Source organism: Mirounga leonina, unplaced genomic scaffold (genome assembly GCF_011800145.1).
Source record: "Mirounga leonina isolate KUSES-001 unplaced genomic scaffold, KU_Mleo_1.0 Mir_173, whole genome shotgun sequence".
Lineage (NCBI taxonomy): Eukaryota > Metazoa > Chordata > Mammalia > Carnivora > Phocidae > Mirounga > Mirounga leonina.
In genome coordinates, this window is record NW_023270447.1 from 29,330,296 (window position 1) to 29,618,653 (window position 288,358).

Genomic DNA, 288,358 nt, shown 5'->3' on the forward strand with positions numbered 1-288,358 from the left:
AGTCGGTTAAGCATCTGCCTTCAGCTCAGGTCATGATCCCGGGGTCCGGGGATCGAGCCCCGCATCGGGCTCCCTGCTTAGCAGGGAGTCTGCTTCTCCCTCTGCTTCTGTGCTCTCTCTCTCTCTCTCTCAAATAAATATTAAATAAAATCTTTTAAAAAAAGATTAAAAGAGAATATACTGTGTTAACAAAGAAATCCTTTTTTGAATTTCCCTGCCAACTATTTTTCAATATGCTGAGCAAAGTTTTCTTTTGAAAAAAAATTATACCATCCATTTCTCAACATTCACTTATTAAAAATGTACATGAATGTGTATTATTTCTCAGCACCTTGCAAGGTACTGCAGGTTCCCTTTTCAAAAGTTGGTATCTGTTTCCTTCCTTTATATACTCTCAGTCTTAAATTAATTGAATTAACAGGGTACCACCCAAATTCCCTCTGACCATTTTTCCTACCACAAATGCACTTTTCCTAAGTCCATAGAAAATAAGTCATGCTTATCAACCACCAAGAATTACTGAACTGTATATAAATGGGCACTAAGAATCAGTCCCCACCCTTGCAATCTGGGTCTAAAATAAATCCTGGAAATGGTGCTCATTTTATCAGGGAATATGAAAGTTGACATTTCTATAGTTAACAAGCTCATTCTTTGGTGGTAATAGAAAAGAGAAGAAAGAAAGACTAATCTAATCATTCCAGTATTCCAAATTACATCATAGATAGTGACTCTGAAAATGAAAACATACTTCACAGACCTACTCTGCACGGTTTATATTCTGTCCTGTGACAAAGTATTTAAGGAGTGAAAATGACAAAAGTGCGGTACATTAGCAAAATGAACAGTCACTTCTTCCCACCAGACCAAGGAGTTTTATCACAGTGTATCAGGAACTAGATAGTAATTTCAGAGGAAACATTTGAACTACAGTATATAATGCAAAGGAAGTTAGCAAGTTTAAAAATATGACTACAAAACTGGTAAGCATTTCATTAATGATTTTAATATTTTGAAATATTAAACTATCACTTAAAAGATGAAGAAGTGAAAAAAATACACAGCAGAATATGTCAGGTAAAAGTTAGGGAGGAAGGAAATTTAACTGTGATTTAGTCAGTAATTGCTTGCATTTTTTCACTCTGCATTTGTACACCTACATTTTTTCAGAACACTTGGCTGATTTTGTGGAAAGTACTGATTCTCCCCACTGCCTGTTCACTGTTTCTGCTCAGGAATTTTAGAAATAAATACAAGTCTAAATTCAAGATCCAAATGCTTAAACAGCAGGGAATTTTCTACTCATTCTATTTTGTTTCATTTCATTGTTCTTATTAATAGCAGTTGACCTTCAGAAAGAGTTATTGTAAGACAACATGTGTTCAAGAAGAGCTCTAAAGACAAATATGTATAAAAAATTCTGATACATGACAAAATTCCAGAATAGAAACATGCTTTGGTCAAGGAAAAACATTCCATCCCTCTGTCTTTCATTCACTTCATTAGACATGAAGAACCTCCTCTGGGGGTGCAGAACTGAGAAAGACACAGCCCAGGCTCTCAGGAGCTCACACTTTATTGATAAGACTGTTAATATCAATTTGCATACAGCGTAGACATGGTATAATAAAAATATGTTTAACATGCCATGACAGAAATGTGAACTAAGGGCCTCAATCTGTGAGAAATCCTGAGAGAATCCTGCCCAGGCCAAGTGATGCAGAGATAAGAAGGTGGCAGGACAGAAAATATTCCCCATAGTGGTGGGCAGCCACCACTGAATGAAAGGGATACTTCCATTCCTCTGACCAGCATCACTTTAGGAATGACTGCATGAAGCAATTCTAGACACCATTAAGGGAGAATCTATAGGCAGCAGGGCTCTAGAAAAGTTTAGGAGAAACACAAAAATGGGCACACAAAGACAGACATTTCCTTTCGGTCTTTGAATGTTACTTTGAGAAGATCTGATGTTAAGAGTTGGTATGGTTTTATTACAACTCTAAGAAGAAATAGGAAAGAAAAATTGGGGGCCAGTGGAACTGAACACAATCCAAAGCTTATTCAGTTACATTTGTATTTGCAAAAAATAAATAAATAAATAAATAACTTTGACAGCTTTATTTGCTGGTCTGGAGTATTTGCTGGTCTATTATGAAATAATGATTGCAAATTACTCCCATTTATTGAAAATTGCTACATGCAAGAAGTGTGCTTGATATGTATTATCTCTTTTAATCATCATAGCAAAACTATGAGGCTAATGCAGAACTATGAAGCTGATCTTTATATTCCCCAATAAAACCAAGACCCAGTTAGTTACCAAGATCACAGAATTTGTAAGTAGCAAAAGTGAGACTGAAACTCAGACTTTCTGAATACAAAGCCCATGCTTTTAAACACTAGGTATGGATGTATGAGTCTTAGGAAGAAAATTTTGGCAATTAGCCTAGGAGTGTAGCACCTCTTTGCTATAGAGGTAATTATTTCAACATTTTATTTTTGAGTTTGAAGTAATCTGTGATGGTGTTTTCTAAATTTTCTTATCATAAAATCATATCAGATTTCCTTACCAAGAAATGTTAACACTGCTTTGCTTAACTGAGTACAAACGAAGTATTTGCGAGGATTCATAATGCATTAAAAAAAAATACTCAAAAACACTCCTGTGAGAACTGATCGCTAATTTCCTCCATTTTACACATTTATAAAAATGAGTATCTTTAAAGTTATGGTAGGATAGTAATTTTAACAACCTCTCTTGAAATTTTATGGGAACCAATGAGTTAATATTCATAAAGCACATTGTAATTCCTAGTTTAAAGGTGCTTAATTTAAAAATATATGGACTCTAATAAAAAGGTCAGATGTGTAATTTATTGAACTAAAAGCAAGTCCTTCTTTATGTGTAATTAATCATGGAACTTGTATTGACATGGACTGAAAAACAGTGTGGCTCACTGCAATTCAACCTCCCCAGGATAGTTAAATGAGAGAAAAAATTGTTCAAGTAACATTAGCCTAAAGAATACAATAGGACCTAACATAAGCATAAATGTCATAATTGCCATCAATTAATATTCACTGGCTCCCTGCTGAGTGGATAGAACTATGATAAATGCTTTAAGAGTTTTAAAGAGAAGGAGAACATCATGGGTCAACAGCATAGGAAAAATATGTTACGTGATATGATTTTAATAGTTCTGGAATATAGATCCTCTCTCATTTGCGGCAAGCATTATTCACACACAACTTCATTCTTTTGTTTAGTTTTTATTCATTATTTTAAAGAAGAAATATTTGATACAGATGAAAACCATGTGCAAGCATATAGAAGCTATAAAACATAAGAATAAACTAGATACCACTGCACATATATGGTCTATTCCTTCTATATATCTTATTTTTGTCTTTCACCCAGAAGTAAACACTATCCTGAATTTTTTAGTATGATTCCCCTGCTTTTTACGGTTTTAGCACTATCCCTGCACAGAAGGTTGGTTTATGTTTTGGGAGGATTCATAAAAATGGTATTATCCTTTTTTTTTTTTTTTTGTAGTTTTTAATTTTATTATGTTATGTTAGTCACCATACAATACATCATTAGTTTTTGATGTAGTGATCCACGATCCATTGTTTTCGTATAACACCCAGTGCTCCATGCAGTACGTGCCCTCCTTAATACCCATCACCGGGCTAACCAGCCTCCCCTCCCCCCTCCCCTCTAAAACCCTGTTTGTTTCTCAGGTCCATAGTCTCTCATGGTTCATCTCTCCCTCCAATTCCCCCCGCCCATTTTTCCCTTCCTTCTCCTAATGTCTTCCATGTTATTCCTTATGTTCCACAAATAAGTGAAACCATATGATAATTGACTTTCTCTGCTTGACTTATTTCACTTAGCATAATCTCCTCCAGTCCCATCCATGTTGACGTAAAAGTTGGGTATTCATCTTTTCTGATGGCTGAGTAATATTCCATTGTATATATGGACCACATCTTCTTTATCCATTCATCTGTTGAAGGGCATCTCGGCTCTTTCCACAGTTTGGCTATTGCGGACATTGCTGCTATGAACATTGGGGTGCATATGGCCCTTCTTTTCACTACATCTGTGTCTTTGGGGTAAATACTCAGTAGTGCAATTGCTGGGTCATAGGGTAGCTCTATTTTTAAATTTTTGAGGCACCTCCACACTGTTTTCCAAGTGGCTGTACCAACTTGCATTCCCACCAGCACTGTAAGAGGGTTCCCCTTTCTCTGCAACCTCTCCAACATTTGTTGTTTCTTTCCCTGTCCATTTTTGTCATTCTAACTGGTGTAAGGTGGTATCTCAGTGTGGTTTTGATTTGCATTTCCCTGATAGCTAATGATGATGAACATTTTTTCATGTGTCTGTTAGCCATTTGTATGTCTTCTTCAGAGAAGTATCTGTTCATCTCTTCTGCCCACTTTTTGACTTGATTATTTGTTGTTTGGGTGTTGAGTTTGAGAAGTTCTTTATAGATTTTGGATACCAGCCCTTTATCTGTAGTATCATTTGCAAATATCTTCTCCCATTCTGTGGGTTGCCTCTTTGTTTTGTTGACTGTTTCCTTTGCTGTGCAGAAGCTTTTTATCTTGATGAAGTCCCAAAAGTTCATTTTTGCTTTTGTTTCACTAGCTTTTGGAGATGTATCTTGAAAGAAGTTGCTGTAGCCGATGTCAAAGAGGTTACTGCCTATGTTCTCCTCTAGGATTTTGATGGATTCCTGTCTCACATTGAGGTCTTTCATCCACTTTGAGTTTATCTTTGTGAATAATGTTAGAGAATGGTCGAGTTTCATTCTTCTGCATGTGACTGTCCAATTTTCCCAGCACCATTTATTGAAGAGACTGTCTTTTTTCCATTGCATGTTTTTTCCTGCTTTGTCAAAGATTATTTGACCATAGAGTTGAGGGTCCATATCTGGGTTCTCTATTCTGTTCCATTGGTCTGTATGTCTGTTTTTGTGCCAGTACCATGCTGTCTTGGTGATCACTGATTTGTAATATAGCTTGAAATCGGGCAACGTGATGCCCCCAGCTTTGTTTTTCTTTTTCAACATTTCCTTGGCTATTTGGGGTCTTTTCTGATTCCATACAAATTTTAGGATTGTTTGTTCCAGCACTTTGAAAAATGTCATTGGAATTTTGATCGGGATGGCATTGAAGGTATAGATTGCTCTGGGTAGCATAGACATTTTAACAATGTTTATTCTTCCGATCCATGAGCATGGAATATTTTCTCATCTTTTTGTGTCTTCTTCAATTTCTTTCATGAGTGTTTTGTAGTTCCTAGAGTATAGATCCTTTACCTCTTTGGTTAGGTTTATTCCAAGGTATCTTATGGGTTTTGGTGCTCTTGTAAATGGAATCGTTTCTTTAATTTCTCTTTCTATGGTTGCATTGTTAGTGTATAAGAAAGCAACTGATTTCTGTGCATTGATTTTGTATCCTGCCACATTACTGAATTGCTGTATGAGTTCTAGTAATTTGGGGGTGGAGTCTTTTGGGTTTTCCACATAAAGTATCATATCATCTGCGAAAAGAGAGAGTTTGACTTCTTCTTTGCCAATTTGAATACATTTTATTTCTTTTTGTTGTCTGATTGCTGTTGCTAGGACTTCTAGTACTATGTTGAACAACAGTGGTGAGAGTGGGCACCTTGACATGTTCCTGATCTTAAGGGAAAGGCTCTCAGCTTTTCCCCATTGAGGATGATATTCACTGTGGGTTTTTCATAGATGGATTTTATGAACTTGAGGAATGTTCCCTCTATCCCTATACTCTGGAGAGTTTTAATCAGGAAAGGATGTTGTATTTTGTCAAATGCTTTTTCTGCATCAATTGAGAGGACCATATGGTTCTTCTCCCTCCTCTTATTAATGTGTTCTATCACATTGATTGATTTGCGAATGTTGAACCACCCTTGCATCTCAGGGATAAATCCCACTTGGTCGTGGTGGATGATCCTTTTAATGTATTGTTGGATCCTATTAGCTAGGATTTTGTTGAGGATTTTGGAATCCATATTCATCAGGGAAATCGGTCTGAAATTCTCCTTTTTGATGGGATCTTTGCCTGGTTTGGGGATTAAGGTAATGCTGGCCTCATAGAATGAGTATGGAAGTTTTCCTTCTGTTTCTATTTTTTGAAACAGCTTCAGGAGAATAGGTATTATTTCTTCTTTGAATGTTTGGTAGAATTCCCCAGGGAATCCATCAGGCCCTGGACTCTTGTTTTTTGGGAGGTTTTTGATCACTGCTTCAATCTCGTTACTGGTTATTGGCCAATTCAGGTTGTCAATTTCTTCCTGTTTCAGTCTTGGCAGCTTATAGGTTTCCAGGAGGCCTCCATTTCATCCAGATTGCTCAGTTTATTGGCATATAGTTGTTGATAATAATTTCTAATAATTGTTTCTATTTCCTTGGTGTTAGTCATGATCTCTCCCCTTTCATTCATAATTTTATTAATTTGGGTCCTTTCTCTCTTCTTTTGGATAAGTCTGGCCAGTGGTTTATCAATCTTATTAATTTTTTCAAAGAACCAACTTCTAGTTTCATTGATCTGATCTACTGTGTTTCTGGTTTCTAATTCATTGATTTCTGCTCTAATTTTAATTATTTCTCTTCTAATGTGTGGCTTAGGCGTCATTTGTTGCTTTTTCTCTAGTTCTTTAAGGTGTAGAGTTAGTTGGTGAATTCGGGATTTTTCTATTTTTTTGAGTGAGGCTTGGATGGCTATGTATTTCCCCCTTAGGACTGCCTTTGCAGTATCCCATAGGTTTTGGACCGATGTGTTTTCGTTCTCATTGATTTCCATGAATTGTTTAAGTTCTTCTTTGATTTCTTGGTTGACCCAAACATTCTTGAGCAGAGTGGTCTTTAGCTTCCAAGTGTTTGAATTTCTGCCAAATTTTTTTTTTGTGATTGAGTTCTACTTTTAGACCATTGTGGTCTGAGATTATGCAGGGAATAATCTCAATCTTTTGGTATCGGTTGAGACCTGATTTGTGACCCAGTATATGGTCTATTCTGGAGAAAGTTCCATGTGCACTCGAGAAGAATGAGTATTCTGTTGTTTTAGGGTGGAATGTTCTGTAAATATCTATGAGGTCCATCTGGTCCAATGTATCATTCAAAGCTCTTGTTTCCTTGTTGAATTTCTGTTTAGATGATCTGTCCATTGCTGAGAGTGGAGTATTGAGGTCTCCTACAATTAACGTATTGTTATCAATATGACTCTTTATTTTGGTTAACAGTTGGCTTATGTATATGGCTGCTCCCATGTTGGGGGCATAGATATTTACAATTGTTAGATCTTCTTGTTGGATAGACCCTTTAAGAATGATATAGTGTCCTTCTATGTCTCTTATTACAGACTTTAGTTTAAAATCTAATTTGTCTAATATAAGAATTGCTACCCCAGCTTTCTTTTGAGGTCCGCTGGCATGGAAGATAAATCTCCATCCCTTCACTTTCAGTCTGGATGTATCTTTAGGTTCAAAATGAGTCTCTTGTAGACAGCATATGGATGGGTCCTGTCTTTTTATCCAATCTGCAACCCTGTGCCATTTTATGGGAGCGTTTAGGCCATTCACGTTGAGAGTGATTATTGAAAGATATGAATTAATTGTCATCATGTTGCCTGTGAAGACGTTGTTTTTATAGATTGTCCCTGTAAATTTCTGTTGTAGATCACTCTTGGGGTCTTTCTCCTTTTATAGAACCCCCCTTAATATTTCTTGCAAGGCCGGCTTAGTGGTCACATATTCTCTCAGTTTCTGCCAGTTGTGGAAGCTCTACATCTCTCCATCCATTCTAAATGAAAGCCTTGGCGGATAAAGTATTCTTGGCTGCATGTTCTTCTCATTTAGTACCCTGAATATGTCTTGCCAGGCCTTTCTGGCTTGCTAGGTCTCTGTGGATAGGTCTGACGTTATTCTGATGTTCCTCCCTCTGTACGTAAGGAATCTCTTCCCCCTAATTACCCTTAAGATGGGTTTCCTTGGTTCTAAGATTTGCAAGTTTTACTATTACATGCCGGGGTGTTGGCCTGTTTTCCTTGATCTTGGGAGGGGTCCTCTCTGCCTCTAGGACTGGAATGTTTGTTTCATTCCCCAGATTAGGGAAGTTCTCAGCTACGATTTGCTCAAATACATCTTCTAGCCGTCTCTCTCTCTCCACCCACTCCGGGATTCCAATTATTCTGACATTGGAACGCCTCATGGTGTCACTTATTTCTCTGATTTTATTTTCATGGATTCTGAGTTGTTTTTCCCTGGCCTCCTCTTTTCCCTTTTTATCTATTATACTGTCTTCCAGATCGCTTATTCTCTCTTCTGTCTCAGTTACCCTAGCTGTTAGATTATCTAGATTGGATTGGATGTCATTGATAGCATTTTTAAGTTCTGCCAATTCACCTTTTATTTCTGCCCTTAGAGACTCTATGTTGCCATTAATTGATTTCTCCATTCTAGCCATCGTCTTCACAATTGCTAGCCTGAATTCCATCTCCGACATCTTGGTTATATCTGCATCCATTTGTAAATCTGCAGCATAAGTCATAATCTCAGAGTCTTTTCTGTTTTGGGGGCTCCTCCTCCTAGTCATTCTGTTGATGGGTGTTTGAGGAAATGTATAGAGTCGAAATTATTGACCAGAACCCAAGCAAGATGCACCTGTTTTCTTGGGACCTTAGGGTTGCTGGCCTCTTGTTTTCCAAGCCTGTCTTCTGGGGCCTGCCGCGCTGTTACTCAGGCAACCCTGTTTGGGCAGAGTTGCCCTGCGCCCCTGTGGCAGGGGATGGGCTCAGTGGGAATCAGTCTTCGGGGCTTTTGTTCTCTGGCACCTTTCCCTGGTGGCTTTCCATGTCTCTTCCGTGGGTCAGAGCAGAAGAGACCATTTCCAACCCTCTGCCTCAGAGCAGAGAGACCGCAGTCTGTTCTTCAGTGAGCTCTCCAGGCCACACTGTCTCCGTTTCTGTCTGTGCTGCTATAAACTGCAGCGTCCTGGGTTGTGCGCCCCTCCGCAGCACTCCCAGTCCTGCCTCCAGGTCGGGGTACGTCTCTGCCCTTTGTGCTTCTAAAACCGCCAGCCGCTCCCAATTCGCACATGCGTGACTCCGCCGTTGGGGTTTCCACCCGGGGGGCTGCCCTAAAGTTCTTTCCCGATGCTACCGGTCTGCGAGGCTGTGCCCCGTCCGCAGCGCATGAGGCTGTCACTCACCGGCGGTGTAGAATCCCCATGGCCAGGCACCCTCCTGCTGCCGTTTATCCTCCGATATCTGCCCGCAGAATCACAGCTCTCCGCTTCGTACCTCAAAACCAACTGCCTGCGATATTCTGTTTGTAGAGATCCAGATCTTCTTACATCTCAGGCTGGTTTCGTGGGTGCTCAGAGTGGTCTGGTAGATATCCAGCTCAATTCCGAGGACCAGTTGAAATAGGGTCCCCTACTCCTCCGCCATCTTTCCCCCCTCCTTCTTTAAATGTCAAAAATGGTATTATACTTTAATTCATTTTCAGTGACTTGGTTTTTTCTCTCCTCATTACGTTTCTAAGACTTAATCATTTGTTTCATTTTCATTACTGAAAAAATATTCCATTATGTGAGTATAATTCAGTTTATTTATCAGTTCTCTTCCTTATATTCAGGTATTTGTTTTTTAGTATTTTGGGTTTTGTTTGTTTTTAGTATTACAAACTGAACTGCTATGTACATTTTTGTATCTGTCTCCCAGGGCTTATGTGCAAGAGTTTTTCCAGTTATACATCTAGGAATACAGTTGCTAAAGGGTAGGGGTTTTTTTCCTAAGTGGATACACTAAAATATAAAATTTCGGGCTCCTGGGTGGCTCAGTCATTAAGCGTCTGCCCTCGGCTCAGGTCATGATCCCAAGGTCCTGGGACTGAGCCCCACATCGGGCTCCCTGCTCAGCGGGAAGCCTGCTTCTCCCTCTCCCACTCCCCCTGCTTGTGTTCCCTCTCTCACTGTGTCTCTCTCTGTCAAATAAATAAATAAAATCTTTAAAAATAAAAAAAATATATAAAATTTCACTTGATCTATATCCACACCAATACTTGATATTGTCAAGCTTCTTACTTGTTGCCAACCTATATCTGTCCCAATAAAGTTGAGATGACTTTATTGTTGTTTTTTTAAAACTCTCTTGAGATTTTGTCTCCAATTTAATTGAATCTATAGATCATTTTTACGGAGAAGTGACAGGATTACATTACTCTATTTAAATTTTCTAGGAAGACTTATGCTAAAATTTCATAATATTCTCCATATAGGTCTTCCAAATTATATTATACATTTTAGAACACGTTGGGGCTTTTGTTGATAGTGTAAATGGTATTTTTCATTGGGGCAAAATGCAATCAATTTTTATATATTGATCTTGTATCTAGTCACTTTGTCATTCTTTTTTATTATTTCTCATAATGTATATGCTATAAAATAATATGTATATAATAGAAGCTCTGTTTATTCTTTTTGATCCTAATACATTATATTTCTTTTTCTTACTCTCTTAGCCAGGCTTTCAGTGTAATATTTCAAAGAAGTGAAAATAAGTCACTTTTGTCTTTTTTTCCTGATTAAAGCAAGCATTCCTAATGTTCCCCATAACAATGATATTTGCTATAATCTAAACATATTTTTTTATTATTTATTTTTTTTAAATCAGGAATGAGTATTGAATTTTAACAAATGGTTCTTTTCTATACCTACTGAGGCCACTGTGTTATTTTTTTTTTTTCTCGTTTAACCAGCTAATGTGGTAAATTAACTTAAAGATATTCTGAAGTTTTATTCTCGGTCTAACTTCAAACTGGTCTTTTTTTATACATTGGTGTATTACTGTTATTTTTTTGGTATGATCCTTGCTTAGTTTTGGTTCCAATGTTATACAGGGCTTATAGGCTAGGCTTCCTCTTTATTCTTATTCTCTAAATTTTTGCATAAGATTAATTAAAATGATATGTTCCTTGAAAATTTGATAAAACTCATCTGCAAAATTATCCAGATTTCATGTTTTCTCAGTGGGAATACTGTCTTTATTTTCTTCGGCTAAAAACCCACCTCTCCTGGCAACAATAACAAGAGTTAACACAGAGGACTTACTCATAGTCCTAATTCCCCTGCATGTAATTCATATGATCCTTGTAGCCATCTTAGAATCAATAGATTATCATTATCCCATTTTAAAGGTGAAAAAACTGAGGTATGGGAATGATTGGTCAGCTCCTAGGTCGCAAAGTCATAAATCACATCTACATAATTTTGCTCCAGAGCCTGCGTCCACTAGAATTGTCTGTCCACTAGAAGTCCTGAGTTTCAAATTTTTGCCTTGCATTGGAGAGTTTTAGTCTTCCCCTTTTTCCAATTTTAAAAGTTCTGAGAAAGGTCTTTAATTGGATCATGTTACCCTCCACTCCATGATCAGGATGACAGGGCCTCTAGAAACATGACTGCTCCCATTCTTACATGTGAATGGAGTGAAATGAAAAGAAGCTCCCAAGGTAAAGAAAGCTGTATTTATAGAAAATGGCCAAGGTCTGGGCAGACAGAGGCATTGGACTAGGAAAAATATCTGAATAACAGGAAAAATGCTAGACTCAGAAGAAATATGTTCTTTTTACAAATTGAGCTCTGTGTGTAGTAAAGAATTTTATCTTGCTCAAAGAGAAGTCTGACCTTTGCCCTTGGTCCCAGGGAGGTAATCCCTAAGATCTTGGAAATTCTTGCCTGATAAAAGGGTATTTCTTTTTTTATGGGAAAGTCTTGGTCCACATCAAAGAGTCTATGTTAACAATGTGATGTATGGTAGGGACTTCGGGTTATGCAGTATCAGCTTGACAACCAAAGAAACTGGAGAGAAAATTCGGTCACATAGGCAGCCAACCATCTCTATGTGACCAAACACCAATAAATCCTCTGGATGCTAAGGCTTGTGTGAAACTTCCTGTCTGGCAGTACTCTGTGCATCTTTTCATACCATTGCTAGGAGCAGTTAGCACTACCCCTGACTTCTTTGGGAGAGGACAACTAGAAGCTCTACGTAGGAAACTCCTGGACTCACTCTCATGTCTCTCTTCTCTTTGTCTGATTCTCATCTGTATCCTTTATAAACTATAACTGTGAGTTTAACAGCTTTCAGTGAGTTCTGTGAATTCTTTCAGTGAATTATCAAAACTGAGAGTGATCTAGGGAACCCCTGAAATCTGCAGTGATGTCAGAAATGAGAGTGGTCTTGTGGACTGTTTCACAACTTTGTTAATGGCAAAAATTTGTCTGCCTGATGCCCTGTTCTATCAGGTGAAGTGCTCTTTCAGAAAGTGCCTTGGTCCCTAATACAAAGACTCTGTAGCAGGCAGCCCTGGCAAGGCAACTAACATACTCCATTTTCTTTCTTTCTTTTTTTTTTTTAAGATTTTTATTTATTTATTTGACAGAGAGAGACACAGCGAGAGAGGGAACACAAGCAGGGGGAGTGGGAGAGGGAGAAGCAGGCTTCCCGCTGAGCAGAGAGCCCGATGTGGGGCTCGATCCCAGGACCCTGGGATCATGACCTGAGCCGAAGGCAGATGCTTAACGACTGAACCACCCAGGCACCCCATAACATACTCCATTTTCTACAGTGTATCTGATTCATGTTTCTATATATGTAAATCTGTATACATATCTTATATGTACATGTACACATATAAATATAATTGCCTGTTTAATGATTTCTCCTCCTAGACTGTGAACTCCAGAAAGCAATAATCTTGTCTCTCTCTTAGCCATGCACAGGGTCTTTATTCATTTACTGCTCAAATTTGATGGATTTAATGATTGGTTAGTTGATTTAACCATTCAATGAATATTTATTGAGTGTTGGTTATATACCAGGTACTGTCCCACATGCAGTGGGTCCAATAGTAAAGAGTTCAATTTAAACCAATGTCTCTATTCTCTTGGCTTTTACAATCTACCAGGAAAAGAATATATAAACAATATATAGTTTCTCAAATGGGAATAAATGCTGTTGAGAAAAATAAAGAAGAGGAAGGAGTGATAAATTTAGGGCTGTGGTTCATTAGTCAGGAAGGGTCTCATTTATAAGGTAACGTTTCAGCAATGTTACCTGAAGTGCATAAGCAATATGTCAGTGCTGAGAGATAGACAAACCCATGTGAAAACTAGAAGGAAAACATTTTCAGGTGGGGGACTTGTTAGAATAAATTCCCAAATGAGGTTAGTGCTGCTAGAGTTGACTGGTGGAGAGGGAGAGAGAAATTATAGAACGTTAAGTAAAAATGAGTACAGATCGTGTAAGGTCCTATGTGTCAGTGGAAGAACTTTGGCTTTGATTCTGAATGAACATAGACTGTCATGCGATGGTTTTGAGTTGAAGAATGTCATTATACAAGTAACATTTTTGAAAAGATCACTTCGGCTCCTATACTAAGTACCGATTATGTGAAGGCCAAAGGCGAGAATAGAAAATCCAGTTAAGAAACTTACAGAGAAATCCAGGAGAGAGATGATGGTGGCTTGGGCCATGGTCAAGGTGGTTGTGGCAGTGAGAAGTAAAATGTTTCTAGATGGATTCTGAAGGCAGAGCTCACAGAATTTGCTGATGGGTTAGATGTTGGGTAAGAGAGAGAAGAGTCAAAGGTGATCCTAAGGCTTGCGTCTCAAGTAACGGTTAGGATGGAATTGTCCTTAACTCAAATGTAGAAGTAGACAAGGTTTCCAATTTTTTGTTTGTTTGAGAGGTAGAGGAGGAAAAGAGAGGAAGCTCAATTTAGACATTCCAATGGCATATCTAAGAAATAGTTCTAGGCGCTGGTGATACCGTTTCAACTTGGCAACAATAAACAACATAGACATAAGTTTCATCAGGCTTCATCTTGTTTACTGTTACATCATCATTACCTTGCAATAGTGCATTGCTATTAGGTGCTCAATAAATATTCAAGACATGAAGGAACAAGTGTTTTTCTATGAACATCTAAGATCCTGCCATGATTTTGCCTTTATGGGAGTTGTGCATAATAATATTGGAGGATAAGGCCAGGAATTTCCTTTAGAATGCAACTCAGATATACTCCTTTCTGACCTCTATCCACTAAGCAACTTGCTTCCTGTAACATGTTTGATTTTGAACAGTAATATTCTTGTGAGTCAGCTAGGATGTTAGCCAGAAAGAAGACCTCCCAGCAAGTAAATGAGTTAAGTTGAACACAGTTTAGTTTTATCTAATAGAATACCAGGTGAGTTTGAGTAAAAACAACTCTAGTTTTTCCATAATTGATATTCATGTTTTTCTGACAAAAAATTGGCCAAGATCTTTGGCTACTTCTTAAGACCACTTCTGGAAAGAGGAAGTTTGTTTTCCTGTTGCTCTGACAGGAAGAAACAGATCTACTTCACCAAAACGCAATACCCAATTATTAGGACACAAGCTAAAAATGATGACTAAGTCAGTATATGGTGCTCTTTAAAGTTACATATTTATGTATACAAAGTTATGTGGGTGTTTACATGTATGTGTCTACATGCTGAGTTTGCAATGCTAAAAACAATCTCTTAATGGTTGCTGGCAAACCAATTTTACAACATTGATAAGACAGGTGAAACCATGGGCTATCAGATGGGATTCAGACCCCGCCACTCACCAGTAGATGACACTGGACACATTCTATTCTTGCTAAGCCTCAGAGCTTTATTTCTAAAAAAGGTAATGCACATTTAGATCATGGAGTTATCTCAAAATGTACATGAATTTATATCCACTAGATGCTTTAAAGTGGCTGGTGCATAAAAACATTTACCACATAGTACTTATTATTGTTAATACTATTGTGTATGTAATTTTGTTATCTTTTTGTTCTTTACTTGGAATTATACCATTTTAATCCTCCGTGTCATTGAATAGTTTTTACAGGTAACATTTAAAATACTGTTTGCAATATCCCTGGTGTTCAGTTATTTCAGTATTCAAGGCTATTTTTAATAAAATTAATACACTGGTCTGTTTTTTAGCATTATGTCATCATGCTGGCATTTAAAATATCCGAAATCTGTATCATTCTTTTATTCAGATGAAAATCACTGACTCTATGATACAATTAATGTGAAAGACATTATAATTACTAATCTATAAGTCTAGATATTTCTGTGCCAGTGAATCTAAATAGGCAAATGCATTGTGATTTTGCAACTCTTTTTCAAGAACAATTCTTACTCTACTTCAAAGACATTGCAAATAAATGGAATACAAACATAACGGTATTGAAATTGTTATATAGTTAAGTCTGCCTCAAAACTTCCATTTATTAATGATAAAGTTTATAAAAGGACAAGTCAGGAAACTGTTCATTGTAACAAAAACAAAATATACAGCTTGCCATCAATAAAAAGTTTGTAGAGCCAGAAAAAAAAAAAGAAAAACCTCTAAAATCTTATTTTAAATGATCTTCTTAAAACTATCAACTAAGGGTTGTATTATTTGAAGATGAAAGATTTAGAATAAAGTATCCAGACTTATTTTATAGCCTGTTTCTGCATCATTCTCTTAACTTGTATAGTCAGAATGAGCTTCTTCAGCAGCAGGGAACAATCTACACAAAAAGAGATTCATGAGTTAACATTGACAATATTGACACTTTTTTAAAATAGTGCTTTTTCAAAAGAGATCAAATATCATTTTGATTTAGATATTTTATAATCAAATCTTTTTTTTACTTTATATTATTTTTGGCTCACTGAAAATACTTTATGTTATGAATATTTGAATAGAAAGTATAAATTTACAATTCTACTCCATGACTTATAATAGTTACAATTTATTGCATTGGAAATGTATCATGTATTTACTCTCAGTTTATTTTATGAATTCAAAACTGTTTTTTTTAAAAGAATGCCACTTATATCAGCATCTTGAAATTAACCAAAAAAAAAACCAAAATATCTATTTTGCTTTGCTATTACTATCACTAATTTTATACAACCGTATAATATAACACTGGCCAGTTGCGGCAGGGTTTCTTTAATTATTTCCTTTCTGTTGAGTTTTTAAATTGTTTCCAGTATTTGAATGCTACAGTCAAAGTGGCTGTAAATATCTTAGTGCACAAAACTTGTCAAAATCTAAGGGTGTTTGTTTCTGTTTTTTTGGAATATACATGAAAAATGGGAACTGCTTAGTCAAAAAGTGAAAATACTTTGAAGGCTGCTGATAAACACTAAGCAATTGCTCTCCAAATCAGTTTAAGTGCTTGTTTTAGTTTTGTTTGTTGTTTAACTGATTAACAATTGCAGGGAATTTGTAGTGCTAGGCCACCTTTGTCAAGGCATTCTAGGCATTGTTGCTGTAACAATATTCCCATAATAGACTTTCAGAGTGGGCACCAATGAGTAAGCCTAGGCTAGGACTCAAAATTGCTTATCTATAGCTGCCCCAGACAGGGTTTGCCCTTGAGGGAACTTACTGCCTAATGTGGGGCATCCGACATAAAAAAGCAACACAGAGGCAGACCATGTAAGAATCAAAGTAGGGAAATAAAGTCAAGGGAACATAGAGAATGAAGAAATTAAATTCCATTAACGATCAGAAAGCATAGGAAATGGTGGCCCGCCTTACAAATGTGTGCTCATAATGTGGAGAGACGTTTAGGTTATTCTTACTTTGGTCCTTATTAGACCTTTATATTGAGTCTCTATTTTGTTTATAACTGAAAAGTGTACCTCAAATTTTTCTTCATGTTCTCCCTCAAATTTATTTTTTGACCCATCTTATTTGATTATCTTACTTGATTTTATCTTATTATCTTATTTGATTATCTTATTTCTAAGATAATATGAACTGTAAAATAAAAGATCATGCAAAATCTATGTTGATGTATAGCAAAAGACGATGTGCTTGATAAAAACTGCAGAGACTTCTTGTAAAGATCTCAATGTTATCTTTTTTCACTTTTGTATGAAAAACGATCGATGTCAGCGAGCTAACATTATCTAATAATTGCATTTGAGAGGAAAACCAGAACTGACAATTTTACTAATAAAGCTATTAGTTCTAAGTATTTTACTTAAGGTGTTAACTACTTAGAAACCAAAAGTCTTTATCAATAAGCCCCATTTGCTTCACTCAAAGCCCAGGATTGTGTTACAAAAACACTGTGTGATAGTTATAAATTAGTAAAAATTCCCATTATCACTTACAGCATGCTGGGATGCTTTTTTCATGTTACTCTGATAAATACCATCTTATTTTTTAATGACCGTCTTCATAATCTATAAAAGCCACCATGTCAACTCTCAAGAAATGTTTCAGCAACCCTTTGACTGAACAAAATCCTTATGGATTTCTTTGAAATCTTGAAGGTTTGTCATTATTTTTAATAGACTAAGCGAAACACTCAAAGGATAGAGTCACAGTTAAATCATTTGGATTTGGACTTGCCACACTGAGGTACTTTCATGTAGCATTCATATTTTAATCAAGGAGGATCTCTTTAATTTAATTTACAACTTGAGGATCTATTACAATAAAGCCAACATGCTCAAGAATTAAGATAAAAGAGATATAACAGTGAAGTTAATATCCCATAATAAATACTGAGAAAACACTTATTTACCCTAACTTTGTTTTAATTTCTGGACTCAATAAATTAGTGAAAAAAATAATATGAAAATAAATATTCTAATTTTGAATATTTTTGTTGAACTTAGGTATGAAAAGAAGTTATTCTTTCAAAAGTTGCTTTATTTGTGTCCATAGAAATATAAATACACACACACATATATTCATACATATACGTGTACATACCTATGTATATATTCATATGTGTTTGTGTGTGTATGTTTATATGTGCATTTAATTCCCTAACCTGTGGTTCAGGGCCCCCTGTCTTATCCTACTGTTACTTCCTGCCAGAGCCTCTGACTTCTTTTGTTGACAGTCTCTGATCATTACCAACTAGGAGTCAAAAACAAATTAGGGGAAAGCCCCGCATTATGTTGGTACAAAGAATGCACTTGCAGACTGTCCTGGCAGCCATGCCTTTGTCCTGGTGTCCCAAAACTGTCCTTCTTCCCCAGCTCTCTCAAATCCAACATCGATAGTTCTGAAAACATTATCAGTTGGGATTAGGTTTATTTATGCTTAAGAGTAAATCCCAAAAAGACAACGGTTCACACAAGATAGGAAGTTATGTTTCTCACATTAAAGATTAGGAGTCGCCATTTTACCAGTTCTGGGAGGTAGCTTTGGCTCTACAGTCCTCAGGGATGACTCTGGTTTATCACTCCACCATCACCAGGCTGTGATTCTTTCTCCTAGCCCAAGATCACTGCTAGCGTCCCAATTTTGACCACCGGACCTTAAGCAACAATAGAAGTGGGGAAGAAAAATTAGTCTACTTAAAGAAGATTTCTAAAAGCAAAATCTAAAGCTGTGCTTATACCTCAATAGTCAGAACTTAGTCTCAGCAGCACCAGTTGCAAGATAGCTTAGAAAATGCTTTGTTTATCTTGGTAGGTCAAGTTCACAGCTTCAAGTACAGGGTACCATTATTAGGAAGGATGAAAAAAAAAATCTGTTAGGGAGGCAAACAGCAATCCTGCCACATCCTCACGACAGTTGACATTCTTTGTACCACTACTGACAATGATTTCTTTGGCTTAAATGTTTGGTTTATCCTTGCTTAACTGTAACATTATTGAAGTAAATAACATGTCATGTCAAGTTCTGTGGTATGAAGATCAGGACTGCCTGAAAGATAACCTGAGGATTCATTTTGGGTAGCCGAGCAAGAAATCTCAAATTAGGGATTCTCCTTCTCCCATCAGAAGACAGTTTTCTCTCCTACCCCAGCCACCTACGGGAGGAGATAACCACCTCTGAAAAGCCCTAGAGTCTCTGATGTTAGCCAATTAGTATCTAAATTCAGATTACTTGGCTCCCAAGAGTCTGCTACCCTGTGAAAAAGCTATTTTCTTAGGGTTATTTATAAGAGGGGAGAACAGAGGGCCAAGTCCCCTCCACTGGACTCCAAACCCACTGTGTCCTGACAAGCACCTTCTAGGTAAATTCACAAGCCCATGCTTGGCAATAAACAAGAATGCATACATCCTCTCCAGGACAGGGCTGCTGGTCCAGGCCGCTCTGCTGTACATGAAATACAGATGTGCCTTCCGGCGAGGAGGGGAGGGGAGGGCTATTTTTCCTTTTGGTAGGGTGAGTAGGACAACAATTCTGTCAATTGTGGAAGAAGAAATTATCAGTTAATTTGGTTGACCGGAAGTCTGAAAAATTTTTTTTTTAAAGATTTTATTTATTTATTTATTTGACAGAGAGATAGAGAGAGAGCACAAGTAGAGTGACAGGCAGAGGTAGAGGGAGAAGCAGGCTCCCCACTGAGCAGGGAGCCCGATGCGGGGCTCGATCCCAGGACCCTGGGATCATGACCTGAGCCGAAAGCAGATGCTTAACCGACTGAGCCACCCAGGCGCCCCTTGGTTGACCGGAAGTCTGAATTTTGATATCAGATATTGACAAGAGTTGCCTGGGAAAGTACATGGGAACCTTGCGGCCCCATGGGAAGCCAGGTTAGATACTGATGAAGAAAGCAGAGGGGCATCTTCAAGTCCCATCTAGCTCATTGTCCAGGAAACCCAGAATTAGCCTGTAGGATGACTTAGGCATATTTCTGCTTATCAGGCTATAATTTTGAATCTCCAGTATCACAGAGAATATGACCTATAATAGGCACTCAGTAATGTTGGCTGGAGAATTAATGAATGAACAGAGGATATCTAATGTTACACGTGAAAGCAACATTGAGAAATACATTAATATCTGAATTACTTATTATTTTCGTTAAATGCAAAAAAAAAAAAAAAGTCACCTTTATGTGGATACGTTAACCTGTCAGTATGTGTTTTCTCATGAAAGGTCTAAGCCTTCTCTGACGCTACCAAGGGAAATACAGAGTGAGCTCTACCGGAATAATGTGAAGAGTCTTTGTCTTAGGAATTGATCATCAGAATGGAAGCTTCTTCCATTCTTTTATTTTTAACTTACTATATTTCTTTCAAATCTGATTCCAATCATCTAATTAGAATAGTTTCTTTTAATCATAAAACAATTTCTCTGAGGATTAGAGAGAGAAATAGGCCATTGCAACCGGTTTGAAGGCACATAAGAGAGGAAAGCCAGGCACGGTCTCTGCCGAGTTCCCTGTCCGATGTAGAGATCAGGCCAAGTAGATGAAGCAATGCCTTTGGCTTTAGAAGTTAAAGAAGTTTGACATCCCTTGGGCATATGAAGCCACTAGAAGCCAATAAGGGTGGAACTGTGATAAATATGAACTGGAGCATAGTTCTCCAGATATAGCAGGGCACTTCCGCAATATGAGATATATGCTACTCTATTGTTCCTAGTATCTTAGTTCATTATTAGACACATTGTATAGTCTATTGCTTTTATTGGGTAATATTTGGAGATGACTCAGTGCTAGAGTGATTTGATATTCTAATAACAGATTACTGGGTAGAGAGAGAATATACATTAAAAGTTACATCTGGGCAAGTTATTTTATCATAGTTATGTATTTCTTCAGGGCTATGTAACACTCAACATGAACCAGGAAGCTAGGTTTTAAAGATTCTGATAAGAATAGATTATTTTGACCTGATATCTCTCAGTAATTTTTGGCACAGTGAAAGTATCACACTTTGAATTTAAGGATAACTCTTTGTTAGGGTAGAACATTTTATGATGACAGAGGTATAAAATTAATCCATTTTGTTGACAGCCTTATAAGTCCTCTAAGAAAAATAAAACAAAAAGAAAAAGCCATTCTACTGACAAGAATAGTAGGGAAATGGAATAAAATTAGTATATTTACAGGACAACCTCTAAGACCATAATCATATGGTTCCTCTCAAATGCTATAATAATGGACCACCAAACACTGTAAACAAGACATATCACTTAAAAGTTGTACACATCAACCTTAACAATCTTAGCACTGAAAGTCTAAACAATGCATATGAATTTCAGGCTTCACAAACCAAAAGAAGGTGGTCAACAGGGGATTCATAATTTTAAAGTGATATGCATTATATAAAGTTTTCAAGTACTTTCTTACAAGTACAAACAAAACTTTTTTTATTGTAACAAATATGAGGGCAATGAGGGACATATTTAGAAGATACATTTCTAATGATAGAATACGGAAATTTTTTTTTTATTTTATTTATTTATTCATGAGAGACAGAGAGAGAGAGAGAGAGGCAGAGGGAGAAGCAGGCTCCCAAGGAGCAGGGAGCCCAATGCGGGACTCGATTCCAGGACCCTGAGATCATGACCTGAGCCAAAGGCAGACGCTTAACCATCTGAGCCACCCAGGCGCCCAGATACGGAAATTATTAAAAGTAAAATGAAGAATACTTATAAAAAGGAAACCTGGTCAATAGTAAAAAATAATATAGAAATAAAATAAAAACTACTTAAAGTGTTCAATATGTAGCTTTATTTTTTTTTTAAGAGAGGAAGTACCTACATAAAGGAAAATGGTAACTGCTTACATTGGAACCTTATTTATATCTTCTGATCTAATTAGACAAAATGAGAAAAAACTTTAAAGTCTCAATCTCAAGATTAAAGAGTCAATTATGTTGATAATAATTTAACCACAACTTCTATCTTTCACAGCTAAGCAATTTCACACCCAAACAATGTTATTACAATTATAGTTTAGAATTCTTTTCATTATAAATATATGTATTTATGTTAGGAAAGTACTTATAAATACCTGAATATCTCTTTTTTTTTTTTAAGATTTTTTTTATTTATTTATTTGAGAGAGAGAATGAGAGACAGAGAGCATGAGAGGCAGGAGGGTCAGAGGGAGAAGCAGACTCCCTGCTGAGCAGGGATCCCGATGCGGGACTCGATCCCGGGACTCCAGGATCATGACCTGAGCCGAAGGCAGTCGCTTAACCAACTGAGCCACCCAGGCGCCCACCTGAATATCTCTTAATGAAAAAAAAAGTCTTCATTCGTCCAGTGTCCTGGGCTCATTAACTATCTTTGTCACAAAAATAAAATAATGTGAGAATTTTCTCCACATCCTTATTCTTCGTACCTTACCTAACTTTGTTTACATTTCACAAACAAGATTCACTTTCAAAAGACACTATTTTAGGGGTGCCTGGGTGGCTCAGTCTTTAAGCGTCTGCCTTTAGCTCAGGTCATGATCCTAGGGTTCTGGGATCGAGTCCCGCATCGGGCTCGCTGCTCAGCGGGAAGCCTGCTTCTCCCTCTCCCATTCCCCCTGCTTGTGTTCCCTCTCTCGCTATGTCTCTATCTGTCAAATAAATAAGTAAAATCCTTAAAAAAAAAAAAAAAGACACTATTTTAAATACATTTTCCCCTCCAGAAGTTAATTCATAGTAAGAAATGTTTTTAGAATTACCACCAAAACTGATCATTCTAGATTTTCATCACTTTCTTATAAGTCATTGAATAAAACAAATGTGTCTATGTAATTTCATATGGCAAAGAAAACTATTTTTAATTATCAATTAAAAAATGTCATTGTTATTAGAAAAAGTAGCAGTAGTACTTGGTAAAATTAAATTTAGAAAATTAACAACTGTTTAAGAATTTTGGGGAGTGCCTGGCTGTCTCAGTCAGTACAGCATGCGACTCTTGATCTCAGGGTTGTGAGTTTGAGTCCCACGTTGGATGTAGAGATTACTTAAAAAAATAAAAATCTTTAAAAAAAAATCAAAGAATTTTGGAGGAGAAAGTGTGCAACTGGTTTGTGAATAATTTTTAGATACATATGAGAACTAAACTCTATATCTTAGCCTTTGTTTAACAATTTTAATTCATGAGTTATGTATCCATGATAACTTTTTGTCATCGTGTCTTTTAGGGGGATAAATGGTTACCTTTAAGTTTGCCTAATTATTTCTGTTTAGGCAAAATTATACTAGCAATGGGTTGAAGACAGTACTATCTATATTTATTTATGGTTATAGATAGAAATATGGTGAAAACTCATGATGTGATATGCACCTTTAATAAAAAAGTTTTGAAAATGAGATAAATTCAAATGATAACCTAATGAATTTTATTTAGAGTTTGAAATAGCTCTCTCTTTTTTAAGCCCATCCTTTCTCATATAAGGCTATTAATAAAACAGATTATAATAAGAAAATTAAATCTTGTCTGAGATTAAAGATGTGTGATAAAGTAGAAAGTAAAGAGTAAGAATAAAAAGATAATTCTCAAAGTGGTGGGAAGTTAATAATGATGTTCCCCGGAGATTTGAACAAGAGACTTGTATCTTCAACATGTGTATTAATAATAATGGATGATTGTGAATAACAAGCAGCTAAAATATGCTGATAGTACATAATTACAATATTTAATTTTCCCAAAAAAACTGAGCAGTTGTGGAGAATTGTAAAAAGGTATAATAACTAGTGATTGAAGAACATGAAGTAGATGAAATGTAATGTGAAGTACAATGTATTACATACCTAAAGAAATAATTTAAATTACTTGCACATCCTGATGGATTCTGTAACTTCTTAGGATATTATTTTGGACAACCCAATGAAGAAGAGCGATCAACTATGATTAAATCAATAATGCAACATGTTAAAAGCATAGCTAAAAATGTAGCAATATTAAATAGAAGATGATTTTAGCATGGTTTCTATTTTAGAGGTGCCACCTTTTAAAAAAATAGTGTCAGCTTAATATTTTTGTAACATGGAAAAAGTACAAAGAAAAATACATTAATAAAATATTTAGAGGCCAGTTATAATGCAAATAATTAGTATAATACACATGCTTTCTTTTTTTTAATCAAAGCCTTGCTTAAAAATATCAGTTCCTAAGTGTTGGTGATAATTTATAAATTTATAAATCGTTAAGAACAGGAATCATAGGAGAAAAAGAATCATAAAAAACAGGGACATTTGCAAATGTGAAACAGAATAATGGAAGGATTTAGTGAATTTTCTGAAGCTCACAAAACAATTGAATGACTAGGCTGGGAAGGAACTCAGGTCTCCTCCCTCCCAGTCAACATCGAAAATTATCAGATGCTTTTTGCACCCTCTTCCACTAAAAAAATTAGTAGCATAAAGCCAGTCAAGTGTTGCTCTTCAGAGCTTTAGAAACTCAATTGAAATTGTTCTTTTAAATACTAACTTGAGTTTTATAATGATGGGGTTGTTATTAAAATGCCTAAGTGGAAATATATATTAAAACATTAAAATTAATATTTGATATAAAATGTTGACAGACATTAAATAGACTCAGTATAGATTAGAGAGACACAGGTTTCCAGATAGCTAAGTTTGAAAATTGTAGCATCTCTGTACCGATTATTTAAGATCATCAGTTTAACAGTGGACAAAAAGCCATAGTTCCCTACTGTTTGAGAACCATTAATTACTCTACAAATAACTAAGGGATTTCCTGGCCTTTCTTTAAATATAAATTCAAGATATTTAGATTATATTGCAATAATGTGAAATGTACCTGGAAACCTAAAAGACTTTTGAGGTAAACAATTTCTAGCTGATCCCCAAAAATAAAGATTTCCATTTGTGATAAATTTTATTGTGCATTGCTCTAGACATTTATGAATTTATTCATTCATTTAATGAGCACATACTTTTAGTACATACTTATCATTCTCAAGTCACCTTGTGAGGTGTCATGGAGGGAAAATAAAAAGAAGCAAAACTATGTTTCTTACCTTCAAGTTCTAAGATACCAGCTTAAGAACCCTTATCAGAGAAGTCCACCTTATGGAAACTCAATCCTTACCCATTTGTGGAAGCTCCCTTACAGTGGGGGGCTGATGTCCCATTTTGGTAAAGCTTTTCTTGGTTTCAACATTGCATATGTTGCCATTGGATTACTCTTCCCAACCTTATGCATAACTCAATTTTCCTTTTTTTTTTTCCTTTTTATAGTCCTTTTGCCAAGTAGATGTTGTTAATGCTGGAATTGACTAAAAAGTAACCTGTGGTGGAAAATTCTGGTAAATTGTAATCCTATTGGGAACAGAGATAACATGAAAGAATGAGGAACTACCTAAATTAACAAATTGGTGGCAAAATCTCCTTAAGGTGAGAAAAGTCCAATGACATTTAATGACAATATTTAGAGTATCGTCACAGAGCTGGTCAAACACTTAGCATCCAATCACGCTGTTAACACTTAGGGGAAGGATTAGAGAATGTCAGAGACCTCATGAGGGAGGTCTAGAAGCAACACACATTCTTCCTTCCAGTCTCTGTGGGCATCATAAATACATCTTTGGAGAAGGTTTTTATTTCAATTATGCACTAATTTCCTGTATTTTGATGTGTTAAGTATCAAAAAGTATGGAATTCCTGACAGTTCTGACATATATATGAATGATCTTAGCAACTGTGATCTAATGTGGCATGCATTGTTATTTCCATGTTATAATGGGTGAGCTGTTCCCCAAAGAGGTTAAAGAATCTATTGATGATCAAAGTTAGAGCTAAACCCAGGTCTTCATAGTGAATACTTTTCAATGCAAACTTTAACCTGACCAAGAACCTTTCGAGGAAATCCTGTTAAATTTGGCACCTTATGGACAAACCCAAGACAGAACTAATCATGAATTTGCAGAATGAGGGTTCATACTAATTAATGTATTAAAACCAATTGGGTAAGCAGCTTAAAATGACCTAACTTCCATGTGTTATACTTAGGCCAAAATCAAACTATGAGTAATTGCTATATTTTTAAAAGTTAGACATGTCTCAGTGTTATCCAAGTGAAGATGACTGATAAAATTTTAAACTTAAAGTCTATATTTCCTTAAGAATACATCTTTAAAAGATGCTTTTCTCTCACAATTAAAATATTTGTTTGGATTGAAAATCATAAATGTTTCTTTTTCAGTAATGTAAAGACAATGGGTCCAAAATTACTCAATTGTCTTCCTTAAGAAAATAGACTATTTCCAATAAATTTTTAAGTAATTTTGATTTTTACACAGAACAATCTTAAACTGTATCATTAAACATTTCATGCTCCCCCTTATGCTCTCCTATATTTTTTATAGAAATATATGAATAAAATTTTGCTTTTTATAAAAATATACAAGCAAAAGGGAATTTTGGAAAATATTTTTTAAATTGAATTTTAACTCACTTTTGTTAATTTTAAAACAATATATAGAGAAGAATGATAAATATATACATATATATATTTTTTTTTAATTGTCTGTTCCTATTATCCTAAGCATAAAGAGAAAGCATGTGTGACTGATACATGATGTAAACTATTTTAAGGTAATGATTTTAAAAGTAGATACTGTGTTTCAATTTATAATTTGTCTCAGAAAATAATGTATTTTTACTATTTTTGCAGTGATGCCTTTTGAATGCGGAGTATGTTCAATGACTCCATATGATGAATATATGCCATGACTATGGGAAAACTAGTTTCATAAATGGAATCAGGTCATTGGAACACCTCAAGTTTTATAAGACCGAGCTCATTACTTTTTTCTCTTCAAAGCCACCCCTCATCCTATGTTTCCTATTTTTGTGAATGGTTCCAACCTTCCTCTTCTCATACAAGTTGAAAACCTTCACACTCTGTCTCAAACATGTCTCTCAACCTGAGCAAGTCAATCAGACATCAGTTTGTCTTTAATCCTTTTTTGGACTCTGTCCCCTTTTTTTTTTTTTCATCCAAATACCCCTACCTTTGTTCAAACATTTGTAGTCTATTTCCTGAACTATTCTGGCTTCCCTGTCTTTGATGTCTCCTTAATATCCTTCATTCCGATGCTGCCAGTTTTTTCACTGAATCACTGTCTAGTTCAAAAAAAAAAAAAAAAAAAAGCTAATCTTTCAAAGAAAACCAATTAACAACAGAATAAAATCCCAAACTTACTTTTCATGGCACTTAGGGCATTTAAATCACCTTTACAGACTCCCTCCCTGAACAGCAATAGCTGGGTAACTGATGAGTCCTCGTTTTTGCAACACCCTTCTGAGCAGGGAGCCCCAAAGAGCAATGACTGAGGAGCAAAATAGACTGAGTTTGAATCAGTCCAGTCACTTAAACTAGCTGTGTGACTCTGGGCAAGTCACACACTACACCTCTGTTCATTTCCCTCATGGACTGAGGTACCACTCTCAGGAGCTTAGAAAGCGTGTAGGAAAATGCAGTGGAGAGCCAGGGAACTGTGTCTATACCGAAGTCTGGTATCACTGTGACTTGTATCATTGTGACCAGATTTAGTTACTGCCCCAGTGAGGGCTGTGGCTTGTTCATCTTTGTGAGCACCCTCTCTATACACAGTAGATTCTCAGTAGATGTTTGTCCAACGAAACAGAATGTAAATGAAGCATAAAAAAGGTGCGCTCCATTGTTTAAAGGGAAGATCACTCGTCTTGATGGCATAAGCATCAGTCATTCCTTTTCTTTAAATCAACTTAATTGAGGCTGAATCAACTTTATTTATACACCACAAAATGCACCCATCTGATGAGTTCTGACAAATGCATGTGCTTTTGAAACTTGGCTTTTTCGTTTGCTCGTTTTTCACTCAGTCACTTGAAGCACAATGTAGCTTGACCCTGTAGACAAGAGAGATAAGAGTGGACCCTTATTCTGCACTTGGAAACCCTAAGCCCCCCACAAGGTGAGGACTCCATACTGGCAATGAATGTCCCATTTGGGGAGCCGGGGCTCAGCCTACCTGTGGGCCCTGGGATTTTTTTGGAAACGTATTAAAAATAAAAGAACGCCGCGTCCTGGAATTCAGGCTCCAGGAAGTACCCCTAAGACTTCTGCAACTGCGGATGCTCCCTCCGGCGGGACAGTCCTTGGGCCTCTGCCTGGTTGGGGCTACGCAGCCCAGGGCTGGAGGGCAGCACCCCGGACGCTGCTGCCTGGGGGCAAGGTGATCCTTCAAAGGGTCAGCCAGAGTGCTGGGCTGGCCCCGAGGCAGGGGACGAGGTCAGAGGGGCGCGGAGGAACCGGGCGGCGGACGTGACCGGCACACTCAGGGCTCGACCCTCACGCCGACACAAAAGAGGCCGGAAAGTGTCCGGAGGAAGCGGCGCGTCACGGGGGCCGGGGCCGGGACCCTGGCGCGGCGGCCCAGCGGCGGCCCGGCCACACGGCCCGCACCGCCAGCCGCACTGCCTCCACCGCCAGCCCGCGGCCGCCGCCAATGAGACTCCTCCCGCTCCTCGGTGAGTGCGCGGCGCGCGCGGGCGCGGAGGGGCCGCTCGCCTGCAGGGCCTGGGGTTGCTCCGAGGTGGAGCTCGCCTGCCCAGGGCGGGAGGCCAGGTTTCCGAGAAGAACTGACGCAGGACTTCTCAGGATGTTTTTCTCCTTGGCCTTTCAGCTCTGGGATTCGATATTCAGGGCCCAGGGACTAAGTCCCCTTTCTGTTCCCGAACACAAAGCCTCCCAAGTCCCCAAAGGCTCAGACTGTGCCCCCCCCCCCTTTTTTTTTTTTCCCTGATCTCCCCTCAAGGAATTTGGGAAAGCCAAACCAGTAACACCTGTGGGAGGTTTCCTGGCATTTTAAGGGGACTGCCGGCCCAGACTTTGGGTTCGTTTAAAACACCATTTGGAGGATGTTGCGCAGAAAGATAAATCACATCTTTGGAGTGGAATTAATTCTGGTTTAGACAGTTTATACAGCCCTATGCGAGGCTGGGATTTGGAATCGAACGTTTAACAGTCTCTGGTTACCAGATAAGGACAGTGTATCTCAGATGAGTGTTTTTACAAACAGTTAACTTGCATGATTCCTGACAGTCCATCCTCAAGCAGGCTTGTCTTGAGAAGACCCGGGGCAACACTATAAGAAAGGATCGGCCCAGGCTTTTCCTGATCTTTTCCTAACAGCCCACAGAATACCACTTCCAACTTTGTTTTCAGTAACTCTGGAACAAAGTCTGGTTCTCTTTTATGCTTCATTTTGTTGGTTGTGTTAGTATGGTGTTGGTTTCCGAAAGATCAGTCTTTGACTAATATACTGAGTTTATCTTAAATTCCCCCAATGGGAGAAGATGTAGCATAAATTTTACGATGCGAAAGGCAGAATTTAAAAGGAACATTGGAATACAGAAAAAAAACAATAATTACATTTGTCCTCCTGGATGTTATGATACGTTGCTCTTCATCTTAGAATTATACCGATTTGAATTTGAAAAGACCCAAACAATCAATTCATCTTGACTTCTTCACAGAATCTTTCCCAGAGGAGGCAAATTGCTTTACAATCACGCAGTTCCCTTTAAAAAGGTCTCACCTCAGAGGGAAGAGGCCAGTGATCTAGGAATGGTGTTTTCTTTATAGAGCTGGGTTGTTTACTACATTATAGCTTTGTTGAGATTTACTTGATAAACACAGATTGAAGAAAGTGCTAATCTTTTTGCCTACTTGTTCTTGTGCTGTTATTTAGCTAAATACTCCCTTTGGAAATTCTCATAAACCATTTATCTAGATGGAAAGAAAGAAGGGTTTTTGTGTTTATTGCAGTCTGACTCAACAATGTGAAGGGGGAACTTTTTCTTTTCTTTTCTTTTTTTTTGAAAAAGTATATTTCTCTGTTTTCCTTAGTGGGTTTTTCCACTTTGCTGAATTCTTCCTACACTCAAAATTGCACCAAGACACCTTGCCTTCCAAATGCAAAATGTGAAATACGGAATGGAGTTGAAGCCTGTTATTGTAACATGGGATTTTCAGGAAATGGTGTCACAATTTGTGAAGGTAAACAATCTTTATTGTTTTCCTCTTTTGGATTTTTTGAAAGAGTAAATTCTGATGTGATTGCTTCTCCCTTGTCCAGAAATTAACTCTTTTACATTCAACTATTTAATTTCATGCTACTGATTTAAAAAAAAAAAAAAAAGCTTAATTAACTCAACAGTAAGTTTGAACTTCCCACTTAAAAATGTATACTTGACTATTGATTTTTGAGGAGTCCATGTATATCTTATTTTTGTGTAACTATTAAAGATTGTCCTTGAACTTAAGCTGGAAAATTAAGTTGCAGAGAGCAGAGTCAATACTTTTGGGAACAGAAAAACAGAGAGTTCATGAAGTCCAGGCTAACTGCTATGTGTTGCCTTCAGGTACCTGAAATACCGTAGTATTTGACTTCCTAAATTTGAGGACAATATTAACAGATTCAAGGGTTTTGCTTGTATACCCTGCATGACACCCTGGAGAGAGAGAGAGAAAGGGAATTTTGAAAATATATTCTTTTCCGAAAAAGTAGATCTCATTTATAGAACTTAAGGCTACAAACCAGAGCAGTAACATTGGAAAACGTCCTGGCAGGGTTCAGTTCGGCCCACTGATTTGATAAACAGAACCCTATCTGATAATCGTATTTCAGTGATTTCTTATCTGCGGTTTCCACCACCACTCTTCCTCTTCCTTCAAGCTTCACTCTGTCCTTATTCTTTCATTTTTAGTAGACTCTAGTTTTAACTGGGTCAGTGGAAAAACATTCTGTGTAGCAGAGAGAGAGGAGGAAAAGAAAAAAGAAAGAAAACAGCTCCAAGTCATATAAATTAGTTTTAAAATATAATTAAATGACAAGTTCAAATTAGAACTGTGTGGTTTTATACTCCTAAATGTATTTAAGATAACATGGACTTTTTCTAATTAAGCCAGGATATTGTACATTGTTAATATTGCATGTGTTTGCTTATAGCGTAAACAAGTTGTATCTCGTGATTCAATTTGATAGGCTCTTAAAAAAGATTAAATATGCAGTACATAGTAAGACCAAACCTCATCATAATTAGTTTAATGTTTAAAAAATGTAGAGCACAGCTACAGTTGCTAATGGTGCATTAGATCAGGCACTTCTGCTTGTACATACAGCCGGGATTTGTAATATACTATTCTACAAGCATTACAAAATTCTTTCTATAAATAATCTTAGATTTTTATTGTGTGTTTAATTGAATGGCATTATGGCAAGTTGATAATCGAGTGACCTTCAAAGTATTGCATCAAACATATTAGTGTGCTTTTCCGCTAATCATTACAAATTGTACCATAATACTTCTAAAATGGTGTTGCCTTTTTGTTATTTAGATACTTTTCAACTGTCATGATTACCGTCATTAACATCAATAATTTTTCACAATTTGGACCTTCAGCAGCTAACCAGATTATAATCATCTTTTTAATGATTTTTTTTTTTAAACGTATCTTCCATTATCCAGTGCACTTGTTTTTTTCCCCTGCTGCCTAAGTCAATAGTCAGCTGAAGGGCAGAAAATACTTTCTGTTGAAAAAAAAAAATACTTCAAGATCTTTTGGCCTGTGATTTCTTCTCACACAGAACACAATCTGTAATGGCACTTTTTTTTTTTTTCCAAGTTCTTTTTAACTTAAACCCCTTATTTAAAGAATGTTATAAATTCACTTGTTTTAATATTCACTATATGAGGTTTATAATGTCCTCTTAAAACTGTTCAAACAGTGGTTTCCACCTTTTTCATCTTTTATTAATTCACTGATAGACTTTTGACATTTTTCTCCATAAGTATATTTAATATGCTTTTTAGAGTTAAAACATTGTGTTCTCAGCTGCTGACTAGTCTAGGTTATATATTGGGTTTGAAGAGTCTTGGCTCTCTTTATCTCTAATGAGATTTCCCACTTTTCCTACCTTTTTCTAAAATTGGTATTAGGTCAGTAATAACCGGACAGCAGTTTTGTTACAGAGGATGACTACTTCTTAAGGAATAAAAGTTGGTTTATTTTTTATCTCATTACCATCATCTTCCTCATCTCCGTCAAATTTGGCTCCCTCAGAAACCTGCCAGATAAATGCTATGGTAATAACCAGACCTCACTAAATGTACTCTGTTCCAAGAGCTAGTTTTGAACAAGTCATTTAGAATTTGGATAACCTGGTCCCACAGAAACAAGTTTTAATAGTAGTGACTTTATTTCATTATTGTTATCATCATCATCATCACCCTCACATCAGGATAGCTAATACCTACCGTGCACTGAGTCTAAGATATTAATTAGCACAGCTCCTTCATCTATTATTATTCTAAGACATAGAGTCTTAGAAAGCCCAAGTAAATATCACAAGTGATGCAACAAATAAGTGATAGAGCTAAGATTTGAGCCAAAGTCTGTTTCCAGAGTCTGTACTCGACTCAATATGTTTGACCATAAGACCTCTGCCTAGCAGATACTGCTATGCCCCTGGATTAAAGTAATAAATAAGAAATTGGCCTTGCTTTCCAGGATATCTAGGGACAGCTACAGAACGATATTAACAACTTGATGCAGTGTTATAAAATGTATAAATACAGGTAAATTTGAGATGTGTAACCAACTGCAGGGAAACTTTCCAAGCGGAGGTGATATTTAGGCTGAGAATTGAAGAATATATAGGATTGATTAAGATTGACAAAGTGACAAAGTCAGGCAAAATGAATCAGCAATAACAAAGGCCCAGAAGCTGAACGTGTGTGGTGTGTTTGAAGGAGCCCCAAGTATTTCATGCTGGATATGTATCACAGGGTATATTAGCTGGGGGGGTCATTGGGAATTGAGTTAGGATGTCAAGATATGGACTGTATTCTCTTAATAAAGAAGCTCCATTGGCAAGTATTACGTAGCTGAGTTACATGACAAATTGTGTGTCTTAGAAAGATGACCCCATTAGGTAGAATACGAATAAATGAACAAGGGTCAACCTAACCTATAAAAACAATTGTACTTTGTATAATTCATTATAGTTTATGTCACTTCTATCCAAGCTATCTTAATTTTCTTAATAATCTTTTGAAATAAAAAGTATGGATGCTGTCTTTTATTTACAAACACCATTTTGACTGGTTATAACTAGCTCTGTTGAGCTCCCCCTTATAGCTTTTTGCATGTGAGAGAAGCAGGACTATGAAAGTTGAAGTGAGTTTCCCAGTCTCCCAAGGCTAAGGTGACAAAGCTAGGACTCAAACCCTCAGGATCTCAACCTTCTCTAGAATACCAAAAATGTCACTATATTACTAACTACCTGACATAATTAGTGTACTACAGGTTTTTAAACCAAATTGGTAAAACAGTATCATTTTAACAGGAATGTATTTATTATTTTCAACAACTTTATTGAGGTGTTAACAGGAATTTATTTACACACTTATCTTTATGCTGACAGTGAGGGTATTTTAAGACAGAAGACAGAGCAGTGTTTGTGTAGAAATTTGGGGGTACATTTAAAGGTTTCTGAAATTGTTGATGAGATTTTCCTAAAATTTAGGTTATTTTAGTCTTTTTTTTTTTTTTAAGATTTTATTTATTTATTTGAGAGAGAGAGACTGAGATAGAGAGAGCATGAGAGGGGGGAGGGTCAGAGGGAGAAGCAGACTCCCTGCCGAGCAGGGAGCCCGGCGCGGGACTCGATCCCGGGACTCCAGGATCATGACCTGAGCCGAAGGCAGTCGCTCAACCAACTGAGCCACCCAGGCGCCCTATTTTAGTCTTTTAAACATATATTATTGCAGCTATACCTTATGCTTCTCAGCACAGTGTTGGTTACTCTCTGGGGCACAGTTATAAATCTAGAGAGTGAGACGTCCCAAGTCCCCTGGGTAATTAGGAAAGTTTTAAAAAAGGGAAGGGAGGTTGAAAGAATTGAAAGAATCTTTATGTACATATGAAACATAATATTGCTTGAGTTGAAATAAACTGAGCTGGGAGAGGTGAGAAGCGAGAGCAAGGGGAAGGGTGCAGTACAGTGTGGCTGTGAGAGTGGGGGGAAGACACAGACTATCTCTCTCTACTCTCATACAAGCTCATTAAGTGGTGCTGTGTTTTGGGAAGTTTCATGGAGTCAGAATGGGCAGGAGAAAAACAGTTGCCCCAGGCGAGGCTAGGAAAGACCAGAAAAGCTGTAATTGACAGCTTTTATGCATGTATAAAAATCTTTCATGGTTTGGGACATTCCTAATATGAACAACATCATAGCACTTTATAAGAAATAATGAAGTTTCAGTGCCTGCACTCAGGGAGACATACTCTGCACTTAAAAAACACTTTTTCATCATTATCTAATAACCATATATATGCCTGTAAAATTCGACTGGAAGGATATCATAATAAACTAGAGAGCATTGTGACACTGGTAAATGCAGAGAGAACAATGTCACAATAGCTATCTAAGAGTTACAAAGAAGAAATAGTCTATGGGTTCAGAATATGGGAGAAATACTGATTAAAATAATCCACTAGCATGATTCTGCCCAGGCTACAAGATAAGCACTGAGGACATGCGATTTTTTTCCATAACAGTTTGTTTTTTAGTAAGAAAGAGGATGCTTATCAAAATGGGCACACCAAGAGTCATCAGAACAAATGCAAAGCATACAAAATGTGTGTGTGTGTGTGTGTGTACGTCGTGTATCATCAGTTAACACAGTTAGATATACTATCTAAACTATGTCCTACAAAAAATAACTGCAGTTTTAAATATTTAACAAAATGACAATGTGGTAATTTCCATAATAGAAATGGGATCAGCAAAACTTAAATGATACACATCATTTTTTCCTTCTCCTTTTAAAAATAGAATAATAGCTTAAGGGAAGTTTTTATAATGGTTTCTTCTTTTATTTTTCTCTTCCTATATGTTGAAGGAATTTGTCATCTTATGGAATGAATATTTTTGAGGAGATCCCACCTAATTATTATGGTAGAGTTTGTTCTCTCTGCTGTGTAGCCCCTCTTGTCAACAGACGAAAGAGGTCATACCTCTAGTACAAGGAAAAAGATTTCTGGAATTGGCAAAGGTATTTTATTTATTTGGAGGAAGTTCATGGAAATCATGCATCCTGGAATGTAAGCCTTGGGTTAATTTAGACTGTCATTTCTTAGACTGGTTACATTTTCCATTCAGTACAAGAAATCCCAAGGAAATATGTACCCCACTTTAAACAAATCTGATACATGATTATCTAGAAGCACATCAGAGTTCATAGTTTTTCAAGTTTGTATCAGTATTCATTTACCTAAGAAGATATTTGGAGTATGCAAAAATGCATTTGTTTTACAAAAAAAATTTGCTTCCTCAAGAATTTTTATTAGCATATCACATATGAAGGAAGATGAAACTGTAATGTTATTTACCTTTCTTCCATCTAGCACCTGCAGATGTTCAAATATTCTTTATTTTTTTTTGTTTTTTTTTAAGATTTTATTTATTTATTTGACAGAGAGAGACACAGAGAGAGAGGGAACACAAGCAGGGGGAGTGGGAGAGGGAGAAGCAGGCTTCCCACTGAGCAGGGGGACCCAGGGCTCGGACTCGATCCCAGGATGCTGGATCATGACCTGAGCCGAAGGCAGACGCTTAATGACTGAGTCACCCAGGCGCCCCTCAGATATTCTTTAAATATTACTTAAAAATCAGGAGCCACTTCCTTCTGAGGATTGCAATAAGAAGGAGAGAAAGAGGGAGTGGGAGGGAAATGAAAGAAGGCACAAATAAAAGAAAATGCTGGTCCCACTTGCTACTTGTGTCATTTGAGTTTTGCTGATCAGCTGCATGGGTTTTTGTTGTTGTTTTAAGATTTTATTTATTCACAGAGAAAGAGAGAAAGAAAACATGCCTGCAAGCAGGGGTTGGTGGGGTGGACAGAGGGAGAGAGAGAATCTCAAGATGACTCCCCGCCCCCCCCCACTCAGTGCAGAGCCAGACGCACAGGGCTTGATCTCACAATCCTGAGATCAGGACAGCAGTGCAACCAAGAGTCCGATGCTCAATCTACTGAGCCACCCAGGCACTTCAATCAGCTGCACAGTTTTATAACTAAACACTTACCTGATCTGACTTGACAATGTCATTTTTGCAGACTGTTTCAGAAATCATTTTTTTAAATCCTCCTGTTTCATGTTTATTGTACATGATAATTATGAGAATTAATGAGATACCAAAGTAAGAAATAATTTGAGATCTTAAAGGAAGGCTTAATATGAACATATGATTTTGGGTTTCCCCAAGTAATCTGTAACGAATATCATGAAAAGTTTTCTTCATGTAAAAGTCTCACTTATTTTTAATCATTTTTAAATCAGTATTATCTAGGTGGATTCATTGCATATTTAGAATCAGAGAAGTAGTATCAGCATAGAGGATTAAAAATAAACACATCGCTTTTGAGTTCTAATTTCAACAATCAAAAAGAGTTGTTCAAAATTCTGTGTTAAATCAATTCTAAATAAGACTTACCATAGGATTTCACATTATTAGAGTGCTGATTTTTTTCTAAATGAAGACTACCATTTTTGGTTTTGACTTCAGGCTAAAACATCAGTTCATAAAGTGTATGTGTATATATATATGTATATATGTATGGTTTTGTATATATATAATGTATATATATGCACATATATATGCCATATAATGTGTGCTGATGATAAGCCATCAATAAAAAATGGGTATTGTTTTTCTAGAATTAGTTTTCATCTTGTATGCAAAGTGAACATGGCAGGTGTACCATCTTATACTTTCTGTTCAGCCATATCTTTAGGAGTTGCTAGGAAATTAAAATTAAATGGAAATTGTGCTCTAAATGTGGAATTTTCATACATTTTAATCCTCTGTTGCTTTTCAAGAAAAATACTGGTAGAAATAAGAGCAAAGGGATAATAAAGCTCCCTCAATACCACAAAATCAGTCACTGAGTCCCAATTTTTCTGCTGTGTTTATTCTACCTCTGATCTTTTGTCAATATTTTAAGATTGCAAACTTTATGTTGCAAAATTGAGGATATTTCCTTTGTTCTGGGATAGCCCCATTTTCACAGGACTTCATACTCCTGCTTATTTCAGAAGCAAATTATCCAGTCTCCTGCTTACCACTTTTCCATTATTTCTCTTCTTCCTTATTTAGTCTTCTTTCATGCTTAAATAAATAATTTTCATGTTTACAGTTTACTCACAAAGAAAAGTAATAATATTGATGTTGATTTTAGTGCTTTTCGTGAGCTACACACTCTAAGCACTTTACATGAATTTATAAATTTAATCCTCATAACAACTCTCTGAAATAAGGGTTAGCTAGTGTTACCCTCAATTTATAGATTAAATAATTTTCCAGCGAAAACGCATTCAAACTATTGCTTTATATAATTCTCAAACTACTCTGTGAAGTAAGTCTGCAGATAAGGAAACTGAATCTCACTGAGACAAAAATGAATCATTTCGGTTGTAGCCCCCCACCTGGAATCTGCTTTTTTCCCCACTACCTTATCAAAGCAATTGATTAAAAAGAAAAAAGTATGAGGTGTGTATGCTTAAAATACCTTAGGAGTAAGTGCAGGGAAGTTAAAACAATTTATAAGTTTCAGTATCTTGATGAAACTCATAGATCATCCACAGTTGTTGAACTCCTGTTCACCCACCTCCTTAAAGCCCAGCGTGCTGACGATAAAACCAGTGACCCAGGGGCAAGGGAGTTGGGCACGAGAACTCCATAAATTAAGAGTGAACTTCTCAAAGCCGAAGCCAGTGCTACAAAAGCAGGTAGTCCAGTGTACCAGAGAAGGCTTTCCGTGAAATGGCTGCTTTTCCGTGTGGTGATATCCTAGTCCCTTCCCAGAAAAGGAGTGGCAATCTAGGTGACTGGTTTAGACATTATTTCCCGAAGGTTGTGCTGACTGGGTTCTTTATTCCCCACTGGTGTTTAATCCCAAATAAAGCCAAGAAAAATATTCTCAAAGGAAACTGGCATCTGCCTGGAAGGAATGCGTGAGAGTAAAAATTGATGTTAGCTTTCTGCCTACTCCCCATCTGTGCTACCTGGAGGAACGCTTGGACATTGTTCTCTCCCTTCCCCCGCCCATACAGGGAATTCCGAGCTCTCTTGCACTAAAGAGATAGTACTGGCTGGCAGGCGGAACCTCGGCCAAGCTACCTGTGATAATCAACATTGTTCTTTAATTAAAAACATGAGGGTCATGCAAGGATAAGCAGTCATTGGAGAAAAGCCCATAATACAAACACAAAGATGAATAAATAGAACAATTGGCCTGGAAAATGATACTTTTAGGAAGAAAAAAAAAAAAGTTGAAGGGAAAAGTCTAGCTTGTATCTTCAAAGTGATTCTGGAAAAGTTTGCATTCAAACAAACAAAACAACCAAAATAGGCTTCTGTGTACAAAAGAACTATCATACCACAAAATACTTTCTTCTTCGATATATCTTAAAACCTCTTTGCTGCTCAATTCCTCGAACCTTTTTTCTCCTCTTGTTCTTCTCATTTTGTAGCAAGAGGCATCAAGACAATAAGCTGGTAAGGTTGTCGGTAATGCAAACCAATGCTTACAAATCACCAGAAGATTGAGACTGAAGTCTCCATGCCTGGGTTTCCTCTCCCACCAGGATGATCACACGTGGAACAGGGAAGTTAAAAATATGAAATTTATTAACACATCAGGGCTCCTTCACCAAGATATTCTGAGCTGATCGGCTGAGCACTGTCACCCTTTTTATAATGCAATTTCACCCTTTTGTCATCTTTTCCTTTATCTGTGCCAAGACCTCTCCCAAATTCTTTCCATGCTTTATCTCAAAAGTGAAACAAGGTAGCTAATGTGTTTTCCAATCCTAATTGCGTGATTTATCTATGGTTTTCACATTATAATGTCATTAATATGGAGCCCATAACAGTCTCCCCATGTTGTCTGTTTTCACAAGTGATTTTCTGAATTCACTGGCTAAAACAAAAGTTCCTGCCAGGCACACCTAATGTATTTTTCTCCTCCAATAAAATATAGTTACCATTTGATCAATATTATTCCCAAATTGAGTTGATAATATACAGTAGAAGGGCTGAAAAATAATATCCAATGACTTGCAGAACTAAAAAGCTCAGATGAAAAATATGAGAACAAACTAAGAAACAGGACTAGACACGGAGAACCTGATAGCCGTTTAATAGAAGTCTTACTGAAGAAAGGATCAGACAAGATTTAGCAGAGGAAATAATAAAAGATCTGACAATTTCCCAGAGCTTAAGAAAGACATGAATCTTCAATTAAAAGAGCTCTCTAATTCCCTCCTATCTTCTACTAAAGATGTTTGTGCCTTCACTTCTCAGCTTATGCTCGAGGAATACCTACTGATTGATCCCCTGCTATAAAAGGGGAATATAGTTTACTTCATAACCTGTCACTTTTATTTATATATTCAGTTGTTTATTACCTTTACGCCCTTAAATAATAATGGGATATACTGACTGCCTTACTATCAGGCTGCTCTGTTCCTGGAGCCTAGGGTGAAAACCTATTCAAATCATAGGGACAGAGTGAGAGAAAGGACATTGGGTGGCTGTTGTTATCAGGAGAGTGAATGATGCCTAAAAACATTGATGCCCACCGCTGGAAACATTTTTGTCAATCCTTTGAGCCTCATTTCTACATTCATCTACTTTCATTTAACTTCTGCTTCATTTAATTCCTTTTCTGAGACTAAGGAAGGGAGGGGGAGTGTATTTTAGAAATCCTGTGATATTAATTATCATCTTAAAAATAATTTCCAAACCAAAGTCTTATTTTTCAAGTTCTCATTATTAGATCCATCCCTTATATCCTTATATTCCAGTAGCTAAGACCCAGCCCTATAAATTGGGGCCTTCCTACTATGCCATGCCCTGGTAACTAGATTCTCAGTGGCTATTCTGACAGGTTGGTACACTATTTTTGTTGTTCCTTGCCTGTGCTGAATATATTAAGATATCACAGATGATATTTCTACCGGCACAAATCAGCACTCAGATTTGGCTGAATTTTATACATTGTAAAAGGCCAATATAGCAAGATTACCCTGGGTATGATCCCATCACCAATTTCGCTATAAATACTTTCCTATAAATAATGAGACTCCATTATAGCCAGATGGAAAATTTGCACGGATGATCAGTGAGCATCATAAACTTCATACACTTTTTTCCATACTATCTTTGTTGAGTGATCATCTATCACTCAAAGACTGAATACTCATTAACTTATTTATTGCTCTTTTAAGCATTTTCATGAATTAGGAAGTAGCATGTGTTAAGGCAGAGTCAGTTGCAATATTGGCACTAATCCTTTGTGATGGTCCCCTAGTTTTAGGCCCCCTGGTCTTCATCTTTAGAGTCCCAGGAGTTATGTTGACTATGGTATTTCCTTTTGCGTCTTATGTATCAAAAATGCCTTTTTCAAAAAAATCTTAGGAAGTGGCACTTTAAAAATGTTATTTTTACTTTTAATCATATTAGTACTTTGATAATTCTTTCTTTAATTGCAAAGAGACATTTTAGTCTATGTGTTATTAAAAACACCTGTCTCAAATTTATTGCTCCTTCTAATGAAGTAACCTTTTTAAATACAACTTTACATGATATTGTATTATTTTTAGCTAAATATTTAAGATGAGGTTTTACCTTTTCTGCATTAAGGTGTACAAAGTGAAGGACTATTGTTTCATTTTGTTTTTTATCAAGCTCTAAATTTGATTAAAATAGAATAAATGATCACATAAAATGGGAAGAAATAAAATGCTCTTACTTTCTATAACTTTAAATCATTTCATTCGAATTTTGATACTTCTAAAATATAAATATTATGAAGAAAATATTGTCTCCATCTACAAAAATGTTTTAATAAAAAAAAATTTACTTTAACCCTTCCCAGTAGTTACTCACTTTCTTGCTCTAGGAAAGATTCTTTTTTTTTTTTTTTCCCCTAGGAAAGATTCTTTTCATTCCATTTAGCAGTGCTGAAATCAACTAAAAAGATTACATGTTTAGGAGGCTATGGGGAAAATGATTTGAACTCTAAATGTATTATCTCAGATAATTTTCTATTTCCTGTCTGCTTGAGATACAATTTCATATCCTGTGTTTTTCAACCATCAAACATCATCTTGGTCCCAAGGATCTGAATTTACAATAGATTTGTATAATATGTTAGTCAGCTGTAGGAGAGAACACCACTGTGGAATGTATACAGCATTTATATAAATGTCTCAGACATTTGCAATGTTAAAAAACATAGAACACAGCATATTTATCTGGCATGAAAATTGTAATTTTCTGAATATTAAGATATTAAGGCAAGGCTATTGAAGTATTTCAGTTCCTTTAACTAGTTTGGTCCATTGCCACTGAATATAGATAAAAGGTACTAACACTTAAATTACTATAGTTTCATGTGTAGTAGTGAGGAAGGTGAGAATGAGGATATTAGGAGAAAAAAAAGATTCAGTTTAAGAAATTGGAATATAGAGAAAGAACTTCAACACCCAAATGTAACAGATGATGGTATTTTATATTCAAGTCAAAGAGTTTTCATTAAAAATGTGATTATCTTGAGTGTCATTGGTCAGACAAGCTCAATTCCTAGCTCAGGTCCCTTTATGTGGATTAACTGCGGAGTGCTGCTGTTTTCTATATTAACATGATTTTCCCCACAATTGTATGTTTAGATCATTTGTTTCTATTACCAAGAAGTCTGGTTAGTATACGGTTTTGGAGATTCTCTTTATAATTGTTTAAAAGTTCCCAAATAAATTGCTGGAAGATAGAATGTCAGAACTGTTCAAACCTAGTACTTACTTTAAGAAGGAAATTAACACTTTGGTCCTTTATTTGCCATGGAAAGAGATAATGACTTCTCTAGGAAGATTAGAATCTAAGCAAACATTGTAGGCTATATATAGCATACAAAGCCTTGTGCCATTTGTGAAAATGCTATCAGGGAGAAAACCCAATGACTGAGTTTCTGTACTGTATTTTTTAGGTACACAGATTTAATTTAGAGATTATGGTTTGAAAATAAAATTTACTGTATGAGTGTTTTTGGCTGATAAGAAATTGATTTTGTGACCTTGCTACACATTAATTGAAGTATCTGGCCATGTGTCTTGACTAGATTTAAGAAACCACACATACGTGGAACCAAATTATTCCTTCACATTGAACTGGCAAATTAATCACTTTGTTACCCATATAAGGAAGAAACTACTTTTTTTTCTAGTGTGGCGTCTGAATAATCTCCCCGTATTGCATAACAAGTGGGTTTTATGTAACTGACATGATATTTAGTTGGTTTACTATATTGAAGGTGGAGCGCTATAAGTTATTTAAGAGTGATATTTATAAATTAAATACAGTAATTTATATTTCCTAATATTTTAAAGGCTATATTTACAAAATCAAAAATAAGAAAGCATGTGCACAGGAGCCCATTAAAACATAAATATAGGTTGTTATTGATATTATTCACAAATTTTAGAATGTAGTTTTTAAGAAGTTAAAATAGAATGGAGGTAGTTACATTGTCAGTGTCTTTTATGTGTCTTAAATAACAGCTTACTTAACAAGTATTGACTCAGGGTGTGCTCACACAGGAAAAAATGGATTGCAGGCAAGAGTTAAAACAGATTGTGCAATATGGTAAATCTTCCCAAAAGAATACCCAAATACATTATCTCCATGAGATTCTTTAAACTGAACTAAGCAGATCACTTATCTACACAGAATTATCCAGCCAAGGGGACATCTCTACTTTATTTCTCTTTGGTGGATTTAACATAAGAACCAAAATTTGGGTCATGTTTATTCAGTACCTCCATGCTGTTGGCCCTCTGCTAAACAAGAATACATCCTAAGTCTTAAATAATTTACTATTCAAAATATAATTAAGTTGTGTTTAACATTTAGAACTTGAGGGAAGAAATGTGCTGATCTTTGTGCATTTTTGAGAATTAAAGTTAACGTATACAGACAATGAAATCAGTTTTGATGAGATTAAACAGAGGCAGAGGTGGTTCTAATGCTTGTTTGATAGTTTTGTATTTATGGCAATTTTTTGATATTTTGAAATAAAAGAATTGTACATCCTTTGTGTCAGAAAGGTTCTTATGCCTCATTTCCTGGTGCCATATGGAGGATAAGTTCTGAAGATAATACCTGGACCTGTATAAACACAGAAACCTATTGAGAACAACAACAACAACAAAAAACTACAACAAAACTACAAGCAGATGCTTGATTATAGTGTTATGTTTGTTCAACTAATGTTATGTTCATTGCTGCAGTTTCATAATGGAATACCATGTGGAGAAGAATGGTTTTTTAAATGTGCTTTGGACTTTGAATTTCAGTTTATTAGTAGACAAATATGTCAGAAAATTTTCAGTAGGGGCATTAATTGTTGTTTTAGAGTCAATGATCTCTTTATACTTATCCTTTGAAAAAAATCAGATGTTGCTTTAAGAATAAGTATAGAGTTAATCTGACTTTAAGCAAGGCTTTAGATTATAACCCATAGTACAATTTCATTATTATGATAAGAAAACTTAAGTCTTGCTAATTATTGGTGATACAGTTTTAACAAAAGATTACAGTGATTCATAAATTGTGATCCAAGGACTTATTACTACTAATGCCTTAATATTTGTAGATCGATTCCTCTATTAATGGAAAAGAAATTATCCTTATAACAACACTTGAAATTGAATGGAAGTATGACACATTTAGAGAGTAGAATTTAAAATAAAATTTTGACATATGGTAAGTATTCAAAACTAGGATATCAAGTACAGATAATAAATATATAAAAGGAATGGCTATAATTTATTTTGAAGTTGGTTTCAGAAGATGAAACATTATAATGGAGACCTACTTACAAAACATGGGCCTCAATTATTTAGATTCAGACACTACTGACGATTTCAACCAAGACTGCTCAAAAGTAGAATTATGGCTTATTATGGGCAGCAGGGCTATGAAAGAAGGGGAGCCCTCTGAGGAAGCCATCGTTGGCTTAAATCCTGGTTCTGTCATTTGCACGCTATCAGATTTGGACCAGTTTCTACATTTTTGCCATATAAGTAGTTTTATCAACGTCAAAATACTTTTGAGGATTATAGAAGGTGATACAAATACAGCACTTAGTTATGACTTACTTATAGAAAGACCTCCAAAAGTGATACCTGTGATTAATACAAAGATATCAGTCACTTTCTGCCAAATTGTTTTTGGTAGGTTCATTCTCTTTCTACTTCCCCAAACTATTCAGGAAACCCAGATTAAGATCACCTAGGTGGCTAGGTTCTGTGCTGACATTATACATATAATAACAAAAGGCTCTTCTGCTTTTCTCAGACTCCGTGAACAGCGACACAGACGTGCACTTCAGCACATACCTACAATAAGGGCATATTAGTCCCTACTTGTTAACAGTTTATTAATCCTTAACTTATATCTTAGGCTTGCTTTGTCTTTGTCTGGAGAAAAACATTAAAAAAAAAAACAACACACACACACCCCAATAAAGGAAATTATTTTTAAATGTTTAGCTTTGGAGGCATAGTAACTAATAACTGATATAAAGTATAGAAAGAAACATTTTAAAAGTATGAATTCTCAGTAAAGTTTATTTTGTTTACCATGACTATTTATCATTATTGATTAATAAATATATTAATATCCATCACATTTTTTACTGCTTGAAAACAGTAGGGTTTACAAAAAATGTGAACGAAGCTATTATCAAATTCTATATCTCAAAATTTCTAACTAAAATTAGGTATTTCAAAGTATATGAAGATAGACACAGAAAAATAGATGAAAGATATTTCTATATATGTAGTTGCTTTTAAATATTATTATGCATTTTTAAAAAGACTTGCAGGATACTTTGTTATAACCTTATTAGACTAGAGAGGTGTATATATATATATATATATTATATATATGTGTGTACATATATAATAACATATATAATAAGATCACCAAATATGTAATAAGATCATTAAATATAATAATAAGATTTATTTTTCATTGAATAAGATCATTCTGAGAAAAATACCAGGGAAAGTAATATTGCAGAGTAGAAGGATTGAATATTTGGCACAACTTTGTTTCAAAGGTAGGAATTTGCTGTCTTACCTTTCAATATAATCTCCAAGTAGATTCTTAAATTCTGAGGGAAATCACAGATCCACAGAGGAACCTCACAGGACAGTACTTACCAGGATTTTCAGTGCCTGGGAGAAGTGATGTGTGTTCACTGACAGGAACTTGTTGAAAGGAATGATTGGAATTACTCTATCATGATTCTTCTCTTCCATGGTTGTCCAAGCATTCATCAGTATAATATATCTCATCCTGAATAAGGATAGATTTGAATGGAAATATGTCAAGACATCTTTATTCAGTTCTATATTTCTGAATTACAGCTTAACTTATGTCAACCCAAGATGACCAAATATTTATTCATTGCATTTGAACCCTCTGTAAGGAGAAATACAAATTCAACTGATTAAGAATGAAAAGGCATCCTTTTGAAACTTAATCTCAACTAAATTTTTTTTTTTAAATGTCAAAACAGACTTCTTAGCACTTGACCAGTGGTGAAAATTCCCAATAGGCTCTCCTAAGTCTAAATTTACTCCTCTCACTTTTTTTAAACCTGTCATTTAAAAATTATTATCAAGGAGCTGATGATCAATATAACTTTTAAAAAATGTCCTGAAATCGAATATTTAAAACCTTGATATAATAACATTTGTTTGTTTTCCATTTTATAATTTGTCAAGAAAGTACTAGGTCATATCTTAAATTTCTTCACTTTTAAATTTGTTATTTTTAATTCTAATCATTTTGCAACTTTCATTCTAATTTGTCAACATTCCTGAATTACAGACATCAAAAAAAAATACAGTTGCCATTTATAAAGCTATTTTAAATATGATAAATAGTACCTAACAATAAATCTAAATCTAAAATTCCATTTGATAAGTATACTTTTAATAGGGCAGTAAGACTGAATCAATTGGATGTTCTTTTGTATAATTTACTATTCATTAATTCATGCATTCGTTCACTCAAAATATACAGTTGAGCACCTCTGATTTATTAGACACCTTTTAGGGTTAACTATAAAGCAGTGAGCAAGCATATGTGACCCTCATGAATTCTAGAAGGATAAAGAAACATTAAAAACAAAATTATACAAACGATTACTTAATCATTTGACCTGAGTGATCATGGAAACTCCATAAGGAGACAATGTCTAACTAAGTTGAGGGTTGAGCTGGGAATTAGCTTGATGCAGTATGTGCTTGAGGATGGGAATGAGAGTAGGAATGATCATTACATGCACTTATGAAAGCTGTAATAAATGATAAAAAGACGCAAATGCCAAGAGTAAAAATAAATTACAAGTTAGTAAAGTGCTGGATTATAGAAGATGTATCTAAAAAGTTGGTCAGTGTCCATATGGAGTAGGGTCCTGATGTTATCCATAGAAAAAGTTGGATTCTATTTTTAGATACTTGCATTTCTGAAGATCACATTAATTTTGACAAAGGAAATGGATTGGAAGCCAGCAAAGTGTGGAATGCAGGCTCATAAGGTAGGGCTATTGTATTGGTTGGGAGACAGAATATTGGCTTTGTCAAGATTAATAACAAAAAAATTGAAAGAAAGCAGGAGTCATATATACAATGTAGAGATATACAGGTCTTGATGAATTGGATGCTCTCAGTGAAAGAGAGGTGTGAAGGAAATCTCTTAGATTTGTAGTATGAACAGTTGGGTAGATGTTGATGAATTTGATGATAAGAGGAAAAATATATGGAGAAAAGTGATTAGTTCTGCTTTGGACATGGTATGACTGACATGCTGTTCATCTACCTAAGTGCAGACAATAGTACATATTGGTCTGAAACTTAGAAAAGTCTTAAATAGAAAATTTCTGGAGTCCTTAGCAGAATGTTGGTTTTAATGGAAGCCATGGAAACAAATATGATTACCTATAGAGACCACATAAGAGAGATCATAGAATGAAATTAAAGAAGAAATAAGCATAAGTCCTAAGAGATTCAAATCTTTAATCAGTCAGGAAATAAAAATTGGCATAGTATTTAGAAATATGGCCTTAAAGGTAGAGAGAGCTTGTGTGTTACCCCTTAATGCTAAGGGAATGGGTATTTCAGGAGAGAGGGAGTTCACAATTTCAAATGCTACTGAGAGGCCCAGTGAAAGTTGAAAAACACCCAGTAACTCTTTTAATATAGAGATCAGTGATGACATTAGCAAGAACCACTTTGGTGAAATTTTGGTGATTGAATCCAATCTAGAATGGGCTGAGCAGTGCCTGAGAAGTAAAGACATTCTTTTAGGTAGTTTGGCTATGAAGGTAAACAGAGAGGCCAATATGGAAATTGACCAAATGTAAAGGTTATTGGAAAGAATTGAGTAGAGAAAAAGTAGAAGATGAAAGAAAAGACTAGAAGAAAGAGTAGCTTCAATTAAGACAAAAATGGATGGAATCTCAAGCTCAGGAAAGGGAGCCCCCCCCCCCCCCCCCCCCGGCCCCCCCCCCCCCCCCCCCCCCGCCCAGGCTAAGTGCAGGGAATTGAGCAGGAGAAGATTCTGCCTTACTTGTAGGCACAGGCAAAGGTTTGGCATGTAGAGCATCCTAACGTTATTTTGAATTCTTCAGTGGTAAGGAGAAAAGAGTGAAAAAATTGGTGGTTGTCTAGGAAAATAACAGGAGTCTTGCAATATTGAAAAGGATAGCAACAGAGAAATTATCCATATAAAATAACCAAGCGTTATTTGCCAGTGCCTAGGGCAGCATGCCAGATGATAGTTCCAGGGATGCCATGTTTCCTATGTTCTCCCGTAGATAATTATCATCATTTCTGTCTTTTTTTTTTTTTAAGATTTTATTTATTTATTTGACAGAGAGAGACACAGTGAGAGAGGGAATACAAGCAGGGGGAATGGGAGAGGGAGAAGAAGGCTTCCTGCGGAGCAGGGAGCCCGATGTGGGGCTCGATCCCAGGACCCTGGGATCATGACCTGAGCTGAAGGCAGACGCTTAATGACTGAGCCACCCAGGTGCCCCCATCATTTCTGTCTTAATCAGTCTAAGGTACTATAACAAATATCACAGAGTGGATGGATTATAAACAACAAACATTTCTGTCACACAGTTCTAAAGGATGGGAGGTCCAAGGTCAAGGTGCCTGCAAACTAAGTGTCTAATGGGAACACTTCTCTTTGTACCCTCCCAGGGCAGAGAGGGAATACTCTAGCCCCTTCATCCTCTTAAAAGGGCACTAATCCCATTCATTAGGGTTCCACCCTCACAACCTAATTACCTCTCAAAAGCCCCACCTTCACACTGGGGACTAGAGCTTTAACATATGCGTTTTGTGGGGACACAAATATTCAATCCAGAGTAGTATCCCTAATCAACACTGCTTGAACATTGCCTTAGAATTGTCTCAGAACAGTGTATTATGCAGTAATTACCAAATAACTGGAACTGGCAGGGAATGAATCCCATTTAGATCGATGAGAGTGAATTTTATTTTTTTTTTTTTTGGATCCTGCATTTATGCTGTAAATTAGAATTTTGCAGACTGAACATCCAATATATGTACATTCTTTAATTATATTTACACTACTATACATTATGAAAGACCCCAAAATGGAATTGTAAAAAGGAAAAGATATAAATAAATGAAGAAATGTTAATATTTTTCCTGTGTATCAATGGATCATTTTGTATACATTTTGGGGTGCATTTCCCCCATGGTAATTTGGAAACAGCTGGTACTGATGAGGTCCTCTTTGACAAGTATACCATGGCAGCCTGTCATATGTATACTGTGTGGCTGTCTCAAATCATGCATGCAAAATATAATTATTGTGCTTTCTATTTAGATATTGAGATGTGCAGCTACTTTTAACTAATGTTCTTGGTGGTGAAAAAAAAATTCATCTGAAATTGAAAATTTACTATTAAAAATAGCACTGACAACTCCTTCCAAATATAATTTTAAATGATACCATCGTGCCATAATTTATCTAATTTTGTTTCATGACACATGTATTGAGATTAAAGTTCCTTCAAAGCATCTTATTGCTACAGAACACCTCCCTTATGGTCAAATTCATTTTTAGACTCTTTATCCAATCTCTTTGCCAAGATACATTTTTTCCACTCTCGATAATCTTTTGAGGTGTTAACTTAGATTGTTTGCAGTCATGTTGAATAGGACACCAGCTGCTTTTAGTTATGATGAGTCAACAACTTGGAAAATATTTGAATTTGAGTAGAAACATAGTTTGCATTTGGATCTCAATTTTATTTTATTAGTTACAAAATATTATCTCTCTTTTGAAAGTTTGAATGAGAGGAAAAAATAACGCATACTGCTTTTTAAAAAATTAACATTTTTGTTGTAGATTTCATTGCCAAAAAACAAAGTCAATTAGTCATTATTCTGCTGTATAAAAACTTAAATGTCAATCATATTTTTCATATATTGCTTAAGTTTTGCCACTCATATATTCCACAATCTAAGAGGATGTTCTTATGTGTAATTTTTATCTTTTGTCTTCATTTAGATACGAAATGAGAAATTATGTAATAGCTATCAACAAATCTGAAATTACTATTGGAGGAAGTATATTGTGTTCATTGTGCAAAAGAACTAAAAAGTCAAAATTAAGATACTATTGTTAAATTTATCAAATAAGGAATAAACTGTACTATTTTATTAATATTTGTTTATAAATATTATTTTAGAGTAATATTTTTATTTTTATGTGTGATATATATTCATAATAAAAATTCCAAACCATTTGAAAAGCACAAAGGACAAAGCAAAGCATCACTCAAATCTCCATACCCCAGCTTTTGTATATTTAATGAACATTATCCTGTGGATATTTTATAGGCACCTGTAAAAGGATATTATAGATAAGAGAAAGAGTTGATAAATTAGATAGATGGATACATAGATATGTAGAGATGATAGATTATTATAACAGTAAGATTATTATTTTACTGAAAGCTGCCCACTCTCATTTTACTGGAAGTTAACAGAAGAAAAAGAAATTGAAATGAAACTGAAAGAATTGCTGATTGCAGATTTCTATTTTTAGGCACAAGAGAAAAACTTTAAAGGAACTGTAAAGAAAAAATGTATAAATAGAATCAGAGTGCTGAGATAATTTTTTAACCATTCATTTTAATTTCAGGCAGTACTGATTTGCTCGTTGCTATAAAAGATGAACCGCCATCATAGTAACACTTCTCCCTTCCCTTCCCTTTTTACCTATTTTTTTTTTTTTGCTTATACTATTTTTACTTTGCCAAAGCTCATACTATTGATATTCTGTTCTACCACAATTCCGATGGAAGTTTAGTCTTGATTTTATGTTTAAAAGTTTTTAGTGCTTCCCTTGAGTAATTTTCACTATTGATTCTCTATTTCTGGGGATTTAAAAATATCTTTAATTAGCTGAGTTTTATCATTGAAGATGCTTTTTCAAGAAGGATTTCTGGCCACAGCGTTTCCAGTGTTCCTCTACATTTGAAAGTGTCTAACAGCTCCTTTTAGACTTGAAAATTTTGCATGAACATGCTATTTTTAAGTTAAACTGTCTTTTCACTAGAACTCTGTACACCACTTTCTGTGTCTTCTGATCCTGACGGCTGGCATGCCAAAGAGTCAGGCTCGCCTGTTACCTCGCATAGATGACATGCCTTTCCTGCCTCAATGGCTACATTCAAAATTTATTCAGATGGTCCTAGCAGACATTTTCCTTTTCTGTTTCTTTTCTTTTAGTAGTATCCTTAATTTTTAGCTTGCATAATTAACAAGCCAAAACATAAGAACTTATATATTTCAATACCAGTCACCCATCTCTTGTCTGAATTGTTTTTATAGTCCAGTATTTTAGTTGGGTATTATTTTTGTTCCTCGTATTAGTCACTCTTATTTTGTAGTGAAAGTAGTAATACCAGAAACAATAGGAGCTATAACATGCGTACTTTGTGCCAGGAACTGTTTTAGGGTCTTGGCTTATACTAACTCATGTAATCCTCATAACACCCGTCTTTCAGATGTGGAAACTGATACATTGCCAGGCATCGGCCAGCTAATGACTGGGATTTAAAACAGGGGCAGCCCAGCTCCAAAAAACATGGTCTAAACCACTAGTGTACTGTCTCTTTGAGGGCACTGTTTATGTAGTAATGTCGTCTTAGATTTACCTGGTTATTTATCCATCTCTTTTTCACCATTCTTTCCTGTCTACCATTCCTGACTTCTGGGGTCAATATTCTTTGCCCTGAGGTTCACTGTTGGTGGTAAATTTTACAGTGTATATTTATCTGTAGATTTTTTTTTCTTGTTCTTTAATTTATGTAATATTCTGAGTTAGCAGATAATTTTCCCTAAGATCTTTGAAGGTATATGATATATTACTTTGTAGTTGTCACTGTTTAAAAAGTCTGTTGTCATCCATCTTTGTAGGTTATCTATCTTTTCTGTATAGCTGTATGTACTAGTTAGCTTGGGCTTCCAGAACAAAATACCATAGACTGGGTGGCTAAACACAGGAATTTATTTTCTCATAGTTTTGGAGGCTAGAAGTCTGAGGTCAGGGTGTCAGCATGGTTGAGTTCTGATGACAACTGTCTTCCTGACTTGAAGACAGTCACCTTCTTGCTTTGTCCTTACATGGCAGAAAGAGAGAGAGACAACAAGCTCCATGATGTCTCTTTTTAGAGGGCACTGATCCCATCAGACCAGAAGCCCACCCTCATGACCTCATCTAACCCTAATAACTCCCAAGAGCCCCATCTTCAGATATCATCCCATTAGAGTTAGGACTTCAATATATGAATTTTGTGGGATGCAAACATTTAGTCCATAATACTGTATATAATCTGTTTATAAGATCGTCTCTATAATTTCACTGTGATGTGTCCAGGCTTAAATATTCTTTGCTTCATTTTTCTTCCTTAGAATTGTATTTCCCAAATTGAAATATTCTTGTCTTCAATTCTGTAAAATTTTTATCTACTAGCTCTTAAAATGATGACTCTCCCTCATTAATGCTCTTTAGAATTCCAGTGAAATGTTCTCTTTTTGGCCTTCATGACTCAAACTTTGCTTTCATTTTCCATCTTTTTGTTTATGTATGATACATGTTAGGTAATTTCTCCAGACATATCTCATATATCAACACTTTCTTTACAAATGTTATCTACCTTGTTGTGTAACAGTCCACTAAGTTATTAACTTCAACTATTTTTTTTAATTCTAGAACTTCTATTTGGTTCTTTAAACTCCCTTGAGTACTTCTTAATAGAACCCTGTTTGTTGCTGTCACATATGTTAAATTCCATCTCATCTCTTTAATGTTTTAAACATAGCTATTTTAGGGGTGCCTGGGTGACTCAGTCATTAAGCATCTGCCTTCAGCTCAGGTCATGATCCCCAGGGTCCTGGGATCGAGCCCCCCACATCAGGCTCCCTGCTCAGCAGGAAGCCTGCTTCTCCCTCTCCACCTCTCTTGCTGTCTCTCTGTCAAGTAAATAAAAATAAAATCTTAGAAAAAAAAACATAGCTATTTTATATATTGCATCCAATAATTCCATTTGTAAAAGATCCTAAATTTGCTATTTACTGTTTCTGCTGGTCCTCACTAATGGTGGGGTTTTGTTTGTGTTTGTGTGTGTTTACTATTATTAGTTGTATAATTTATTTTAGACAGTCTTTATGTGGGGGAATCCTGCAATGCCTATGTCAAGGATCTTTCTGTGAAGGAAGAGTATTCATTTACTTCTCCCAGCTGCCATACCCTCTTCAATACCGCCTCAGAATCACTTTCTACTAATTTTTCAGCCGGGGGTTTCTGTAGCCACAGACAGGTAGTCATGAATTCTGAAATGACTTCTTCCCCCCACATATCGCATAAGCCAGAGCATACAGTTTTTTGTGTTAACCTCCTTTTCCTGGTGAAGACCTTTTTAAAGTCCATCCTATCATAGCTGAGTTTGTGACCCTGATGGTAAGCAATTATTTCAGTCCTGGCCCCATCTTGCACAGGCTTACTCCTGTCTCCTCTCCCAGAGAAGCCATTAAAGATCATCAGTCCCAAAAAGTTGTGTGAGACTTGGCTTTACACCCCAGTTTTTGTCTTTCTCTTTATTTTTGCCCCCAGGGGATTTCTCTTACCCTGTGGTATGCTCAGTGGTAGCTTTAACAGTATGTTTGTTTTCATTGTTATATTGTATCTGACATTTCTAGGTATCTTCTTGGAGAACGATGTTGAAATTACCTAGTCTTACATAATTAGAATTAAAAATCAAAATTTAGTGTAAGTCATCTTATGACTGTGAAGAAAGCTAGCATAGCACAAGGGAAAAGCATCAATTCTGTGGATGACAGAGCAGAAGGATGAAAGAACCTTGATGACATGGTTGTGCTACTAGATTAATCAACCCTGTAGTTAACTCAACTACAGCACTTTTTCTTTTAAACCTTATGGTTTAAGTCACTTTGAAATAGGTTTTCTGTTACTCAGCGCTAAAGCACCTTCCATGATCTATAATCAGTTTGTTTGCTTTGATTTCTCAAATGTTCCCGCCTATGCTTTGATTGTAAGACCAGGTTGGTGTGAGTCGTTGGCCAGCCTTTCACAGGAGAATGTTAAAGCAAGGGGTTGTCTGACGTTAACATATTTTGGACTGGTGTTGGCAAGTATGGGAAATATACGTGAGATTTCCAAATTAGAAAATCTCTTAAGATTACGCAATGATTCAGGAAAAAATTTCAAAAAAATAATATTTAATTAAAACATATGAACACAAAAATTTTGTAAAACTCAAAGAAGAAAATTATAGCGTGATATTTCTTAGACGATCCTCAAGTTTGAACTCAAGGGGAAGTGAAATAGAGAGGTTAAGACAGATTGCAAAGAAGACTGAAAAAAAGGAGGTAAAAAGTGAAAGTTGGGGCACCTGGGTGGCTCAGTTGGTTAAGCATCTGCCTTCGGCTCGGGTCGTGATCTCAGGATCCTGGGATCGAGCCCCACATTAGGCTCCCTGCTCAGCGGGAAGCCTGCTTTCTCTCTCTTCCACTCCCCCCGCTTGTGTTCCCTCTCTCGCTGTGTCTCTCTCTGTGTCAAATAAATTTTTTTAAAAAAAAGTGAAAGTTGAAAATTAATTAGAATATCTATGGAACATAAAGAAAAAATAGTAAAATGTTCTATAATCATATTAAGACATTTAGGAACATAAGAGAATGATTATTTACAAATTTAAATAATTTCAGTTTGTTCTATGTTAGTTATTATTTAAACTTAATTCATACCACAAGAAATAGATATTTCCATGATTCTTAGAAGCCACTTTTATAAAACCAAGGAAAACCAGGATATCATATAGACTTATTTGTTTCTTTAAAACCATATTCCTAGTCATTTCAGAGCTTTTTGGGAATTACAATTATATAATATGATTCATGTGTTTAAAAAGAATGAAAGATCATCAGTGCTACTAGAAATACTACTACTTACAACAGCTATCATTAACTGAGCACCTATTCATGCAATAACTTTTAATTCACTCATATTTTCCTATCAATCCTATGAAGTAGGTGTTTTAATGTAACCACTTTTTGGTTAAAAAAGTAGTTACAATTTAACTTTCATATCTGAATCAGCAGTGGCATAAATTGACACAAAACAATTGGAAACCTCATGAAGAATGGGAATAATATAATCATGGCTCCATTACAACCAATTTGTCTATATTAGTCACTTCATATTAATTAATCTATTTTACTTTCGACAGATTTTTTTTATTCCATCCTCTTTGAAGTTTGCACGATAACGCAACCGCTTTCGGAGGAAGGGCTTGTTGAGGGACAGGAGTGAAAATTAGAAGGCTGTTGTAGAGAGAGTCTGGTGCCTTCGGCAAGAATTGCGAGAGTTGTCGCAAAGATTAACACGGTTTTGGAAAATGACTATTCAACCTGAGACAAAAGAAGTACTCAGGGCTCCAGTAATAGACGGTACTGTTCAAGCTGCTGCTCACATGATGGAGATTAACCTGCTATTCTCAGGCTTGAATAGTGATGGTACAAGAAGAAATGGGTTTAAACTCTAGCAATAGAAATTTAGGTTACATTTAGGGAGAGATTTTTAGGGTGAAAGGTGTTAAGTACTGGAATGAGTACACAGAGAAGTTGTGATATCTACTTTTACAAATAGTATAGCTTTTTATTTCTCCGGGATGATTTAAACATGAGAGATGAACTCAGTGACCTTTCTGGTTCATTCCTAGCCTTGTAAATTGTGTGAAGAAATAAAATATTTCTTCAGAACTGCTCATAAATTTCATTAGGCTGCAGTTAGTATTCTCAATGGTAAACTAGTTACCAAAGATTCCTTCTAAGTTTTCTGGCCTTACTATATAAATAAAGCTTTAACTCCTCAGTGGCTGTAAAATTTTCTGTTTTAAGAATATTAAGTAAAATTCTTTTAATTGTAGAAGTCAGCACTGTTTTTCAATGAAACACTCAAATGGACTTGATTTATGGGTCTCTACTGAAAACAATGTTATATTGTAAGAAGCAGTGTTTGGTTTTGTTTTTTTTTTTTTAGCTAAATATTTACCGTGTCTGTTCTTAGCAGGAAAAGTATTAAGTACTGGAAAGAAACAAAGATGTCCTTACTCTTCAGAAGAAATGCCAAATGAAAAAGTCCGTACCGTAAATAAAAAAGGTTGGAACTCAGGGTGAATAAGCGCAAAGAGAAGAAGTAGAACATCAGGGCAGGGAATGCCTTCCAGCTGGTGCACTTGTGCTCCCCGGTGCATGCGCAGATGAGATAGTAGGAAGACTGCCGGAAAAGGATGAAATCTGAGCTGTGTCCTAATATTAGTCTTCTTTATTAAAGTGAGGTTAAGAAAGAATAATATGTCAGCAATATGTTTAATGGCTCTGAAAATGAGAACATGAGTTGTTTGAAAATCTTCAAGCACTTCATGGATCTGAAATATTGGCCACAAGGGTGGGGTAGGAAGGGAGATAACAGCTTGTGAAGGAACTTCAGTACCAAGTGTTGGGAGGTGGACTTAAATAGCAAACTATAGGATTTGAAGTGAATTTGGAAAACAAGGCTTTTTAAGTTGTAAAAGGAAATGACATGTTTTTGGGTCTGTATCTGTCATGACTGCGAACAATGTTTATTATTTTTGAGGGTCAGGTTAACCATTTACAAATTATCAGGAAAATTTGTTTTTACTTTCTTAGAAAGGCTAGCCCCATTGGAGAGATAATTATGCAAGGTCTAGAGAAGGCTGTGATGTTTTCTTGATTTAAGTGAGGCATATTTGGAGATGTGTTTTCATTAAATTTAACTCATAACTAATTCTAAATGCCACTGAGGCTTGTGGTAGATGGTAAGTATTAACAGTCCAAAAATACTCAAACGCAGAACATCACATTAGTTATCAATCTAATCTATATGCTATGCTATACTAAACTATACTATACTAATACTGTACTATTATATAGATGTTAGAAGGAAAAAAAGGGTAAGATCTTTGGCATTAGATGAACTTGTATTTTAGTCCTGACTACGAGTTTTACAGCTTGGTAAACATAGAAAAATCAACCTCTTTAACTCTAATTTTCTAACTGGTGAAATAGAACTAGTAAAATCCAACCCACAGGAATTTTTGTAAGGATCAATTGAAACAACACATGTAAAGCACTTACAAATTTCAGCACTTGGAAAGTACTTGATAAATGTTAGTCTGGTCTTGTGCGTATTTATAAAATACAGTAAGGTTTCTCAGGGAATCCTTCTCAAAGGCAAATATATATCATACATGCTGAAGAGTAAGGTTATGAGAAAAAAATGATAATAAAAATAGAAATATCAGGCAACAATGGCCTAAGGAATTACATGAGAGGGGAATTGAAACATTGATTATTCAGGCAATTTTCTACTTAGAAATTGTAGCTTTTCATCTTCCATGTTCTTATGAGCAAAGATACTGCCTCTCACTTTTAGAATATTAGTGTAGGCAGTACACTTTTAATGCAAAAATAGTTGTATGGATAAAAGGCTCAGTTATGCCAACAGATGGTCTGTCTAGATCCTTTGTCGGGAGCAAGAAAATCCACCAAGAGTCCCCAGGTTCCAGAAATCTGGGAGCTGACAGTAGACACAGAGATTAGAGTCAGGAATGTAGATCATAATGGGTACTCTTAAAATGGAAGAAAATTGGAATGCTGATGATTTGACAGATGAGGGAGGGTCCAAGAGCCAAGTAGAAGTCCTGTTATTTTGGATGCCAAAGAAGCTGAACCCCAGACCTTTTTCTACATAGCCAAGGTAAATGAAGAGATAGAGCAGAAAGTGGAAGGGTTATGGAAATATACATGATTGCAAAATTTGATGGGGAGAATACTATTAATTTGAGTATTAATTTTAAATTTTTAAATTATTTGTTGAATTCTTGTTTATTTAATGGATTTATTTTCTGGCCTAGTGCCCTATATTTCTTTGCTAGCATTTTCTACCACAAAGAAATAATGGGTTAGTCTTTGTTAATTAATTCCAGGTAAAGTTCACACCTGTGTATACACTGTATTCATAGTCTATAGCTAGGTTCTAGGAGTGTCAGATGAAAAATAGCACTTATTCTCCAAACTACTCACCAATATACACACATACTAGTCCTACTATTATTACTACTGCTTCTACACACACATATTTGCACATGGATCTGTCTGAGTTCTGTGTTCTATTTCATTGATCCCTATATATCCTTGCATTAGCACAACATTGGTCTTAAATACTGTAACCTTATATTGTCTTTACTGGTAGACTCATCCCACCTTATTTTCTTCTCTTGAAGAGTATCTTAGCAGTATTTAGCTATTTGTGTTTTTAATCAACTTTATTGTGGTGTAATTTACATACAACAATATTCATCCATTTTAAATGTATCTGATGAGTTTTGATAAATTTATAAAGCCATGTAACCAATGCCACAATCAATATATTGAACATTCCCATCACTCCAAGTAATCCACATAGTCAATCTTGTCCCTAGCCCCAAGCCAGATCTGAGGCAACCCCAGATCAAATTTCTGTCTTCATAGACTAGATTTGTCTTAAATACATGCAAACATTAAATATATACTTTTTTGAATATGGCTTCTTTTTCTCAGCATAATAATTTTGAGATTCATCCATGTTGTGAAATGTATCAGTAGTTTATTCCTTTTATTCTGAGCAATATTCACAATTTACTAATTTTTTACTGTTGGTGGATATTTGGCTTGTTCATTGTTTGGGGCTATTATTAACAAAACTGCTATGAACATTCATATATAAGTCTTAGTGTGGATAATTTCTCTTGAATAAATGCCTAGAAATAGAATTGCTAGTTCATTTGGTAAGTGTATGTTTAACTATATAAGAAACTGACAAAATGTTTTGCAAAATGGTTGAACCACTTTACTTTCCCAGAGATAATGTATGAGAGATCTAGTTCCTCTACATCCTCCTCATCATTTGGAATGGGCCATCATTTTTTTTTTTTTTAAGATTTTTTTATTTATTTGACAGAGAGAGACACAGCGAGAGAGGGAACACAGGCAGGGAGAGTGGGAGCAGGAGAAGCAGGCTTCCCGCAGAGCAGGGAGCCTGATGCGGGGCTCGATCCCAGGACCCTGGGATCATGACCTGAGCCGAAGGCAAACGCTTAACAACTGAGCCACCCAGGCGCCCCTGGGCCATCATTTTAATTTTAGTTTTTCTATTAGATGTTTAATGGTATCTCATTGTGGCTTTAATTTGCATTTCCCAAGTTACTGATGATGTTGAACATCTTTTCATGTGCTTCTTTGCATTCCCTATTTTGGTGTAGTGTCTGTTCAAATCTTTTTCCCAATATTATTGAGTTGTTTTCTTATTAGTGAATTTTTTGTGTTTTTTAAAATATATTATGGGTATGTCTTTCATGAGATATATGCTTTGCAAAAATTTTCTCCTAGTCTATGACTTTATATTTTTAAATTTTGATAAAGTTTAGTTTATCAATTTGATCTCTTATGGATTCTGCTTTTTGTGCTATATCTAAAAACTGTTTTTATAACACAAGTCAACAGATTCATCCTATGTTTGTTTTTACATTGTGGTCTATGATCCATTTGGTTAATATTAGATGATTGTATCACTTGCCAATAAAGACAGTTTCTTCCTTTCCAACCTAAATGCCTTTTATTTATTTGTCCTGCCTTATTTCACTAGCTAAAATCTCTAGCACAATGACAGCAGATAACTTCATTTTGTTATTCATTCTAAAGAAAAGCTTTCAGTCTTTGCCATCAATATGATTTTAGACAATTTTTTTTTTTTTGGTAGACATTCTTAATGAGGCCGAGAAAGTTTCCTTCTATTTCCAGTTTGCAGAAAGTTGTTTTATCAGAAATAGATGTTGCATTTCTGTCAAATTCTTTTTTTGCATTGTTAGAGATAATCAGATATGTTTTCTTTTTTAGTTGACAGTTATTATATTGATTGATTTATATTGGTTGATTTTCAGAAGTTAAAACATTCTCCCACTCCTGGGATAAACCCAAGTTGGCCATGATATACTATCTTTTGTATGTATAGTTGCAATTAAATTTGCCATAGTTGTGTTTAGAATTTTTGCATCTATTCACAAGGGATATTGGTCTTAGTTTTCTTCTAATGTTTTTTTCTGATTTTGCTATCAGGGTAATGGTGGCCTAATAGAATGAAATGGAAAGGATTTTCTTCTCTTGGATTTTCTGGGAAAGTTTATGTAGAATTGGTTTGGAAGAATTCACCATTGAAGCCATGTGGACCTGGAGGTTTTGTTTGTTTTTTCGTTTGTTTTTCTGGAAAGGGTTTTAATTAAAAATTTGACTTCTTCAGTAGATATAGGGCTCTTCAGATGATCTATTTCTTCTTCAGGGAACATTGATAGTTCGTGTTTTACAAGGAATTTTTCCATTTCATCTAAGTCAAGGATTGGCAAACTTTTCCATAAAGACCCAGAAGGTAAATATTTTAAGCTGTGCAGGGCAAAATCATGTTCTTATATACATATTTATATAATCATTTAGCATGTAACCATTTTAGATTATACAAACCATCTTTAGCTCTTGGGCCATGAAAACAAAACTAAATTAAATTAAGATAAAAACAGACATGCAGGATATTTTTCACATCAGACATTAAAGATTTTATCTCTGGATTTTTTTTAATATTCCATGTCTATGTAATTTTTGAACATGTGGGAGAAACTGCTGAAACTTAACCCTATTAAAAAATTTTACCTAATGTCTTGCTTTCCATCTAGCACGTGGGAACAGAAACTGCTGCTGTGTGAGCAAGGGGTATTGTGCTCTTATCCTTTCAGATGCTTCTTTCTTCACATGCAGCACTAGTCAGTACTTAGCTGAATCCTCAAGGTGAACCTCTGCAGTCATCTAGGACTTGGTCTCTCTGAAGCTTTTCTTCCTTCCTTCGTTCCTTCCTTCATTCCATCCTTTCCTTCCTTCCTTCCTTCCCTCTCTCATTCTCTTGCTCTTTCTTTCTTTTTTCCTGTCCTGTGAACCCTAGATACCCTGGTCTTCTGGGGCTATTAGCTCCATCTGCTCAACTCAGAGAATTCATTAGGCTCCATCTGGGTCATAGGCAAGACATTTTCTCAAAGCAGTAAGCTTACCTCATTTTTTTTTTATTCATCTCACAGGGAATACTGTCTTTAGCTATCTGTTGTCCAATGTCTTGAAAACCATTGCTTCAAGACATTTTGTTAAGCCTGCTTTACAATAATTCAACATTTCTCAATAGTGGTTAATCATCTTTGTAGAAAGTTTGCACAGTTTTTTAGGTTATTTGTAGACATCTGTGACTTTTTGGTATTTTAACTGATATTTTAATTTTATTGCTTATTTCTTATTATTAAAAAGCTTACTGATTTTATTGCTGTTTAAAGGTATGCAATTGATTTTTTTATTTTGACTTTGTATCTCATGAGCTTACTACATTTATTTGTATTTCTGATAATTTATCAAATCATCTACAACTTCATTTTTCTTTTCCTTTTAATACTTATCCCTTTTATTTCTTTTTATTGCCTCACTGTACCTCTGATACAATGACAAATAGAGATAGTAAAAGCAGACATTCTTATCTCATTTCTAACCTCAAAGAAAAAAGTTTATTTTATCATTAAATATTGTGTTTATTGTATTATCTCTTCTATTTCTAACTTACAAAAATTTTCATCAAGGATAGATGTTAAGTTTTATAAAGTCTTTGTTCTTTATTAAGATGATGCCATTTTTTTCTTTATACTACAGGTGTGGTAAATTTGATTTTCAGTTGTTAATCTTTATATTGCTGAAATAAATAAAAGTTAGCAATCATGTATTACCCATTTTTGTATTTTATTAGATTAGACTTGCTGCAATTTGTTTAGATATTTTGCATGATTGTTTATGAATGAAGTTGAACTGTAATTTTTCTTTTTCATAATGTCCTTCTAAGGCTTTTAGATTTTTAGATTTTTCTGGCTTCCTATAATTAGACAGAATTCCATCTTTTCTGTTCTTTGAACGAATTTTTGAAATGGCGTTATTTCTCTGTATCATCCAGATGGTACACCATACAAGGCCTGGTGTTTTGTTTACGTGGAAATATTTAATTATAGATTCCATTTCTTTAATAGTTAATTTTATATTTATTTTCCACGCTTATTTTTATTTACAATAAGAGAGGTACTGCAGACACTGGAGAAAGAATGGTCTTTTCAGCAAATGGTGATAAAATAATCATATATCCATGTAGAAAAATGAAAAGCATGCCCTCTACAGCATATATAACAGTTTCAGTTGAATCGTACATCTTTATAGGAAATTAAAATCAGAACAGCTTGTAGAAGATTAGGAGGAGGTTAAGAAATGGTTTCTTATACAGGAAAGAATAGTAGTAACTATAAAAGTAAATATAAATGAAACTAGATTAAGATTTTTTTATCAAATGATGTCATTAATAAAAAGGCAAGCCGTATAGTGGGAGAACATAAAGGCAACACATGTAATCTGTCAATGACTTTTATATAGAATAGATCAAAAAAATTTCCGCAAAATAATAATAAGGCAAAAAGTCCAATAGAAAATGGGCAACAGACTTAGTAAGCAGCTCATGAAAGAAGATATCCAATGCCCTGAAAACATAAGAAAAAGTGCTCACACTTATTAATAATCACAGAGATTAAAAGTAAACAACAGTGAATCAATACTGCATACCTACCGGATAGGTAAAATTTTAAAAGATTGTCAATATCAAATGTTAATGAAATTTGGGGACAGTGGAATACAGCTACTATGAATATAGGTTGATATAACCACCTTGGAAACCAGTTTAGCATTATCTAGTATATTTGAAGATTAAGCATGCCCTATAACCCATCAATTCTACTACATAGACATCAAAAGACATAAAAAGAGTTGTAGCAGCAATATTTCTAATATTCAAAAATGCAAACAATTCAATTGACCATCATCAGTAGAATGTATAAATCAACTGTCATATAATGGAATAATTATTAAGTGGAATCATATAATGGGATAATTATTAAATAGAATCAGAAAAATAAATAGGACAAAGCTGCAGTTAAAACCATATAAGGGAATTTCACAAATATAATTTGGAGTAAAAATAGATAAACAAAAATTCAGACCTTATAGAATATATATTGCATTATAAACTCCAGGCCCTGGCAAATGTGTATAGTGTTTAGGTAACCACACTTGTGCAATGAAATTATAAAGACAAGCAGCGATGTGATTTCATAAACGTCAAGATAGTTGTTACCTCTAGCAGGGAATTTGAACAGCGATTAGGAATAGGTACAGGGGGTGTCTTATGAAATGCTGCTAATGTTCTATTTTTCAACCTGAGTATTTATTACGAAGATATTTCCTATATGAAAAACCACTGACCTATGCATCTTTATTTTGTTCACTTTTCTATATGTGTGTATAATAAAAGACTTTTGTACCAAAAAAAGTTTTAAAAGTTTATATTTCTATAAACATATTCTTTTTGCACTCAAACATCACGTCGCTCTGATTCATTATCTACATCTAGGCTTTTCTCACTATCCATCTGGGTGACATAAGGCATATCAGATTTTTTATTTGTAAAACAAGAATGTGATATTAGTGTAAGATTATCTTCTTTCTGCTCTGAAACTTGACAACTTTATTTGTTCATTATTTTCTTATTTTAACTATAGATTTTCACCATCATTGTTTCTGTGTTATAATTGTCACATCATTAATTTATCATGAGATATTTATTCTAAGCAATAATTAACATTTCCTCCAACAGAGTTACAACTCAGAAACCATTTCAGTTCTACTTCTCAGAGTTATAGCCAGAAACAAATGGTGGTCAAGACTGAAGATTCCTTAAAAATTACATAAATTCCCAATTTGAATTTTGAGCTAGAAAAAAAAGTTAATTAATTTATTTTTTCTCTCTGTGATTGTAATAGGATCTGAAAAACAAATGTTATCACCTGCCCACTGCAGTCTGTTTGCTAGTTTTGTTAGTGTTTCTTCGCCATATGAAATAGGTGCTAGGCAGAATAATGGCCCCCAAGGATACCAATGACCTAATTATCAGAACCTGTGAATATGTCGTGTTACATGGCAAGAAGAAACTAAGTTTGCAGATGGAATTAAGGCTGCTCATCATGAGACCTTAAAATAGGGCAGTTATCCTAGATTGTCTGGGTGGGCCCATAGTAATCTCTCAAGTGTTCTAAGATGTGGAAGAAGGAGGCAGAAGTATTAGCTTCAGAGTGAAGAGATACGGCATTCAACTAGCCATTTCTGGCTTTGATAATGGAAGTGTTGCATGAGCCCAGGAATACTGGATGCCTTTAGAAGGCAGAACAGCAAAAAAATGGATTCTCCCCTAGAGCTTTGTGGAGAAAACTCAGTCCCACTGACACATTTTAGCCCACAGTTAGCCACATTTTAGCCCACTGAACCCATTTCAGCCTCCAACCTCTAAAACTGTAAAATAATAAATTTGTGTTGTTTATAGCCACCAAGTTTGTGGTAATTTGTTGTAGCGGCAAAAGGAAACTAATACAATAATACTGTTTCCCTGGGTATAATATTGTATAAAAGTGAAAGCATCATGGATGTATTTCCATTCTTCTCATAATTATTATTATTATTATTATTTTTACGTCCTAAAATTTTGGAGTCATATTTTTAAAAGAGACACCATAAAAGAGACACCAAATGGCATAATTGAGTAACCAATAAATACCTGAAAAAGTAGAAAATAAATCATAATACTAAAATTCACCCATTTCCATAAGAAAACATAATACAAGGTTGTGATTTCCTCCCCAATTTTATAGGTAATTGTTAAATAATAACTTAAAATCAGAGTAGTTACTCCAAAAGTAGAAGACTTTTTTAGGAACAATGAACTGGCATATAATAAAGATACTTGTGTGTGTGTATGTATATTTGAGAGAATAATAGGACAGGTAGAATCTCAGGGAGGGGAGGTCTGTGGTTTTGCATGCTAGTAAGGGGTGTTTGAAAGAGAGGTGTGTGTGTGTGTGTGTGTTCAGTACACTGATTAAGCAAAGATAAAAGAGTATATTTTTCTTCAAAGATTATTGTCAATACAGTCTCAACAGTTCAATAATGAAATCAACATTAAAACTCATGAATAACCAAAGATTTTGTCAGTTGCCCTGATCTTAATTTGTTTGTTAAATTAGTCAAAACTCTTCTTAGAGTTATTGAAAAGGAAAATTATAGAATATGAACATATGTGAAAAAATAGCATAAAACAAAAACCCTTTAGCAGTAATAGATATTTTGGCACAATTTACGAGTGGAGAAGGGTAACAAAGAGGTCAATTCATCATAAAGATTTTAGGTGGCATGAGAGACGATGGACTCTGAAAAACAAACAGGGTTCTAGAGGGGAGGGGGGTGGGAGGATGGGTTAGCCTGGTGTTGAGTATTAAAGAGGGCACGTACTGCATGGAGCACTGGGTGTTATACGCAAACAATGAATCATGGAGCACTACATCAAAAACTAATGATGTAATGTATGGGGATTAACATAAGAATAAAAAAATAAAAAATAATAAAAAAAATTTTAAAAAAATTTTTTAAAAAGATTTTAGGTGGCAAAATTCATTGAAAAATGTGTTTTATGTATTTAAGTTAACATTTTATAAATAGGCTTCCTTCTTACTTCTCTTGACACTGAACTGTTTTCATGTATGCTACACCCCACATCACTTAGGAGAAACATATGTGTTACATTTTATTCAAATTGTATCTTTCAATATATTGTACTTGCTCAAAAAATACCGCTTATTTGAAACTTGAAGTATAACCATATGAATATCTTTTAAAATCATTTATGTTTATGAGAAGGGTTTTTAAATAATATTTTTCATTATAAGCAGAACAGTCGCTCCTAATCCTTCATTTCCTTGTTAATGAAGGTAATCTCTCTATCTACAACTTATGTATAATGCTTATGTGAATATGAAAAAGAGTCACTGGATATTTACTCCATTACATGGAGCAAAACTAAACTCACTTTAAAACGATATAAATCGGATGATAAAAGGAGTTCTTGGTTTAACTCTTAAAGTCTGAACCAAAACTAAGAACCTGTTTTTCAAAATGCTCGGAAACTAGCTCAAAGGAAAAAAAAGAAAAAAAGAAGAAGACTAAATCTGGAGTAAAGTGGGGAAAACTTGATATTTGAGAGAAAACGCAAATGCTAACAACCTAAGGGTGCCACCTGTCTGGCTTCCTTTAAAACCACAGAAATATGTGCTTTGCGACTGAATTCAGTGATGTTCAGAGCTGCGAGGCCCACACCTGGTGGGAGCGGGGTCCACTGGCAAGCTTATTTCTCAGCCAGACTTCCCACACTTTTGGTGCCGAACGGGCAAGACGACAACAACAGATGGAGTATCACTGCGGTACAAAAAACATTTGAGGGGAAACATGTGCAGATGTATTCTGGCCATGAAACTATGTGAAAGGTCTTACAATTTGAGAAATTAATTAGAAAACAGAACTGTTGTGTAGAATTTGAGAAAGTTTTGGCAGTAGCAAGTACATTTGTAAAACCAAATAGCCAATGCCTTTCTCCTCCTCTGTCAAATAATACATTTTATTTCCAACATGTTCCCTTTCTAATTTAACAAATTCCTATCAGTGTACTGGTGATGAATGGATACAGTCCCTAGTGATAAAGCTTTGCTATAGGAATGAAACTTTTTTTATTGTAAATTCCTCATGTTTTGGATTTTATTCTTTTTAACATATTTGTAATTTCCATTTGTTCTAAATACGCTAGGCTAGAAAATTTATAGGTCAACAAGATTTATAGTGAAATCGATTAATTCTATTTGTAGAATTAGGTGGTAATTAATAAGTTTTTATTTACTGTCTTAATGAAGACTTGACCATAAATATTAGATCTAAAAATTCATACTGATAGAGAATTCAGACTTTTTCATCATGACGAGGCAGTATGGTGATAAAAACGGGCTTTACATAGCAGAGGTAGGATCCTACAACGTAAGCAGTGGGTTAAAAATAATTGTTTATTGGGCGCCTGGGTGGCTCAGTCATTGGGCGTCTGCCTTCGGCTCAGGTCATGATCCCAGGATCCTGGGATCGAGTCCCACATCGGGCTCCCTGCTCGGCGGGAAGCCTGCTTCTCCCTCCCCCACTCCCCCTGCTTATGTTCCCTCTTTCGCTGTGTCTCTCTCTGTCAAATAAATAAATAAAATCTTTAAAAAAATAATAATAATAATAATTGTTTACTTTCCTACATATTTATTCAAAAGTCAGCATGCTTTATCATTCATATTTATATAACACCTCCAGTGTGCCGAGTACGACCTGGATATATTTAACATGTTTCTTTTTCCTTTGTGTCTTTATTTTTTAAAACAATATTAGGTTCACAGCGAATTGAGAGGAAGGTACAGAAATGTTCCTACACCCCCTAAGCCCACACTTGCACAGCCACCCCACTATCAACAACACTCCCACCAGAGTGGTACATTGGTTACAATTGCTGAACCTAAGTGGACACATTATCGCCCAGAGTCCACAGTTTACATTAGGGTTCACTCTTGGCGTACATTCTACAGGTTAGGAAAAAATGTGTAATGAAAAACATCCACCATTACAGTATCATACAGACCATTTATACTGCCCTAGAAATCCTCTTTGTTCTGCCTATTCATCCCTCCCTCTCCTCTTTAGTGGATTTTTAATCTCCACAATAACCATACAGTGGACATCCTTAATTCCATTTTGCTGATGGGGAAATTAAAATTTGGATGTGTCATGTAAGATTCAGACTTTGTTCTATATGACTATTCAGTCTGTGTTTTTCCCAGTTTCATGATGGCTCTCTTCAACCAAGATTCCAAATAACAGCTCTTTTTTTTTTTTTCTGTGCTGTCATCACTGTCAGACTGAAATAAACTTTCCTTTCTCATTGGACAATAGTTGTTTTGGCGGCTCCATGTTCATTGGAGATAATGTAAGACTTTCCTAATATTTTACAGTGTCAGCTCAGCTGTCAGATTTAAAACCGAGCTCTGACACTTGGATGCTGTGTCCTGCTGTATGCTGCCTTGTGTCTCTCTGCCTTCAGGGTTTTCATCTCTCAAATGGGGGCAATATTATTTCAAAGATTTGTTTTAATATTTAAGTGACACAGTAATGCAGCTGCCTAGCACATAATAAATGCTCAATCAGTGTTAGCAATTACTTTCTTATTTTAAGAGGAAGATGTAAATGGATCCAGTAGTTTTAATACTTATAATCTCCTGTTCTTTCCATCTATTGGTCTTTGGAGTGAGTTATTTAAAAGAAGATTCTAGTTACACTTCTCTTGGTAGATTATTTTATTGTTTGCTACAAAACTGTTGGGATGTGAGACCAGGAAATGCTCCATTTTTTCCCTTAAATTAACACACTATTGTTTGGCTATCTCTAGGAGTACCATAAAAACTGAAATGTTGGTGTGTTGCTTTATATTATTTCTATTTGTATGTTCGCCTTCAGGGTTTGCCTGCTATAAACAAGCAAGTACAAGGAGTGAAGGCTTCAAAGGAGTATTCCTTTTCTAGTGCAGCTAAAAGTGAATCATCAGTTAATTTTTCACTTAAATTTTATTCTCAGATCTGAGATCTGTACCTCTGAAACAAGTGGTGCAATATATGTTAAGAAAAAAAAAAGAAGAAGAAGAGGGTAGCGGGAGAGGAAGAATGAAGTGGGGGAAATCGGAGGGGTAGACGAACCATGAGAGACGATGGACTCTGAAAAACAAACTAAGGGTTCTAGAGGGGAGGGGGGTGGGAGGATGGGTTAGCCTGGTGATGGGTATTGAGAGGGCACATTCTGCATGGAGCACTGGGTGTTATGCACAAACAATGAATCATGGAACACTTCATCTAAAACTAATGGTGTAATGTATGGGGATTAACATAAGAATAAAAAAAAATGAAAAAAAAATTTTATTCTCAGAACAAAGTATTATACAGATTATGGTTTTTTTGAGTCATATTTAAGAGTGATGATTATAAAGATTTTAAAAAATACAACAATTTTAGCTTTTACATTAAAAAAAGGAATCTCCCAAAATAGATACTTAGATTTTATCAGAACTCTGGACTAAGTAATCATAAGCCTCAATTATATTTTTATATTATGACTTAGGCAAATTCCTATTTTTAAAGATTAAAATAGGAATAAAATAGCTTCACAGTTTCACTTATTTAAGTCCATTTGCATTCACTATCTCATTTATTGCTGAAAACGCTTCTACAGAAATTTAGAAAATACAGTATTAATATCACCACGTCGTAGGTGAGAAAACAGAGACACAAAATAGAACTGTGTGACTTGTCTGAAATAATACAACTGGCTGTAAATAAATCCAGGACTGGGGCTTATCTTCCCGATTTAAAGTCTTTGTAAAATTTCTTAACACACCATTAAGCAGAATTCTACTCTGATTACATGTCCTTCTGCTCCCAAAATATCTAGTATGAGTCGTTTAGCCAGAACCAAGATGTTCCCACTTTCAGTAAGTCTGCACAACAAAGTCATTAGGCACAACTAACTGCTGTCACAGCCATCTGTAAATGGGCTTTGAAAGAAACAACTTTGATACTGTAACAGAAAACATCACATAGGCAGAAAACAGTATTTTATTTGATGAGTTTAACAATATCTCAACTAATAAATTGGCTGTCATCCCTGCCCAGTGTAGAGATAAGGGGGATGAGGACATGTAGATGTCCTTTTTGGCTTGCCAATTTGCAATTACCCCATGACAGAACACAGTTTTACTATGATTGATGAAACATTTTAGGAAAAAAAAGGGACTTAAATGGAAGAATTTTATTAGGTTTTAAAATGACAGTGCTAACAATAGTACTGGGGAAACATAAACATGAAAACATTTTAAGTAGATAGCAAGAACGCAACCTAATCCAAACTGCCTAGAATGTCCTTGCTGTTTTCACTTACTTTTGCATCATATATGGGGATATAAACAACTTAATTCTAAGGTTATTGTTGCAACCTTTTCTGCTTTGTACTTTGATCAGAAATAGTGTCTGAAATAAAAATGAGATACCTCTAAGACTTCAGTGGCTTGTCATAAAGGGATGTTATTAAACATAAAAAAAAAATCCAGTAACTGCATACTCTGAGCTAGAAAAAGCACTAGAGTGATAAGGGAATGTACATTATACAGTAATATCAGGATCACTCTGATCTTGAGCATTCATTTTCAAGTTGGACAAAGTTTTTGAATCAGCCTCCCTTGCTCTTAAGTATTCGTATCTCAAGTTATATAATCAGTTTTACCATCCCATATTGGGTCAGATCACTGGTCCAAAAAATAAGGCATCAGGTCTTTTCCCAGAGTCTGTACTATTAGCTAAATCATCTTCACACTGCTCAGTGTACCTAACCAGTGGTATAAGGCTACAAAACTGATGGAGGAGAGCAATTTCTAACTGACCCTTAAGGCAATTATTTTAGGGTTGGAAGCGTGATATTTGATTACACCTCGTATCATTTTCAATTTAAAGAGCTATAAATTACTCACACCTTTTTTTGAATGGCAACAAGTTTTAAATCAATGAACTCTTCTGAGAATTGAAGAAATGTCCATATGTTTATTATATGCCCCATAAAACAGTGTTTCTTTACATGTTTTAATTATTTCTTGGGGCCATGATTTTATTATGTATAAACTTTATTTTTATTTTTTTACTAAGAAATCATATAAAACAGTCAAGTGACTGATAATTTGAGACCAGCCAGACATAAATGATAAAATAATAGTTTTGTGACATGCTTTATGATAAAAGCAGACTTATCTTAAAATATAAACAAATGTCATATTTAATCCTGCTAGTATGAAAACTAGGAACACACGATTTATTTTTCACAGTCCCAAAGTAGATCTCAAATATCTAAATCCAACTAGAGGTTTCTGTCTCACTAAAGACACTTCAAAAGGCAGAGAAAGAGAATCTTGGCAGCCCTCTGGAAGTGAACATACCCCTAAATAGGCAGGGTCAGAGGAGTTTGGGAACAGGTAGGAAGAGCACACAGGTGCACAAAGGAGCAAAGTGGGGTCGGGGCAAAGGAAATATGAAGTATGAATTGTCTACGGAACAGCACAGTCTGTTGCACTCTGACTGCTAGTATGATTTATACCTCTTACAAACCACATACCGAGTGATAAACATACCAAGCATACCAAACAAATCGCATACCAAGTTGATAAAAGTGGTATGACATACTCAGATCTGGGTGCAAATGAGAAGACTCAGTATTATGATCTCCTCATTGGACAAGCATTTATTGTGCTTCTACTATGTAGCAGATACATACAAATGTCTGAAAATACAAATATCAATAATTTATGGTGTTTTTCCTTGATAACCTCGGTTTAAAATCAAGGACGTATCTGTAGGGAGTTCATCAACTTATAATAATAAAATATGGGAAACTTGTTTTAATAATAATAAAATATGAAAACAAGTTTTTATGTATACCATACTTTTGCATATCAAGTTTACTTAAGAAAAGGTAAGCTTCCATGGCCATTTTTTCTCAAGCAAATTGGTGCTATATTTTGTATTAATCAAAATTTATTTGATTAGCTTTATATAGCCACAGATTTTTGAATATGTCCTCACCATTATTGTACTTTATCTTGTACATTTTGAGATATCTGACAGATTTGAAAGGATATGTCACCAAAATGATGGAAAAATCATTGAAATTAAATTTCTGTATTTTTTCTTTTAATGAATAAAAACTATGTATGTTATATTTACACAGACATATATATACATATATATATTAGTTATAAAACAAAATACATAAATGACAGTTCACTATAATTTTTGAAGAATGTATGATATGATTTATGGCAAATATCTAAAGAAAAATGTCATCCTGACATTGTCAAGATAAAGTTTATGCTTGGATGGAGAAGACAGGGAGAGAAAGGAATCAAAGATGTCTTCAACACGGGTCTACACAAGGACTCACGAAATAATGGTGTGGATAAAAAGAACTTGAGGGAGGCAAAATGGCTGTCATCTTTGAAGAGGAAGATAATAAATTAAAAGTTTCCATAGTTAATTTAGGGAATTGTTGAAAGAGATAAGTAGGAATATCTAGTAGCTATTGAATTAAAATGCAGAGAGAGATCAAGATGTAGGAAAAAAAAAAAAAAAAACCTAGGAGTGTCCCCAGGGGTAATAGTTGAATACAGAGAGTGAATGTAATCTCTAAAGACAAAGGGCTGCTAACTGAGGCGTATTAAGGATGCATTAAATGTTGATTGCAGATAGCCTGAAATCCTGCCCATGCTTTGCTCGCTGGGCCCAGTACTACAATTAAAGGATTTGAAAAATGAGTGTTAGGCTCTTGCCCTACCAAAAATTAAAATATAACATAGATTTGAACATTTAAATTCTATTTTTTAATATTAATCAGTCTGATATCAAGATGCACCTATTAACTGATAGAGAAATAAGTTGTGTTTTTTGCCATTTCTTTCTCAGAAATTAACACAGTCATCGGTAAGAATATCACTCAGACATGGGACAAGCAAAATCCTAGTTTAATTAAAAAAAATACAGACAAAATTAATAGTTTTTGCATTTCAACACCATCTCTCACACCCAAATGTAGTAAATATGGAGGTAAAAGTTATAGTCACAAGTTATGGAAGGCAGCATATCATCATTATACTATGTACAGTTGGGTGACAGAGGTAATCCCAAATAATATTAGAATGGAATGTGAAAGATGATTAGAGTCAATTTTATGATACAGTAAAGAGAGTACTATGTAGTCGTATGGATAAATGTTTAAACTTTTAGTAAGTGTAGATTGGATATAGGGTTTTTTTTTTTAAACATTTTATCACATTGCTCAAGTGTCATAAAATTAATGGCATTTTAAAATCAAGGAAACAAGGTCTCATTAATTGTTAAATCAGGCTGCCAGTGATATAAGTATATACTTTGATAGTAAATGTGTCAACCCTATTTTCTTGGTTCATTGATTTATTTTCAAGTTTGCTTTAAACTTTAGGTACATTTATTATTAACAAAATATAGCTGAATTTCATCTGTAATCTAATCTAATAAAATGTGTCTTATAATGGGAAATATAGGTTTTTTGCATTTAGTGTAACAGTTGGTAAATTTGATAGATATTTTTATCCCAGCAAAATTATTTCATGTTAGGTATTTTATTTTACTTAGTTATAGTTTCATTTATTTCCTCTTAATTTTAACTTTGCAATTTACTAGTCACCCCTCTTTGTTTTTTTGAAAATTCAGTTGTGAATTTTCAGTTCATTTCCTATGAAGGGGCCAAGGGCAGAACGCCCCAAGATGGGGCCACTTTAGTGTGAAGATTCTTTTGAGTTAAAAAGCAATCAAAACCAAGTAAATTCAGGAAAAACTCTTTACCTCCCCCTTAAATTCCTAAAAAGAATTTAGATAAAGGACATGCTCTAGGAAGAGAGCTGTCACCAAAGATAACTATGTTATACTACAAAATAGGTATAGTAGACAGGAAAGAATCTAGCAAGGCCTGTTCAATCAAAGTCCTCTATGACCCACTGATTCTGAGTGGCCCAACAAACATTTATCAAGCATTTACCCTTGTTGTGATGAGCACTGTGTAGTATAGGAAAGTGATGAATCACTAAATTCTACATCTGAAACCAATTTTACCATATATGTTAACTAACTATAATTTAAATAAAAACTTGAAATCTAAAAGCAAACAAACAAAAAATTTACTCTTTTTCATCATCCTGTGAATTGCGTTCTTTCCCTGTGAAGTCCCAGACCCTAACTTCTTTCTCCTTAGTTCAGAATGACATAAATACCTCATTTTGCCTGTCTTTGGCATTTCCATGTCTGGGTGGATTCCCCCATACATACACTATTAAATTTGATTTTCTCCTGTTCATCTGCCTCATGTCAATCTGATTCTTAATCCAGCTAGAAAGCCCTTGAGTGGGATAGGAAATTCTTGCTCCCCAACACCTATTCCTGGTACTCAGAATCAAATCCATATTCTTATACTTTACTAAAATTAGGTAACAACACTTCCTTTCTGCAATGTGCTTTGCTTGCCCACTGTACCCTATTTTCACCTTGACAAAAGTGATATCAACTCTATGAACTCAACTATGTCCCTACTATTAGTTTTTCCTCTCAGTAAATATAAGAATCCCAATTATCTCTTATTTTGCACATTCCCAATCCTACAATCATCATTCATTTGAATTTATATATTGTAGGGTTGCTCATATCTACCATTATTGCACCTCAATCTAATCTTCCTCTGTGTTGAGGCCTGTCTACTAAATTACATTATTATTTGTTTAAAACACTATCTTGAATGTTTACCACACACAGAGTACATGGGTGGGTGACCTACTCTCTGAATCCATGCATTTCTACAAATGTGAAAGATTTCTTTAGCTGGTTAGAGAACTATAGGATCAGTTATTTTATCCCAGTGACTCACACATGCTATCCCATTGCCCCTCAATTATGTTAGTGAGAATCTGATACTATTCTAATCATTTTTCCTTTGTTAACTGGCAACTTTTTTTGGTAACTGAGAGCTGGTAAGATTTTTCTCTCTATCATTGATTTGATTTTCCCCTTGAATATGTATTGCTTTAATGATTAGAAACAAAAATCAATAAAACTAGTTTCTCAAAACCTATTTTATAACCATCATTGAAGTACCAGAAAGACTATAAGAGTGTTATTCATCTTTACTATTATAGTTAATAGATACAACAGAATGAAAAAAAAATTAGAGTCATTGATTCATAATTTGAAATACATGTATGAGGATTTTTATCCTACCTTCTGCAGCCAGTGAGCAAGAGAAGTGGCTTCCAGTGTCTAGAGAAATAAGATGGCTTGTTTTCTTTTTTTGCCTACTCTACTTATACTTAGTTTTGTTGTTTGCTCTAAAATGTGTTTTAATAGTTCTGACAAAGAGAGGACCAAAAAATGATCATAACATAAAATGGGAACATCTTCTTAAGTGTTACATTTCCTTCAGAAAATAAATAAATGCAAAAACAGCCAGAGACCATTCTATACATTGGGTGGGGGTAAGGGGGGGGCATATATATATATCCTTAGAAAAATCTGATCCATAATCAAAGGCACACTTTTCCTTTCAAAAAACTTAAAATGATATTTATTGTTTCAAACAGTTTAAAAAACACATTTTCACTGAAGAAATTCTTTAAAATAATGAATACCCAATGGAAAAATATGATTCTTGTGTAATCCAACTTTTCTTACCACGATAATTCTGACATTTTGCATTTAATATATCTGACTTTTCTGTGCTAAATTGGACTTATTAAATCAGTGGTCATGGGAAACATGAGTTTATACTGTGTGTGATATAATCAACAATGGAAAAATATCTTCAATACTGGATTTACTTATTTTTTATCTGTCTTCCTAATAATTCTGCAAATGTGAGTCTGTGTATGTGGAAGGGTGGGTTATGTGTGTATCATATTCTGGCCTGCACTTAAAGATTCAGGTGCTGAAGAAATTCCTAGAGCAGAAGAAAAATGTAACTCTGTCTTTCTTTTCCTTGTCTTAGATAGAGGATGTAATGACATCATTTCAGTGTGGAAACAATAACTCCAGTTCTTTTCTTGGCTGGCTGAACCCATTCTAATTCCATTGTAGTTCTTTTATCTTTCCCTTCTCCTGACCTCATTTCCCCCTTATCTATATGTTTACCTTAACATTCCCAAGAAAAGTACAAACCTCAGAAAGTCCAGGAGGAGGCTAATAATGATGCTTTTTCTAAGTTCATTAGAGCGTTGGGCATGAGAAGGGAATTGCCCATGCTACTGGAAACAAATGAGCCCAGCAGGCTGCCTTGGGGAGAAAAATAGAAGAAAAAAAAATAAAAATAAAGCTTTGGCATTGCTCCACCTTTGACATAGAGGGCCTGTTTCACAAGGAGTCACATAATAGTTATAGTCATTTTAGTGTTCAAATTTACGGAGCAATACTGGCAATCATGTCCAGAGGGAGAATGTGTGTAGAAGCGATGCGGCTGTTAAGGTTCTGTGGCTTTCAAGTTGTTATAATCCATTTGAGCCCCTCCAATAATATCTCAAGGGCTTGGAAAAGAGAGGATAATATTTTCTCTTTTTTAATTATTTTTCCCTGACTGAGGTCAATGGATTAACAAAAATGGAACACAGCTTCTGGAATGCCAGTGTCTTATAAAACCACAAAAAACTTATAAAATTCTACTTTATTATACTGAAAGTCATATAATTATATGGTTTGTTGCAAAAAACGTGTCATTACTTGGGTAGTTGATATTACTCTTGAATTTAGAGAATTAGATGCCCATTAATTGAGCCTTGTTTAGAAGACCATTTTATGACCAAGTACACCTCACTCTACAATGCAGAGATATAAGGTAGAGCCAGCTAGTGTTAAGTACAGAAACTGTGTACAATAGATTTTCTCTCTAAAATGCATGGTTTAGCCCATCTGAGGTTTCGTTTTGTCATAAGTAAACTAGAGATAATACCAATCATTGTGTTATTGTTATTGTAACAATTAAATAAAATGAGCCATCTAGCAGAATGTCTGAGAAATGTTTTCTCTCTTCTTTCAGATTATTAGGTATAAATCACACTGATACAGTTTTTTATATAAGCCCACAATAACAAAATGAGTAGCTAACCACCAACCACAGGAACAAGTTGCCCAAAAGTATGTTGAGAGAGGATGCTTCTAGCATTTACATCTGTTTATTACTTACACTCCTGTGTGGCCTTCTGGTAAGCTGGACTGAACCATGTGGAACCCCAAAGATTTTTCTGGCCAACATTGGGAACGAAAATAAGCTAAGGGGCTTTCTTGGTACCTGTTCTCGACTCTCACATCCTAACCTCTGGACTGTATTACTCAGTTGGTCGGAAGAGCCAAACCTAAGTAAAAACATAGGAAGAACAACAACAACAGCAACAACAACGCAAGGAATGTGCAATAATCCACAACCACATTCATTAAAACTACTGAGATCAAAGTAGATGGAGTCAGGAGACAGGGTCCACCTAGAGATAAGTGTAAAGAAAGACAGCAAGCTTGCTCCTTGCACTAGAGCTGAGTAAATGCCAGGCTCTTGATTCTGATGAATCCTCTGGAAGAGGAGGGAGCCTTGAGTGTTACCTCGTGATTAAATAATTTACGGGTATATGATTGACTGTCCAATTGTTAATACTATCTTAATGTCCTAAAGGCACCTCAATCTTTCCTTGTCCAAAAGCAAACTCCCTCCTTAGCCCAAAAGGAAGCTCCTCTTCTGCTTCTCCCTGTCCTGGTAAGTGAATCAATTTATCAGCCAAATTCCTCCCCGTGGGAACCTGGGAGTCATCCCTGCCTTCTCCCTCTCCAACTAACTCATATCCAATTAGTCTGTAATCCCCACTGATATTTTAAAAATTATTTTATTATAAAAAATCCAAACACACAAGAGTAAAAAAAATAATAATAATATAAAGATCCACATGTAGCCATTATCCAGTTGATACAATTTTCAATTCATGCCTAATCTCGTTTAATCTTAACCACTTCCCTTTCTCTCCCCACATCCCTGATTTTTAACCCCTAAATATTTCTGAAATATAACCTACCCCACTTTCTCCTTGATTCTGCTTTGGTTGGTTCTTCGTGTCTTGTAGTGTTCTGCCTGGTCTACCGGGATCTTAGCTAATTTTCCTTATCTTTCCAAACCTGTTTTGAAATTCAAATCTAATCAGATTTCTCCACTACATAAATCTGATGATGGTCATTTTTTTACCCACTGAATATAGTCCCAAATTCTTAGCAAGTGTTTTTCTGAGTTTAGGCCATGCCTACCTGCACAGAGTCTTGCCCTTCACCCTCTACCCTCATACCCAGTGTTCTACAACATAGCTCTGTTGTAAAGTATGCTGCTGGTGCAGGCCTCCAGGCCTTGGGGTAAGCCCTTTCCTTTGAAAGGATTACTGGGGACCCCTTTAGTTTGTCTAAATTCTTATACTTCAGTGACTGGCTCCAGCATCCCCTCCTCTTCTAAACCTTTCCTGTAAATAACCTCCACCCTTCTATCCTGAAAACTTGCCCAGGGAAACGTTCTCCTCTCTGAGTTACCACTGTACTGCTAAATACCCCCTTGTGTTTGTTACACACACCGCAATAATTTGGGCCTTTGTCCATCTTCTCCAATAGCCATGGATCCTGTTGGGTTACAGGATGAGGATGCTTTTGTTCTTGAAGTGCTCAACTCCGTGTGTTCTACATGAACCATGAAAAATTTTTGCTGAAGGAATGTTAATATTTCTCTTAACAGTTTTTGATAAATTTTTTAAAAATTATCTCCAACTTAATGGTGTAATGATGAATTTTTCAAGTGATATTCTAATCTAAATGTTTATTTTATAATCCTAGAAGAAGGATTAAATATAGAGTTACAGAGAGTGGGTAACATAACTGGTCAATTGATTTGAACAATGGAAATTAGAGCACAAAAGAAGCAGGCTTCTATTTTCCTATATTATATCCATCCAAAGAAACTTTCTCCTTGAAAATTAATTATTATGAATTTGGACACTGGAAAGTTTAAGGCTATTTAAATACTTGAAATTTATATATTACTTCACGAAGATAATTTCTTGCCTATCTCCACTATCTTGGGGGAAGAGAGGAGGTTACTTTCAGATAAGTGCTATTTTATGAAACAAGATTTGACTCAGACCATTAGGGAATTAGTCCTTATTGTATATCCAGTCCAGAAGATTGGGAGAGAGATAACAAAATACTTTTATTTCCCAATTCTTGATAAGAAAGCTAAGAGGTCAAGTGCTCAAAACCATACAGTAGAGAAAGACACAAAAATCATTGTTAATCTCCTTTTTCTGCCTATTAATAATCTTACCCAAGACTTTAAAAAATGTGTTGGAGTCCAGTAACTTACTGCCACGTTAATTTATTTTTAGAAACATAATCAGTTGATATAAAGTGTCTCATTTTCTTGGACTCTGACCAATACCTCAGACCTAGTGAGTCCTTTTTCTCTGTATTTTTGCATATCATTTTTCAGCTATAGACCACAAGGGATACAATCTTCCTCGTTCTCTATATTACCAATAACTGATCTGAGGGCACAATTTCTTTTAAAGTTAATATAAACTTCTCCCAGTATGCTGTAAAAGGAGTCAAATTTTGAGATAAAAATTGAAACTTTTATTTTAATAAGAACTCAATTATATGCTCCTGTGTTAACTTGCTTTAGAATGTGAACTCTGACAGCAGGGCACATATCCTGACTTTTTGATTAATTTTTACTTATTTCCCAGTATAGACCATATTCACATTTGGGAACTAGGAGACTCCATAAATATTTGAGTAACTAAATGACTGAATCAAACCCCGTGTTATGAAATATTTTTCTTTTACTTGATTTAGATGATTGTGTTCAATTTGTGAGCTACTCTCAGTTAATTTTAATAGTTTTTTGTGTATACATACATAAACATATATGCTTGCTCTGAGTATATGTGTATATATTGTCATTAGAGTTATAGAATATATCTTGTATACAGAATAAATTAATAATTAAATACACACATGTTAATAAAGTATTACCTCTTAATGAAGTATTAACTTACAGCACAGTTTATATAAAGCCATTCAAAATTTATCTTACTTGGGGTGCCAGGGTGGCTCAGTCAGTTAAAAATCTGCCTTCAGCTCAGGTCATGATCTCAGGGTCTGGGGATCGAACCCCTGTGTCAGTCTCCCTGCTCAGGAGGGAGTCTTCCTCTCTTTCTTCCCCTTCCCCTGCTCATGCTTGCTCTCTCCTCTGTCTCAAATAAATAAAATCTTAAAAAATAATAAAATAAATTACTGAAATTGTAAAAGTTGAACTGTGGGAGGGGCGCCTGGGTGGCTCAGTCATTAAGCATCTGCCTTCGGCTCAGGTCATGATCTCCAGTTCCTGGGATCAAGCCCCGCATCAGGCTCCCTGCTCAGCGGGGAGTCTGCTTCTCCCTCTCCCTCTGCCTCTCCCTACTGCTCCTACTCTGTCTCTCTCTCTGTATCTCTCTGTCTCAAATGAATAAATAAAAAAAAAAAATTCTTTAAAAAAAAATTGAACTATGGGAAAACTAATTGTAAGATCTTACATTATAAAGTTTTTACAAATATCTTTATTATTATACCTGTGTAAAGATAAAGGTTTTAAACTGGCTCCCAGATCAGAAGCTCCCTTCCACATAGAGAAGAGATAACATTACACACTAAGGCCAGGTAGCTGTTAAGAATTTTAAGGAGCGTGTTAACAGGACCAGATTTCTAGCAATTTAAATAGCAATAGTAATATTTTTTAAATAAGGAGATTAACATCCTGTACATAGTGCTTACTACATGCTAGGCACCACTCTAAGAATTGTCTGAACATCAATTTCTTTAGTCCTCTTGACAATTTTCTGAGGTAGTCATAATGTATTTTCCATTTTACAGTAATCTCTCTATCACAGTGACTAGCACATAATAAACACTCAATAAATGGTAGCTATTACCACTATGAACTCTTTTATAATGTAGTATTTAAGAAAAATGAGATCACTTTGACATTCAGAAAGCTCCAGGCTTGAATCAGACTTTGCCACTTATTAGTTGTGTGCCTTTGGGCAAGGTAATCCAACTTTTTATATTTCAGTTTTATTTGTAAAATAGGAATCATGTCTGCATCATTAGGTTTATATGAGGATTAAAAATGAATGTCAGATAATGTATATGAAGTGCTTAGTACAATGCCTGGTTCATTGGGAGCCTTCAGTGAATGGTAGTAATCATGTCAGACAACCATGTCTTAAAACGTGCTCCCATGGATGCCACAAGTTAGGAAACTACCCTGTAGTCAGGTGGGAAGTGAAAAGACATCAACTACATTATTTCCTTCTCCTTCCATAACATTTTTAAAGAGTTCCATAATATGTAAAATTATGTCCAAATAGAATTATATAAAAATGTAATGCATGAAAACCTCATCCTTTCAGACTCCATAAATCTCTTCTGCCCTCTTTCCCCACTCGAGCAAAAGGAATAAGGCCATCCTTTACTCTTGCAGAGTCTTCTTTCACCACATATGCATTTCTGTGTTCTCTGCTTACCCCTCCCCTCTTGTCAAGATGCGCAGATTCTGAAGGGCAGAGGCAGGGCCATGGTTCTTCTTTTAGCCTCCATAAGAGGCACAATATCAAACTATCAAAACAAATTGAAAACATACAAAATAAATGATTGGCCAAGGGAAGAGTAAAAGCTATTAATGCAATGGATATGCCTAATTTAAATGATACTTACTGATTAAGGAAATTACAGTAACTTCAAAAATATAATGTTATCTTCCCTTTTGTGTTCCAGTCAATTAATTTATGTATGTTTGGTATTAATCAACTAGATTTTCTTATATTTGGTAAATTTTTTTGGTATTCATATATGTCTGCTTTCATTATTCAAATGTCATTGTACTCATGAAAGAATAAATATGGCAGAAAGCTCTGACTATTCAAAATCTTTTCTTTCTTCTTCCTGGCCTATGGCCACCAGCCTCCCTTATAGTCAGGTGTGGCCATGTGAATGAATTCTGGTGAATAGAATGTGGACCAAAGTGATGGATGACTCTTTTATGCCCTATTCTCCCCTAACTCCCTACCTGGATCAATACAGAGAGCCTGGAGGCCCTATGGGGTGGTGGAGCCATTAGATGGAACAAGCCCGTGTCCCTGAACCATTGTGAAAGAATGACCAGAACACTAACCTTGCTCTCTGACTAGAGCAGTAAATAATCTTTTTATTGTACTGAGCCATTACATGTTTGGATACATTTATAGCACTTAGCCTATATAATTAATACAATAAGTCAAAGTGATAAAGCATATAAATATTAAAATAAAATTATGGAATAGGACTATATAGGTTGAATATCTTGAAAGGATAGGATTTGCAAATCTTACCTGACCTGTCCATAGTAGTCATTTTTGAAAAAAAAAAGAGAGGAATTCACCCCTAGTTTCTACCATATGTTAACATCTATGCATATATCCTTACTGTTTGAAAATGAGTAAGTGGAAATAAAATTTAAGTTAAAAATAGAATGCAGGGGTGCCTGGGTGGTTCAGTTGGTTAAGCTCAAATCATGATCTCAGGGTCCTGGGATCAAGCCCTGCTTGCAGGGAGGCTGCTTGTCCCTCTCCCTCTGCCCCTCCCCCCAACGAATGCTCTCTCTGTCTCTCTCTCAAATTAAAAAAAAAAAAATAGCATGCAAATAAAGTCTCCATTTTCCTTCGGAAATCTACCTCAGTCTCTTTCCATCTCTCAAAATAGACCCATAATTCATTTGATAAATTCTTATTATACATTTTGGCATTTTAAAATAATTCTCACAGAAGCAGCAGGATGCAACATTTAAGAGAACAGGCTTTGGAACCGAACTACCTGGCTCTGCAACTGAATAGCTGTGTGATGTTGGCAAGTTAATGTTTCTCTCTATTCCTTCTTTTCTTCAGCAGTTAGAGGGGATAACAATGGTACCTTCTCCTAGACCTTACATAAGGATTCAATGAATTCATATTTATAAAACATTTGGAAAAATCTCCAACTTTTAGTTATCACCGTATGTCTGCAATAGCCTGTGTACAAATTAAATGTCATACAGTTCATTCTCAAAGAGAAATTAAACTTGGTTTGATAAAAATGGGGGATAAAAATTAAAGATATTTTTCAAACTTGTTTTTAGAGCGATTCCCCTATGGTTTCTCTCTGTGCTCCCCAATTTGGCTTCCCTCTACCTTCAGAAGTGTTTCAGTTACCTAATGCTTGCTTCTTTGCCCAACATTCTGTCTTCCTTTTCATGACCTGTCTTCTCTCTAACCAGTACTTACCTACCCTGGATTGTCCAGTTCGGGTCCATTTGTTTCCAAAGGCTGCCTTGAAAACTAGCACCAACTTGGAGGCTCAAAACAACACAAACGTAGCGTCCCCAGTTCTAGAAGCTAGAAGTCTGAAATCAAGGTGTTGGAAGGGTCATGTTCCCTCCAAAGGGTCTAGGGAAGAATCCTTTCTTGTCTCTTTCTAGCTCCTAGTGGTTGCCAGCTATTCTGTTCTTGGCATCCCTTGGCTTGCAGCTGCATCACTTCAAGCTCTTCCTCTGTTTCCACATAGCCTTCTCCTCTGTGTCTTCATGTCCAAATTTCTCATATATTTAATTATAAGGATACCAGCGACTGGATTAGGGCCCACCTAATTCTGTGTAACCTCGTCTTAACTTGGTTACATCTGCAAAGGTCCTGTTTCTAAAGTCATACTCACAAGACACAGGATTAGGACTTGAACATATCTTTTTGTGAGACATAATTCAACCCACAAGATTTAATGTCACCTGAAGATATTCTCTTTCTCCTCCAGCCTATTATGATCTCTTCTGAAAAGCACTTATTTTCTGTTTTATTTACTTGACAGGTAGTATAAATTTGCTTTCTGATTTTTTTTTAAAGATTTTTTTTTTATTTATTTATCTGAGAGAGAGAATGGGAGACAGAGAGCATGAGAGGGGGAGGATCAGAGGGAGAAGCAGACTCCCCGCTGAGCAGGGAGTCCGATGCGGGACTCGATCCTGGGACTCCAGGATCATGACCTGAGCCGAAGGCAGTTGCTTAACCAACTAATCCACCCAGGCGCCCCTGCTTTCTGATTTTTACAAAGGCTTATGAACCTATATGGTTTCTGATAAATTGTATTAAATTCTAGAAGGTAGGGACCATGGACTATGATATGTTTTTTTGTATGCTCTTCTATAGGACAATAAAATGCACATAGTATTTAATGAATAAATTCATTAATAAGTGAAGAGATGTCAACCTAGTAATGCAAAATTCTTCTAGGGAATAAGTAATAAAAATAAATGGTACATGATTAGAGCATGTCAATTTGTAATCTCTGATGTTTTAACTTATGGTATGCTTTTGACTAATTATAGAGAGTATTGTAAATTTACAAAGGAGTATAATGTATTGACATTATTATTATTAAATTACATATAAAATTTGGAACATGTTCCAATATATTTTCAATAACTATGTTCAGTGTTTTCAGAAGAGATTCTATTTGTTTGCAACTACAAAGGAAGTGTCACATTATAAATAAAAATAAGTGTGGAATGTGTACTGTTAACTTTTCCTAAATATTGACATCGCATTACATTAAACTATTTAACAGTCACGGTTCCCAAATACTGGTGGAAAATATTAGAAATTAATTTCAATTATATAAAAATAATGCTTTAAATTGATATTTCCACAGATGATAATGAGTGTGGAAATTTGACCCAGCCCTGTGGTGAAAATGCCAACTGCACTAACACAGAGGGAAGTTACTACTGTATGTGTGCCCCTGGTTTCAGATCCAGCAGTAACCAGGACAGGTTTATCACTAATGATGGAACCATCTGCATAGGTAAGTTTGACTACCTAACTTAAATTTGTACCTATTTCTTACTGCTTATTACCTCCAGAGGTTAGATATTATCTGGACCAAATTCTACCAGTCCCTGAGTGCACCCTAGTTGTGTAATACTTTTAGAAACTTCATCAATTCCTTTAGTTCTCTAATGCTATATAATCAGATACTATGGAATCTTTATCTAAGGATGTAAGGAAAATATTTTGGGGGAGAAAATCAAGCAGTTTACGAGAAAAAAAATCATGAAAGTATGAGATCTAGCATGGTGACAAACAACAGAGTAGATGTTTACACTTTAATATGTTGACTCAAGAAAATTATCATTTGCATGGCAAGATATTGATGCTTTTATAAATATACACTCTGAGATGGGCTCCACATTTTCTCAGAAAATATTCAGAAAGGCATTAGTTATAAAAGAATTGTTCTAGTGCTTTTAGTATTGTCTGCTGAAAGGTAGTTACACTGAAGACCTGCATGAAGTGTAACTATTAATGTTCAGAAAAACTAATGTTTTTAGTTTCTAAGTAGAGTCCTATTTAGAAAATCATTTCAGGCTTACTAAAATGTCCTCTGGAATGATAATAATTTCAACGAAATCCCTATGTGAAATTATTCTGAGTCTGAAGAGAGTATCTAGAAGTTTTTAAATGTCCTTCTATTATAATTTGGTCATGCATTTGATATACCAGATCCTACAATATTTGGATTACAGTCTGAGAAAAAAAGATTGTTTAGTAAATTCAAAAAGATGAACAATTTTCAGAGGCAAATTCTCTGGAGCCAAAGACTTAAACTTTGAAAACAAGTTATAAATCATCTTTGTCATGGTTTATACAAAACTGTCCAGTTTACCAACAATTAGCTTAATTTATTATGGCCGATAGTAATCTGCAAAATTAATACATGAACTGAGGCCCTGAGAGTGAAGTCATTGGCCAGGAGAAGAAATTAGACTAGAAACCAAGACCTATATGCAACATGGACAAGGGTAATATGCTGCTTCTACTTTACATAGTTAGATAAAAGAGAGATATTGAAGTTAATCTAGATCACATCAAAGGCTTTGATTAGTTCCCTACTGAGACTCTCGTCAGTAAGCTAAGGAGAAATCTAACAATGTTATTATTAACACATGATAAGTTAGGAGACAATGTTCAAAGAAACTTTATCAGTGAAATGTCTGTATCAAAGAAATTATCTGGTCTCATGTACCTATGGTTTCACAATATTTACTCTGCTAAATAAACAGAAAACAATGTATTCTCATTTGATACCCAAGGGATGTGGAGGTTAGTCCAGATTCACATGTTTAGGATAAAGGGAGGATTAGAATCACAGTCTTGTATCTGGAAGGGCATGGGAGGCAAAAATGGGTGGCCATCTAAATCTTATGCATTGATCTGAATCATGCAAATGCAGTGGATCATGTTTTTGCAAGGGCATAAAGGATTTAAAATATGAGAAAATAGGACAATTTTTGTTGAACGATTTTTTTTTAGTATTTTATTTATTTATTTGAGAGAGAGAGAGAGAGAGAGAGCATGAGCTGGGGGGAGGGGCAGAGGGAAGGGAGAAGCAGACTCCCCGCTGAGTAGGGAGCCCAATGTGGGGCTAGATTCCAGGACCCTGAGATCATGACCTGAGCCAAAGGCAGACCCTTAACTGACTGAGCCACCCAGACACCTTGTGTTGAAGGATAAATTTTATCTTTAGTGTTTTCAGCAAAAAGTTTTATAGTATATAACTTTACAGTATATTCAGGAAGTAATCTATGAAGCTCTGTCCAGAAAACTTGTATATCTCACTATTTGTTCTCAAGCCCCTACTCTAGTTGCTAGTCTTCTTAGAATGTTATGTATATATGTTATGCATTTTACCTTTAGTTGTTAAGTTCTAATTATAGAGCTCTGTAAGCTTTACTAGAATTTTCCAGTTAGTGAAGAAATAGAACTTACAACATCTTAATCACTGGAATTTAATACAATTTTAACTATGCTCTCCATTCCCTCTTGTCTCTTGAAGACATCTGTCTTTTCATCTGAGCGTGTTTACTTTTAATATGCCTCAATTCACAAAAGGCTATATTTCTCTGTCTGTGTTCCCTACAAGTAGAGAATTCCTGTATTAGAAAAAAATTGAATCACAGACACAGAGAAAACACACACACAAAGAGATGATTGAATGCCAACGTTTTATGGAAGTATAACAGATTTATAATTTCAGACTCTTTCTCCCAATACTCATTTATTATTGAGATACTGTGGAATGGGCCTAAGTTTTGGCTAATTCCCTTTTTAGCTATTTTAAGTAATGAGTAAGCACAAGAACTATATTAAAACCCAGTACCCAACATTGAGTCCTTCAGCTTCTACCTGTTTTGTTTGATGGATTATTCACTGAAAAATTCATTCTCTGGAAAATGGTTATTTCTCACCAATTTTGTTGTCCTTAAGGATTAAGCTTTTTTGAGCAGCAGAACAGCTATATCTTTTTTTCCCCTCTCTAGTCCTATAGTAATTTTCATTATGCACTATGATAATCTTCAGGGAATTTGAACAGAGAACTATAATTCTGTTTCCTTTTACGTTAGTATATCGCCTTGTACTGTATCACGTCTGATTTGAAAGTTTAGTTTATCCTTAAATTTAACATGTCTGGTAATTATACTCATTAAGAACCTCTATAAGTAGATAATGAAAAACCCTGATTCAGGGCAAGAAATGACCCAAGCAAAATTCTCTACCTTTAGTCTATATTCAAATACTGTTGTCCACAGAGAAGGTAATTTTGTTGCAGAAGGCTTTGAGGGAAATTTAGCATCCTGAACATTTAAAGCAAATGGAATTACAGTAAAACAGAATTTCAGATCCCTAGCTCCCGAGAGACCTGGTTCCAGACTCATATTTCACAAATGGGAAAACCGAGGCATCCAATAAGACAGTGAATTCTCCCAAGGCCAAATGAGTACAACCCAAGAACTCCTTCACATTTACCACGTGCTGAAGAGCAGTGTTTACTGCTTATAATTTTGTATGTCTTATTGCCTTGGGTACGCTGATAATTTCAGATTTTTTTTCTGGCTTTGGATAATATTAACATGCAGTTTTGTCTTTGCAAATTACTTTCAGTAATTGAATGTGTTATCTTTTTTTCACAGTCTGTGAGTTAAACATTAGACAATTCAGTTATTGATGAAAATGATAAGAATCAAAACAATCATAGGATCATGTTTTGAAAGAAGATTATGATAAACTGCTGCTGGGTTGGCTCATTGTAAACATGAGAAACAAGCATAACTTCACTAATGAAAAAGGAGCAAGTGAATTTTTTGATGTGCAAAACAAGCAAATGATTGTTATGATGTGCTTACGCTTGGCAAAATCAAGTTATTAGCATTAAGCTGAGCGTTAGGTTGGTGGTAGAAAAAGCGGATCAGTTATTAAATATGGTATGTCAATTCTAGCCTGACTGAAATAATTACGTAATAGCAATTTAACTTTTACTAAGATGAGGTGGGGGTTCTTTTCCTCTTTTACATATCTGGGGAATACTAAGACATAGCAGTCTAATGAGACACTCATTATTGATCTGTTTTCTCCAAACCTACATATTCACAGGGCTCCTGCTATTAAGAAAACACACAATATGAATAGAATCACTGGGCCTATTATATCTTGGGCACAACTTCAAAACACCTTTACATACATTTCCTCATTTGTTAGAAAAAAGAATTCTTTTAAGGTAAAAGCTATTTTTTTTATAGTATTACCCAAAGTCACAAGGCTAATGAGTATTATAACTAGGATTTGAATTAAAATCTTCTACAGGGCCTTTACCTGTAGGAAGAAGGATACATAGTGTTGTTATTAGATTCCAGCTAATGAGGCCATGCAAGAGATTGCCAGAAAAGTGGGTGTAGATCTTGCTGCAAAATAGCAGTCATGTTCATTTTGGCATGGCATACTCTTTCAATATTTTATGATTCTCTCTATATTACTAGGTAGCAAGGGGCATAGAGTGATATGCTAACAAGTAGAGGCATAACCAGTTACTAGGTTAGATTCAATAAACAGAGTGAGAGGGACATCAAATTCAGCAAACCTCACTTCCACATTTGAGTAAAAAGTTATAAAATCAAAAAGTATTTGTCCAAGAAAAGAAAAGTCCAAACAATTTGGAAAACATGACTTTGATGGGATGATTAAGATTTGAAAAGCATTACTTTGGTAGGTTAATTAATATTCTATATAACATTTGGAGTCAGAATATTAAAATTTGCATAATCCTAATTTTGAATGCTGGTCTCCCAGGAGACTACCTCCTTATTTTTTTTTTACAGATTGCCATTTTGTTGCTTGGTGAATTCAGAGGTTGAAATACCCTACTTGGTCCAAGGCTGACATTTTGGGATAATAACTAGCTAAGCGAGCGGTGGTAGGAAGGCTTGAACTAGAGCAGAAACCCAACAAGCACCACGGATGTGGAGGATGCACAGAGAAAAACTAAAACACAGTTGGTTCTGAGCAACAAGATTATATACCCCTGTTTCCAGAATACAAGAGAGAGGATGGATGTTGAGTTTGCCAAGATTTGTATGTTGCTGGAGCACCTGGGTGGCTCAGTTGTTAAGCGTCTGCCTTCGGCTCAGGTCATGATCCCAGGGTCTTGGGATGGAGCTCTGTGTCGGGCTCCCTGTTAAGCAGAGAGTCTGCTTCTCCCTCTTCCACTCTCCCTGCTTGTGTTCGCTCTCTCTCTGTCAAATAAATAAATAAAAATCTTTAAAAAAAATATTTGTATGTTGCTTAGAGATGGATTTGGGACAACATTCCCAAGACAATTTGCACCTTTAAATAATTTTAAAATTGAGAGAAATCAACACCTCATTTCCTGTTAGCCATATAAGACATCTAAAAATAGGAAATGTGGGCATTCAGAAAACATAAGTTTCTTATTCATAAAATAAATTTTTCTGTTTATGATACCACATAGGTCTGTTCACATCTTCATTGGGTGTTATCTCCATTTGGGTATAGTACATGCTACTTCTTCAGCCCTGCTCCAGAAAAGACTAGTCTTTTGTTTTCTTATATATTTTTTCTCACCTCATGGATTTCATGAAAAATAATAACCCCAGTCTGCACTTCCACATGGCTTCTTTTTTTTACCCTTACCTGGAATGCTTTCCTTGACAGTTCACTATATCTTAAGGATCAACCTGCTATTGCTTATGCCCTACTTTATTTTCTGTGTGTGTGTGTGTGTGTGTGTGTGTGTGTGTGGAGTGGCAGTCTCTAAACACACACATACAGAAATGAGAGGAAGAGGATGAGGGTGCTAGGATAGTACTCCTGTTTCTTGAAAAGTAGTATACTTGGATCTCTGGGGAGTGCAGATTATGAATATATAGGTTTGGCAGAAGAACAAGGAGTTTTCTACCCCTTTCTTGGGCCTATGACTTGTCTTCTTAAATCTAATACCATTGCCTTTCTAGCTAATGGACGTTTCTTCAAGAACTACCAAGAGGCTACTGTCAGTTTCAGTTTTTCAGTGGTTTGAGTTTTAATGTTATTCTGTGCCTTCATTGCATTTTTGAAGTGAAAAATTAGGATCAACTACTTTTAAGATAACTAGCTAGATGACCTTTTAAGTTGGACTTCGATTACTCCCCTTTTTTTATGGCAAACAGTATTGTGGCACTCTATTAGTTTTTTAAAAAAATCAAATTTTATACTTAAGATTACAGGTTTATTCATTAATCTAATATAGAGTATCTCTAAGATGTCAGAGCCAGGCTGGGAACACAAAAATCTTTGCATTAGCTTAAGGTAATGATCTGGACTCTTCTGTTCCTTGGAATCATTCCCTATTGGAACTCTGCCTACTGGCAGAGTATTTATACTCTATTTATAACTTTAAGACATATTTCACTGCAGTATGTAAAATTTTAAATTAAGAATATAAATTATATGAGCTTAAAACCTAACATTTTTACTGTGACTCTGATATATGACTACTGAAAATCTAAGACTTAATTCTGTACAATTTGTTACTTTATCTATGATGACTGTGTATTCAGAATCATAGTAAAAAATAACCTGCACAAAAGTAATAAGTTGTGGTAAAATTTTAAGGGAGTTGAATCACACATTTGCTAATTTTTAGAATAACTTACGTGCAAAAATCAAGCTTTGGAAAGAAAATGGGCTATTCTTTTTTATCCTCCAGATTAAACTGAGCTGTTACAATCGATTTAGTTTAATAGTAGAAAACAAAGAATTTTAGATGTATTTTAAAAATTGGGTCTTTATTCAATTAGGACTAAATGTTAAATTGTCAATAATGGAAATTATTTTAATGACTTTGTGGATGAATCATTCTACTTAGAAAATAATTCAAGAGTTTGATCCATGAATGACATTTTTTAATATGCTTTCAAAATGGATTGACCAAATCAGGGTTTAAAAAAAATATATGCAGCTATGTTTGCTCTGCTGTTTTCCAAATGATGAAATTTTCCTTGCTTTCTTATAAAATTTGATGAAATCATTAACCATATATAACTGTATCAGCAAGGTAGCAATTGTATATAAGTACTAAATAAAAAATTTAATTTTTCAAATATTTTCAGATATAGATGAGTGCAGTGAATCAGCTGCCTGTGGAGATCATGCAGTGTGTGAAAACGTGGATGGTGGGTATAATTGCTCCTGCAAGGAAGGTTATCAGACATCCACAGGAAAATCACAGTTCACACCTAATGATGGCACTTACTGCCAAGGTAAGTCATATGATTATATTTTATGTATTATCGAAGAACTATATAAAATATAATGCTACACAGTAGTAAAGCATACAAAGAACTACATCTTCTAAGAAATGTGCCAGTATTTTTTTAATTTTATTTATTTATTTGAGAGAGAGAGAGAGAGAGATCATGAGCAGGGGGGAAGGGTAGAGGGAGAAGCAGACTCCCAGCTGAGCAGGGAGCCCGACGTGGGACTCGATCCCAGGATTCTGGGATCATGACCTAAGCTGAAGGCAGACGCTTAACCAAGTGAGCCACCCAGGCGCCCAGAAATGTGCCAGTATTCCATTATTATCTATATAATGAAATAAGAAGAGGTATCGTTTTTATTTAATGGAAGAAGTAGACCATATGTTTTATGTATTAACATATGTAGTTAACATGCAGGGTAATTACAGTCTTCCATTTTCCATAAAATATTGTGTATCCTAATGAATAAAAACAAATAACAAATGGAAATAAATAAGGAAAATAAATGAATAAAATGAAAATAAATGTGTATTTCATTATGAATAATTTTTTTAAATAATTAAAAAGTCAAATGTTAACGAGTAAAACAAAAAATAAAACTCAGGTGTTAAGAATGTGTTTTTAAGATTTAAATAAGGGAGTAAAATTATTGGAATCAATATAATCATCTTAGGAAAAAATATTTCATTTATTTATGTTATTTATTTATTTGAGAGACAAGAGAGCATGAGCAGGGTGAGGGGCAGAAGGAGAAGCAGGGAGCCCGATGTGGGGACTAGATCCCAGGACTCCTGGATCATGACCTGAGCAGAAAGGCAGATGCTTAACCGGCTGAGTCACTCAGGCACCCCAGGAAAAAATATTTTAAAAAACTTACTACAGAATCTATTTTCTTTTTCTACAGAAAATGTGAGTGCAAACTGCCATCTAGATAATGCCTGTATTGCTGCAAATATTGATAGAATGTTAACAAAAGTAAGTAAACTAGTTAGATTAAGAATTTATTATATTTTGACATTTTTGGTTTCCATTAAAATCCTTCCTATGTCACATTTTAAATAGAATAGCAACCAGTTGATCTTCATGTAGATTTGAAACTATTTACATATAGAGATTTAAGTAGTTTGAGTCACAGAAAGGATCAATTTGAAAATCCGCAAAGTATTGAGGAAGACTTTGAGATATTTAATGTATATTACTTTTTCACTGTTTAGTATACCGGAAATTTTGTTTTCAACATATAAAGAAAGTTGATGAATAGAATAATAAAAACACACTTTGAACCCAGGCCCGTTCCCACATTCTAAGAAGACATAATGAATGCAAGGACATTTTGTACTTCAAAGGAAATATTTCAAAGAGTAAATAAAGTAGGACATTCACAGAATTGTCATGTGATTGAAAGTGTGACTCTCAACATGACCAACAGTGAGCTAAAAGCAAATTTCCAATATATCACATTGTAAAGAATTTTCTCTGGTTGATTAAAATCTAATTCAAAATACATTATCATATATTATAACTTTTAAAAGCTAGTTTTTAAAAGTTATTAATTCAAACATTCTGTTTCTTTTCTAATTTCTGTACTTTTTATTTGCTAACCTTTTATAAATAATTTCAAGTTTCAGTGCTGCATGTTATGGTTTAGGTGTAGTCTGATAACTTATTAACAATTAGCTCAAGAAAACCAAACTTAGAATAAATTTAACATACAGCCTTTATTCTTAAAAAGATCCAGTAGTACTCTAAATTGGTTTCTTTTCCCTGGACTCATTTTTGTACAGTTTAGACACATAAAGGAACCTGTGGCTTTGCTACAAGAAATCTATAGAGATTCTGTGAAAGATCTTTCACCGATGGATATAATTACATATATAGAAATATTATCTAAATCATCCCCATTACTGGGTGACACGAATATCACTAATTCAGCCAAGGACACCCTTTCTAATTCAACTCTTACTGTAAGTATGTTGAGCTTTAACTCAATATAACTGAGCTTTAAACTTTTCCTTACATCTGTGATTCATGGATTCCAACATTTTTAAAAGACACACTTTTTTTTTTCAACAGGAATTTGTAAAAACTGTGAATAATTTTGTTCAAAAGGACGTATTTATAGTTTGGGACAAGTTGTCTATGAATCGTAGAAGAACTCATCTCACAAAACTGATGCATGCTGCTGAACAGGCTACCTTAAGGATATCTCAGAACTTCCAAAAGACTACTCAGTTCAATACTAATTCAAGTGATATAGGTAAGGGGCCAAGGTCAATTTCAAAACAACAGTGTCTGCCGAACAGGCCATTCTCAAAAGGGAAAGAAAGTATTTAAGATACCGTTAATTAAATTGTCACCTGTTTCATCAATGCACAAATGAATGGCAATGTACATTACAAGAGTAATATGAATGAAGTATGAGTAAAAAGGATGAATACATAATATTGCCTCCTTCCTACAATCTTCACCTTGTCCTATTCCTGAGCTGTCTAGCATTTAAATGCTCAGAGTACATTACTGCCTTGTCATTTTGAGTTAGTCATCTTATGACTTGTTAGGATCTACCTTGGCCAAAGATAGTTCTAGACAGATTTTCTGATATGAAGCAATCAACTTAGCAAACTAGAATGTTTCCTGCTTCATGCAATCTCCTATTTAAAACATTCAGAATCTTGAATCAAATTAAAGATGCCTATAAAGTTGCTCTGAGGAAACAAAGAACTTTTTCTGATAATCATTGCATACATCTACATTATATTGTGTGGGTGACATCTTGCTCTGCAGCAATAAGTATGCAAGAATCACTATCTCATATCATGATTCACCACTTATCAAATTTAAAGTAGCAAGCATTGTGACTAGTATATAGGATCCCTGCATTTCTGTGATATTCTTGAATAAAAAAGGTAAACTATCCCAGGTAAGGAAATTATCACTCAAGAATTTAATTCAATCACTCTCCATATAGTAAATTTTATTATAGATACCACCCTCTAAGACATTGTGGTTGCTTGTCTTTGATTTAGTAATTATAACTTATGGCTCCCTTGTGTACATATGTATTTTGTCTTTTACTTAATCTAACAAAGATTAAACCATGAGTGTTATAGTGCAATCAAAAAAGTTAAAACTTGAATCAGATTTTTAAGATATAAATTATAATGTCTAAGCATGTTCAAAATATGCCCATTCTACTTGCCAAAAAATGTTGAAATACAATAATGATGGATAAAATTACCCCTCATTAAACAAATACATTGATTAAACTAACTTCAGAGAATTTATGATTTTCATGGTTTTATTTCAGCTCTCAAAACTTTCTTTTTTGATTCATATCACATCGAACATACTCATCCTTATATGAATGTGGATGGAGATTATATAAAGATATTTCCAAAGAGAAAAGCTGCATATGATTCACATGGTAAGACTTTGATAGTTTTATATTCAATATGTCAGTAATTTGCAGTAAATACTTATCATGCCTCTGATTATATCAGATGTACACATAACGTGTGGTTTCCTGTAGAAAATATTTGATGTTTATATACATAATTTCTGACTTTCTACTCAAGATTTTCGGTCTGATGTCAATACATGCTGAGAATTTTAGCTGACAATATCTATATCCTTCTTGTCTTGTGCCCAATCGCTGAAGCTGCTTGATATTGTTGAGATTCTAATGAAATATATAAAGGAGCTGTGATTTTACTCCTTCTTTTGCAGCAACTATCGGTGCTATAATTTGCATAGGATTCTTTTACTATTTCTTCTTCAGTAATCCTTCATATTCCTTATTTGGAGGCTGAATTTATAATTGTGTGAGGAAGACAAATGATGTTCCCAAAGACAGAGAGTTAGTGTTTTAGGTTTGGATTTCTTTTCCACTTGCCATTTCTTAGTCTTTGTACCATAAACTTCTCAACTAAAGGCAGGATTTCTTGGGAAATGGAATGCCGGTACTAGCAGGCAATGTGATGATTACCTACCCTAATTTCCTCACTTTATGGATAATGGAACTAAGGCACAATGAAGTTAATGGATTTTTCTCCGTGCACATCAACAAATAATACAGAGCCAGTACTAGAAGGGAGGAAGTTAACAAAGAAATCAATCCTGACCAGCTTTTCCTTGTCACCTAATTAAGGGCAGGGAAGCAGCTATTTTAACCACGTATCTGCTGTCTTAATGCAATGCACTTAGGGAAAAAAAAAATCTCTGCCAACAGAAGAATTGTTATCATTCTCAAATAGGTCAAAATATACTACCTAAGTGAAACGTGAATTATAATAGATTCTCAAAGAATATGTGGGTGGTCATAAATATAAGTGAAAAGTATATATAATAACACAGTATGGTCTCTAGTACAGACACCATTTCATAAATGGATATTGTGTCTTTATTTTTTTAATATTCCGCACATTCATTCTCAAGAACATCCTTTTAAAAAATTTTGTACAACACTAATGTGGGATTTTTTTCCCAACCCATTGATATTATCCTCTTCATTTTTTCTTGTCATTTTTATACAATGGTAAGAAACAGATGGCCATAAAACAAAGAAAAAAATAACTAAGCCATACTACCACTGAATCCAAGGCTTTTACCCTATTACATCATATTCTAATTAACCAGGCACACATATAATATTTAGAAGCAAATCCAAAGATTGTGTTAAACTGTTGAAATTTCAAAGACAATTTGAGTAGTGTTTAGAAGCTGAGAATAGAGCCCTTGAAAATACTTATTATAGTGACAGATGATGAAATTGTCATGGAATTAATTTCTCAAAGATACCCTGTCTAAATGTATGATACCTTTGTTATATTTGAAGATCACGCATGCAAACTCTGACACTTGAAAGAGACCATAATGTCAGTTCTCAAGAAAACACAGAGAGAAAATTTGATTTCCTTAAGGTTGTAACTTAAAAATAAGGGCAAGTCTAACAAACTGATAAAATCTGCTTTATGGTGTCTACATGTGATTATTTATTTACCAATAAAAATTCATTAATAAAACACAGGCTTCAAGTTAAAATCTGCATAGTGTCATTATTAGGAAAATAAGGGAGGTTCATGGAAGAACAGGTGGATTTTTAATCTTTTTTTTTTAATAGACTGAATTTTACTTCCTGTCATTAGCAAATAAACCCCTCATTTACTGAATGAAGGTACATATCTGATAAGAGAGTTAAAAGCTAAATCAAGCCGAGAATTAATGAGAAATCATGGAAATTAGAAGAGGTTCAAATGATGAGAATGGACAAATACTGAAACAATACTCAGAACGGAGCTAAGAAGGGATTTTGGAGCATTCTATGCAGCAAGAATCACATTTTACCCAAAGTCAAAAATTTGATGTTAAATATTTTCCTTGAGAAAAGATAGGAGTGATTAATAGATTTAAAAGATCCATCTTATCTTTTCGGGGCTTCATTTGATTTTGGACCAGCTCCTACTGCAACTTCTGAGAAGTCACTGTGATATGAACTGGTTCATCCACTGGACTGAGTCAAGTTGACCTAAAAGGTTTTCAGATCCTGCTTCAGGCCCTGGTCTGTCCACGGCAAAGGCTGGGCTAGTTGTCATCACATGGAGTCTTCATAATGTCACTAGCCCAGCCATGTTAGACTAACTTCATTTCTTTCTTCGATATAAATTTTCTTAAGCTGGCAGTTGAGGAAAATGCTTTTATCTAATATACATAGATTTCAGCAATCTCTTAGCGATGTTTCTTTTGATACCTTTTTAGATAAGATAAGAAAACATGAATCATGATATATTTTGGCAATTTCTAGTTCACATAACCATAGATAGCAACATCCAAAAATATTATTTATTATTGTGACGTTGTGTGTCATGTGGAAGGACTCAGATTTGTATACAGGTCTTTGTTTTAGGTTTTGTTTTTTTTTTTTTCTTTTTCATTAACCCTGTTTCAAACTTTATTCAATACCAGGCTTCTTCAGCTTAATTAGCTGCAAAGAACAAATTGTGTCTAAGCAAACCCTGAAAAGAGTTGCAGTGTCCAAGGGGCTTGGGCTTAAAAATATTAGAGATCTAGATTTTATCAGAGACATGAACAGAATTTTTTAAAAAGCTGTCCTAATATACAGTAGCAGCTCCCAGTTAACTTCTTCAAGTTTTATCTTCTTCAGAAGTTGACTCAATTCAGTTTGCTTCATTCTTGGAAGCCTCATCAAAATTCTCCACAAGATCTGGAACTTCATCCTCCTCCTCCTCTCCAGTGGCAAGTGGTGCTTCTCCAGCCACAGATCATGTGGGCAGAGCTTTAACGGGTCTTCCTTAAACTGGTCAGACTCTGCCCCAAGTTCGTTTAACATACTGGGTAGCATTTCCGTCAGCAGCTTTGTCTCAGCCTGGCCTGTGATGGTGAAAGTGTTCGCCCCCAGGGATGCCTGCACTTGAGGCTTGTTAAAGTGGATCACTGTTGCTTAGTGTGTGAACATACGTCTTCAACCCCACAGATACTGCTTACCCCTAACTTCTTTAAGGAGAACTGAAGTTTTTTATCATCTCCCGGCGCCATTCTCTGGACCACCCTCTTCTTCTGGCGAGCAGTTTCTCTTCCACCAGTGAGCACTTGAGCAGTTTGACGAGTTTCTCCCGGTTCATGGTAGTTTCACCAAGTTTTTCACCTTGTTGGAGCGGAAACGAGACCGCGCTGCGGACTGGGGTTGGCGCTCAGGGGTTCTGGGCCGACCTGCTGAGATTAGGGGCACACTCGCAGTGACGCAAGATGGCGCTAGAGGGCACAGTTCTTCGTATTTTATGATCCAGTCAACGTTTGTATTTATGGTTTTGGTGACTTTATGCCTTTCACATTATTCTGGTGTCACAGATTTGAGGAAACAAACATAAAAGAGTTCTTTGTAAGTTGTCCTAGCAAATAAAGCAAATATAGAATGTTTCTAGTTTAAAAATGTAACAAAAATCACATTAATATAGAACCTTAAGTTTTACAGAAGACTCGTGTATTATTTAATTTGGTCTCCACCTTAGCCTAGTAAGTAGCTAGAGTATTACTATTACCATTTTCTAAATGAAGAAGCTGAAGTTCAAGACAGTTTATCCATGGCCACACAAGTAGGAGCGATGACTGAAACCAGAACAAATTCTGAAAGCAAAGTCGTTTAAATTTTGTGTCCATAATTCTGTACAACAGATAGAGGAAGTGTATGACCTAAGGGGCAACAGCAATTTTAAAAAGACAATAGATCTAGATTTTAAGTTGTTCACATACTTAATATCAGTAATAATGAGCTGCTTCAAAAATCAAGACAATTTGAGATCCACTAATATAGGTGTAATGTCTAGGCTAAGGGAAAATAGTCACATGATAATCTGTACTGATCAGGTTGCATTTTTAGTACTGGTTGTATGCTGACTTACTGCATTTGGGGAGTGTCAAGGGGCAGAGATAAATAGCTGTCTGGCAAGGCAGTAAATTTCTTCTTTTTTTTTTTTTTAAGATTTTATTTATTTATTTGACAGAGAGAGACACAGCGAGAGAGGGAACACAAGCAGGGGGAGTGGGAGAGGGAGAAGCAGGCTTCCCGCCGAGCAGGGAGCCCGATGTGGGACTCGATCCCAGGACCCTGGGATCATGACCTGAGCCGAGGGCAGACGCTTAATGACTGAGCCACCCAGGCGCCCAAGGCAGTAAATTTCTTACCTGGAGACTGCGTAACTGTATGTCATCAATATTAAATAGGAACATTTCAGTGGGCATGAGGTGGGACTCAGTGGTGTCTGACAACTTGTTTAATTCTCAACTTCCTTAATACTCCAAGTCAGTGATAATTTTCTTCCAACATCTTTCTAATTGCTATCTTTGCATAGCAAAGTAGTAACTCCAAATTTTAATCTTTTAAGTGAATACATTGCATACCTTGGTTCTTAGTCGGGAGTTGGATATATATTTATCTAGGACTATTTTTCTCCTAAATATAGCCTGTGCAAAGGGAATGCTACCGTCCATGATCAGTTTCAGAGTCGTGGAGGTCAGGGAATATGTCTTAATATGATTTGATTATATAGACATGTACTTATTATGATCCACATTTTAGTGACTAGGTATTCTTATGACTGGCCTTAGAGTAAAAAACTTTGTTAAATTTTTATGTTTATTTTGAGAGCCTAAATATATTTTTGTTTTATAAGAATTTCACTAAATACACTTATTTGATTGATAGGCAATGTTGCAGTCGCATTTTTATATTATAAGAGTATCGGTCCCTTGTTTTCATCATCTGACAACTTATTGGAACCTCAAAGTTCTGATAATTCTGAAGAGGAAGAAAGAGTCATTTCTTCAGTGATTTCAGTCTCAATTAGCTCGAACCCACCCACGTTGTATGAACTTGAAAAAATAACATTTACATTAAGTCACATGAAGGTAAGCTGTTTTTCTGGTTACTATTGGTTATGAGTGTGAAACATTTAGAGAAGAGAACATTTTTTTATTGTCACTTTAATTGTATGTGAATTCTTGAGTTTAAAAATTAAGAGTAGTTTCAACTAATTTTTCTATAAATCATTTTTGTACTTTCAGTGCTCTGTAATCTTTCTAATAAATATCAAGGAATTTTACACATTTGATTCTCTGAAATTAAGTTATATTTTAATTTTATTTTTAATGACATTGTTCATTTTGGAAGCCTCCATACCTTTTAGGAATGAGTTATAAAAATGTATCAGAGCCAAAGAGATAAATGTCATTTGTGTAATGACAGAGTTGTTTGATTACTAATTGCCATTTAAAATAATATTTGCAGGGATTTAAATTTTGATTAAAATAAAATCACAGAGAAGTTTACATTATTTCATAAAGAAATTAGCGGAAACCATTTTATTCCTTTATTGTTATTTCAGATCTTTTTCAAGCTCATATGTAATTAAAACTCCATCATAATAAACACTAGAAAGAACTAAGTATTTGGGGGTTTTTATATACCTAAAAATGAATGAGGAAACTAAAGATCATAGATTATTTGCTGCTTTTTTACAGTTGATGTTTCTTGGACTTTCAATAGAGTTTCAGTCCTAGTACGTGGTTAAAGTACCCCTGATGCTCCATTTGGAGACCCTTGAAGCTGGACAATTGTATTTGTATGTTTATGGGGGTAGGGAGGGGACTAGAAGAACATATATGCTTACACACAATACAAATGTGTCACTGTAAATAAAGACATCTAATGTAGAGAGAAACTAAATGTATAGAAGATAAAGAAAATAGTAGCTCAAACCTAAACATTGGTAGGCATTATGTTCAGAAGAGGGTGTGAAATGTTTTAAGAATGGAAACGAAACTTAGATATTTTTAGATGCTAACTGACCTTTTGACACTAGAATCAAAACATTGTTCTTTCACATGCTCTGATGGGTTTTTCTGCAATTTTTACTTGTGGATTGTTTTGGCAGCTAAAGAGATGCCAAGGACAACCCACTTCACCAATCTCTGACACAATCACAAAACAAAACACAACACACATTTAAATAAAAATTCTTCACCAAAATTCATGGGAAAAGTTGGTTATTCTTAATCTTCCTCTCTGTTCAAATCTTGTTCCCATTCAAATTAATGACCCCTATGAATTTTTATCATTTTCTTTTGATGACAGACCTACATAATTCATGGTTTCCCTCTTTCTGAGAATAAAATTTGGATTCCATTGTTTTCCTAAAAAAATAGAAGCTATCTCATATATAACACCCTCAGTTTCCTGATTCCCTGATAATTTATTTGCAATTTCACCAGTTAGTACATACTTCTCCATTACCTCAAAGGAATATTAAAAGTAACTGTTATAGTATTATGTTATGATCACTTAATATAAATATGTGATAAAGAGAACTCTATTTATTAAACAACCATTCTGTAGTCTATGCAATCAGACTTTATCTCTGATCTTGTCTTCAACTGCTCTTTATCTCATTCACTGTACCCGAACTATACTGGCTTCCAGTGTTTCTGGAAGATTCCTATCCAGTCTCAACTCAGAACTTTTCCATTTTCCACTTCATCCGGAACCTTCTGTTCCCAAGTCTTAGGGTTTACTCTAACTTCATCGAGGTATTTGCTTTAATATCATCTCCTAAGAAAGTCCTCCTCCGACCAATCTCAACTACTTTCTCTCTCCTTCCCCTGGTTTATTTTTCTTGTTTAGTAATTTCTCATCTTATGAGAATCTAAAATCAGCGGTGCAAATGCTTTTTCTGTTTTGTTCAGTATTGTATTTTTAGTACTTGGGTCAATGACTAATACCCAGTATATTCTCTGTAAACATTTATCATATAAAGATCATACGATAATTATGTGTTGTGCACTATTCTAAATGATCTCATTTGAAATACATAATTCTCACAACTTTTGTGACACAGGAATTGATAAAATATAGCATTGTTGCAGTAACTTCAGTTCTTCCACAGAATGCCAGCACTCATTTATTAGCGTTGATTTTGTGCTTTACTTTTTAGGCATGGTTGTAATTATATTGATACGTGAAATGGTATTTTAAATATGAGAAGTGTGATGCTATATATATAATTCTTTCTCTTTTTTCCATCAGTAAAATGTCTCTTTTTCAGACCACAGATAATTATAGGAGTCAATGTGCATTTTGGAGCTATTCATCTGACACGATGAATGGCAGCTGGTCTTTGGAGGGCTGCGAACTGCTGTCCTCAAATGAGACCCACACCTCATGCCGCTGTAACCACCTGACACATTTTGCAATTCTGATGTCTTCTGGTTCTTCCATTGTAAGACAGTTTTCCATCATTTCGTATTTATAAACCTGCCTGTTTTCTTTTTTTTTCTTGTTTACATACATCAGGCAAGAGAATTAATTTTTTATGTTTCTTTGGGTGCAAATATATTTAGTTAAGTGATAAAACCCCAAAACTATCTTTTTTAGTCTTTGTTTTCTTACCTGCCTTGTATGACGTATTTAGACTGGATTTTTGGTTATTTTTTTTTTTGTCTAGGACCTACCTAGTCTATGATAGCTAGTAGGTTGTGCATTAAATATCTATCCATTGACTCTTAATTTTTAATGTTGCTTTATTTTTATTTTTTTTTTAAGATTTTATTTATTTGACAGAGAGAGACACAGCGAGAGAGGGAACACAAGCAGGGGGAGTGGGAGAGGGAGAAGCAGGCTTCCCGCCAAGCAGGGAGCCTGATGCGGGGCTCGATCCCAGGACCCTGGGATCATGATCAGAGCTGAAGGCAGATGCTGCTTTTAAAAACCACTTACATTTTAATGTATCATGGTCTTTAAGGGCCTTTGCCTTTGTATTGAAAGTTTATTTTTACCAGTTACAAATTAGCTAAAAATATTTGAAACCAGGTCAGTAAGTACTAGCGCATTTATAACTATTACAATGTTTTAATAATGTAGAACTGTACAAGATTTTTAAACACGAAAGTTCTCTCTACAGCGAGTAGGTTTTGTTTTTCGTATCCGTAATATCTTTCTTTTACACTATACAGTTTCTTATTTTATATCACTGTATCATAATCTTCGTTAAATTATAGGTTCATTTCCATGTCTACTGAGAATCCATCAAATATATAATGTGGCCAAATAAATCTGCCTAACCGTAATGTCAGTCATAAAGACTTTTTTCCTGAATGTTAAGTAAGCAAAGATGCCTCTACTCTCTATATAAGATATAAATATTCATCTGGTTAGAATAAAACCAACTTTTCCCATTTCAAAGTCTCACAACTTTACTGTTTTGATATTCTATATATTCAGCATTTCTGATACCGTTGTTTAATGTGTTTTAGATGAATTGCTGCATAGAAATAAGACTTGTTATTACCACTGATAAATCTGTTTTAATTAACCATTTTCACATTACAATAATGAATTGCCTTTCTAATATCATGAAACTGATGACGATAACATTGTTAAACCATACACTAATATATACTATGCCCAGGAAAAAAAAAGCACTAATTAGAGAACTTTTAAAGTGCTACATGATTTATATCAGATTTCCCTGAATATTAAGCATTTTCAAAGGTACAAAATTTTTCTCATCTAAATGCACATTTGTATTTTTACATTTTATGAACATTTTGATTAATGTTTCACCAAAAAAGGAAGTTCATTATATGTTGTAGTTCCTTTGACAAGTTACTGAGTTATTCTCTTAACAGCTTTATTATTATTTTCCCTTAGGGTATTAAAGATTATAATATTCTTACAAGGATCACTCAACTAGGAATAATTATTTCACTGATTTGCCTTTCCATATGCATTTTTACCTTCTGGTTCTTCAGTGAAATTCAAAGCACCAGAACAACAATTCACAAAAATCTCTGCTGTAACCTATTCCTTGCTGAACTAGTTTTTCTCGTTGGGATCAATACAAATACTAATAAGGTACGTAGATCTCTCTTACTCTCTATTTTGTTTTCTAAATTTGTACTTTCCTAAATATATATGTCATAGAATCACGAATTATAATTAAGAGCTTAATGGGCAAACGTACCATATACTTTGTTCCTAAGTCTTTTCTAAGTTTGCTAATGCTAACATATCTAAAACCTGCCTGTCAATTTCATTAAGCACAATGTCCCTTGTTATGACGAATCATTGGGACAAATGAAAACAGCAACATACTGAAGAAATAGCCTTTTTTTTGCTTTGTTTTTTACGTGGGCATTAAACAAAGGCAGAAGGGACAAAGAGAGAATTAGAAATAAAAATTTTATCTTAACACAGGGACTGAATAGAAAAGCAGTGGGTTCACAGGTTGAAATATGACAAATTGGCTCCACCTAGTCACTGCACTTTCCTAACTACCTATTTCCCCCCGTTACTGATGGAGGGCCTTACAGAACAATTTCTATATTGTGTTAGTCTGGGTCCTCCTAGAAGCAGACATTAAAATGGAATTCAACGTGCAATAAGTTAATTAGGCAAAATGGCTGAGAGATAATGGGAAGAGAGAGACTTGGAGAGCCATCCGACCGAGATGCAGGTCTGACCCCGAGTAAAGGAGAGAAGGAAGAAAGGACTAGTAGTAGGTGGAAGCATTTTACACAGCATTGCCGTTCTCAGGAAAGCTCAGCATGGTTGCAAGGAGTCCTTTGAGAAGACCTTGAGCCAGAGTCACGTGGCAGAGGACTCCTCTGTGTAGCAGCCTGTGGGAAAGAACACAGCAGCTAGAGCTCTAGGTCAGCTGCCCTCCATGCAGGTAGAGACTGGAGAAGTGCATGCTCGGGGCCACAAGACATTAAATTGCCTCCGTATTTCCATCCCTGTTAGAAATCTTTCAAATACTGACACTAATGCCTAGTTATCAAGTTCTTCTTCTGAAGTAGATGCCACCAAACATCTATTTTAAATAGTATACTCTAGACTATAAACTTCATATATATTTTTTTTTTTATTTTGCAGGGCTAGTCCTGACACCTGCCAGTTTTGTATAGCACCCACTATCCTCCAATGCCTATTTCCTCCTTCAGTTTCATCTCCCCGTTACCCTTACCCCAAAATATTCCTTAGAATGTTTATTTTCAATTCTGTTTCACCTCTCAAGTTCTTCCCATTTTCAAGCCATATGTCAGTCTTACTTCCTCACTAAAGTAGTTCCCAAATTTTGATCACTAGTGACCTCTCTGTTCCCAACCTTATATAGTACTCCCCAGTATATTTTAGTATATAATCTCATTATGCTTGGATTGTACTCTTTTTTATTAAGTGCAATAGGTATGGAAGTTTGTATTATGTTCTCTTTCCAGCAATAGATATTGTTAGTTCTATTAGTACAGAAGTGTGTAAATATACTTCTTCTTCTGTTCTTTCTTATAAGCCTAACTCCAATTCTATGTGTGAAGTAAGAACTAATAAATAATATTTAACTGAAATCCATCTCAAATTTACCTGATAATCTTATAACTTAAAGTGATTCCATAATGGATATTTTTGTAAAATATATCATCGTTTGTTTTGTAAACTTAATGTTTGCCACAATAATCAAGACACTTATTATATTTCATTTACCATAGTATTAGCAATAATTTTCATTCTTTGAGCATGAATAAAATTAAGGAGAGTAAAGGCGTCTCCAAAACAGAAATTAACTTAAATCATAACACATTCACTAAGATATCATGGTTTACATGTGACAAATCCACAACTTCTCACATGATATAAATGAATAAAAGCATAACTCTCTGGACAAGAACAGTAACTTAGTTCTATCACGAGATTTCTTCACAATTGAGGCTTCACATTGATGAAGCTCAGCTGGAAGTGGGACATCTTAAAAAACTGGCACTTGAGAGGATATTTTAACGTGATCAAGCATTATATCAAGTGGCATAATTTGAGGAGAAAGTCGGGATTTTGTGTTATGCTAATGTGAAAGCAAACAATACTTATGGTTTCTTTCTTTCCTTGATTTCTAGCTCTTCTGTTCAATCATTGCCGGGCTGCTGCATTATTTCTTTTTAGCTGCCTTTGCATGGATGTGCATTGAAGGCATCCACCTCTATCTCATTGTTGTGGGCGTCATCTACAACAAGGGCTTTCTGCACAAGAATTTTTATATCTTTGGCTATCTCAGCCCGGCTGTGGTAGTTGGATTTTCAGCATCATTGGGATATAGATATTATGGCACCACCAAAGTGTAAGTTAAGATGATCTCATAAGTATTTGAAATGCAATTCTGAATATGCTTCATGTATCATTGAAAATGTTGCTTTGCAAAGTACATACAAACATATTTATAGATTTATTATTTACTTTTCAGATGTTGGCTTAGCACAGAAAACAACTTTATTTGGAGTTTTATAGGACCAGCATGTCTAATCATTCTTGTACGTATATTTAAAATTGGTTGGAATTCCAAAAAGTGATGATTAAAATTCACAGCAATCAGGCATTACTCTGAGGGAAAACAATAATTCTGAGCACATTACAGTATGTCATTTATTAACATTTTATATATATTCATCACGATTGAGAAAAACATATATATATACATCTTAAATTCAGAGGTATTACAATTCATCTGCCCCTCCTTGAGGAGGAGGAGATATTTCTGCATAACGTATAGGAAAAGCATTTCTCACTTATCAGTAATGTCTGAGCATACTTCAATACTGAGAGTTTGCCAAGCAGGTGATAATCTGGCATTTCGGGTGTTTACGTTATTTAATCTTTTATCAATGATCAGTGATCTTTGAAGATTAGACTGTCATCTTTATAGTTTTGTCATGCTCATGTACCCTGTCATCATGAAAGTGATTTTAAACTAAATTGCAACATCAGAGACAAGAACCCACTATTTCTCATGAGCAGACAAGTCATATATTGATAGTCCCATTTCAGTGAGGAAGAGGGCCTTTTAATTCTTATTGGAACCTACAAATTTGGCAGGTGTTATATGTTCCTTTCTAAATAAAGACATTTTTAGATGTCTCAAGAGCATTTCTAAGTGCTGTAAGTTTTCAAAGCCATTCTGAATATAATAGTCCATCAATGAACCTGGGAGGTCTGACAAGGCTCTAGAATGGAGTGAATTGTCAGCAAAGGAGCTGTGACAATATTTTGGACAACTTTGTCCCAGACGTTTTGACCATAAGCTAGCTATCTTTTTTGAATTGTTTTTTCCCTCACTCTTTCCCCTTGTGTTTTTGTGGTTTGTAAGGAAGCTGTTAAATGGAGAAAGACTTGAAAGGTAAAGCAGAGAATTTTCACCAAGGCTTAGTTTTTAATGGTATGGGTGAAATAAAGTGAATTCAGAGGCTATATTTCCTAATCATCACAGAAAATTGCTTGTAATTCTCCCAATGAATCCAGTAATATAAAAAGAAACCATTGGCTAGATTTCAGCTAAAATAATTTCAGAGTTAGTTTATTATACTTCCAAAATTTTCAACCCACATGAGAATATAGACTGAATGTTGTCCCTTCCACATACTTTCATGGGTTGCCCTGATAGGAGTATTTTGTGTAAACACACTATCTATATATTCTGATTTTCCTGGTTCCATCTCTACAGAATGGACCATCTCTGATATTGTTTTGTACAAGTGAAAGTTCTTTGAATCAGTCATTCTTATAAGTAAGATGAAAAGTAGTGGGCCAGATATTATAGTCAAAACAAGAAAAATACTCCTATTTTTCTCTTAAGTAAGAAATGGAAAGTGTTCCCTGAAATTGCTTTTTACTTTTGCTTATGTAAGGGAAAAGATAACTTTGGATTATCTTATAGTGAAGTCTACAGACTTTAGATGGGCTTATCTAAAAATGAGTCCTGCTAACTTTCCTAGAAGCCTAAATGAATAACGTCACACTGTCCTCGTCTGGAATTAATGGACCTATTTATCTTCCATAGTTTCAGTATGATAATCATTCCGTTTAACCTGAGGGTCAGGCTACTTAAGAAATGGATGAGGCCCCTCAGTTTTACTCTAAAACTGAATAACGTTTATCTTCTTTAGTATCTTTAAAAGCAGCAGAAATTCCTTAATTACTGAATTGAAGTGAATCCATTTATTCTAGTTATTCCTGGTTTTCTGGGCTAATCGTGGCTAATTATTATTATTGTCGCTGTTATTACTGTTTTTTCTTGTTGTTATTATTCAGCTATATGTTGTTGTCAATGTTATTATTCAGCTGTATGAGACAGTGTTAGGTGAGATATATCCTGTTGTCCCAGAATAGTATACATCTTTAGTTCAGAAATGAAGTAAAAGAAATATTGGGCACCAAACATTTGAAAAAGGGCCTCTAACAGTTTGGGTCTGACACTTCCACGGGTCTGATAAAGAGACAGTAGGACCAGCTGTAGCCCCGTAAGAGGAGTGGAGATGGAAGCCCCTGGCCAGGGATAGTGGTTTAGAACTAGGAGTCCTGGGTGCACCTGAGTGGCTCAGTCAGGTAAGCGTCTGACTTCGGCTCAGGTCATGATCTTGGGGTCCTGGGATTGAGCCCCACGTCGAGCTCTCTGCTAAGCAGGGAGCCTGCTTGTCCCTCTCCCTCTGTGCTCTCTCCCTCTGTATTCTCTCTCCCTCTCTCACATAAATAAATAAATAATCTTAAAAAAAAAAAAGAGTCCTTGACCTTTGGAGGAGAACAGTGTTCTTTATGAAAAGCTTTTCTTTTAGCTGCCAGTGAAAAACAGGCAGGGGCTCCCCTATCTTTTGGAAGACAAGGTGTGGACAAGTACTCTGAAAGGTTTGTAGGTAATGGGAGCAGAAATATAGTAAGAGTAAAATTATCGTTCTGATCCCAGATCAAATGCCAGTGTGACTGGATTTTCACATCTCTTTGATATATAAGAGCAGAGCATAATGAGCCAATTTTTATGCTTGACATATGTCCCCTGACTTTGGGCCAAATCTGAATATAGAGACTAGACCTATTTTTGTTTGGAGTTTCCTGCAAACTGCATGCCTACTGGAGTATTTTTTGACAGCAGGGAAGGAAAGGATTATTAGATACCATGCCTAGGAATAAAGTGAGGAAGGAACACACAAAACTTCAGGAAAGTTAGAGAAGTGGACAAAAGTTGTAGGGTTGCCCAGAAGGTTGCCAGGTCAAAACAAAATTATACACAACTAAAATAATGGGTTGAATAAAGGTGAGGTTTTTTGTTTTTGTTTGTTTTGTTTTTTTAAAGATTTTATTTATTCATTCATGAGAGACAGAGAGAGAGAGAGGCAGAGGGAGAAGCAGGCTCCCAAGGAGCGGGAGCCTGATGCGGGACTCGATCCCAGGACCCTGGGATCATGACCTGAGCCGAAGGCAGACGCTTAACCATCTGAGCCACCCAGGCGCCCTAAAGGTGAGGTTAAATGGCGACATGACTATCCTTCTCTGAAGAATAGAAGGGGCCAAGATGGAAAGGAAATTCTATAAACACCAAGAAAATCACATATACTATCTAAGTGGAGGCCATCACATAAGCCAAGATTACCAACAATAGTAGGAACCAAACTAAACCAAAGTGATGTCATGAAGCTCCATCAGCGAGAGATAATCAGGCCAGTCTAGCCTCCAACAACAAAGGAGTTGAGCTTTATCAATGAAGGGACAGCATCTGAGAACCAACTATGCTGCCCCACGCTCATCTACATAGATCTACTGAATTGAAAGTCATTATCCCAGGGCGCCAGGGTGGTTTAGTCAGTTAAGCCTCTAACTCTTGATTTCAGCTCAGGTCTGGATCTCAGGATTGTGAGATGGAGCACCGTGTTGGGCTCTGCACTGGGCATGAAGCCTGCTTAAGAGTCTCATTCTCCCTCTTCCCCTCTGCCTCTCTCTCTCTCTCAAAAAAAAAAAAAAAAAATCATTATCCTATGTCTTGGTGTACTCTGGTAGGTAAGGATGCCAAGCCATGTAATTAAGTTTGCCAGGTTAATTGGGTGTTATGGGCATGATGGGAGAACAAAGGAAATATCAGAATTATCCCCTGCCCACTATAGTATCAATGAGGATAAAGCAAGACAAAACAAATGACAAAGAACAACATATAATAAAATATAAGTGATATTGATAAGATGTGGGAAAGATCAATATGAGCATGACAATCAATCAACAAGTCTTCATTGAGATAGATGAACTTGCTTGTAGATGGGGCAAGAAGTAAATCTGCTTTACAGCAGATTCTTAATGTGAATTTAAGTGTCTACCAAGAAGCCCCCAAAACTTACCAGATTTCCCTTGAAGGTAAACAAAGGGCACAGACAAAATGGCCACCATTGTGCATAAGACAATGCCAGAAATAACAAAATTATCATCATCTGTCTGTTATTAAGAATAGTCAAGAATCTGAGGTGCCTGGGCAGCTCAGTCAGTTGAACATCTGACTCTTGACTTTGGTTCAGTTCATGATCTCAGGTCCTGGGATCCAGCCCCGCAGGTTGGGCTTATGCTCAGTGGGGAGTCTGCTTCTCTCCTTCCCTGTCTCCCTCTGCCCCTTCCCCCAGTAATCTGTGCATGCCCTTTCTCTCAAATAAATAAATAAATAAATAAATAAATAAATAAATAAATAATCCAAAAAAAAAAAAAAAGAATAGTCAAGAATCATCGTTTCATGGATTCATCACATCCTAGGCTAGGATGCCACAAATTATTCACAAGTTTTTCTTCCATAAACTTATCCATTTCTTCTCCACTTTCAGGATCAAACTATTGCTATCCCTTCCTCATATTCTAGTATTAATAACAGGAATTTTTTTAATTTACAATTTATTAAACAGCTACTACTCACAAATCGCCCACATTGTTATTATCTATTCCATTTTATAGTTAACAAAAAATAGGATTTGATTCAAAATGTTAAGAGATTGGCTCAAGGCTTTAGGTCTACTAGAACTTGAAACTAGAGCCACCTTTTCATTTTACCTTGCCTCTTTTGCAATTTCCTTATTGACCTATCTTTCTGCTGCCATTCTCTCCAATTTTGTTTTAACCTGTCCATAATAAACAGCCCCAAACTCAGCTCAAACAATGGCAACTATTAATAAAAAATAACATTAATGTTAAACCCTATTATGTTCCTGAACTAAAATAAACATTCTCTTCTCCATGTGTTGTTAGCACATTTAATCTAATTCTTTAAACAATTCAAAAATGGCTGCATGTGTGTGTGTGCGCGTGTGCATAATTATTTTATTTTGAAGGTGGAAAAATTGAGGCATAAAGTGATTGCACAGCTTGATTAACAGCTAGTAAGTATCTGAGCTGAAACTTATATTCATGAAGTTGCCATGGCCTGCTTTCTTAATTCCAGGGCTGATATTCCCCTTTGCCTATAGGCCAAATTCTATACTCTGGAATGTCAAGTTCTCAGTGATTTAGCTGAACCCAGCCTATTTTTAGCTTTCTTTTTCACACTGCTTAACCCCACAAAACAGCTCCTCCAAAAATTTCATCCTTCTTAGAATACTTGCTGTTCTTGAATATCTTCTCGGTCCTTTGCACTCAGTAATCCTACCACCCTTGTGCACAGTTCTGCCTGAAATCTTATCATTAATTAATACAGGACTTGATGAAAACTTTTCCAGATTTGTAACTAATCTCTTTCTCCAATGTATTTCCATAGACTTTTTATTCAAATCCTCCATAGCGCTTTCAGCGCTCTGTTCTGTTGCACACGGTAATTTTCTGTGTGCATTACACTACGCATCCCCTACCTCCAGACACCCAAACAGAGTTTCTTCATTTACTGACCCATATCTTGCTCAATAATCAGTATCATTGTGGTGCACACCTTACTGGCCTCAACTCAGTAAATTGCAGTTATTCTCTATAGAGCAGCATTCACATTGCATTCTCTATGAACCCTAGACTATAAAACTGACTCCTTTGGGTCACCCCAGAATACAGAGGTATTTAGTAAGTCTTTGATAATTATCTCTGTATTTTAATTAATCTGTTAATAAACACCATAGCAATAAATGAGGCAGGAAGAAACACCGTGAGATCCTTAAGCAATGTGACTGCTCTGTGTCCTGGGTTTCTAATACATAAAATAAAGATACCAGGGCCAGCCCTACACACAACAAGGCTATGGTAAAAGCAAAGCAAAATGTTTTAGAAAAAACATCCATTCTTTAAGCTTAAAATAGGAAAACACACAATCATTTGGAGGACAATTTTTGGCTCTCTCATTTATGCTTTTTGTATTAAAAAATAAAGACGAATTTTATTTTTTTATTTTTTTTAAGATTTTATTTATTTGACAGGGAGAGACACAGCGAGAGAGGGAACACAAGCAGGGGGAGTGGGAGAGGGAGAAGCAGGCTTCCCGCGGAGCAAGGAGCCAGATGCGGGGCTTGATCCCAGGACCCCAGGATTATGACCTGAGCCGAAGGCAGCCTCTTAACAACTGAGCCACCAAGGTGCCCCAAAAAATAAAAACGAACTTTAAAGCCATGGTTTGCACAGCAAAAAAATTGTATGCAAGGGAATGTATGTTTGGCTAATATAGTGTGTATATGTGTGTGTGTATACATACATATACATATACATATACATATACATATACATATACATATATATATTTAAGCATAGATCCTAATTTTTAAAATATTGGTGAAGATATGACAGCATTTGTTTAACCATATAGCAAGATATGATTATAATATACATACTTGTTACTTCCTGGAATTTGTTAAAAAGTCTCTAGTACACTCTGCCAGAGAAAGTTTAACCGAAATTAACACAAAGTGTAAAATATCTTAAGAAAAGCAATAAAAATTTAATAGAAGAAAAAGACGGGATAAAGACAAAATGTAAGTGAACGTTCAAATATAAATAGATGATTAGTGGTGATTTCGTTATGCCTAGCCTTCAGTGAGGGATTAGATTGGTTTCGTGACTTTCTCTGAACAAATCTGGGAAGACCCGTACTCCAGGGCACACATCTCTATAGAACAATGGCCATACCTGTCATTCATCCATGGAATCCTTGCATTTCTTCCACAGAGTAGGGACTAGGTCCTGCAAATGATATTTGCTTGTTTTTATGAATGGAAACCCTGGAGCATGTCTGTGTTGGAGATTATGATGTAAAATGCCTTTAAGACAATATGTAAATGAGTAAGAACTGAATGAGATCAGCACTGGTGGCTTTTTCTACCCCTAGGTGTGTTGTTTCAAAGGAATATTCATGCTTTTAATCTACTCTGATAAGTGCTAGCAATTTAGGTATTTGAGCAGCAACATTCCCTGCATTGATCAAGTGAAAGTATTTCCTCAGGTGTTGACTCATTAATATTAAGGATCTCTTGGAATTCTAAAGTATGAACCAGTGACCCCGCGGATTCTATGAATCACTACATTTAGAATGTTAAGATTGTAACTATACATAAAAAGCCCTAGCCATGCTTTTGAAAGATTGAGCTCTACAAAAAAGAGGCTTCTAAATCTTTGTAAAGCAAGCTGCAAACTGAAGATAATTTCCATAATTCATTTCTTTCTTCAATATTTTTAATCTTTAATCCTGAATCCTTTCAACTAAAACTGCACAAGCGATTAGATTCAAGTACACAAATATAAAAAAGAGTTGGTGAAAATAATTTAACTTTTAAGTAGAAATTGAAGTTTCCTATAGACATGTTCAGTATTGAAGAATAGAATTTGCTTGATTGAGGCAAATACTAATTACACTATGTCCAAATAAGGCATTTTCTTTTAAAAAAATGTGAGCTTTCATTTGAATTTAAATCACAACCCTTATAATTGAGTGTTTCTATATTACTACTCCTACCCCCTTCTTTTTAGGTTTGCCCAGAATTCCACTGTTCTTTGTAGTGGCCTCCTCTAATGGTTCTTCCTATGCCTGCAATCTCTTAATTCCCTTTCACCAGGAAACGCCTATTAAAACCTCCTCAAAAGTGAATTCCTCACATAACCTTACACAACGGACAATGTCTATGTATATTTATTATTATGTGAGCTATTCTTATTACATTTTTTAATTTCACAAATTGCCCAAGCTTGAAAGAAATGCAAATATTACAAGACTAGGCAAGGTAACAAGAGGATATTTTATCCCACATTCATATTTTTCATGACTAACTACTCTTTTTCTTAATATTTGCTCTGCATCCTTCCAGACCTTTGGTAGGTGCACACGCGTGCGCACACACACATACATACACATTTATATAAATTTAGGCAAAGAAATTGATTACAAATTCAAAAAACCTGAATCATTTATAACCTGAAATAAATATAACACATTCATCCTTCTTTGTTATAATATACAACTCTACCATTTTTATCATTGCATATTATCCATATTATGCTCTAATTTATTTTACCACTTCCTATTGATGAACATCTAATTGGTTTCTAATACTTCCTTACTATAAATAATACTGCATACCCAGAGAATTCCTGTTCCAATATAGTTACATATATCCATTATATAAAATTGTTAAGAAATGCTTCTTAAAAGTAGAAATGCAAGTAGAGACAGATTTTTAAATTTACAAACTGCCTCCAAAACATTTACTTCAATAGATACTTATACCAATAATATTTGAGAATGTCCCTTTTCTGACATTTTTGTCAACACTAGATATTATTGTCTACTATAGTGTCTAAATAGCTGAACTGGAATACATAAACCCAAGGGAAGGATTATGATAGACCAGGGTTCCACAATCATGGCACCATTGACACTTTGGACCAAATCTCTGTTGGAGGACCCATCCTGTGCATTATAGGGAGCCTAGCAGCATCTCTGGCTTCTACTCACCAGATGCCTATAATAACACCACTACCACCACTGCCTAGACATGACAACCAAAGAAGTCTCCAGTACAACCACATATCCCATGCAAGATAATATCCCGGATTCTTTCTACTAGAAAATACTAGTCTAGACTTGGATATTAAGCAGCTTATATAGGAGTGCATTTTGCAGCTTTCTTTAAACAGCAAAAATATAAGAAAAAGAATTAAAATCATAGTTTGGGCAATGTCCTTCAGATAACCCTATTGAAGCTATATTAGAAACACTAACCATCGTAAATTTTACATGTTGTGGATAACAGCATCAACATTTTAATTACATCTTTTAATTTAATGGCACCATATTTGTTAGATGCATCTTTTAGTGACCTCTGTGATTCAAGACATTTTAAAATTCTAACCATTTCTTCATATTATATATTAATAAGCATTTCAGTGCCTGTAACACTTTGTTACATTTTTGTATTATTCCAACCTTCTTGAAACAATAGGTAGCTAGAATTTTAAAAAGAACGAGTTAAAAAAAACTTAACATAAATAATACATTTGTAGTTTCCAATGTACTCTCATATATGGGAGTCATATTCTTAACTGGAAATCCCTTCACAGAAAATCTCCTTGGGATTTGTACTAAAAAATTTTCATAAAAATTGAATAACTTCATAGAAATTAGAGACCCAAAAAAATATATTGAAAAAAATCCCTTAGGTCTCTCAAGTCCAATTAGAAAAAACTGGCCAAGGTGAAGTTCATCACTGGTATTTTTTTAATAAATATAGCTTTACAGTGAAGGATGTTACATCATGATATGGTGCAAGTGAGTTGGTAGTGCAAGATATCGTTAGAATCATTATTCACTTCACATTTGTATTGTCTTTTAATCTTTACAAAACCCTTTTAAAATCTCAGTTAATCCTCACAAAAAGCTTTGGTAGTACAACAAAATAAAAATAGTAATAGCAGTTACTAAGAGATAATGTTTTACTAGAGTTTCAGTAGATCTAGTAACTATAAACTTATCTATTTATAAATATCTATGGGGGTTCTGCTATTTATAACTTTTTAAAGAAGTACACCAATTCCTTGAGAAGAACTTGTTACGCTAAAGCAAATTATGTGCATTCTTATGTAAGCAACAGATAAAACTTTAAGCTTCTACTTACTAAGAATTCATAAAAACTTGAACTAAACTTGGCTAAAAGCTCAGTACATGTTCTGATCGTTGTGATACCTCTGATCTTCCTCCAAGCATAAAACACTTCCTGAAGCTGGTCTGCAACAAAAGTGAGCCCTTTGAATCAGTCTTTATTAGCATGTGCAGAGATCTTAGTCTACACATGAGAAAATATTTAATCTTCCCTCTAAGTATTTATTATATCCCTTGGTCTCCTTCAGAATTCTCTGCCAAATACAAATGACTTATTCTGAGAGAATAGACTATCTGTGTGGCTCTGTCTTGATTTCTGTTTCTCATAGGAAAATGTTGTCATGTCTAGTTTCAGAGTTTCCCAAGAAAGGAACATTTAAAATTCCTTCTGATAAAACAAAACAAAACATGGCTCCCAATGATATCTGATCAAAAAGAGAGCTCAAGTTGTTCACTGTTAGGGCACAGCCTTTAGTCATTAGAGCTTATTTCACACTTATCTGGGTAACAGCCACCATTTTGTCTGTATTTTAAATAAGTGAAAACTTAGGCTTAGTGCAGCCTTAGTGAAGCAGTTTACTCGGGATCACCCAGCTACTGAGTGGTGGAGGCAAGTTCATGCTTTCCAGAGTCACATTCTGCAGTTTTCACTACTACATATCCTTTCCTTTTGAACGGAGCAGATTTTGTTAGGCGCATGAAGAATGTGTCCGCATCTTCCAGATTCCACAAATGGTTTTAGGGTAAGTTGTGAAAGACCCTAGCAACTACAGACCTTCTAGAAATTATTCATAAAATTTCAATTCTTTTTTTTACTTAGTGAAGGTGTCAAAATAAATTACTTTCCATCTTGTTGAAAATGAGGGAAATCTTGTCCATTATAAATATCTCTCCCCCCATTTTATTTTGTTTTATCTCTAAATCTTGCCAAGAATATCCAACAGCTAACCAAAATGCCCTACCTAAAATAATGACTGTATCAGACTATAGATCAATATGCGGAATACAGAGAGTCTGGAGGCTTACTGTTCTATTAATTGATATTCATCAACAAGTAGTTCCTGTTTGACATCTAATTGTTCAAATTCCTTCTTTTCATTTTCTCTCATCAAGAAAAAGCTGAAAGCTGAGTATAATGTTTCACCCATTTTTAATTGTCCTTAATTTCATATTTCTAATTAGAAGATTAATTTTTTTAGAAAAAAAAGTCTTTGGGGTTCTTTTAAAAATCTTTATGATTTTATTTTACTAATATTTATCAATATAAGTAGTATTAAATCAAAATAAAAGTACAGGTAATATGAAAAGAAAAAACCTGGGAAAAAATAGGAACAACACTTTGAATATTTCAGAATAGGTCAAAACTTTATCAAGTATTAAAGACCCAGATAAGGCTGTGCTAGTAACTGAAGGGATATAAATGGAGAGGAGACACAAAAAGTGTATCAAGAAGACATGTGTAAACAAACAACTCTAAGACAACACATTAGTGTGCTTGAGGTAATATTTTGGAAAAGCAAATCTGAACATTTCTTTACCCCTTAATTACATCTTTCTTGGCTTTATTGCTCTTGGGGTCAAATCTAAAACTTTTAACAAAGACTTCCATAAGGTGACCATATTCATTTATCAATCACCAAAATCTGGACCTTTTTAGGAATGAAAGTAGGTAATAAAAATCATTCAAGTTGGTTTCATTTTATTGATGGACCTATAAAACAGCTCTATTCAAAAATCTATTTTCAAAAGTAATTTTTTTTCTACACAACACCGGTGATTTGGAATAGAGCACCATGAGCCTGGACAATGTGGCCATTTTGAATCTTTCTGCCACTATCCCCTGATGATGAAGAAGGTAGCTGTCCCTAACCACTCACGTATTTGAGTGGAAGTTGATGCTTACACCGTATCTGGATAGGGTCTAGAAAGAGAGGGGGGATATTGTTGGTTGTCTTCCATATTTGAGCCCCTGTGAAGATCAGAATGGTCACTGCGCACGTGACTCTCACACAGCACCCCAAGAGACATGTCCCGGTGGAAGTAGAGCTTACCAAACTTCCCCAGGCTTATCTTAATAAGATGTAAATAAAAAATTCAGATAAATGCTAAATTGAACAGAACACTGGGCAACCGACATTAAAAATACTGTGGCCCGCAAATGGGGATAAAGTGGACACTTTACTTAGGAGGCAGTGCATGTTCTGGCCCCTGTCTGCTGCTCAGCCTCATCTCCCACGACCCTCCCATGGGCTTTTGTGTTGTAATCACATTGCTTTACAATTTCTGAGAGGTTCTATGTACCTTCCCATCTCAGCACCTCTGCACTAAAACACTCCCTATCACTGCCCTCTGCCATCCCTTTGTCTAGGTAATTCCTGTTTGTCTTTCAGTTATCAATTCAAGCAACACCTTCTGAGGAAAGTCCTCCCTGACTCATGGATCTATAATGTATTTTGTTGTTGTTAGATGCCTTCAGAGAAATCCACTTTTCAAAAAAAAAATACTTTCCCCAATTTATAATTACACATGTATTGATGTGAATAACTGATTAACAACTGATTCATATCTGTCTCCTCCAGGAGACTATAAGCTCTTTGAGAGAAAAGCTTTATGGATTTCCTCTCACTATATTATCCTTGAGGTTTACCAGGTAGTAATTACTCAGGTAATTCTGCTGGGTAAATAAATAAATGATGCACAAAGCACAGTATTTAGTCAAAAATATTCATTCGTTTCCCCCAAAGAAATTTAAAGAAATCATCACCATCATGGAAATGGGCTCATTTTGAGAATTCTTCTCAGAAGAGATAATACGTAAAGCATTCATTATAGCACATCACTTTTCCTTCATTTCTTTTCTCCTTAGAAATGATTGCTGTATGTGTCTGTCTACATCGATCTATCTATGACATGCTTTCACTCGGAATTTTAACATTGGCATATTACATTTAACTGAATAAAATGAGGTCCTGGCCAAATAATGTGAAAGGTTTTCAAAAGCAATCTGACTGGTAAAAAGTGTACACCATGGGTTCTTTCTGTGCCCTGGATTTCTAACATGTGCACAAGGATAATGATGCCAACCCTATATACAGTGCTACTATTAAAAAAGAAATGAAATTATAAGAATAAAAGCATCCTTCAAAATTTAAAAAAAGGAAAATTTTTAATAATTGGAGGACAATCTTATGTCTCTTCTATCTTTACCTTCAAAATTGGCAATAACTTGGGGCACCTGGGTGGCTCAGTCGTTAAGCATCTGCCTTCGGCTCAGGTCATGATCCCAGGGTCCTGGGATCGAGCCCCACATCGGGCTCCCTGCTCAGCGGGGAGCCTGCTTCCCCCTCTCTCTCTGCTGCTCCCCCTGCTTGTGTCTATCCCTCTCTCTCTCTCAAATAAATAATAATAATAAATTTAAAAAAAAATAAATAAAATAAAATTGGCAATAACTTTATTTTTTTTAAGATTTTATCTATCTATTTGAGAGAGAGAGACCGTGCGTGCAACACTCATGAGCAGAGGGAGGGGCAGAGGCAGAGGCAGAGGAAGAAGCAGACTCCCCACTGAGCAGGGAGCCCAATGCAGGGCTTGATCCCAGGACCCTGAGATCATGACCTGAGCCAAAGGCAGATGCTTAACTGACTGAGCCACTCAGGTGCGTGCTGTGAATTGTGTAAGACTGATGAATCACAGACCTGTACCTCTGAAACAAATAATACATTATATGTTAAAAAAAAAAAAAAAAAAAGATAGTAGGAAGGGAGAAATGAAGGGGGGGTAAATCGGTGTGGGAGACGAACCATGAGAGACTATGGACTCTGAGGAACAAACTGAGGGTTCTAGAGGGGAAGGGGGTAGGGGGATGGGTTAGCCTGGTGATGGGTATTAAAGAGGGCACGTACTGAATGGAGCACTGGGTGTTATACGCAAACAATGAATCATGGAACACTACATCAAAAACTAATGATGTAATGTATGGTGATTAACATAGCATAATAAAAAAAAGAAATGTATAGATGAAAACAAAAATAAATAAATAAATGAAAATAAATGGGAAGTAACAGTCAAATGACCTGTGTGTGTGTGTGTGTGTGTGTGTATTTTTTACTAACCTCTATCCTCTCTTTTTACAGTAAGTATACACAAGGAACACGTTTCCTTGCTTATATCTTAACAAAGGAGATTTCATCACTGGGTTTTCATTGTCACATTAAATGGAACAACTGTTGTAAATGTTCTTCATAAGTAGTTTTTCTCATTCACCTTTGTTCCTTTTCTAATATCTCGCTATGGCTTATAACCATCTACAGTTAAAACCAGCTACAAAAATAAGCCCATGGAATTCACTTACACCCATGGAATCACTTTATCCTTCATGCTTATACATTTCTAATTCTCTCCACCTTTTGCTTCTATTTTAGAGACAGTAAATTACTCTTCCAAAAACTGAAAAAAAAATTCAGCTATTGAAATATTCCTAATGGAAACATGTTAAAAATACGAAGTGTGAATTTTTTAATGCCTAAGGTGATTATATATTGGGATGGGATTTCTAGCCATAATAAAATAGAGCAATTATTTAGCTATTACTTGAAGGGATGTGGGAAGATATTTTCCTAATGAGGCAGTATTCTGCCTACTTGTGATTAAGACATTTGTTGTGACCTACCTGTGTGCTCAAGACTGTGTTTAACAAATACACATCATAAAATCCATGGGTCTGTAGTTTCTGTTAGATGCAAAATATTACGTATGCCCAAGGTACCCACCCATAAAATAAAGGAGGTGTAACTTCATCCTTTCCCTTTATGCAAAATTATTCCTAGAGGGTCATTACATTTTGATAATATATAATATATCCCTCAGTTACTATTGCTATATCTATCTATGGATAATAGATTTCTAATAAGATATTGTTTTGTCAAAATCTGCAAGATGTGAGACAAAAAAATATATATAATTTTTTTAAATGATTGATCAAATTAGTGGATGAATGCTCTTTTATATAGGCCATAAAGAATGGTATAGGTATATTAGGTATAACATCCTTCATCCTTTTATTCATCCAACAAACGTTTATTGAGCATTTTCTATGTATCAGACGTTGTTTTAGGCCTTGGGAATATGTCAGTGAATAAAATAGAAAAAAGTCCTTACCCTTATGGATCTTGAATTCTAGACCAAGAGTCATCAATGGCCATAGTCTGTTTTTATAAATAATTTTTTACTGGGAAACAGTCACATTCACTTGTTTGTGTATTGTATTTAATGGTATGGCAAAGTTCAGTGGTTGTAATAGAGACCATATGGCCCTCAAAACCTAAGCTATTTACAACCTGTCCCTTTACAGAAAAATATTCCTGACCTCTGTTCTGCACTAGAGTGATTTAAGAAAAGATAACTACCCTCTCCCATAAAATATTCTAGAATATCATATCGGATTCATGAAGAATTTGTTTCTTATATTTAAGGTATCTGGTAACTTTATCTATGGATTGCCCTTTGAAACACTCCTACCTCTTCTATAAAATTCTTGAAGATATCCAGATTTTTGACCTGGAAATTTCAGTTCTACCCTAGAGGAGTTTCAACAAAAAATGAGAAGTTGTTTATATGAACAATAAATGTTTGACTTATTGTTGAATGATATTACATTCATACATTGATTACATTATTATTACTGACTACCTTATTTTGCTGACATTATTTTAAAGGAAAGTCCTAAAAGTAGAAAGAGATCATCTGTTTTCTATTGCCCAAAATAAAGACTGAAAGATCTAAGTTCTGATATAAGGTGCTATTTATACGTCCAATGAGACTACATCACAAAATCATTCTTATCCAACTGTGAAGTGAATATGTTATATTCACCATTGGGCATGTCAAATATTGAGACAATTCGGGAGAACATACTTCCATATAAACATAATAGCCATTAGTGATAATAATTGATGCTTGTTGAAAACTTATATACTGAGCACTAATCTAAGTGCTTTATATTATTCAATACATACAACCAACCCTGGATGATAAATATTAATATTTTATCCATATTTTACATAGAAAGAAAAATGCAAAGAGTTAAATAAATTGACCAGTCAGTATCGGAGCTAAAATTTGAATCCATGAAGTGTGGCTCTGAGTCCATTTATTCTATTTATTTTGAGGAAGCATCCGTTGTTTTTTTGAAACTGCCAAATTATATAAGGCAATGATCTCCAAATTTTTTTGACTAAAGAGCCCTCAGTAAAAAATATGTAACTTAATAAATGTTTACATCTTGAAAAATGGTATACACTTACTAGTTTACTAATATGTGAATTATATAATATATACAAAGTATATTATTAAACAATCTGAAAATATAAATTCAAAATATTAAAGATAACAATACTTCAATTTAATAATTCTCACTAAAATATTATTAGTTTTTTAAATGAAACATTGCTTATACTTTACAGCAATCCAAAGGTCTGGATCTAAGTTCATCTTAACACTCGGTTTTAATGGCTATCAGAGCTGATACCTCACAAAGAGGCATTAAATCTGTACTTTAGTGAGACTATGTAATAGATCACACTGAATGCTCTAACATTCATTTCTTCAAATCTTCAGTAATGCTTTCTAATTGCATTTTGCAATAATATTACTAAGAGGGATGTGTATTTAAATTTATAAACAGAATGCATTTAAATTTGTGCCATATTATTTTCCAGATATTATTTTGGTTAACTTATTTCATCATGAAGAACAAAGCTGTTTTCCAATGGTACATGACTTTTTAAAACTCTAAGTAGAAAACATTAAAAGAGACTGCTAAAAATGTATTACTGACTTTAGAGAAATGATGTGTTGTCTTGATTATGAATGACTTTAAATATGATTGAAACTGTGGATCTAAATGCATACTTCAAATAGTCCTCTTAATAATTTGAATTTTTAAATAACATTTTATCAAATCTGATTAGATCTTCATGTATTTTTAACTTCGTTGACTTACATGTAAGGGCTTACAGCTTGGCTAGCTGATAACTTACTCTAGGGGTAGGGAAAATGTCAGTTCTGTCATTGTCTCATTTGTATATTCTTTATCAGGATTAATTTTAGCACGCAATGTAGTTAACATTTGAGGTCTTGATTTTTTACTTAGTTAGGGTTACTTTATTAAAACTACATAATGTGACCTGAAAATCCACTTAACAGGCACATATATAGTATGTTGCAGTAGGCCATAAGGTAACAAAAGGGGGAGAACCTCTCTACCTTTAGGAACAAATACTCATCCCGCTGAATGGCTCGTATCTGACACGTGGCTTTATATGACATTGAAAAAGTGAGACCAGTATCATATTTTAAAGATTAAACCAGTATTTTAAAGAGTAAACCTTAATTTTTCCTTGGAAAAAAGATCAATGGGAGTTCTAATGTGTCCCCCCTGTGCCCCAGTATATTATTTTAAGGCATTCTACTTGACCACTAACATGAACCCAGTGACCATACCTGAACTCAAAAGGATAAAGCTTTGTTTTCACCAGCACAGGAAGACTAGCACATTCTTAGATGCTTTGACCACAGAGAACAGTGAAGACAGTTGTCTCTGTTAGGGGATCACTGGCATCACACACTAAATCCTACTGGTGTTTACAAGGCCTTCACCACCGGTGTCTTGACTAAGTTCAATGAACACATTAATGCCAAACAGCTAACCATATCACTACTCATTAAGGTTTTACTCTCCTACTTTTAACCATTTCCAAAACGAAGTTAGCAGATACTATATGTCTCAGCAGTTAAGTTCATGGAATTTTAGATGTCAGTCTAGCTTTTCTTTACTGGCCCTTCATTTATCGTTTGGTAGTTTTATAAAGTGCTTAAGAGCATATCCTCTAGAACCTGTCTACTAGGTATGAATCTTTGCTCTGATACTTCCTGTGTCACCTTGGGCACATTGTATAACCTCTCTATGCCTCTGTTGCCATAAATGTGAAAAAAAAATGATGATGATGATGATGATGATGATGATAAGAAGAAGAATTACCCCATAAAGTTGGCCTGAGGATGAAATGATTAAAAATAAAGAACACTTACAGTAATGTCTGACACATAGAAAAATGCTCAATAAATGTTTTTGTCATTGACTCACATCTCAATGTTACACTAGTTTGTAACTACCTGCAAAATGCTATTTTATTCCAGAACAACCATTCATCCAATTGTATACCCCAGCAGTCAGTGCTTGGTGGGAGAGCATTGCTATCTTCTAAAGTATAAACCTCAAGGTATTAGTAACATGAATGCTGTTAATATCTCAGATGTTCTATGAAGGATACTGTCCTCTGATAATATTTAGAAGCTGTTTAGGTTATTTTATTTTTATTTTTATTTTTATTCATTATGTTTTCAGATTGTTTCAGATGTTTCAGTATGTTTCAGATTACTCTTAATATTTTTCCCCTAGAATTGTAGACTGCACTCCCATGTCTCTCTGTTCTCCTCTCTCCCGAGCCAAGTGTGGATAACCTGAGCTGAGGAGTATCTCTTAGGTCTGTAGATATTCCCCAGGCTTCTCAATCCTGAGCCTCAGGAATGTGAAATAAGATGAGGCTCGTGATGTTCGGAGAGAGATGCTTCCTAGCAGCATCATGTGGCGGGGGGGGCGGGGGGGGGAGTTACTCCACTACATGATTCTGACAACAGGTCAACAAATATTGTGGCATCATAATTTCTGAGAGTTTTCACTAAATTTATACTAATGCAATTTCACATCTAAGCTTTGGAAATTTTATTTCTAGCCATTAGTTTATTAACAAAAGGTTTTTTTTAACAGATACTGGTCTAATCCATTGCCTCTCAGCACAGCTTCACGATGCACACCGAGGGGTTTCTAAGGGGAAGGAGTCCTGCCTAGCCCAGGTGTATTCTTCACTGAGCTCAAACCTTTTATATGAGCTTTCATCCACTACATACTTTAAGGACATTTTATCAGTCTTTGCACATACACACATGTCCAGGTTCCACAACAATTGCAGCATCTGAAAATTTACCCCCTCTTTCTTTGAAATCTCTTTTCAAACTGTCATATGCGGAAAGGGCGATGTCCTTGGGGCTTTCTACTAAGAAGCTAGTGTCCTCAGATTACAAAAAGGATCAGATGTGAAAATAATTTTAAAGCTATGAAGTTATGGCTGCCATACAAAACACAGGATGCCCAAGTAATCTGAATTTCAGATAAATAGCAAATTAGTTTTAAATGTGCCCCACATATTGTATGGGAGATACTTATACTAAAAAAATTTTTGTTGTATATCTGAACTCAAATTTAACTGATATCCTGTATTTTTACTCATTAATGAAGCAACCCTACAAAAAGGGCCTATAAAGGTGTGCATTATACAGAAGAAGATGTGACAGGTACTTGAAAGTACAAACTGTATTTACGAGTGGCTGAAGAGGAAGTCCTATACTAGTTATAATTTGTGATCTCTTTAAGAAACACAGAAACAGAATCCACAAATAAGATTTTATATAATCGATTACTCACCAAATATCTAGAACATCAATAACAAATATGAGTTATTGATAAATTAGTATTTCTTTTAAACTGGATTTTAAGTTTTTATTTAAAATATAGGAAACACTAATTATAGGGTACTTCATATATATATATATATATATATATACACAATTTATATTTTATATTTACATGTCTTTTACTTTGCGTTAGTTTTCTGTTGCTGTCATAACAAATTACCACAAATTTGGTGGCTTATAACAACAAATCTATTATTTCACAGTTCTGGAGGTCAGAAGTCTGGCACAGTGTGGCTCAGCTGTTTCTTCTGCTTCGAGTCTCACTAGGCTAAAATTAAGGCATTGGCCATTCTGGAGGCGTTGGGGGAGAATTTGTTTCCATGCTTAGAAGTTTGTTGACCAAATTTAGTGTCATGCGATTGATTTCCTTGCTGGCTGTTGGACAGGGGTCAGTCTCAATTTGTAGGGGTCTCCCGTATTTCCTGCCTGACCTGACGACCCCCTTTGTCTTCAGTTCTCTCTGACCTCCCCTTCTGCCTCCTCTGATGTAGCACCTCGCTGCTGAATCTCTTCTGCCTTCCTCTTTCATTTCTAAGGGCTCACATCTCACATGGGGCCCAACAGGATAATCCAGGATAACTTCTTTATCTTCAAGCCCATAACCTTATTCTATCTGCACCATCCCTTTTGGTGTATTCACAGGTTCCACATGTTAGTTGTGCCTGTTTTCTCGGAAGGGGGGACATTTTTTTTGCTCAGTACATACCCCACTTTTTCTGATACTCTTTGGGATTATCATTGTAAGTAAGGCATTTAAAGATGTGATTCCAACTGATAACAAAAGAAAATCAGAATGAAGACAAAACTTGATTCCAATGTCGCTAGTAGATATTTTTCTTTAAGAGATGATATCTTTTCATTTTAAAAGCTTCAACTGAAAACTACTGCAGTGATCTAGGGATTGAGAATGGGTCACTGTTTTGGGGGGCTGGGTTGTTTTTAATGCCCTCTTGGTAGGCTAGTAGAAATCCTCCCTTTGTCCATGGCAGAAGGGAATTAACTAGGCCAGTTAATCTAAAGGTAATAAAACTACTTGAAAGGACATAGTAGTTGTGATCATGACACATTCTTAAATGAACCAGACTCTGTTTGATATATGTAAAAAATTAAAGTTGGGTCTAAAAGTGCTGTAAGAGAAATTTTCTCATTCTTTTTGGTGAGATCTGACATCAGCATATAGATGGCTTCATCAATTATTGAGAAAAAGACTAAGAAAAGAAAAATGACTGATTGGGATGCTTCATTTTGAAGCCTGAATTTGCAGCCCTTGGGTCGAATGTACCTGTAGGTCTAAATCTTTCAGAATTAGCTCCTGCTCTCTCTCCAGCTTATCTGTTTAAATTTCTTGTTTAAAAAAATAAGGCACTTAAAAATTTTTAATGCACTCTGTCAAACATCAGCACCTGTGTGCCAGACTTTGAAGCAACTGCATCTATCAATGAAGGTTAAGAAACAGATCTCTGTACAGATAAATATTCCTTAAGATGAAGTCAGGGGAATGATTTTAAATTTAAAATACTAGTTTCTCTCAAGGGTTAAGTTTTCATGCCTTGAATGATTTTTTTCTTCACAGCTGTTCTCATTCTCTATATACTCAAGTGCCACAGTGAATTTCAGAGTTCTTAGGTTTGCCCCTAACATTCTTGTCTTGCTTATTCCTAGAAAAGTATTAAGGACTCCTAATCTACAAGCTAAAACTGTTTTTTAAAAATTGAACCAAAAACGATAACGAATGACTTTGTTCATTTGCAAGTCATTAATTAGCCCTTGTGCTTTTGTGGCACTAATATTTAGAGATAAATAATAAGGGAACCACAGCTGATAAAGTTGGCACACATAGGTAAATACTAATGAGCAAAAGTGTGAGTCATTGTAGGGCGCCTGGGTGGCTCAGTCGGTTAAGCGACTGCCTTCGGCTCAGGTCATGATCCCGGAGTCCCGGGATCGAGTCCCACTTAAGGCTCCCCGCTCAGCGAGGAGTCTGCTTCTCCCTCTGACCCCCCTCCCTCTCCTGCTCTCTGTCTCTCATTCTCTCTCTCTCAAATAAATAAATAAAATCTTTAAAAAAAAAAGTGTGAGTCATTGTAAAGGCACCATTTCCTTAATTAAGGTTCCTATTAATGAGTTGTCTTGTATTTGAAAGAATCGCTCAAGTATTCAAGTCAGTTATCATCGAGGTAGCCTTGTCAGTAAACATAATGCTAGTAGTACCCTTCCAATTATTTAGCCTAAAATGCACATATTTCTCTAGCCTCAACATCATGACTTCTGGGATAATTGCAAACATTTATCATCAGAAATACTTTTTAATTCTATATAATCTTGTTTTGAGCTTTTGGTTTTATCTTATCTCAGACTATTTGTACTTAGTTCATAAAATATCCCCTCCAGAAAATACTTTTCCATACCATATAAAATGCAGAGTTTCAACTTAATTCCCACCGCTAAGTAAATAAAGTCACGTGACTTTGGGTGATACTGATTATTTATAGTTTTTCACTCTATTTAAAAAAGGGTTTAAAGTAGCTCGTATATTTATAGATAAAGAGAGAATACAGGCAGTGTAAAAGCTGCAAATAAAAGTTTTTCTAGTTACCCCAAATTTGCTGAATATTATGATATTGCATTTGGCTCTGAGTTTTGTTAAAGAACTATTCTGACACTTGTTAAAATGGTAAGAAAGACTTTTTTCAGGACTACTGTGATAGGTGTCAAAACTATTGCAATAGGGGAGAGAGATTCAGCTCAGCTCTGACTACAACAAAACCAGCTGGGAATTTATAGCCAAGGATCAGTTTGTGTGGTGTGGGGAGGGGAGTGCATGGAAAATTACTAAGAGCGGATGGCAAGGGTGGGGAGAATTCTTGGTAAATTTACTTTAACAGGACTCTTGCTGAAAGGCAGGCCAGTGTGATCAGATATTAAGGGTGGCAGATGAGGAATTTAATTTGATATTGAAAGTGACCAGATAATCAAGAGTGGTAGGATTCTCTCTAAGCTGACTTAGCAGGATTCTTGCTAAAACTGAATTCTTCAAAGATGGACACTGAAGCCCAAGGTTGAGGCTGACTATAGTTTGGTCAAGGAGAATTTTTTTTTTTGCAGTGTTCCAATGACTCAGCCAAGGGGAGAACATGTTTGCATGCAGAATTTGCATTGTCCAAAACAGTAAAGAATACCATCATCGTCTGTATTTCCATAGAATTGAACTGAGGTCTGATTTTGTCATTTGGGCTTCAGTTTTTAATAAACAGTGGGAGGCAGTATGTAGGTAAGGTGGCATTTAAACAGAGGTGGTGAGGGAATTTGCCTTGGGAAGAGCTGAGAGTCCAACAAGTACAGCCCCCTAAGGCATGCTGGTGGGCTGGAAAAAGGACAGAGAATCCAACGTGAACATAGTAGACATGATCAAAGGAGAGGGAAGTAGGACTGGAGAGAAGAGGTATAGTGAGAACCAAAGCATTTCAAACCCAGAGGCCATTGTGAGATCTTTAGGTTTAACTCTGAGTGCTATGGGAAGCCATCGGAGGGTTCTGAATAGGGACATGGTCTGACTTAAATTTTATTTTTTTTTATTTTTTTTTATTCTGACTTAAATTTTAAAGGGATCCATCTGACTGCTGTAATGAGAACAGATTGTAGGAGGGCAAGGATGGAAGCAGAGAGACCAATTAGGGGCTTTGGCGATAGCCCAGGTGAGGCACAACGTGGTCTCTCCCAGGATAGGTGCTGTGAAGACAGTAAGTGGTAGTCCTCTTCTGAGTATGTTTTAAAGGTGGAGGTGAAGGGCTTGCTGATGAATAAGGCTGATCTGCTAGAAGGATGAGATAGCTTTTTTTTTTTTTTTTTTTTTTTTGAGGTGAGGAAGGTTGAAGCAAAAATAGGTTTCTTTGGGGAGAAGAACAGTAGCTTGATTTTTGACATGTTCAACTCCTGATGCCTATTAGACATAGTGAAACAATCAGGGTGTAAGGATAATATTTTGAGCCATTGGGTCTGATCACCTAAGAAGTGAGTGTGCAGAGATAGGTCTGCACTGATATACTGAGTAATCACTTACTTTCTCTGGGTTGCTCTCCTTTGGCTTTACTGGTCATTCGAGGCTGGCTTAGAAATCACATGTGAGGGTGTCATTACCTGTGTTCTTTTACCCTTCTTTTAAACAATCACTGGGCACGTACTGAATGGTGTTTGACTTGCCTATTGACTGATCATCTCTTCCATTATACTGCAAGTCCCTTAAGGAAAAGCCTAAAGTATATAAGTGTTCTTGAGTGAAAGAATACATTAAAATCCTTTGCATTTAAGATAAAATCCAAGTAATATTCCCATCCCTGTCTACTTCACTCACCTCTTCTCATACTTCCCTTCCATTTGTTGACTCCACCCCAGCTACCTTTGCTAATTCCTTCAAGATCTGCAATGTCCTCAACTCTCTCAAGCCTCATGGATTCTTTGATCTGCTAATGCATTATAATTTATTGGGTCTTGGTCTAAATACGAAATCCTAAGAGAAGTACCTCCTGAACCTTTATCCTAATCTGTCTATCTTAATGATCCAAATTTGTGACTTGATAGCATTTATCAGTTTGTAGATTTCTAAGTACTTATGTCATTATTTATTACATATTTTCTTAATAAGTTTATGAGAACAGAAGACAATGCCTGTTGTGTTCATTAATCTGTACCCACTCCTCACCACCATGCCAGAGACTTGGACCCTTTATAAAATGTTTAGAATACATATAAGAAGCTTAATATATTTGTATTAGTACCAATGAATGTGGATAATAAAATCAGTGTATTTGTGATTTTTTTATTACATAAAACCATAACACCTTTTGGTAAAAATATTTTAATCTGTTTCTCTTATAATGGGGAAAGTATGAGGTGATGGAGTAAGAATTAGTCTCCTGCTTCTCCAGCAGCACCTGGTTTTTACAAGTATGTAAACATTTCCCTATTGTACAGAAAAATGTACTTTCCAGAACTGTATCATCCATAGGGAATGTTCCGTGGCTGCTCTTCCCTATTTTAGCTGATGATGTGGAACAGCATTCCAAACATATTTGGACTTCTGAGAAGACACAGCAGTATGAGCAACTATTTTTCAAACCAGTTTTATTGAAAAGAGTTTAGGAAATTTTAATATTACAATCAGTCACGTGGAAAAATTATGCATCTAGAGAACAATTTTTTTTGGTTAAAGTTATCTCGTAATTCTTTGTTGGGATAAAAAATTCAATATAAATACCTCATTAAAATTATTTGCAAATATTCAAACCAATAATAGTTTGACATATTTATACTAACCAACTTTTAATACTTTTTATTATTTAAAAAATATATACTCATATTTATAAAATTAAGTACAATTGCTGTTTCCAAATTCATTTAAAGAAGCTATAGCTATAAAAACCTAGAAGATATTATGTATCCCTCTTTCATAAGTAAAGACTCCTTACAAAATTAACTATTATTAAATTATCATTTCAGTTATTTGAACCTAAGATGGGGGGGACTATCAATTCATTCACTTTTAATATGCTTTCTCTCCCCCATTGCAATTGCTGAAGTCTTTCCTGTGTATGGAAGAATTACTGTAGTTAGAATTAATTAATCATATAATTAGAAGTGATGGACACAGCGGGAAGAAGGGAATAGACCCTTATTCCTTTAAGATTTTCTCTCAAGGACCTCTCCATGGAGAAGTGACAAAATGAAATTATCTGACCCGTTCTTTCATACTGCTTTTTGTAATAGCAATTAATAAATTTTGAGAAGCTATATGAAACTCCTTAGACTACAGAAGGAAAAAACCAACTTTTTTTGTAACTATAAGCTTTTGAAATACTAGTGTAAGAATTAGGTAAAAATTAAATTATTACACTTTGCTATTATAACAAAATGGCTTTGGAAAAAATCTGTTTGGATTAATAAAATAAATTCAATAAAGGCTCAATCTACAAATTATTTTTAAAATACTTAATATTTTTAATTGTTAGTATTCTCATATTAAAGTAGATATACATTCAAAATATACCCTTGATTTAATCTTCTGGCACTACAAATATGACTTTAAGTTTTCCAAAAATATAGGAAAAGGGGAAGCTTTTCATAATGCAGTCACTTTAAAAGGAGTGAAAACTGTATTACTCTACTTAGCCCATAATGGCAAATATAAATAATAGAATGATAAATGTTTACTAATAAAAAGTATATACCTTCAAACAAACATTTATTTCATTAATATTTTGAAAGTTTCCAAGGTTAAATATAGGGAAAGGAAATCTGAGCATAAATATTAGGAGACAGAAAGTACATTCATAACATTTTCTAGCAATAGAAATTGAAAGTGTTTTGTTGGGTTTTCTAATTCCTCTGAATATCTTTTTTCCAGTTTAATTTTTTAAAGGTTGACAGAATTATCACTAACACTTCTCCTCAAAACAGCATATAATTTAATGAACAAAAATTTGATTTCTCAAATGTTCACAAAGTTTTTCAAACCAAAATTTAACTAAGTATGTGTATGAATCCTATAATTGGCAGCAGATGATACTCATCAATCTGTAGACGTGATCATACATCTGAAGAAGTTTCTTGAACAGGGTGTTTAATACGATCTGGCAAATTGTACTACCATTTGTACTAACAATTTTCAGTGCTATCATAAAGATCAGCCACAGATTTGCCTCCTTAAATCTACCAGAGGGTTTGTACTTGGTAATATGCATAAAAATCCCACCATTTTCTAGTTACTATCTTATTTGAAATCTTTAGTATTTATTTACTTCCTTCATATGTATCTAATTGACTATGAAAATTATCTCTGCTTTGAAATTCATTTATTTTCTCAGGTTAATCTCTTGGCTTTTGGATTTATCATATACAAAGTTTTTCGTCACACTGCAGGGTTGAAACCAGAAGTTAGTTGCTATGAGAACATAAGGTAAATGTCTCTTTAACTCTATTTCTTTAGTAGTTAAAAGCTTTAGTAACTTAAGGCACAAATAATTCTTGAAAGGACTATTTTTAAAATTATTTTTTGTACTTTCTTCTGCCATATTTAAGATACTTACTGTTAAATAGCATTTAATATGTTTAATAAGATTATAATCACCACATATTAAATGGTAAGTAAAACAATCTTTTCCAACATAATCCCCTTTGAAAGAAAAGATGATGGTTGTGATTTAGGCCAAAAATAGACCTTAGTGATTTTCTTTGGAAAACATTCCTCGGAGCTTCGTAACTGTGTTTCTTTCTTGTGACTCCTACTTTGCATGCTGCCATGATTTTTCTTTCAACCCTCTCTTTAAAACTGATTTATTGAGACCTTGAAAATGGTTTGTTCAGGAAAAACTGAAGTGTGCTATAGGGAACATTAGAAACGACTAACGTTTGTGTTGCTTGGAAACACTCCTGTAGTTTCAATACCTTGCACAAGATTTATAGTTCGGATTTAGCAAATGTTTGATCGATTACTTTCTTTTACCCCTCACCATTCATAGCTTCATGTAGTGTGCTGGTTTTAATAAAGTTGAAAATGACTCATTTTCTGAGGTATACTGCTAAAACATCTTCTGCAGTATGGAATGATTGGACAAAGAATGAATGAGAAAATAATCATTAGTTGCCTCATTTTCAAAGCAATGTCCTCAGTGAGCAGGACCGAATATTGCTTGACCAAAGTCATAGGCAATAAATTGAAAATACGTAAGAGTGGTTTTTTTTTTTAATTTTTAAGAAATCAGTATTGTGACATGAATTTATTTTGAGATAACTGTATTGCAACAGTGAAAAAAAAATCTAGTTTTATCTCTTGTCCTTTCTTGACTATACCTGAAAGGAAAGCAGAAGCTTCCTTTGATGTCATGCACACCTACTGACCCAAGTCCACGCAGTATATAGTTTACAAGGTTTCTTAGGGAAAATACCGCCTAACAGATATATATGTCTTACCTTCAGAAATTATTGCAACATTTGATTTGAAATAAAAGCACATACACTACAGTACACTAGATAAAAATATTTTAAGATTAAGGAAACTCCTTGAAAAATACCATATTTTAATAATGTTGCCTTCATTTTGGAAGCACATCGCTGCCCCAGAGCAGTAACATACCCAGAAGGCTATCCTGTGAAGCTAGAATAATTTGTCAGTTTCAAAATCCCTTGTGGTCTTTGTAGATTTCTTCATTGTACCACAAACTCTTCTCCCACATAATTGGAGGAGTTTAGGGGTGTGTTGAGGATATGTAGTTTTCTTAACTGAAACATTTCAAATATGTTCTAGGTCTTGTGCCAGGGGAGCCCTTGCTCTCCTATTCCTCCTTGGCACCACCTGGATCTTTGGGGTCCTCCATGTTGTGCATGCATCAGTGGTAACAGCTTACCTCTTCACCGTCAGCAATGCCTTCCAGGGGATGTTCATTTTCTTATTCCTGTGTGTCTTATCTAGAAAAGTAAGCAATTTTATTTCATTTTTGCCCATTTGTTTGTTTTTTAATTTTGGCCAACCCTACAGCATATTCATGTAGCCTCAGTTACCAAATTGATAAAAATTCTTATTCTCATAGATTTATGTTGAGTCTTTATAGCCTCAATACAGTATACTTTAGTATCAAAGTAATCAGAACACCTAGCTGTTCATATGGAAATAGACTTTCAAGCAAACTTGTTCTTAGGAATGTAAGCATAGCTTCTATTAATTTGAGCATATGCTGACAGATGATGAGAAAACAATACTTTTGAAAACCAAATATAACAATTTAATGCGATTTGAAAATAATTCGATGTGATTGTTGCAATTACGTTTACCATTTCTTTTTTTTTTCTTTTTCTTTTTTTAGATCCAAGAAGAATATTATAGATTGTTCAAAAATGTTCCTTGTTGTTTTGGATGTTTAAGATAAAAATAGAGAACTATGGATAACAGTTGCTACACATAAAAAAGCCAAGCTATGAATAGCCAATGTATAAAAATGACTTGAACCAATTATCCAATTATTAATTGCTAGATAATCAACTATTTTAAATCAGTTTTTCTGTTTACAGTGTAGAAACTGTAGATAAGATACCATAATTATGTACCATATAACTGTAGTTTGCTTTCCTACACGACATAGTTATGTCAAAATAGTATTGCAGATATGTGAAAAGTAATTGGTTTCTCAGGAGTGATATCACTGCGCCCAAGGAAAGGTTTTCCTTATAACACAAGAAATATATGAATGTCCTGAAGGAAACGACTGGATTGCTATTTTTGTGACATGTTGCCTTTGAAACTAGTCCCCTATCACCTTGGTAATGAGCTCTGTTACAGAAAGTGGAATATGAGAGAATGAAGGGGCAGAATGTAAAGCAGGAAAAAGGAAATGGCTATTATAACAATGAGTTATATTTTGAGTAAACTTGGTTTTTTTGTAAACTAAATGAGAAATTGTAGATAAAATATGAATGAACATATTTTGCCATTGTGTGAATTGTTCTGAACTTAAACTTCTACTAAAACAACTTAGACTTATGTTTGTTATATCCATTTTCTTCCCTAATATTCTAAAAAAGACAAAAAACTTCACAAATAAAATGACAAACAATTATATTCTGTTTTTTAGGTTAACATCATAATGAGGTATATGCTGTTTCTATACTTATTTCATAGATTATAACTTCAAATGCTTAATTAGCAATACATAAATGTGCCAAATTATAATATTGTTCATGGCTGTAAATGTAAAAATAGTGTATATATAAAGCTCAGGTATTCTATTCTATTACCTTTCAGTTAGTGAAAAATATTGTTATCTCATTAGGCTAGTATATTTGAGTTCTTTATTTCTTTTAAATTTAGAAATGCTATAGTTCACATCACAATAGTCCCTTTTACTATTTTTAAAAGGGCATTGTAAATATGAAAGTATTCAGAAAGTGAATTGCTATTTTTTTCTGTTCAGAAAAGTACACATTTAAAAATGTTATTTATAACAAAGAAGTCACTGAGAACTGTAGAAACGTTCACAGTGGATCTATTTTCTGACAGTTTTCTACTATCTATTAAAACATATCTGCTTAAATGTATGGCTTCTGTCTATCCTCAAATCTTCTCATTAAAAGGTAGAAGCAGTGATTTTATTTCAAAAATATGTAATGGTCTGCACCTACCTGTAGGAGTATGCCAATACACTAAATGCTGTGATTTTAATTTCTCCAGCTATTAAAATGAAGTCTGTCAAAATTTGCTCTAACAAATAAAATGTTATCTAAATGAATGCAGCTATTGCTTTGCCGAGTCGTTTTCTCAAGAAAGATGAGCTACCTGCCAATATGCCTATACATTTTTAGAGAATCCATGATAAATTTTTATTATATCTTCTGATCTCTTATATGCTAAGCCTATGGCCCATTATTATCATTGTCATTATAGAACAGGGTCATAAGAATGTGATATTGAAAACAAATCTGCTCAATCGATATATACAAATGATGTATGGTATGCAGAATAATAGCCCTCCCAACACTTCCACGCCCTGATCTTCAGCATCTGTGACTGCTACCGTTAGGTTAGGTTACATGGAGAGGAGAATTAAGGTTGCTAATCAGCTGACCTTGACATGGGGAGATTATCATGGATTATCTGGGCAGGTCCAATGTCACCACAAGGGGCCTTATAGATGAAGGAGGGAGGGAGGGAGAAAAGGGAACATGTCAGGGTGATACAGCCTGAGACATCTGGACCAGCCATTGCTGGCTTTGAAGACAGAAGCAGTCCACAAGCCAAGGAATGCCGGCAGCTTCTAGAAGCTGAGAAAGGCAAGGAAACGGATTCTTCCCTAGAGCCTCTAGAAGGAAGTCAGCCATGCTGATACCTTTATTTTAGCCTGGGAAGACCCATTTTGGACTTCTTAACTTCCAGAACTGTGAGATAATAAATGTATATTATCTTCAGCCACCAAGTTTGTTGATCATTTTTCATAGGTTTATTGATAATTTTTTTCTAATTATAGCTACCATAGGGAATATTATGGAATTACGTAACAGCATCTTTAGAGACAAGGAACTATTCATACATTAGGACAGACCTTAACTTTGGATCTTCTTTTTATCAACCGTCCCATAGATATCATTGGATAAAGCTTGTATTCTTTAGCATGCTGTTCGCAACCTCCTTGGGAGCTGCCTGGGTATATTCTGAAACCAGGCCCCATATGTGGAGGACAGGGAGAGACCGAAGAAAGAGGCAGGCCACTCCAGATTGGGAGGTGTCAGTTTCAATAAGCAAGAAGACTTGTCTTAGGAGATTTGTCTTAGATGGCCACAAATGAGTAGATCTCCACAGCCACCCACCAAATCTTAAAAGTTTATATAGAGGCCCTACCTGGATTCAATCACATGTACCATCCAGATAGTCTCAACACCACATTCCTATCTCAAGGCTGCAATGTTGAGGCAGCTTCTGGGAGCAGTGAAGACAAGCAGAACGCACATTCCAAGGACTGTGAAGGGGTAAGGAGCCTCCAGTTGCCCACGTCTAGCTTGCAGGTCAATCAGATGCCAAGTCTTCTTGATGACCTCCTCCAACAATGAGATTTCAGACCTTCTCATATCAGCTTACCGCCCCAGTTTTCACCTTTTCCCTATAAAAATGTCTTCCGTCACACCAAACTGTTTCTCTTTCCCAAAACTTACCATGGTTTACCAAATTTCCAATTCCTGGAATTTCCTCCTTGTTACCATCATTACCCTGACAAACATTTAGTTATCCCTAATGTGTCTTTCTCTATGAAGCCCTCCTAGACTCACACAAGGAATTAATCACTTCCATGTTTGTGTCACCACTTTATCTAGCACTTAACCTATTTTAACATTCATCACAATGAATTGCAATTATTTAGGCCATGCTCAGGACATCCATTATACCTAGTTTTGTTCTTCATTAATGGCAGGTACCTTTTCTCTTTTTTGCTTCCTAAATCAATGTTACAGCCTTCTGCTGCCTTATGATAACACGACTGATAGGAGGGTCTGGACCCTCTGAACAGTCTGGCTTTTGCTTTAGGTATTCCACACTGGAAACCCATTCAGTGAACTGGCTTTCTCAGGTAAAGCTCTCTGTGCTTGTCTCTAACTGTTAAGGAGTTCAATGGAAGAGATGACCCAGCAACCTCAATTTGGTGAAGTACAGCAGACAGAGGAATTAGGCTTCCGAGGTAGCCTATGACTACAACTCAGTTTTTCCAGGAAAGACCTTGGGATTTGTAAGAAGCTTACAAAACCACAAATAAGTAGTGATTTATTTCCCATTTGGCTGTTATTCCTCATGTACCACTCACTTCCCTGTTTGATAGTGAGACAAATATTAGGATTTTAGACTCAATCTCCTCAATCCATAAAACAAATCACAAATTCTGTTATATTAATTTACAAACTCGTCTTTTCTTGATAAATAAATGGGGCTGAAAGGAAATTATAGGATCTCAAGAGATCCAATCAAAGAATTCAATACTTTGAATTCTATTAATGATTTGAACATTGAGCAAATAACTCCACATCTACATGCTAGGCATAACCAACAACGATATTTACTAATTTGATAACATCATTTCTTCAGTCCCTTTCAATTCAATGCCACTCCCCTAAAATTAGACAATAACTCTGCATTTCTTAATTTTCTATATATTCAATTTAACTTATCATACCTATCTTTGATGCCTTACATAGTAGGAGTCCTTTCTATATATCAACATTATTCTCTAATTTCTCCAACATGAAATCTTTGAAGAAAACACAAATTATGGATCCAGAAAGAGTACTCATTGTCCAGGTGTTTCCTTTACTTGGAATGTCTTCTCCCATGCAAATTCTACCCATGATTCAAAAACCTCCCTCTATGAAGCCTCTCTGATCAATCTGGTCATTATTTCCCCAATCTACTACAGCTATAGCACAGAGAGAGTATACAAGATAACATAGCACTCAGTAGGAGTCATTGTGAAATTGTCATGAACTTAAAACTTCTAGGTTTTAGATTACAGATATGAGAGAAATAACTTAGAGAAGGCATTTAAGGGCGGGGGGTGGGGAGATTACTTCCTGAAAGTTGATACAGATTACATTGATCCATTATTACATTACATGATCTCATTTAATTCTCACAGTAACATATGCTATTCTATCCTCATTTTTCAATGTGAAAAGTACTCAATGTCACATAGCTAGAATATTGCAAAGTCAGTCTTGAAAGAGATAACAGCCATGCCCCCCATGGGAACTCAGGAACTGGCTCACACTCTCAGGAAGTTCCACCATTCTGTGGCCATAAACTCATATAGTAGGAGGGCAGTATCCTGTTTATAATTATGTTCTCTTGGGGAGGACATGTTTTTTTAACATGGGATGTTGACATGTCTTTTCTACATGCATATGCAATGTGAAATACATGCATATCACATGTTTTAAGGTACAATGTTTGTCTTCTTTTCTCTTGGCTTGGTTGCCATTTCCTTGCACATTTATTTCTGTTGTCCTGATTCACATCCTCAGCTAGGCAATTCATTTTAATTACCTGTTATATATTCTTCATATTCTTCCTGTTTATATCATCATGTTCAAATCATTAATAGAAGATTACATTATAAAAACCTCTCTCCTACCTGTTTTTTTCTCACTTTGGAAAACTAATGGGTATAGATCACTCATTCTTTTTAGTGACTGAGTAATATTCCATATTGAGGATGGACCATAAATTGCATAGCTGATATGCAATTTGGATTAATGCAGTAACAGAGTAGAAGACTTCAGTATCTTTCAGAAGGAATGTTCTGTATGCCATGTAGCTCGATTTTATTGTCAGAAATACCCAATGCTATCTTTTTTCCTATGTTCCTATGATAGACGTGGGCTCATGTTGATAAGACAAAATGCTATAACCCTTTCTTTGATGTAGAGGTTCCTTGTTATTTCTTGTAAGTATTCAGTGAAACCATACCATGGATTTGAGATCCACAAATCTCCTTGAGCATTTTAAGTGAAAAGGATTTGAATCATATACCCTAGACTGAAGGCTAGAGCAAGCATTAAGATCAGTAGGCAATCTGAAAGTACAGACATTTTACTTGGTCTTTCATTCAGACGTTACACATCACAGGTTTGGATGGTAGTTACGCTTAATATAAAATGAGAGGGTTGGTTTAGCTGCAGTGGATCTCTACCGGCGCCCACGTACCATGATTCTAATTCCGACTCCCCACTTGGGGGCACGGTAAATAATAAAATCTATAATGTATGTTACAATTTTATTCCCTTAAAAATAAGGGATAAAATAATAGCTTTCTTTCCAAATTGTCCTTAAGAAATGTGGTTTCATTTCCTTTTGGACTACGATTTGCCATATATCAGAATCTAAGGGCCGGGCTGTTCAACCTGAAAATTACTATTTTCTTTCTTTTCCTTAATGTATCCGAAGTGGATCTAAAAGAACCTCTGGTATTCAGGGGGGCTAATTATCCCGGCAGTCAGTTAAGCTTTGGAAGTTTTAGGTGATAAGAACAGAGCCCTAAAAAGGACCCCCCGCTACTGCAGCATGCTGTGAAGAAGGAAAACGTGTGCTGCCATCCCTGCAAATATTGTTCAAATTACCCCCGAATCCTTCCGGTTTTCCGTGCATCCTGGCTCCTGGAGTGCGGCACTGTTCTCATGAGGTCATTTACTCTATCACTTCGGCCCGCTCGGCAATCCTGCCAACTACATCTTCCCCTCAACCTTATGCAGGAGGCTTTTCTGCCAGACCACATGGGACCTGAGTGGGGAAAGTAATTATTCAAAACAACATGGTTGTGTGTTCCTCAAGTGCCTCCAGCTTCTCTGCAGAACCACCAAAATGCTCCCCAATCTCATCTTCCCACTCAGATCAATTTCCCAGACGCTCCTAAAGGAATGTGTCAGTAAACAGCCACCTCTCACATCTCAGGACTTAGCTCTGAGAGAGGCAGGACGGTGCTTAGTTTCTCATCGAGGAAACAGAGATAACAGCCATGCCTGCCTTACGATGTTTCTGTGAGAATCACATCACTTAATATATGGACGATCATTCCTCTGGTGCTTAGCATACAGCAAGTGACATTGAAGGACTGGCTCTTCTTATTCTAACCTGGGGGAACAATATGCACATTGTGCACCTACTGGCTGCCAGCAACAGTTCTAGGTAGGTGGTAACATTCACGGTAAAACCAAACTGATCAAAAAAGACCCAGATCTCTTGTACAGAACGAGGATGTCCATAGTATTGATTTATCAGCAAGTTATTTCTGAAACAGCAAGGAAACAATAAAAAAAAAAAATCAGTAATGATGAAGCCAAATTGAAGGTTTACCGTCTCCATTTTCTACCCCCTTCCAGTTTGCCTTCCCAGCTCCCACCCTGACCCATTCACAACCCCTAACCTCAAAGGTCACTGCCATGTACCATGAAGCTGATAGGATGGCAGAGAGAATTTCAAGTGCTTCACATTGTTGATATGTTCTTTGGGGCAGTGGTGCGGCCCAGGCCCCACACTGCTCAGTACGTGGAAAATCTCTGCCCCAGTAGGGCTAATGTCCTACAATTTGATGAAAATAGCTTTCCCGTGCAAAGGTACATCAATATATTTTTATCTAAATATAAATAGTATTAGCATTTACATGAACTTGAAAAATAGAATCTCTTCTATAAACAGTGCACAGAAGCAAAGATAATTTGGTATTCTCAGCTTTCCATATATTCTTCTAAATGAGAGAGAAATTTTTATTGGCATTATTTAGGCACTTCATGTTCCTTGTTCAGGACACTTTGCTCCTGCTGAATATAAAACCATAGAAACCATGCTCCTTAAAACACAGTCTTGATTTCTTTAGAGGTAAAAGGAAATGAGCTATTTTAATACTTGAGAAAAAAAATAATACAGGAATCTTCAGTAGGAAAGGAGAAATATTCTTTAATAAATGCCTGTTACTTGCAGGTAAAATGAATTTGGTTTTACCTATTACTTACACTATTTCAATGTTCACCATTGTTTCCTAAAAAGAATAAGATGTTTCTGTTATTATATAAAGGTGATTTCTAGTTTCCATATTTAGTAAACTAGATACTGAAAATTTTTGAGATAAATGAATTAGGAATTCTATTAGTAATTTAGGAATTCAGACATTTTGTTCTATCTGTCACCCTCATCTGCATACCTCATCATTCTGATAAAGAATGCCTTAGAGGTCAGAAACATAGTTCTTTATTCTTCCGTGTGCTAAAGTATAGGACATGTTTAGCATGATTTTTTTTTACCAAGTGTGATTTTTTTTTACCAAGTAGATTTGCATGCAGAGCTTGAATAAGCTGAATACATAGTCAAACATTTTTTCTACTTGTAGAGACAAATAGAATATGAAGCTCTCTTTTGCTCACCAAATCTCAATTTCCTTGAGACTAGGAGTATAATGTTGTTTCTTAGCATGCTTCTGCTTTCTTTATAAAATACAAAAAAAAAAAAAACAAGCAAGTGGATTAATATATATCATTTCTGACTTGGACATGATGCGAATTTTACACACAAAGAATTGTGTACAAACTTCTTACAAATGAATTTCAGGCACTTTACAAAGATGGATAAAATAGAAACTAGATAGTATAAATGTGAAGCACATACTAGAGTCATGTCAAAGGAAAAACAAAGTTACAGTCATAAAATGGAGGTAAAAACTTTAAACAGGAGTGTTTTATTCATTCAAGTTCTGTCCTATTACCCGTTGCTATGTAACACCACCACTCCAAAACGTGCCTTTAAAAAACTGATTTATTCTTGTTTCTCACATTTCTGTTGGTTGATTGGGCTCAGTAAGGTAGCTCCCACCCAGGGTTTCTCATAAAACTACAGTCAAATGCTCACTGGGGGGCTGCAGCCATCTGACAAGGCTAGCCGCTAAAATATCAAAAGGGGCCTTAGGCCAAGCACTCATTCGTGGTCTCTCCAAGTCATTTGGGTTTCACACGACATGGGTTCTGGGGTCCTTGAGGGAGTATCCCAAAAGCAAGTGTTCCAACAGACCCTGGTAGAGACTGAAAGGCTTCTTACCACCCAACCTCTGAAGTCCTACAGTTTACTTGTACCAGAGCAGTCAGTCACCAAGCCCACCCAGATTTAAGGGGTTGAAGAAATGGATCCACGTCTTAATGGAGTGACAAGGTCACATTGCATAAGAGTATATGGAAATGGAAAATGTTATTGAGGTCATTTTGGCAATCTGTCATAAGTTTTATGCTCTTGCCAATATCTATATATCATAATAATATCCTTACATTAGACAAAGCAAAGAATTTCATAGGACTGTTTCCTCAAGTGTCCTTGAGTATAAGCCAATGAAAAATCACACCAAAGAACAATTCAGTAAAAGCAATAAAAGCCATAAAAGTTCCAGGTATATAACCCAGGTAACTATTTTTTGCTATTATATCTTAATCCAGGGGTAGATTTAAAAATCCATGTCTATATCAGTACTTCCCATACTATATCCTACTATTCTGATTAATGGTAATAGGGCCTTCTTGAAAAAATAAAATAAAGGCATTCCATAAGTAAAAATTTTTGAAAAACCCCGCATATTTTTACCATACCATTACCCAATTCCACCACTGACCCTGAATCAGCCTGTCGATTCTTTTAATATATAAAATGTTTTCAGAAGTACTGCTGTTAAAAAAAAAAAAAAAATACACACAAACCAAAATGCTGATGTTAGTCTAACATAGCTTCACCGTACATTTTAAACTGTTTCAGAAAACACCAATTAAGATCTGGGAGACCTCACAGAGCATAGACTACAGAGTATGGAAGTGATACACTACAGTTTTCACATCTTTCTACTGTCACTCATCCACAATTATTGACTCTGTCCCTTGAGCTGTTCAGAAATACTGAGTAGTACTCTATCTGAGAATAAACTTTAAGTACCTATTATATATAAAATAATATCCCTTTGCATTCAGTCAATCCAGGAATACAATTAGTGCTCTTCTGTAAAAACAACAACATAAGAGGACTCAGGAGCTTCATTAAGAGGCAAACCAAGGGAATATGTTACCACAGAACATAAACAAATGATTGGGTGACTGAGAGCCCAGAGTTCTACCCCATAAATTTAGCATGGTGGGAATAGTTTAGTTAAAATCCTCACTGGTCAATATACAGCCAAATATCAAACAAAATGAACTTTTACAGATAAAGTGATCCTAATATTAAATTCCAGGTTGTAGTATAAAATGTAAAGTCAGTGTAAAAATCTAATGTCTTTCTTTCACTTACTTGATAACTTTCAAAACAGTTCCAAGTTCAGAACATATTTGCAAATATTTAGTTCTTAAAAAAACTACAATGCTAAATTTGGGTGAACATATTTACCTTTTTATAAAATGGCATATAAATTATCTTGTATTACTCTTAATATTATTTTAAATCTAATCATCATAGGGCTAGTAATAATGTAATGTTTTCTAAATTAATGTGAATGAACTAATGTTCGTTAATTCTATGCCCTGAGCAATAGATGCCATTTACAGAATAATATTTCTGACCAGATATAAGGGAAGGCAACTATTGAATACAAGAAATATTAGAAAGGAAAGTTTATAAATATAAGAAATCTATTTCAAGAGTTTGATATATTTAGTAAGACCAAACTTAAACTAGGTCCTATTTTCTCATTCCATGACAACCTGAGTCAGAAGGCTAAGACCTAAAACAGATCGTCTGCTAAGACTAGATTAGATTTCATCTAGCCTAGATCTAGTTGAGGAACTTTTTCAAGACAAAATGATTCAAAAATGAAATGTGTGCTACCCATGAGATTAAAGAACTTTCAGGTCCCTGCTTCACTGTGACAGTGTACAAAAGGGAAAAGGAAATAATGAAGTTGTGCTTAATGGAAAATGAATTTATGAATTAGTGAGGAAATGAAAGAAGCTTTAAATGAGAGCAACTTGCAGGGATGCCTCCCCTGAAGCTACACAAAATTGAAAAGGCATCTACCGAATCTTAAAACCGCATTCAGTGTTATCTTTTAGTCTACCCTTTTAATGGATGATTTGTATGCAACACTTCCAAGTGAGATGAGAGTATTACAGACTACTGAATCAGACATAATCACCCTATAGACGCAGCAGGGGCAGCCTGAGATAATAGGGGGAGAGTGAAAAATCCTATGTTCAGAAAGTGTTTTTCTCTGAAACCACCCAAGCAACACAATCTGTGAACACCGCACACATCATCATGTGGCCCTTGCTGTAGCTTACGCCTCTCATTGTTCAAGGGAAAAGAGCCACCCCCAAAAATGAGCCTGCTTTCCCGGATTATGACCCCAGTTGGAAGAATACACCCATGAAGGAAAGACGATGTGTGGGGCTCTTCTCTTTCCTACACTGTTAGAGATAGACAAGAGCCTATAAAGACGAGCATGTAATAACATAGAAAGACTTCAACAACGAAAATGCCTAAATACAAAAATTTACCCTCTTAAACATCTTATTTTTTTTATTTAATTTTATTTTATTATGTTATGTTAGTCACCATAGAATACATCATTAGTTTTTGGTGTAGTGATCCATGATTCATTGTTTTCGTATAACACCCAGTGTTAAAAAAACGTTTGTGTTACAAAATGCTTAAACAGATTATAACATAATCTACTTAGAAAAGGAAAAATTGGGCGCCTGGGTGGCTCAGTTGGTTAAGCGACTGCCTTCGGCTCAGGTCATGATCCTGGAGTCCCGGGATCGAGTCCCACATCGGGCTCCCTGCTCAGCGGGGAGTCTGCTTCTCCCTCTGACCCTCCCCCATCTCATGCTCTCTCTCTCTCTCATTCTCTCTCTCAAATAAATAAATAAATAAAATCTTTAAAAAAAAAAAGAAAAGGAAAAATTATAAGTTCTTTAAAAATCTCAAAGTGTGTGTTTTTTCAGCACTGGTAAGTACCATCACTACCAGGCATATTTAAATTCTGTTTCATGATATTTAAAATTCATATTTTTTTTTATGTGATCTGTAATGAAGAATTAACTTTGCCCAAAGAGAGGTCTGAGCTTTGCCTTCAACTTCTGAAAGGTGAGCTCCAGTTCTCTGGAATGTCCTGCCTGATAGGAGTGCCTTTATTGGCTCCGACACTGGCCACCAGATAGCCTAACAGTGCAATTCATCATGAGAGCTTTGAGCCACACCATATTGGTTCTGAACCCCTGAGGAACTAGGGACCAACAGTATTAGCTCAGTCTCTGGGATGGGCTGGGAACTAAAGGTCAGCTAATGGAAGAAGTATAAAGTCAAGCCCCAGTAAAAACTCTGGACATGAAAACTTTGGTGAGCTTCCTTTGCTGACAATACTCTATGTGTATTGTCTCACACTGTGGCCAAGAGGAGGTAATGCTGCCTATGAGTCCATGGGGAGAGGACAACCAGGAGTCCCACATTTGGACCCCTCCTGGACCCTGCCCTGTGCATCTCTTGCCTTGGCTGACTTTTTTAAAGATTTTATTTATTAATTTATTTGAGAGAGAGAGAGCACACAGGAGCAGCAGGGAGGTTCAGGGGGAGAGGGAAAAGCAGATTCCCCGCTGAGCAGGGTGCCCAGTGCAGGACTCAATCCCAGGACTCTGGGATCATGACCCAAGCTGAAAGGCAGATGCTCAGCCAACTGAGCCACCCAAGCGCCCCTCTTTGGCTGATTTTAATTTCTATTTTTTCACTGTAGTAAAAACTTGAATCATTAGTATAGTCCAGTTCTGAGTTAGTTGTTCTAGTGAATTATCAATCCTGTGAGTGGTCATGGGGACCCCATGAATTTGTAAATGTATTGTATATATTACACCTGTATTATATATATAAACCCTGTGTCTCTTGGGACCCCTCACTGATCATTAAGACAGAGAGAGAGAATTTTTTATAAGAAATTGCCTCATGAAATTTCATAGTAGCTGGCAAGTCCAAAATCTGCAGGGCAGATGCAGTTTGGAAACTCAGGCAGAAGTTGATGTCGCAGTCTTGAGGCAGATTTTTTCTTCTCTGGGCAACCTCAGTGTTTACTCTTAAGGACTTGAACTGATTGGATTAGACCCATCCACATTATAGAGAGTGGTTTCCTTTCCTTAAAGTGAATTGATTGCAGATGTCAATGATATATACAAAATATTCTCACAGCAACATCCATACTAGTGTTTGAGTAAACAACACTAGCTGACACATAAGACTAGCAATAAGAATAGCCAGCTGGTCTGAAGTAAGGGTAGTCCTAGGGACCCCTTGAACTTGTGGCTGGTATGTGAGAGTAGTCTTGTGGGGACTGTGTCCTCTGAATGTATATTTGGCTAAATTCCAAAAATAGACCCATACAAATATAGTCAACTGATTTTTGACAAAGGCACAAAGGTAACTGAATAGAGAAAAAGCAGTATTTTCAATAAACAGTGCTGGAACAATTGGTATCTGTGTTAAAAGAAAAAAAAAACTAGAAACAGACTTTACATCTTTCACAAAAAGATCACTGAAAGTGGATCATAGGCCTAAATATAAAAATTTTAAACTATGAGGTTTTTGGAAGAAAACAGGGAGAAAAATCTCTATAACCTTGAATTTGGTAATGAGCTGTTAGATATAACAAGAAAAGCACAACTATGAAAGAAAAAAATGATAAATTGGACTTTTTTTTTTAAATTAAACACTTCTGCTCTGCAAAGAACTGTTAAGAGAATGAAAAGACAAGCTATACACTGGGAGAAAATATTTGCAAATCACACATCTGATAAAGTATTTGTATCCAAAATATACAAAGAACTCTAAAACTCAACAATAAAAGCCAAACACAATTTAAAAATGGGCAAAAGATCTGGATACTTCACCAAAGAAGTTATACATATGGCAAATGGGTCTAGGAAAAGATACTCAACATCACTGGGCATTAAATAAATGCAAATTAAAGCAACAATGAGATAGCACTACATGCTGATTCGAATGGCTAACATCCAAAAAGCTGACAATATCCATCTCTGGCAAGAATGCCGAGCAACAGGAACTCTCATTCATTGCTGGTAGGAACACAACGCCACCACTCTGGAAGACAGTTTGGCAGTTTCTTATAAGCTAAACATAGTTTACCATATGATCAGTGATTGTATGCCTAGATATTTACCCAATTCATTTGAAAATTAATGTCTACATAAACCTGCACATAAGTATTATAGAAGCCTTGTTCATAGTTACCAAAAAACAAAAATGACCAAATGTTCTTCAATAGGTGAATGGATAAGCAAACTGGGGGATATCCATACAATGGAATGCTATTTGGTGATTAAAAGTAATGTACGATGAAGCCATAAAAACATGGATGACCCTTGAATACATATTACTAAGTAAAAGAGGCCAGACTGAAAACTCTATATATTATATAATTCCATGTAAATGATGTTCTGGAAAAGTCAAAATTTTAAAGAAAATAAGCAGATCAGCGGTTTCCAGGGAGAAGTAGCAGGTGGGTCTGTGGGTAGGGGAAAGGGGATTTTTTTAGTGCAGTGAAACTGTTACGTGTGATGCTGTAATGACAGTATGCAGTTGTCAAATTCCATAGAAATTTACAGCACTAAGAGTGAAACTTAATGTGTGCATATTTTTTTTAAAAATCATTTAGAAAGTTGGGGGATTCCATGATATAATGCAAAATATGACAAGAGACTGTAACTCTATTACAAATTATGATACATCCTCAAATGGGGTGGGGGGAAAGGTTGCCAAGTAAAGGAACTTTGGAAGTGAGTAGTCTGTAAGATGGAGGGGAGAGAAAAAGAAATGTGCATAACACTATATTCTATAACGTTTTCTGTAGAGTTATGGGTTAACAATTCTTTTTTTTAAGATTTTATTTATTTATTTGTCAGAGACAGAGAGAGTGAGCACAAGCAGGGGGAGCAGCAGGCTCCCTGCTGAGCAAGGAGCCCCATGCAGGGCTCAATCCCAGGACCCTGGGATCATGACCTGAGCTGAAGGCAGACGCTTAACTGACTGAGCCACCCAGGCATCCCTGGGTTAACTATTTTGAAATCATTGTGTATGTGTACCAGAATTGAACAATTAAGTAAAAATAAGATGGATGGTGTTAGCAAAGTTTCTCACTTTTGGAGTGAGAAGTCACAGTTAAGCAAGGGAAGAAGGCCAGAATGATATATGTGGTAATGTGTTAGAAGAGTTAGAGACATCAGTATGAACTGACTAGCTTCATACAGGTACAGAGTTACATACAGAAGTGTGTGTGTGTGTGTGTGTGTGTGTTCACATGTATATGTGGGTATACATGGGTTGATAGACACACATCTATTTCATTGCTCCACCATCTAAGAGGGCCTAAAACAATGATAGCCCAGTAACAATGTGCATATCTAATAATCAGATCTTGGTTTCAAATTCCATTCTCCAATAAAAGGAACCCAGACTCCTTGAAGAAATGGCTGTTCCAGGAATGGGGTAGGAAGTATACTAAATGAGCCTGGAGTACTTGTAGTGCCAGAAGGTAAGGAAGTTCTCAAAAAAAATTTTTTTTAATGATGGGAATATGTCGAATGGAAAGAGCTGCCACTAGCCAAAGATGAAATACAACTGATCTTTGATGAAGGAGTCAGGGCAACACATTGGAGAAGTCAGTCTTTCCAAAAAGGGTCCTGGAGGGGCACCTGGGTGGCTCAGTTTGTTAAGCATCTGACTTCAGCTCAGGTCATGACCTCAGGGTCCTAGGATCGAGACCTGCATTAGGCTCCTCACTCAGCAGGGACACTGCTTGTCCCTCTGCCCCTCCCCCTGTTCATTCTCTCTCTCTCTCAAATAAAATAAAATCTTTATTTAAAAAATGGTCTTGGAACAACTGTACATCCAAATATAAAAAAAAAAAAAAGACTCTAAACACAGAGCTTACACTCTTCACAAAAATTAAACCAAAATGGAACATAGACCTAAATATAAAGTGCTAAACTATAAAACTCCTAGAAGATAAAATAGGAGAAAATCAAGGAGAAAATGGCAATGACATTTTAGATTCAATACCAAAGGTATGATCCATGAAAGAAACAACTGATAAGTTGGACTTCATTAAAATTTAAATATTCTGTTCTGTGAAAGACAGTGTCAAGAGAATAAAAAGATAAGGCACAGCCTAGGAGAAATTATTTGCAAAAGACATATCTGACAAAGGACTGTTATCCAAAGTATTCAAAGAACTTGTACAACTCAACAATAAGGAAATGAACAACCTGATATAAAAATGGGCAAAAGGCCTAAACAGACACCTCACCATAAAGATTATACATATGGCAAACAAGCATATGGAAAAAGCTCAACAGCATATGTCATTAAGGAAATGCAAATTAAAATAAGATATCACTATTAGAATGGCCAAAATCCTGAACACTGACAAACACCAAATACTGGCAAGGATGTGCAGCAACAGCAACTCTCATTCACTGCTGTGAGAATGCAAAATACTAGAACCACTTCATAAGACAGTTTGGCAGTTTCTTGCAAACTAAACATACTCTTACCATACGATCCAGCAATCACACTCCCCAGCATTTGCTCAGAGGAGCTGAAAACTTCAATCCACCAAAAAGTTGCACACAGCTGTTTATAATAGCTATATTCTTAATTGCCAAACAACCAAGAAGTCCTTCAGTAGGTGAATGGATTAAATGTGATACCATACAAACAATGATTATTTAGAACTAGAGAGAAGTGAGCTCTCAATCTGTGAAAACACACAAAGAAAATTTAAATCCATATTACTGAGGGGAAAAAAGATAATCTGATGAGGCTACATACATTTGATTCCAACTATAGGACAGTCTGGAAAAAGCAAAACTATGGAGGCAGTAAAGAGATCAGTGGTTGAGACAGGGATTAGCAGGAGGGTGAGATGAATAAATAGGCAGAGCACAGAGAACTTTTAGGTCAGTTGAACTATTCTATATGATATCATAACGGTGCATACATGTTCTAATACAGTTGTCAAAACTCATAGAATTTACAACACCAAAAGTGAACACTAATGTAAAGTATGGACTTTGGGTGATAACCATATGTCAATTTAGGTTCATTGATTGTAACACATATACCACTCTGGTGTGTGATGTTGATGGGGGAGGGGCTGTGCATGTGTAAGGACCGAGGGTGATGGGAGCTTTCTGAATATACCACTCAGTTTTGTTATGAACCTGAAACTTCTCTAAAAAAACTAAGTTTATTAAATAAAATATTGAACTGTAGCCCAAAGAATAAGATAAAACCCATGAGTTATATGGATATTTAAAAAAAAGATTACATAAATGAATGGAGGAGAGTAAACAAATCTTCCATGCAACAGAATTCAAACAAGTTCATGTAATTATGACTCCTGAAGGAGTTAAATCTTAACTCCCCACATATTAATTGTGGACTGTGCATAGAGACTTCTTTCCAAAGATCACATTATGGAAAGGGGGAAAAAAAGAGTAACTTTACAGTGGAGAAACCTGATAAATACAACCTCAGTCAGGTGATCTAGGTTAACACCTACAATGAAGTCATTTTGTTAGACTGTAATCTGGATACAATAAGTGGTAATTTATCTCTGTGATCTTCTTCTCCAAAGCCCATAATCCCATCCCAGTCTAACAAAGAGAAAAATATAAACACATCCCAGTTGAAGGACAATCTACAAAAATCCTGACCAGTACTCCTCAAAACTGTCAAAGTCATCAAGAACATGGAAAATCTGAGAAATCATCACAATCAACAGAGCCTAAAAAGACTGTGACTAAATGTAGAGTGGTATCGTCAAGGAACTCTGGAATAGAGAAAGGACAGTAAAGGAGAAGTAAGGAAATCTGAATAAATTTCGGACTTCACATCATAATAATATATCAGTATTTATTCACTCAATGTAACGAATATACTGAGTTTGGGGTATTTAGGAACACTGTACTATCTGCACAATTTTTCTGTAAATCTAGAATTTTCATTCTAAAATAGAAAAGATGATTTTTTAAAATTCAAGGAATTTTTCCTTTAATTTCACCTTGAAATGTAATTCAAATCCCATGCCAGAAATTTAAAAAAAATATATTTGCAAGTGGAAAAGATATGTTTTACATTTTTTATTTATAAACTGTACCCACCATCCAATCTCTGTTTACTTTCAGATACACAGCATTACTTGGTAATGATGAAATTCTGCTCCATCACTCAAATAACATATGGAAACAGGAGATAACCTGAATGTTTGACCTGAAATATAACTGACCACATTAACACCTACCTAACAGGAGATGTAATTGCCATAGCTGACTAATCTCTTCAAGGTTTTGACCCTGCCAACAGGAACCAAATTAAAATACTTGAGTAGAGCAAGGGTGGCCTGTGGCTCTGGGAGACCTGGAATCAAAAGATGATGACATTCTCTAGGCTCAAAGGAAGGGTGAAGACCCAAGCTGGTAGAGTGAATAATCCAAAGAAGACAGCAAGGTGGTAGAAGGACTTCTGAGGCAACAGGATTGCAAAAGGATCAAGGAAACTATAGTTGCAGGCTTTGGGATTCCTGATACAAAGTAAAGACTTTATATATGATGTCTATGGTGTCACATGCCCTCATAATTAGAGGGCTCTCTCCGTGATGCTGAGCATGAGCCAACTAGGACAACAGCTTTTATATTCCTTAGCTCTCAGAGTCTAAGCTTGAGACATGAACAGGATTCTCTTATTCAAACTGTGAGGTACAACAATTTTGAGAATCGTAGGAATGAAGAAGATGCAGCTCATAATGAAGTACTGATATTAGAGAATGCCCCCTTGGGCATCTAACCCCTTGGAGAGAAAGCCCCACACCAAGAGGACCGATGGATAGAGCAAATCGGTCATATCACTGTCTCTGACTCGACTACTAACACCCAATGATATCTTTCTGACTTCCTCCAGTCTATCTAAATCTGTTTCTCTGACTGACCTTATTTGATTCCTCATCTCTTACCTTTGGATAACTATACTTTGTTACCTCTGCACCAATTTCTGACTCCTCGTCCTATAAAATGGCTCGAGTCTAACCCAACATCCAGTGACGTCCCCCAACCTTCAGTTTGGGCTAATTCACCCTTCTTGGTAACACCACATAGAATCCAGGACACCAACCTAGTATAGATACCTCTCAGAGGTTTTATCTCTATAATGTACTCCTTTGATATAACTGAAATATTCTAATTGATTCTTATGTCTTCCTAAAATAGTTTCATCTTAAGAATCTTATCTGTATACCACTTGATAGTGTGCAAAAACATTTCACGTCTATTAATTTATCAGATTCTTCCACAAAAATCAATGAAATAGTCCATTTATAGTTCCCCAATATTAAAACTAAGATCTAAGAATGTTACTTGCTCTAGATCCCATAGCTAGTGGAGGGATTTCAAAGTCCTAAACTAAAAGTACACTACATCAAGTACAACATATTCTGTTAGTTTGGTTTGGAACCATGAATGACAAGACTGGTGTGAAAACCTAAGATCAAAAATACGTCAATGAAAACATCTTTGTTTTCTCTGCTATTTTTAAAAATTATATACTAACCACTAACACTGAAAATTCCCTCAAAATAAGCTTCTTTTCCCAGCTGCCCCTCACCACCAACTGTAGCAATGCTCTGGAATTACTGTGGAGATTAGTCATCTATAGGAAGCAAGAACTTATGATTAACCTCGAATTACAACCAGCCAGACCATGATCTTATTTTCCTTCCACCATGTCTACATGTACTCAACGCTCTTTATATTTTTTGCAGACTCTCTTGTCACTGCATGTTGAGATTGTTACTGATGCTTCTTCTCCTACTTCTCACTCTGTGGCTTTTTAACATGGTTACAACAGTCTCTCTTACCGTATTTGGTGTATAACTTTCAAACAGAATACATTTTAACACCCTCCTATTAATCCTTATCTAAATCTAAACTTCTTAGCAGAGCATTCAAGACCCTAATACACTGTCTTGTTATGAAATTCATCTCTACTCCCGTCCATACGTGTCAATCAAGTCAGCATCTCATTGTTCTTCCAAGTGGGTGTTGATCATTAATCACCCTATCCTGGGTTTTATTTCACATTTCTCTCCATTAATTAGTATCCTTCACTGAATTAAGATCTCACTCTTTTAAAAGAATATATCTGATTGTCTCTACTACTATCTGTAAATTCCTCTTTGATAATATTATTTTCAGAATACATGTTTCTCATCTGGAGTAATTGTGTTTCAGATATCAGGAGGGAAATACATTCTCTGTCCTCTGCCAAAACCCATGCTGGCACTTAAAGCATGAAATATGCTCTTCTTCTTTATTCCTTCAGAATAATCCAACCAAACTTAGTGGTATAAAACAACTGCTTTTTAACTAGGCTCACTAATTTGGAGGGTCACAAATTCCACCAGGACACAGTGGTGTAGCTTATCTTCCCCAGACTCTTGTCTGGAGTCTCAGCTGAGAGGAACACAAATGACCAGGACCCAAAAATGTTGGGGCTGAAGGATACACTTGCAAGAGTTATTTCAGTCACATGGGTGGTGCTTGGGCTGGAATCACTCAAAGGTGTTGCTTAGCTAGGACTGTCGATCAGAACATGTACATGGGGCCAAACCATGTGGCTTGGGCTTCTCACAGTATGGATTCTGGGTTCTAAGAAGGAACATCCCAAGCACAAGCATGCCAAGAGACCATGGCAGAAGCCCTACAGCATCTGCATTGCCCCATTCTATTGCTTATGGTCCAGACTTAGTGGCAGCTGGAAGGAGTTAGACCTCATCTCTTTACTGGGAAGCGGTAAGATCACACTGAAGAAAAGAGGCGGGATGGAAGATTTGTGGTAGTCATCTTTGTAAAATACAATCTTACAAAGTACTGCAAGGCAAAAATAAATCTTGTTAGGGTGGCATTCTATGTCAGAGTGCATCCTGCTTCCCTCATTGTTCTCAATCTGGACAACGTAATCTCCACTATTAGGTCATAATTGTAGACATACGTTGAATGGCCAACATCACTTCTTTTTTTTTTTTTTTTTTTTTGAGAATTCTCCCTTCAACACATGTAATCTTATGGTGCCGCTACACATGGTGCCCAGCACACCCTGGCCACTGGAGGCGACGGGTCTCAGGAAAAAGGGACACAGCCAACACTGGACTAATCCTAAAACCCAGTGCCTCAGCAATTAGTTCTTAGGAACTTTATGTCTTGCAGGACCAATCAGTCTTTTCTGAAGACAAAGGTTAGAGAAAGAATATCTATTTCCTCTAGTGTTATTAAGTTGGAAACAGATAATTGTGCCCTCTGGTAGCCTCCTTAGCTAACTGCATGGGAAAAGATCATCTGGAGTATAAAAAATTCAAACTGATACACAGCAAGAAGACGAGTTAAGGGATGAAGAGAAAAGCCTGATAACATCATTAGAGTCCTCGGTTCTAACCTCGATTTCCAGCTTACGCAAGCCAGTAAGTTCCCTTTTGTGCTTGGTGATTGAAATTGAATTGAAAAAGTCCTGATCTGAGCAAGGTCCGCCTAGTTCTATCACCTATACATAAGAATGCCTGAAAGAGAATCTTTAGTAAGAAATAACATTCAATCAGAAAGGTTTATATGAGAAGGAACATATAGAATGACACTCTTAGACAGATATCCCAGGCACAATTAATAAATCAGCTTCGAGGACCACAACAGAAGTTATGATGTTACTTTGCTCACTTAGGAACTGGTAAAAAAAAAAAAAAAAATTCCTTAGCAATGAACACCAAAAGAAGTTTGAGGTTTTTGAATCAACTGAATCTGGATTACTTTTTGCTTATGCAGGTCATAGATCCACTGTCACTTTTCTGTAAGCCCAATAGTAATCTCACCCCATAGCATTTGGCACTAGAATCAGGTCCTCTACTTCATTCAAGGGACTTTCTTTCTGGTTTGGGGGTTTTAACAAGATCAAAATTTACCTTTTTGAGGTGTGCTAGTGAAGAAGGAAAAAAAATCCTCTTTCTTTAGTAAAAAGAATCACTCATTGATGGGGATTCATACTGAAAATAATTTTCATCTTGACCAATGAACATGATAGTTTCTGGGTAGTATTACTGATCATCACCCTTGTAGCAGGAATTTGGGCAATTTCCTCTTCAACAATTGCTTATCCTGTTGCACATTGTCTACACAATGGTTCTTTGGGTCCTCTGTGTCTAGAGCTGGATAGAGCACTATGCCGTACCAGCATAGTAATAAATGGTCCAAATACCCAAGAAGCCCAGTGCAAAGCCAACACTGACACACAGAAGCCAACTAGAGAACAAAGTATTATGTAAAAGACACACACCAAATAAAGAACATGAATAATGAGGTATCGATAATAAGATCGTACTTAGAATGTCCAAAACTAATGAGAAAAGGGAGGCTCAACATGGGACAAAATTCTTGGAGAAGCTCTGTGAAGGTGGTAGGACCAGATTCTTGAATAAAGGGTGAGTTGTGGCTGGATGAATAAGGTGTCAATAGCAGGAACTGATTGGTAGAATGCGCATTACGGGCTAGGGTGCAGAGGTGGGAACGTGTACAGTGTGTGGAAGCCACTTAAAGAAAACTGGTCTAAGTAGGGCGGTGAGCACTCATTGGAGAGTAGTCAGCAATAAAACTGAAGATTTAGGGAGAGTCATGTTATCAGGGAAACTGAAATCCAGGGGGAGAAAGTTTAAACATTTTTATGGCTGTAATAGAGAGTTAGGTTATCGAGCTGGAAAGTTACAGGTGCTCTCATCCAGAGGCTCCTGCTCGGAAAGCAAAGATGGACAGTGCCTCGCACTGAGCTGACAACTGACTGCATCGGGGTGGGTACCCAGGCCAGTAATAAATGAAGGATCCGCCAACATGAACATTGATGGTTGTTATAAGGTAAGCCAATCACACCAACGGCATGAAGGACTGCTCAGGGGAGAGGAAGAGTTAAAAAGAGGGAACTTGTAGATAGAAGCAGGTCATGAAACCTCGGAAGTCATAAGGAAGACTAAGAGAGTAGACAGTTTCTTCCAATAACTGGATATGTAAAGCAGTCAGAGAAAAACTCTGTTCTTTCATTGAAGAAGCCTAAGTAACACATTGACATTATGAAAGTGATACTTTAGGGCATATTTATCAGGCAGCGCTGCTGAATCTTACAGCTAAGTAAAAGAAAAGCAAAGGGAACCACTAGGAATATATCGAAGCAAGCTAAATTTGGGAGCATGAGGGCTACAGACTATCATAATGGAAATGAGCACAGGAAAAAGAGACAGGACCATGTAATCCTGAGACACAGAGCTTGAGAGGTCTGGGTTACTGAGCTGACCATCATCAGAGTTGATTCCCTAACTGAAGTCATAGATAATAGATATAAATTCTTTGTAAAGGAGATAAGTAATGTCTACGTCCAAAACTTCAACAAAAGAGAGAAAGTGAGAAAAAGGGAGAAAGTTTCCTTCTTTCTTTCTTTTAATATGAACAGTTTGGTTGAACCACCAGCCCCCCAGTCAGGCAATCAGGTTAACTTGGATGACTAGGTCTATTTGAGCCCAAAGAAAACTACAGTTGGCTTATCAGTGGTCAAAGAAGGACCTTCTCTTTTGGATTTTCTCAAAAGCCGAGCGTTTTTAAAAATAATTAAGTCACGATGGACAATAAAAAAATAATGAAGCCTATCACCGACAGTAATATTTAGTTTCTAAATACAGGCAACCACAGCATTGGCTTACAAATCTGAAGCGTAGCTTGGGGGCCTGTACTGTTCTATTTTCAGTTCCGAATTTTCAGATCTGTGTGCCTTGTGGCAGAATGACCTACCATGCAAATTCCCCTGTGACTCGGGGAAGCTATAAACCTGCTCATTGCAGCTGGTTTTGTGCTCAGCACTGTTACCAGACAGCACTGGAGGAAAGAAAGAATAGATGGCAATCATTCTCAAATTTTAGTGTGAGTAAGAGTCATTAGGAGCAGTGTTATAAAAACAGATGCCTAAGCTCTATCCCTAGAGATCGTCATTCCGTAGGTCTGGGATGGGCCCAGGAATCTGCATTTTAAGAAGAGCTCCCAAGGTGATTCTGACACAGGCAGTCCATGGACAATACTTCGTGACACTCTGATTTGTGAAAATAATAAGCTTAGGGCTCCATCCAGCATGTCCCCATAGCAGGTGGCGCATTCCCCATTATGTCAGGGAGCATGTCGGATTAATGTGATTTGTTTATATTTTGTCTCGCTACAGTGTGAGCTTCTTGAGGGCACATCTTGGTCAATTAATTTTATCTCCCCAGTGCCTGGAACAGTGAGTTTAATGAAAGATAATCTGAAGTTGATGCCATAAGTACAAACAGAATGTTTCTCAATGACTAAAAGAGATAAAAGAGCATTACAATTTAATTAGAATTTACTGTTTGCAGGATTATTCCCTAGCTAATATTTACTGTCCTGAGCCGTATCTGGGACCCAACTCTGACTTGTCGGGGAACTGTTCTTTCCCCTCCTATCTCAGTCAGTGCTACTAAACTGAATCACCACTTTCTCATATTAACTCACCTGTCTATCCAGAAAGTATTTTGGGTTTTGTTTTTCTTTTCTGAGAAGTAAGTAACTGGCCAAATGTGAACCAACCTTGCTACTTAGGTTCTTGGTCATGGTCATGGGATTTATTTGGAAACAGACACAAGCCCAAAGCAGAGTGGCTCAGTCATTCCAAGGATTTTTTTTTTTTTAAGTAGAGCCAGCATGTTATAGTTTTCTTTTTTTTCCTTTTTTTAATAATCACTCATTTATTTATTCATTCAGCAAAACCATATCATTTCTCTTCAAGTACTGACAGTCAGCCTCAAGTCTCTTGGTGAACTGGCCTCTTCCCTTCCCCCCTGCCTCTGACCTCCTTCACCTCAACTCCTCCCTCTGACTTTCTCCTCACTCCACTCAGCCACACTACTGACAACACTCCAATCAAACTCAGCCTCAGAGCCTTTGCACTGGCTATATCCACTGACAGAAATGCTCTCCCCACCCCCACCTCTGTATCCACAGGATTCACTCCCTCACCTTAGGTCTTCATGTAGAATTAGCAACAGGCTTCCTAAGCAGCATTCCCAATCTCCTTTTCCCTGCTCTACTTCTTTCCCATTTCGTAGAATCTTTCACCTTCAAACAAACTAAAAAATTTACTTTTATAATTATTGTTTTCACTCCCCCAAATCCCTATCTAATGTGAATTGCTCAAAAGCAAGGATCCTTGATGCACTCCAAACACCTAGAATAGTGTTTGGCACGTAGTAAGCATACAAGAGTTCATTCAATTCATCCAACCAATATTTGAATGTTTCTGTGTGTCAGGTGGCTAAGCAAACCAATCAATGCTCTGTTCTGGGTGTGGGGGATGGGTGAAATAGGTGATGGGGATTAAGGAGGGCACTTGTTGTGAAGAGTACCGGGTGTATGGAATTGTTGAATCACTATATTGTACATCTGAAACTAATATAACACTATATTAACTATACTGGAATTTTTTAAATAATTTTTATTTAAAAAAAGACTGTCCTTATTGAACTTACGTGATAATGGAGAATACCAACAAATATAATGGCCAAATATTGATAAAATGCTTAGAAGAAAACAGATCATGGAAAAAAAGATAGAAAGGACCAAGAGTATTATTTCAGATAGGGTGGTCAGGTCTTTGAGGTGGTAATATTTGAGCAGAGTCCTGAAGGAAGTAAAAATGAAAATGTAAAGACACAGACTCTGAAGCCAAGTTTCCCAGGCTCAAATGTGGCTCTGCTACTGATTAACGGTGTTAATCACTGAGTAAAATACCTTTCTATGAACTAGTTTCCTTCATCTGTATAGTGGAGATAAAATAGTATCTTTTTCAGAGGTTTGATGCTGGGTATTAAATGAATTTATTTATACATAAAGTGCATAGAACAGTATCTGAACATAATAAATACTCTATAATTGAGCATCACTATTTTTACCCTGGGGTGGAGAATTCCAGTAGAAGGCCAGCAATGGTAGCATGCTTGGTAGTGTCACAGGACAGAAGGAAACAGTATGGCTGGTGGGAGGAGCCAGAAGAGCAGAAGGAAATAAGATCTGAGCAATATCTATGGGCCAAATCATGGCCTGTCCTCATGAAGGTGGCTGGGGAGAGCCTGAGAAGTCCAAAATATCCTGTTCCCCACTGAATGGGGGGAAACATTCTTCTGTAGGAGAGGACAAATTTCACAAGCAGATAGACGTAGGGATGAGAGACCAGCAGAAAAAAGCTTTGATGACACTTGAATCACTGGGATCCACAGGAAGAGTTTCATTTCTCTCCTTTCCAAGAGTTCCCAATCTTCTTCCCATCTGGGAACCACCTCAGAGCCCTTGCAAGAAGTCCACCTTTCCTATTCAGTGGGATGAGAGGGTGGTTTAAGCCTTTCTGGGTTGGGTTTCTACTATATACAACCAAGAGGGTCTGGTACAGCGTACCTCCTAGAAGCCATATGAAATAGGTACTGCTATTATTGTACTTATTTTAAAAACAAGGAAAAAAAAGGACAAAAAAATTTTCCAAGGTTATGTATCTACTAAATGGACTAACAGAATTGAGCTTACCATGGTCATTCTTTTGTATTTCTCTTAAATATATATCTGCATTGGGGTTAGGACTATAGACTCTGCCAGATTGCCTGGGTTCTTAAATTTTTCACTTAAAATTCTGCTTTGTCACAAAATCATTTCCTCATTTACAAAACTCAGCTAATAATAGTGCACAATTTTTTCAATGTTTAAAAATATTAACAAATGTTAAACTGTCAATAAAATATCGTTGTTGTGTTATTAGTACTGGGCTGCCTGGCCAGAGCTCCATATGTGTATGTCCTATTTTTCTTAGGTTTTCGTTGCTGTGATTGGCCTATGAATCAATGTCACCATTTCTTCCAGAGAGAGCAGCACGAAGCTCACAGCAGAGCTGTAACCATCCCACTTCTAGCTCTCCTCCTATAGAGCTGCCCACTTCCTATTTGCCATTGACTATGTCCTCTTCTCTTGAGTTCTGCCTGAAGACAACTTACAATTTTCCTGGGGTCAGTATTTAGCCCTCTCATTTCACTTTACATTCCCCCTTGGAACAACCTCGCCCATCCCCCAACTAGCAAGTTGCTTTAGATAAATCCGAAGTCTACCATTACCGCTGTATCAGTTTCCGATCGCTGCTATAATAAATTACCCCAAACTTACCGACTTAAAACCACAGAAAGTTCTTACCTTGCAGCTCTGGAATCAGAAGTTTAAACTAGGTTGACAGAGCGGTAGTCCTTCTGTAGGGCCTGGGGGAGGATTTGCTTCCCCGCCTTTTCCCACTACTGGCTCTCCTTGGCTCACTACCCGTTCGTCCACCTTGAAAGCTGACCAAGCATCTTCCAGTCTTTCTCTAAGACCTCTGCTTTTTTTCCATCATCATATCACCTTCTGTCTTCCTCTTAGTCACTTGTGATTACTTTGAGCACATTCAGAAAATCCAGGATAATCTTCCACCTCAAGATTTTTATCTTAATCACACCTGCCAAATCCTTTGATGTATAAAATAGCATATTCACAGATTCTGAGGATTAAGATATGGACATGGGGGGGGCATGATTCTTCTACCACACTAGCTTTGACATTTCTCTCAAGCATCATATAAAACTGCCCAATGTTCTGCTTCTAAAAGTTCCAGCTCTTCCTAAAAATATTTTTAAATATAATAATCTCTCAACACATACTCAAGAAACCTATCCCCTCTTCAACTAATGTTGTATAACCATTATCCAGTTATCCTGACCAGAAAACATGATGAAAGGGTAACATGATATATAAAAATGCTGTCATGAGGGGGAAAATTGCCTAGACATGATCATATCCTGGCTTGAGTATTTGGCTAAGAAATCATCAGCCAAACTCTCTTAACAACACCGTAGGGCGCCTGGGTGGCTCAGTTGGTTGAGCGACTGCCTTCGGCTCAGGTCATGATCCTGGAGTCCCGGGATCGAGTCCCGCATCGGGCTCCCTGCTCAGCGGGGAGTCTGCTTCTCCCTCTGACCCTCCCCCATCTCCTGCTCTCTCTTTCTCATTCTCTCTCTCAAATAAATAAAATCTTTAAAAAAAAAATAAAAAAAAAAACAACACTGTATCTCAGATCCTCACTGAAATCTAGAGATAATAATGGTATCTACTTACTACATTCCTTCTGAGAACTAAATACGATAATTCATCAGCAGCACACAACACATAGTAAGTGCTCCATAAATGTTAGCTAGTTCCCTCATCCCCTATACTAGTCAACGCGAGCTTTGCGACAGTAACAAATAAACCTAAAACTTCAGTGGTTTATAACAAGAGTGGGGTTTTTTTGTTTTGTGTTTTGTCATTCATAGAACACGCCTTTCATGGGTCAACAGGCTCTCTGCTCCTTATAGCCACTCAAGGACCAGGCTGAAAGAGAACTCTCCTTCTCAGATATTGCAAGTCACAGTGATGGAGGAAAAGAGAGAGCTCTGGAAGGTCACTGGTGATTAAATATGCGGGCAAGGAATAATGCACTTCCCTCCCACGTATAACTTATTGTTTCTAATTAACCAGGTGACTCCACCCAACCACAAAAAGACAGAAAAAGCATTCAATGTGTCTAAAAGGAGAAAGAATTGGGACTCTTTTGCTGATTGCATTAATGACAACTACATCCCCAAATTCAAACTGTTTGAGGCCTTGTTAGATTACCTTTGACATACTTTCATGGCCAGGTTCTACTTTTCACTGCCCCTGTCATCTCTATAGCTCTGCCTTAAATGATATTTTCCTTGGACTATTGCAATACTCTTATTGGTTTCATTACTTCCACTGCACCCTTTAAACTGATGATGTGGTTTCAGTCATATCCCTTCCTCCTCCAAAAGCTTTTGATAATAAAGCAGTTTAGTATAATAGTTCCTAGCCCTGCTCTGGAGTCAGACAGATCTAGATTCAGGCAGATATGCGATTAGCCCAATAGGTGACTTTGGGAATATTACTTCAACTCTCTAAGCCTCAGCTTGGTTTTGAGGATTAAGTAAGATAATGTTTGTAAATTGCATATTTACTCACTATAAAACTTGGTATTACCATAGTTCAATAAACATCCGTGCTCATTTCCGCCGCTACCTAAAGAATAAAGTACAAAATTCCTAACATGACATTCCAGGCTTTGTAACCTGAAATCAACTTAATTTCCAGGCTTGTTTTCTGTTTCAGTTTCCCCCATGAACTTCATACTGCAGCTCTTGCATTCCGCATTCCATGGACGGCATTAACTCTTACCGTTACTTCTCCTCACAGACTGACCCCATCTCCAGAAATGTACATTCTCTTTATCCTGTGGAAAGTTTCCCCATCATCCAAAGCCTATCTCAAACACTGAAGTGCTCCATGAAGGCTTCAATGATAATCCAGTCAGAATGAATCCTTTTAGGGGCACCTGGGTGGCTCAGTCCATTAAGTGCCTGACTCTTGATTTCGGCTCAGGTCATAATCTCAGGGCCATGAGATGGAGCCCCGCATTGGACTCTATGCTGAGCATGGAGCCTGCTTAAGATTCTCTCTCCCTCTGCTGCTCCCTGGGCTTGCACTCGCTCTCCCTCACTCTCTCTCTCTCTCACAATAAATAAATTCTTTTCTTCCCTCTTTATCTGTGCATTTATTGTACTGCTTACCTCTTGTTCCTTGGATTGCAGACCTGCCTTTATTTTTGCCTTCCTACTCGATTCTAAGGCCCTAATTCATCACATAAGACCTGAAGTGCTACTATGTACCCAGAACCGGGCAAAGAACTGTGGACATATTAATTAATAAAACAGATGTGGGCCCAGCCCTCTTGGGCTGGGCCTTTCCCACCAGGGTACCCTGCACATGAGTGTTTGTTGAATTGAATTATTTACTCTACACAAGGCAGCCTTCTCTGCATGAGGAATCTTTACATCATTCCTGCTCTCTCCCCTGGATTCTCTCCAGGTTCCACATATCTGTTGAAATGTCTCTGGTCAGTGCTAAACATGAGGCTCTTACCAAAGCTTTACAAATGCTAAGGACTGTGAGGATTAACTCATGTTTTCTACAGTTACGCTCCTGTTTATACGTCCCAGAATCAAGTTTTGCTTCATGAACAGCAGGACTATATTGTGGCTGTGTTTTGCTATACATTAAAATGTGTGTTGGGGAAGGACCAGATTCTCAGCCTGTACAACTATAAACATTTTCTCCAAATTGCCTATAATGTGATCCACCCCACAAAGAATATATACAAAAACAAAGCTTTGAAGCAAGGTATTTTTCCAACTTGCAATGGAATAAAATATAAACTACCTAGCAACACTCCAACACTTCTTTTTTAAATTAGCTAATGAGATGTGCCAAGAAAACGTATTCCCCAGTTCCAAGAAAGGCCTTCTCCGTGAAATCTTACCTGTTCACCTCTGTTCCTGGCAGAAAGTTTGACTTGATCCTTTCAATTCCCAAGAGAAGGAACAGCAAGCAAGGCAAGTCTCAGAAGCTTGACAATCCTGGGTTCGAGTGATGTCTTTGCCACTTAATAAGGAATACCTTAGCCAGGTACTGTAATCTCTCTAAGCCTTAATTGCCTCCCTGGTAAGATGGAGATAATAATATATATTTCATAAGGCTGTTGTGAAGATTAGCAAGATGGTGTATATTAGACGCTTAGCAGGCACATGACATTCAGAATTACTCGGTTCATGGCTATGATTAGGTCCTGTCGTTTCCTCTGTATCAACCTGCCTTCCCAGACCATGAGTCCCGTGGGAACAGCGGCAATTTTTGAGAATGGGGATTTTTTTTTGGTCACTGCCCCCACTGCCTTGCACAGTACTCAAAAAACATTTGTTTAATAGATAATTCATAAGCTCTGCTTGTTTATAAGTCATGCAGGCCTGCCTTGACATCCTTTACCTACCTGCCAGCAAGCCCTTCTGATTTCACTGCCTGTAACTTCTCCTTGAATAGTGACCCGAAGCTGGGAAGCTAGTAAGGGCACTGTTATTTGAATTGGTGTTAGAGGATTAAGGATTTAAATATGGTAAATGAGATATGGATTGAGGATCCTGTGCTAAAGAAATATTGTTATATTCGACTTGGAGTAATGACTTCAAATCAAAAATTTTTAGCCGTGACCTCAGAACTCCCCTTAAACATTTATCTTTTGCTTTGAATTTTTCCCTGCATGCAAGCTTGTGCAAGTGTTCCTTAGCAACGTACCTGCGAAGGAGTAGGATTTTTTTTCCCTGTGAATATGTACACCCTTTTCGAGATCATGAATAGAGTAATAGTAAAAGTAACTGTAATATCAGACTAAATTCAAATTTAAAAGGTACAAGGTCTCCATTTTATAGTCCATAAAATTTAAAGGGACAAAACCCAGTTCGGGTACTTTTGTCTCATAATCAATAAAACGCCTCTTTCCCTTATTGGGCAGTGTCCGTGGCAGTCAACCATTGTCAACAACCAATTTGCTCTATCAGAGAAGCAAATCATTACTAACCACATGGTGCTGGTGTTGTACTTCTCCAGTCTATCTTGAGCATGAAATGGAAAAGAAAAAAATTTTTTTCTTTTGCTTTAGAAATTAAAAACCAACAAGATATAAAGGAGAGTGAATTTTCAGGCTAACATAAAAGACTCTTTTTTTTCATCTTTTCCTCAAACCAGAGGGAATTACCTATCTTTGTATACACTGTGTCCAATCATGCATTTTAAAACCCGCTCATTTAACACAGAAGACCAGATAGATATGGGATATCTGTCACCTGGGCAAATACCGCAAGCAGAGGTGGAAATGGTCCACACAGCCAGCCCAGAAGAAGGAAAGGAAAGAAAAGGCTAGTTTACTTCAAAGCCCCAGTTAGTCAGAATCAAGAGGGTTGAGAAAATTGGAAAAGAATGGGGATCTTTTCCCCAATCCCTCATATAATCGGCCACATTGGTGATACCCAATAAATACTGGCTAATCAACTTATCCAGTGACAGAAAACTGAAGTCTCCGGTGACTGGAAATACATTTTCAAGAACAGAAGGGCTTTTAAGTAGGGCCAGAAAGCCTTTGGGACCAGGGGAGGCAGAGAAGGCAGCTGGATGGAGACCACATAGACTCTTCAAGGGATCCTGCTTCTTAAGTCAGCTAGGCAGGCGGAAGCTCAGAAAAGCAGAGCTGGGAAAGACAGTCAGCTGAGAAGAAGACTGGCTGGCTCCTTGCATTCCTGCCTGGAAGGGCTTCCTTCTTGGCCCAAGAATCTTCTAGATCTGTAGGGCAGAAGATCTCCCAGCTGTCAAAAGCCCCGCTTCGCTTTCCTGGGGAGGTGCCAAACCAAAGTGTCAGTCAGGAAGCGCCAGTTGCTACAATACAGCTGATATTTACTCGCCGTTGCCTGGGCCTGGGGTATTCTGGAAAGAACCTACTTCTACAGGGTCCCTGGGGACCAGCTTCAAACTCAGGTGGTGTTCCAAAGATCCCAGGAACAACAGGTGCCCAGGAGACGGCAGGGCGCCACTGCAGGGGAGGCAGAAGGAGCTGCAGAGATAAGGGTTGGGAGGGAGAAGAAAGCTCTGCTGTTTTTAATGTGCTTGAACTGGCTTCGAAAGGAAGATATTTCTTCCTGGAAGCGAGACCCAGGAGCAACCTCTCTGCTACTATGGGAACAGCTGTGGTAGCTCTTTGGGGATGGCTACATTCCAGAACTCAGGGTTGGCAATCTGAGAAACCTCTCTAGTTTTTGGCTCTGAAGGGATCATCACACTAAAACTGAATGTTTAACTGGAATAAATAACACTTCAAGGTCTGTTGTTTCAGGTGCAACTTATCCCTACCAAGTTTCAAGACAGAACAACTACCGTACTTTTAGTTTCTTCATAACCAAAAGCAATACAAATGCAGATTTTAAAATCCTGACGGAGATTTTCATCTCAGTGCGCTGGGACTTAGGGATTTACACATATAATTCCCATTAACACTAATAGGCGTTAGAGTATGTGTACCAATTCCCTCGTGTCAAAATGGGAACATAACCATATGGATACTAATAAATACATTTTTAATTCTGATTTTATGCAGATTTGACATAATATTTTATACAACACTTAGCAAACTCTTCGGAGACAAAGATTGTCTCAATTCATTCTCCCCTACAGAGATAAACATATTCATATAAACTCCTATTTCTATAAGAATATCGATTTCTTTTGTACAAAAGAGAAGGTCTGACTAAACTATGGGTAGTAGTTTAAATGTATGCAGTGCTAAGATTTTTCAAGTGCAAAATGTTTGTTGTTTGCAAACATACCTTCTTTACATGCAACAACCTCATGACCCAGCAGAGGTTTTTTTTTTCCAGGTGACTAAAATTGTGGAGTTGTGACTCTATCTTTTTACAGTGTTTTAGTACCACCTGCTGGAGAAATCCTTAAAAGCAACAGATTTAGAAATTGAATGAACCTATATTTTCCAGCCTAACAATTAGCTGAAAATTCCACTAATAGTCACAAAGGAAAAAATAAAAGATTTTAAAAAATGAAGCATAACAAGAAAAAAAGGAGACCTGGTCAAAGAAAAAGCAAGGTTTTTGTTTTTAAGTAAGAATAAAGAGAGAAAAAATTGGAAGGGATCAACCACAGAAAGAATAAATAGATCTGAGACTGAAGCAAATGGGTTTTGTTTTGTTACACTTAGAATTTAGCTTATTTTTGATGGACACTTTTTTTTTTAAGTAGTCTCCACACCCAACATGGGGCTCTAACTAATGACCCTGAGATCAAGAGTCACATGCTCTACCTACTGAGCCAGCCAGGCACCCCACAGATAGAAACATTTTTTAGAAAATCTTGAGATTAAAAACAAAAACAAAAACACTTCAGTTTATTGTGTATATATGACAATATAATAAACATTCAGAATGAATTAACCTCAAAAATCATGGAAATATAAATAGACAAGTCATCCCTTTAGAGTTTACTAAAGAGAGCTCCAATATAAGTAATGGAGAGTTGTAAAATTTAAGTAGATTTAAATAATAGGATTGACTTTTTAGAAATGAAATGTCCTCACAGAAGCACAATCAAAACAGCACATACGGTGTTTAAGAAAGAAATTAAATTTTAAAAATTTAATTACCTTGAACTCAGTATAGACTAAAGTACAAAGACACAATCCTCAGTAAAAGCAAGTGTTGATTTATCTGAATTTAACAACACAGCTTCTAACAAAGTGCATGGAGTCTCTAAAGACAGGATTTCTGAAAGGTCGTGCCTTCTCGGTTAAGTGTTACAAACTATCCAATAAGCAGTTCAGCACTGGGACATGATAGCTTGTAAATCCTCCCAGCCCAGTCCCCACACCCATCACCTCCTTGGAGGGGAAAAGAGGAAGACTTTCCCTTTTATTTAGAGATCTCATTTAAGGAAACCTTCTATTGGAAATACAGTTCTACTCCAAACAAGGAGTGCTTATTGAATTTGAATGTGAGGATCTGGGACAGTCGATTTAAAAAATGTAAGGGAGGCCACTAAGCCTCATCATGCTAAGCGTAATGATAATTGGGGAAAGATAATTAGAATTTTTTAAATCTCCCCATTTTAATCAATCACAGGTTTATTAGGATGTTTTTAAAAATAAATTATTTTTATCTTACTAGGACCAGAAAGAGGAATTTAAGAAGAAACTCTTAAAACATGTGTTGTAATTTTTTTTAAGCCTTGAAAAGACAGTCTCTTTGAGCAAATCAACACTTAGAAAATAAAACATCCCTTATTTGAATTAGATCATTGATTGTTTTACCTACATCTCTTCATGTGCTATAGAATCACTGCATACATATATGCACAAGCATATGCACAGAGACACACCAAAGAATCTTTTACTTTGTCCTCAACTGAAAGCGAATTTTTAAGTGGTTCACCTTAACCCCTTCCAGAAGTCCAGCCAAATGGCTATTTGTACTTGAACGGTACATAGGTCAATTACAGGTTAAGGGTTTATATATTACGTTGCATTATACTGAGATCATTTATTTTTTCCAGTTAGGAAAGCTGTTGGAGAAGAATAAAGGTTGTTTCTATAAATACCACCAAAGACGACAGTTAAAGTGAATATACTTTTTTTCTTAAACCAGGATTTCAATCATTTTTATTTCTTTTTTTTTTTTTTTAGAGGATTAGGACTTTCATTTTTTTTTTTTTTAAGATTTTATTTATTTATTCATGAGAGACAGAGAGAGAGAGAGAAGCAGGCTCCCAAGGAGCAGGGAGCCCGATGCGGGACTCGATCCCAGGACCCTGGGATCACGACCTGAGCCGAAGGCAGACGCTTAACCATCTGAGCCACCCAGGCGCCCCAATCATTTTTATTTCTATTCCACAAGAAAACCCTAATATTATATAGCTCTTTCCAATTCTCAGGTACTGTATTATCTTCTTGATGCACATGCCCAGCTTCTATTAAATACTAATGGTGGCTCCACACAAACATCCTGAGGATATGGTAGCCCCGAGCAGGAATGTGGCGATATGCTTTTCCTGATGGGCTTTAGCCTGCATTGAAAGGGATTCTACTTCCATTAATGCACCTCATGGAAACAGATTGGCCTGTCTTCAGATTATATGGATAAAGAACAAAGAGATGGCTTCAAGCGATCACCAACCCAAACTGGTTTAAGAGAAGATGAGAATAGCTGGTTAACTCCCCATGGGTGTGTCTACATCACACATCCCTACGAATCACGCATCTCTGTTGCGTGGGAGAGTGCAGTTAGATATTTCTGCCTAGACTTACGATCCTATGGGTACAAATGAAGGCACGTGATCATGTCTGAATTCCATTTCTGCATCCCTCCCGTGTCTTCTAGCTATAGCATATTTCTCTAGTTCTCCCATAGTCATTTCTGGAAATGTGAGGTTCCTAAGTAGATCCTCGCATTTGTTTCCATATCAGCTTGTAAACAAAATTACAATAGGATATTATATGGCGTTAAATGAATGATTGATTTCCACTCTATCTTGCTATATCCCAAGAGCATTCTACCCCTAGTATTATCTTTACAGTTAAAAACATTTTTCTATAATGTTTAAATATAAATGAAATCAGGGGCGCCTGGGTGGCTCAGATGGTTAAGCGTCTGCCTTCGGCTCAGGTCATGATCCTGGAGTCCCGGGATCGAGCCCCATATCGGGCTCCCTGCTCCGCGGGGAGTCTGCTGCTCCCTCTCCCACTCCCCCTGCTTGTGCTCCCTCTCTCACTGTGTCTCTCTCTGTCAAATAAATAAAATCTTTAGATAAATAAATAAATAAATAAATAAATAAATAAATAAATAAATAAATAAATATGAAATCCAACATACGTTATATTTAGCACCTTTCTTAATGTACATGAAATACAATTAAATAAATACAATTAAATACAATTACAACTACAAAAAGATGGAAGATTCACGAAGAAACAACCCACTGCTTTCAAGGCTCTAAACACGAGCTGACTGTTGAAGCTTCTTTTTATGTGAAAAGAATTACACATGTACTCATACATAAAGTCTTACAGGCTTCGAAAGTAAGTAGAGAAACATATTTTAGGTATCATCGGTAATGCAAAATATGTATAGCTGTGCCCATATAGTGGCCTTAAAACACTATCTTAACTCAAGAGCATTTTGTGCCTACAATGTTACAAATGGTTCTAGTCATATTGCAAACTGACAGAATCTAAAATAGCTTTTGTTTAAGAGAAAAAATTCCTTTAATTATCCTTTCCTATAATGGTACTTCTTAGTGATACCACATGAAACTTACTACTATAGAAGTTATTATACAGAAAGACTATCTGCTAATGAACAAATCGAAATTTGAAAAGCACTTGGGCTATTTCCAAATAGATGAATGATAGATCCATACAATGGCATACTACTCAACCATAAATATGAACTATTATTATACATGATAACTCAGAGGATTCTCAAAGACTCACTGAAAGAAGCCAGTCTTAAATGGTTACATACCAAATGATTCCTTTATAGGACATTCTTAACAGGCAAAATAATAGTGATGGAGAACATATCCGTGGTTGCCAATGGAAAGGGATGAAGGGAGGGTGTGACTATAGAGTGACAATGTGATGGAGTCTTTTGAGATGATGCAACTGTTCTATATCCTGATAATGGTGGAAACCATACATGTCTTAAAATTCATATAACTGTAAACCAAAATCAAAAGTTGATTTCCCTTTACAATTAGAAAAGATACTATGTATTAATATATAAAGAAAACCGGAATTTAAAAAATAGACTTTCCCTTATTTTATCCACTTAATTCATTTCTTCAACAAATGTTTATTGAGAGCCTACTATGTCTTATTATCATGAACATTGGTGAATAGTCAGATACACCTCCTTTTGTGGAAATCCACTATTTGTCGATTTTACTTCCTCACCTCTCACTTCTCTTAAACCCATCTAATCAAGATATTACCTCCACCATTCCCCTGAGACTGCATTTATAGAGATCACCAATGACCTACATATTATAAAATCCAGTCCTCAACTTACTGGAATCAGGATTTTCAGGTACAGTTATCCACTCTTTCTTCACTTAGCTTCTGAGACACCACCACTCTTGTTTTTTCTATCTCACTGGCTATTCTTTATTTTTCTCCTCTGCTGGATCCTTCCCCTCATCCAGATTTCTAATTGTTTCCCTGCTTAAAAGCTCAGTCTTTGAGCCTCTTCTTTATTAATACTCACTTCATAGGTGATTTCATAAAATGACTCCCAAGACAGTACGTCCATTGCCATTTTCTTCCCAAATCCTCTAATAAATTTCCTACCTAACATCTCCATTTTGATGTTTATTTTTTTATTAAGGTTTTATTTATTTACTTAAGAGAGAGAGCAGGAGCTGGGGGGAGGAGGGGCAGAGGGAGAGGGAAAAGCAGACTCTCCCGCTGAGCAGGGAGCCCAATATGGAGCTCGATCCCAGGACCCTGCGATCATGACCTGAGCTGAAGGCAGACGCTTAACTGACTGAGCCACCCAGATGCCCCTCCATTCTGATGTATAATAGGTATTCCAAAAATAACAACTCTTGACATTTCCACCACTACAAACAATGACAACAACAAAGTTAATAATAATAGCCCCTGCCTCTTTTACATTCTTCTCCATCTCAGGAAATGTCAATGCCATCCTAGAATTTACTCAGGCCAAATTTTTTAGTTCATCTTGACTAGTTTCTTTCTCTTTGGGAGGACAGGTATACAATGAGGCTGAAAAGGAGATATCAGATAGACACACAATATAATTATAGGCCACTCAAGATATTTTTAATTAGAAAAGGACAAAGCCATTGTTTTAAACAACAAGTTATCTAATTGGGTTCATGTGGAAAAAGTGTTGGGTGGGATGGTTGCAAATATAGAAGAGAGGGTGGTTATGACATCAGAATAGTATTCCTGGAGAGGAATGATGGCATCCTAGGTTGTGTGGAAGTTGAAACTGATAGGGTTTATTATACACAGAACCTGGAGGATTTCTAGTTCATACAACTAGACAAATGTTGGTGTCACTGACAGAGAACCTGTGTTGTGCTTATTTTTGTTTGTTTTCTAGGGGAGATGGATAGAAATCATTTGTTCCGTTTTGGACATATTTGGTTTGAGGTGCCTCTCCCACATCCAAAAGTAGATCTCAACTAGTTGTATATCCTTGTCAGCAACTTGGGAGACAGGTAAATCTAGAGACACATATTTGAGTCATTTGCATATTGAGAAAACTTTAATCCATAGGTATTAGTGATATAGGTTATATTATATAGTATAAAATTATAGTATAGTATATAGTATAAACTTTGAATAGATAAATTAAGACTGATCCTTGGCAACTTCAGTGTTTGTTGGGTGGGTAGAGAAGAAGGAACCCCCACAAAGAAGCAGAGAATAGTGATCTGAAAAGAATGAAGTAAAAAGCATATTATGACATGGAAACCAAGAAAAGAGAGTTACTTCAAGACTGGTGAGTTAGAACCACGGTATCTTGATGAAAGTACAAATAAATACTAATAATTGTCTGAAGAATTTAGGAAGATGGGGATCATTTGTGGTCTTAACATGTATTATTTTGGTGGCAGGATGAGGTCAGAATACTGACAGGACTAAATGAGTAAATTGGATGGAGGGAAATGAAAACATTTAGGCAACTATGTTGAGAATTTGGATAATAAACTTTGGGGAGGGGATAAAGGAGAGGACATAAAGCTAGAAGCTCTAATGGTTAATGAAGTGAAAACAGGAAAAAATTGAACAGTCAAGCTGATCTGAATTTGGGACAATTTCAGGTGAAAGTGATGGGAAAAAAAAAAAAAACAGAAAAGGAGTATAAGATAACTGGCAAGGGTGTTGTTGAAATGATGAATCATGCAATTTAACCTGGATGATGAGGTATGAAAGGTAGCTGTTGACAAAGTCATGAATGGATAGGAATGGATATGGGATATAGACAGGACTGAACAGCTGAAAAAGGGATGGTTGAATAAATAAGCTGAACATATAAGAGGACATGGTAAAGAGAGTGAGGCTTGAATGACTGATTTTAGGGGAAAAGAAATTGGAGGTGATGACATGATGTTAGGAATGCCCACTAGAGTGGACTGTTAAAATGGAGAAAAAGAGAATGTCACAGAGTTGAAGAGGTCAATGCAGTGAGAAGCCAAGACACTGAGGGGTTCATCCTGTGAGCTGAAGATATATATGGGCTGATGATAGTAAACTAGGCGACACAGTCCTCAACACACTGGCTTGTGGGGAAAGAATTTGTGTTATTTACAGAGTGGAAGAGTCATGTGCTGGAGGTGATAATGGAGATAAAGGGGGTCACCAAAGCCTCATTCCTGGCCATGAGTTATGTTGGGTAAGGGAAGTAAACAGAAAAGGGCAGAAGTGGTGCACGCAGGAAGGAGGCAGTTATCAGTGAAGAGGAGAAAACATGGAGATGTCCACTGAGGATACAGAGGAGTTTGCCAATTATGGAGGAGCAACTCCAGAGGATGTCGTGAATGATCCGGTAGGTACAGGAGGACAGCCCAAGGATGAAGTAGGGCAGCGTCGTAGAGAACATGGAACATCAGAACACAGATGGGCCAGAGGAACAGGCCATCGGCCCTTTAGCTGATTAAAACATGGATCAGAAGTGCGTGAAGTTAGCTACAACAGCCTCGTTGAGGACAATGGGCATTTATTTTACCATTTGGTCTGGTTGCCAGGGATTCCTGGTGCCTGAAACACTGCATGTACCATGTGGCTCGCGGGTTAGAAAACACTGAGACTGCCAACTGCGCACAGAGTATGGGCTGGCTGGTAGCAGATCCACAAATGGTGGACTTCTTTGCTGAGCCTTCTGACTGATAGTTAATTCAAATATTTGGCATGTTCATGATTTAAAAAAAAAAAACAAAACTTCAAAGACTATTGACAGATGTAACCTGCCTAGGCTTCTAGGTTAGAAAAGAAAAATGATAGGGACTTTTAGAAGAATGATAAAGTAGAAAATCATGTTCCACCTTTAACATGATTTCTCAAATTAAGAATGGAATTGAATTCCCTTGCATACAAGCTTGGTCTTTAGGCTTAAAACTTTTGGTTTATCCCTCAAATGTAGCAAAATGCAGCACCCAGGCAGACATAGCAATGTCGAGTTAAAAAGAAAAAGGGTATCTTTTATTCTTTTATTCTGAGCTTCTTTTAATTAGAGGGAAAAGCATATCCTAGGAGGCCCAGCAGATCTCAACTCAGATCCCACTGACCATGACCAAGTCAGATGTTCTTGGTCTAGCTGCAGAGACCGTTCAAAGCATGTTTCTGGGGACAATTTAGCCTCTTTAGTGGGAACCTGACTACACAGGCAAAGGGGAAATGAAGGAGAAGAGAGGTGACTCATGAGGGGCCACCAGCACCAGCAGCCTTAGGAAGGTTAGGTGCTTTCTCACTGAATTGTGAGTGAGTGTGTGTGTGTGTGTGTGAATATATGTGTGTAAATATATATCTCTAAATACATTAATGTTATTTTGTAAGCATGTTTTTCCAGTTTGTAAATGTCTCTTAATTTTGTTTATGGGACCTACTGTTCCTTACAGAAACTTTTACTGTCTTTCTAGGCAACTCTGTCAGCCACTTCCTTTATAGCTCCTGGCTTGATGTCCTGCCCAGAAAAGTTGTCCTCTATCAAAGATTCTAAAATATTCACTTCTATTTTCTTCAACTATTGTTGAAATTTTACTTTTTAATATTACATGCATTGCTCTATCTGAAATTGATTTCAGTGAGGTATGGATTTTCATTACACTTTTCCCCCAAAGGCTAACTAGTTTTCTCGGCATCATTTGTTGAATAGCCAATCTGTTATCCATGAATTTGAAATACTACATTAACAAAATGTTAAAAATCCATATAAAACTGAGACGGCTCCCCCTTTTTTTTTTTTTTCCATTCACCTACTTAACTAATGTTGTTTTAGTTCTGCATGTTTGAATAGAAATGGAAAGCAGAGAAAAGACAGGCATAAACCTGGCAAGTTCAGTCCGAACTATACCTGGAGGATTACAGGCTTGTACTCCCCTTTTAAAATGAACCAAACAATCTCATGCATAGACAGAAAACTTCATCCTAGGAGTGAAAAGTCCTGAAAATATCCATGCCTGACTTTGTCCGCCCCATTCAGCTGTGGGGTCTGAAGATAGTTTGCCTCTAAATTCCAACCCCCTTCTGCTGAGCAGCCAGAATATTTTTCATCCACAACAGTTATTGATTCCCTACTGTATGCCATGCACTTTTCTAGAGACAGAAGAAAAATAATGGTTGAGACAAAATCCATGCTTTCACTACACAAGGAAGCAAATAAACAAGATAATTTTGCATGAGGATAAATACAGAGAAGACAAGAAAGCAAAGTGGTGAGATTGAAAATGCCTAAGGTACTCTGCTGGGGGTTTCTCAATAAGCGCTCAGGGAAACCTGGCCTGAGTGAGCAGTGCCCGGCAAGGAGAGCCTAGAGGCTGAGCATGTCAGGCAGAGGCAATTTCAAGTTCAAAAGTCTGGGACTGGAATGAGCTTTGAACTTGGGATATGTGAGGAAAAGAAAAGGCAGAGTGCAATGAAGGCTGTTGGTGGGAAGAGTAGAAACAAGGCTGCAGAGCTAGGCAGGCAAGTAGGACACTGTAGGCTGTGGTAAGAGGACTGGATTTCAGACTCACCGGGTTGTAGGTTTTTACATGAGCCTGCTGCCCTAACCTCAGAATCTCCTATATCCAGGAGATCCCTGGGGAGCTTGGCTGGCTCAGTCAGTGGAGCATGCCACTCTTGATCTTGGGGTCATGAGTTTAAGCCCCATGTTGGGCATGGAGCCTACTTTAAAAATATAGATATCCTTGATGAGCTTTCTGCTTTAGCTTTCATTACTGCTGCTACCACAATCCTTACTCCAGCCTTTTCCGGCATGTGGTCCCACTGGAGCCATTGGTAGTGATGATCAGTAGGGAAAGGACTCTGGTGGTGTCAGAGCCTTTACAGAAAGTGCAAATCTGACTTTGTCAGTCTTGTGTTGCATCTTCTGTGAAGTTTTCCCAATACTATTTTTTGTTGCACTAATACTAATAGTAGCGTTTAACATCTATTAAGGTCATTTACTATGCCCTAAGCAGTGTTTGGAGGTCTCACATGTGTTAACTCATCGAATCTTCACAACACTCCTGTGAAGCTGGAACTATTTATCATTCCCACTACAGATGAAGAGCCTGAAGCACGGACTTTGCCCAGGGTCACACAGCTCCTAAGTGGAAGAGCTGGGATGTGAATACAAGGAGTAGGTCTCCAGAGCCTGAATGCCGAGCCATTATGCTGTTCACAGTGCTGTGTATTTGACCAAGGCTGAATTTCTAAGAGAACCAGCAGAGGAGAGTTATTTAAGAAACGCGATATCCTTCTACCAGGAGCCTATAATGTGCCTATTATGAGGCTCTATACATGTGTCTCTTTAATACAACCTCCTGACATGTCTGGTGCCATAGTCAGTTTCAGGAATCACTACCCTGCCGCTTCTCCATATCTAGCAATGCCCTAAGCACCCTCAGAGGAGAGCCTGGGGAAGAACTCTTAGGGTCACTCCTTAAGGCTGGAGGACTGCCTGTTTGTAGCTGGGTAGGGAAGCATTCAGGCTGGCCATCAGTGCAGGCAGAGGTTCAGTGGCAATTCTGAATAATGGAAGACAACAGATGCCAGTACCCCTCTGATCGGTTCACCTGTTGCTGGAGCTGATTGGTTTAGAGCCGCAACCAGCCAATCCTATCTGACACACGGAAGGTGTGCAATCCATGTTCACAGAGTCCATGAATAATGTCCCTGAAATGCTAACAAATTCAGCCTCTCACCTTTTATTTTTATCCTTTTAAAAACACAATTCTCCTTTGTTCTCTTCCATTTCTTTGGTTGACTCTTATCTAAATACATATACAGCCTGTACTATGGGCCTGACTCTGTTTTAAGTACTTAATAATTTGACACCCTGAAACTCACAACAATCCAATGAAGAAAGCATTGTGCTCCCTTCTGCAAGTAAAAGGAACTGAGGCATAGAGAGATTAATTTACCTTCTAAATTCACAAACTAGTAAATAATAGAGCCAGACGTCCAATGCAAGCAGCTTATCTCCAACCCCTCAGCTACTGACCACCTTGGCCCTGCCCTAATATGGGTTGTTTTGTCACGAAGACCCTCCTAATGCCTCACTAGCTTTATGGCAAAAGTGAGACGCCATCTGTGGTTATGCTTAGATTACAGGGTCTTGAAGCTGCTATACCTTTACTTCTAGTCATTTTCATTTTCCCAGAATTCACTCTCCACTTAAGTATTTACACAAATCCCTAGAGTTGCTTATACTCTGTCCCTAAATCAATCCTTGTCAGAGCTCTCCTATTGCCAAAGGCATCATTCAAGGCTCAAATCCACAATTGACGGAGTCCCACCCTCCCCCAAGTGATTCTAATTGCCTCCATCCTTAGAGCCTGCTACCCCCAGTGGGCAGGCATTGCTAACAGTGGGCCAGATTTTGAGAGTCTTTGATAGCCCACCTAAAAGTGCCAGCAATTCTCCAAGATGAAAAACAACTTGTCTCCATGGATTCATAGGTCAGAGGAGGATATGCTCTCCTCACTTCCATTTAATCAGAGATTAACCACAACAAAGCCACCTGGACCTGCAATAGTACCCTCTTTGGTGGCACAGAACTTTCAGTTCACACACCTGTCCATTTCTCAGAAAATACACTGACTCTGAATGGGCTCCTAAACCAGCTATGTCCTGGCCTTGGCTCCATCCATTAAGATTTTCTTGGTCTACCACTGTGACTTTTGTCCATCCTCACTGTATTCCAACATTCAAGATCTGAAACAACACAGATATTTTGAGGTATTATGTTCAAATCTGTAATTCAATGTTCATAAATTATAGACCTTTTCCCTCAGCCTCTAAGCATCCTTTATTTTTTCAAAATCTTTTTAAGTTCTTAGTTGTTCTAAGTTCACTTTCTTACACTCTGTTCTTATTTATATCTGGGAGCTAACAAAATAAGTAAATGTTGTACAAACTATCTTTCCTAGCAATGTATGTGTGTTTATTCCAACCCAATAATGAAAAAATGCAGATGGCAACACTTTCAGGATGACTTCCAAAAAAATAACACCTATGGTTTTAAATATTTATCAGGAAGAGAAAAACTCCCTAACAAATCTCAATATGGCTGTTTTCTAAAGCTCGATCAGCTTTTCCAACATAATATTTGCTGAAGAGAAGGTTCTGGGATTCACATGTACCAGAATGATCCTAATTCTAAATTAATTCTGAAATTAGTTCTCTTCCAGCCACATACATAGCTCTAAATCCTACAACCCGTTCTTCAAAATACAAGAAATTTGGAAGAAGTTGATTTCTTGCTCTAGAAAAGAAGATAGAATCCAGCCTAATCCTTCTGAGCAGCAAATCCAGAGGAAGGAAGGAAGGAAGGAAGGAAGGAAGGGGGGAAGGGGGGAAGGAGGGAAGGAGGGAAGGAGGGAGGGAGGGAGGGAGGGAAGGAGGGAAGGAGGGAGGGAGGGAGGGAGGGAGGGAAGGAGAGAGGGAAGGAGGGAGGGAAGGAAGAAGGGTAGGAAGGAAGGAAGGCAGGCAGGCTCATTTAAAATGGTCCCTTTCCTAGTTTCTTAGAGGTGCAAGTAGTTCTTAATTCTTTACCTAGGCTTCCTTGAGATATGATGGTAGGTTGACTAGGGCCCCCCCCCCATTCAAGTTCAACTAGAAAATGAAATAGTATCTTTGCAGATATAACTAAGTTAAAATGAGGTCATACTAGATTAGGGTCAGCCCTACATCCAATGACTGGTGTCTTTGTAAGAAGAGGAGAGGGTACCCAGAAAGGCATTTGAGGAAGACCATGTGAAGACAGAGGCTGAGACTGGAATTATTCTGCCATAAGTCAAAGAACATCTGAAGTCACCAGAAGATGGAAGACAAGGAAGAACTCTTTCCTAGAGCCTTCAGAGGAAGCAGGGCCCTGCTGACACCTTGAGTCCAGACTTCTAGACTCCATAAATATGAGAGAATAAATTTCTGTTGTTTTAAGCCACTGAGTTGGTGCTAGGTTGTTACAGCAGCCCTAGGAAACAAGTACGCAGGAGAACGCTCGTTTGCACATTTCACTCGGCTGACTTGGGCACTCCAGAATACAAGTTTGAGGAGACTTGGACACGTCATTGCAGCACCTGGAGTTTTTACTGGTAAGAGGCACAAACTCTGGTGCCAAGTTGCCTGGTAGATTATTTTTACTCAGGCTGCCATACAAAATACCATAGCCTGGGTGGCTTAACAGAAATGTCTTTCTCTTTTTTCTGGAGGTAGGGAAGTCTAAGATAGAGGTGCAGGCCAATTAGGTTCTTGGGGAGAGCTCTCTTGCTGGCTTGCAGGTATCTACCTTCTAGCTATATCTTCACCTGGCAGAGAGAGAGAGAAAACACAAGAGATCTCTGGTATCCCCCTTCCCGTCTTCTCATAAGAACATCGTAAATCCCATCAGATTAGGGCCCCACCTTATGACCTCATTTAACCTAATTACTTCCTAAAGTCCCTATCTCCAAATACAGTCCCACTGTGGATACAATTCAATCCATAGCACCAAGGTTTAGTACATATCTTCCACATTTTAGTCATGTAATCCAATGCACGCTATTTAATTTCTCTGGCTGTCAGTTTCCTCCTCTGTAAATTGGAGATTTACAACACCTACCTCACAGGGTTATTAAGAATGACATGTATTAATATATCTAAATTATTTTCAACAGTGCCTGGTACAAACTAAACAGCACATAAGGATTAACTATTATGTAGTTATCAGGATGTACATAAATCATGATCTTTTATTTTTCACGATCAGTCCTGTGGAAGAAAATGGTTCTTTTCATAATTATGGCATTATAGAAGAGCATGATATTCAATGGCAGCCACACTTCCAGATCCTCAGGGTAAAGTTTCCTTTTGCATTATTCATAGACTTGTGCTATCTCCCAAGCTCCGACATTGACAAACACTTGTAACATTTGTACAGAGACCCTGCTCCTATTGCTGTTTGTCAACTTTGATCATCTTCCACGGAGGCCATTATGAGATCACTGACCACATGAAAACCAGAAGAAGAATCTGCTGGAGATCCTTTACTGTTTACTTTACACATTCGTGTTTTTCTTTTCTTAAGAAGACTACATTCAAGATGATGATTTAGTGCTGGTAACTGCAGAATCTTCATTTACATGTCACTCTGTTAAGTGTGGCTTTTCTTTTAAATCACAAGTTTCTTGTAAATTACTTACTGCTCTTGTGTACGTATGAAGAGCAAAATGATGGCTGCAAAAGAATTTCACCAGCAAGTAAAAGATGCCAGTTTCATTTCTGTGTTATTTGATGCTTCAGAAAATTTTAACTCCAATAATGATTTGAACTTCTCATATAATTTATGGGCAAAGATAAACTTCTTCAAAGTTAATTCTTTTAAGTGTTAAATAGCTAGAATTCTTGTAGAAGTTTTTTTGTTAATTCAGTTAGGTTTAGCACTGCAGTAGTAAAACAAATACAAATATTGAAGAACAGCCTTATTGTACCAATGTTCTTACTAAGTTGAAAATATAGAGATTCTTAAATTGGGTATAGTGCACATATAATTTTCATTTGCATTCAAACAAACAGCAATGTTCTGAAAATAAAAACAAGAGCTATAATTATCGAATTTACAAACACAGGGGCGCCTGGGTGGCTCAGTCATTAAGCGTCTGCCTTCCGCTCAGGTCATGATCCCAGGGTCCTGGAATCGAGCCCCGCATCGGGCTCCCTGCTCCGCGGGAAGCCTGCTTCTCCCTCTCCCACTTCCTCTGCTTGTGTTCCCTCTCTTACTGTCTCTCTCTCTCAAATAAATAAATAAAATCTTTAAAAAAAAAATTTACAAACACATACACATATGCATATAGATTAATTTACCACAAAACTTTCCTGATTAAGTTAATGTTAAATACTCCATATAAAAATAGATATAGATAATTCTACATGAGAGTATGTAACTTAATCCTTTGCTGCCCACAAAATAATATTTTGGAAATGTTTGACTCTGAACAACTGCTTTATCCACATAATAATATTTTGGAAATGTTTGACTGCTTTGTCAATAAAGCTAAGGATCCTGCAATGGTATTGAACATTTTTTAAAAATCCTTTAGATGTTGATATACTTTTTTCAAAACAAGAAATTAAAAATACGTGAAGTATTCAACAAACAGAGTCCCTTCCAAAATTTTAGGTCTAAAGATTTTGGCAGCTTGAAGTTACTGACAGTTTGCAAACAAAAACACTTTGAAAGTACTATCACTCTCAAATTAATGATACATTGCACATTCAAGGAATACTTGAAAAAATATTTTAAAAATAAAATTAATAAAGTCATGGTAAGTTTTTGTACTTAAAAATACCAGTGACATAGCATCAGAGATAGTTACAGCTAAGCCATGACTAAAGTGTGTGAAAATGTTTAAGAATAATTATTGAGTTTATGATCATTTTTAAGTAAGATATTTTGTTCTTAAATGTTGCTTTAACAACCACTGGTTGGGGAGAAAATTTTAGTTGTAAAAACATTTCTTGAATATAATTACTTTATTTCTACAAACATAGTTAATACAATTTGTCCATTCATAAGAGCCTATTTCAAAATCCTATCCTCTTAATCAGTTTTATTGTCTTCTTCCACTCCTCAAAGTGTTCTGGCGTGGAGGATAAATGTATGCTCATCTTATAAGCCTTGAAAGACTGGCTTTTATAGGCTTCCCTTGGTATTGCGGGTTTGATTTCAGAACACCTCAATAACGTGAATCAAATTAATGTTTTGGTTTCCTGGTGCACATAAAAATCATCTTTCCACTATACTGTCGTCCATTAAATGTGCAATAGCATCATGTCTAAAATAACAATGTACATCCCCTAATTAGAAAATACTTTATTGCTAAAAATTGCTCACCATCACTCTGAGCTCTCAGCAAGTCATAATCTTTTTGCTGGTGGAGGTCTTGCCTAGATGTTGATGGCTGCTGACTGATCAGGGTGGTGGTTGCTGAAGGTTGGGGTGGTTGCAGCAATTTCTTAAAATAAGACAACAGTGAACTTTGCCACGTTGACTTTTCCTTTCACAAATGATTTCTCTGTAGCACGTGATGTTATCTGATAGCACGTTACCCACAGAACTTCTTTCAGAATTGGAGTCAATCCTCTGAAACCATGCTGCTGCTTTACCAACTAAGTTTATGTAACATTCTAAGTCCTCTGTTGTCATTTCAACAGTCTTCACAGCATCTTCACCCGGAGTAAATTCCATCTCAAGAAATCACTTTCTTTGCTCATCCATAAGAAGCAACTCCTCATCCATCAAAGTCCAAAATGAGATTGCAGCAATTCAGTCACTTCTTCAGGCTCTACTTCTAATTCGAGTTCCTGCTATTTTTACATCCTCTTCAATTACTTTCTCCACTGAAGTCTTGAACCCCTCAAAGTCATCTATGAGGGTAGAATCAACTTCTTCCAAACTATTGTTAATGTTGATATTTTGACCTCACCTCATGAATCATGAATGTTCTTAATGCACCTAGGATGGTGACACCTTTCCAGAAGGTTTTCAACTTACTTTGCCCAAATCCATCAGAGGAATCAATATTGATGGCAGCAGTAGGTTTATGAAATCTATTTCTTAACTACTAAGAACTGAAAGTCAAAACTACTCCTTGATCCATATGCTAAAGAATAGATGTTGTGTTAGCGGGCATGAAAACAACATTCATCTTCTCATACATCTCCATCAGGGATCTTGGGTCACCAGGGGCATTGTCAACGAGCAGTAAGATTTTAAAAAGAAACTTCTTCCCTGACCAGTAGGTCTCAACAGTAGGCTTAAATTAGTCAATAAACCATATTGTAAACAGATGTGCCAGCATCCAGGCTTTCGTGTCCCATTTATGGAGCACAGGCACAGTAGATTTAGCCTATTTCTTAAGGGCCCTAAGATTTTTATAATGATAACGAGCATTGGCTTCAACCTAAAATCACCAGCTGTGTTATCCCTAACAAGAGAGTCAGCCTGTCCTATGAAGCTTTGAAGCCAGGCATTGACTTCTCCTCTCTAGCTATGAAAGCCCCGGATGGCAATCTCCTTCCAATATGAGGTTGTTTCATCTATCTTGAAAATCTGCTGTTCAGTGTGGCCACCTCCCTTAATGATCTTAGCTAGATCTTCTGGATAACTTGCTGCTTCACCTTGCAATTTTATGTCATGGAAATGGCTTGTTTCCTTAAAATTCATGAGCCCACTCTGCTAGCTTCCAGCTTGACTTCTGCAGGTTCCTTACCTCTCTCAGCCTTCATAAAATTTAAGAGAGTTAAAGCCTTGTTCTGGATTAAGCTTTGGCTTAAGGGAATATAGTGGCTGGTTTGATCTTCTCTCTGGATCACTCAAACTTTCTCTATATCAACAATAAGACTGTTTCACTTTCTTATCACTTGTGTGTTCACTAAAGTAGCATGTATAAGTTCCTTTAAAAATTTTTCTTTGCATTTACACTTGACTATTTGGTGCAAGAGGACTAGCTTTCAACCTCTCTCAACTTTTGGCATGCCTCCTCATTAGGCTTAATCATTTCCAGCTTTTGATTTAAAAGGAGAGACATACAACTCTTCCTTTCACTTTAACACTTAGAGGCCCTCATAGAGGTATTAATTGGCCTAACTCATTCAATATTATTGTGTCTCAGTGAATAGAGAGGTCCAAGGAGAGGGAGTGAGATGAGGGAATGGCTGGTCAGTGGAAAAATCAGCATGCACGTATTTTTAAGTTCACCATCTTCCATGGGCCTGGTTTGTGACTTCCCAAAACAATCACAATAGTAACATCAAAGATTACTGATTGCAGACCATTATAACAAATATAATAATAAAAATGTTTTAAATATTTCCAAAATTACCAAAATGTGACCCAAAGCCACAATGTGAGCAAATGCTGTTTGAAAAATGTGCCTACAAAAATGTGCCACAAACCTTCAATGCATTAAAGAAAAAAAAAAAAAAAAAACACGTGTGAAGCAAAATAAAACAAAGCTCAAGAAGTTATGCCTACACTCTGATGGGAATAAAAATCATTTAGAGCTAAAAAATGACATGATGTAGCTTATAGACTATATATACATAGTACATACATATTCTTCCATATTCTAGGATTCCTTTATCTGCTATAGAATGAGTAACACGATTATGAGTAAGTCATAAATAGAGACCAGGTAAACACCTATTATAATAATGTAATTAGAAATCATAATGTGGTAACAGTGGAGATGATGAGTATTGTTCAAATTTGAAATCTAGTTCAAAAGTAGAACCAAAAGCATCAGGTTGGATGTTGGTTGTGGGAGAAAAACAATGAGAAACTATGCTAGTGGAGATACTATCTTCAAAGATTATAAAGGATGATATTTGCTGACATGAGGTGAAAAGATTGCAAGTACAATTTGGAACAAAGTTAAGATGACTATTAAACATCTTAGGGATACTGGCAAGAAAGTAGTTGAACATATGAGTCAGGTTTAGAAGAGAACTAGTCTGGAGATATAACTGCAAATCATTAGATATTTAAGCAGCACTTAAATTCAGAAGATTGGGCTAGATCACCCAGGGATAAATCTAGGCCAAGAACAAAAGAAGCCAAGAAACTAAATCTCAAGGCCTCCATTTATAGAAAGACCAGAAAGTAAAACTGAAGAGGAGTGTCCAGTGTAACAGGAGGAAAATCCAGAGAAGCAGGATACACTGGAAGGCAGGTGAAGGAAATGTTCCAACAAGACAAGTGATCACCTTTATAAAATGGTGAAAGGCAAGTATGAGGAGAACTGAGAATTGACCATTGGACTTAGCAATGTAGAGGTCATAGTTGACCTTGACAAAAGTCATTACGGTGAAGTGACTAGAGAAGTAAAATAATATGCTTTTATGTACTTAAGCTAAAAGAGAGAAAAGGGGATATGTAAATAGTATGGCAAATAATTATTAAATCTGGGTGGTAGGAATATAAGATTTCATTATCCTGTTCTAATTCTGTGTATGTTTGAATTTTTCCAAATAAAATCCTTAAAGCAGGAGAATAAAAGGAGAGAATTGGAGAAGCAATTACACACAACTTTTCTTAGTAACTTAGTCATAAAAGGGAGATGAGAAATGGGGCTGGGGAATGTTAGTTGGAGAGGAAGTAGAGTTCAGAGAGACTTTTTTCTCAAGTATATGAAAAAGTATTATTTATTGGTATGATGATAGTAATGATCCAGTAAAGAGGCAAAATTGATGACACACAAAATAAAAAGGGCAGACAGACTAGAAAGATAATTGAGCAGATCAAATGCGGGGGTCAAATGAAAGTTGAAATTTAGATAAGAGCATGATGTGGTTATAGGAGTGACATAGGGACTATGGACACAGTTGAAATTTCCTGGGGGTTGTGATGGAGAAAGTATGCGGCATCTTTATTCCAGCTGTTTCTCTGCCTTTAGTGAAATAAGTATGTTCATAAGCTGAGAGTGAAGATGGATAAGAGAGTATTTTAAATTTAAGAAGGAAGCAGGAAATAGTTACCTATGAGAGCAGCAGGGTGAGAGGACTGAGTTCTAGTGAGCCAACCATCACGGTTGTGTGCTTTTTGTCTCCACTGTAGGCAGGAACCCCAGTGTAAATGTTGAATACAAAGAGTCGGATTCATTTAGAGTACAGATTTTTTCAGACTTGTACCAAAAAAGCAAGATAGTGAAGGCTATATGCAAGGCAAAAAGAGGAAAAAGATTAAAGAGTTTATAGATTGAGGACTGTAGGTCTCAGTAGGTAATACAGAATCTAATAGGGATAAGATTCTGGGTTATGAGTTTATTTTTATGTTGGCTGAATTAAACTGTAAAATTATTTTCATTAAGACACATTACAAAAGTGGAAAGAGCCTGAAAATTGGAAAAAAATATTGAATTTTTATATTCATGTATATTTATGTACAGTATATTATACAGATAGCTATAATATACTTTTTAACTCCTAAAAACAGTAAAAAAACAAGATGCATAGGCAATTCACAAGAGAGGCTAATAAACATATGAAATGATACTCTATTAGTAATTAAGAAAAAATTAGGGTCACAATGAAATACCATTTCATAATAACCGGGTTGGCAAAAATTTTAAGAGTTGTTTAATATCAAATGTTGCCAAAATAGAGAAGCATCAGGAATATTTATACATCGCTGGTGGGACTGGGAATTGGTACAATCACTTGGGACAATATATAAAATAGCACTGTAAAAAAAAAAAGAGTAAAAGAAAGAAAAACCATTTAAATGTTTATAACAGGAGAATGAATAAATAAATGTTGGTACCATAGGCAAAAAGAATGAATATAAATAAATCTCACATTCATACCATACCATAAGCATGGTATTCATACCATAGGCAAAAAGAATGAATATAAATAAATCTCACAAACACTATGTTGGATGAAAAAAAAAATGAAGTTACACATTGAAACCAATTATATAAAGATTTAAGTATTCAAGACAACATTATGTATTACTTAGGTATATATGCATATATAGAAAACCATTAAGAAATTCATGACAGTGCTGAATAAGAATGATAGGCTACTTCTAGAGGAGACACTGGCTGTGTCCAGGAAAGATCTGTAAAGGAGATTTAACTGTATCAAGCTAGTTTCTTGAGCTAGTTGGTAAGTATGTGGGTACTTGATACAGGATTCCTTACATCTTTTTGGAGGTCTCAAGTGTTAATAAACTTTAAACCTAGAAATACATTAACTCGCAACTTCAGAGCTACTAGAATAATGTCTCCCATTTTTCTTCCTCTTTTCATTTTTCTTATCCTCAGACCCCTTCATCTTTTTCTTCTTTCTCCCTCAGTCCAACATATATTGACTCACTCCCCATTAGGTTCCAGCACCGTACTTTAGAAACTCTACACATTTCTTTGAGTGTGCAGTCTCTTACTAGTGTTCTAAATTTTTTAAAAGGCCTACACTGAGAAACATGTATATATGGATAGGTAATTTTCTTGATCCTAACCATTAAGAAGGGTAAAAATATTAGAGCAATTATTCTTTTTTGAATTCATCTATTTCCATGAAATCTCATTAGTTAAAACCAATAGCCCTCTTACTCCCTGAGGCAAGCAAAAACTCTTACCTAATTCATATTATGAAGTTTGACAGACAGACTAATTTTCCAAAAGTTTAAGGTTTTCCATTACAGTTTCTCTTCAGGTGTTTTTTGTTTGTTTGTTTTTGGATGAGAAAATGTGCCACTCCAGCTCACACATATTTGTGATATGGACCTTAAATTTTCCTCTTCTAATCTTATCTTACATCCTTCCAAATTATTGGCCAACACCGAGGCACTCTTTTTCTGTCCCTTCTCTGAGAACTCAGAGGTAATTTTAGCAACTATAATGGACAGTAACACCTAGTTTCTACAAATTTCATTTTCTCTACTCTCCCTTTACTTAAATCATCTGTAGGGATTTATCTTCTCCTAAGATCAAGTTCATGAATTTGCAGTTGTCATTTTGATCGGCACTAGAAGCAGTGCTAAGTTATAAATGACCCAAAATAAAATACATCTCAGATTTTCAGAACTCAGTTTACTGTATATCCATAGATATTTACATAGCACATACTGCACATCTCCTTACTACTTTATATGCCTTTGTGGAAATTTAAAATGAAGAGTAATCATATTTACCAACTAATAAATATGCCTTTTCTATCCATTTAGTCAAGGCAAGATATCAATGTAACATCCGTGTAATGCCTACACATAAATTTAAATTAATTAGCAAGTGAATACTCAGTGTGAGAAAGTATTGAAGTTAAAATTGGATCTAAGGGAGATTGAAACACTTATTGAAGAAATACAAGTTTTTTTCTTACAAAACGATAAAATTGGGCATGAATTCTATGCACAGTAGTCAGCTACAAAGCAATTCAAACCTTGATGCCGTTGTGTTTCTGCACTATATATCCCCCAGGGGTATCTTTTGGGAATATGGTAGTAAATACTAATGACAGGGACATAAAGCTTCAAAATATTTTTAAATTTAAAACCCCCTTAGTAAAATGGAATGAGCAAAAGTCTAGAAGTCTAGTTTCTAATTTCATATTTATTTCTTTACTTATTCACTTATTCATCAATCATTAACTACACCAACTATGTGCCAGGAACTTGCTAGGCACTGGGATGATCAAGATGAATAAAATATAGTTGTTGCCTAGAATTCACTGACATTCAAGTTGAATAGATAAGGTTGTATGACTGCCCAAATCAATCTTTCAATGCCTTCTTTTGTAAAATAAAGAAAATGCAGGTCCTAACCAATCTCACTGATGCAAGGATCAAATGTGCATGTGAAAGTTCTATTTAAACTGTTAACCACAAATAGAAATATACTGGAGAGGAGACTATGATTTTTTGGATGCCTCCCATGTCCACAACTGCTAAGCAAAACAGCCTCGTGTATGTTGAGGAACAAAAGTAATTTAATTCCATGAGAAGGGTTACATGCTTTTCATGAACATCAAGTTCCACTAGTTAAACCCAGATTAAAGGCAACCAAGCCAGGCCTTCGGGTTCCAGTCTGGCATGTAAGAGGCTTGGAAGTTGCCTCTCCACCCTAATAACATGAAAAAGCTGATTGACTATAAAATCAACAACATTTCTTAGATGTGTGAGAGAACTGAGATCACAAGGCAAATTGATATCCATAAAGTTGGAGACATCAACAGGCAAATACTGAAAATCACAACTTACCTCAGCAGAAACCCATGAGCTGAAACCTCCATGGAAACCAGTGCCGGGTACAGAAACCTGACCTGTAACTGATTAACTGCTAGTGGCCAGTGTGGACAAAACTGGGAGATTGAAACTCCAGAGGGACCCAGTTATCAAGCAACCTCACATTTCTGTGAGCTTTACCTCCTGGAGCTCTGCATATCAAAGAGAAATCCCTGGAACATTCTGAAAGGGAAGAAAAGGGAACCATTTTGAAATACCCAACAGCCCTCTTTTCCTAACACGGACTACCCACAGGAGAAACTATTTAACCAAACTCTAATCAGCTGGATTTTATCAGAGCCTAACTGACCTCGAGGAAGGCAAATACCCAACCCAACTAGATGTCCTCTTCCACGTGGAGAAAGAGAAACACCCAAAACCAGTCCCCTCTATCCATTCTGCCCCACCTAAGGGGGTGAGGAGGAATGAGAAGCACATGTGATGTTCCTGGTCCAAAGGTACAAGTTCACTAAAAGACTGAGACCTAATAAGAGCACTGCAGAATGCTTCGTCTCCTCCCCACCTCACCACCACATTACTAAAGGCCTATTTATGGCTGTATCTTTTATGCAGTGCACCATATTCAGCTTTCAAGAAAAAAGTTACAAGACATATTAAAAGGCAAAAACATAGTTTGAAGAGACAGAGAAAGCATGAAAAGCAGACCCAGATATGACAGGGATGTTGGAATTATCAGACTAGGAATTTAAAACATCTGGATTAATAGTCTAAGGGCTCTAATGAATAAACAGCATGCAAGAACAGATAGGCAATGTAAGCAGAGAGACAGATATCCTAGGAACCAAAAAGAAATGCAAAAAAAAAAAAAAAAACCTAATACAAATGAAGAATGCTTTTGATGGTCTTTTTTTTTTTTAAAGATTTTATTTATTTATTTTGACAGAGAGAGAGACAGCGAGAGAGGGAAGACAAGCAGGGGTGAGTGGAAGAGGGTGAAGCAGGCTTTCTGTCCAGCAGAGAGCCCGATACAGGGCTCAATCCCAGGACCCTGGGATCATGACCTGAGCCGAAGGCAGACGCTTAACGACTGAGCCACCCAGGCGCTCCCTGATGGTCTTATTAGTAGATTGGATACAGCTGAGGTAGAATCTCTGCTCTTGAGGGTATCTCAAGAGAAACCTCCAGAACTGAAAAGAAAAAAGAAAAAAAAAAAAGACTGAAAAAACAAAGAAAACAGAATTTCTAACAACTGGCACAACTACCAAAGGTGTAATATATCCATAATGGAAATACCAGAAAAAGACAGAAAAAAAATGTTGAACGGAATACTCTGTACCAGTTACTAATCCCGGGGGAGGACCCCAACTCTACGAAGGATTGCAAAGATCAGCACTATGCCAACCACCAGCAGTAAAAGTTAAAACACTTCTGTTCACTACATCTTCATATCAGAGTCACCAAGAAGAACACACTTGACTAAGCCCTGGATGGAACAATGCTTTCTTTGTTTACAAAGAAACCAGCCAGAGAAGGATCAGATTCAACAGTGGATGCCAGTCTTCCATGACCAGCTGATCTCTCCTGTCAGCTGTTAGCTGCCGTAGGGCAATTGGTGTACAAACACCCATCCTGTGTCTGGGTGGAAAGACCTCATCCACTCTCCACAGGGGACAGATACAACAGTGGGTTTGTCTGGGTGCCATATGACTCACACCCTTAAACGGGACAAAAGAGCATACACTGAACGTGAAACAGGAAAAGATATTACCATAGAAGATAATAAGCCCAGCACAGGCTGCGTGGGCTCTTTATCTCTTGGTAAGGAAGTATTCCAAGGCCTATTCTTCTGCAGCTAAGTGGAGGTTGAAAGATTGTGCACATTACTGTCTTTCCCAACAGAAACAGAAGAAATATTTAAAACGATAATGACTGAGAACTTCTCCAAATTAACATCAGACGTGAAACCACAGATCCAGGAAACTCAGAGAACACCAAACAGCATGAATGCCAGAAACACTAAACCTAGACGTATCATTTCCAAACAACAGAGCATCAAAGGGAAAGAAAAAAAAATTTTTTTTAATGTCAGAGTATAAAACCTTGCCAATAGAAGAGCAAAGATAAGGATTACATCCTACTTCTCAGAAAGGATGCAAGCAAGAAAACAAAACAACAACAAAAAAGCACTAACCTAGAATTCTACACACTGTGAAATTAGCTTTTGAAAATGAAGTAGAACTAAAGGTGTTCTCAAACAAAAAATGAGGGAATTTGTTGTTAGTAGCTCTTCTAAGAAATGTTAAAAGAAGTTCTTTAGAGAAAGGGAAAATTATATAGTTCAAAAACTCAGATCTGCATAAAGAAAAGAAGGGCATAAAAGAAGGAATAAATGAAGGTAAAATAAAAACTTGTATTTTTCTGATTCTCAACTAATCTAACAGAGAGGTATATTTAAAATAGCTGTAGCAATGATATATCTGAATACATGTTTGTGTGTGTGTGCGCGCGCGTGCACATGCCTATGCATGCTTATGAATAAGCAAAGTGAATGACAGCAAAGGGACAGAAATGAAGAATTAGGATTATCTTTATTATAAAGTACTCACACTACCTGTGAAGCAGTAGAGTATTATTTGAAAGTAGATATGGATTAGTTGTAAATGTACATTGCAAATTCTAGGGCAACCACTAAAGACATATATAAAAAGAAGTAGAATTTATATGCTAAGAAAGTAGAGAAAATGAAATCGTATAAAGTGATCATATAAAACCACAAAAAGCAGAAAAATGGTGAACGAAAATAGAAACAAGAAACAAGGACAAGTAGAAAACTGGAACTAAATGATAGACATTAATCCAACTATATCAATATGCTCTACATGCACCAATTAAAAAACTGGAATTCTCAGAGTGTATCAAAAAACACTACCCAACTATATGTTGTCCATGAGCAACCCACTTAAAATATAAAGGCACAGAAAGATTAAAAGTAAGTGGAAGGGGAAAGATATTCCATGCTGACACTTAAAAAAACAAAAACCAAAAAATGCAGGAATGGCTATATTACTTTCAGGCAAAGTAGACCTCAGAACAAAGAAAGTTGTTATCAAGGATAAAGAGGGCATTACATAATGATAGAGGGGTCAGTTGTCCAAGAAGATATAACAATATTTTCCGTGTATATACCTAACAACAGAGCATCAAAATACGTGAGGCTAAAACTGATAGATGTGCAAGGAGAAATAGACTAATTCACTTTTATAGTTGGAGACTTCAACATCCCTCTCCAAAATAGACAAATTCAGTGGGGAGAAAGTCAGTATAAGGACATTACTGAATTTAACAACACCATCAATCAATTGGATAAAATGGACATCTATACACTACTTTATCCAACAATGGCAGAATACACATTCTTCTCAAGCTCATATGGAACATTCGCCAAGATAGAGCACAATCTGGGACATAACATACACATTAACAAATTTAAAAGAATATAAGTTATACAATATCTGCTCTCAGACCACAATGGGATTAAGCTAGAAATCAGTAACAGAAAAGTAGCTGGAAAATCCTAAAATATACAGAGATTAAACAACGCACTTCTAAATAACCCATGGGCTAAAAAAGAAATGTAAATTAAAATAAAGAGTATTTTGAACTAAATGAAAATGAAAATACAACTATCAAAATTTGTGAAATGAAGAGAAAAAATACAACTTGACAACAGATGTATGAAATGATGTTCGTCATTACTAATCATCAGGAAAATCAGGAAAATGCAAATCAAAACCACAATGAATATCTCTTCACAATAGGATAACTATTATTAAAAAGAAGAAGAAGATGAAAAGTGTTGCCTAGGGTATAGACAAATTAGAACCCTTGGGAATGTAAAATGGTGCAGCCTCTATTGAAAACATAAGGTTCCTCAAGAAATTAAAAATAGAACTACCACGTGATCCAGCAATCCCACTTCTGGGTATATATCCAAAAGAATTGAAATAATATCTTGGGGCACCTGTGTGGCTCAGTCGTTGGGCGTCTGCCTTCGGCTCAGGTCGTGATCCCAGGGTCATGGGATGGAGCACCACATCGGGCTTCCTGCTCAGCGGGAAGCCTGCTTCTCCCTCTCCCACTCGCCCTGCTTGTGTTCCTGCTCTCGCTATCTCTCTCTGTCAAATAAATAAATAAAATCTTAAAAAAAAAAAAAAAAGAAATAATATCTGGAGAGCTGCACTTCCATGTTCATTGCAGCATTAGTCACAATAGTCTAGATACGGAAATAATCTGATTGTCCCCTGGTGGATAAACGAGTAAAGAAAATGTGGTATATACTAAAATGGAATATCATCTAGCCTTTAAAAAGAAGAAAATACTGTCATCTGCAACCACATGGATGAACCTGGAGGGCATTATGCTAAGTGAGATAAACCAGTCACAGAAGGAGAAATACTGCATGACTCCACCTATATGAGGAACCTAAAATAGTTAGACTGGAAAGCAGAGAGTAGAATGGTGATTACCAGGGACTGGGGTAAGAGGGAAATGGGGAATTGTCGTTCAACAGTTATAAGGTTTCAGTTATGCAAAATGGGTAATTTCTAGAGATGTACTGCACAACATAGTGCCTATAGTTAACCATACTGTATTGTGCACCTAAAAACTGGTAAGGAGATAGATATGTGAAGTGTTGTTATGACAATAAAAAATAGAAAAAAAAACTTGAACAAATAAAAATAAAGATATGCAGGTTGCTACAATAGTGAAAAGACATCCAATATTATTTTTCATAAGAAAAACATTAATAAATTCTGATATCTACGATGATAGAAGTCAAAATTTAGGAGAGTGATTATACTTGGAGTGGATAGGAGTCCAAGTGTAAATAAGAGTTGCTTTTTTTTTTAAAGACTTTATTTATTTATTTGACAGAGAGAGAGAGATAGCTAGAGAGGGAACACAAGCAGGGGGAGTGGGAGAGGGAAAAGCAGGCTTCCCGCCGAGCAGGGAGCCCAATATGGGGCTCCATCCCAGGGTCCTGGGATCATGACCTGAGCCAAAGGCAGATGCTTAACGACTGAGCCACCCAGACGCCCCTACACCTAAGATTTTTAACTTTCCAAATGCATGTTACACTTTCAAGAAAAAAATGTTTTTAAAAAAGTAATCTTATATAACCTGGTGATTACCACTGCACATGCTAAAATATGCCAGAAGATAGGGATGTCTCAAATGCCCTTTCTGAGGGAGGATATGGACATGTATATGCAATTTCCATGCCCCCAGCCAAATACAATAAATATAGAACCTCATTTCTTGATAGTTCACCCAATTGGCCCTAGTTTGTTAGAATTTTTTTTTATCATAAATGGATGTTGAATTTTGTTTTACACCATAGATCGTAGGATTTTTATCTGTAATCTTTTAACAAGAAAATTACATAGAAGGCATAATGCTAAATCAGACATGCTTTTCAGGTCATGATGTAATATATGTTTTATATACTGCAGCATTCTATTTGACTATTTTTAATGATTTCACCTGTTTTCTGAATATGATTTTCCCACTTGTTAATTTTGAATCGAGGTTATAGTAGTTTCATAAATTAAGCTGGGGTACATTCCCACTATTTTTATTCTGTAAATAATTTGTTCAAGATGAAACAGATTTCTTCCATATAAATGATAAGGTTTGCTTGTAAAACCATCTGTGAGTAACATTTAGTGGTATTATCTTTATGGATATTGTTAATTGATTCAGTGTATTTAATGCCTGTAGGATTATTCAGTGTTCTTATTTCTTTCTGAATTGGTTTGGTAAGTCACTTTCCTAGGAAGTTTTCCCACTCCATATGTTTTCGGATATATCGGCATACGTTTGTTTATATATTCTATTATTATCTTTTAAATCTCTGCTGTATCCTTAGTTCTGCTGTCATTTTAATTCTCGACGTTATTTGTATTTTCATTCTTGTTTTTCTATTTTTGTCAACCTGTAAAAAGTATGATGCTTTATAGGTACTTTGATAATCATTGTTTTAGCTTAGTGATTCTTTTATTTTGTATATTTGTTTTATATTCCATTAATTTCTATTCATGTCTTTATTAGATTTGTCTTTCTAATTAATGTATTTAGGTCTATTCTCTTTGTTGTTTTTCTAACTAAAGTTGGACGCTGAGCTCATTTATTTTCAGTCTTCTTTATTTTCTAATATAAGTGGTAAAGGCTATACATTTTTATTTAATCAATTTGGTTTCATCTACCTAGTGTTAATAGGCTATATTTTGCTATCATGCAGGAAACATTTTTTATTTAATGTCCATTTTGATATTTTCATCCAGCCAATAATTATTTATATTTTTAATGTCCTAATACAGAAATAAATTTTATTAAGTATCATTTTATAACTGATTTCTTATTTCTTTTGGAGTTTTGGGCACTTTATTTTTTTCCAGCTTTATTGATATATAATTGACACATTAAAAATTGTATATATTGAAGGTATACAGCATGATGGTTTGATATATGTCTACAATATGAAGTAATTCCCACAGTCAAGTTAATTCTCACTTATTTCTAATGTTATAGAATTGTGGTTAGTATATTATCTGTATGATAGCAATTTATTAAAAATCGTTGAGATTTTTGGGGGCGCCTGGGTGGCTCAGTCATTAAGCATCTGCCTTCGGCTCAGGTCATGGTCCCAGGGTCCTAGATCGAGCCCCGCATCAGGCTCCCTGCTCTGTGGGAAGCCTGCTTCTTCCTGTCCTGCCCCTCCCCGTGCTTGTGTTCCCTCTCTGCTGTCTCTTTCTCTGTCAGATAAACAAAATCTTTAAAAAAAAAAAAAAGTTGAGATTTTTTAATGGGCTAGCATTCATTAAAACAAACTGTATAAATATTTCATGAGTATTTGAGAAGTATTTATATTCTTTGATTGTTGGCTTCAGGACAAGATCTATTATTAAATAAAGTTTGCTAAGCATATTCTTCAAATTCCACTTGGTTTAATCAACTTTTGCTTTATCTATTAGCTACATACAAGTTAGAATTAATACATCTTGGTGAATTAAGCCTGTTATCATTATGTGGTGATTCCTCTGGTCTTGAATAACATTTTTGTTTTAAAGTCTGTTTTTTCCTCTCTTAATAACATCTATGATATTTCTGGTATTCACCTTATATGACTTCTTCCATCCTTTCATATTCAACATTTTGGCATCTTCACATTTTTGGTTTATTGCTTGTAAAGAACCTATAACTACAACTGGTTTAAAAACTGCACTAGACAGTTTCCATCATATAAAGGAAACACTCAGTTTGCATACAGTTGATTACTGATATATTAAACCTTGTTTATATCATTTTATTTTAAGCTTTCTATTATTCTGCTTTTATATGTGTTATTTTCTTTATTGCATTTTTTTAGAGGAGTTTTCCAAGGGTTTTCACTTGTTAATTTTTCATATTATTCCTTAAATCTACACATTTGGGTGCTATCATATTATTTCTATTCTTTTATGAGTTACACTTACAATTGTATCATAAGTGCCTAATGTAAAGAAACTCTAAATATAATCAGTATGTTAATTCTCCTTTCAAATACCAAGAACTTTGAATGTTTTATATGGCACAATTTATGATATTTTATTTTTACTTCCCCCAAATTATACATCAATATTATTATTTCATACAATTGGCATGTATGTGTTTTTACACACATGCTTACTAGTTTATTTTCTTACCATTTTTTCTTAATCTCAGATATTCTCCTAGGATCATTTTCTTTCTTCCTATCTATTTGCATGTGAGTTCTTTTAATAAGGGTCTATTGATAGTAAAGTCCATTTTGTTTAGTTGCAAATTTCTTTTCTTTTCCCTCACCTGAAGAAAATAGTTTTGCTGGATGTAGAAATTCTCTTCCCACTTTGAGGATATCTTCCATTATTGTCTAGATTACAGTATTACTCTTGAAACATCAGTTGTCAATATAACTATGGGTCATAAGAAGATAATTTGTGGCTTTTTAAAAATATTTGGTGGAGTTTTTGTTTGTTTTTGTTTGGACATGGTATAGCTACTTCATCTACAAAGTATCAAGTATCAAAGTATTTCACTTCTTTTCATTTATCCTATTAGTATTCATAATGACTTTTGTGTCAGATACAATCATGTAAATTTCTAAAAAACTTACCAACCATTCTCTTCTGACATTAATTTTTTGTCATTATTCTTTATTTCTGGAATTCTAATCATATCAATGTTGGACCATCTCCATCTATTCTATATATCTTTCACCTTTCATACAGGTAATACATCTCCTTTTCTCTCTGCTAGAGATTAAATAATTTCTTAATATCTCTTCTAGTTCATTAATATTCTCTACAGATTTATTTAACCTGCTGTTTCATCTTCTGTTCACTTTAAATTTATTTTCTTCCATTTTCAATTCTCTTTAATTAAAATCAAATCTTTCTGGTGTTTATGATAAATTCTTATACATTGTTATTTTTATGCCATTTTTTTAAAAAAAGTTTATATATAATTATTTTATATTCTAAATCTGTTAATTCCAATATATGAAGTCCTTGGATATCTTTATCTATTGTGTTATTTCTGCTGGATCTCAAATATAATGGCTTCTTTTCTGAAGTACTCAGTATTTTTTAATCTGAATGAATGTTTTACAGAATTTAATCTGTTAGAATCCCTAGATTTTCCTGGGTCTGTTTTCCTTCTGAGAGGATTTATATGCTATGAGAAGAACTGCTTGGGACCAATTTAAGTTAATTTCTTATCTTAACACTCTCAGTTGACATGGGTTGTAAAACTTTGAAATCCAGAGTCACCTGAGAGAAGTACAATGTTTGTAAATTATGAAATAAAACTATCATTTTGATGGTTATCATTATTTTTAGATCATTCCTTTCACTTTTTTGAGAGGGTACAGACCAGTGTTTTTGTATGTTCCTTTTGCTGTTCAGAAAATTTTTGGTAACCTGCCCTTTTGCTAATGTGTAGCTTTTTCATATTACCCCAGGTTATTGCAGGGGTGTGCTATTTATCTCTAATTTGGTGGCCTAAGGATAATGTCTAATTACCTACATGCTATATCATTTATGTTTAAGATGAAGGTAACCGATACATACATTTGTTCTTAGGAACATCTCCTAGATTTTGTTTACTTAATGCTCACTGGTTTGTTTCCAACAAACTATTCCTCTTTTGGGATCCCTGGTAATGTTTCTTACTTCCTTATAAGCTCAGTCACTCATTTAAATACAAATACATGTTAAAATTTACCCAGGATCAAGTTGTATTGGAGAAGGAAGGTGCGTTTTTTTCTTTATTTTTAGAATATCCAATCAATCATAAAGCTGGAAGCATTAGTTTCTAATATGTTATGTGGCTCTTTCTCAGATTCTTTGATTTCAAATGCTTTAAGAGAGGACAATCTGAGGCCCAAAGCCAAGTTTAAGGACGATCAGGATATAAAATTGAGTATTTTCCCAATACGATGCTATCCGTAACATCAACATTTTTTAAAAAGATTTATTTATTTATTTGAGAGAGAGAGAAGGGGGGAGGCAGAGAGAGAAGGACAGAAAAAGTCTTAAGCAGACCCCACCCTGAGTGGGGCTCAATCTCACAACCCTGAGATCATGACCTGAGCCAGAAACAAGAGTCCAACACTTAAACAACTGCACAACGCAGACGCCCCAATAGCAAAATTTTTTTTCTACTTTTTTATCTCAAATCTTCATCTACAATTAAGAGGCATGTGATTTACTAAATTGCTATTCTAATATAATCTGATTTCAAAGGTCATTAGAATAAGTTAATTTTGACTTTTCAAATGTATTTCTCTGAGGCTCACAAATTAGAAATTGCTTCCAATCTTTAAATGATTAATAGTCATCAAAAATATGATTTAATGATTTCTGAAAAACATTTAGACTTACTCTTGAGATAAGTTCATTCAACTTAACTGTGAGTGTGCAGAATATGTGGCAATGACTGGCTGGAACGCTGTGTTAGGGGATTACATGGTTTTCTTTGCAGTCAATAAAGCCCCTCTTCTAGGACTGTACATAAGTGGATATAATCTCTCATAGATCCAAAGACAAACTGCCCTGACTCGAATTCAATGTGGATAAAGGCAGAAGCAAATTGCTCTGCTATATAGAATTGAGTTCATTGAAATCATTGCTCCACTGAATGATGTTTAAAACAAAAATGTGAACAAAATTGAACAAAAATAAAATAAACAAACTCCATGTTATATTAGCCAAAGAATACTTGAAAGTGTATAGAGTAACCAGTGATTGGCACTTTTATAATTATCAGATTAAAGAATACTTTTACTTCTAAGGACATTTTACTTTTAGATGATTAGGCGATTTTACATTTCCCAAAGTAAAATCAAGCTCTCTATTTGAGTTGGCACAAAGGGGTTTGATTTAGCACAAAGATCCCTTTGGATGTTAAATTGCTTACCTCTCTCCTGACCTAGTGTCATCCTGACTATGTGTTACAATGACCCACAGATGACAAAAATAGGCATCGTATTCTACACAATCAAATCTAGTAACACATTCAACTGCTGACTTACGTATTGTCCTTATTTCAAGAGTTAAGTTTTATAAAATATTAATTGTAGATAGAAAAATAAAACATATCATCCAAAAAGGTAAATCTTTGTGACATATCAAGTCCTTCAAAAAAAACCAAATTATATATTTCTCATTAAAATATACTTCCATAGAAAAAATAATGTTTTGTTATTCTTTAACAAAAATATAACATATAGGATTATTGTCGTTAAATTTTAAGAAAGTAGCTTTGATTTCATTACATCAACAAAATTTTTATAAGATCTCACTTTAAAATCACATGACAAGTAATACCAAATTTTGTGATTCAGTTTTTTTTTTAATTTCCTACATAAGCAGTTTCCTTGTTATAAAACTACAACATTTGAGAACTAACTAAATCTTATTGATGATCTTATCCACCTCTTTCACACTATAATTAGGAAAACTAAGGTCTGGAAGCATTAATACGATTTGGGCAAGGTAACAAACTTACAAAGTGGCAAAGTCAGAACTAACATCTCAATCTTCTGGTTTCTGGTCAAAATTTTAATGCAAAATTACTGAGAGAGAAATAAAAACTCACAGAGTCCCATATCTTCACAAGAGTAAAAAATATTGCACAATATTATAATATTGCAAGAGAAAATTCTGTAGACTATGAGTATGGTTCACTTTATTCGAGGCTATATTTTGGCCTTTTGACATTAAAACCTGGCCTCAAGTTAAAATTAGCTTTGCCATGAAGTTGAAGTACAATTATTCAGCAGCGTCCTCTAAAAGAAGCAAGAGAACAGCCTGAATTGATGAACCTCACGGCAGATTGCAATCAGGAACATTCACTGCAGACAAGACTTTCATGTTAAAATACAAATTCCAAGTCAGTTGATTACTGTTACATTTTAGGTTCTGACATGATCAGCAATATGGTTTTCCTAAAAATATTTTCTCAAAAGTTAAATGGGGGGTGCCTGGGTGGCTCAGTCGGTTAAGTGTCTGCCTTTGGCTCAGGTCATGATCTCGGGGTCCTGGGATCGAGCCCTGCATCAGGCTCCCTGATCAGCAGGAAGTGTGCTTCTCCCTCTCTCTCTCAAGTAAATAAATAAAAAATCTTTTTTAAAAAAGTTAAATGGATAAAACACATGCATGGAATTAGCGCCACATTTTATACTGAGTTGAACCGGGCTTCTTTGCAGTCATGTAATTATTTTTTTTTTTACAATGTCAACTGTCATTTTTAACTACAATTTCTGTTGCTGAGTTGTTTGGGAGATTTGAAAAAATATATGGAATCTGCAGAGAAAATGCAAAGTTAAGTATAGAGATTAAAAATCTTATGTCACCTTTATCCACATATAATGACACTTGAAATACTAGCCACTTCATGAATAAGTTTTTGACCGCATGCCAATGTCATCATATACCAAAATAGAAAATATCAAAAGTATTGATTTTGTTTAAGCTGTAGTATACTGACACAGAATATACTAATCTTAGGAAACATATCTCAGTACAAAGGATACTAAAACAGAACAATATTTGGGGATATGACATAAGCCATTTCCATTCTAATTAGGTATTCAGAAGTTAAAGTAAATGCCAATGTCATCTACCATAGCTGCCTACTTGTTCTGGTGAAAATTTACTGTGGTGGCTGGGAACAATTTTCCTAATCCTGTTTTTATCCCTAAACAACATATGAAAGTGATATCACAAAACCATAATTTAGTGTCATGAATACAGTAAGGGGAGTACCCAGGAATATCTGCTGAATTTCAACAGTCATTAACGTAACTCTGTTACCTAGAGAGAATATGTTTGCAACAAATAATACCAAGGTGAAAGAAGTATTTCTCAAGTGATAATTAAAAATGCATATCTAGGGCATTTTGCAATTCAGAACATCCTACATTCATTCTTATCCACTTATGCTCTGCTCACTCTTATTTTTACTTCCGCCAACACATCCAAGTACCAGATGCACATTAAAAGTATTAAAATGAGCAATTCACAAAGGCCAGCTTTCCTTACCACTAAGGAGAAGAATCATATTTTCCCTCACAAGGTTTAAAATAACATCTTCCTCTAAACATCTCTCCTCGAGATCTTTTATACTTCTATGGACCATTATTCTTGGTTTTCTAGTGAGTTGCCTACTGAGGAACATTCTATGGGAGGGGATTAACTGGTGCCCCATTTTTGTTTTTGTTTCTGGGTATCCTGTATTGAAGAAAAGTTAGAAAATATTTATAAAGGCCTGCTTAATTTCTCAGAGTTCGAGGAAGGTGGAGAGAACAGCAAGTATAGTGTCAAAGATGAAAAAGCCACCTTCTTAATAGTCGGGAGTTTTATGCTGACACATATCAACAGGAGCCATGTGCTGGTTTTTTCAAATACTAAAGTAAAATGTTAGATCAAATAGGTCCCTAATTAATCCTAGAGCCATTTACATAATGTTACCCATACTACTCAATCACAGATGTTCAAATCATCCTCCTGTAATCACCCTTGAGGTTTTTATAAAACCGAAGAAATTAACAAGTCATTGTTTTCCTGGATACCTAGGAAAGGGGGACTAAAATGTGCCTCTGGTCTTAGAGTTTCCTGTAACCCATCAATATATGGTAAGTGTGGTATTCATTGCGTGCGAAACATGGATTGCTGGTGTATTTTAAAGCTATACAGTCACCTCGTTAATTCAAAAAAATAAGGCAAGACTGAAGTAGTCCAAAAGAATCCAACATTGCTCTGCTTTTCTACTCAGCTTCATGTCTTGCTGCCATATTTTGTGCTTAGGGTTAGTAAGAACTAAATATTTTCAATGCCTAAAACTTGACACATGTGTCTACCCTCAAAAAATGAGAATATATTCAATCCTACTAGAACTTACACTGTAAGAAGTGTCAAGATACAAGGTGGCAGAGGTAGTCCAGGGGCAAATTGTGGAAGTCATTGTAAACCACAGTGTTATGGACTGGATGTGTCCCCCCAAAACTCATATGTTGTGATCCTAATGTCCAATATAATTATATTATTAGGTAGAGCCTTTGGGGGGTGACTAAGTCATGGGGGTGAAGCATCATGAGTGAGATTAGTGCCCTTATAAATAAGACCCCAGAGAGCTCTCTCACACCTTCTGCCAGCTGAGGACACAGCAAGAAGACTTGGAACCAGGAAGTGGGCTCTCACCAGACACCAATTCTGCTGTATTCTTAATCTTGAACTTCCCAGCTTCCACAACTGTAAGAAATAAATTTCTGTTGTTTATAAGCCACCTAGTCTAGGGTATTCTGTGATAGCAGCCTGAACTGGCTAAGACACATGGTAAAATGTTTCCCTTTGTCTAGGAGTTAGAAGATTTTAAGTTGGGGAATAGGACTAGGTTTGTCTTTAGAAAAGCCACTCCAGTTTCAGTGTAAGACAGAGAGCTGCAGAAAGCAAGATTATTGGCAGGGAGATCAGTTAAGCAAATGTAATTATAGGTAAGAGAGATGGTGTTTGGGTAGAAGGTTAATGAATATTTTCAAGTGGTCAATCAGTTCCTGAGGAGCCACATGATGGCAGCTACTAGGTTGGCTTGCCACATTTCTATGGATTCAGCTGGTAAAAGACAATGAATCTAAATGGACTTAGACAGTTTATTACTTACACAAAGGAAAGCAAAAGGAGTATCAGCATTTTTTCAGCTCCCTGTGACCCTAATCCCACAGAATGACACAGGACTTGAGGGACCCAATGACAACACAATTAGTACCTTGTTCTGCTGTGGATGAGCCATCTCTGGATTGCAATTAACTGGTGGTTTTATAGCTTACACCTGCACCCTAAGTGGAGGAGTTGGTGAGAAGTCCCATACCTCAGCACAACCAGGGAGGTGAATGAGAAATTGCCTTGTAGCAGCCTCCCACCACATAGGGAGCCTCCCACAAAGTAGAGAGGTGGATGAGAAACAGTCTTGTGACAGTTCCTCTTTCTTACTTATTTTACAGGAAGGATCATGAGAAATTCACTAAGACTTGGGTTGGATTAAAAACAAACAAACAATCCAATTAGAAAATATGCAAAAGGCATGACAGACATTTCATCACAAAGGACATACAGACACATGAGAAGATGGCCAACATCATTAGTCATTAGAAAAATAGAAATTAAAGCCACAATGTGGTATGACTACACACCTATTAAAATTGCTAATTGTTTTTAAAAATCAATTTATTATAAAGGTATAGCAATTATAAATGTATATGTACCTAACAATGGTTTTATAATACATAAAGCAGAATCTTACAGAATTAAAGAAGTGAAATAAAGCCCTAATTATAGTTGAGGACTTTAATATCTTTGACTCAGTAATTGATATGACAGATGATAGATGATAGATAGATGATAGATAGATAGCTAGATAAATAGATGATAGATGATAGATAGATAATAGATAGATAGATGACAGATGATAGGTAGAATATATACATACCATATATGTAAAACATACATTTGTATATACACAACACATCTGAACAAATCTTGCCCAAATTCATCTTTTGGCTAGCCCTAATCAGAGACATAAAGAAAGGGAACTTGGGGCAATGTTGTTGAGCTTATTCAAGATGACACATTATAAAACCCCATATGTACTGAGATGGCTGCTAAAAGCAGCAATTAATCAATCTTGGGGCACATTTTCCTGGAAGGCATATAAAGTTCATATCAGGTCATGACATCTTTGGGGAGAAAGGAAGAAGAATTTATTCACTGATTCTCACAAAGTTTTAGTTGAATATTTGCCCCCCAGATAAACCTGTAGCCCACCACATGGGCCCTCCATTTTTGTGAGAATATGATTCTCTTGATTCTTCCCGGGGAGTGGTGATACAAGTTTAATAAATCAGAGTTTCTGTTAAGGTAGTAGCCAGCCAAAATCTTTGCAGAATCTTAAGACAAGAGGGTTAGAGAAACGTACCACCAACCCCACTGTTGCCACTGACCTTGAGGCCTTGAGTCGCCATCTCCCTCTCTACCTCCCACTCTTTCAGCCAAGCTAGTCTTGGATATCTGCCCGGTAGGATGGCACAGACTTTTAGCTCAGAGGGTGACTAAAAGGCCTTTAGTTATATTGTCCTTGTTGGGCCACTGTTGCTGCAATTTGCCCATTTGCCACTATTATTGTGCATGAAAGCACCAAGAATCCTGTGGGACCTAGATACACTTACCCTACCCCCATTGTGTGGCAGCACCTTTTCATGGTAATCCATTGATGACTTGCACCAGGATTTATTTTTCTGCACATATGACTGCTGCCATGAAGAACTCAAAGCAGCCAGTGATAGCTTCAGCTTCAAGGTCAGTAGAATTCTCATTGTATCCCTGGAAGAAACACCCCCCAACCCCCACCCCTGGAAACCAGGATCTCTAACGTGGCAGAATAGTAAACACAAATTCTATAAATGGAACACCTGAAGTGACCCCACTGGGAGCCTTGGAACGTAGCCCCTGCGATAAGGGGGGTGTACCGTATGTAGGAGGAAAATGAACTTTCAAGCTTACAGAAATAAACAGTAAGGCTTAATCAAAATAACTCTCATGGTCTGTTAAATGCAATTACATTTATTTTTCCATTTCTTCAACACAAATAACTGGGAGTTAACCATGCACTGCTCTGGACTAGGTGTCGCAGCTCAGAGAGAGAGGATTTGTGGCAGCCTTCATGTATATGGCTACCTGTATCAACACTAAAGCTGTTTCAGAACAGAGCCTTGTAAATAAAGTAATATTTATGACTATTTTTCTATTACTCCCTATATTCTGCCCCTTACTAGGTGTATGATTTGAGGCAAGTTAATGAACATTCGTGACCTCATTGTCTTCTGTAAAAGGAGCCTAAAATAGTACCTTTCCATAGCCTTCTAATAAAGATCAAGTTTTAGCTGTGTGACTGGCACATATTGTTAGTATTTTGACTCAGTCAGTAAGGCTGTTGATGCTACGATCAGCCTTGCAAATAACACACTGTCTAGTTTACAGAGACCTGTTTGTGGCAGGAAGATCTTGGGGGTTCATCAATATCACTGGCTAAAGAGGCAGCCATTTTTCTTCTAATTTCCTCTGTAACATGTATATTTTTCTTATATTAAAATCTGTGCCTCTTTAATGTTAAAAATTGTATTTTTTAAATACAAACTGGAAAAGGATAAAGATACGTGAATCTAAAATAAAACACATTTTTCATTTCTTTCCACTCAAGGTTCTCACATATGTGTGACCCACAAGAGTGGGAAACCTACTGCCTCATGGAACAAACCTTTGACAAATATACGTGCTTGAATTAAGTAAAGAAAGTAAATAGAGCATAAATGATCTAAGAATTTTTAGGGTGAGTTTATGTTTGAAAATTCATTTGCCTTTCGTAAAAATGGAACAAAAGAGCAGAATTTATATTGGTGTCAGAGTTGAAGTAACCAACATTTCTTAGGTTCTTGGTAATATTATATATTTTGAAAGTATGTAATTTTTAAAAGTAAAAGTTGACACTTTTGATTTCAAGTTATTTTAAACTCTGATTTTGTGGTAGACTTTATAGTCTTCACAGAATAGTAGTTAAGAGTTGGTTTTAAGTCATAAAGAAAGCTGAGTTTCAGTTAGGTCTCTACAATTTATTGGCTGTTTGATCATTAGTTTTTCAAATCTGTATTTACATTTCTTCATCTAAAATGAGGAATAATTGTATCTTCATAGATTTTTTATGACCGTTAAATGAGATAATATATGAAAGCACTCGGATGTGTGTGGAGTCATATGAAATACTCCATAAGTGGTAGTTTTAATTTACTAGAAGATGCAAACTCTGATTTATGGCTACTACAAATTTTCATGTGTATGTATAGAGAATAAAGAAGTCACAGTACTGTAATTTATGTCAACATTAATTGCAATTTCCTGTGAAATATAAATTTAATTTACAAAACAGTCAGAACATACATATATTTTAAGACCAAAATGGTGTAGTGTAATCAAAATTGTGTAAGAATTGGAGTTGGAAATCTCTGTCCTTGTGTCCTAATTATGACCTAATGCCTGCCATTTATGATCTGATGCCTCCTTGCTGAGAGAATTTGCCCCAGTAATGCCTTTTGCACTTCAGTTTCTTCATTTTTCAAGTGGAGACAGTAATCGTGCCTTTCATTTTTATTGCTTTGCTATTTATTAACTGTGTAACTGAATCATATTTGTTAACTTCTTTGTGCCTCAGTCTCAACATCTGTGAATTGGGGATAATAATCACCATGTTGTTGAAAGAACTGATGAGATAAAGCAGGTGAAGTCTTGGCATAGAGCCTGGAGGAAAGCAAGTGTTGATATGTGCTGCTGTGTTTGTTTATTACCTATTACACCCCCCAGGATTTCTGGGAGAATCAAATTAGTCTGTAGCCTGGAAATCACCTAAATAAGATCTTCACTATTTCAATGACACCTAGATTTCCATAATCTTTTGCTAGGTTATTAAACAATCTTAATTTACATAAAACCACTATAAGAATAAAAGTATAATTTTCTTATTTTCTTTTAGTCTCTAAGATATACTAATAATTGCAGAAATCAGACCACTGTGACTGGAAATTTGTTTAAAAATACAAGTCTTGGGCGCCTGGGTGGCTCAGTTGGTTAAGCGACTGCCTTCAGCCCAGGTCATGATCCCAGAGTCCTGGGATCGAGTCCCGCATTGGGCTCCCTGCTCTGCGGGGAGCCTGCTTCTCCCTCTCCCACTCCCCCTGCTTGTGTTCCCTCTCTCGCTGTGTCTCTCTCTGTCAAATAAATAAAATCTTTTAAAAAAATAAATAAATAAAAATACAAGTCTTATAGATATATTTAATATTCAGATAATAATGGAAATAATTTGGCTAAAGCAAAGAGACATCTGCTTTCCTTACAATTGTAGATCTATATTGACTCTAAAAATTTATCACAGTTATGTTCTTTTTTTTTTAAGATTTTATTTATTTGACACAGAGCGACAGCGAGAGAGGGAACACAAGCAGGGGGAGTGGGAGAGGGAGAAGCAGGCTTCCCGCAGAGCAGGGAGCCCAATGTGGGGCCCAATCCCAGGACCCTGGGATCATGACCTGAGCCAAAGGCAGACGCTTAATGACTGAGCCACCCAGGCGCCCCACAGTTAAGTTCTAAAATGATTATTTGACTAAATATTTCTTTTTAAAGTGAATTTAGAGTATTTACAGTAAAGTTCACATTAAAATAAGGTAGTCCATTTTATTTCTTTTTTTTCTTCTCTAGGGTTTGTAAGTAAATTTTAATTTGTTATCATCAGTTTCCTGAGAAGTACATGATGGATAACACGTTAGACAGACTATTGGTTTGGGGAACATTTATAAACATAAAAGCTTCAGAATCTTACATGAAAAACTAATAGATCTTTAGGAAATTCTTCATAGTATTAATAATCATGAAATAAGAAGCTATTTTGATTTGCTCCTTAAAATAGAGAATATCAAATAAAGGAAGCAGAATTGACAAAATAGATGTATTACAAAAAAACAAATGATATTGCAGGGTGGTGGAAAGTGACCCTTTTAAAGCTTACCTAATTGCAATACTTTCTACTTTTCAGGGGTGCTCATGGAACCAAAAACTGCATTATAGGAGGTACTATTTTACCTCAATTAATTATTGGAGCTCATTATATATTAGTATATATGATATATAGTGTTTTCATAATTGAATCTACAATATAGAGTATTTAGGTATTTTAATATAAGTATGGCTTTCACATTTACATGTGTTCTTCAGGGAAACAAAAGCACATCCATTATTTAGACTTATTCTTCATATTTCATTAAATAGAATTGAACATGCCTGTAATTCTGGAATTGTATTTTATTTTTTAGAACTTAACTTCTAGAAGGGGACAATTTATAGTTCTAAATAAGAAAGGATATTTCTGGTAGACTGCCACTACAATACTTAGAAAAACTGAGATGTAAATGAAAAGTAAAGTAGAAATCACTGGCCCAGATCTAAAATCCAGTCTCATTCGGTTAAGAAAATATATCCTGGGTGGCTCAGATGGTTAAGCGTCTGCCTTCGGCTCAGGTCATGATCCCAGGGTCCTGGGATCCAGCCCCACATCGGGTTCCTGGCTCAGCGAGGAGCCTGCTTCTCCCTCTCCCTCTGCCTCTCTCCCTGCTCATGCTTTCTCTCTCTCTCTCTCTCTGTATCTCTGTGTCTCAAATGAATAAGTAAAATCTTAAAAAAAAAATAATAATTAAAAAAAAAGAAAATATATCTAATTTGAAAGCTGAAATTACCTTCCTTCTACAACTTTTTCAAGCTTTGGAGAGATAATAAACTTTCATCATATGTTTTGCTTACTCATGCAGAATGCAACTAAGACTGGTTTTTGTGGGGTTTGTTTTTTGTTTTTTGTTTCATGTAGTAGCCTAAATTCCATTTCAAACTTTTGCCAGATAATTCTCAGCTCAAGCCAAACTTGGACTGGAGGGATCTCTTCTGCTTTGTACTCAGGGAGATAATAGAGCATAATTTTTTTTAAATATTTTATTTATTTATTTAATTGACAGAGAGAGGGAGACAGTGAGAGAGGGAACATAAGTAGGGGGAGTGGGAGAGGGAGAAGCAGGCTTCCCGCCGAGCAGGGAGCCTGATGCGGGGCTCAATCCCAGGACCCTGGGATCATGACCTGAGCCAAAGGCAGTCGCTTAACCAACTGGGCCACCCAGGCGCCCCAATAAAGCATAATTTTGAATGCACAGCAGTTCATTCCAAGATCAGTTAAATTGTATCAAAACCATGTAACCTCAGATTAATCAACTCATTTCATATGCAGAAAACAAACAGATACCAAAGCAAACACTTCAGTGCTACTTGATATTTAACATAATTAATATAGTTTCCTGGTTTTGCATTTCAAGAATTCATACTACATATATGTTCAACAGAGAATTATATTCTCATTACATGCTGATATTGTTACCCATCTTACATGAGAATATATCTTCACTCTAAATTCTGTGGACAAGTGTATGAAAATAGCTCCCTCAATTTCTTCATCATAAAAGATGACTTGACTTGGGTAAATATGGAGGATCACAGATTAATAGTACTTTATGAAAAGAATATGTTTCATATCTCTCTCTGTACCTATATCTATATACAGATATATCTCTACTAGAATAGATCCTTCAATAAATCTTTGAAGGTAAGTGTCCAGAGTTTAAGGGTTCAATATTTCTATAGCAGCCATAAGTCCACCACATGAAGTAGGTCAGACCAAGTTTGGGTCTTTGGAGATTACCTCTAGGGTTAATATTCTCCTTCATTTGGATTGCTTTTACTTCTTCTCTTACATCATCACTATAAGATCAACTGAAATTGTTCATTGAGTTCATAGTCAAACTGCTCAAGCAGAACCTCAAACGCCACTTAAAATCCCCTTCCCATTTATCATGGTCAGAAGAGTCTAGATTCCCAAACAGTTTGGTAGATATTCACTTAGAGTTCTCAACAAAAATTGTGTCCATATTCTCGTACCACTATGCCATCTATGATTTTTTTTTTTTACCATTTTCCAATAGTACTTTCTTTTTTTCTGACAATACTCCACTTATATACTAACTACTAAATATCCTATTTCCTGGTAGCAGGACTAGGTCTGATTGATGTCAGTGACAGGCTGAGGTGAGGTGTCAGTGCTGAATCAGTGGAACTTTGCAGTACTCTAAATGTAAACGTCAACTGTAGCCAAAATAAGTGTTGTATACATTTCTTAAGTTTTTCCTCAAAAATTAAATGTAAATTAAATATTTTTCCACCAACCACTCTATGAATTTCCATCATCAGCAACTTAGAGCTACCAGCAGTTTTCTCACAAAGGCATGTTAATAATTATTTTCTTACCTACTTAAATTTCTATAAATTAGTCTAGAAATTGGTCACATTTGGGGCACCTGGGTGGCTCAGTTGGTTAAGCGACTGCCTTCGGCTCAGGTCATGATCCTGGAGTCCCTGGATCGAGTCCCGCATCGAGTCCCGCATCAGGCTCCCTGCTCGGCAGGGAGTCTGCTTCTCCCTCTGACCCTCCTCCCTCTCATGCTCTCTGTCTCTCATTCTCTCTCTCAAATAAATAAATAAAATCTTAAAAAAAAAAAAAAGAAAGAAATTGGTCACATTAAGCTTTTTTATTTAAATGTATTTTTAAATCTTTATATGTGTCATTCCAAAACTCTGTAACTATGTAAATTCACACAATATCACTCACATAATTAGTTTTTTAAAAATTAAGTTAATATAGAATACATTTTTCACTTACTATATTTGAGGACATCATTGAGTTTATGGCTTTTAGATAATAAAATATGCATATGGTTAGTATATTTAAAATCTTTAAAAGTGAAAATGAAAAGTAAAAGACTTTTTACCTCTATACCAATCCTACTCTCCTTTTTTCTTCTTTTTTAAGTTTTTATTTAAATTCCAGTTTAACATACAGTATAATATTAGTTCCAGGTGTAGAATTTAGTGATTCATCACTTATATACAACACCCAGTGCCCATCACAAGTGCCCTCCTTAATGCCCATCACCCATTTAACCCATCCCCCTGCCCAGCTCTCCTCCAGCAACCCGCAGTTTCTTCTATAGTTAAGAGTCTGTTTCCTTGTTTGCCTCTCCTTTTTCCCCCATGTTCATCTGTTTTGTTTCTTAAACTCCACATATAAGTGAAATCCTGTGGTATTTGTCTTTCTCTATCTCACTTATTTTGCTTAGCATAATACTCTCTACCTCTATCCATGTCATTGCAAATGGCAAGTTTTCATTCTTTTTTATGGACGAGTACTATTCCATTGTGTGTGTGTGTGTGTGTGTGTGTGTGTGTGTGTATATATATATATACCACATCTTATTCATCAGTTGATGGACATTTGGGCTCTTTCCATAATTTGGCTACTGTTGATAATACTGCTATGAACATCAGCTTGCATATATCCCTCCGAATAAGTATTTTTGTATCCTTTGGGTAAATACCTAGTAGTGCAATTACTGGGACATAGGGTAGTTCTATTTTTAACTTTTTGAGGACCCTCCATACTCTGTTCCAGAATAGCTGCACCAGTTTGCATTCCCACCAAAAGTGTAAGAGTGTTCAACTTCTTCCACATCCTCACCACCACCTGTTGTTCCCTGTGTTGTTAATTTTAGCCATTCTGACAGGTGTGAGTTGATAGCTCATTGTAGTTTTGATTTGTATTTCCCTGATGGTGAGTGATGTTGAGCATTGTCTCATGCGTCTGTCAGTCATCTGGAAGTCTTTGGAGAAATGTCTGTTCATGTCTTCTGCCCATTTTTAAATGGATTTTTTTGTGTTTTGGGGGTGTTGATTTTGTTGAGTTCTTTATATATTTTAGATACTAACCCTTTATCAGATATGTCATTTGCAAATATCTTCTCCTACTCCAAAGATTGCCTTTTAGTTTTGTTGATTGTTTCCTTCTCTGCAGAGCTTTTTCATCTTGATGAAGTCCCAATAATTCACGTTTGCTTTGGTTTCCCTTGCCTCAGGAGACGTATCTAGTAAGAAGTTGCCTTGGCCCATGTCAAAGAGATTGCTGCCTGTGTTCTCTTATAGGATTTTGATGGATTCCTGTCTCACACTGAGGTCTCTCATCCATTTTGAGTCTATTTTTGTGTATGGCGTAAGGAAATGATCCAGTTTCATTCTTCTGCATGTGGCTGTCCAATTTTCCCAACACCATTTGTTGAAGAGACTGTCCTTTTTCTATTGGATTCCATTTCCTGCTTTATCAAAGATTAGTTGACCATAGAGTTGAGAGTCCATTTCTGGGTTCTCTATTCTGTTCCATTGATCTATGTGTCTGTTTTTGTGCCAGTACCATACTATCTTGATGATTACAGATTTGTAATAGAGCTTAAAGTCCAGAATTGTGATGTCACAAGTTTTGGTTTTCTTTTTCAACATTCCTTTGGCTATTCGAGGTCTTTTCTGGTTCCATACAAATTTGGGGATTGTTTGTTCCACCTCTATAAAAAAAGTTGATGGTGTTTGGAGAGGGATTACATTGAATGTGTAGATTGCTCTAGGTGGCATAGACATTTTCACAATATTTGTTCTTCCAATCCATGAGCATGGAATGTTTTTCCATTTCTTTGTGTCTTCCTCAATTTCTTTCATGCGTGTTCTATAGTTTTCTGAGTACAGATCCTTTGCCTCTTTGGTTAGGTTTATTCCCAGGTAACTTATGGTTTTTGGTGCAATTGTAAATGGGATTGATTCCTTGATTTCTCTTTCTGCTGCTTCACTATTGGTGTATGGAAATGCAACAGACTTCTGTGAGTTGATTTTATAGCCTGTGACATCCTGAATTCCTGTAGCAATTGTAGCAATTTTTTGGTGGAGTCTTTCGGGCAGTCACTATTTATTTTACTTTTTCAAGGGCTACCTTTAGAATATATTTAGCATTTTCCCATTTTTTTCTGTTTTCTAATTTATTAATTTTTTGTTTTTTCCTTTTATGAAAAGGGACTCTCTGAGTTCCCGTAATAGCTTCCTTCTGTCAGCCCTTCAGGCCAAGGGATGGTAATGGCCTCTATTGTCACTGATCCTGCGGTCCTGCACTATGCCCACTAGTCCTTGAGGTTCCTCTTTTACCTTGCCCATAGCTTTGTGAACAGACCCTTGATTATCTGGGTGAATTCGAATATGCCATTTGTTCCCTGTTGTGACTGGATTGTACAAGGGAAGGATTTGGTGTTAATATGGGTGGGTGCCCATGGAGTCTCTGGAGAGTTTTGAGTATTTTTTTTAAAAGATTTTATTTATTTATTTGACAGAGAGAGACACAACGAGAGAGGGAACACACGCAGGGGAGTGGGAGAGGGAGAAGCAGGCCTCCCACAGAGCAGGGAGCCTGATGCAGGGCTCGATCCCAGGACCCTGGGATCATAACCTGAGCCGAAGGCAGATGCTTAACGACTGAGCCACCCAGGCACCCCCAGTTTTGAATATTTAAATAGTATCACTCTGGCAGCTGTGTGGAGAAGAGAGGACAGAGAGACAAGATTGGTGGCAGAGAGACCATCTCAGAGGATATTTTAACAATCCAGGTAAGAGATAATGTTGGCTTGCATAAAGTGATAGAAGTAGATGTATCAGGAAGTGGCTGAATACTAGATACATTTTGAATAAATCTGTTAGGATATTTTAATGAATTGAGTTTAGGATACAAAAGAAAAGAAGAACCACCACCCTCCCCAAAAAAACTAGAGCTTTTAGTCCAAGCAACTAGAAGATTGGTGGTGCCTTTCACCACAATAAGGAACAGTAGATTTTTAGAAGGAAATTAAAAATTTGTATTTGGAAAAAATTTAATTTACAATGTCAACTAGACAGCTTGGTACAGAAATATAAATCTGGAATTCAAAGAAGTTAATATAAGAATCATCAGTACAGAGGGGTGCCCAGGTGGCTCAGTCATTAAGTGTCTGCCTTCAGCTCTGGTCATGGTCCCAGGGCCCTGGGATCAAGCCCCGCATCGGGCTCCTTCTTGGTGGGAAGCCTGCTTCTCTCTCTCCCACTCCCCCTACTTGTGTTCCCTCTCTTGCTCTGTCTCTCTCTGTCAAATAAATAAATAAAATCTCTAAAAAAAAAAATAGAATAATCAGTACAGAGATGGCACTTCCCGTAAGAGAGTAGGTAAGAGCACTAACATTGTGTGTATACAGAGGGGAGGAGGGAGAAATAAGTCTTGGAACAATGATGTCCAGAAGATGGGAAGAGGGATGCCTGGGTGACTCAGTCAGTTAATCATCTGCCTTCAGCTCAGGTCATGATCTCAGGGTCCTGGGATGGAGCCCCGCATTGGACTCCCCACTCAGTGGGGAGTCTGTTTCTCCCTCTGCCTCTCCCCTCACTCGTGCTCTCTCTCTCTCACTCTCTCTGAAATAAATAAATAAAATCTTAAAAAAGGGGGGGGAAGAAAAATAAATTCTGGAAAAGGACAAAGAAAATCAGAAGACAGTGAAGTAAGAGAATAATCAACAGATTTCAAAACTGTAAGAAAGGTCTTCAAGAGAGAGGAGATGACTAATTTTGTCAAATGGTATTTACAAGGCAAGTTGGAATTGACTAATAAATTGGGTGGCAAACAAGTCATTACTGACCTTGACAAGAACATTCTTATTAAAATACCTAGTTACAAAATGGAAGAAATAGAAACATAGATAGTAAATGTAGATAACTCCTTCAAATTCTCATGACGGTGGACAAGATCAAAGGAAAACAGAAAATGGGGCAATTGGATAGTGGCTGAAAGAAGTTATATACTTGGTGTTGGAAGAATCTGACATTTTTCCTAAGCATTTCTCCAATCTCATTTTGAAATAAAAAGGAAGGCTTTCAACTGAAAGTAAAGGCGGGAAAGAGGGTTAAAGCTTTGCAGACAGAGAAGAATGTACCTAATAGCCATCTAAGACAGAGATCAGCAAACTTTTGTCACAAAGAGCCAGATATTAACTGTTCTAGGTTTTGTGAATGATTCAGTGTCCATCACAGCTACTCAACTCAATGTCTGTGTTGTCGTGTAAATGCAGTCACAGACAAGCCAAAACCAAATAAGCATGGCTGTGTTTCAATAAAATTTTATTTTCAAAATCAGGTAGAGTTTTATTTTCAAAATCTTGGCTCACAGGAAATAGTTTGCAGATCCCTGAAACAGGAGAGTGAAAAGCTAATGACCAGAGAAAGGCAGTTGACTTTGCAGGAAGCTCTAAAGGCTGACTTGAGGTCATAATCATAAATATAAAGTGGGACCAGTCAGGATGGAGTGGTTTTTCTCTAGCCATGTTTTAGGTGCTTGGGTACAGATGTGCTAGAGACAGTGCTGAACAAGATACGAATCTTTTGTCCTCAGTTTCTGCCAAGATGTGGGCTGCTCTAAGTCATTTACCCTGCCCTCTCTATTCATTCCTATAATCTTGTGCTTTCTTGTGCATGCTTGGACATCATTCTCCATTGAGCTGCCTGAGGGATTTTCTTAATTCCTCCATTAGAGAGGCAGTTTCCTGCTCTCCACCCTTCAGTGTCTCGCACTGGATTTTCTGTCACATTGGAAGCATGACTGCCTAGGCCTTGCAGGGTCTGGGTCTCCCCTCCTTCCAGCATCACCTCCTAGCTCTTTGTTCTCTTGTTGTTACACTCTCCACACATCCCCTCTGTCTCAGTTTCTCAAATGTATCAAAGTTTATTCTGTCCTCAGGCTTGAAATACTCTTTCTCTGAACCTTCCCTGAATTCCCAGTCTTTTTTCAAGCTCTATTTTAAATGCCCCTCAGCCTTGTGAATACTCCCCATCCCTTCTCACCAATCACACCCTCCTACCCACACAACAACCCATTATTTCTGTCCTAGGACTCTGCCCTTCCCCTTCACTGGATTCAGTGTAATCTGTAATGATGAATTTATAGCTGATAACATGTGCTTAAGGTCTATATGGCCCACCAGATTACACATCCCATGAGGGCAGGATATATGTGTAATCTGTCCCACCAACACATGCCCTAGCCTAGCCCTTGGTATAGTAGATTCATGATCAGTATTGATGAATGAATTAAGGAATTCTCTCAGACCTCATACACGTTGGGGTTGAGAGGTGAGAAAGGACCTCCACTGCTCCTTTCCAACTATTACTCCTTGTATTATTCTGCTCAAGCTGCCATAATAAAATAGCCCACACTGGGTGGTTTAGACAACAGAAACTCATTTTCTCACAGTTCTGGAAGGTGGAGGTCCAAGCTCAAGGTGCCAGCAGGGTTCGCTTCTAGTAAGGAACCTCCCTTCGGTAGGTAGATGGTATCGTCGTGCTGTGTCCTCACATGACCTTTTCTCTGCACACACTCACAGAGAGTGAGCAAGCACTGGTATCTCTTCCTCTTCTTGTAGGAAAATCGGTCCTATAGGTAAGGGCCCCAAACTTAGACCTTATTTAACCTTACATCCTTAAAAGCTCTCTCTCCGATTACAGTCACATCAGAGGTTGGGGCTGCAACATATGAATTTGGGGGGGACATGATTCAACCCAAAAACCACCCACTCCTAGACTGGAGCAGGTTCTCCCACCTTTGTTCCCACAGTGCCCTGCACTTCTATTACACACTGCATATTAACATCTGACTCCATGTCTTTGTCTCCCACTCAACACTTAACTTCAGAAGAGCGGTAATTGTACCTGTTTTGTTCAGCATCCTATCCTAGTTACATTGCACATACCTGGCACATAGGAAGCCCCAAAACTACCTTTGGAATAAATGAATGAGTTTTGTCTTACAAAAAAATCCTAATATTTTCTGTTCCAATTAATCACAGACTTCTTGTGGAAAAAATAATCCTTGGAAGATTTTTACTTACTTTTTAAAGGGAGAGATAATTTGAAGATAGAAAAAAAATATATTTAATTTAAAAATGAAAATGAAGAGGTTATAGTTTATGAAGCTTATGAGATAGACACCAAATACAATGTGTAAATCTTGTTTTGCTATCCCTTTGAACAAAATAATAAAACAGACTATTTGGGGACAATATAAAAAATATAAACACAGACTGGATATTGGAGAATATAAATAATTTTTAATTTTTTTAGTTCATGAAAATGGCACCATGATTGTTTTTTAAAATCCTTACTTATTAGAGATAAGGTACTAAAGTGTTTATGGTTAAAATGATATGATACCTAATATCTGGGATTTGTTTAAAATACTCAAGGAAGGGGAAAAAAAGTAGAGAAGAGAGGTTAAAATGATATTTGTTGAAGCTCAGTGATAGTACTTGGGGATTCATCATACTATTCTTTCTATTTTTTATGTTTAAAATTTCCATAATAAAAAATTTTTAAAAAGAACACAGATGAAATGGTAAGAAGTGCTATGTACAAAGTTATTGACTTTTAAAATTCTCCATGCAAAATCAAAACTATGATCTTTTGGGGGATTAATTCAGTTATAGCGATGGAGTATAATGGCAACTGGCCAGAAAATAACTTTGTTCTTTCATTTAAACTCTCCAAGTCTCTGGCAACACAGCTTATCATACCTGTCAATTTTCAGTATCCTGGGAGCCAAAATGGAAGAATTTACACCTCGTATCAAAAATCAAATCGTGTTCTGAATATACAGAAAGGCAACTTGGAAATTTTTGAAAATACCATCAAGAGCAAATACATACAGTTTGAAAAATTATAGTGGTTTATATCGATTGTCAAAATTGCATGAAAGGCACTAAAATCACCCCATTCATTCTTGAAGCGCAATCTGTCTTGAAATCTGTCATAAAATAGAGGCGCTATGGAATTTACCCTGTTTGGTTTTCAAATGACTGAGGTAATTGCAGTAGTAATACTAAGATAGCAAGCATCGCCTTGTGACATCATATTGAGTCATTTTATATCATCATTATTTATATTTTGTAGATATGATATAGAAATGCTCAGAAATGCACTGCCCACAGAGCTCTCTTTCATTGCACTATAAGCATAATTATTAAAAAAATAAATTAATAGCCTAATGATGGAATAAAGGGAAAATAACTTTTATGGAGTATCCACTTTTTTTTTTTTTTTTTTTATTTGACAGAGACAGAGATAGCGAGAGCAGGAACACAAGCAGCAGGAGTGGGAGAGGGAGAGCAGGCTTCCCGCCGAGGAGGGAACCCGATGTGGGACTCGATCCCAGGACCCTGGGATCATGACCTGAGCCGAAGGCAGACGCTTAACGACTGAGCCACCCAGGCGCCCTGGAGTATCCACTTTTTAATATTAACTATGCAAGGTGGTATTCATGCTTTCATTTAGTCTACAAATAACTTATTTACATTATAATCTATCAAGTAGAAGTCATCCTAGGGCTAAATTGAGAACCAGAGTGCTTTCAGCAATTTTCCCCAGAACAGTTAATAGAAGAGCTCAGATTAAAGCCCAGATGTATGGGGTTCCAAACCTATTTGCTTAATCACTAGTGTACATTGTGTTACTACATTTATAAGACATCCATTGAGCCACAGGAGAAGTTATATATGCTCTGATGAAGGTTGCAGTTTGAGGTTTTAAAAATAGAAATTTGTGGGGGCGCCTGGGTGGCTCAGTTGGTTAAGCAACTGCCTTCGGCTCAGGTCATGATCCTGGAGTCCCGGGATCGAGTCCCGCATCGGGCTCCCTGCTCAGCGGGGAGCCTGCTTCTCCCTCTGACCCTCTCCCCTCTCATGCTCTCTCTCTCTAATAAATAAATAAAATCTTCAAAAAAAATAGAAATTTGGTCTAGAAATACTGGTTGTTCATGCAAGCAGAAAGTCTTAGTTTTGTGGGACTGCTGGAACAACAATGCCATAGGCTGGTGGCTTTAACAATAAACATTTATTTCTCCCAGTTCTGGAGGCCGGGAAGTCCAGGGTCAAAGCACCAGTACATTTGGTGTGTAGTGAGGATCTGCTTTCTGGTTTGCAGACGGCTGCTTCCCTGCTGTGCTGTCACATAGAAGACAGGGAAAGAGAGCTCTGAGGTCTCTTTATAAGGACACTACTCCTATTCATGAGGGCTCCACACTAATGAATGTTAGTGTGGCCAGAGGCCCCATTTCCTAATACTGTCACACTGGACATTAAAGTTTCAACACGCATGGTGCGGGGGACAGGGCACAAACACTCAGGCTATCCTACAGGGTCAGGTCTCATCATAATTCAGGGTCTGGCTCTCCCTTGGAAGTTTCACAAAACCATTTCTGTCAGGTCCACCTGAGTTAGACTCAAGGACCCGCTACATGACCACAGGGTGAGTATCAATTGGTCCTAGATTAGGAATTAACTAAAAGATTTCTGACACAAAATATCACTCAATACCAGTTAACATAGCTTTAAATAATACGAGCAGGGAATCAGAACACAAACGGTTGTTGTTTCAGGATGGCTCATCACACATAAGGCACGGTTTCCAGACCCCCCTTCCCAGCACCACTTGGGCTATGCTCCATTGCAAGAGATAGGGTCATAGAGAGTAAGGACCACTTCAATCTTCAATATGGAGAAGATACCCTCTCAGCTCCCTGTCTAGGGAGCTGTACTCGTCACAAGGTCCTTTTAAGAGTACCTGGTACCTTTAATGAAAGAACATCTAACTATTTAGAAGATATTGCCACAACCTCTGGATGACTTCCAAGGTTGTGTTTATACTGAACTACATCTTTCCAGAGTAATCAAAAGACTGTCCAGTCTTTGTTATAATTTTACAATGAAAGGAATATTTTTTAAAATTTTGGATATCATGCAAATAAAGATATGTATGTATGACTGTACCTATGTTAAATGTATAGGAAAGTGTTTGCCCTGCTGTAATGCAAACCATGGACCTTGGCTGGTAATGTATCGATATAGGTTCATCAGTTGTAACAAATGTAGCATATGGTACAGGATGTAAATAGTAGGGGAGATTGTGGGTATGAGGAAACAGGAAGTATGTGGAACTCTGTTCTTTCCAATCAATTTTGCTGTGAACCTAAAACTGCTCTAAAAACAGAAATAGTTTAATTTAAAAACTTCATCAACAGATTTTATCCCTAAAATATAAATATTCAATTGCTTAATTTATTTAATTTGATTTAATTAACTATTTGTGTATAGATATGGTCGATAAATTAAAATATTCATCTTTTGAAAAGTTTAAGTAAACTAACATATATGTAAATTAAACATCTTTATAGTAAAAAAAGATTATTTCATTATCCTTTATTGGTGATCTTTTGTTTCAAAGATAAAAACAAATTTATTGTTCTTTCCAGCACAAAGAAACCACTAAAGGAAATCTTTTCACACCATTTTCAGCTTTCCTGTTACTTCCAAACATTCTATCCATACGAATCTGTGTAATTCAAAGCAAACCAATTATTTCAGTCTTTTCATATGCTTATATTTTAGAATCAGATCGGTGAACTGAACTGGTTATTGGGTATATTCAAAAACAGATCAAAGTTTCTAATAGATTTTCCAATGAAGAAAATTTCTAGCAGGGTAGACCAAAGGCTAGATTGAATATAATTCTATGAAAAAATAAAATACAATACAATACAGTCAGTTTAAATAATAATGCATCTATTAAACTATAATGCATTAAAATGTAGTTCTATTTCAGGCTCCTTGTGGATTACTTAGAGGAAATAAAATCTGATTTAAGCCACTCTGTGGTTTTCAGGAATATGAGCATTATTGAGACTTCTAAAATATGGAAATTTTAAATGGGTAGACTTCATAGTAGCCCCTCCCCAGTTCCAAAATTTGCTATTTTTGTAGCCATTAGTTCTTTTTTTTTTTTTGAACCAATGGCTTGAAGGTCTGTTTGCCATATCCCCTCACCCTCAGTGGAAATTACTGACCTAGGAGGAGAGGGGCAGAGTCATGCCAGGGAAGGGAATAGAAACAAAATACTTGATTAATTTCTTCCCAGGCCATGCTTTCTTCCCATTTCTATGGAGGATGAAAGCAAGAATTGTGACTTTGTGTCTAAGCAAAACTAAATTTCAAATAGGTCACATCTCTTGTGATTTTCAGAGCAATATTGGAAACCACAAAGAATATATAAGTAAGTGCCAAGATTCCTGTTGCTGTGCTCAAACTCCAAAATCTGACTATTAGTAAGACATAAAAATAGAATCCTGGAAGATCTGATGTATATGATGTTTCAGTTATCTGTTAAAATTTAAAAATACATGTTTTTTTTTATCCTTATATTTCTTCTAAGCCAAATAACCGTTTGATTTCCAGAATCAGTGTTGTCTCCGAGATGCACGATTTTTAAATTTTTCACTAAATATTTCATTCCACAGGTAAAACACTTTACTTTTCTTATACCTTTGAAGATATGTGTGTATACAACGAACAATTGAGCATTATGATGATTATTCTTCAACTATCCTTTTAAAGTGCCATTGTGGGGAATGAGCACCTGCACTTCCCAAATTATTTTCCTTATCAACACAGCTAGCCCCAGCTTGTTCTTCAGTATCACAGTAATTTAACAGCTGAGCTGGCAGCAAGACATGGGCCAGAGCTACAATGAAAGTGAGACCCAAAGTCTTTTTAGTGAAGGCTAAAATGCTGTTTTTGCATCTCACGGTGGTTTTGCAGCTGCCGTTCATCTAATCCCAGCAAGATGCCTGTGACCGATACAGCAATTTTCTATTTTTATACACAATCGGAACCTTTTACAAACTAAATGGGACTTTCCGATAAAAAGCCAACAATTTAATCTTTCACCAATGGCTCACCCAGCACCTATGTGTGTTAATCAGAACAAGACAAAGTTCTTCTTTAACTTAAATAATAATTATTGTCTTAAGTCTAAAACAAGCATAGAGTAATTGTGGAGGATGTAAACCAAACAGAGATCTTAGGTTGTCAAGTTTTACTCCTTTTTCCACATATCCAGAATAATCTTCTTTGTTTGGTTTTTCACATTGATTTATACAACATTAACTCCACAAAGCAGGTATTTCCTAATGTTGGTATGTTGCCCACAACACATTGCTAAAAGAGAGCCTGAAAACCCAAGTTAAGTCCGAAGGCATCTGATGTGGCCACCTCTTGGCACATGAAATTGCTTCCAAGTAGAAAACTACTCAGAATCTCTTTAAACACAGTGATTTCAAATAAACAGTCTAGAGAGCAATGCTGATTCCAGAATAAATATCCACCTGCAAATGTATGCACTTATTCTGTCCCCAAATATTTTTGGTGAGTCATTAGACATGTTCTCCCATGGGTTTTAGTTTGAAGATTACAAAGGCCTTCTAAAAAAGCTCTATCATTGGGCTTGATATGTTACATTAGTTATCTATTGCTGCATCACCAATTACAGATATCAAAAGTCCACATTATGTCAATTTGCTTTTATGAAAGACTTACATTAGTACCTGTTGTTGCTAACCCAAAGAAATCCAAAGAGGATTTTTGCTTTTATGGAAAAAAAAAATCAAAAATTGAAAGTAGCATTCCATGTTCTGTGTTGTGTTGTGTTGTGTTGTGTTGTGTTGTGTTTTGCAGCGGGCCGTTGCAGAGGCAAGGCACCTAGAGCAGCAGAGTGGCCCCACCAAGCTCCTTCCCTAGGAACCACACTCAGCAGCTCAGCATGAAGACAAACTAAGGGTTCTAGAGGGGAGGGGGGTGGGGGGATGGGTTAGCCTGGTGATGGGTATTAAGGAGGGCACGTTCTGCATGGAGCACTGGGTGTTATACGCAAGCAGTGAATCATGGAACACTACAGCAGTGAATGATGTAATGTATGGTGATCAACATAACATAAAAAAAAAAGACTCCATAGCTTTGAACTGGTCTGTGAACATTTGTGCTTTATCTCAATTGATGTTGTGAATTCATTAGGAAGATATGTCCTAAGGTATCAGAAGAACCTACTCGCTAAAAGTATCAGAGAGGTTATTTTTTAGTTCTGGAAATGCTCAAAAATGTTTCCATATCAATGAATGGCAATTACTTTTTCGCTTGATGCCATTTCATCTTACCAGAGTTCTTATAAAAATGCTCTATTTTCAGATGGCTGGAAAACCCGGATGGTAAAACTTGGTAACTTAAAACAGAAGACATTTACAGTCAATTCTCATTATCTGTAGTAGGTGTGCCCTATAAAGTCACTGCAAAAATGGAATAATTGAATACTGAGCCATTGCTCCTAGGGGGAAACTCTGGCTTAGGCTCCTGTGAGCTTCTGGTCACAACCTTTTCAAAAACCAATCAATGCATAGCTTTGTTTTATGTGTGTTACTGCTTAAAAGCACCTTACTTACTTGATAAATATAGTTGATTAATTAACACTAAACTCACGGCCATCAGCTCTATAACTCATGCCCGAACAAAGCTTATCTAACTTGTATTTTCTCCATAAGGCATATCATAGCCTTCTTGTGTGCAAAAACATTAGAAAGCCCTTCAACATCATGCTTGGGACCATTTTAAACAGTGAAATCACCACTAAAAAAGCACAAAAATGCAGAAAATAGAGCACCAAATAGACCGTGAAAAAGACACTTGTTTACAATATGAGAGCTGATGCAGGATGGCAGAGCTCAGCTGGGGACAGGGACATGGACATTGGGCCACTCAAATTTTTCACTGCTCTGTGCATATCTGTAAATGACTGTAAACATGTCATGAGTATTGATCTTGGGGTTACAAATGTAGTTTAGCAAGTAGGCAAATTTGCAAATACAGATTCTGTGAATAATGATAGATTATATTTTTGCAGTCTCTGAAAGACAGGAATCTGGGAGCAGCTTAGCTAATTCTTACTCATTCCAAGAATTGAGTTTATGATACCTCCCCTTAGAAGCCTTTCCTAATTAAGACTGAGTTAAGTCACCTCCTCTTAGTTCTTTCTGCCTATTTTTATCACATTGCTTATTAGAGTAAACCATAATGTCATAGTAACTTGTCTTTCTCCGTACTCCATTGTAAGCTCCTTTAGGGCAGGAACTATGTCTTATTCATCATTATGTTTCCAGTACCTTACACAAGAGTTATCTTAAGGGGCAATTATTCCTAAATGGCTCAATAAATTAATTAATCTAGTTTTACCTAATAGTGCAAGTAATGTCAACATGAACGTACCAAAGTACCTCTCAATTGCAAAGAAATATTGTATATTTAAATTTTAATTAATGAAATTAACACTTACTATGCTTCTTCAAGTATTAGTTCTGTAGACTAATTTGCACCAAGAAATTTAAAAATATTGTACAAGTATTAATGGATTGAGATAGCTGAAAAAGAGAAAAGCTGGTAATACAGCAAATGATCATGTTAATTTAAAATTAGGCAAATTTGGGCGCCTGGGTGGCTCAGTTGGTTAAGCGACTGCCTTCGGCTCAGGTCATGATCCTGGAGTCCCAGGATCGAGTCCCGCATCGGGCTCCCTGCTCTGCAGGGAGTCTGCTTCTCCCTGTGACCTTCCCCCCTCTCATGTGCTCTCACTCTCTCAAATAAATGAATAAATAAAATCTTTAAAAATAAATAAAATAAAATAAAATTAGGCAAATTTGGGACTGCTAAAAAATTTACTCAAGTTACTGTCAAAGGCTGGAAGGACTTCCACCCTCCTTGAAAGCTAACAAGTTAGCCTGCTGTATTTCATGGAGAAAGAACACAGATTAACAACAGCAGGAATGAAAAGGAGGAAGTAATTAGAAATACTAAAATTATTAAAATGATTATAAGAGAATATTTTTAGCAACTTTATGCCAATGAATTTGATAACTTAGATGAAATGGACAATTTCATCTTACACAAAAAGAAATAGAAAATGTGAGAGACCCATACCTATTAAGGAAATTAATATCAAATTTTTCCCACAAAGAACTGCAGACTCAGTTTCATTGTTGAATTCTACCAAGCATTTAGGAAAGAAAAAATACCTATCATACACAAACTTTCAGAAATTAGTAAAAGAGAGAACATTTTCCAATCCATTTTATAAAACCAGAATAAGCCTATGGTTAAAGTATTACAAGAAAAAAATACAGGCCAGGTGCCTGGGTGGCTCAGTTGTTAAGCGACTGCCTTCGGCTCAGGTCATGATCCCAGAGTCCTGGGATCGGGCCCCACAAGGGGCTCCCTGCTCTGCGGGAGGCCTGCTCTCCCTCTCCCACTCCGGCTGCTTGTGTTCCTGCTCTTGCTGTGTCTCTCTCTGTCAAATAAATAAATAAAATCTTAAAAAAAAAGAAAAGAAAAAAATACAGGCCAATATCTCTAATAAATGCAGATGACAAAATCCATAACAAAATATTAATGAATCCAATCTATCCCTACATTAAAAGGATAGTATGTTATGGTCAAATACAATTTATTCCAGAAATTTAGGTTAGTATATCATTCAAAAATCAATGTAACTCAATCCATTATCAGAATAAAAGAGGAAAGAGCAGGTCACATGACTTTCTCAAGAAAGGTAAAAAGAATTTGGCAAAATTCTACACCCATTCATGATTTAAAAAAAAACTACTCAAACTAAGAATAGAAGAAAACTTCCTTAATCCAAGAAGGGGTATTTAGGAAAAGCCTAATATTAACATCATATTTAATAATGAAATACTAAGCCCTTTTCCTCAAAGATAGGGAAAAGGCTGAGATATTGTCTCACCACTTCTATTCAGCACTGTATTGGATGTCTTAGCCAGTGCAATAAAGTAAAAATGTTTAAGAATAAATAAAAGACATAAAAACTAGAAATAAGTAAGAACTGTCATTATTTGAAAATTTCATGATTATGTACATATGAAACTCTATAATAGAGTCTACAAAAAAATGACTAGAACTGATAAAGGAATTGATCAAGCTCACAGGATTCAAAATAAATATATAAAAATGATTTGCATTCCTATCTACTAGCAATAAACAACCCCACTAAAGTAACATAAAAAGTATTATAACTAAATCAAGTGAAAGATAGATGTGACCTGTATACTGAAAAATAGAAAACACATTGTTTAAAGAAATTAATGACGACCTAAAAGGATAGATTTGCCATTTTATGAATGGGAAGGTTCAGTAGTTTAGAGATGTTCATTCTCTCTAAATTGCCCTATGGATTCAATAAAATCCCAACAAGTTTTCTGGTTGAAATTGGTAAGAACATTCTAAAATTCATATGGAAATGTAAAGAATCTAGAAAATCCTCCTGAAAAAAGTGAAAGAGTTGAAGGAATTATACAAACTGATTTCAAACTTTACACTAACTGGTATCAGTGTAAGATCCATGCACAAAACAGAGTCCAAAAACAGACTCATTTGCTGAATAAATTGGCCAATTGCCAAATCAATTGGGAAATAAAAGGGGTTTTTTTTTGACAAATGTTGATTAAAATACCTATATGAAATATGATCATTTGTGATCAGGGAACTACAAATTAAAATGAAAACCACAGATATCTGTTCACATCTACAAGAATGGCAAATAAACAAGATATACTAAACACAGCACAGAATGTGGAACAGCTGAAACTCTCATACAGTGCTGTTGAGAGTGGAAAATGGAAAACGCTTTGGAGAAATATTTGCCAGTTTCTTATGAAAACTAAGCATACATCTACTCTACAGCTCAGCAATCCCATTCTTTGATATTAATATAAAACAAAAATACATATCTGCAAGAAGCTTTGTATAAGAATATCATAGTTTCTGGGTGCCTGGGTGGCTCAGTTGGTTAAGCGACTGCCTTCGGCTCAGGTCATGATCCTGGAGTCCCTGGATCGAGTCCTGCATCGGGCTCCCTGCTCGGCAAGGAGTCTGCTTCTCCCTCTGGCCCTCCCCCCCTCATGTGCTCTCTCTCATTCTCTCTCTCTCAAATAAATAAATAAAATCTTTAAAAAAAATAAAATAAAATAAAAAGAATATCACAGTTTCACTCACACTAGCCAAAACTGGGAAACAACCCATGAGCCTGACAATAGGAGAATGGACAAATTGGGATAGTTTCATACAATGGAATACGACTCAGCAATGTAAAAGAATGAGCTACTTTCTCAAAAGTATTTTGTTATAATGAAAAGCCCAGACACAGAAGAATGCATTCAGCATGATACCATTTATACACAGTATGAGGATTCACAAAACCAATCGATGATAATAGAATTCATAAAATCATTGCCTAGAGGAGAGTTGAAATCAACTGGAAAGGGACATGAGGGAATTTTCTGACGAAACGAAAATGTTCCAGATATTATTTTGTGCTGTGATTGCACCAGTGCTTGAAATAGTCAAAACACGTCAAATTGAACATCTAATATTTGTGCATTTTATTGCATGCCAGTTATGAATCAGTATTAAAAACACTGAATTCACTTTATCCCTGAACCTGATTTTACTCTCTCATTTTGTTTTGTGTTAAATGAGAGCACAAACAGTTGCTTCAGCCAAAAACCTAGGAATTTTCTTTGAACCTACCCTCTACAGACTATTTCCTGTCATCAAATCTTCTTGAATCTATCTTATAAATACTTCTCAAATCATCTACAGCTTTCCATCAGACTGCCAGCACCTTTTCCCACAATGTATCATCACAATGTATTTGGACTAACTGGTCCCTATGCCTCCACTTTTGCATTCTGATATACTTGATACAATTTATATAAGGCAATATTTCATAAGTATGAATGTATTGAAACATTTAAGATTTCCACATTGATCTTATAAAAAAATAACAAATATTTCATACTGTGCATATTTCCTACAAAGTCCTACATAGCTAGAGACTAAATTTGTCTCTAATACTTCTATGAAGAACAAGCAATAACCTATCCTCACAGATACATAACAAAAAATAATACTAACAATTTATTGACTCTCAAAATTTTGTCAGGAGTTGTACTAGGTGGTTATACACATAATCTCTAATTTCATCAACCTCCAATGAAGAAATAGAAAATGTAGACATGTTAGTAACTTCCAGAAGATTAAGTTTATGTGTAGTGAACCTGGAATTTAAATTCAGGTTTTTCAGGCTCCAAAGTCTGTCTGCTGAATTTCAATGATATTACTGGGAATTGTATTTGTGGATCTTTGGCTGCATATAGCTGTGATTTAAATGGCTGAGTATGATAATTACAGGAGCTGTAATAGCTGGATCAATACCAACTATTTTTCTTATAATTCTTAGTGATTGGCTCCCAATAAATAACATTTGCATGGGAACTCCACAATAATGGGGTCTCCATGTGTATCAATTTATGTGTTCCCCTTTGTAAATCATCATAACAATAGAAATAATATGGGAAAGTTGCCAAAAAGCAGCCGAGTCCACATAATTTATTAGAAGACCACAAAGGAGTATTTTCTAAAGTCAAGGAAGTATGAAAATCATTCTAATGGTCAATTTCTGGGAAAACAATGGGACGGGAAGTCCTTGAAATATTTTCAAAACCCTAAATGAGAACGTAGCCTTTTGAGATCATTGGCAGACATGTTTATGTGATTCTTCAATCCCATATACTCTGCAACAGCATTTAACCCCCACTTCAACAAAAAGAAATAGAAAACAGACCACAGAAACAACAGTAATGTATTGATACCCATACTAGGAACTTGAGAGACATTTAGAAGGACATGCCTAAGGAAAAAACAATCACCACTGAGCACTAAAAGTATAAAGAACATTTCTATTTTTTCTTAAGTTTTTTATTTTAATTCCAGTATAATTAACATACAGTGTCATATTAGTTTCAGGTGTACAATATAGTTATTCAACAATTCCATACATTACTCAGTGCTCATCATGATAAGTGTACTCTTAATTCCCTTCACCTCTTTCACCTATCCCCCCCAACCACCTCCCCTCTGATAACCATCAGCTTGTTCTCTATATTTAAGTCTGTTTCTTGGTTTGTCTCTCTCTCTCTTTCTCTCTTTTTTTTCTTTTGTTCATTTGTTTTGTTTCTTAAATTCCACAAATAAGTGAAATCATATGGTATCTGTCTTTCTCTGGGTGACATATTTCACTTAGCATTATACTCTCTAGCCCATCCATGTCATTGCAAATGGCAAGACTTCATTCTTTTTTATGGCTGAGTAATACTCAATTTCATATATATATACATATGTATCGCATCTTCTTTATCCATTTATCTATCAATTGATACTTGCACTGCTTCTGTAATTTGGCTATTGAAATAATGCTGCAACATACGTAAGGATGCATACATCTTCCAAATTAGTGTTTTTGTATTCTTTGGGTAAATACCCAGTAGTGCAATTACTGGATCATAGGGTAGTTCTATTTTAAATTTTTTGAGGAACCTCCACACTGTTTTTCACAGTGGCTGCACCAGTTTGCATTCCCACCAACAGTGCGCAAGAGTTCCTTTTTCTCCACATCCTTGCCAACGTTTGTTTTTTGTGTTTTTGATTTTAGCCATTCTCACAGGTGTGAGGTGATAGCTCATTGTGGTTTTGATTTGTATTTCTCTGATGATGAGTGATGTAGGGCATCTTTTCATGTGTCTGTTACCCATCTTTATGTCTTCTTTGGAGAAATGTCTGTTCATGTCTTGTGTCCATTTTTAATTGAATTATTTGTATTTTGGAAGTTTAGTTGTATAAGTTCTTTATATATTTTGGATACTAACCCCTATCATATAGGCCATTTGCAAATATCCTTTTAATAGGTTGTCTTTTAGTTTTGTTGATTGTTTCCTTCATTGTGCAGAAGCTTTTTATTTTGATGTAGTCCCAAAAGATTAGTTTTGCTTTTATTTCCTTTGCCTCAGGAGACATATCAAGAAAAAAAATGGTAGAGTAAGTGTCAGAGAAATTACTGCCTGTACTCTCCTCTAGGGTGGATTTTTATGGTTTCAGGCCTAACATTTAGGTCTTCAATTCATTTTGAGTTTGTTTTGTATATGGTATAAGACAATGGTACAGTTTTCCCAACGTCGTTTGTTGAAGAGACTGTCTTTTTTTTCCCATTGCATATTCTTGCCTCTTCTGTTGAAGATTAATTGACCCTATAATCATGGGTTTGTTTCTGGGCTTTCTGTCCTGTTGCATTGATCTATGTGTCTATATTTGTGCCAGTACCATACTGTTTAGATTACTGCAGCTTTGTAGTATAACCTGAAATCTGTAACTGTGATACCTCCCACTTTGTTTTTCTTTTTCAAGATTGTTTTGGCTATTCGGGGTTTTTTGTGGTTCCCTAAAATTTTAGGAGTATTTGTTCTAATTCTGTGAAAAATGCTATTGGTATTTTGTTAGGGATTGCATTAAATCTGTAGATTACTTAAAATGTATGGAAATTTTAGAAATATCTGTTTTTCCAGCTCATGAGGATGGAATCTTTCCATTTGTGCCATCTCAAATTTCTTTCATCAGTGTTTTATAGTTTTCGGAGTAAGGTCTTTCGCCTCCTTGGTTAAGGTTATTCCTCAGTGTTTTATTATTTTTGGTACAATTGTAAATGGGATTGCTTTCATAGTTTCTCTTTCTGTTGTTTCATTATTAGTGTATAGAAATGCAATGGATTTCTGTACATTGATTTTTTTATCACATGAACTTACTGAATTCATTTATCAGTTCTGATAGTTTCTTGGTGAAGTCTTTCTAGTTTTCTATGTATAATATCATGTCATCTACAAGTAGTGAAAGTTTTGCTTTTAAAGAACATTTCTATTTTTTTAGAATGTGCCAAGAGTAAGCAATTTTATAGTACTATTCAAATACATCTCAGTCATTCAGGGCTGGGGGGGCTCACTTCTTTTTCTCATTTATGCTTTACTATAAACCTTGTGGAAAGTGACAGTGTAAGAAGGAAGAAGGTTGATATGACTTGGCTTAATAAGAAGACACTGAGGTGTATAGGATACTGTTAACAAAGAGATGACTCAATGGGTTCATGTATAAACCTTGGAAAGAAGTTTAAAATGTAATGTACGTAAAAATATATCAGTTGATACAGTCTCACTTTGGCAGACATATAGCCTATAATAACCATGCATTTCTACAGGTCTTGCATAGTAGATATTTTGGAGAATACAATCACAATGAATCAATGGGTATCAACTGGCACTTAGTTCCTAACTAAATTCTTACTTTTATAGTACAATAAGCTGTATTATTAGAGTCTCATTTTGATTACCAGTAAAAGTACTCTTCAAAGGGTTTTGTCACAGAAATGGAGAAATATAAACTTTTTTTTTTTTTTCAGAAAAGCTGTAATGTAAGTGAATATTATACTTTCGCTCCAATATAAGGGTCTATTTCAGACTAAAGAAACAATAGATCAGAATTCACCAGCGCATTGCACTACGGAAACATATTTCATTAACAGAATGTAAATATGTCTTATATTTGCACTAAAGATGGTTTCATGAAGCTAGAGTCAGTTTCTCTATAAGGTATAAGTGTGCCAATTTGTAACAAAATGCTCATACCCAGAGTCAAAGTTTTCATCAGAGTTGAACTATATGGTCTGTTATGGACTGAATGTTTGTATCCCCCTAAAATTCATATGTTGAAGGCCTAACCCCCAATGTGGCTATATTTAGAGACAGGGCTTCTAAGGAAATAATTTAGGTTAAATGAGGGCATAAAGGTGAGTCCCTGATTCCATAGAATTTTTGTCCTTATACTAAGAGACACCAGAGTTCGCTCACACTCTCTTTCTCTCTCTCTCTGTCTGTCTCTCTCTCTCTGTCTCTGTCTCTCCCCCCACCTTCCCTGCACACCAAGGAAAGGCGATAGGAGAACATAGCGAGAGGGAGGTATCCACAAGCCAGGACACCTTCACCAGACACCAAATTTGCAGGCACTTTGATCTTGGACTTTCCAGCCTCCAGAATGCTGAGAAAATGAATTTCTGTTCTTTAAACCAATCAGTCTGTATTTTGTTATAGCAGCCCTAACTGACTAATACATTGTCTCTTCCATTTCAAGGTGCCATAGCATTACATATGCAAAAGAAATACACATATCTTTTCTCTAAGAAAAGTCATAAGAAATTGCTTAGTGATGTTAAGTCTTTGAAAAGCATCTGTTTATTGTTTATATTTAGTCAAGGTAATTATGAATATAAGAACTTCTTCAAAAGAATTTCAAATAATTGCAATTGAGCATGAAAACGTCACCTCAAAAGAGATGCCTGCATATGTAGTCTTCCTGAATTTAATAGCCAGAATGCATCATTTCATTATATCAACATGTTTTCCATTGGTAAATATTTTCTCCTCATCACGCATAACTACTCAGTACTAATGAAGGCTAAGGGACTGGCATGAAAGCCTAAACGTATCTACATCTGAGTAAGGCTATTGGTAAAAACCAATTTATTTTTTCAAAGAAGGCACTACCTTCTGGAAATAACCAGAAGAAATGTTGATAATTGATTATTGTTCTTATACAAATCTGAGAAGTACCCTGCAATTACGAAATTGCTTTCCATAAGAACCTCAGCAAACTACACAAAATACATTTAACTTGAATAACAAGAATTTTTTTTAATTAAAGCACCTCTAGGACACTTACAGTGAGGTATATTTGAAATGAACTGAGTTGATATGAATTAAATTCAATATCTTATTTCTTCCCATAAAAATGTAAGATACAGAGATGGCAAGTTATTTACCAAGTATGGTAATTAGGTAGTGCTTGTCATCTAATAAATACCCTCCTAAACCAAATATTTTTTAAGTATTGTTTTTTTATTTTAACATAATACATTTTCAAAACCAGGAAGTTGAAGTTGGTACAATACTATTAACTCAGGTACAGATCACATTTGATCAGTTTTTATAACAAGCACAAATTTTTTTATAACTTTATTAAAGTATAACTGATACACAAAAACCTGCACATATTTAATGTATACAACATGATGAGTTTGGACATACTATCACAAAAATATGGAACGTTTCACGAATTTGCATGTCATCCTTGTGCAGGGGCCATGCTAATCTCTGTATCGTTGTAATTTTAGTATATGTGCTGCTGAAGCAAGCACTATAAACCAAGTATTTAGTTTTTAATCCCCAAAACTAAGGCATACTTACCTTAAGTAGTACCAGAGGGATTATAAGGACAGTGATCAATTACAAGTAATCTTTTTTTTAAAAAAGATTTTATTTATTTATTCACGAGAGAGAGAGAGAGAGAGGGAGAGGGAGAAGCAGGCTCCCAAGGAGCAGGGAGCCCGATGCAGAACTCGATCCCAGAACCCTGGGATCATGACCTGAGCCGAAGGTAGACACTTAACCATCTGAGCCACCCAGGTGCCCTACAAGTAATCTAATTTGCCATCATTTCCTTCAATTTCTACCTGCTTTTGTAATATGACTCACCCAATATGAGATTGGTCTTTAAAAACCTGCATGTCTGGGGCACCTGGGAGGCTCAGGCAGTGGAGTGTCAGACTCTTGGTTTCGGCTCAGGTCATGATCTCAGGGTCCTGGAACGGAGCCCATGCATCAGGCTCTGCATTCAGCAGGGAGTCTGCTTGAGAGTCTCTCTCTCCCTTTCCCTCTGCCCATCCCCCCATTCACATGCTCTCTCACTCTCTTTCTCTCTCAAAAATAAAAAACCTGCATGTCTATCAAAAAAGAAATCAAAGAACTACAAATTTATGTGGAATAAAAGAATGTTGAAATAAACTTGCAAATGACTTAAAACTGTCTTTTTTCACAGTAGTATTTGAGGGGTGGGGAGTGAGAAAAATCAACTAAGTCTCCACTTGACACAATTTATTGGCATGTATATTGACAAGAATTTTTTCTCATTGCTAACAGTTATCTACAATTTGCAAAGTTTTTTTTAAGTTTTTTAAGTTTTGTTTTGTTTTTTTTTTAAAGTGGTAAGAACACATTTCATTCAGGAACTGTCACAACAGGGAAAAAGAGACCTCAGTATAGAACTGAGTTCAATTCCAAATACAGCATGGACAGGAGAAATTTATAGCCAAGTGGTAGGGTGGAAGTCAGTGGATAGAAATGTACTAAGAGGAAACATCAAGGATAAGGGAAGAGTCTGGTAAACCAACTTGATAGGATTCTTGCTGAAGTCAGGCCAGGGTGATCAGACAGTAAGGAGTGGGGAGAAGGAATCTTTTTTAAGATTTTATTTATTTGTCAGAGAAAGAGAGAGAGCACACAAGCAGGGGGAGGAGCAGAGGCAGAGGAAGAAGCAGGCTCCCCGCCAAGCAAAGAGCACGATACAGGACTTGATCCCAGGACCCTGGGATCATGACCTGAGCCAAAGGTAGATCTTAACCGACTGAGCCACCCAGGTGCCCCTCCCCTTTTTTGGACAGGGGAGAAGGAATTTGACCAGATATCAGGGGCGATCAGTTATCAAGATGAGGAATTCTTGCTACAGTGGGGCAATGTAGACCACACAAGGACAGACACTGAAGGTAGAGGCCTCGGGAGGAATTAGAGACGCTGGCTGGAACTAGGTGGGGAAGACAGTTTGTGTCCACAAAGAAGCCTCCAATACTCCTCTTTCAATGGGATCCAGTGAAATATAATTAGGTGAAGACAAAGGGGTTTGTGTTGGTAGGATTTTCTCCAAATGGCACCTTTATATTCTTATTAAATGAATAAATTTCAAGTAAACAGTTCACAGAGTTGACAAATAGAGAAAAGAGGGATCTAAATGCATACCAGATAGCCAAGAAATTCTTTCCATAAAACTCCAGCAAACAAGTCACTCACTCTAACATATATAAGCCTGCATCTGCCACATAATCTCTCTAGAGAATAGTTTTTAAGTTACAGAACACGGTACTGGCAAATTCTACTTCTACTGACAAACCTAATGGAACTAGCTATTAGTCTAGTTCAAAGTGCAGTTATGACATGAAAAACCAGATCTCATTCCCCAATTCCACCAAAGCAAAAAAGGAAAAAGTTCAAAGAAGAATGCCCAAACCTAGAACAAGCAAATGTTTCTGAGGTTACATGTCATTTTATTGCTCTCTCTCTTTTAATGGTTTAGCAGGTATTACTGAATATATCAAACTACCTCACTGTCATTTAGTCTCTGATAAAACACTTTACCATCCGGCCAACTTCTTTCCAACACTTTCATCAGTTTTCCCAAACTGATAGCAGAAGAGAGTCATTTGTTTCATCTCTTGATCTCCTTTTTTACATCACATTGAGTGATTCCCATTTAATCCATCTCGTGAGCTGATACTACAGAATGTGAAGGAATGCCAATGATCTGGCTGGTACAATTGGAAAAAAATTTTATAATTGCCATGAAATGAACAAGGGGCCTCTAATCATAACATTAATAGGACAAAGATGCACAGTGTTCTGCTTATGATGGTTTAATGACATCAGTTTTATGGCTGGGATTTCTAGCATTCCTCCCATTATGCTGTATGTCATATTAGGCAATTAGTAAATTGGTTCAAACTGCACAGGGTGGTTTTAAAATACAACCCATACTTGTGCTGATATGTGTTTTCTGTCCTTTACATTCTCGTAGGACAGGCATTACCTGTAACGCCCTTGAATACCACTCGGTAAATAAGACAGGTATCACTTTTCCATCAGAGCACTACTAATAGCTTCATACTGAAGTATTTCCCTTCAGATGGACCTGGATTTAACATGTGGATTTAATCTTTTTGTTGCCATCTATCCTTTAAAATAAATAGAGATGCACATTTAACGAAGTCTAGAAAAGCTTATGGAAATGCATCCAATCAGATGTGACACTTACAGGGCACATAAGGGCAATAATATTCAAAAAATAGCAGGAAAGAAAAGTAAAGCAGGAAAATTCCTTTTCATACTTCAAGTGAGAGAAATGCTATTCCATTGCTATACTAAAAAGCAATATCCACAGTATGACTGAAAAGCAGCATCTACAAATAATTTCACAGTTGTATATGCAAAGTTCATCTGGACAAAAACTCTTCTTTAATGTATCTGATAAATATTTATCCCAAATGGAACAGAAAATTTAAAAAAAAATGTAGTCATTTTTTTTCTGTCTCTTTTTAGATACTTTGATTCATGGCATAAGTTCTCTTTATGATTTTTTTTCAAATAAAATTGTTTCATCTGCATAACTTAGCAATTTTATGACTCCTGGAAGCATTTTCTCCAGGTGCAGGTTCTAATATGATTTTAGTATTTCAGATTTTTCTTCTTCTATAATTTAAGGCATTTGGAGAACCGGAGGGAAATCTTGACAGTCAAGAAGGTCATTAGGAGTTGGCAGTACCAATTTTATAGTTCAGTGATGTAAACCATTACTCTTTTCAAGCATTCAAAAGATCATGCCAACCTCCACTGGACTGCCATCGGAGAGGATCTTCTGTTACATTTCTGTAAATTGGACACCAAGAGCAGAGTTTACATGAGTATACCTTGTAAATGCAGAATTTAAAGCACTGAATCATTGTGATTACTTTATCATGGTTGAAGCCGAGATTCCACCAATACCTTGTAAGGTACTAGGCCAAGCACTGTGATGGACACAATGAATAAAGAGAGTAAATTTAATTTGGAAGATTGCGTATGAAAAGATAGCTAACAATGCAGTGTGGAGGGAAGAGAAAGACTTGAAATGGGTTGGTGCTCTACCACTAGCAGTGTGACATTGGCCAAACATTCAACATTGATGAACCTGAATTTGCCAGGTTAAGTCACTTAACCAGGGAAATACGCAAGGCTATTGTTAAGATAAACTGGTGCCATATAAGGTGGTGTGTAATCTGAAGATGCATCTTTGATTTTGTTTGTTCTTAATACCAATTTTTAAAAAGGGTGGTTGGAAAGGAATTGGGGATTAGTCTCAGTCTGTCTAAGAGACTGAAGGAAAGAAAATGAAGCTAGAGGCAGACATAAGACATATTTGTAAGAAGATGGGGAGTTAATAAAGAAAGGTCATGTTGGTGGCTCAGACCCTTCTCTCTTTGAAATAGAAGTCAAGATTACCTCTAAGTTTGCAGAAGAACAAGATAAGGTGCATGGCGTGCGGATGGAAAGATCAGGATAGTTGTCGAAATAAATCAGAGAGCAGCTGTTAAAGTGTGATTGCCTCTGATTTTAAAATCTAACAGGAGTAGGAAAGGAGAAGGCAATTTTTCATGGTTTTTTATTTGCAAGGGGATTTTCGGGGATGATCTAGAAAGTCAGGGAGGCAAAGGACCTGAGGCTGTTAGCTAAAGGACACTTGAAGTGAATGGAGTGTTGAGAAAAGTAGGGAATACCTAAAGTCCAGAACTAGAAGACAAAGTTGGATGTCAAGAGAACTGAATGCCCAAGAAGATCAAAGAACAAGAGTGTGGGGAATGCTGGGAAGGTGTCTGAAAAGAAATGATGCTGTAATTGGCAAGAAAGATAACGGAGTTTAAGCCTTCTAATCCATTTCGGGTGAGGGCAATGTTCAGGATAGGGCTGTGGAGATAAGTCCCTAGAGAGAAATATATAGAAGAGACATGGGCATAGAGGAAATAAGAAGCCATGAGAATTGAGATATTTGGGGTGATTGATATGGTGAAATCACATAGGATAATAGAAAGTGAAGGGATGGGGATGACTCAAACATAGGAGTCGTTTTACCTCAATAAATGCCTGAATGTGAATGAAAATTTGCATTTTTATACTTATGTAAATTTATGTAACTTTACATAAATGTAAATGAAAAGTAAATGATAGAAAGGATACAGACTGCGTAACAAATGGTTCAACTCTCATATTGAAACGTTTTTGTGTGAGTTTGAAAGTCTTGGAGAATGACAATACTACTCCCAGTCTTGGAAAAAGTGAGAAGCCCCAGGGAATGAGCCTTTCCACTGAACAGACCTACAAAGGAAATAACGTTCTTAGGAAATAACCAGATTATTCTGATTATTCCCAGAAATAATCATGCTTCTATGATAAAATACAGATAATATAGATAAACTTCTATAATGTAACATGATCAAACGTACTATTTATAATTCTGAAAATGTTGTTTCTAGTCAATGACAATAAAAAATTATAGAACCTGGTATACTACTTGTTAGCTTAGGAGTTCAAGTAAGTATTGAATCGTGCTGAATCATACTGACTAAACTTAATTACATTAACTTAATGACACTAACGTTTGCCTCTTTTTATTCCCCCCTTTGTCTAATTAAGACGTTTGTCACATGAACTAAATTAATTCTTGACATAATATGTTTCTTTGCATTATGGCCTTTGTCAAACAGTTTTGCCTCTATTGTCCATCATGTTTTTACATCTGGATTTGAAATGTGCATTAGTATGATAAAATGGATTCCCTGTCATTTTCCCATGAGCTGTTTCTCATTTAGTTATATACCTCTTCAGGGGGCTGAGACTCCATTGATTTCAAAAGTGAGACCAGCATGCTGATGAGATTTTTAGACCATATTGAATAAAGAAAAATTGGACTCTTCATTGGTCTTCCCCAAGAGGAATTCAGCAGAGCCAAGGAAAGAAAACACCAATGAAAAAATATAGAAACCAAGGGATAGCAGGTAGAAGAATTAGTCATGGTTGCTCTGGAGTATAAAATTTTACTTCCAATACACTGCCAAAAATACTGAAATCATTTAATACAACATGTTAGGCTAGCTTTTACCAAAAAAAAAAAAAAAATGGGTTTCTGAGATTTTCTTTCTTTCATACCCCTGTGTTTTCTTGACTTTTTTTTTTTTTTTTTTTTTTTTTACCTGGTTCCAGTTTCCTTAGATCCTTGCTAGGGATAGCATTTTTAGAGCACTTTGCCAAGACTTACTCACATGAGTCCTATTGACCTTGATCAAGGCCACAAGGCAAAATCTCCAGTCCTTAACTTTGAAAATAACTTGATATTTCCAGTCATATTTTCATCTGGTTTTGTTATTCCACATATGAGAATTATTTCTCTGAGAGGTTTGATTTACTTCTATTAATTATTATTCAAAAATATACCCTATGAAACAATTGCAACCAAATACCAAATGAATGAAAACAGATGGTAGTATAATCTTGAAAAAGAATTTTGCCCCCCAGAGACGGTGGTGGGAGGATATACTATAGACAGAATTTTCTTAAATTGCCCTCAGAAAGTTAGCATTAAAAGTGACTGAAATAAGGTTTGCTGGGATCTCTCTCAGTTTTAAACATATTTTTATTTCTAAGGTAAAGCATTTATAAAATAATCCAGAACTTTCACAGCAAAAGTAAATTACTTTGTTTTGTAGTTTCGCAATTACAACATTTGGGTCCATGCCAGACCAAAGAAAAAAATGCACCCAATGGATTTAGAAAATATGACATCAGAATGATAAAAGCGAGTTTGAGAACTGAACAAAATTTGAAGAACTCATTAAAAATTTCCCTCAGTTACTAGGACGTTTATGACTTTTGTTGTTCTAGCTTTGTCTTTGTAGATTTTATCCACTCAAGATCAAAACAGTTGGTCAATTTCATCAGCAACTTTAAAAAGTGCATCTAGAGATCAGATTCTTGGGTTAAGGATCTGACTTTTGATCTCAGCTCAGGTCTTGATCTCAGGGTCGTGAGTTCAAGTCCCATGCTGGGTTCCACGCTGGAGGTGAAGCTACTTATAAATCAATCAATCACACTTGGCTAAATTAAAAAAAAAATGCATCTAGAAAGTGAAAATGAGTCTAAATATCTGAGGACAACCTCTCACCATGTTAGGAGGGGGTCCTTTGGTCTCATTATCATCCACTAAAAAGGTGCTGAAGTGAGAGCCTATTCTGGAAAAGCAGGTCTCCAGGGCACAAGATGAAGACATCAAGTCAGGTTCACCAGATACTAATCAGTCAAAAGTACCTCTGCCTGAAAAGCTTAGTCCAAGATCCCCATGAGGCAATGTACTTAACACCTCCTAAACTCCCTTTTCAGCACAGATTACCCACTACACTTATGGTGCCAGATGGAATCTTGAAAAAGTGTTGCAATGCAATCAGGCATCAAAGTTAAAATGAATTTTATAAACAGCATTAAGGCTAACTACATTTCCAAACCACTTTTGGCATATTTCTTGGGTCTCCTCCATTCATTTTGCCAGCAGTCATTGATTTAAAAGGTTATGTGAATGTGTGTATTTTTTCCTAATGTAACATTTACAGAGAAAGCACTTATGTAAATAAACCTTTGGAAAATGAGGCTGTTATGATTAAAGCACAAATGTGGGCATATGCCATGGAAAATACTGTTCTTTTTCTTTAATACTATGCTAAGGAAAGTTATTTAAATAAATTTCAAGTAAACATTTTATACATACAATCACTATTGAAGACACTCAATTTTCCACAATATCATAAAAAAAAAGTATGAGTGCTTTCAGACTGGAAATATCACTCACCCTTTTCTGGTACAAAGATCATAGAGAGCACATATGTTCTCATATCTTTATAATACTTTTTTTTATGTTAAAACACCAGAGCCAGTTCTGACTGCCTATTTTTATAATTCCACAGGTATTGACATATGTCACCTGTGATGCAGCCACTTTTGGCCAGCTTTCTGCACTCACCAGGGAAGAATTGATCTTCAGCTTTCATTAGATGATACAAGTAGACCACTGGCATAAAAAATTATTTTTAAAAATAAATAAGAGTATTTGCTGCCTGGGGATGACACCACTACTGTTCTCCAGTGATTTGAATTATTGAATGGGCTAAATAAAAGCTGTTCCTATTCTCTTTTTGCCCAGACTAACCACCTGAAATGCAAGTTGACTTTTTAAAAATTCTTTTATCCCCTCAGCTTGCTAGGATTTATCCTTGAATGTTCTGCTGTGCACACTCTGTGTGGAGTGCTGCCATGTATTTATCTAGCAATCTCTAAAAAAATAGAGAGCTTTAAAGAAAATAAAGACTACAAAGCCCATAATATTTGCCAAACTATTAACCATGATGCGCAGTTGTGAGATTGCTCAAAAGAGAACTTCAAAACACCTGAAACTTTTCATTTCTATAAAGTCTTTTCTGATCAATGGCTTCAAAGTTGTTCTCGCTGGGTCTGCATGGAAGCAGACCATATGAATGACAAACAGGGCAATGAATGTAATGACTGTAATGTGAGTAAATTCTGCCAATGTTTGCTAAGCACCTACTATGTGCAGGAGCAGAGTTTGGTGGCCCTGAGGACTATACCATCCATTTCTTCGCCAATCATTTCAACACCGGTCTTTCAGCTCTATAACAACAATCCTAAAAGTTTTCCTTTTCTTCCACCTCCCCAGTCACCAGCTAGCTTCAGTTCCAACTTCTGGTTTTGCTATGTTTGCTCTTTATTGTCATCGCACTGGCCCCACGGCTATTGTAATTATTTGTTGAAATTACTCTAAAAGGTTTTCCTTGAGGTCAAGGACTCTGTCTTATTCCATGTTCTGCAGAGACTAGCACAGGGACAGAGTTGAATGAATACATAAATTCATTCATTCAGTTCAATAAATGAGCGAATTAAGATACAGTCAAGAAGCTTATAATCTCACAATGCAGATAAGTGCAAAAATAAATAGCTGAAAAGAGTTAAACAAAGTGCTATAGAGGAGTTTAGAACGGTAGGAAAGGTACATTTTGTACGGTCAATCAGAAAAGGTGACCTTTGAGAACAACCTTAAAAGATGAGTAGGAATTCAATAAAAAGAAAAAGTTTTAACGGTGGAAGGAGGCATCGTAAGGAGGAACAACAAGAACAGAAGGTCTGAAGCAGAAGAGCAGGCAAGAAGGAGGCATAACATCATGATTACACCTGCACGCTCTGGGTCCAGCCAGCTGGGGTTCACCTGCTGAGAGTGCCAACCTCTAGTTCTGTGACCTTGGGCAAGTTGCCTAACATCTTCATGCCTTGCTTTTCTTTTTTCCTTTTTTTTTTTGTTTTTTGTTTTGTTTTGTTTTTTCCAGGTTATAAAGTGAGGGTTACAGTAGTAACTACCTTGTAGAGCTGTTGTCAGGATGAGATGATTCCATACTTGGAAAATACTTGACACATGATGGGCAATCAAAACATTGGCTAATAGTAGTTTGAACTAATTACAAAGGGCCCCATCAAACTATGGTGGAATCTATATGCAGGAAAACAATGGACCAAAAACTTTGGAAGACGGTGTGGTTATACTATGGAGAGTATAAAATTCCAGATGAAGAATTTGCACTTTGCAACACAATAGAGAGACACATGGTTGTACAGTGTCTCACTTTAATGCAGTTAAATGTACATCTGATTTTCTGGTCACAAACCTGTGTCTTTTTTAAATAAATAGGAGAGCTCTGAAGACACAGACTATGCTGTGAACTACTTAGCATAGCACACAGAATTTATCAAATGTCAAATAAATCCTTGGAAATTTATTCATGGACCAAAAAGTTATCTTTAGACCTCCAGCTTGGAGAGCTAAAGAGCTGATGAAAAGTTTCTTTCCACCCCTTATTCAGAGGTATGAACAAAAAATACTCAGACTCTCGGACATTTTTGCACTGGGAATTGACCAATGAGACTGCTAGAATCAAAATGTGTTTTCTGCTCAATAATATTCTTTACAGACAAGTTTATTCCCAGCCAAAGTGATGTATATTAGAGAGATAATAAGCTTCTATATTAATATATAAGGAATATCATTCAACTGCAAATGGTTTTGCACAATCCATGGTACCTATAAACCCTATCCTAACAGGTGACTTGCCCTAAGTATTTTAGTATATCACATATTAATCCACTGAGAGCAGAGAAAAATCATTATAAAATATGGAAGAAACCCAAAATAACACAAAAATATAAAAAAGTAATTAAACAAACAAAAATATATACATATTTGAAATAAGAAATGACAGATCCAATTCAAGATAATTTTCGAAAAACACGAGTAAGTTTAGAAACTGAAACATTTGCTGTTTATTGGCAAGAGTGCTCTTTAATTAGTATTAACATTAATACCAGAGGGCTTAAGAATATTCTGCTACTCAAAATACGGAAGCTTCATCATCAACTAACATGACTAATTATTGAAACTGGACTGATATTCAACTTCCTGAGCAGTCTTCTATTTCTAATTAAAGGCACATTAGTAAAAGATAATATTAAAGATTTGTATTCATAAATAATATTCGGCAACTTGGCACGTTATCTTAAATACTCTTTTGGAATTTAACATAAGTATACATTAAAGTGGGAAACAATATTGATTATTATTTCATACTGTGTTTGTCTGACCTTTCGTTTTGCTTTGATTTTCATAAATGAGAGTTAAACTCAAGGTGGGGAGTCATATTGGGAGGCAGATGGCTTTTACCAAATCATAGTAAAAAATCTGCTTAATCACTAAAACTTAGTAAGAGCTTCCTTCCTCTCTGCTCAAATTACATTATTACCTGCAGTAATTAACTATATGAGATAATTTGCATACTCAGCCCATGGCCATTTAAAAAACCACTTCAGTCATTACGTGACTTCTCTGTTTTAACACAAATTCCCAAAATGGTTTTCAAGTTATTTGGAGTTTTTCTTCTCAACATAATTTCAAGTTTATTTATGGAAATGGGAATTATTCCTTTATTCTGCTTGGAAAATAAAATTCTCAGAAACAAAATTTATCAATAGAAAGAGCACTTATCATACTTCCTCTTTGGAATAATCCAAGGATTTCTCATCAGATTATAGAACGGGCAGGTAAGGGCATCAGCTCTTGTCTGGTAACTATGGGGACTAGTTGCAAAAATCAATTATTTCATTCACTTTTTAACCAAACTATTCTCTGGCCTTGGACCAGAGAGATTGGTCCCTGAGTCAATTTTCCAAGTAATTGTGTTTCAGAGTTTTGTCTTCTTCCTTCACTTGCATCCATGTCTAATACATCTGGGAATGTCCAAGCGTCTTGAGCTAGTTGCTCAAAGTGAACTTACCCCCACACCACTGAAAGGAGTCTTCACCCCCAGTCATTGTCAGGAGAGGATCTAGCAACTCCTTTTTCTCTCACCTGTTCTTATCATCCCACATACTTCCATTTCACATGTAAAAGATATACCATATCTTACAAACTGAATCCATATACCAAGAATTGTCTAAAATGCTACTTAAATGTGTAGAAAGGATGTACACAAACTCCCCTAATTGACTTGCGTTGCTTTCTTATTTTTGACTAACTAGAACAGATGTTAACCACTTGGAGCGATTATATAATAGGCTTAGTCAGATGAGCTGGGTGCTACTTTAAACTTATACACTGTGTTTATGAAAACTAGTTTTGTTTCTAATTCCCCTAGGGAGAGGGTTGCCAGGTTTAGCAAACAAAATTGCAAGCCACCCAGGTAAATTTGAATAAGCAGCAAATATTTGTTAGTATATGTCCCAAATAGTACCCATCTTGCATTTTTATCCGGTAATCCTACACAGGGAGTTCATCGAGTTGTCAAATAAATACATCTCTGAAGTTTTCAAACCAGGCCATTGCATAAAGCAAATTCTTAACTCCATAATACTGCAAAGAAAAAAAAAGTGATCCATTTAATCAACTTCTTGGTATTATAAAGTTATTAGTTTAAATTTTCTTCTAAGTTGTTTTTAAGTATTCGGGTCTAATCATTCTATTTATTTAACAACTTCTGTGGTCTGGTGAAATCTAGAAGTGATAACTTTTTTTTTTTATGTTATGTTAATCACCATACATTACATTATTAGTTTTGTTTTTTTTTTAAAGATTTTATTTATTTATTTATTGGAGAGCGAGCGAGAGAGAAACAGCATGAGAGAGGAGAGGGTCAGAGGGAGAAGCAGGCTCCCCACTGAGCCGGGAGCCCGATGTGGGACTCGATCCCAGGACCCTGGGATCATGACCCGAGCTGAAGGCAGTCGCTTAACCAACTGAGCCACCCAGGCGCCCTACATTATTAGTTTTTGAGGTAGTGCTCCATGATTCATTGTTTGCGTATAACACCCAGTGCTCCATGCAGTACATGCCCTCTTTAATACCCATCACCAGGCTAACCCATCCCCCCACCCCCCTCCCCTCTAGAACCCTCAGTAGAAGTGATAACAACTTAAAGAGCCTTACAGATTGATAGTCAAATCACTATTAATAAGACTCAGTTAACTTGAAAATGTTAGATGACCTAAAAGCAGGCAGACATGATAACAGGAGCCCAGATGGCTAGGGCGGACATCTGGAATAGTTTCCAGTACATACACAAAAATCTTGAAAAAAAAAAAAAATATATATATACAATAAAATAGTATACACTTTACACAGTGATTCTGATTTAACATTCACATGTTCAAAACATCACATTCTTGTAGGAATTAGTTTGCAACACCCTAGCTCCGTAGAATAATAATTCTTGTGTTGTTTATCTATAAACATAAGTTAATCATCCCTTATGAATTACAAAAGCACAACAGACATAATACATACTGAGTGTTGATTTCATTAGCTTAGGCAAATATCTGCTACCTTAAAATATCCAAGTGCCTAACACAAATCTTTGAATTGTGTCAATATGTAGGAAATCCACATATTGTAAGTACTAGTAAGTAAGGTATTAAAGGTATGCTGTGATTAAGTAAAGATATTACCAAGTACGGTATTAGTAAGTAAGGACTAAGGTACTAAAGTATTCTTCACCATTTCAGTGTGTACAAATTCTGTAGAGTGGATTTGAAATCTGAGAAATAAAAATACTGGTATCACTTATAAACTAGACAAAAACAGTTTTAGCAAGGAAAATCATAGCTTTATCTCATTTATGACTATAGATGTAAAAACTTAAACAAATTTACAATGGAATCCAGAATAACATAAAAAATACACATGACCAAGTTTGACTTATCTTAGGAATACAAATATACTTTCACATTGCAAATCTATTGAACTACATAAACATATTTAAAAGGGAAAGCACAAGATCATCTAAGAGATGTGGAAATTTTATAAAATTCAGCATCTCTTCATGTGGAGAGCCAATAAAAACTAAGAATAGAAGAGAGCTTCTTAAACTGATAAAAGATAAGTGCCAAAAGTCTACCACAAATATCCTCTCAGTGGTAAAATATGAAATGTATTCCCTTCAAAATCAAGAATAAGCCAAGAATGCCCATATCGCTAACTTTTATTCCAATTTTATTGAGGACTTTTTTCAGTACAGTAAGAAAGGCAAACTAAATTAAAAGCATAAATATTTAAAAAATACGTAAAGAAAACATTATTATACATGATATAATTGACCACATAAAATACCTAGAATTATCCATAGACAAATTGCTAGAATTAATAAGAATTTAGCAGGGTTTACCCATGTTACGAAGGCACTACACAAAAATAAATGATATCTCACACAAGTAAACTGAAAACAGGTTTAAAGATTTTTATTTATTTATTTATTTATTTGACACAGAGAGAGAGAGAGCACGCACAAGCAGGGGGAGTGGCAGGCAGAGGGAGAGGGAGAGAAGCAGGCTCCCCACTGAGCAGGGAGCCCTATGCAGGGCTCCATCCCAGGTCCCTGGGATCATGACCTGAGCAGAAGGTAGACACTTAACTGGCTGAGCCACCCAGGCGCCTTGAAAAAAATGTTTAAAGCAGAGAAAGCAAGAGCGAGAAGTGGCAAGAGGGATGCTCTTTACAATAACAGCAAAAGCAAAGATGTACAGATATGAGTGTACGAAATTGAACATTATTGAGAGTCATTATAAAAGACCTAAATATCTCTGAAACAAATAATACATTATATGTTAAAAAAAAAAAAGAAGAAGATAGCAGGAAGGGAAAAATGAAAGGGGGGAAATCGGAGGGGGAGTCGAACCACGAGAGACTATGGATTCTGAGAAACAAACTGGGGGTTCTAGAGGGGAGGGGGATGGGGGGATGGGTTAGCCTGGTAATGGGTATTAAAGAGGGCATGTACTGAATGGAGCACTGGGTGTTATACGCAATGAATCATGGAACACTACATCAAAAACGAATGATGTAATGTATGGTGATTAACATAACATAATAAAAAAATAAATAAATAAAAAATAAAGAGAAAAAAAAAAGACCTAAATAAATAGAAAGATATCCCATGTTCAAGGACAAAGAGCCAATATTTTTTTTATTTTATTTTATTATGTTATGGTAATCACCATCATTACATCATTCGTTTTTGATGTAGTGTTCCATGATTCATTGTTTGCGTATAACACCCAGTGCTCCATGCAGTACATGCCCTCTTAATACCCATCACCAATATTTTAAAAGTATATCTCTCCTCAATTTTCACCAACTCCATTTTTGTCCCCATAGTCCAATTCACCATCATCTTTCACATTTCTCTGATCCTCTCCTAACTGGCCTCCTTTGTTTGAACCTCCGGCTACCTCTGGCCTCAGGACATGTAAATCCTGTGCTCAGAATCCTTCAATAGACTCACACTTCACCATGTAAATGTTAAAATCTTTAGAGTAGCCTATAAGATGCTAGATGGCCTGGCCCCAAAATTACCTTTCAAACTCATCTCACACCGCTCTCTCATCACTCAATTTGTTCCTGATGTAATGGCCTTGTAACTATTCTTCAAACATACCAGGATCCTTCCTGCCTGCCCTGGCTGCTCCCTGGACATCCCTAAGGCCTCACTACTGCAAGTCCTTGCTCAAATTCTCTCTCATAAAAATCAACCCTACTTAAAATTTCAACTGGTGCTCTACTCCCAGATTCTCCACCTCCCTTTATTTTTCTCAGTGGCACTTGTGACCCCCTTATATACTACATAATTCACTTATTTATTATGTTCATTTTCATTCTCTGCCCAATTAGAACTTAATCTTCATGGAGGGCAGGGATTTTTTTTTTTTCTGTTTTGCTTATTGCTGGATCCACAGCACATTCAACAGTACCTGCCACATAGTAGGCACTCAGTAAAAATGTGTTAAATGCTGTGATGAATGAAATGTAATTTAGACTACAATGAGATAGGGATTATTAATCAGTTAATAAAGTCATTTGTAATTCTTACGCTTACCCACTAGAGTACCAAAAAATTAAGAAATATGACAATCTGGGAGGCTGTGGATCAGCAGGAACTGTTATATACTGCTGGTGGGAATGCAAAATTGGACTTATTCTCAGAAAACCTGTTGACATTATCTTGTAAAGTTAACAAGCATTCTCATGCCCTGCAAACCAGTATTTCTACCCTTATATACAAATCTTAGAAAAATTCTTGCATATGTGTATAAGAAGAAACATGCAAAAATATGAATAACAGCAGCATTAATAATAACAAAATGCTGGAAGCCACACAAATGTCCTTTGACAAAGGAATAGACAAATAAACGGTGTTGTATTTACCGAATCAAATATCAGAAAATAGTTAAGGTAAATGAAGCACAACATTTACAAAAATATGGATGTGTCTTAAAAATATGTTGAATAGAATTGTGCTATAAGACTGTATAAAATATAAAGCCATTTTAATAAATCTCAACACAAGAAAAATTTGACCAGATATTGCCTTTGGTTTATGTATATATGCCAAAATAACTATCTTTATAGTTATTTTCCTATACTAGTGTAGAAACTACTAGTATAAATCCAATTTTCTCTGGTGGAAAGTAGGATGAGATAGTAAACTATACATAGGTAGATGCAAGTCATGGTGACCTTTTAGTTCTTAGGGTTGGATAATGGGTTCAGCAATATTTATTATATTATTCTGCTAACATATATACATGTGTTTGAATAAATCAAACATAACTTATGTATATAAATTATACACATATAAATCTATAATTGGTGTAATAATGTAAATATATGTGATATAAATTAAGTACATTATTTATATATTTTTATATTTGAATAAAAAACATAAACAGAAAAGAAACTATAAAATTCCCACAACACTCTTTTGCATGCTTTAAAAATGAATTTGGGGGACGCCTGGGTGGCTCAGTCGGTTAAGCGTCTGCCTTCGGCTCAGGTCATGATCCCAGGGTCCTGGGATCGAGTCCCGCATTGGGCTCCCTGCTCCGCGGGGAGCCTGCTTCTCCCTCTGCCTCTGTCTCTCATGAATAAATAAATAAAATCTTTAAAAAAAAAATTTAAAAATGAATTTGGCTGTTAGTGATGTAAAACAATTGTATGTTCGGCTTATGCTTCAAAATTCTCAGAGACTGTTCGGCACCCAACTTTATGGTCATTGATTAACCTCAAATTGGTTTGGAATACATTCTACCCAAAGTTTCGATCTTTCAAACTTCTGAAACCAGTCCCCCCCATTCATCTTTGAAATCCCAATTTTCTGTGCCTGTGTTTCACATCGCTATTGTTATTAGCCGAAATAAGCTTCCTGAATTCGGGTGACAGAGAGAAAAAGGGGATCAAAGGAAATGTAGCCGCCCAAAGCAGTGTTTTTCCACACTAGCTCAGCCATACCACATTCTTGCAAGTCATTCAACTGTGTTCATTTTCAACCACAACCCTTGTCTTATTCCAGCAAGGGATAGGCGGTCATATTTTTTGGTCCTTGCCAATTGCCTTGATGGATCTAAGAATGACGCCACAGTGATAAGTGGCCATGGAGGTTTTGTGCGAGACATTGTCTTCAGCAGGGCAGACAAAATGCTTGTAGTGAAGGTTAAAAAAAAAAAAAAAAGGTAAAACATTTCCATTGCATTATGTATCTTGATGTATTCCTAATGTATTCCTTTTTAAAATATCCCTTTGCCGAAGTAGAGGCAAAGACAGAATGAGCAACAGTTGCTGTTCTATGTACAAGGACCCATTTTTAAAACTTTTAAAAATTCAGCAGAGCAATTTAAAAGAGCAAGTGGCATGGTTACTTTTTTAAAAATATGTATTCTCTATAGCTACACTTACCAGGCTCAAAACATGCAAATCGCACACTATGTGAATTTGGATATGGCTAGTTTCCTTCAAGACTGGCTAATACCAAGATATTAAATCCATCTATCTAGGTATTAAATGCAGATTTCTTAATATAGAGCCAACATTTCCTCTGAAACTATTCAACAACATTGCATTTAACATCAAGACATATTTAAGATGTTGAAAAGATTCTATTCAACAATATTCGTTGAATCAACAATAGTTTATTAATTATTAATCAGACACATTTTTCTTTGCTTTAAGTCCTCTCTTTGGCTTTCTGTAAGTACCTGAGAAATTTCCAAGTAAGTGTGAATTTGCCTTGCCTATTGAAGTCAAGTTATTTTGTGTGTTTGAATTACAAGATGAAGGAGGCTACAGTTTTGTTAACTCGATTTTTGTACTCAAATGCAACATTATTGAAATTATTCTATGCTTGTGGTCTGTGATTGCCTCTTTTGAGTCCTACTCACCTCTTCCTTTGAAGTTATTATTTTCTTGAGAGGAAACAAATATGTATGCCCTATTAGTCAAATCAATATTTCTATTCAAGTAAAAGGTCTAAAATTTAAAAAAATATATATCACATAAAAATAAACCATCTCCAGCAATTTAGTTTCTAAAACAGTTTGGCTTTTTATACTTATGCAAGACTGACTTCTTGTTAAGCCTTCACTCCAAGGCATTTTATAATGAAGGTTCCCTGTGTTTGACCTTGTTATTTTGCAGAATTAATTTGATCCACTGTCATCCAAGTGAACTGCCCTGTGTCTCTTGCTACTGTGCGGTCCCTAACTAAGCCTGAGTATTTGTTCTTTAGACTTTATAAAATGGCTCTTCCATTCACTCTCAAGATATGTCACTCATCATACATTCAATGGCAGGGGAAATGTCTTTTTATGACATTTTTAATGCTCTGAAAAAAATCACTTGTTAAAGGAGGGGTTATTGAAGGAAGTATCGTCCTTCTGGCTTAAAGTTTATGGTTTTTCAACACTTAGCATAAAAGGAGTACCTTCACAACCAGATTTTTTAAAGGTAAATAGAATGTTTAGTCTGAAAGCTTGAAAGGAAATGAATACCATGTTTAGTCTGAAAGCTTAGAGGGAAGATGAGGGACAGCATGAAGACAAAAGCAAAACGGGAAAGCCAAAGCAGTAAGAAAAAAAGAAAACCTCAAAGATGAATAGTAATAAGGAAAAGTGTTTATCATTACTCTCAGAATATATAAGTTTCCTTTTTTTAACCAAAATATTAAGTTCCTTTGAAATGTTCCAAAAAGATTAGGATCTAAAATTGATTCTCACTCTTGTATTCAAAGATTAGCATTTCATGAGCTTCTGCCCCCTCTTGGGGAATCTTTCCTTACTAACATTAGTTATCAAGACACTTGGCATTTTTTTCACAGCATGCATGAGTCACAACACAGATACCTCTATCCTCAAAATAAGTGGATGTTGAACTTTGAATAAAATATGCCTCTTTCATCTCAATCTCAAATTTGTGAGTGTGCACCTCTTCCCTCTTAGTCTGTTCTCTTAGGCAATCCAGGTTGAAAAAATATGTACCAAGGATTTACCTTGGGAAGCATCTGTCCATGAATAGAAAAGGACTGGGGGAAAGATACCATTTGATGTACTTGAGATTTTTCCAGGGCTCCAAGTCACTGCCATTAGGCTACATTTCTAAGAGACGCTAGGTTCCAAGATTTCACAAAGTATACTTGCCTGATGGTGATATAATTAAATTTCTAAAATAAAATGATTTTCATTTCCCTAAGATATGTGCCAATCGGAAATCTTATTTCTAAAAGAGAATATGGAAATATCTTAGTCAAATAAGAATCTTCTCCATTTTGACTATTTATCAGCTATTGAAACACTCACAAGTTTTACATATCTGCTGTTTTGTTCCTACCCAAGGAAATGTTTAGACTGTTAGTTGGAAGAATGGGTATTTCTATCTCATCTTATAGATTAGGAAAGTGAAATAGGGAGTCATTGGTTATGTCACACTGCCAGTCATTGGCAGAATCATAGTAAGAACTGGAGTCTCCTGATTTTTCATCCAGATTTATTTTATTTATTCATTCATCCAGTATTATTGATTGAGTATGTGATATGTACCAGATACTACATTGGAGTCTAGGAATACCACTATGCTTTCTTTCATCCTATTGCTAGCTACATATAAATATATCAATGTGTAATATAAAAATATTACATACATAAATTAAAATATATTACTTGAAGTCAAAATATTTTTTAAAGATTGATTTATTTGAGAGAGCTTGAAAGCAGGCGGGATGGGGAGGGGCAGAGGAAGAGAGAGTCTTAAGCAGACTCCATGCTGAGCACGGAGCCAGACACAAGACTTGATCTCACCACCGGGAGACCAGGGCCCTGAGACCATGACCTGAACCAAAACCAACGTCAGATGCTTAACCAACTACACCACCCCGGTGCCCTTGAAGTCAAAATATTTTAAATGAAACTGAAACTGCCAATATTATCAACACATTTTCATTATTTTAAATCTTAATTACACTATACTAAAAGCTCTTATTTCTTGCAACATATCTAGCAAATAGTAGACACTTAAAATGCACTTCAGGAGAATAAAATAGTAGCTTTTCTTTATCCACTGACATTTGTTCACTGTACTCCAAATCGACAGTCCCACTGAGAGCTGACACTTAGCACAATTAGAAAATAGAGAACAGCTGTCAGTGGCATCATCCTTCCATCTCCCACATCCTACTCAGCCCCTCCATGTTCTCTCTTTCCTCAGGCCTTCATACTGAGTCCCATGCTTACAAGAGCCTTTTCCTAGGCTAAATCTTAAATGATACTAGCATTTATAGTACAGGAATACTTATATTGCATTTTATTGTGTGGCTCTTAAAAAGTTCCAAGCTCAATGCAGTAAATTCCTGAATCCAGTAGTTCAAATAGAAGTTGAGAATAAATGTCTGAGAAAAGAACACCTCCCCCATTCAATTCAGATCACAATTTACAAGACACAAGATACAATGCCAAGTGTCTCTTGATTAAACTGACTTGGGTCCTTTGCTGAACATTTGTATGAGTAAATCATTTGGAAATCAATGCTGTACTAACTCTAAAACTAAATACTCCAAAAGAAAAAAAAAAAGAAAAGACTCCTTTTAAAGAAAAAAAATCCCTTTAAATAATACACTCTCACCCAAAAGTTCTCATCAGATTGTTCCATATTTTTAAAAAATTCTTAAGAGTAAGGACCTAACAAAATTGTTCTGAATGAAAAACTATCACTTCGGCATATGTTAAGGATGTTTGAGACAGTTAAGTCTGAAGGACAAAGACTGAGGTTTCCCCTCCATTGTGTAGAGATGTTCCCAGAAAATGGTCAGTCAATAATGGACCACACAGTTTTCAGCCCCATTTAGCATATCACTGGTGCCGTGGAGCTGGTTCTGGCTTATGTTGTCAGTGGATGTAATGTGTAACAGTTGCCAGTCAAACTGAGAAAGTAGTGAGTGAGCCAAACAAATGGAAGGAGCTTGAGTCCCTAAATGTGGAAAGCTGCCTGCCAATCAGGAACACCCAGTTTGAATTTTATGTGAGAAAGAAAATAAACTTCTATTTTATTAACCCATTGAGATTTCAAGCTAATCCACAACAGTAGGTAGCATTATCCTAAGTAATGAAATGCTCATATGTAAAACAAAGTTGAAAAAGATATTTATTCGTTAACTATGTGTCTTAGTCTGTTTGGGTTACTATAATAGAATACCACAGGCTGGGTGGCTTATAAACAGCAGAAATGCATTTCTCTTAGTTTTGGAGGCTGGGTAAGGGCCCACTTCCTGGCTCATAGCCATCTTTTTGCCGTATCCTCACATAACAGAAGAGGAGGGGGACTCTCTGGAGTCTCTTTTTTTTAAGGGCACTAATCCCATTCATGAGGGCTCTGCCCTCATAACCTAATCAGCTACCTCCTAATGCCATCACAATGGGGTTAGGATTTCCACATATGAATTTTGGGGAGACACAAACATTCCACCTATGGCACTAGGGAATCAAATAGGTTATAAGATAGTGTCTTATAAACATATAAGACAGATATGAAATATTTTTGTCTGTGTTGTCCTCTGTAACATCAGTAACTCTCATTCCGATTTTTGAACATTTATGTAACAGGAAATGTTACTGAGAAAACACATGAATGGAATTATCCTAGGAATCAAAGATGCAGCAGTCTGAAAAGTAGCTCCAGGATACCAAATCTAGTGCCATAAGTTTTGAGGGAATTCACAGGTAGTCCATATTCTCCTAGTTTCCATGGGCTCCATGGAATCAAATCCCAAGATAAATGGTGCTTTCAGGGGATCCTGAGAAAGTTTCAAACACATCAACCGTCCTTAAGAATGAAGATAAGCCATGTATAGATTTTAAACATAGCTGCTATTGGAGGCACAAAGGGAGAAGTCCAATGAAAACATTGCACAAGGTAGCATCAGCTTTAGTTACCAAGAATGTACTGGCCACAATGCACAATTAAAACTAGACTAGTATACACAACATACACCAAAAGATATTTGGACATAAACTTTTTTCAAATGAATTCAAGGTCAAAGAAATTTATATTACCTTCTCATTCATTTGAGTTTACACAATTGAGGAAATAATTTTAAATAGATTTCTGAATCTCTGACAGTTTCTTAATTATGGGAAAATTAATAAGTTTCTTAATTAATGGGAAAATGCTTTGCACCAAACAATGATGCAAATCTCTTGAGAAATTCTGTAATTTTATAAACTATGATAACAAAGCAATGGTTGTTTACCACTCACTCCCCATGCTATGTACATTCTTGTTTGATTACACCATTTCATAAAGAAAAGAATTAAAGAACAGAGAGATAGGCCAGCCTTCTCAGCCCTTGTAAAAAACTCTTGGATAAATGAAGGGCAAATTCAGAGGTAAGAAAATAACTGTCTGATGTAACCATGGAATTTCTTTTACATTTTTCAAATGCCCCCTTTCCTGTTCTTAAAGCTACCTTATCAAAGGACCCTGAAAAAGGGAGATGCCTCCCAGACAATTTGCTTGGAGCATTTATAATTTAGTGTACCCATAGAAGAAAAAACCTTGTTAAGACATTATCCTGAACAAGGAGCAAGTTGACTGCTTTTTGCCTACTGTGAACATCAGAAATAGGATTTAGAATTCAATCTATTACAGTGGCTCAAAAGAATTTTTTTACTTTGTACTAAAAAAAAAACAAAAAGATTCGTTAAAAATTACTGAATTCAAAATAAGAATTAAAAAATGCATACAGCTCTCTCAAGATTTAACTTAAATATTTTTGTGTATTCAATAAGTACCAAACAACATTCTGTGGGAATTAATTTTCAATCATGGGATATGGTGAAAATTCAGGTCTAAATCTTTAATTTGGGGAAGATGAACACTGAGGGTTGTTTTAATTATGCATTTGATCTTTGGCGTTCAATCCATCTACTTTGGAAAGTTTGCTTCCTTCTACAATTGCTTTAATTCGAAACTATAGAGAATTCTTTTCTCTGTCCATGATAGCTCAAGTTTAGACTTTCGGTAAAATAGTTTTCTGATACACTCTGTGATCTGAACACTCATCGGTATGATTAGACATGTTCATCGGCATGATCAGTCCTAACAATGTAATATCTTAATCGTTTCTTCCTTTCTTCTAGACCTCCAATGGTATCATGCCCCAGACTTCTCTCTATCTCCTCTATCTCTATGATCACATCCAGTCACTTGGAGTTACACGCTGTCAACAGGCAGATGACTCTTACATTTACATCACCAGATCCAACTTTCCCCCTAGGACTCCAGACACAAATAGTCAGTATTTGTTTGTAATCTCCATTTGCATGTCAAAAAAGCTACTCAAATTTAGCATGTTCGAAAGAACACTTGATGTCTCCAGGAAGGGAAAAAAGAGACTCATCCATACTCTTTCTTATCTCAGTTAATGGAACAACCATTTCTCTTTCTCTCCTCACACCTTATGAGACTTTCTGACTCCACTTTAAAACATTTCCTAAATTTGAACTATTTCCTATTGCATTCATGAATACCGTCATCGTCAGAGCCACATAATTTCTCCTAGAGTATTAAAATATCCTCCTCACATTCTCCTTGCTATCACTCTGCCTCAGCACATTCTAGCCATGCTTGCTTCTGCTGTTCCTCAAGCACACAAAGCTAGCTCCTCCCCCACACCTCTACACTTCTGTCCCCTATGCCTGGAATGCTCTTATCACAGATCTTCGCATGACTCACTCCTTTATCCATGGCTGTCCAAATGTCACCTCTAACAAAGGATTGTCTTTGACCATGCCTCCAAACCAGTTGTCACCCCTTATCCTCTTACTTTGCTTTTCAGGTAGGATTTGCCTCTACCTGAAGTTATATTCTTTATTATTTGTGTCTCTGACTAGAATACAGGTACTTTGTCTTTCATCACTTTATCTGCAGTATCAAAACAGTGTAGGGCATATAGAAGACAATAATATTTGTTGAATGAATGATAGTCTTCTTTGCTAAGATTTCAGGCACTTCACATGTCTACAGTGGAAATTGCCCCTGGCCCACCTGCTCTGGTGCTACCTGTTTGCCTTGAGAAACTCTGTGTGTGTGTGCATATGTGTGTGTGTGTGCGCATACACGCACACGCACGCATGCACGCGCTGAGATAGCTTTGTCTCTAAGGAGCTCTGGCACTGGGAGTTAGGACCAAGAATTGCCAAGATGTGACCATGATTGATCTAATACTAGAGAAGAGAGACTTCTCTCCTCTCTCCAACAGCCTAAGTCTCCAGAACTATTGGACCAGCAGTGGTTGTTCAGGTTTACAGTCCTGGGTATAGAAATTGGAATATACATCTAAATGCAAGACCACTAGTGATCCAGTGATGCTATGGACTTGGAAGGAGATTAGCATAGCAATTAAGTGATTAAGCTTATCTTTTATATCAAATTCGAATCCACCCCATGTTCTCAAGTCCTACACCAGCTTGCTATACTCAAGGAACTGTATTAAATAACACCATGGGAGCAATCTTAAATTACTGCTCCCAGGTAGAATGAAAGCATAAAATTGAAGATAAAATTTAATAAGATTTCTTACAATTTTTGTTTATTTTAAATAAGGGGGGGTTTCTTCTTCCCAGCCACAGCTTCAAGCCAAAACCATTACATTCAACTCAATGACACCAGCAGCTGTTTCCTGTCCGTGTGCTGGGATAATGGCAGCCACAGGCCAGGAGACTCCGCTAGACTAATTCTCCTCTTCACTTGGATACAGAACTTAGTGCCCCTGATTCAACTTTGTTCTATGGTTGAGAGGCTAAATGGGCTATTTGAAAGAAAAGAAATGTGTGTATTTGCATCTAACATAAGATTGCATTTTTTGCATAATTTACAAACCTAATCCTGTTCGCCATGGCTTTATAGGACTCAGGCAAAGAAAGTATGCGTGGCCATAATCGGAACAGCAGTCTCAGCCACATTGGCGGCGACATCCATACCTGTGGTAACTTTTTTACGCATTTACGCATTTACTTATTTACTTTTTTGTTGTTTTTTTAATAACTTCATGAAACAGGAATGACCTTGGAGAAATGCATTTTCTGGAGTAAACAATGGAAAGGAGCTATTAACCTAACACAACAGGAAATATATTGACCACAGTTAGAAATTTATTCTCTCAGAATGCAATACACAGAGTTTACTTGCTGGTGCTATTATCTCTTTGCAAAACTAAAGAGAGAGAAAAAAGGCCCCAGAAAACAAGAAAGACATATTTTCATTGTTGATGTATAATCTGCAAAGCCAGCAGACTGAAAATGCACAAAAGTATTTAACTGGGACTATAGAGTATATATTATTTTCCATAATACGGCTCCTAAATATCCTTGTCCTTTTTAGATGTTTTAGACTGTGTAAAGGGAGTAAAATATTCAATTACTTTTTAATGTCTCAAAATCACTCTCAGCAAAATGAAATCAATGCAATTGCCAAGAGCCCTCTTTATAGGATCAGCTATATTAATTCAAGATATGTCTCCCTCCCTCAGGTAACTTTAGTTTGAACATTGTTTATGAAGTTTAACCCTTGGTGGAGACTGAATCCCATGCTTTCCAAGAATGAATAAGAAATGGATTGTTTTTAACAACAGGCGGCAGAGAGGTGTCATTTCTGCCAAAAATAGTGAATAGAGTGCTAGAAGATTATAAATTCAACCTACTGAGTGGTATCCACAACTTTGTATCCTCAAATCCTACCTTAATGTACAGGTAGGGTGTTACAGACCTGTAGGAGGCCAATTAGGGCAGACCTGTTCCAGTAGGGTCTAAGACATCCACCTGGAAACAGCAGAATAGAACAGAGCTGTGCTCTACCTTTCATAAAATTCACTGTGAACGGATTTCACAACAGATAATTATGGCCAAAATAGTGTTCAAAGCTAGGCTTGAGTCAAGCAGGCATGGGATGGGTAGCCTGTAAAAAACTTGCACTTGTAGCATTTTTCCAGATTTAATGCGTGACAGGAGCATTCTCAGTTCCAGGTTTTATAGACATTGTCTCAAGATCTTTTCAGAAGAACTCAGGCTCTTGTTCAGTAAGGGTCTCAGCAGTTCTTAAGAATTGCATATGCTTCGGGTGCCTGGGTGGCTCAGTTGGTTAAGCGACTGCCTTCAGCTCAGGTCATGATCCTGGAGTCCCTGGATCGAGTCCCGCATCGGGCTCCCTGCTCGGCGGGGAGTCTGCTTCTCCCTCTGACCCTCCCCCCTCTCATGTGCTCTCTCTCTCATTCTCTCTCTCAAATAAATAAATAAATAAAATCTTTAAAAAAAAAAAAAGAATTGCATATGCTTCAGTTTATCCCAACTACACTACCATGTGGATCTGAATTAACTCTTGGGCTCTAAACTCATTGGCAAAATAAGGAAGTCATTTCGATGACACAGGGTAAAGGCTGGTTTTGCTTTAGTTCTTCACTTTGTATGTTTACTATCACCTTGAGGAGAAATCTGCTGTTAGGACTTGGGAAGAAATTGAAATAAGCACATTCTCTATTTATCAATTGTACGGAAGGCCTTTCCAGTGAAGTGAGATTAGCAGTTGGGATGACCTTCGTGGGATAGAGAGAACTCCTTTGTACGTATTTTTTAAGAGGGCTCTTTTGTAGAACTGCCTTAATGCCTAACAAAACATTTTCACCTGAAGGCAAACAATAAAACTTCCTGGTAATGACCTAATTTGTAAACTCACTTGGTGAAAGAGAAAAAATAATAGTAGTCTTAACTGCTGTATAATACTAAGCCAAAAAGTTTCTGGCACTATTTGTAGATTTTGGCTTGAAGGTTTCACTCAAGGTGAAAATTGCACTGGGACACATCCTGGGAGAAATAGTTATGGGCTTGTTCATTCTTTCCGCCTAAACAGGAAATTGCTTTTCTGAGTCTACACTATTTTAACAGCAGCATAAATGCAGCTCACCGCTCTGAATTCAAACGTAATACCTCATAATGAAATTGGGGGGGTAGGGAAAGGAGAAAGCAGGTCAGATGCCAGATTGGGGTGAGTAAAATAAACTAACAATAATAATACCCAAATCCATCCCTAAATAATTACTTGCTATTTTTTTTTTAGAAACCTGTGGTTAAAAAAAAGTTGGATCTAAAGAACAAGCGGATGCTTTACTACATGCCCTTAGGAGGGCATACTAATTATTTTAACATGTTAAAGCTAACTACAAATGTTAGTTGTAAACTGGAAAACTGGAAAATTTTAATGGTTTCAAAGACATTCTATATAATATTTGCCATAAGTAGATATTTGAAATATTGCCTACACTTTCTGAATCTCAAAGGTGATAAAAATTGCCATTGTATCTAGAGATGGATACATTGATAACTTTGCATCTTTGTTATTACAACCACTTTGGCAGTACCTTAAACTATACATTTCTGATAGGGAGGGTATTTTTTAAAGTGAGACTAATCTGAGGCCAAGAGAGGAATAAAGGGGATTAATGATGTTCATCTTTCCTCCCAAAATAGAAAATTGAGTGTCTACAACAAAATTAACTCAACAGCAGCTTTCCTCAAGTTGTTGGCATGGTGAAGTTGAAAGACAATGATACTACTATTTCATTTTCAGGCTGAATATTTTTAGGTAATTTACTAAACTTCCTTGATTCTCACCTTCATCAGCTATAAAATAGATATATTAATATATCTTTTTTAGGGACATTGGGAGGATTTAGTGAGATGAATATACGTAAGAAGGTGATTAGTATACTTTGTAGCATAGAATAGGTACTAAATACATGTTAGTTCTCCTCTAAACATATATGTAGGCTCTATGGATTTAGTTTTGTTGTACAGCAAGAGAAACTGAGGCTGGTGAAATAACCTGGCTAATGCAAAATCAGTGAGCTATTCAGAGGCATAGCTGGTCCTCGAATCTGATCTCCTGACCTGTCAGTTAACACATACAGTGGATACCAGGCAGGCCGGATATCACAGGAATGAACACTTAGGAGTCAGACCTAAACTCTAACCCAATGCATGGGTTTAGCAAGTCATTTAACCTCTCTGAGTCTCAGTTTCATCATTTAGAAAAATGGAAAAAATAGCCACCTCACAGAGGTAGCATAAAAATTAATTGGAAAATGTGAATAATATAGCAGTATCTAGCAGGTACTTAAAACTCAATGAATGGTAGCCATTATTATTAAATATTTATTGGGTGTTGGGCACCATGGAAAGTACTGTGAAATACCCCAAAATTCCTTACCCTGGAAGAGCTTTATGAGAACATAACACAAGGAAAACTAATTATTGATGCAAAGCGGTGTTTAAATGACAAATAAGTGATATAGATAAGAAGCTAATGAGTTAAGGTGCCTGGGTGTCTCAGTCGTTAAGTGTCTGCCTTCGGCTCAGGTCATGATCCCAGGGCCCTGGGATTGAGCCGAGCCCCACGTCCCCCTGCTCAGTGGGAAGCCTGCTTCTCCCTCCCCCACTCTCCCCTCTTGTGTTCCCTCTCTTGCTGTGTCTCTCTCTGTCAAATAAATAAATAAAATCTTAAAAAAAAATAAAAGAAGCTAATGAGTTAAAATGATGGTGAAACAGACCATTTTATGCCGAGGCAGCCAGAAAAAGCCTCACTGAGAAAAAGGAGAATTGAAGTCAAGCTCAAGAGAAGTAGATTCATTCATCCTAACAAAATTTTAGTTCTCGTTTTTTCTTTTTCCTGGAGGAAAGTTGACAAAGAACTTCCAATTTCAGAATTGTGAAAGAGAAGCCATATTCTCTCTGGGGAGTTTTTAGGGAATACAGCTTTCTGGATGAAGGCTGATGGACAAATATTTCATCTTGAATATCAAAAAGATAGCCACAGCTTAAGTTCCCTGCATGTGCATGTGCACACGTATGTACACACATGCTTGTTCACAAGTTTTCGGTAGCTGGTTCACTTCAACTCCAAAACCATGCATTGTTTTCTAGGCCAATGGATTGTACATCTTAATAGTTCCCTTGTCTGCAGCACAGCAGAAAAAAGTCTCAACTCTTATTCTCAACTTTCTCAACAGCGACTCCACGGACAATTGAGACACACATTAAAAACACTGGCAGTGTGTCTGGTTTGGTTGCTGTTTTGATGTGCTTTCTAATGGTGCTGCTTGCCTTTGGCAATAATTGTAATTCAATTTATGCATCTATAAAATCATCCAATCCTACTGCCTATTCAGTATCACAAAATAACTTTTCTCTTTAGAGTTAATCAGCCTTGCATTGTATATCTTCTATTACCTAGATTTCACTGCATCTCCCAATCACTTTCAAGCTGAACAAGTTTGCATTCAAAAAAAGTAAACACATTAGAAATAAAGAGACCAATTTGGAGTTGATGGCCAGAGATGCCACTCATAAAAGTAGTGACTTGGCTCTATTATAAAAATTGGCGTGTGTGTATGTGTGTGTGTGTGTTTTGCTCTGGATAAAGAGGATGTTTTAAATATTTGATTATACAAGCACAGTTCTATGGTAACATTTTAAAATAATTTTATGCATGATGTTATTTCATTTTTATATAAACTCTGAAATGCAGTTGAAAATTTTTCTCCAGGCAAGTGTTGTATATACATAACCACTTTGTCAAGTCGTCTTAATATTGAGAAGCATAAATATGAAATAACTTTTTTTTTAAAGATTTTATTTATTTGAGAGAGAGAGAATGAGAGAGAGCACGAGATGGAAGAGGGTCAGAGGGAGAAGCAGACCCCCCGCCAAGCAGGGAGCCCGATGCGGGACTCTATCCCAGGACTCCAGGATCATGACCTGAGCCGAAGGCAGTCACTTAACCAACTGAGCCACCCAGGCGCCCCGAAATAACTTTTTTCTCTAATCGTTGTTTTCAGTTATGTTCTGTATATTTCGCCTGTACTTTGATGTTATCTTGGGCCAATTCTATCACTTTCAGCATTTAAAAGCTCAAACTCTATTAGGGTTTCATGTGCTGCCAGCCATTTGCCAGAGTATAGCCTTGAGCTGGGACCCTGATTCCTTCTTTGAGTAATCTCTTCTCAGTTCCTCCCTTTAATACCAGCTGCTCCAGGGTTGGGTAGAGAAAAGGAAGAAGAAAAGAACAAATGTCCTTTTCCTTACCTGGGCTGTCTTGACGTTTCTCCATTGGTTTTGCTCCTTCAGTAAATCTAACTCACTGTTTATCAATATCCATGATGTGTCTGAGTCCGAAAGTTGATCCTCCTATGACACAGAGCATTGCAACCCAAAATGTGATCTGTGGACTAGCAGGATGGGCATCACCTGGAAAATTGTTACAGCCTTAGCCCCCACACCTGCTAAATCCGAATCTGAATTTTAACAAGATCCCCAGGTGAGTTGTAGGCACATGATAGTTTAAAATGTTGTGGTTAAAAGCAGCTTTTTTTTATTTCCTTCTCTCACAGTCTGATATACTTTTAAAGTATAATAAAAAAAGGTTGGTAGAAAAATAATTTTTGAAAAAAGGCATGCAAAGCACAAGCCAAAGTTTGGTTATTTGATTCAACAGACGGACCATGATGGAGTAAGAAGTACCGGACCCGTCCTCCCACCAGAAACATACATGAAACAGTAATTTTTAAACATTAGACAACAGGCAGCACAGAACTTTGATCTCTAAGAGAAGGGAAACAAACAAGATGAGCCTTATCATCACCCAAGCTCTTTGCCCAAAGGCATGGCACAGTGGAGGGGGAACCCAAACAGAGCAGGACCGGCTCAAGAATTGAGGAGTCAGACCTGAGAGTTCACTGAGATTGGGGTAGCTTGACTATGTGGGGCAGAGTTTTGGAAAGGAAGTGGCTAGGAAGAGAAAGAGCACAATAAATCTCAAGTTTGTGATTGAATTCTGAGCGATGCATGAAACTTTGCACTCAGTTGGAACTTCACAACTGAGCATTATTATTTCAGAATTTTAGTCGGCAATCTAAGTTCTTACTGTGCCTACACATGTGCTCCGATATAGAATCCCCTGGGCCCCTAGGACAAGCAAGTTATGTGGGCCACAGAGTCTTGCCCCATGTAAGTGCACCATGATAAAAAAAAAAAAAATTGAAATCCATGGAGCACCTGGGTGGCTCAGTCGGTTAAGTGTCTGACTCATTGTTTTGGCTCAGGTCACAGCCTCAGGGTGGATGAGATGGAGTTCCGTTTTGGACTCTGCACTGGGCATTGAGTCTGCTTGAGATTCTCTCTCTCCCTCTCCCCCCCCAACCCCAGCTCATGCACACATGCGCTTGTGCTCTCTCTCTCTCTAAAAAAAAAAAAAAAAAATTGAAATCTAGACATTTTAAAACTGGAATATGTAAAAAATGTTCCAAGGAATAATATGCATAAAAAATTTAAGGGACTCAATTTCTTTATCTTTAATTTCTATATATAATGTTACTTCCTAAAATTGATCTTCCTAAGAGAATGCTTCTGGCCCAAGTTTTTCATTCCTGCCTCCCCTTTCACAATTGTCATTTTAGAAAAGAACAGGATATCCTTCCCTCATCTTACAATAATCCCACTGAGATGTATTTTACTCTTTATGCTTAACAATTACTCATCAAAATTTGAACCTATATCTGTATGTTTTTGACCCATTATCCATTAATAATTATTATATAACCTCAATTCAGTAGAAATTTCAACATTTAAAGCTTACGGTCAAAGGAATTTAAAAAAATAAAACTATTTTATTTTATTTTATTTATTTGTTGCATAGAAATATGTTTGAGTGGTCATTAGAAAGTTGCAGATAAAAATTTTGCATGAGGATTAAATCCTGTGGGAGAAATAGAATAGAATTAAAAGTTCAAGGATAAATGATGTACAACTTATAACTGTCAAAAAGAACTTATATTGTTTGTATATGTGGGTGATGATGTGTTTCATATTGTGTTGGTTAGATTCCAGTGAATACATATGAAAGGATAATGTAAGAGATATTTTTTAAATATCAGCATTCACAGTGTACCATAAATTACAAACTTTGTAACAATTTAAACTTAAGATGGAAAATCCAAATTTAATCTTAAAGATGAGGAAGAGGGTAAAATGTTGTGTTTTTGTTTTTGTTTTTCCCAAAAGTCTTCTAGGTTCAAAGATCACTGATCTAGGGACCATCCTTTGCTCATTTCTGGGCCATAGAAGCTTGTCCACACAGATCATGTTATTACTGCCTCTTGTAGAAATGCCTTCACTGAATTTCACTTTAGCATTGAGTCAGCTTTTATAGAAAGTAATTACAGGAAACAGCCATACGGAATCCATCACTCCAGAAAAATACAATTAAAAGTATATACCACATCACAAAACGCCCTCTAAACAAAGCCCCAGATGAAAAACTTCTTTGGAAATTCAGTTCTAGGAAAGGCTTTGCTTTCCTTGAGTATTTGGTGCAATTTGTCCTTTCTTAGCAGAAGACTTACAATAGTGGTCATATTTTCCTTTTCACTTTGGCTCCCAGGAAGTTTGCAACGAAATCTAAGGTTAGACAGAACAACTATTTCAGTCCTAATAGATGGCGCAAACTTTGTTGCAGTCCCCTCAATCTATTCTTACTTATAACTTACTTATAACTTACTTATAACTTCTTGCTTCGAAGTTTTTCTTCTTAATTCTGTTTACCATTATGTTATGATAGCTGTTTGTTAACCTGCTTCCAAATCTTTTGTGGAGGCAAGGCATGAATAAATGGGAATTTAAATTACATGTGTACTTTTTGTGAAGGCATCCACAGGCAAACCTCCACCTGCTCCTCAGCATATTCTTAGTGTGCGTGGGGTCTGTAAAATTACTAAAGATGAGGACCATCAGTGACAAGGGGAGGCCACCATCATCCTTCCCAGGTAATACTTCATTCTAGCCAGTTTCTTAAGCAAGCATGCCCTGTTTATCTATTTCTTATTGGTATGAGCCTAGGCATAGTTTTAATCCTTGACTTCTGCATCCAGTTAACGGGACTTATGGTGTCTATGAAACAAAATTTTCATCAGATTCAATAGTGTCATCAGTGTCTTAAAAAAAAGGGTGAGTTTAATTTTATAATGGTAGGTCAAACTACAACTTCTTGCCAAGAGATAAGAATATCCACTATACTTCTTTTCAGAAACAGCACTTGTATTTCCTTTTAGTAAATTCTGATCTAATTTGATAATCTCTTCCCTTGAGGTTTTGTCTCAAATGAGTGATCCCTTCTAACCAATTATCATGGCAGGAATCATCTCAGCAGAATACTGATGAGCAAGGAAAACTCCCTCTTGCCCACCGAGGGCACCGTTTGCCCTGCCTACACCCCCACTGTCTCCACATCTCACCTCCGCGGAAGGCACTTGTGACTTCACCTCTCCCCATCTCTGTTCCACTTCTAGGAGTCCGGCACTTTTAACCACGTGTCTTTCCCACCTCAACCATATTTCCTTCACTCCATAAATAAATATTAAGTGGCCCCACCTACTAGACACTAAGTTGAGGTACTAGGAATACAAAGAACATGGTGGCAAACAAGCTAGAGTAAATGCCTTCAAGAGGCTTATAATCTTGAGTATCCTAGGGGAGGGGAACATCAGTGAACATGGGAGAGGTTTCCATTGGGAATTTAATTTGCTCCTCACTTCTCTTCCCACTGGGTTCTTCTCTAAGACCTGTTTAAGACCGTACCACATCACATCCCAGGCCTCACACTTTTACTTCCATTCTGTTATTTAAATAAGCTCTATTATCACACACACAGACACACACGTCTCATACACATGTACCATGGACTTTATGTCAAGGACTATACAGACTTCTTCTCTAAGGTGATATTCAACTTGAGATATGTTTGCCACACAGAAATATCTAAATTAAACTGGTAACTTAATTAACTAAGTAGAGAAGTAAGTGCTCATAGTAATTTTGCTCACAGTAGTAGTTCCTAACTAGGGGACCTTTTAGATCTATGTGAGTAACAGTGAGAGGGACACAAGTAGGTCCTTGAGATACAAGCAATAAATAATAAGACGGGCAAAATCTTATCCACCAAATTTTATTCAACATTAAATTTTTGAAATAAATGTATAAATATATCGTTTTGGGGTGTGCCTCCAAAAGAATGATCATGCAATAAAAAGTGGTAAACTGCTTCCTAGGAGTGGGGGTCCAGACAACTGGCCAATGTGCTTCATTAACTACTATGTAGAGGATTGAGTAGCTAAATTTAAAATCTCAGGAGCTGGATAAAGCTGAATAGCTATGCAACTTCCAAAGGAAAGCACTGAAATAAAAAATAACAAAGCCAGGAGTTTCTGTGTGTGATCAGTAAGGGAAGGGGACTGTGGATACTCTCTACTGCCATCCTTACCCCATCATTCTTCCCATTCGTTAACTTGACAAAGCAAGGAGTTTGGAAAAAAATGACTAAAAATGATTTGCTTTGTTGTGATGAATTTAAATCCACCACAATGACCCCATTTCCCCTTCAGAAGTCTGAGTTAATCTTCAGTAGAAAATTGATGTTTTTGCATGAGTTGATTTTTTAAGATCTGAAAGGTGCTAACTGCTACAAACATAGTGACCACTTGCATGTGCACAAGAGCCAATGGACAGGAAGGCAAGTGACCTTTAGTATACTGATAGGGTTTAGGACATGCTACCCAATATGGCACCTTGGCATATTGGCTATCTTAAGCTGAAGGAGTTTGGGGAAATGGCAGAAGCAGGAAAGTCACTCTGACCTCCCCACTTTACCTCTCTTCCCTGAAACAGGTCATAAAACTTCAATGTGAAAGGCATTCTCCCTGTGCCAGGAGGAAGGAAGACATTCTTACTACCTGAGTCAGGAAATTTAAGGCTAAGAAATCTATGCAAAAAAAAACTTGATGAACTAACCTTTATCGTCCTAGTTACTTCACCATTTACTATCTTTAGCCCAAACCCCTCTCTTTTGTCAATTCTTCACAAATTTATTTTTCTTTATCTAAAAGGTATAAAAGCTTTCTGCTCTGGTCACTTTTTTGGGTCTTCATTCTCTTGGGAAGGATCCCATAAACATGTAAAAATTCAATAAAACTTGTATGAATATGTATTGCCTATTACTCCTTGTTAGTTTAATTTTTAAATCCAGCCAGGGACACTAGGAGAGCTAGGGCAAACTTTTTCCTCCCTTACAACACAGATGTTGAAATTCAAGTTGAATTGACACTCTACCTTCAATCTAGCCTCATTCTAAAAGAAATTTCTAGAAGAAATTGCTTTGATTTGACTGGAAATGCAGCAATTCTTTATGATAACCTTGTTATCTCATACTGTTCAGATGATCTGATCTATAAGTGTCCACACACATGTGCCTTTGCTTATGCTGTGTCCCTGGCCATGAATGCCCCCTGCCCCTTGCTCAGATGGCCTTCATCTCAGGGCCCCTGGGACCATGCAAAGCAGTGTCCATTTTTCCTCCCAACCAATCTAGTCAATACCAACACATGCTACAGAATCCAGCTTACATATCATCTCCTTGTCAGATCTTCTTCATCCTTCCAAGGCAAGGTTGTTAAATATGTGTTGTTTCATTCTTTTGTAATTATTTTTCAAATTCTCTCATCAATAGACTAGTCCTTTAGTTCCTTGAAGGACAAGTCCACAGCTTACCCATATCTGTATCATTAGATCCTGACAATTTTAGGATATTATGCTTTGTTGAAAGATTAAAATATGAGTAAAAGAAATGGTAGGTGAACACCAACTAGGCTTAAAACAAGGCTCAATGTACTTATTTACTGATCCATCATAAACATTAAGGTAGTTTAATTATGGCTAAAAAAAAATACCTGTTCATGACCATAAATTTATCAGAGCTGCAAAATTCATAATATGAACACAATCATATATAATAGTAGAAATGCAAATCAACTATATTGCACCAGTCAAAAGCTAGAGACTCAGTTATTCATTGGTGAACTAAAACCCTTTATTCATTATTTTTTGGAGTTGATGATCATAAGCATTAATTTCAGTTCTATACCATTAAGTCTTTAAACTGGACCTTAAGTCTTTAAACTGGACCATTTCCTGACAATTGTAGAATGCTTTCATCAAGACTATTGGTTTTATTCAGAATCCTGACTATAAAATTACCCTCCCTTACCTCAGAGGCATGTATAAAATTTTTCTGGGTGTTAAAAATATAATTACGACTATTTAACTTGTTGGAAATAGTACTGTCTACGAACTAAAATTAGTACTTCATCTCATTCCAGAATATAAAGATATATCTTGCATCATTAAATCACTATTTAATTTTGAATATCATGCTGATATTGATAAGTGGTTCTGAATATGAGGGTTGATGTATTTTTATTATGCCTTCTACCAAAAAGGAATTTTAAACTAGTTAATTAAACCATACATTACTACAATTTGTAAGGTGGTGAGATTCTCTTAGAATGTTATGGAGTTCTTTACTTACAAATAATTTTCTCTTGAGAATGAAAGTCTACTCTTAATATGTAATAGTTTATTTCTAAGTGTGTTTTCATATATTAACTCCATAGAATGCTATATTTAATGCTGTAAAACTCAGATTTTTTTTTCCTCAGGACATATCAGCTTCATATTAATATGCTAAAGTTGATGTGCAATAAAAGGACAGTATCTGTCCCTATCGACATGAATTATAATACCAGATAACACCCATTTAAAATTTTAATGCACTTTAAGCTTCTCAAATACATCTATTCTGACTGGCATTTTCCATTTGTGTTTGTTCATAAATATAAAAAAAAAGGAAAACCTAAAAATTTTCATTACATTGATTATTAACCAACTGCTAAATCTCAAAAAACAAAAGGCGATTAGCCACATGTATGAGGTGGGAAAAGGTAATGTAACCCAGTGGTTCTTAGCAAGGGAAGATCATGATAATGATCTGTGACCCTTTTTCAAAATACAGAGGTCTTCATCAACCCTCTAAATACAGATACAGTTATTTAAATGTGAATCCACAGTTGAGAATCACTATGTTAGGCAAAGATAGTGGCAAATGCTAACAGAAAGGTATGGAATGAAAAAATAAAGGAAGAAATATGAATATGCAAAAGCAATCAGAAAATCTCTAAATTTTACTTCTACAATATGAACTAGAGATCTAGAGTGATATCCTAATGAAAAATTATTTAAATTTTAATTCTTTCTGATTTTTAATGTTATCCTTGTGTATTCTTAATGTTTTTGCAAATGAATTTCATTAATTCTTTCACAAATATTACTTGACTTCCCATTGCAAACCAACAACACATAAGGTGCTGGGGACATAAAGAAAAATAAGATGAGGCTGCTTCCTCACTGGAGACATGATTTTTACTGGAAAAACATGAATAATCATTTTTATTTTAAACTCCATACTTGCATGATACATCTGACTTAATAATTTGTCCAAAGTCTGCATAGTTTTGAAATTCATATGATATTTTCCTTAACAAATATTCAGACTCTAGTAACGTCCATTTCAATGATCTCAGCTTCCTAATCTCAGAATCACTCAATCGCTAATTACTCATTCCGGTTTTGTCTTCAATCTTGACATTTTGCTAGTTTTATCTTTTGTTATGGTTCTGGCCATAATGCCATGGTATTTCACCTCACCCAACATAATATCTTAGTTTGCAAAGAAACTAACCTCTTCCTTATAGTGGTCATGTGATGGTATCTTGTTCCTCTTTTTTTTTTTTTTTTTTTTTTGGTGTTTTGGTGTTTTGGTTTCTGGGAGTTTAACCCATCAAGGACCTTAAGAGATGACTGATCAAAGAAAACCTAAAGAAGTGAACAAACTGAGTTTTAAGAGAAGTTCCTGTTCATTAGCACAGGATCTCAGTAAAACCAAGACCCAGAAGAGGACAAAAGTGAAAGTCTCTGAGTAAACAAGGTAACATGTAATTGCTCCAGCCTACTGCCTACGCAGGCTAATAAATATTCATTAAGCAAGTGTCCAACATTTATTTGTAAATGGGTCACTATATAGAAAGCTCTTAAAAACACCACCTGGCACAAAGTAAGTGGCCAATAAATGTTAGCTGATAGAGAAAGGGAAGGAAGGGAGTGAGGGAAGGCTGAACAGCATTGGAGAAAGTAGAGAATGACATCCCCTTGGGACAGAGCCTAACTTTTCTTCTCTTAAGGCCCCCAGATTGAGTGCTTTAAACCTGGTTCACAGTCTTCACTCCACAAAACCAAAGCCCTACCACCTTAGAAGACAATTCTGTTTCCAGCCCTTGTTGGGTTTCATGCCCCACCAAAGGGGCTTGTCAAAGTGCTGTATTCCTTTTATCCACATTTCTCCTGAGAAGTATTGATAAATGTATTCCATTTTATTTCACCAAGGTTCTAGCACCCTGGCCATGTTTGAGAATCTCTCATGGATTAGAACCTATGAGCTTTCTCTCTGGCCTGTTCATTAACAATTCTTTCATTTCTTCATCTAGCCATTCATTCAGTTATTCAGCCTGAAAAGCAAGTCCATGAGGGGTTAAATGATGTGCCTGGGCTGCAGAATTTGTGGTTTGATAGAAACTTAAACCTAACTCTCTGCCATCATTCGAGGACTCTTGCCTTCCCATTATGATTTCTTAAAATTCAAATTGGAGAACTTTTTATGCTATGTATTTCAAATGTAGAAATTAAAAAATCATTTTTAAAATATCTTCTGAAATTGTAAAAACTCACAGAAAATAGATAAGTGGCTTTTAAAATTAATCCCTTTCTGATTTTACTGCAGTCCGTGTCAGTGGACTCTGTTATTATAAGCTAGTGCATTAACTTATGTGAGTAGCACATGAATTCAATAAACCTTTATTTACAATATGACCTGACAGATGCTATTCTCAACTCTATAATTGTGGTGAAGAATCCTTTTTTTTTTTCCTGACCAGAGACACTATGATCTGTAGAGCACAACCTGTAAAGTTCAAGGGTATAATGATAATGCATACTATCATAGGGCAATGGCCTTTTCAAGGATTGGGCTGGAATTTGGCTAATAATATAGCAGAATATGGTTCTGAAGTTTGCCATTAAATTCTCATGTTCTCTATGACCTACTGATATGAGGAATTCTTAATCTCAGGAAACAAACTGAGGGTTGCTGGAGAGACTGGGTGATAGACATTGGGGAGGGTATGTGCTATGGTGAGCGCTGTGAAGTGTGTAAGACTGATGAATCACAGACCTGTACCTCTGAAACAAATAATACATTATATATTAAAAAAAAAAAAGATAGCAGGAGGGGAAGAATGAAGGGGGGGAAATCAGAAGGGGAGACGAACCATGAGAGACTATGGACTCTGAAAACTGAGGGTTCTAGAGGGGAGGGAGGTGGTGATGGGTATTAAAGAGGGCACATTCTGCATGGAGCACTGGGTATTATACGCAAACAATGAATCATGGAACACTACATCAAAAACTAATGATGTAATGTATGGTGATTAACATAACATAATAAAAAAAAATTCTCATGTTCTTCAGATAATATTGTACATCATGTTCTTCAGATAATAAGACAGTAGATTATGAATGTTTTTATTCCACTTTCTCCACTCCTCTAAGAACTAGAATTTACCAAAAATCAAAACTTAAAATTTTTTCAGGGTTGGTAGAATGTAAATAATCTTGCATCTCCCTAGAAACATTAAATGTGAAATTCATGTTGGCCAGAATCCTAAGTGGTCTTGTAAAAATAATAAGTTTTTTTATTCACTTAAGTTTTTGTTGCTTTTTCATTTCTAGAAAAGAGAGATTGGTGGATTTCTGATTTAAAATCCTCCTATACTCTCCAAGTAAAATAATAACACGAGGTTGAGAATTGTGACAGATAGTATTTTTCTAAAAATGGCTACACCCAGACGTAGTTCATTCCACATGTTCTTATGGAATCATATGATGTTCATGTTCCTTTATCAAGAGGTGGGATCTAGGGCACCTGGGTGGCTCAGTTGGTTAAGCAACTGCCTTCGGCTCAGGTGATGATCCTCGAGTCCCAGGATCGAGTCCCGCATCGGGCTCCCTGCTCAGCGGGGGGTCTGCTTCTCCCTCTGACCCTCTTCCCTCTCGTGCTCTCTCTCATTCTCTCTCTCAAATAAATAAATAAAATCTTTAAAAAAAAAAAGAGGTGGGATCTATGAATATTCCCCTATAACTTGGGTGAACCTTTGTAACTGTCTCCACCAATAGAGTATAGCAGAAATGATGCTATGTGACTTCCCAGACCAAGCTACAGAAGATAATTCAGCTTTTTTTTCTTGAGACACATGCTTTCGAACCTCCAAACCACTCTATAAGAGCCCAGCTATAATGAAACTTCAATTCAGCAGAGACTACAAGGAGAAAGAGAAAAATGCCCAAGGAACTCCAGCTGTTCTAGTCCTCAGCAATTGGAGTCATTCCAGTCCAGCCCTCAGACACACTGAGTCAGAAATCTTCAGATAATTCCAGCCCTCAACCACTGTACTGGCTCCGCCATGAGTGGAAAGAAAATGAGGTGCTCTCAACAAGCCCAGCCCAGACTGCTGATTCTTGTTATGTAAGCAAAATAAATGTTGTTTTATTTTTTTTAAGATTTTATTTATTTGTTTGTTTGCTAGAGAGCACACCTGAGCAGGGAAGGGCAGAAGGGCAGAGGGAAAGGGAGAGAGAGAATTCTAAGCAAACTCCACGTGGAGCCCAATGTGGGATTCGATCCCATGACCCCGAGATCATGACCTGAGCCAAGATCATGACCTGTGCCAAAATCAGGAGTCAGATGCTTAACCGACTGAACCACCCAGGCGCCCCTGAATGTTGTTGTTTTAAATCACCAAGCTTTGGGTTTGTTACACAGTCACAGTAACTGAAACAGAGATGTCCACTCTATGCAATTACCCTGAGTCAGGCAAATATGGCAAAAAACAGCTATATCATTCATTCATTCATTCATTCATTCATTTCCATAAATATGTATTAAGTACCTAATACGTGCCAGTCACTGTGCCAGCCAAGTGGCTTTATAGCAGTAAGCAAAACAGGCAGTGTTGGCCACCATGGTATTTAAACATTGGAAATGTGCTGACAATAGGCAGGCCTATGCACAATCTGATGTCCTATCACAGTGGGCATTACTAGAAGATGATTGTTATAGAAATGGTAATGGAAATAGCTGATATCTTTCTTTTCTCAATGGTGACAGGTCCTCCCCTGCCAATCAAATCTCCCTGTGCACAAAACAGAATACCAACCTTGGTCAAAATTTACACTAAAGAACAGTAGGGAAGAAGAGCAGGTGAATGAGATAACTCAGAATCTTGCAGTCAGACATCTAATTCTAGACATCTCTTTCTTTAGATCAAATTGTGTATAACAGACACCATTGGGATAACACTTTATGTGTTTGAAACTTTGGGGTTAGATTGATCAGAAAAGTATAATTCTAAGATGACCTTAATATTGCTTGATTTGGCAAACGAATGATGCTGAGAGTCCCAACTCAAATCTACAGTGTAATTTGGATTGTTTTAAACAGTTTTAAATTTTCTTCATATGCAATATATTGCTCATAAATAGCAAAGCCAGGAAGAAAAATTAGGGAAGCTTTGCACATTCTAGTTATGCAAACTTAATCCAAATGGAGGCTCTAATACTCATCTCTATACCATGATAAACCTCCAAACAGTTGAAAATTTTTATTGGGAGGATGAATCATATTATTCTGTTTAGATTATTTCAGCATTAAAGGATATGGCTTATTCACGCTGCAGATGATAAAGCCATGTGGTCAGGTTAATGCTAAAACTGACAAATGCTATGCCAGATTTGAGAATATATGGAAATTTTTAATTAGAAGTTTATAAAACTCTGAAAAATCTCCAAAGGTTTTATCCTTATGAATGAACTTAAGATAAATTCAGAGCTAATATATTAGCTAATATGCAGGCAGTGATTAAGGGAAAACAGGTGGCTGGTGCATAATTTCCACAACGGTCCCCTTTCTGAGGCTGGCTGTGGAGGCTAACTCCAGTTGCCTGCAAGAGGTTGTTTGTTCTCAACAAAGAGCAATCAGGAGTAGGCTTCACTTTGTCAGAGAACATGACCCACTCTCAAGCTTGCTGCTACTTCTGTCGGACTGAGACATTTGGCTCCACCTCTACAAACTATTTTTAGATCTGTTTATTTCTCCTACTATTAATTTATAATTATTCCACTTTCTTCACAGATTTGTCAGTAAACTTGACTGACTAGAAGATTACAAAAGAAAAAGAAGCATTGTTCAAGGAAAAGGGAAAATGGGGAGACGAGAGATGTTGATTATTGATTATGCATGCCTGAATGACCTTTTTTCCCCTTGAATCACATCTTACAAGTTGCTCTAAAATGCTAAACCACTATTACCCTGGAGTAACACCCTAGCTATAAAGGGGTTATAATAGATGCAGTAAAACATTTTTAAAATATGCTCTAAAAGAAAGATAAATCCAATGCAATTCACATAAAGCCTAATGCATTATGTACCGTCTGTGCTTAATAATTGCACTACTCATAAAATAAACATTCACACGTCCTCCTTTCTTATCAATAAAGCAATCAAGCTGAGCATAAGATTTTCCAGAAATTCTGCTCCCTCCTCTTCAAAGATATAATCATATTATCCCCTTTTTAAATCATACTCAGATGAAAAGAAACAAGAAATGGGTACCTTTAATATTTCATTGTATAATGTATTTCATATTTAGCCTACTAAAAATACTGCATGTGGTTTGTTTTTTGTTTTTTGTTTTTTTGTCTTTCATGTTTCCCAGCATAGAAGAGAAAAAAAATTGCAGCTTTTTTACTCCTAACCCAGGAACTAATCTTAAAGTATAATACAAATCAGTGATTGAGACTGGTTAGGGTTACCCTGAAGCTTTCAGGGACTTTCTGTGCTACAAAGACCATTTTTTGATTATTAGTAAGTGGACATAATGCTAGTTCCTGATCTCTAAAGGAATTTGACTCTGTGTTTGTTTCTTTTAATATTCTTCTCCATTTGTCAGATTGAACAACCCATATCCACTGTATGAGATGTTTGGTATCTAAATAACATTTCTCCAACAGAATTTGCCCAAAGCATTTCTTAAGCTAAGATCAAGATGGTCTTCAGAATGAGAATTAAATTGGGTCCTGACAATATGGTCCCCGCTTGTCTACTATTTTTCATCTGGATAAATGACCCCTTAACTCTTGGGTGTCCTCATATCTCTGTATTTTTAAAGCCCCTTTCTACTGATAATTAATTGTCAGGTTAAGTCACCTGTGGTTCATTCTAGCATATAGTTAGGCAGATTCTATAGAATGAGTGAAATGTTGGTAGTGTTCTCACAGTCAGTGTTATGGTTTATCATTATGGGAATAAAAGAATCTTTAGAAAGACAAAACAATGTGCAACAGGTTTTATTTCCTCCCACCATCACTTCGCCCCACCCCAAGTTCAGATTTTTTTGGATAACTTGCTGCACACCAGCAGACCCTAAGGCTCTCTCCAATACCTGCGTAAGACATCTTTGTATACTGGACTAACAAACATGTCATTTGGAAAGGCAAATACCAATTTACATGAGGCAGGACTTTGTATATCTCTCACATTCTTTTTTTTCTCTGACAGGCAAGACATCGTAGTTCTCATTTTCCAATCCTTATTAAAAAGTGTGATCCTGGTTGTTTAGAAGGCTCATTAGTGGCATTGCTCTGTGGTGGACTGCACAACTTTAAAAGAAAGACAGATTGCATGGATGCATCAGCACACCAGCCATAATGAAACCCAAGTGCAACCCCACAAGCCTCGGAATTCAAATCTTCATTTGCTTTTGTGAAAAATGATGGCCATGACTGTGGGCATTTGAAAATACAGCTACATCTTTGTCTTCCCAGTAACAGGAATGCACCACTATTGCCTGCATGACCTTCAGGGAAAGTAAAAGACAAAGCAGTTAGCCATGGACTGCTTTGCAACTAGGGCACTGAGGCCAGACAAGAAGCATGCTCAGTAGATGGGCATTAGCAGTGGGTTAAGAATGTACACAGGAGTAAACTCAGAGACTTACCATCTCATCAGTAATGAAGCACTGGTCTCTTGGGTGATAGAACCAAAGGCATTTAATTTTATCTGGTCTTCGACTTCCCATTCCAAAAAGATTGTTATATGGTGACTTTGTCTTGGTCACAAGCTGCCAAAAATATAGTTAGATGAAAGCTTATTTTTTCAAAATAAAGGAAATCATGGAAACAATCTTATCAACAATAAAACAATTCTAGTAGTTCTGATCCTGGGGAAAATGAAGCAAAATGCTGCTGTAGAGTGAGTGACTATTCCAGAGCTCCTTTTGATTTTTTAAATAAATGCTTTTCTCCATCTCTAATGAGCTGCATGTGTATGTTTCCCATTCTTAGCGTATTTCACAGAGGAGGTCACCATGGAGTGAGGAGTACACTGGTCTTGCAGTCCTAAGACCTTATTTTGCCTCAGAGCCTATAACTTACACACTAGGTGTCATGGATGAATCATTAAACCTCACCGAGCCACAGGCCTTACCTGCCTCATGGAGTTGCTTTTTCTAAAAAACATATATCAATATATAAATACATTTCTCAAAAAAGAAACCAAAAAATACCTTGGGACAAACCAAAATGGAAACAAAATATGCCAGTATTTATGGGATGCAGCAAAAGTAGTTCTAAGAGGAAAGTTTGTAGGAATAAATGCCTACCTCAGAAACAAAAAAAAAGTCTCAAATAAACAACCTAACTTCATACCTCAAGGGACTTGTAAAAGAAAAAACCCAAAGTTAGAAGGAAGGAAATAAAAGAGATTAGAACAGAAATAAATGAAATAGAGACTAAAAAGACAGTAAATAAAATCAATGAAATTAAGAGCCAGTTCTTTGAAAAGATAAACAAAATTGATAAGAGTTTGCCTAGACTTACCATGGAAAAAAGAAATGACCCAAATAAATAATATCAGAAATAAAAGAGAAGATATTACAATTGATACCTCAGAAATACAAAAGATTATAAGAGACTACTATAAATAATTATATGGCAACAATTTGGACAACCTAGACAAAATGATAAATTCTTAGAAACATAAGTACCAAGACTGAACCATGATGAAATAGAAAATCTGAACAGACCATTTACTAGCAAGGAGATTGAAATCAGTAATCAAAAACCTCCTAACAAAAAAAAAAGTCCAGGATCAGACAGCTTTACTGGTGAATTCTGCAAAACATTTAAGGAAGAATTAATACCAATCCTTCTCAAACTCTTCTAAAATAGAAGAGGAGAGAACTCTTACAAACTCATTTTATGAGGCCAGCATTATCCTGATACCAAAACCAGACAAGTATACCACAAAAAGGAAACTTAGAGGCCAATATCCCTGACAAACACATGCATAGTCTTCAGCAAAATATTAGCAAATTAAATTCAACAATATATTAAAAGGATCATATACCATGATCAAGTGGGACTTATTTCAGGAATGCAAGGATGGTTTAACATCCACAGATCAGTCAATATGATATACCACATTAACAAAATGAAGACTAAAAATCATATGATCATCTCAATAGATGTAGAAAAAGCATTTGAGAAAATTTAACAACCATTTACTATAATAAATCTCAACTAAGTGGGCATAGAAGGAATGTACCTCCACACAATAAAGGCCATATATGACAAGTCCAAGCTAACATCATATTCTTTGGTGAAAAGCTGAAAGCTTTTCTTCTAAGATCAGGGACACAAGAATGTCCACTCTTGCCACTTTTATTCAACTTAGTATTGGAAGTCCTATCCAGAGCAATTAGGCAAGAAAAAGATATAAAAGATATCCAAATTGGAAAGAAAGAAGTAACTGTTAATATTTGCAGATGACATGCTACTATATGTAAGCGCCCACCCTAAAGACTCCATCTTCACTATTAGAATTGATAAACACATTCAGTAAAGTTGTAGCATACAAAATCAATACACAAAAATCTATTGTGTTTCTTTACACTAACAGCAAACTATGAGAATGAGGAATTAAGAAAACAATCCCATTTATAATTGCATCAAAAAGAATAAAATACTTAGTAATAAATTTAACCAAGGAGGTAAAAGACCTGTATACTGAAAACTACAAGACATTAATGCAAGGAATTGAAGAAGACACAAGTAAAAGGAAAGATATTCTGTGGTCATGGATTGGAAGAATTCATATTATTAAAACATCTATACTACTCAAAGCAATCTACAAATTCAATTCAATCCCTATCAAAATTCCAACAGTGTTTTTCAAAGAAATAGAACAATCCTAAGATTAAGTGTATATGGAACCACAAAAGACCCCAAAGAGCCAAAGCAATCTTGAGAAAGAAGAACAAAGCTGGAGACATCACACTCCCTGATTGCAAACTGTATTACAAAGCTATAGTAATTAAAACTTCATGATACTGGCATAAAAACAGACATAAGTATCAGTGAAACAGAATAAAAAGTCCAGAAATCAACCTGAGCATATATGGTTAATTAATTTATGACAAAGGAGCAGGAATATACAATGTGAAAAGGACAGTCTCTTCAATAAATGGTGTTGGGGAAATGGACAGCCACATAGAAAGGAATGAAACTGGACCACTATTTTATACCATACACAAAAATTAATTTTGAATGGATTAAAGACTTGAATGTAAGACCTAAAACTATAAAACTCTTAGAAGATAGGTGATAAGCTACTTGACATAGGTTTTGGTGATGATTTTTTGAATCTGACACCAAAAGTAAAAGCAAAAAAAGCAAAAGTAAACAAATGGAACCACTTCAAACCAAAAGCTTCTGCACAACAAAGAGAACCGTCAACAAAATAAAAAGGCAACCTACTGACTGGAAGAAAATATTTGCAAACCAAATAACTGATAAGAGATTAATATCCAAAATATATAAAGAATTCATACAACTCAAAAGCAAAAAAAAAAAAAATCCAATTAAAAATGGGCAGAAGATGAATAAACATCTTTCCAAAGAAGACATACAGATGGCCAGCTGGTACATGAAAAGATGTGTAACATCATTAAACATCAGGGACATTCAAATCAAACCCACAGTGAGCTATCATCTCACACCTATTAAAATGGTTATTATCAAAAAGACAAGAAATAACTAGTATTAGCAAGAATGTGGAGAAAAGAAAACCCTTATGCACTGTTGGCAGGAATGTAAATTGGTGCAACTACTATGAAAAACAGTATGGAATTTTCTCAAAATATTAAAAATAGAACTATCTTATGCAGCCATCAAAAGGTATGAGATCTTGCCATTTGCAACGACGTGGATGGAACTGGAGGGTATTATGTTGAGTGAAATAAGTCAAAAAGAGAAAGACAGGTATCATATGATCTCACTGATATGAGGAATTCTTAATCGCAGGAATCAAACTGAGGGTTGTTGGAGTGGGGGGTGGGGTGGGAGGGATGGGGTGACTGGGTGATGGACACTGGGGAGGGTGTGTGCTCTGGTAAGCACTGTGAATTGTGCAGGACTGTTGAATCTCAGATCTATACCTCTGAAACAAATAATGCAATATATGTTAAGAAAAAAAAAAAAGAAGAAGAAGAAGAAGAAGAAGAAGAAGGTAGTGGGAGGGGAAGAACGAAGCGGGGAAATCAGAGGGGTGGACGAACCATGAGAGACGATGGACTCTGAAAAACTGAGGGTTCTAGAGGGGAGGGGGGTGGGAGGATGGGTTGGCCTGGTGGTGGGTATTGAGGAGGGCACGTTCTGCATGGAGCACTGGGTGTTGTGCACAAACAATGAATCATGGAACACTTCATCTAAAACTAATGATGTAATGTATGGGGATTAACATAAGAATAAAAAAAAAAGTAAAAAAAAAAAAATAGAACTATCATATAATCCAACAATTCTACTTCTGGATACTTATCTGAAGAAAAGAAAAACATTAATTCAAAAAGACAAATGCACCCGCATGTCCACTGTAGCATTACTTACAATGGGCTAAGATGTGGAAGCAACCTCAGTGTCCATTGACGCATGAATGGATAAACTGTGGTATATATATACATAATGGAATATTATTCAGCCATAAAAAAGAATGAATTCTTGCCATTTGTGACAACATGCATGGGCCTCAAGGGCATTATGCTAAGTGAAATAAGTCAAAAAAGACAAATACCATATGTCTCTCTTATATGCGGAATCAGAAAATAAATAAATAAATAAATAAATAAACCTAATCTCGTAAATATAGAGAACAGCTTGGTGGTTGCAAGAGGCTAGGGGTGGGACGGTAAAGAAATGGGTAATTTTTTTTAATTTAAATAAATTGAATAAAAAATTTTTTAAGTTTAAAAAATGAAATAAAAAATTATAAGTGGGGGTGCCTGGGTGGCTCAGCTGGTTGAACGTCTGCCTTCCGCTCAGGTCCTGATCTCAGGGTCCTGGGATCAAGCCCCGTGTCCCGAGTCGGGCTCCCTGCTGATCGCAGAGTCTGCTTCTCCCTCTCCTTCTGCCCCTCCCCCCATTCGTGCTCTCTCTCTCTCACTCTCAAATAAATAAAATCTTTAAAAAAAATTATAATTGAAGCCAATTTTCTGTTTATCCCATGGTGCTCCCACTTCTTAATCTTTTAAGGGGCCCTACATTTTGTGACACACTAAAATGGAAACAGGAAAAGCCTCAGTGAGTAGAGAAATATTACAAACATGACTGACATGCAACTCAGAAACAGAGTTTAAACCAAAGGTAACAGGATTATCACTTTTTTCCTGAAACGATTAAATATTTCAAATCATGGCTAATTTCTCCCTACCTTATCAACATCACCAGCCTCCTCCCATCCAGGTTTAGAATGTGATTTAAGTTACATGACAACCCCCCTTCATTCTCTCTCTGTTTCTAACCTAATGGGATATATTCCTCTTCTAAAAAGTGGACAGTAGGGGACCTAACTGGCGCAGTCAGAGGGACATGTAAATCTTGATCTTGGGGTCATGAGTTCAAGCCCCATGTTGAGAGTAGAGATTACTAAAAAAAAAAATTTTTTTTTAAACTTAAAAGTGGACAGTAAATGTCATTTTCTATGGAACTGTGGAATATGCTACAGTCCTGCACACTGGCTGAACAGGCTATTTCTCTTACTCTGTAAGGATTTAATGAGCACTAACTATGTGCATAGTACTGTCCTTGTACTTTCGAGGATAAAAAGAGGACTCAGACATGAAACATGCTCTCAGGGAACTTACCATCTAATAGAAGAAGAGCCGTGCCCCACAGAACTAGCCCAAATACAAGTTGACCAAACAAACCAGCATGGATCTGCTGTCAAAGAAGGAAAGTTTGTTGCGAGGAGAAGAGCAAAGACTTCAGAATCAGGCCCCGTGAGAGACCATGAACAAAGCATGGTTCCTTCCAGCAAGCGTGTTCTAGGCTAGAAGAAGGAAAACACATACAAAATTAAACTTGGGAGAATAATTGTTCTGCTGCTACAGGAATACAAGATGCTTGAAAAGGAAAAATATACTTTGGACTGGGAGGATACACTGGAAAAAAGAGATGAAGAAGGAAGGAGAGAATGAACACGTGTTCAGTAACCACAACTTGTCGGGGACGGCTGGACACTGCGCACGCTTCATGGAGGTGGCAGGTCAACGGAATCCTGAACCACGGGTGAGATGTCAGAGCTGTGATGGCAGACATGGACATTCCAGAAGGAGGAAGTGATGTGAGCCAACTATGGAAGTGAGAGAATCCAGAGGAAGTTTAAGAACGCTGAGAAACCTACAGAGGACTGAGTGACAGGAGCACACACCAGGGCATTGGAAAATGCAGATTTCCGCCGGGTGCTAGAGGGTTTGCAGGCCATTCTAACACGACTAGACGCCATGTTCGGTGACAGAAAAACCATCCAATGTGTTCAGCAACAAGGATAGTAAAATGGATAATCTTTCTTATAGGATAGAATCTAACCACGCACTATGCATCAAATAAGTGTACTATAATATCAGTTAACTTACAACTACTTCCATTTCACAGACAGACTATTAAATATCCTGTTATGATAGCAATCATAGCGGTTCACCAGATATGGGACATGTTTTAGAAAAACATGCATGTTTAGACTAATCCCAGCCAGCCAGAATGAAACTAAAGTGTAATTTTCATAACTGCACTCAGTCTCAAACATCAAACTCATTTGTAAAGCCACTTTTCAAAAATAAGTGGAAGGACTTACACTCTTTATAAATGACAGATTCTAAAATGCTGCAGTACAGTTCTCCAAACCCAGAGGATCACTCTTGGAAACATCACCCCCTCAGGAAAACATTACTCAATTTATATCTTCAGAATCAGTTGAAAGCTCAAACAAAATATAAAGAGAAATTTCATGTAATAAACTCTGTGGCATAATGAATACTGAAAAGACTACAGCAAACCCTCTTTGCACTTGATAAAAGGTCAGAGGTCCACCTGGAAGACTTCTGTGTGACATACTTCCAGGTCACATACAAATCTGAGCGGGGTCTCAACTAAAACCTTCCACAAGTTCGTCAGGCTTTTATGGAAGATGATGGTTGGTGGACCAAAAATGCTACTTTGTAAGCCATATGTAGTGCTTTCAAGGGACCTGCCTAAAAACACAAGTACAATACTTATGGAAAAAGAAGAAAAAATGGGGTAAAGCGCAGACGGAAGTTGAACTTTGGCTGGCCAAAGCTGTGGTTTCTCAATGACACTCTTTGGTATTTACACTGAGACTAGAAGATGATGCCCAGAGATACCTCTGAGGTTCTTGTGAGACTCTGAGGTCAGCTGTACATGTTTTCTTTGTGTAGAGGCATCATTTCCAAACCACACTTCCTCGTCTATCCCTGAGCAGAGTGTTCCTCTTAAGCCTTAAAAAAGCAATCCTTAAATTTACCCGCACCTATTGAACCCAAATGGTCTAATCCATCGACAAATGTAATGCTCTATAGTTATCAAAGTGTGTTAAGACCTCCAAAAAAACTTATTTTTCCAAGAGAATTTAAGAAAAATATTTAGCAGACTTAAGCCATGCATGATTTACTGTGAAAATAAATATGAAATAAATAAAATGTGGAAAATATAACTCAAAACATACAATAAAATAAAACATAGGGGATTTCCAGGATTAACTGGGCCTTCAAGACCATCTAAATCCATCTCTTTATTTTTATATGATCAAATTTAAGCAAAAAAAGTTAAATAACTTCACCAAGGTCAACCAGTATTTAAGTAACAAAAATTAAGTGAATGTCAAACTATGATTTAACAAGATAATTTGTATATTATTTGTATTATTCTTACACAAATTAAAACTAAGTAGCATTTATCCCAATTAAACTAAAATCCAAACACTTAAATGACTGTACATAATTAATGGCATTTATAATGTATATCATGTCTCTCCTGAAAAGATCCTGACTGAATAAATAATCATAGTTTCTGACCTCACTCTACTTATTTTCTCGAGCAATTTTAGAAATACAAAAGTGTGTTGGGACAGTCTACAGACAGAATACAGCCATATTAATGGGACCTAAGAATCAAAACTTTCTAATTTCTTGCCACTTTTGCTTAATTTATCAAAATCAGTGTGTTATAAACAAATCAATGGTGGTTGGTTTCATTTTTTCTGAAGATTTATATTTTATGAATATATATTTTCTTTTAAAAATAGAACTAACTGGGCGCCTGGGTGGCTCAGTTGGTTAAGCAACTGCCTTCGGCTCAGGTCATGATCCTGGAGTCCCGGGATCGAGTCCCGTATCGGGCTCCCTGCTCAGCGAGGAGCCTGCTTCTCCCTCTGACCCTCCCCCCTCTCATGTACTCTCTCTCATTCTCGCTCTCTCAAATAAATAAATAAATCTTTAAAAAAAAATAGAACTAACTAAATGCAATGCAATATCTTGCATTGGATCCTGGCAGTGTCATAGAAAAATGACACTGAAGGAAAAACTGGTGGACTCCAAATAGAGTTTTTAGTTTAGTTAATAGTAATATACCAATGTTAATCTCTTAGTTTGGACAAAAGTCTCATGATTAGGTAAGACATTAATTTTAAGGGAAAATGGCTGATGGGTATATGGGACATTCATTTTACTATCTTTACAACCTTTCTCTAAATCTAAAATTATTCCAAAATAAAAAGTTTATTTTTAAAATATAGAAATAGGGACACCTGGGTGGCTCAGTTGGTTAAGTGACTGCCTTTCGGCTCAGGTCGTGATCCTGGAGTCCCGGGATCGAGTCCCTCATCGGGCTCCCTGCTCGGCAGGGAGCCTGCTTCTCCCACTGACCCTCCCCTCTCTCATGTGTGCTCTCTCTCATTCATTCTCTCTCTCTCAAATAAATAAAATCTTTAAAAAAATAAAATAAAATATAGAAATAAAATTAAGAAATATCAGTAATATTTGGGGGTGGAGGACACACTGGACCAATCAAAACAATCTTCACTGATCAGAAAAATGATGGAAAATGGTAGTTTCAAATAAAGGAAGGAACAACGGAGGGAAGGAAGGAAAGGAAGAAAGAAAGAAAGGAAGGGGGCAGGGAAGGAAGGAAGGAAGAAAGGAAAAAAAGAAATTGTTCCACTTCCTTCATAAGGAGTTATATCATAGTAATACAGAGCCTATTTTCTCTAAACCCACAAATGGTCTAACTCCTATATTTATTCACTTAATCCTAACAAAACAATGAAGTAGTTGCTTTTATTACTCCCATTTTAGAGATGAGTGAACAGAAAGTTTGGTTACTTGCCTGAGGTCACATGGTTTAAATACATCACGGGAACAGGATTTGAATTAGGCTCTATTAGACACCAGTCTTTGTAACAAGAGAATGACTTTGCTTCCCTTTCTATGAACTTCCGAAGGTCTCGTGCCCTAGTAATGATTTACAGTGCAAAGTGAAATTTTTCTTTCAGTTTTTCCTCGCAGCCTTTTTATATACTTATGCAGGAGGCTGAGCCTAGGTTTAGGCTCACTGAGGACACCGGACTTTAGGAGCCAATAGAGTGGGCAAGCAGAAAGTGGAGAAGACAGAATCGTATGCTTGTGAGCTTAAATAGCTCTGCCTTTTAGGTTGAATCCTTGAAGTTTTTGAGAGGCTAAATCTCTATGAATAGAAGCATCTTTTAGTACATCTGGCAAAGCCTCAATAAATATCCACTGCTATTTAGCAATTTCAAATTTACGAATTAAAAAAAAAAGGAACAAAGGATTATGCTTGAAAAGCAGCATTTTCCCCAAGGTGGTTCCAGGTGCATGGGTACCTGGATTTCCTACCCCTGCAAAAGCAACAGTCCCAGGAGACACCGCTCATTAAGTGATAGAGCAGAGCCACACTTCCACAGCTGCAAATCTCAGCTCCACCCCAGAGAGGAGAGCCACCTGTGAGAATTCAATGGGATGATGTTGTGAAAATACGTGAAAACACTGAGGAGTCTTACCATTGTAAACCATGACTGTTGTTCAAGTATGATTTTCTCATTTCCTAAAACTGTTGAGAAGGGATGATATAGGGAGATATTGACTGGCATATTGTTCTCTTCCTTCCTTCTTGCCCTGTGATCATCTTTTTTTTTTTTTTAAGATTTTATTTATTTATTTGAGACAGAGAGAATGAGAGAGACAGAGAGCACATGAGAGGGGGGGAGGGTCAGAGGGAGAAGCAGGCTCCCTGATGCGGGACTCGATCCTGGGACTCCAGGATCATGACCTGAGCCGAAGGCAGTCGCTTAACCAACTGAGCCACCCAAGCGCCCGTGATCATCTTTTCTTAGGGCAGCTCATCACCTCTAGGATGAGTAGGATTAGTGAAGAAAGAGGTCACATTCTTGGCTTCAAAGATCACAAAAAGCCAGGTCATTTGGTAAATTTATGGGAAAGAGTAGAAATATTTAAAATAATATGGGAAAACACTTTTTCCTTGGCATCTGTGGCCCACTTAATAAAGATCATCCACGACCTTTGGATTAAAGAAGAATTGGAGAAGAAGGAACCTTAGTTAGTGGCCCACTGACCTAAGCCCTACCTATAGCCTTGCGGGGAGGAATAATCAAAGGCCAAGATAAATTGAGGGATCTATGGACTGGGAGGTATGTGACTCATTACCTTTCTGGAGTCATGGGGAATATCCTAGGAGAGAAGAGAGAGCATCTACACAGAGATACCCAAGAGAAACACTCTAAGCCATCCTCATAGGGCTTCAGCATGCACCCCGACAGGATGCTGAGAAATGCCAACATTTTTTGTTTGCTTTTGCTTTTCATATCTCCAGTGTGGCATGAGTTTGCAAAAACAAAGTACACCAAAGGATCCTCAGAATCGGGAAGGGAGAATTTACCTACAGTCCAATATTATGCACTTGACTTCCAAACTCAGAAGACATAAAGGGATGACACCATGTGAAGGCGCAATAGGTGGTCGGACTACCTCAATGGATGCCAGCAGAAGGCAGGCCCCTCTGCCCGCTGACACCACAGCAGTGGGTCATTGCCCCAGGACTGAGAATTATAATCAAAGAGAACAAGGAGGAGGGAGAAAATCCTGATTTCCTTTTAGTTGAAACTTGAAACGATCCTTCACCAAAAAAAGAATCCCTGAATTGGATTGAATGTACCTGTAAGTGTAAGGAGGAAAATAAACACCTCTCCTGCCTTCGGACAGGAAGGTGGCTTGAAAGAGAAATTAAGTCCAGTGATAGGAAAAGGAAGTTATATTTTTGCACAAATGATTATATATTCTGTACAAATTAATATCTCCTATGCTACTATTTCTAATAAGACACCATTCCATAAAATGGTGTAGTAATGTTTCCCTCAGAGATTCTACCTCAAATTTCTTGCCATGCATGTATCCTCTCTGGACCCCAACAGCACTGTGCCTCATGTTTTGCCCAGCCCATAAACATTAACAAATCAATTGATGAATTTTTTTTTAAAAGACCGAAACAATAAAATTAACATAGGGAAGTTTTCCATGGTGTTTACTTGATTAGTAACTTCAAAGCTTTGTTTTATCCCTAGAGCCCCATCTCCACAATTAAAAAATTCCCCCCAAAATGCATTCTATGGAACCCCTCCTTTCTGGAAGTACCAACACATACAATGGAAACATAAATATCTAGAAAAAAATAATTCTGCTTATAATCTTATTCTTCACAATATTCCTCTTCCCTACCCACCTCAATGGAAGAAATATACTTCCCTGCTATACCATGACTTCAGAAAAAGTCCCACGACTTACTTTGACCAACAGGATGTTAGCAGACCTGACACAAAATGAGCCTTGGCAAATGCTTGGGAGTCTGGCTTTACTTTGTGCCTTTGATATCACTATACGAAGAGCTTCCCCAGATTAGCTGCTGCCCCCTCAGCCTGGGCCCAGAATAAACACAGGTAGAGCAGATCTGAGCTCGGCCCTCAAAGCAATTTCAGCTGGATCTGCCGTTTGAAGCAGAACCACCCAGTTGCACTCACCCTATATCTATTTATCCCCATGACCGACATGGGCACATAGGCAGGAATAAATTATTGTTTGACATCTGAATTTTGGATTGGTTTGTTAAGCAGCAATAACTGATGATACAGGACCTAGTGTCATTTGATTCTTAACCTTCAGCTTAACCTTCAGGAAGGAAGGAAGGAAGGAAGGAAGGAAGGAAGGAAGGAAGGAAGGAAGGAAGGGAGGGAGGGAGGAGGGAAGGAAGGAAGGGAGGGAGGGAGGGAGGGGAGGGGGAGGGAGTAAGACATGAGGAATACTGATAAGAGATCTAGTAAGTTTCTACTGCTTTATTTTTTTTTAAAGATTTTATTTATTTTTTTGACAGAGAGAGAGACAGCGAGAGAGGGAACACAAGCAGGGGGAGTGGAAGAGGGTAAAGCAGGCTTCCCGTCGAGTGGAGAGCCCGATGCGGGGCTCGATCCCAGGACCCTGGGATCATGACCTGAGCCAAAGGCAGACGCTTAACGACTGAGCCACCCAGGCGCCCCAAGTTTCTACTGCTTTAATGGCAAGCGAAATGCTGGCCTGACAATATATGTGGTTGTGCCCTATAATAGAAGGCATCTAGGTGCAAGAGACTGTGTTCATTAGTGGAGAAGGAGGTGGAGAGTGTAGGAAATAGGGTGACTGGAATGGTGAGTGGATATTTGGGAGG

The 288,358-nt window shown here is 36.2% G+C and overlaps 1 protein-coding gene and 1 non-coding gene across 2 annotated transcripts; one reads left to right on the plus strand and one right to left on the minus strand.

The window, feature by feature from the left end:
- The first annotated feature begins 28,159 nt into the window (after positions 1 to 28,159).
- ADGRL4 (adhesion G protein-coupled receptor L4) lies at positions 28,160 to 135,246 on the plus strand. The gene is made up of 16 exons (XM_035018179.1): positions 28,160 to 28,301; positions 29,683 to 29,832; positions 84,033 to 84,185; positions 90,823 to 90,972; positions 91,874 to 91,944; positions 92,754 to 92,933; positions 93,043 to 93,226; positions 94,277 to 94,393; positions 99,188 to 99,390; positions 101,583 to 101,756; positions 103,187 to 103,390; positions 105,424 to 105,644; positions 105,768 to 105,834; positions 131,831 to 131,922; positions 133,270 to 133,438; positions 133,826 to 135,246. Exons 1-16 carry the CDS (start codon positions 28,280 to 28,282, stop codon positions 133,886 to 133,888), a joined length of 2,220 nt encoding a protein of 739 aa, XP_034874070.1. The 5' UTR covers positions 28,160 to 28,279; the 3' UTR covers positions 133,889 to 135,246.
- A 97,369-nt stretch (positions 135,247 to 232,615) lies between these two features.
- On the minus strand, positions 232,616 to 232,719 carry LOC118020411. The gene has a single exon (XR_004681854.1). It is a non-coding gene; the product is annotated as a U6 spliceosomal RNA (small nuclear RNA).
- Between the last annotated feature and the right edge of the window lie 55,639 nt (positions 232,720 to 288,358).

Bases quoted from the DNA above. Each gene is read 5' to 3' on its own strand.
- ADGRL4 (XM_035018179.1), top strand. From the start codon at position 28,280: ATGAGACTCCTCCCGCTCCTCG. The intron at 105,645-105,767 runs GTAAGTTAAGAT...TTTACTTTTCAG, and splicing joins TATTATGGCACCACCAAAGT to ATGTTGGCTTAGCACAGAAA. The intron at 131,923-133,269 runs GTAAATGTCTCT...AATATGTTCTAG, and splicing joins AGTTGCTATGAGAACATAAG to GTCTTGTGCCAGGGGAGCCC.